The 279,373-nt window shown below is 34.4% G+C and overlaps 10 protein-coding genes across 11 annotated transcripts; 4 read left to right on the top strand and 6 right to left on the bottom strand.

Moving 5' to 3' along the window:
• Positions 1–12,145: 12,145 nt before the first annotated feature.
• On the top strand, positions 12,146–27,257 carry MS3_00008663 (uncharacterized protein). The gene is made up of 4 exons (XM_051217000.1): positions 12,146–12,435; positions 12,560–14,307; positions 15,495–15,635; positions 16,751–27,257. The coding sequence occupies exons 2-4, from the start codon at positions 13,701–13,703 to the stop codon at positions 17,440–17,442; spliced, it is 1,440 nt and encodes a 479-aa protein (XP_051065630.1). The 5' UTR covers positions 12,146–12,435; positions 12,560–13,700; the 3' UTR covers positions 17,443–27,257.
• On the bottom strand, positions 26,549–28,475 carry MS3_00008662 (uncharacterized protein). Its single transcript, XM_051216999.1, has one exon. The coding sequence runs from the start codon at positions 27,665–27,667 to the stop codon at positions 26,933–26,935; it is 735 nt and encodes a 244-aa protein (XP_051065629.1). The 5' UTR covers positions 27,668–28,475; the 3' UTR covers positions 26,549–26,932.
• Positions 28,476–32,514: 4,039 nt separating this feature from the next.
• On the bottom strand, positions 32,515–33,704 carry ACTIN1_2 (Actin-1; the record flags this gene model as incomplete). Its single annotated transcript, XM_012938063.3, has 1 exon — positions 32,515–33,704. Exon 1 carries the CDS (start codon positions 33,643–33,645, stop codon positions 32,515–32,517), a length of 1,131 nt encoding a protein of 376 aa, XP_012793517.3. The 5' UTR covers positions 33,646–33,704.
• Positions 33,705–49,267: 15,563 nt separating this feature from the next.
• On the bottom strand, positions 49,268–50,546 carry ACTIN1_1 (Actin-1). The gene is made up of 2 exons (XM_012938052.3): positions 50,508–50,546; positions 49,268–50,464 (listed from the first exon to the last, which is right to left on the bottom strand). Exon 2 carries the CDS (start codon positions 50,414–50,416, stop codon positions 49,334–49,336), a length of 1,083 nt encoding a protein of 360 aa, XP_012793506.3. The 5' UTR covers positions 50,417–50,464; positions 50,508–50,546; the 3' UTR covers positions 49,268–49,333.
• Positions 50,547–71,057: 20,511 nt separating this feature from the next.
• On the bottom strand, positions 71,058–172,432 carry TRPM3 (Transient receptor putative cation channel sub M member 3; the record flags this gene model as incomplete). The annotated part of the gene is made up of 33 exons (XM_051219466.1): positions 71,058–71,597; positions 73,412–74,037; positions 77,950–78,334; positions 80,207–80,327; positions 81,196–81,460; positions 83,922–84,262; positions 85,633–85,765; positions 87,318–87,535; positions 92,367–92,637; positions 97,241–97,418; positions 100,200–100,272; positions 101,187–101,374; positions 105,083–105,214; positions 107,555–108,017; positions 108,920–109,172; positions 110,933–111,032; positions 112,207–112,518; positions 115,730–115,871; positions 116,977–117,444; positions 120,997–121,094; positions 122,584–122,910; positions 123,537–123,713; positions 127,268–127,459; positions 129,270–129,376; positions 132,550–132,622; positions 143,468–143,591; positions 146,328–146,505; positions 151,134–151,317; positions 153,961–154,085; positions 157,862–158,075; positions 162,182–162,413; positions 169,473–169,546; positions 172,313–172,432. 33 exons carry the CDS (start codon positions 172,430–172,432, stop codon positions 71,058–71,060), a joined length of 7,434 nt encoding a protein of 2,477 aa, XP_051065628.1.
• A 12,885-nt stretch (positions 172,433–185,317) lies between these two features.
• On the top strand, positions 185,318–202,095 carry MS3_00008658 (uncharacterized protein). The gene is made up of 8 exons (XM_051216998.1): positions 185,318–190,026; positions 190,064–190,128; positions 190,165–190,273; positions 190,322–190,444; positions 192,067–192,359; positions 194,518–194,662; positions 196,550–196,755; positions 201,668–202,095. Exons 1-8 carry the CDS (start codon positions 189,988–189,990, stop codon positions 201,873–201,875), a joined length of 1,188 nt encoding a protein of 395 aa, XP_051065627.1. The 5' UTR covers positions 185,318–189,987; the 3' UTR covers positions 201,876–202,095.
• Positions 202,096–213,589: 11,494 nt separating this feature from the next.
• Positions 213,590–220,749, top strand: DDRGK1 (DDRGK domain-containing protein 1). Its single transcript, XM_051219465.1, has 4 exons — positions 213,590–213,696; positions 215,916–216,280; positions 216,779–217,000; positions 220,205–220,749. Exons 1-4 carry the CDS (start codon positions 213,603–213,605, stop codon positions 220,409–220,411), a joined length of 888 nt encoding a protein of 295 aa, XP_051065626.1. The 5' UTR covers positions 213,590–213,602; the 3' UTR covers positions 220,412–220,749.
• A 639-nt stretch (positions 220,750–221,388) lies between these two features.
• MS3_00008656 (uncharacterized protein) lies at positions 221,389–240,221 on the bottom strand. The gene is made up of 11 exons (XM_051216997.1): positions 240,171–240,221; positions 235,595–235,815; positions 235,408–235,532; positions 235,258–235,339; positions 234,613–234,687; positions 233,137–233,224; positions 229,321–229,513; positions 227,499–227,677; positions 225,717–225,761; positions 225,619–225,665; positions 221,389–222,092 (listed from the first exon to the last, which is right to left on the bottom strand). Coding segments are annotated over exons 2-11 (1,047 nt in total). The 5' UTR covers positions 235,807–235,815; positions 240,171–240,221; the 3' UTR covers positions 221,389–222,091.
• A 6,589-nt stretch (positions 240,222–246,810) lies between these two features.
• MS3_00008654 (uncharacterized protein) lies at positions 246,811–249,017 on the bottom strand. Its single transcript, XM_051216995.1, has one exon. The coding sequence runs from the start codon at positions 248,568–248,570 to the stop codon at positions 247,638–247,640; it is 933 nt and encodes a 310-aa protein (XP_051065624.1). The 5' UTR covers positions 248,571–249,017; the 3' UTR covers positions 246,811–247,637.
• Positions 249,018–258,692: 9,675 nt separating this feature from the next.
• Positions 258,693–259,716, top strand: MS3_00008653 (uncharacterized protein). Of its 2 annotated transcripts, XM_051216993.1 has the most exons (5): positions 258,693–258,946; positions 258,979–259,076; positions 259,115–259,176; positions 259,211–259,529; positions 259,563–259,716. In XM_051216993.1, exons 1-5 carry the CDS (start codon positions 258,726–258,728, stop codon positions 259,637–259,639), a joined length of 777 nt encoding a protein of 258 aa, XP_051065622.1. In that variant the 5' UTR covers positions 258,693–258,725; the 3' UTR covers positions 259,640–259,716. The 2 variants fall into 2 exon arrangements, with proteins under 2 accessions (XP_051065622.1, XP_051065623.1); XM_051216994.1 differs by having other exon boundaries at positions 258,979–259,176.
• The last annotated feature ends 19,657 nt before the right edge of the window (positions 259,717–279,373 follow it).

Below are 279,373 nucleotides of genomic sequence, written 5' to 3'. Positions count from 1 at the left end.
ATTAATACTTTTCTTTTTGCGATATCCTGCGTTATATCATGTACTCGGTTCGCAACCAAAAGAGAGAACCAGAATTACAGTTCTTTCTGCGCAGTTGCAAGTAACCACCTCCAGTGAGTCAGAAGCAGAAATCAATGAGTGGAAAGGAAATCACATAGTTAGGAGCAAGTCGAGTGCCTGTTTGCATGCACTCAATGAACAATTTCACTACCATACATCAATTTATACTGGACATCGCGTACCGTAAGCCGATACGGCTTCGTTTGAATGTATCGGCATAAGTAGATCCAGCCACCTGTTGATGCAAAGAAATTCACTTGTTGGCCACGAGATGGGAGGGCTGGTAGTCAACTGACACAACATTCATTCTGGGCTTATCAACATTGCGGAATGTACTTGATGTGTGGGCGAGAATGATAATGATCGGTTGTCTGCTTGGTCGGACATGTAGATGGTCTGAAAGGTGTCGGATGAGTTATATATTCTTTTATCCTCATCATTATTACTACTCATTTATTATTGGTTGTTCATTGTTATTGGATTGTGCCGGGGTTTTGGTGTGGAAATATATTTACGTTATAGTCAGGCTAATTACGTGTTCTTGATCTGAGTTGTGTTGAAGTCCTGTAGAATAGACACTGGTGTAGGGCCAGTGAAGTGTCACTGAGCCCTAGCTAAATCATCCGGCAGTTGGATTGTTGAATTATGGTCTAATATGATATTAGTACTGCTCTAATAATAGACCTAATCCTAAATTTGTAGATTCGTCATGATATAACTGCCTAATCTATAAGATCTTACGTGGAAGTCACACCATCGACTACGCCAACTCACTGTATCGTATCAATTACCAATACATGATGAACAACGAGGTTGGGTTGGAGAAAGAACAATATATTTAATATGAATAGAGACCACGCCTGCATGGCCGAGCCATGCCACTCGATCAACTCCAATCCATTCAATTCATTGTTCGCGCCTTCTTCATTGTTAGGTATTTCTCCGCGTTAAATATTGAATATCTATTTTCTGAGTAGTCTCGTGTTCACAGCTTTGTGGATTGTGTGGCTATTGTCCAATGCCACTACACTACTCTCCCACCAGAATCAACGTGATGTTGGTTCGATACCAAATTGGATGGGATCGTCGTGCGCCGAAGGTTACCAAGACTAGGAAGAATCCCCCGGGTAATGATAAGCTGAAAGATAATTCAAAAAGCAGGTGGCAGCATCTGGTCGGGAAATACATGTAATAATCTTAAAATATCTGCTTTCATGATTAACACGCTTAAAATGAAAATTTGGTTGAAGATTATTTGAACTATAAAAAATGGGATTACAATAATAATAATAATAATAATAATAATAATAATAATAATAATAAGAAAACGATGCGTGTTAATAACTTGACTTATAGGCAGTAATTATTTTGTGTTTAGAAATATTAAAGTAATGAATATTGTAGAAATGTTAATATTGGTATTAGTTTTGGTTTAAATTATGAAATCGGATAACGATTATGCCGGTAAGTTGTCCATAAGAGTTGAATTCCAGTTGCATTTATATTAGTAGGCTAACTGAAGGAACAAAAGTTATAACGTGGAGAATAATTCCAACTAGTGTTCCAGTTAGTTTGATACGGTTTATTTAGTTACGGGGAGATTTTCTCAACCTCATCTTTACTTGACCGTGATAGAATTTAGTAATACTACTAATACACATGAATGGTTATCAAAATAAAATTTAAATACATGAGTAATAATTATATGGATTTTGGACAGATAGCTAGGAAAAATCGTTAAACATGAGTGTGTTCGTAAGAGACATGCTCTAGACTCAATGTTCTGATCTGCGATAGACTTTATTTATATTTATACTTGCCGGCTGATTGGGCATACAAGTTAGTTGCAAGTATGCAGTTTATCATAAGGCGGAATAAGATTAAATTGAGATATAGTGGTTATAGGTTATTAAAATCAGTTAGGCCTGTGTCATATTACGAAGTGATGTGGTGCCGCAGGATGTATTCGGCTAAATAAGCTTTTACAAGATGATTAACAGTGAGTGATGCTCATGTGATTATCAGGAAGAACACAAGTTGTAACCAAGGGGAGTACACTCCCAACTCACGTCTATGATAATGGCTTGAACCTTAGTCAGTGTTGGGGTAAATTCGACATTGATGTTTTCAGTTTGCAGGAGATTTGCTCGACTGCTTATACTGATTATTTGCATGCATTATTGTGTCGCTAAACCTCCAATTAGAGTGACAAGGTTTTGAGATATTTACTGAATGAGCAACTGATAAACATACTGTAATCATCCGTAGTGAATGAAGATAAAAGAAAAACAACACTAGTGATAATTATAAGTCAATTTGCTGACCGATTTTGTTAATAGTCTCATTAATTTTATCAATCATATTACGTGATTGTCATGACAATGCTTTATGACGATATCCTGAAACTATTATGTTTAACTACTTATAGTGTTGATTAAGGATTAGTCAGTGGAAAAATAGGTATTGTTGCTTTAGGTGATTCAAAATCATCAGAAATTTATAACGTTAAAGAATCCGAGACGCCTAATTTAATTATAAATTTCAATTCAGAAATATTCGTTTAGTGTTCATTCTAGTAGGCTACTGAGTTTTGATTTTAAACGTTTGTTTAGCCAACAGCTACTTGGGGATTTAGTTATTTCACTAGTGCAGTTGATAGTACCTAAATTTTTAATCTTATTATCTAAACTATGTTCGCATTTTAGGCTGCTAATATGATAAACTAATCCATAAACCCAAATACGATTAGCAACAACGACTATGATGGGTTTATTGATAAATGTTAAAGGCGATTCAGATGATTTCTAAATTTAGAAGACATGGAGATATAGTGTAACGTATGTATGGGCCAGGTTAACATGCAGGTTGTTGACGTATATGACGATTTAAAAATAATGAACATGACCAGAAAATAGTTTTAAAGTTTAGACTGCTTGTGAAACTTCAGGCAGGAATATGATGCGTTATAAACATTCCATAAGAAGTTACTGCATTTAGCCTAGGGACACTTACAAATATATGGCAAAAGGAACCGGAAAACATATACATGTTAAGTAAAAAAAATCATCCAGTAAAATAGTTGAACTCGCCTGGATTATTTTTGAAAATTAGATTATTCAGTGGACGACATATATAACGCCATTCGTGAGTAGTAATGATCCAAAAGCATCCAGAATAAAACATACAGTATGGCAATCACTTCCAGGGTGCTTGATGCTGTTGAGGTCTTTGGGACTCGCTCTGATCAGAACAACTGAATGAATCCAGATAATTGTGTGTGCCATCTAAAATGAACTTATGATTGCAGAAAACTTATAGCTGGAACTCACCGTATGTTTTTGGAGTAGTCATCCTCGTTGTTTGGCAATGGAACTCGAGAATATGAAATTAGGCAGGCAGTGGTCAGAAGAAAAGATATTACAGGATAGTGCATCGTTTAAAACAGGATGAGGTGTTAAGTGAAGGAACACTGAGAATTAGATCCAGATAACTATTTAGTCCTTGATCGCATTGTTAGTCAATGTATATTTACGCTATTTACAGGTCATATTTGCTAGAGCTTGATGTTTAAACAAGACTATGTCGCTGAAGCATGTAAATGCTATTACAGCTTGTTAACAAATCATCAAAGCTAATTAGTTAATATAGACGACCAGTTTTTATTATCGATTGAGCTAGTTTATCATGAGGACTAATCAATATAACATTACGATAATGCATGTGAGCATTAATCAGAGGACTATTGGAATACAGGGTTAACATAAATATAAAATCGATCGAGAAAGTTGAAGTGGAAATAAGGATTAATAATAATAGGTTGCGTTTCTTTAGTTGGGCTCACCAATGTTGAATTATGGTCTAATATGATATTAGTACTGCTCTAATAATAGACCTAATCCTAAATTTGTAGATTCGTCATGATATAACTGCCTAATCTATAAGATCTTACGTGGAAGTCACACCATCGACTACGCCAACTCACTGTATCGTATCAATTACCAATACATGATGAACAACGAGGTTGGGTTGGAGAAAGAACAATATATTTAATATGAATAGAGACCACGCCTGCATGGCCGAGCCATGCCACTCGATCAACTCCAATCCATTCAATTCATTGTTCGCGCCTTCTTCATTGTTAGGTATTTCTCCGCGTTAAATATTGAATATCTATTTTCTGAGTAGTCTCGTGTTCACAGCTTTGTGGATTGTGTGGCTATTGTCCAATGCCACTACAGGATCACTGAATGTCGAACAGATCATCGCTTCCTGCGAAGGTCATGTACAACCAACGCGCATTAGTTAATCGTATGCCATGGACTGGCCCATGCGGCAGTGGTCTTACTTTCGCTTGTATCTACTTTAACTACTATATTTCTGTAATAACGTCCTTTGTGTTGTACGGTCTTCAAAGTATCTATAGTACCTTGATACGTTAATGGGGTAGTCCACGTAAGGTGCTGACCACGAGGTGTGACTTCAACGTTAGTTGGTTCATCACACCATTCACGTCTAACTCGAGTAGGCCTCTAATCATTTCGACATAGATCATCTACGTTGGTGATCTGCACTGGGAAAGAATCTAATTTAGGTAATCGTTTCAGGTAAATTAACGTCCCATACGTGGAAACGTGGAAACCCTACTGTTATAACAATAGACGAAGTAAAACCGAAAGTTATAACAGTGCTTGTTGTAACGTGCGTGACTGCAGGTTTTGATAAGCAGCGTTTTATCGATCAATTACAGTGACACGTAGAACACGTAAGGACGACCTAGAGTCCCGATTGGTCCCGCTTCTCTGTCTAGCCCAGCCAGTTGAGTCCAGAACACAAGTCACAGCCTCTGAGTTATGAATCATTGTATTTCAGACATACTCTATTTATATACAAACCAAACAAACCACATCGTACCATAAAATAGAAAACAACATTTACACAATATTTAACAAGTGAAACAAACATCGACCAATGGGAAATGTCCATTTAACGTTCAAGGACACCATTCGACTTAACACGATAATTATTGGCATATTCCTCTGCATACCTAACAGTACTCATAACGTTTCTGTTCTGAAGAGAAGAGATATTAATTTGTTAAAACACTATTCACCCGTCTGAAGATTGTAGCTAGGTCGCCTTGAGTACTATAATATGAAAAGTGGTACGGATTTGGTCTAACCAGACTTCTCAATTGGCATCTTTGAGATCTTTGGAATCTAATCAGAAGGACCACTGTGAATTTAAATATGTGGCGGCAGTCGAATAACGTTGATTCTCAAACACATAACTTCCCATTCTTTCCGTAGTGAGCTAATTTTCATCTCCTTTTTTACGATTATCGACTTCTGATCATCTGAATATTTATTTAGTTGGTCTTTATTAGTATTCATTTAGAGCCCCATGACAGGCCTATGTGTGACAAGAAGTTCGAAATATACCACATAATTTCAGATAAACGTCCCATTGTCTTATCAGGATTTCATAGGAGACCCATACAAACAGTTTCAAGTGATCGAAACCAAAACTTCAGTAAAAATTAGATACCGTCAATTATCAAAAACCTTTTGTTACGACACAGTATTATTCCTTTGTAGCGGTAAATAAATCCCCAAAATAAATAGCACTAAGTTTTCGACATTGGATGCTGACCATATGTTTTAGTGGACTCATCTAGCTGAAGGCGCTCGGTCAGGCATCCGCACCAGATCACGTGTGGTAACGCCGTGCTCAACATCAACCGCAATCGCTAGCCAGATTAGATCAGAGAATTCCGATATATTGGTCATCGCCAAATATACTCTTCCGATCTCCTCGACTCTGTCTTTTGATTTCTCTGGGCGGGAACGAAATATATTAGGTGTTACTGGTAGAAGCGTTGTCAAACACTGAATACCTGTGACATCATCATTGGTGAAACCGACGTGATCTGGTACACCTAATTGCAACTGTGAGTCTGTTCCTTTTTGGGATTTTTATATATCATTGCCTTATTTTTTTATTTTTTTTTAAACATTGTGATTTTTTTTTCGTGTTTTTTCCTGGATATATATATTTTCCCCTCGTTCATTATCGTACTACATACTTCATCATGACTGAACAGACACCTAAAGTACTCAAGCTTAAGACTTTGTCCCCGCCTTCGTTTCAACTGATGCCTTTCTGGCCCGACAACATCGAAGCCGACTTCTCCGAGCACGGCGTGATCGACACACGGGCACAATTCCTCGCAGTAGTCAAGGCACTACCGCGCGAATTCAACAGGTACGTAACACCTAGTATGTTTACTAGTGATGTTTCCGATCCTTACGAAATCTTAAAACGCTCGATTCTTAAACGAGGAGACCTAACCGATCGACAAAGGTTAGATCAACTCTTCAATAATATCCACCTGCAACACGGTTCTGCGACAGACATGTTGCAACGGATGAGAGAGGTAATAGGCCCAAGAACTTTCGACGAAGGCCTCTTCAAACAACTCTTCTTGTCAAAACTTCCCCAACAGGTGCAAGCAGTTCTGGTCTCGTTCCAGAACAATGCCTTAGACGAGGTAGCTGCATCTGCCGACCGCATTTAAGAAATTACGAAATCTACTACCGAGGTATTTTCAGTCAAAGAAAAACCTCAAACGACTCAGAATGATATAAACGATTTATGTCACACACTCACGCGTTATCTTATTCTTCGTACCGACCGTAAGAGATCGCGCACACCACGTAGAAGCATTTCTCGTAAGCGATCTGTCTCTAGACCACGAGAGACAGATAACCCCGACTGGTGCTGGTATCATAACCAGTATGGAAAGTTTTCCAGAAATTGCAGAAAGCCCTGCAATTTTCCCAACACGAAACCGACTGATTCGAAAGGCGATTCGGGAAACTTCCAAGCCGGCACGCGTTAACGGCAACCGTAGCCGGCGAACAAAGCCGTCTGTTATACGTCACGGATGTGACAACGAGAGTTCGCTACCTCGTCGACACTGGCGCAGAAGTTAGCGTTCTCCCAGCAAATCCTAACGACCGACTACACGAATCGACCCTAAACTTACAGGCGGCAAACGGAAAACCGATCGCTACGTATGGCAAAAGGTACGTTTACCTTAACGTGGGTTTACGCAAACCCATCCACTGGATTTTCGTTGTTGCAGATGTTTCTATGCCAATCATTGGTAGGGATCTTCTACAACACCACAATCTGATCATCGACACGCGCAAACGGAGGCTAGTAGACGGTAACACTAATTTGTCCGTTTGCGTAACTTCTTTTACTGGTTGTAGAGTATCCCCAGTCACAGTTAAACATATGATAGACCCACTCTATCAACCACTACTCGATAAGTACCCTGGGATACAACAAACTCAACCGAAACTACCGTGTGTAACCAGCAATGTTACACATCACATCACGACTACAGGACCACCTGTATTCTCTAAAGCACGACGACTAGCTCCGGAAAAGCTAAGGTTAGCGAAAAACGAATTCGATCACATGATGGACTTAGGAATCATACGACCGTCAAGTAGCCCATATGCATCTCCGTTGCACATGGTCCCTAAGAAGGACAGCAACGATTGGCGTCCAACTGGTGACTATCGGCGATTGAACGCGAAAACCATTCCCGATCGTTACCCGTTGCCTCACATTCACGATTTGACAGCTACCTTGAAAGGTACAACTGTCTTTTCGAAAATCGACTTGGTTAAAGCGTATAACCAAATCCCTATGGCTACTGACGACATACCGAAAACGGCTATCATAACTCCCTTCGGACTCTATGAATTTTTGCGAATGCCTTTCGGTCTAAGGAATGCTGCTCAAACATTCCAAAGATTCATAGACGACGTTTTTCGAGGTCTCAACTTCGTACACGCGTATGTTGACGACTGTCTAATCGCAAGTCCGGACAGAGAAACACATCTCAAGCATCTGGATCTTGTTTTCGAACGACTTCAAAAACATGGCATAACTGTAAACGTTCAGAAATGCCAATTCGGAACCGACTCGTTAGACTTCCTAGGACACACTATCGATGCTGAAGGCATTCGACCTCTTAGGACCAAAGTGGCGGCCATTCTGGATTACCCAGAACCGACCACCGTCAAGCAATTGCGCACGTTTAACGGCCTGGTAAGTTTCTATAGACGTTTCATACCGAAATGCGCATTACTTATGAAACCTCTGACCGACCAACTTCGTGGAAATGCGAAATCCATTAATTTGAACGACAACGCACGAAAAGCATTCTCCACAGTTAAGGAACTGATTGCTAAAGCAACAATGCTCGCACATCAGGACACCCGAGCACCCATTAGCATCGCAGTAGACGCATCCGACTCAGCAATCGGAGGAGTCTTACAACAATGGGTTAACAACTCCTGGCAACCCTTGGCATTTTTCTCTAGAAGGTTGCTAGACACCGAATCGAGGAACAGCACATTCGGTAGGGAACTCCTAGCTATGTATTGTGCTGTACGGCATTTCCAACACTACATCCAAGGTCGTGAATTCACTCTTTTCACGGACCATAAACCGCTCACTTTCTCGTTAAGCTCTCCTTCTGACAAGTACTCTCCCCGTGAGTCTCGACAACTGGACTACATTTCGCAGTTTACTTCAGATATTCAACACGTCTCTGCAGCAAACAATGTAGTTGCAGACGCTTTATCTCGTATAACTTCCTTGAACAGTTTCCAAGGAATCGACCTTCTTAAACTCGCCGAGCTTCAAAAGAAGACAGTGATCTTCAGCACGAGTTATCGTCCACAACACTTAAACTACGCATCAAACAGATGGGAACAGGTAAGGAAACCTTACTTTGTGACACATCTACAGGTAGGGATCGCCCAATCGTGCCGAAACATTATCGACGCAATGTCTTCAACACATTGCACAAACTTTCGCATCCAGGTGTTCGTGCAACCATCAAGCTCATAGCAGAAAGGTTTTGCTGGCCTGGAATGAATAAAGACGTGAGGGAGTGGGCACGCTCCTGTGTAAGCTGCCAAAAATCTAAGGTTATAAGACACAATAAATGTCCCTTAGGCTCGTTTAAAACTCCCGATGCTCGTTTCGACCATGTTCATTTGGATTTGGTAGGACCTTTACCAGATTCAAATGGATACTCTTATCTCTTAACCTGCGTTGACCGTTTCACTCGATGGCCAGAAGCAGTACCTATCAAGGACATCACTGCTGAAACAGTGGCCCGCACCTTCGTCGAACGATGGGTAGCAAACTTCGGCTGCCCTTCAACCATCACTACAGACCGCGGACGTCAATTTGAATCTGATCTTTTCCGTCGTCTGACCACTCTTTTAGGAAGCACTCGCTTCCGAACGACCGCCTACCATCCACAAGCAAACGGGTTGGTAGAACGTTTTCACCGACAACTGAAAGCTTCGCTATCAGCTGCAAACGTTTCACAGTGGACCGACGCTCTCCCACTCGTCTTACTAGGTATCCGCAATGCAGTGAAAGCTGACATTGGATACACTGCGTCTCAACTCGTTTATGGTACGACACTTCGACTTCCAGGAGAATTCGTGGATCCTTCATCCTCTTCAATGAACATGGATCTAACCTCCTACACGAACAGGCTTACAAACGCAATGCGTTCAGTTAAACCTGCTTCCACTCGACCTCAATCAACTGATGTTTTCGTTCAACCTGACTTACGATATAGTACACACGTTTTCGTTCGTCGAGACTCGCATCGACGACCATTCGAATCAGCATACGAAGGACCCTTCAAAGTTCTTCAACGTGAACCTAAGTACTATATAGTCGATAAGAACGGAACCAACGATAGCATCAGTATCGATCGCTTAAAAGCAGCGTATTTAGAAGGAAATCCTATCTACGTGGATTTTCCTTCGGTACAATCGAACGACACGACTCCGACACTTATAATACCTCATCCGACAACCAACCCACACGATGATACTTCGACAGTATCCGAAAATAAACTTAAAACGACGCGTTCTGGAAGAAGGGTGAGATTTCCAGAACATTTAAACGACTATTGCACGTAAGGCACTTCTAGAAATTTTATATTATTTTTTTTTAAAAAAAAACAATTTTAACATGCTTATATATTTTTATTTCTATTTAAAAAAAAAAAAACAAAAAAAACAATTTTTTTTAACGCTATTACGCGTTCATGAGTTTATTTTCCATTTTTTTTCCGCCGACATTGTGCTTTTACGCATATACGAGTGTATCTTCGACATGCACTTACATTTTCTTTTTTCTTTTCCAGGACGGCTGGAAAAGAACGATGACGTTTATGAGGATCCGAAATTTTCATTGTACATTTTCTTTTTTTACTATGTTGTACCTCCGTCCCATATAGTAAGGAAAGACGACCAGACGCTGCTAAATTTAGTAAGCTATCAGAAGAGTGTTTACCAACGACAAACTCGTTGGGTTTAAACTTCTGGCTGGCCACGTCTTAGGGTCGTCACTGCCCCACTAGGGGGGAGTGATCTGTAGCGGTAAATAAATCCCCAAAATAAATAGCACTAAGTTTTCGACATTGGATGCTGACCATATGTTTTAGTGGACTCATCTAGCTGAAGGCGCTCGGTCAGGCATCCGCACCAGATCACGTGTGGTAACGCCGTGCTCAACATCAACCGCAATCGCTAGCCAGATTAGATCAGAGAATTCCGATATATTGGTCATCGCCAAATATACTCTTCCGATCTCCTCGACTCTGTCTTTTGATTTCTCTGGGCGGGAACGAAATATATTAGAAGGTGTTACTGGTAGAAGCGTTGTCAAACACTGAATACCTGTGACATCATCACCTTCATAATTAAGGACTAGCTATTACTGAAAGAATTATTTATTGTATTCCGTATTTACTAGACAAGCTATCACTTCTCGTTTCCATGTCACCTTTATCTTAAGAGTCTAGAAACCGTTAGACTTCAACAAAACCAAATTTTTATGTTTCATATTTGCAATCAATTTAAGACATTATGCTACTCTGTAATCTCCATTTGAGTTAATAATTTCACTTTATCTGTACTATATTGGTAAGTAAATCCCTAAAATTAATAGCTTTGTAAGTCTTCAACAGTCGGTGCTGACCGCATTAGTTTTACTGGACACACCAAACTGAAGGCTCTCGGTCACGAATTCGCACCACATCACGACTGGGTACGCCCTGCTAGGCATCTCTTTCAACTACTAGCCAGCTTAAACCAAAAGTTCCTTGACATACCACTAGCTCTCTAAATATATCTTCTTCTTGGTATACTTCGTATATAAAGATTTTACTGATTGTCAAACTCCGAATACCTGTGGCATATTTAGTACCTGTGTGATACTTTAAAACCACTTCATCCAATTTTATGAGTAATGAAATACTGGTCTGTTTAATTACAGGCTGATTTACACCGCTCAACTACAAATACGAATGTACAGATCCAGTGAATAATATAACTGAGAAGAATGTTCTTTGTTAAACTACCTTTAGTTCATCTTTAATGATACGATGGGCTACTTCTGTTCCAAAGCTATCAGAATAACGATGTCAGAAATATTCAAAGTTTGACAGCTGTTTTACTATTAACACCTGCATAATCGAAGGATGCAAACCCGGTCAAATCAGAGGTCACCAGTGAAGGAGTTCAGAGATATATTTGGAGATTTACTAATATGTCGTAAAGCGTTCGATATGAGATGATAAGTGGTTGCAGGAAATGAGCAGCATGGCCTACTCGTGGTCTAGTGTGCATGCGTGATCGAGCGCTTTCAGCCTCAATCTTAAAGACCTACTGAACAATTTATATTAGACATTTGTTCACCACTAAAAAGTTGATGATATTTTCTTTCAAAAAATTGGATGCGATTATGTTAGTGTTGGTACTGTGCATCCAGTTTACTTGACCACGTGTAGATTTAGTATCTTTCACTAACATCCATTAAAACTGTCTAAACTATGAAAACCTGGAATACCGTCAAAAATCAGTATAAATCTGCCTGGAAAATCACTCGAAATACTGGGTGAAATCACTGGAGAACTATTCTCTCAAAATACTCAAATATTTTTTCATCTTCGTACGCAGATGGTGGGAATATAAAGTGGCGGCTGTTTTGTCAATTGTGCTTCACATTGATTGACTATGATTGGCGTAAGCAATATTACTAATAGGACGGACCCAAACAGTCTCAAGTCGCGTGTTTTCGTTGGAAATCTTAATACAGTGCACATGACAAAAACAGAACTTGAATCTATTTTCTCGAAATATGGAGCAGTCGTGGGAATATCAGTACACAAAGGATATGCGTTCATTCAATACGCAAATGAGACTAATGCACGAGCCGCAGTTATTGGTGAAGATTCAAAAACTTATTACAATATGGTTTTAGGTAAGACATTTTTAAACTCGGTGTTTTCATTTTTCATGGTTTTCACCCCTATCTCGAATTTTCACTCTACTGACAAGTTTTATTAGTAATAATCCCATCTCATTGCCTAATTTTTCTATCACAGATGTAACCATAGCATCCGAACCGAAAAACCGCAAGCGAGGGAGATCGAATATTGGTTCGTCGCTTCCATCCTGGTAATTTGCTTTCCGTATATAATAATCGAGTAATTCCTCTTTCTAGGAACCCCTTGACAAGGTATGACTCATTTTTGTTGTTTCGTGAGTCTCTAGTTTCCTTCGAAACTTTATTTTCAGTTTTGCTTAGGATAAACTGTTATAGTTATTTATAATCAAACCTAGTAGGGTATTTCTATTGGCTTCAGATTATCGAGTATATTTAAATATAATATCACTAAATAATCGTCTATGCAACTCGTCGTCGACACATGGCTTTAGATATTGTGGTACCCACTTGTCGGCTTGTTAATTATGATCGTTTGTTGACAAAGTTAGAAGCAATATCGGACGCTGCTACTGATGTAGAGTAATAAATACGAAGTTTCATTCAGAACCACACCCAGAACTTTACACAACTCGACAAGTTTCGAAAATCAACCACCAGGAAATATTTGTTTGTACTAAACCATCACCCCCTTGACATGGAGGCAGGCTGTATAAAATAGGATGTAAACAGATGTATAAATTGAGTCCTCTACGTCATCAGCTCTTGATAATTCCTAAGTCGGAGTGCAAGGACTTTTTGAGTGAGTTCTGCAAGATACTGTTTCGCACTTCAAGTAGTATCGATCTCAGTCTTTTACTGACTATTTACCAATAAAAACGAGCTCGGGGGATCTTGTAAGTCTGTTTCTAAACATTACCGTACTTTTAATCGACTTCAGTTGTTCATATGATGAGTTGGAGGGCAAACTGTTAGTCTATTTTGTGATTATTTTCAGGGTATGTCCATATTACCCTTCTAGGAATAATAGTAATAAAGACTTGGTTGCATGAATGAACACTTTTCTACGCTTCACTGAGGTGGCCATTTATTAACTATTGTTCATTAAAAACATTTATGCCATAGAAAAGGTGTTGAAACTTTCCAAGATTATTCCTAGAGTTTCCCACAATATATTCAAACTTCGTTTCGATTACATTTTCAGCACTAACCTTTCAGAACTTGCCTTACAAGCTCAAGCCCTTAGCAGTATAACTGGAAATTCGGTTCTATCACTACAGCAGTTTGGTTTAGAAGGTATTATGGGTCAGCCTAACCTCGTTAATTTTGCTGCTGCGGCAAATTCAGTGTTCCATACCCCTTCATTGTCTGCTTTAAACGTTTCTAGTGCCCAAACAGCAGTTACAGCGGGTAACATACGTAATAAATATACCAGATTATCGAACACCACAACAACCACGTCTTCAACAAATCCTAACTCTCTTGCTGCCAAACGTACTCGTTTGGATGGAATGTTAGGTAATACTGGTAATCATAATTTTAACTCGAACTCGTCTTTGCCTGCTGGGGCTAGAGGACAGAATTTAGTGTCACTTGTTTCTGCAACGGATAGCCTCATACCTCCAGCAAATCGTCGCCAGTCATCAAACTCTGGTCCTGTTCGTTCTGTGCCCGATCAATCAACCAGCAACTCTTTAGTGCGTAATCGAATTGTGACGTCTGCTTCCTCTCGCACAACAAACTCATCCACAACCAGTTCAAATCAAAATTCACAACCGGTGGAAAAAAATTCCGACGTACATCTAAATCGCCCACAAAATCTAGGCCATTCCTTCGAATCTGACCATCCTACTGTTCAACAGCCCAATCGTACAGCCTCGTCAACAAAAAGTAATAGTCCTCATTCAAGTAAGTTCAATTAATTTTCTATTTCCGATCATCCCTAATTATTGCATACAACTTTGTAACCATTATCAAGTGAAAATTAGATCAGGCTATAAGCTGTTGATAATCTTATTGCTCGATCAGCTATTTAAAAACTAAACGATTTTCAACTATAATTTTAGTATTAATATTACTTTGTCCCTGTTTGTAGACCGTTTATTGTTGAAGAAATTTCGAGAACTGAGAACATTGGTCTACTTTTTGGTGGGGACATATTCCTATATGTAGGAGAAATAAATGGACGTTCAACATTCTCCCCATTTATCAGTCGTTTCATTACTTACGTATGCCTGTTACCCCTCGCGGAGGAGCATAGGCCGCTCACTAGCACTCTCCTTACATCACATAAATACATTTTCATGTTGTCATTCAGATCATCTCTGGAAGTGCAAAATAAATTTAGTAATTTGACAGAATAGTATTAGGGATCTCTAGTCACATCCTTTACTATAGTAACAAGGTGTAAAAATCATTTGATAATTATTGCTTGTTGTTGTTGATAGAAAATTCAAAGTTAAGCTTATGGCATGACATATATTCCAAGTCCTGTTTTCTTTTGCAACGTTTATCGTTAACCAAAATCTTGTCCATACATGCAACCGCTATTTTGAATCACTACAAGGCTAAATGAGCCATCTGTTTCATGCAATTCCTTTTAATCAGTACATATTCTAGATTACGTCTACGTTGACTGGATAACAAAATTCAAACCACCAATATACAATCGTCACATCGTTCCTTTTCGTAGTCACATAATAATAAGTCGAAGAATCGATTTTCCGAAAAAGTTGCAGTTTCCAGCTTAATGTAGTTTACGAAGTATGAATGCCAAAAGTCTAGTTATGAAGTAACCATGACTCGCTCTAGACTGAAATGAAAATTATCAGGTAATTAAATAAGGATATAATTGGATATTTCTGTCACTTGATATATTTAGGCAGATTAAAATTTCTGATCATGGAAACAATTATCTTTGTGAATCTTTTTAAATACAATGTTTTCCAAATCTCTCTGTCCGTGTTATTTGAAGATACATATAAACCTCTATTTCTTGTGAATTATCTATACATGAATTCAAAACTTTTAAGACTGCTAGTTGTATAGGCTCACTAACAAACTTATATTCTGTCGTTTGCGTATTCTTATTCTAGGTGTCCATTCACATTCAGAGGATATTCTGATATGTGGACGTTGTCGTCGTTTATTCGAACAAGTTGATGAACTTATTTCACATAAAATGGCTGGTTGCAGTTTGGATAAAGATAGCGGAGCTAGCTGTCGTTGTCGAGCCGGTAAGTGTAAAATAAGACTACGTTCAGTCTGTCATCCGCGAACTTAGATGTCCCGTATAGTTTTCACTAGCCATGATTTACGATGAAGTTGAATGATAATAGTTACCTGTCTTAAGGTTAATCTTCTATGCATTTTTGTTTGTTTGGCCATGATGACAATAAATCAACAATTCCTTAAATTACTTTGAATGTATTTTATAATTATTCTGTTTACAACTTTCATTACTTTTCTCCTTTCCTAGTCAGCCTCTTTATTGGCCTATACAAATCAAAGCTGTATATAGTCAAACTCTAATGTCTATATTTTATCTGTAACTAATTGAATTTTTCTTCATACATTAAAGCTAGAAAATATCAACTTCTAAGAGGCTTTGAGGCCAGTTGTCACTGATCAGTCCATATCCATTTTTAACCGTCATCATTCGGACACTTGATCTGACAATATGTTGTTATCAAGAAGAATTGGGCAAGACGACAATGTTTGTTGTTGTTAAAGCTAATGTATAAAACACTAATCGATGTGTGACCTACAGTAATACGAAGTAACCGAGTGATGGCTGCTCGTGTAGCCGAATTATTGACTTAAGCTTCCAATTGAACTAACATCAGATGGTAAGACAGCTGTCCAGTATAATAGATTTTGCCACAAATAAATTAACGTGCTCATTTACAACATGAAAAACACAAGAATACACATGATCGAAGGTTAGTAGACGAATAAATGATTGGAAGGAATAGAAGCTATAGGTCATTCACTCTTCAGTGGAATTAATGCTTGGCAGACCCAATTCTTGCCCTGTTAAATCAATGTAGTGACTAGTAACATTTATATCTACTCAGTTTAGTACTTTTGTCGGTATCTTTAAAACACAATAACAAATAACCCGTCGGAATAGATTTTTCTTATATTTATTTACTTTATAATTACAGTCATATGGAGAGCTTATATTCAATACCAGTAAATATCAATATTTCTTGTTAATATAATCATTCGGTTAAACTTCACTCAAGCCAAAACCAATTATGAATCCCTGAGAAAATTTATTGCTTTTTTGTTTTAATCCAGGTTGAAAAGAGTTTCTTTAATGAATATGATCGTATTTCTCTTTTTTTAGTTGGTGAACCAGAGAATTTAGAATGTGCATATTGTGGTGCCAACTTTTCAACTGCTTGGGGACTGATGCATCACTGTCATAGTGATCATTTTTTGACTATATACGCCCTTCCATCACCTCCTCCATCTCCTTCTGCGTCATCCAATTCTCCGTCTTCTGAACTTTCTTCAATAGTTTCTCGCCGATCTAACAATGAAGGGGAGAATTTGTCTGAAAAATCTATGAGATCAAATTCTCATTCAGATAGATCAAATCATACAGGTAAGCACGCTACATCACTTGTGAGGCAAAACATAAAACCTGAGCATCCTACATTCGATAACCACCATTCTTCCAGTTCACATAGTATTGAAGAAAATCGTGAAAATAGCGACTGGGATGCAGAGGAGGAGGATGACAATAACGACCGCAGCGGAGGTGATACTCCAACACTGGAATCAGTGCATAATGGAAAATTTAGCTCACCGGACATCCCGAGAGATCACTCATGTGATCAGTCAGATACAAGATCTACATCTGGTGCTTCAGATTCAGAAATATCAAATGAAATTCGTAGCAAGCGGCTACTGAAATCACGATCTCCACCCTGTCCTCGAAGAAGTCGTGGTAGTGAATATGGCCGTCATGAGACTGTAGATGACGATGACTATGCTGATGACGATTCAGAGCCTGGTAATATAAAAACTGAATAATTACTCAGGTATGTTGTGTCATACTTTTCACTAATAGTTCAATCGTTGTATTTTCGTTCACATTGTTAATGAATACATTTCCAGTTCCTTAAAAATAACTATGTAAATCAACTTAAGTGACTAAAGCTGGAAAAGAGCCGGTACACAGAAAAAGCATTCTTTCTGACTTATTTCATAGTTTTTGTACACTTAAACAAATAGGCAAAACAGTAAGTTTTAGAAATATCCATTTAAAATCAAAATTTTATTACATAGTTGAGATCCACTCATATTTTATGGGATAGACGATAATTTCCTACTCTAAACTCTCTCAGACCAATGATTGACAATATCAGGTTTATGCTAGCTTAATTTCCTCAGCTACCTATTCTCTTGAAATACAATTTATTGTGTAATAAAATTGAAAACAACAAAATTAACTATACTCACTTTTTATAAAGATTAAGTTAATAATACTACCGTTCAGCAATTTAATAGTTCAAGGTAAATACCAAAATAATTTTTGGTGTGATCACAACCAAACTGCTGTTGATAACGTTGTAGCTGACTGACTGACTGACTGCTGTTGATAACAAGACTTAAAAAATCTAACCAATTACTTATTATCTTAAGTTGTCTACATATACGTTCCCAAAGTTGGTGGTTAATATGAACATTTCTATTTGGCTTGACTGCTAATTTCAACCATTGTTTAAAGTCAACATTGAATAATTATGAAAAAAGCCTATTATAGTTTATCGGTAGTTTTATTATCGAAATGTACATCATGATGCATAAGTTAGTTTAGTCATATTTTTATCGGTTATAGTGATGATTTTTAAATATTAATGTTAACAATAACGTGGCCAACCCTGACAGGGCAAAAACAGAGCGGGTTGTTTCACATCCGTACCAAAATTTTGTCAGCCACTGGCCGAACACATCTGCTGAGACTTAGAGTATAAGTTAAGTGAGCAACACACCTGACTACTACACACTTATAGGCATTAACACAACCTTACCTTGAGGTAGTATTTTGCTTGTTTTGGTAAAGAAAATACACCTGAACGTTCTTTGATCATTTATGAAAGGCTATGCATTTTTTATCCCTTTCACCGAACAGCACTACGTCATCTGCATACTATAAATTGGTAAGTCTCTACATAGGAAAAGTCATATCTGTGATAAAAACAAAAGTGATCAAAGTGAATTGCTCAGACGAAAATCTGTCGACTTAGTTCATCTAAATAACAGTTTGCTATAAATTCTGACTCCAACGATATTATCCGAGTAATGAACCTTCAAGAGGTCGATATTTATTTGTTCATCTGAACACATAAACATTGGTACAACGGGGCACCAAATACATATGCGCAACACAATAACAATGAGGTTATGAAGAGATAGAAAATGTAAAGTACGTATAATAAGAAGAACAATGAACATAAATCAGTGTATGAGAGTGAAATAATAATAATAATAAAAACAGTTCAGTTAGCAAAAGTACAACCAGAAAGAATTCTTTCAGTTAAAGAAGCTACGTTTGCTATATTGATGAAAGTAAAAGAAAGTTACAGCAGCATCACCACTGGTCTCTATTTTGAACCATGTCTGGCAACGTCTCTACCCAGTGTTGCACCATCTCTAGGACCCAACCAGGGATTCGTGAAGGACCAACAGAAGCCAGTTCTGTGTGGTTTTCTTTCATACCACGACACCATGTCATACACTAAACACCTCGCTTTTTCCAACCAGTCCCGAAATCGTCAGGTAATGCACGACGAGGAATTCTCTGGGACGGCATTCGTAGAAAATTTCCAAGCCACCGAAACCAATGTTTCAAGATAATGACGCTAATTGAATTACCGTCTCTGTACCCAAACCTCTACATTACTGACATGGTGTTGCCACTGGATGTCAGTAATCCTTCAGAGACAACGACGATAAAACACAGATAGTCGTCTAACATCCTCAACTCGGAAGGGCCAGGTTTCACAAGCATAGAGCAAAACTGCTCTCATCGACGCGTTGTAGATCCGACCTTTTACAGCCAGACTGACATCACGAAGGCGCCAAAGTTGGTGCAGATTGGCATAAGCCGCTCTGGCTCTCACTATACGTGCACTGATCTCATCACTCACTCCACCACCAGCACTTATGCAGCTACCTAGATACACGAACGTCTCGACTACTTCTATCTTCTCACTATCCAGGATGAGTACAGGATTACAGTCCTGCCAGTCTTGTAGAAGTACTTTGCACTTCGAAGGTGCAAAGCACACACCATACCTACGGACACTGACTGCCAACTGATTGGGTGCGGATCGCATGTCTTGGGTATCATCACATAAACAATAGCATCCTCATATTCAAGGTCGAGAAGTCCTTCTTCCAGCAACAGATCCATACCATCATCACCTACATCCATTGGATCTGTCTCCAAAACGTCATCGATGACAAAGTTGGAGAGGAATGATGAGATTGGGCAACTCTGTCTAACCTTACCGCTTGAATGGGACAGTGGGGGGTGGTTGTATGCCCACACTCCCTGAGGTGTTCGTATATAGGGCTTTTAATATGCTAGTAAACTTCTCAGGCACACTCTTGTCCTGTCCAACGAATGTCAAGAAACACTACGGTTGTTGGCCTGTGATAAGTATGACGGTTTTCTAACATTTGGAGGAGGGTGAAGATATGATCAATACATCTTCGACCAACCTGTCCGTGAGTCAAGCTTTCTCAGATTCTGTTATAATTTCTCTTATCAAAGCCCATTTTTTCCTATTGCTCAGTATTATTGGACACCAATTCACTCGACAAGTTTCCAAATCAGAACACTGTTGAACATGGACGAAATTATATTCCAAATAACAAGGGTAGATGGAAGTAGGAATTACAATAAGAAAAACACTAGTATATTTATAGTTTTTACACAAGAAGATTCTCGAGTCTTTTCCAAGTATCCACTGGCGCTGACTGGATAAGGAATAGCAAGTCAGTGCGCCCCAACATAATGCTGCACAGAACATGCTTTTATCCAATCTTTATTCCGCTAACAGGTTTTGAACAATCTACGAAGTATGACGGAAGCCAATATTTTGGACGTAATTGGAAGTAGACTTACCTCCGATAGTTGTTGCGGAAACGATGCGAACCCTTTTTAAAGATAGGAACAACTATCGACTCATTCCATGATGTTGGAACACTAATTGCCAGACCTTTGTAAACAACTCAGCCAGTTCCTCAACCAGAAAATCATCACCATCTTTAAAAAGGGCCAGAGGTAAGTCTTTTGGGCCTGGCGATTTGTGTTGCTTCAAAAGTTGGATTTCCTTGCGGACTTACACCTCGTTAGGTGGATCAGCCGTCACAGGTCATGGAGAGCAGGACCGTCTGGTCGATGTTGCCGGGGCAAAGGACCAGTGAATCTGCTACACGAAAAACTTTGCCCGTCGTCCAAGACGTCGATAGACATTAGTGATTGGCATACCGTCACCTTCACAGATTGTTTCACTCACACCAGACTTCTTACTGCCATTGGCTCGGATGACTTGAAAGAGCTTCCGGCAGTTACCAAATGCAGCTGCTGCTTCCGACTCATTGGCACTCTCCGACCATCAAGCTTCTCGGTCCTTCTGCAAGTTTTGCCTAGTTTCATTACGTAACAGTCATCGTCTGTGGTCGTGCAATTGCAGCCGATGCTCATCTATACTTTTCGGTGGGATGGTAGCTAGCCTTGAACCTAGCTCGGTTTGATATTTAGTTGCAACAGAAGCTGCAACCAATTTACTGAATTAGATCCGTTTAGGACGATGAATTTGTTGGTCACTAAAAGTAAGGTAAGATTAGCGCAAACAAGGGCATGATCAGAGTCCAGATAGGTACTACAAAAGCTGTGGCAGTCGTGTACATAACCACGCCAGTGGTAGCTGATCGCGATGTGATCAGTCTGAGTCCAGGCTTGAGATGCAGAGGGAGGAAGCCAGGTGTCACACCGGTTATGACTGTGCTGGTAGTTACTGCCAGTCAGAAACAGGTTGTGGTCCGCGCACAGTTGCAGTAGACTGACCCCGTTATCTAACCTGCGATCAACCAATCCCCATCGACCACCTAAACGACTCTCTTCTGTGCCTAGACGCCCGACTTGAGCATTCGAATCTCTGACTAGTACTACAATATCTGCCGAATGCACTTTCTGGAGAAGAACAGTTAACTGGTAGTAAAACTCATCCTTGATTTCATCCGGGCTGTAGTCTGTTGAAGCGTGACGGAGATGACGAAAAGACATCGTTTCTCACACCAATTTTTTCATGCTTCGATGGTGCTTTCTAATCTAACAACACAACCGACCGTTAATGGGGATCCAATCGATCAGTGTTGCCTTAGCTCTGGAGCTTATTGCGACATTGACGCCAGAAAAACCAGACGAATATGCTACAGAATCCGCGGATGAACGCACGCAAAGCAAACTTTCCGAAGCGACATATGAAGATCGAATTTGTAGTACCTCACTAGAGTCTTGAATACCGGTCTCGGAGAGACAACAGACATCAGTGTTGAAACTTTCTAAAGACCAACCCTATCTGTTGTTGATACAGCTTTGTGTTGTCTTTTGATCACGAACGCTGCCAATAAATTGGTCTAATCCTGTCAGCACTTCGAAGACTAGGGTTGTAGTCAAATATGCCTGGTTTCTTCATATTCACCGTGTATAAACTTCAGCTAAACTTCGGATAATTATGGAAGCTAATATTTTAGGAGCCATATTATTCACATTAACCTCTGGTTGGGTACCATAAGACGTTTTTATCGTTCCTTATGAGAGAAAACGACTAGTCATAACATCCAGTTAAATGGAATTACGTTCGGTTTCGAAGCTTCGCTTAACACCTCATTGAAAATTCCTGGAGCACCATCTTTGAAGACCTTAAATTAACATATAGACTCCTGTCGCTCTGCTTCACCTCAATCCAGCTATCGATTTCTCTATTTCACTAACAATCAGCAACTTATCGTCATCTTCCCTTTCCGAATAATGTTGGTGGGCAGAATGTGTGTAATATAAATTCATAGAATGCTTCTATTCATTAATAATAATCCAGCTAAACAATAAATCACTACTTCCGTCTAGGTAATTTAATTAACAAATATCGAATAACCTCATCACTTTGTTTTATACAATTTTTCCATCAGATATGTAGAATCTAAAGATCGTTGTAATTTTAACTCTGTATCCTTATCTATTCAACAGTTGACTAACAACTTGTATATTGAAATAACTACAAAATCATTATTTAGTTTTATCTTCTTTAAATTCTTCGTAATTTTTTAATTTCTGCATTTATTATCCTGTGTTTCTTTTCCAAAACATAAAAGCTGAGATGTGAGATTATTTTGCTTTTTATTTTATCCATCTCGTTATTCATCAGTAGATTGTTGTAATTAAAATAAGTCGTACGTGTATGCTTTGATCTTTATGACTGACAATCAGTGAGCGTCCTGTTACAACACTTTATGTGTTAAATGTGAATTCCGTAAATTCACCATTAAGCTTTTATCATTCTAGTGAATAGCACTTATTACTACTTCTATGAATCTGGTGTTCATCTTGCTGTGTTAATGAGGTATGGCAACTTGGACCGATGCATAATATGTCTGGTCTTACGTTGTAGCTGACTGACTGAATATAACATTGAATATTTAACATGATCATAATTTAACCATCAGCTTCAGTGTATAGACTTAATGTTACATATACTACAACAACAACCTGTATTTCACTAGTATGTTAAGGAAAAGATAATTTAAAAATGGTTAATGACTCCTTGCAAAATAAATTACCGAAAATTGTTTAACGCTTAGTTTTATTAAATCTAATCAATGCTTTTATCCAGGATAACTTAACTTAGCCGTATTATTTGGCACGGCAAGGATATTTGTACTCTAGTCCTCTTACATATGATAGAAGGAGTTCACATTAGTTGCGTTACTTGTTACTAGACTCCTACTGTGCGACCAAATATCATAGACTTAATTAGTCATGTAACCTGTAGACAAGATCTTAACTTCTCTATTACTGCATGGTGCATCTTTACACTTGACAGCGATAGTGCTCCTGCTAGCCCCATCGTAAAGAAAATACACTGTACTTACGGAAAACAAGTTAATTCCTTTAGTATTAATATTTCTCCAAAGAATTTCAATACAACAAATAACTGGTTCATTGACTAGCTGTTGATTTTTTTAAAAAAATTTTATTCATAATTTAAATGATGAAGGCAGAATTAGAAGACCTTCGCTATTCACATTACAGATTCTACATAATCCTAGCCATAATGTCTGATTTTTAGTTTGTACGTTATTACAGTATACCAGAACTAAAAATTCACTTGGTATAAACGCTAACCTAAATTCCTTTTTAAACTAATAAGATAGAAGTATTCTCTTCAGTCAAGTTGATGATAGTGACTTTGAATAGTTTGAAATTTCTAACCACACTGTTCTCTACTTCAGACAATATTTTTAGTTCAAATACAAATACAAAAATTCGAACTTGTAAATTACATTCAGTTGTACAATGATCATTATCAGTTGGTTCTTTTTGTTTTTCTGATTTACTATTTTTTCCACATGTTCGACCATCGCTATGTTATTCACTACTTTTATTATTAATATTTATTTTTCATTGTTATCATACCGTAACTATAATCCTGCTTTGTCACTAAGTTAGAATTCAACTTTAACTGACTGTCTTGTAGAGTGATATACGGTCTAAACTTAGTTATTTCCCACTTCATACCTCTTATTCTGATTCTATGTTTTAATTATTTTTCCTCACCTACTGTGTACTGTTAACAAGTAACTGGAATTAAATCTGAAGTCTTCCCATTACTCTGTAGTATATACACATGTATATCGTTCTAATTTTAAAACCTTGATAAACTTTCTACAATCATACAACAATTTTCGAGGGCATTTTCTGTTGACTTTGTGAAACCTGCCGCTTTACAATGCTCCAATATCTTCTAAAGAGAAATCACTTTGCACTAAATCTCATCAATAGAACTGGGAACTGAATGAGTTTTTGTTTGTCGAAAATCTTTTGATATAATTATAAGTATGCACGTTAGTACTTTGTAAGCTTTGCCTAATGTTTAAAAAGTTCATGTAACTGAGTAATTATTGTTTCGTTTATTTAAACATTCTACGTTTTTGTTATTCATCTACTTAACTAATATTCTTTTCAAACTTCTTGTTTTTAAATATACAATAAAATTGTATATTCATTATTGTTTGAATACATATTTCAACGTTATATATTCATGACAATGTTGTCCTTCCTCAGTAATATCATAAGATGATATCACCAAATATTGAACATACGAATGGCAATATCTCATCTACCTCTATGTTTTGTTAGTAAATTTTTAGATTCAATCTTTTTTTTTCTAGTTCAATATAAAATGAAGTGTACATCAGCTAATATCAAGATTATTTTGATTTTCCACACACTCTTACACCAGATTCCATCTTGATTTTGACTGAACTGATTAACTATGTGTTATAATGATAAATATGTCAGTAAAATACATCAATGTGAATTATTATGGTTATTACTTTATAAGTTTTTTTTCTTGTTTCCTATGAAGAAAGAATTCAACCATTCACCGTCTTTCTTTTTGAACAAAATCAATTTTAATATTTTGCTCTTTTTTAGACCAATGCTACCACCACAACAGCAACAATCATATTTCAAGTTTGGTTCTACATTTATTCAATTTTCATTCATTCATTTAAGAAGTAATTATAATTGTTTACTCGTATATGTGCACTCATGTTATGCACCATCAATACTAGTGTTGATGTATGAAAACCATCTTCAGTTGTGTGAATTGTTTTATTCATCTATTCATTTGTCTGTCTACCGACCACTTGTCTTCATCATTTATTAATGAATAACAAATTTATGAAGAAAAAAAAAGATAATTCTTCGAAGTATTCGAATAGCCTACCGTCTATTGACTCTTCACATTGTATTATGACATTTATGTTTCATTTGTTTGTCTTACATTATATTCACTGTCATACTGTCCATTATTATTAGTTTCCAATGGTGTCAAACATCATTGTCAATTTTGTCACAGCTAAATTATATTGATAAGTATCTATGAAAATGATCTATTTACATTACATACACATGTAAGTGTTTCTTCTATCCTATATATGTGCTTATCTTCTTCATTGTTTCATTATCTTATAATGTTGCATACAAAATTGAAAAAAATAAAATAAATTTTTATTCTTTACTACACATTTTTGTTGTTTGTCATTTTGTTTTGTTTCTCGTAATGTTTTTTTTTTCGGATTACTATTTGTCTATGTGGGATCTAATTCATCTTGATTTGAGAGGACTATGTGTCTACCGTATGTATTATCTACATTTTTTTTGTAAATTACCTAGCTTTATTTTCTGTCGGCATTGTAATGTAATCCGATAATGTCACTGCGTGTGTTCAATCGGTTTATAATGATACGCTAGTCGCGCGACACATTTTCTTGTAGTTGGTTTTTGATACATAGGCCATTTCCACAATAGTCAATAAATTAGTGGATTTCATCTTTATGGATAACTTGTTTTTCTTTTCAAATCTGAAAGTTCATGGGTTTTCATATTTTCACTCCCCGTATACTCATGTGTTTTTATGAAGCGTTGTGTTATACTGTTCTAAATTTTGTATATAATAGTTCTTTAAAAATGGTTAAGCCATTTATTCATTTTTCTGAGCGGTGTTTATGTCCTCATATCTTCGAATATTTCATCAGAAATTATCTGAAGTATTATCAATTATCAACTTGTTAACAAAGAAAAGATGATATATGCAATGGTTTTCAAACTGTACAGGACACTTTCGAATATTTTCAAAACTCCATTACTATCAATCTTAAAATGCTAAAAATGCCATTCATCCTAGGTTTTTATATACTTGAAGTGTATAGTGTTTTTTGTTACATATTCTTGTTTATATACCTTATCTCAAAAAGTTGAAAGTTAATATTTTTTCCAGTATAGTCGCTTGTTTGTCGTAATTCGGAGGATGTATCTTGTTCGTATTCATAGTATTTTGTCCATATAGTAATAATAATATGTCTATGAGTTATAACTACCCGGTTACATTTTTTTATTATTTTTAGTCTTATGTTTTCCTTTATTATATTCTCTTAATTGTTTTCTTTGAAGGAAATCCTTCATCTCTCTCTAGATTTGCCAGTAGGTTTATTTTTTTTTATAAGTTTAGCTGACAAAATGCATATTTCGTTTCTTGTGACACTGCATTAAAAAAGAAGCAATAGTGAGTTTTATAATCTCAACACGTCTAAGATAACATTGGCTCAGCATAATAAATTTCCAACGTTTACAAGTAAATATAATGTCTAATTTGTATATAATTATTAATAATACATTATATTGTCAAGAGTGATTACTTTGTTTTACGGAAATGAAAATACTTACTTACTTACGCCTGTTACCCCCAATGGAGCATAGGCCGCTGACCAGCATTCTCCAACCCACTCTGTCCTGGGCCTTCTTTTCTAGTTCCATCCAATTCTTGTTCATTTTTCTCATGTCTATCTCCATTTCTCGGCGTAATGTGTTCTTTGGTCTTCCTCTTTTCCTTTGACCTTCAGGATTCCATGTGAGGGCTTGTCTTGTGACGGAGTTGGGTGCTTTCCTCAATGTGTGTCCTATCCACTTCCAGCGCTTCTTCCTGATTTCTTCCTCCACTGGGATCTGGTTTGTTCTCTCCCACAGTAGGTTGTTGCTAATAGTGTCCGGCCAATGGATCTGAAGTATTTTGCGTAGACAATTGTTAATAAACACCTGTATTTTCTGGATGATGGCTTTCGTAGTTCTCCAGGTTTCTGCCCCATACAGTAGAACTGTCTTGACATTTGTATTGAAAATCCTGACCTTGGTGTTGGTTGACAGTTGCTTTGAGTTCCAGATGTTCCTCAGTTGTAAATATGCTGCTCTTGCTTTGCCGATCTGCGCCTTCTCATCTTCATCAGATCCACCCTGTTCATCAATGATGCTGCCCAAATACGTAAAGGTTTTTACATCTTCCAAATCTTCTCCATCAATTGTGACTGGATTGGTGCATTCTGTGTTGTATCGGAGAATCTTGCTTTTCCCTTTGTGTATATTGAGACCTATTGTTGCTGCCACACTGTTTGTCTTCTCCTGCATCTGTTGTTGCGTTTGGGATAGAAGGGCCAGATCGTCTAAACTCGCTAAAAAAACGCTAACCAGAAATGAAAATACAATTTATCAAAAAAGGCAATCCACCTTTGAAGTACTTTTTCAAATTTTCCATGTGTCATAACTGATAGATACTTATCGTAACTTCAATTTCCAATAATTATTGAGAATACTACAAAAAAGGTCGATGAATGATTGACCCCTATGTTGAACAGTTTACATTAGACAGGTCGTTCTTTGGCGAACTCCACCGTATATTTGTAATATCATGGATTTTGTCATTCTCCACTGTGGTTTTTATCGATTCACTATAAAACACAAGCATCCACTAATTTTCTGTTATTTGAGGCAATCCTTTCTCCTGTTTTTTTTCTTTTTAAGTTATTAAGACTTGAAATTGTGACTATGACGATTGAAAATCTTTTAAATAAGCAGAGAAAACAGATAAGATACATTAAACCCTACTTAACCTATTTATCGATAACAGTATCATTTTAATAATATTTGGGAAGTACGTCAGGAAATAAATTTTAACTGCATTCATTCATCTCACAAACTTTGAATTCTTACAGGTTTTTATATGTATCTTTTTCTATCCAACTCTCCATCTACCCATTCTAGTATTTTTTTTCACTTTTATGAAACTCAAGTACAACAATTGCTATTTGAGTTTGTCATCAAAATGTTGCATTGTTCACCTCTAGGTTTTTATATTTTCCATTTAATTGAAATGCTTAAAATTATTTCCTATTCAGTGTAGACAGTGTCAGTTGTTAATAAATTAAATCCAACAACACATGATGGGATGAAATGAATGTCTTTATTTTTCCATAATTAATTTCTTGTATAAAGATAGGAAATTTAAATGCACATTTTGTCTAATTAAGTAATATATGTTTGTGTCAACATAGGTGAATCCATTTAAGGACCCCACTAAAACCGATATTCTATTTCCCTGGTCGTTTCGTGGTAAGCATTTATCAACTAGTTGGCGGATAATACTCATTGGTGAATCAGTCTTTCTGTCTTCGCTTTTGAATGAATTTGTACTCCTAACTGCAAGTCCTATGATCGGTTACTGAGTGAATTAGCTAGGGTGAACCAAGTATTCAGTACTTCCAGTAGTTGTTTGACGAAAGTCAGTCCGTGGTGTAAAACTTCAGATTCAACAATCTCCTCAATACCCTACAATACAGTTTGAACACAAGTATACTAGATAGCCCCTTATAAGAAAAAATGCTTAGTTACCACTGGTCTTATATTGCTCGTGGAAATTATATTTTCTGTACCCAACTTAAACGAGCTGGAAAACTTAAAATTCCTTTTATTTATTTATATTTATCATTTATTTAAGCACATAAACATTGGTACAAGGGGGCACCACACTTCATTCGATTTGTGTGAGGGCTGGTCCTAGTTTTTCGCCTCTAGACCCTACTGTGGTTATGATACCGCTAAGACTACTTTTTCCAGTTCCAATCAATTTGTACAGTCCTCACTCAATATCATCAATGGTGATTGATTTTTTCACTGAAACTACACTAGCTACTAGGTTATCACAGAAGTCCACTCTAGTTTAGGTTCTATTCAACATAAGATTATTAAGTGTCGTATTACTGGTGTGGAGTCCCGAACTCGTCAGATGCTCCGTTTTTCAATGATTTTCTAGCTTTAGATTAAAGCACTTCACAATCAAAAAAGTAATTAGTGTCATTCATGATTAGCTTGTTACAAAATAACCTTATTTTTCTTAGAATTTTCAAACGAATCTCAGTAAACCTACTGAAATGTCTATGCTAAAACATGTAAATACTCTGTGTATTTCTCGGCAATTGAAATTAGTTATGTGAACAGTTTAATCAGCCATTTATATTGAGAAAAAGCCAGTTAGTTTTTAAGGGAATCTGTAATTAATTTAGCTTAAATGTTCTGTTTTTCAGTAGTTAAATGGTAGAAACTGCAGAAAAAGGCATCTCGGACATTGATCTCCTCGAATTACTTGGCTGCAAATGAGCAGAATGATAAATTGAAATTGTTGAATCTCATCTTCGCTAAACTAATAATTTTCCAACATTATAGCTAATTTTGAGTACTGTCCTCGTACTTCTGGACGTTTATATTCAGTTAGTGACATTAGTCATGTGTAATACAACCTCAAAAAAGTTAGAACAGGACAAGGAAATAATTCTCCATAACCTGAATTTCATTTGTAAAACTATCATATATTCGTTTGTTCTAGTTCCGAGCATCAAACGATCTCTATACAAGTTACTGGTTAGTACTGTGAACTTTGAGTCCGTCGACAACTGCATCCAGATTTCCTAATCCAGCTATTTCTGTATTGTGTCTGTTTTCTGCTCTTTGATTTACTGATGACCTTTATTAAGTTTCACTATTCTGAGGTGAACCTTTGTGCTGTCCCATTCTGACCCGACAGTTTTCGTCGTGCAACTCCTCATGAATATGATTGTTTTATTAATTTTACGTCTAGTTATGTCGAATAAATTGGCAATGAAGGCTTTCGCCCACGAACACCCCTTCAGGTTTGCTGTGGTATCCAAACTCCTAGTTATGATTTGCATTCTAACTCTTCTTGTTATAGTTCTCCATAAGTTCACAACCATTCGTTTTTAGATCTACGACTTTATATGTTGTCTGGTTGATCTATGGATCGTAGAGTCTGGAGTTTATAGCCTCTCTAGTCAATTTGATGTCAGCATATAAAATAAGGATTCTTAATCGTGAAACTAATATGTGGAAATATGGTGTTTTTGTTTCACGGTTTTATTATCTATCATGACGCTTATTAAAATTGATCCCCACAAACATTGAATTTTTTATTCTGAAAAATATACATGGCAGCAATTGTATAAACCTTTCGGAATCCCTTACTCAAAATGATTTCAATGGTTTTCGGGTTGAGGTTTTATCGAGACATGAGAGTAAGATGTTTCGTCTCTGAAATAATGAATCTAACAAACAACCTACTCAGAAAACATTAAAGTAGTATTTTTGTAGGCAAGTGTTTTACATGTATCGATGTTACTCGGGATTTTATTTGAAAAGTTACGACCTGACATTGTGGCACAACCATGATGTTGTAAGCTACTTAGTAAATAAAAACCATATAATTTGAGATGTTTGACAGATTCTGTACACAACACAGCAGACATCCCTGAAATTTGTGTAACCATTAGGATTAAAAAAAACCCACCACAACGGTCAAGTATTTGTGCAAACTGCCTATGCAGTATATCTCCAAAGATTTAGGCTTTTCATTTGGAGTTTCACTAAATCAGTCATTCCGTTCATATCCTACCTTCTGAAGCTTATTATGTGACATATGCTCAAATAATCTGAGATCACTTCCGCGAACAAAAAATAAACTAGTACGGAAGAGCATTATTCATTTATTTTGACACAGATATTGGTACAAGGAGGCACCAAATACATATGCGCCACACAAATCTCCCTTGATATGTGTGAAGGCTGTGATACTGCCCAGGTGCCCAAACCGAAGCAGGGATAATACTCATCGCTATCCGATAGATGGTCAGTACACCTAATCTGCATACCTCAGTCCAAACCCTGACCATTGAGTGTGACTGTTAGAGTTCCAGCAAGTGGGAAGATATAACTATTGAGGTTACTGAACCACCAAATAGCACAAAAACTAGTTATCTGTTTGATAACCCAAAGCACATCCATGTATAGGCGGATACAGGAGCGAAGTTGTAAAGCACTTGAAATGACTTCTCCCTTTCAGTTGCGAATTCTAAGCTGTCCTGAATTCATACCTTCGATAAGACTTGGGCCTGTTTATTACATTTGAACGTTAAGTCCCGAATTACGACAAGCCCACGCGATAATTCCCTAGCGTCGAGCACTCCCAAACGAAATGATTAGAGCTACTAACGCCCATAACACCTGTCGTTCATGTAAAATAACAGGAGAGCTCTCGGTGACCCGACAGATAGCACCAACTCTGGAGTACGAGCGTCTTGACATACTTAAATAAGAACGCTAACTTGTTGTCCACGAGGAGTTTGTGCCGACAAGTTATAGACTTCAGGACCAATGGTCATAAGGAGAAAAGACTCACTAGGACTTACACGGACATTCCTTCGCTGGAAGTATGGCCCAGTTATTGCACCAAACACGAGATCTCGGAAGTTCACAAGCCGCGTAGGAACCCCTCAATACACTTATTTCAAAACCTGTGGCAGCAACGGATCTCCAGTGCCAACTACCCGCGCCTTAGATTACTTATGACAGGCTCGGGAGTCAAGCACTGCAGGCAGCTCTAACATGACTACAGACACAGAATTAATCTCACTCAAATAAGTTGTGTGACCTACACGCCCTAACCTCGCTAAACAACCTAGAGGTTTTTGCCATCGACTCTAGAAGGGGACTTCCAGACAAAAGCGAGAAACGGATGCGATATATATAGGTAACCTTTAAAGCGTTAAATTCTTCTCTTACCTAATCACAGCCAAACACTAGAACGCAGCAAACTCCTACACCTATAGATTGCAAAACCCACAACACCGAGGCGTACGAGCGTAACTAAATAGGGTCAAGAACACATGGATGGCATCCATGAGGACCACGGTACCAACGTCACTCTTTGTGTCTAAGAGGCCGATCTGAGATCCTTCAACCTATATGAACAACATGGACTCGTCCCATATATGCCGGACAGACAATAACCACAGTACATAATGTGAGTTAATACACTAAAAAGACTAGAGAACTATCCCCAAACAATAACTCATCACTACATAAAGATACAGAGCATGAAATAATGAGGATAAATTTATTACAAACAAAAATTAAAAGCATTTGCGATGAACAATACCGGGACCAGATTCATCATATTCCTGTTTGGAAATCCACATCTGTTGGAATGTTGATAATGAAGCCAAAATAGAACCACCAATCCATACAGAGTACTTCCTCTCAGGTGGTGCAACTATCTTGATCTTCATAGTGCTGGGGGCTAGAGCGCTAATCTCCTTTTGCATGCGGTCAGCAATACCAGGATACATTGTACTTCCACCTGACAATACTGTGTTTGCATACAAATCCTTTCGTATATCTACATCACACTTCATGATAGAGTTGTAAGTGGTCTCATGAATACCGGCGGATTCCATCCCCAGGAAACTAGGTTGGAGAAGAGCTTCTGGACATCTGAATCGTTCATTACCAATGGTGATAACTTGACCATCTGGAAGTTCGTAACTCTTCTCCAAAGCAGAACTCGATGCTGCAGTACCCATCTCCTGCTCAAAATCCAAAGCAACATAACAAAGTTTCTCCTTTATATCTCGGACAATTTCACGTTCAGCAGTAGTAGTAAAACTGTAACCTCTCTCAGTCAGGATCTTCATCATATAGTCAGTAAGATCTCTACCAGCAAGATCCAAACGCAAAATGGCATGGGGCAATGCATAACCTTCGTAAATTGGAACCGTGTGGGTCACACCATCACCTGAGTCCAACACGATACCAGTTGTACGACCAGATGCATACAGTGACAACACCGCCTGAATAGCAACATACATAGCTGGAGCATTAAAAGTCTCAAACATGATCTGTGTCATCTTCTCACGATTCGCTTTCGGGTTCAATGGGGCTTCTGTCAACAACACTGGGTGTTCTTCTGGAGCCACTCGCAACTCGTTGTAGAATGTATGGTGCCATATCTTCTCCATATCATCCCAGTTAGTCACAATACCATGTTCAATCGGGTACTTTAGAGTCAGGATACCACGTTTCGATTGAGCCTCATCTCCTACATAACTGTCTTTCTGACCCATTCCCACCATCACTCCTTGATGTCTAGGTCTTCCAACAATGGAGGGGAACACGGCTCTGGGAGCGTCATCTCCGGCGAAGCCAGCTTTACACATACCAGACCCATTGTCGATAACAAGAGCAGCAACTTCTTCCTCAGCCATATCTCTAAGTGGTGAGACACTTGATTCACTTTGCTAAATACGTTTGATGAAATGACCATAAATGGCTAACTTTGCATTTATGAAATCGGCCAATCAGTAAACGGCTTGCTCAATCAATAATGTAACAATTACCAATGCTAATTTATTAGCTATCTGCCCAGATAATTTATTGGTTGCCCGCATTATTGATCAGTTATTAAACGTTCCTTTTGTGGGTCTGAATTTCGGTCTGCCTACTCCCGTAAAAAAGATACCTTAATTTTTTAGTAAGAAAAAAATACTATGAGACTTGAGACCACGAAATATCAATCAGCCTGACATATGCAATTTATGATTGGTTAATTATTGAAGCTACTCTGTCTGTCTAGATGATTGGGTGTCTAAACTTGAAATGGAACTTTAAATACGTATTTGGTCTATAGCATGCTTTGAGTATAGACTGTTTTTCGATCCCGAAGTAAGTGGATTGCTTCGACAACAGTACATTGTTTAGGCTCACGGCTGTAATCTTGGTGTGAAAATTATTTTAAATTTTGACACATTCGTCTTAATGTCTTTGTAGGAAACAGACATCAATAATTCGGTCGCCTAACCCCCATTACAATGGCTTATAAATATGTGCGAATAAGAAGTTGAGGATACACTTGATCTGAGATGAAGCACGGGTGAATTGTTATAAAACTGGTAGGATCCACAACTTTTTCCTTATAAATTAAGAGAGGAGTCCATTAGAGTACATAATGTTGCAGTAGTCTGAAAAACTTGCTACTACCTAGTAGAAAGAATCTAAATGAAACTTATCGAACTGATCCTTCGTTGTAAAAGACAAATGTCATTTTGTAACATATTTTATCCAATATCTGGACTAAGGCTACATTGAGCTGGTTACATACAAAACTACTGTGTTAGCATACGTTGATTAAAGTTATTTGGGAAAAGACAGTTCAAAGTCTCAAGTTTGTAATTAAAGTGATCACAAAACGATTTTCAGGAAATGGATATGATCTAGACAAGATGGGAATCAACAATTTGAGTCCGCGTTTAGTTAGATAAAAGAAAGTCCCGTTACTTTAAATTATGTCATGAGTAAACATAGACATAATGTTGCCATTTAATATACCTACAGTTCACTTGAACAACAGTACACTGTCTGTGAAGCAATCTAACTTCATTATCGGTTAGGTTTATTCCAAGTTACGATATTAGCTATCATTGCGCCAACTCACTCCATCATTTCAAAGTGTGAAATGAATAATGTACAAAATTCGTAGTAGGAATTTATTTCTGATGTAAATCAAATACCATAACACAATCATCTACGGCTATCACTACATTTAATTACTGAACTCAATTCCAGAAAATATCCAAGCATGTGTTGTCTATACCGTTATACCCAACTATTAGTTGAATAGCAGAAACCACTTAAAATTAGAATTTTCAGTGCACTGAAGACAGTTCAGCTGATTTGTACACTCTTATTCTCTCTGTGAACAACGCTTATCCATACGTTCTAGGAAAATTAAAACTATACCAGAAATAGTTCGGCTCACGTTGAACTTCATCAAAACACAATCCTATTGAATTCTTAAATGACTGACCCTAAACTATCGTTAAAAACAAGAAAATATTGGAGTTCAGTACTAAGACGAAACAGCCGTCTGCTGTTGCCTGCTTCTTAATGGCGGTCTAAGTTCAGTCCACGATGCAAACTAGAAAACTCAGTAATCTCCATAAACCACCACTCCTTTCCTATATTGATCTGGCTGTGTCATTCCGTGTACACTAGTGTATCTGTCTATGCCAATTAGCAAGTAGCTTCTGAAATATTTTATTTTGATTATTTGTATAAAATCTGACACGTTTTCATTGGACCAGACTGAATTTAACTGAGAGTATCAACAATATGCTACATCTCAGCAAAAAATAAAATTAGCAATTCTTTATTAAAGAGGAAAAATGTATTCGTAAAATCTCAGGGAATAAATTTGAAGTAAATCCAACGTTTCGCCTGGCAATCTGGTTCAAGCGTTTTCAAAGAAATATAATCAAACATCAAAATTATCAAATATGAATACGTACATGGTTCTCCGGTTCACTGTATACTGACTATGTCATTTAATCAACGTTAACAAATTTTGAAAGTAGATATTTGCATTATTGTATAAGAGACATGTGTTGTGAAACGAAAAGTGTTCACTGTATATTGTCTTTGGTCGGTGAATATTAAGAAAACACATAATTTTTGTATATGATATGCATCAAAAATGTCACATCTTGCATAAAATGAAGACAAATAAACAAGATAAAAGAATGAATTCAAAGAGGAAGGATGTATTTGTAATTGAAAGTTTGTGATGCTTTAATGTTCGAGTCAATTGTTTAATATATTCAGATAAGGTAACTGATTTGAACCGTTGAATGTAATATCTGTTTTGTAGTTAATACGAGGTAGGTAGAATGAAATAAGGAGTTCAGGTTTATTTATTAATTATTATTTGCCATGGGACAGCTAGGTGTATTCCATCTCTCCTATTTTAATACTGTTTGGATTAGCCCATATATGTAGGGCTTAGGCTGTTAGTCTTTCTTTGTAAGAACAAACATAATTCTGTTGCTCCTCCTTGTGTATTGGATCTTTGATTTGTACTAGTTTTGATCTTAGAGTATTGTTTGTTCGAAAGAATACTCTTATATTTTGTAAATTTAGAATCCTTCCGATCTCTTCTGAAATACGTTTACGATATGGGATCACCGCTGTGTTAATCCATTCTTTTTGCTTAACCATTTTTTTGATAATATCGTTTTGTTCTTCATTCTTAATTATTCTTTTAATAAAATCCTTCGGATAATTATTCAGCATTAGGGTGGATATAATTAAATTCATTTTCATTTCTATATCATTTGGTTCAGTGATAGGTTTTTGAACTACGGTGATTAAATTTTTGGCTACTGTCACTTTGGTAGAGTGTGGATGCACTGACTTAAATTCTAGAAATTTCTTTGAATATGTCGGCTTTAGGAAAACACTGATTTTTAAAAAATCATTATATTTCCCTTCAACTAAACAGTCTAGAACAGGTAATTTCCGTTCAGGAGATCCCAACTCCTTAGAGAACTTTATTTTGTCATAAATGTTGTTGACACGTTATTTAAACGTCTAGACCATTTCATTTTATAATAACAAAGTGTCGTCTACGTATCTTAACCAAATTTTCGGCGGAAAGGAACACATTGACATAGCACTAGTTTCCAACGAATGCAACAACTGGCGAAACCGATGATCCAATAGCTATCTTAACACTTTTCGTTTCACAACACACGTCTCTTACACAATAATGCAAATACCTACTTTCAAAAATTGTTAACGTTGATTAAATGACATAGTCAGTATACAGTGAACCGGAGAACCAAGTACGTATTCATATTTGATAATTTTGATGTTTGATTATATTTCTTTGAAAACGCTTGAACCAGATTACCAGGCGAAACGTTGGATTTACTTCAAATTCTTTCGCTGAGATTTTACGAATACATTCTTTCCCTTTAATGTCTCACATCAACTCGGCGCCCAAATACTGTGAAACTATTCAATCAAATTTAGACGAAAGTTCTTATTTAGTAATTCTTTAATTTCATATTATGTACATATATATCAATATATCATTAGGATTATTATTTCGAATGTTTCATCAACAATGAAACATCAAATTTACAGTAAAATATAATCAAAGTAAAATGATATTATAATTATGATAAAATCTATTTAGAATAGCCACACAATGAATCAAATGTTTGACCATCGTTACGAATCATTACAAATTATTTCTAACGACTTAAAAAAGTCCTAAGAAAAATTTTCAGTATGAGTTATCTGGTGTTATTGACTAATGGTAGATATTGGTGGGAAGGGGCAATGATATTGGGTTAACGTATCAGCCTCGAACGTCACATGTGAGCATAACAAATAAAGTTAGTTGATGAATAGATGGGTTGGTGGTTAAGTAGAGTGTATTGAACTATGAGTTAGTGGACAACTGTTGAACTCATCTCACTGAATGAGAATATTTAAATAATTTGTTACTAAGAAATTCAGTAAGATTGTATCCTGTTGAAGTTCTGAAAGCGAACAGTTGCAGTTTAGAATGTATATTTCCAAAAACTGACTCACTAGCCTGTCATGATTAGATTTTTAGTATGTGTTAGTCTAGACTAGCTCACAAAGTTTTCTGTAAAAACCAACGATTATAGAAGCACTTTAATAATGTAGCTAGAGGCCGGCATGCTACAGATATCGGTATGACAACTTGTACAAAACAACTACATTATTACATAGGTTTACTGGTATTTTGTTTTTCAGTTTTACGTGTTAATAATGGCTGAAGTATTCTTGATATAATTTTATGATGTTTGGTAACGTAATAATCGATCTCATTGTTGCTTTAATATTATCAGTAACTTGGATATGAAGCCCAACCCAGTAGTTATACTGATTTTTAGTTAACTCCTACCCATTTTATCCAAAAATCTTGGAAATATCATTCTTAATTAGAAATTTATGTCCACATAAATCAGTTCCGCACTCAGAGACCTGATCTTTTAGCTACCTGACTGAATGTTTTAATTACTTCATAGAGCAATCTATCAGATTTATCTGTTTGATTAGTTCCACTTAATACTTCAACATGAAATGATGTAACCAGTTAGGTAAATCAATTCGGAAACATTATCCACATTGGTGAATTTTAATCTGTTTAATGTAATAATAATGACAGCATGCCAATTGATGATTACTTTTTAAATATGCATAAACTCATTTATATCAGTGTGAAATAAAGTAAGAATCTAATTTACATATTCGTGTTTTAGCTTGTAATTTTTTTTATCGGAATAATCTTACTACAATATACCAGAAAAGATGTAAGTAAAACTTCAAAATTCATAGATTAGGTGGATCTGTAAGGGATTATGAACCTTCAGAGATTAGCATTTCAAATGATATCAATTAAATAAGTTAGTTTAAACAAACAAAAAGATTAGATCATTTTAGCTGATGGACAATATTAACAAATCATTTTTTTAATGCTCAGTATAATAAAAATTTACAATTCATTGACTTGACTGAGTTTGTTGGTCATACGTAGATTCGCTTAGCAGCGTTATAAACGACAGTAGTGCTGTAAAAAATAATTTACTGATGTAAAAAATATAAAGTATCATACTTCAGTCCAAAGAATACCAACAGAATATTCATGACACTTAATGTTTTACGTTATTGATGAGTCCCAAACAAGAAGTAATTAGATGTCTAGTTTACATTACTTTTAAGTTCATTATTAATCACTATCAGTCGATAATGAAAATAATCTAGAACTAAATCAAACGACTTCTAAAATATTTCACTCACATATAATGAATAGTATTATCAAAAACCAAGCATACTTACTTACGCCTGTCACAACTCGTGGAGGACGTAGGCCACAAACTATCATTCTCCATGCAACTCAGTCCTGAACTATCAATCCCAGTTGCTATTCATCATTTTGATGTTTACTTCCAATTCCCGACGCAGTGTACTGTCTCTGTAGTCCTCACATTTACTCAGATATCATTTCTTTGGAATCTTGATGAGGTGTCCTTCTTTCCAGTCCATCGGCACCTGTTCCTCCTCTCAAATCTTTTTGAATAGAAGTTAAAGCATGTTTGTAGTTACTTCGATGTCTGACTTCAGTGCTTCAGCTGGTATGTTGTCGGGTCCTGCTGCTTTCCCGCTCTTGATTTGTCTGATGGCCATCCTGATTTCTTCCGTCGTTGGTGGATTGACATCCATAGGAAGATCTGTGTGTGCTGCTTCGATGTCCGCTGGATTCGTTGGAGCCGGCCTATTCAGGAGTTCCTCCAAATAATCTACCCATCTGTTCCGCTGTTGTTGAATTTCAGTGATTGGCCTGCCTTCCTTGTCTTTGACCGGTCTCTCTGGTTTACTATATTTCCCCGAAAGTTTCTTCGTCGTGTCATATGGTCGTTTAATATTTCCTCCTCTGGAAGATTTTTGCACTGTTGTTGCTAAGCCTTGCACATATTTCTGCTTGTCAGATCTAATGCTCTTCTTCACTTGCTTGTTTGCTTCTATGTATTCAACTTGTGTTCAGACTTTCTCTGCTGGTGTTCGGCTGTTGTTAATTGCTGTCTTCTTGTTCTTCCTTCCTTTGATCTTGTCTAGTGTTTCTATAGAGATGTATTCCTTATAATGATGCTTGTTGAGACCCAGAACCTCCTGACACGTTCAAGTTAATGCTTCTTTGATCCCTTTCCAAATGTCCTCCATAGTAGTTTCTTCTTTCTTCAGCAGATCTTGTGAGGCTTGTAACCTGTTGTTGAGAGCTATCTTGAATTGATTGAGTTTATCAGTATCTCGAAGGAAGGCTGTATTGAACCTTTGTGATGTTGTTTGTCCAGTTGTCCAGTGCTTCTTTAGTTTCAGTTTTGTCTTGGTAACCACAATCAGGTGGTGACCTGAAGCTATCTCAGCTCCTCTCTTGTTTCTCACGTCTTCTGTTGTCCTTCGGAATTTTTTATTGATGCAGATATGATCTATCTGGTTCTGTATATTGTGGTCCGGTGAGATCCATGTAGCTTTTTGTATGTGTTTGTGTGGAAATATTGTGCCACATATGACCAATTTGTTGAATGCACACAGATTTGCAAATCTTTCCCCATTTTCGTTTCTCTCTCCCAGTCAATCCATGTCGTCCCATGATCTTTTCATATTCGGTGTTGTTTATTCTGACTTTGGCGTTTAGATCTCGCATCAGAATGATGATGTCCTTTCTTGGGAACTTCTCTATGATTGGTTGCAGCCTCTCATAGAATTTGTATTTATTGTTGTGGTTGCTATCATTGGTGGGTGTATAACATTGGATAACATTCGTTGTGATCCCCTCCTTCTTTATTTTTAATGATACTTTAATGATTCTGGATCTGTGAGATTCCCATCCTATAAGTATTTTACATGCTTCAGAGCAACTCCTTGAGTGTGTGGAGCATTTTCGTTTTCGTGACCAGAGTACAACAGCATCTCCGAATCTAACCTTTTCTGTCCATCTAGGGTCCAATGGGTTTCACTGATTCAGATCACCGTCAAGTTATATCTCCTCATTTGCGTAGTTATTTGATTCATCCTCCGTCCTCCCAAGCTAACTTTCGCTTATTCAAGTAATTTGTAGAGACTCATCTTATTTAAAGATAATTTTCGTCATAGGTTGATATTAGATCAAGAGTCATTTAAATATGGCAAACATTCTTTTCGTACTAGTTTCGATTTCCACTAATGGCATGCACCTTGAAATTTCAGTTCGTCATAAAATTATAGAAGTTGAAGATACAAACCACAAGCTTAAATTCATTTATGTAGAGACATTATGGTAGTAGTTTGTAGTGGCTGTGTTTCGTTGATCAATCACCCTCGTAACCGTTGACATATAATCTTCAAAGGTGTTTGAAATCAGAAGGCAAAGAGAAGTAGCGACTACAGTTTTATTAGCAGATAACTCAGACCACAAAGCAGAGAGGCAACTGAGTCAGCGAATAGAAAGAGTAGAGAAGTGTGTGGGTTTAAATGTACATATATGTGGAGATGGATGAATCATCGAATCATTCAAGCAGCTAATGATAAAGCTAGCAGAATGAATATATGCGTAGGCGGTAAGCAATGTTCAACCATACATATTTCATACAAGCACAACAATAATAAAGGTACAATAAGTTGTTATAGTACGGATGACTCTGTTCGCTGAATAATTTAACAAAAGGTCTTAACCGAAGTGAATGAGAACAAACTCAATTGCACGTGAGTTGCTATAAGTTCAGTCAGTCAGTCATAGGCAATGTAAAACACAGCAAATGTGTACATCGGTTCAAGCTGTGACATGACATTGGGACAGTGAAATAAAATTATCAGGGCAAATACCAGAGTAGTCAAGGTAGTAACACTATTAGTGGTAATAAAAAAGATTAAGAATCGAGGATACGACTCGAAAACAAAATGTGGGTTGGTGGAGTGAAATTAGAGAAAAATCTACCAAGTAATTTGGAAACTTAGGATCTAAAGAGCAATAAAGAGTGAATGCACCTGTGCCATAGCGAACTATTTCGATCCATATCACCTGAAGTTTTCAATCAATGGTTACGATAACCACACGAACCTCAACCAGATAATTAGCACCTAACTGAGTGGCTCATCTAAACAGTCACTGTATTCGTGGACTGATGCCATATTTTGGCTTATGCTCTTCTAGCTTTCTTCCAACCTACTCCTACATCAGTCATCATCAACCATCTCGGTTGACAAAGGTTCACTACCTTGTCAGTTTATCTCCCATTCTTTCCTAGTACTGTGTCTAGTCTCATAATTGCTGACTCGACAGTCCCAAAATATACGAGCAGTGCTTCGAATACACCCATGACTCAATACCAACAACATAAAATTATCCTCAATTCTTAATGACGATATTGTCTATTCATAAAGTAGAACGGAGAAAAACGCTGCTCAGTAAGCTCGTTCGTTGGTTGCCAGACGGATATCTCGCCTACACCATAAGTAACGTTAGTAGGGCTTCTAAATTCGTGCTCAGACTTCGACCCATAAACTTATGGATCTACAGAATCGAATGCTGCCTCAAGGTCGAAAAACACGCCCGTGTTTGGGAGTTCGCAGATGTTTCGCCTTAGCTACCCACTTCTGCTCATGATCATATCATAGGTCTCCTTTCAGTCTATATTTAAGTTGGCTCTTCATCGTGTTCGGTGTCTGGTAAGATGAGTTTCCAAGTATCTATCAGTTCCGTAGGCACTATTGTAGTCCACTGATTCTTATTCTTTTGGTTACGGTCACTCGTGGATGTCATTGCCTTTTTAACAGTTGTTTGAATGTCGTGCCAACGCACATTGAGATTAACGTCTCTATGGGGATTAACTAACTGATCTTCTAGTTGTTTCTGAAATATACCCTTAACATTTTTGTCGTTAGGTTGAAGTCTAAGCGGTCTTCTTTCTGTGGACGCAGATCATGATCAGTATAGACATTCCCCAGAATAAACAGTAATCTTTTGTCAAGCTTATCTAGCGATGACTGATGGTAATGTGGTCGGTTGTGCGGGTCACCATGTTAGACGACATCTCTGTTATATCCAAACGAAGAATAAGTGAATGGTAACTGTTAGGAGTTAATTATGGAATATTATTACATATATTCTTATTGAATAATTGTTACGTAACCAGATTATTTATATATTCGTATTCCTTTTGTTATAAGCTTTCATTTGACTTATTGGTTACTGTTATACGGCTCACCATTCTTAACTTATTCCCAATTTATTAGTTACAGTGTCCCACGCTTACAGCCACTTTTAGCCTTGATCTTGTATATTTATTATTTTTCATTTTATGGTGTGATACGGTTTGGTCTACTTATGTATAAACTACGTATGTCTGAAATATACGATTCAGACAACGGAGGCTGGTATTCGTGTTCTGGAATGAGGCGGACTGGGTTAGGCAAGGAGCTTACCGTACAGAGGACCAATAAGGACTCAGAGTTGACCTAAGGCTGCCAGTGTTGTTTGATGGTTCATTGGTTTAACACAGGGACAATGTCATAGAAATCGTTGTTCTGATTGGCGATTTGTTACGTGATAGTTAACGGGCCATTGGACCTAATCATTATTCCTTAAAGTTAATTCTTGCTAAGAATGGATGGTTGTCTGAGTGTATATGTAGCAGAATGTTTATTTTCTCTGTTCGTTGAGCTGGAACACTGTAAGATCCCCTAACTGACTTTCACTTTGATTAAAACCACCTAACTGGATGTTAAAATCCCCTGCTAGAATTGTAACCTCTGAGTGTTTGAATTTTGTAGGAAGAGAGAAATTTTCTTGTAAAGTTTATGCTTTGCTTCATTCGAACTGCAATTGGTAGGAACGCAAGAAGAGACGACAAAGAGGCCACTGAATGTCTTATTATCTTACCTTACCCCCCCCCCTCGTCGGACGATGCACAAGTGACTGTCTGTTAGAATCCAGTACAGGAAAACTTCCTCTGCTTTAAACGTATTACTATATTTTCACCAGCAAGACCATGAGATGTGACAGTTAACTTTATATATATATATATATATATATATATATATATATATATATATATATATATATATATATATATATATATATATATATATATATATAGGGTAAATTGCACCAGTTCTATGTATTGAGTAGGCGAGGTCAATTGAATGACTACACCTGGATCTTGTATGCATGTTTCGGAGACAGTATTAATCGATGGCTCAGAATTCTGGAGTCATAGCTATGGAGGCTGATTTGTCTATTTAAAATCGGTCTCAAACAGTGAAAGCTGCAACATTTAGTTTGGAGAACGGTTTAAAGATACAAGGAATAAAATCTCGTGAACCCGAATAATTAGCATTGGTGGTGCATGGGGGTAAAGTTATGGGAAAAGCGTTGATAGTGAAGATAGAGTGAATGTTAAGAAGTGACGAATGGGGTGTGACCGTAGACTAGAAGATCTATAGTCCTGTTAGGGGTGTAAGGATATACTTCATTTCCATTCGATAATATTGTAGGAGGGTTTTCCTTCCTGAGAGACCTAAAATAGAAACTACTTTGCTAGTGGTCGTACTGACCTAGATGTCTATTTTCTCTGTTCGTTGAGCTGGAACACTGTAAGATGTGCCTACAAACCTTAAGATTGGGGGAGGTCACACGCAACTTTTCCGTGAGAAGTTTGTAATGTATTAGCTCTGTGCTTAGGAAGGATTTACTTCAAGAGATGGAAATCCGTGAACTTAGGTGAGATGTGACATTATCAGGGGTAAGTTTTTCCGACTCCTTGCTTTTTTTGTGAGAAGGTAACATTTCTGTTGATACTGATTGAATAAAACACCTTACTGCCGTAACACTTCAGTACGAATTTACCCACCGACCATGAGTTTGCTACTTTATTAGTCTTACCGTTCCTCAACAGACTCGTATAGCATGGTATAACCTAAAGGAACAATTGTTTGAACCAACATTGCTCGATATGGTTATCAAGACAGCCAAGCCCCACCACTGCGTAGGGTAATGGCTAGGATTAGTAGTAGTGGTAGCTATAATTATTACTTTTATTATTAATTTTATTGTTAATCAAAGCTTGACAACAAATCATCAACGTAAAAAAAGTCGAACTAGCTGAAAGAAAAGCCTTGATCAGTTATAACTTACAAGAAAGAATATTACCCAACATTAGTCATTTATGCATATTCCTTTATACACGCATAAATCAAAGTATTTAACCAATCAAGGCAGTTTATTAGTCAGTGATAACAATGGAATAGGTTACATAAATAAACATAATAAGTAAAAAGTACAAATTGATAGTGTGATGATAGGTGTACTAGTTGTTATGATATTACCGATGCTTTGAATCCATGTTTCATGTTGGTAAATAGGTCAACAGCTTGGAAAATTGTAGACACTGAAATAACCTTCTTTGAAAATGATCAGATTATGCAATAAGAAGATAAATGGATAGTGAAACGTGTATTTGAAAAAATGTTATTTCAGTGTCTACAATTTTCCAAGCTGTTGACCTATTTACCAACATGAAATATGGATTCAAAGCATCGGTAATATCATAACAACTAGTACACCTGTCATCACACTATCAATTTGTACTTTTTACTTATTATGTTTATTTATGTAATCTATTCCATTGTTATTCCTTTTTTCTTAAACAGGTGATCTGTTAATGATAAAGATGTCAGCATTTATTTGTGACTTTTTTCACACTTTGCCTTATTTAAAGAATGCCTAACATGAAGAAGCAATTCAAAACACATTTCACCAGAAAATTAATTATGTCACAAAGATGTACATTCTAATGATTAAAACTCAATATCACATACAAACTACCGGTCAATTAAGCAGTAAGTTAGCAAGCTACACTGGAAATACAATCGACAGGATTTCTTGCTTTCTATTGACTAATTAGCAATATTAATCAGCTCTCATAGAAAGTCCTTTAAGGATTTATAGTTACTTTCCACAATCTAACTGATTAAGTTTTTCTGTTAATATCAACAAGCACAATAAATGTAGTACAGTAGTGAACGAGAACACAAGTGGGGATAACCGCATGTGTTTGAATACAAAATTACAAAATCTCTTAGTAAAATCCGTGAACTATACAGAGAATACTTCATTTGCAAAATATTAGTTAATCGTTTCAGATTTTGTTATTCCTTCGTTTCCACATCAATCATTCTCTGTTCTCGTCCTCTTTCCTTCGATCTTCTTAACGTTCTACAGTTAAACACTTCACTTTTGATCGATAATATATACTACTTATATCTAATGACATTAGTAGTACACATCATAGTACTACGCTACAATATTCAATTGAAGTCAGCTGTTTATATTGTTGATAATTTAAAACAATGTTTTCTAGAACTTTTAATGAATTTTATTTTTATTTAAAAATGTTAACTGGTGTTTATCTATTGATAATTGATCAATATGAACTGATTATAAAAATAGTAATAATAATCATTAACAATTTTGTTTTAATCATGAATTTACAAAAAGTACTTTAATAGTACACTGAATCATTAACGATACTGGCGTTATTTCTATTCAATAAAGTTAATTGTTAATTATATTTGATTATATTTACGTAATTGATAAACGATTTATCAGAAATCTGTGTTACAATGTATAAACAAACCATTAGTTAAGTGAAAAATATAAACTAATCACTTGACAAACTATTTAAGTTCTATAATCAATTTAGATATAATAATAGTAATAATAATAATGATAATTGAAAGGATAGTTCGTTAAATCTATTGTTAATATCAATTGTATATGGCATGAAAGATAAATTAAACATTTTGAGATAGTGGAGAAATTGATTCAATTTATCAACCAATCACGAAAATTATACACAAATATAGGAACACAAATCAAACCAATGTGAGATACAACCAAAACAAAGAAGTAAACAATGACTGGTTTAAGGTCAACAAGAACCAATCAACATCTAGATCTAGAGGATAGGTTGTGAACCACATGTGGAGAATTTAGAACACTTCACTTCTATCTGAAGTTTCTGTTGATGATATCGTTCAGAAGAATGATGAAAGCTCCACGACCAAACTATCCAGCTCATAGAACAAAACTCCATCAAAATAAACTAAACATGTTTTTCTACAAACTACACAGTGAAGTATAAAAGTTGCCTTAGGCACAGGATTAATTTGTCAACAAGCGAGACTGTCAAGATAGATACTGCCTAATCGTTTACGATGTTTAACAGTTTATTTGTGTCAATATTATATATACATATATATAATCATGTTATTTTATGACATAGGAAAAACCTCTTTTGCTGAGAAGCTATTTTGTCTTTCAATATCTATTCAGTTGGTGGTTACGTCAGTATAATTCGGTCTCGTAAGCAGTTATCAGTTGGATAAATCGTATTGTTGCATAATGTCAGTCGATTAGATTATTTTATTCATAAATATAGTAATTCCTAAACGTTCGTTCATTAAATCATAAAACCTTATTCATCAACAAATACACTACCAACCTAATTATATTTGTAGAGTTATTTAGAGAAAAACTTTCTTTAGCAATATTCTTGTTTTTCTATATAATGTGAATAAATCTTAGTGAGACCATGTCCAGAAAAATATATGCCAAATCTAATTTAACAGAAACATTATATATATACTTTTATTACACTGTTTGAGCCCCATAAATATCTTCACACATGCTACAAAGAGATACTGAGAAACCGATTTGATGGACACTATCACGCCGTATGTAATTAATTAAAAAGCTTAATATTAGTTTTTGAAGCCATATATACCTCATAGAAAAGGACTCAATGTAGGTAATCGAATTCCCTAACCCACTGATTATTCTCGAATTATTTACATTGGATGTATGGTGAGAACAGGTAGCTAATGAAAGATATTGACGCTCCTATAAACTTATTTACACTGTTTGAAATTAGGCGGCTGGAGTCAGAGGCTATAGGAAGTTAGGTTTCCTATAAGTCAGTACACGTTAGCAAAGTGTACTTCTAGTCTTGGAAGAAGTGATGCACCATTCGGAATCTGGACTTTCGCCATAGTCAGACATTACTACCTATCTCACGTAGAATTAGAGTGTTTATACGTGATTTGTTGAGTCAGTGTTAACAATTGTCATTGAGTAAAAATTAGTTTTAATTGTATGCTCTCGAAAAAATTGACGGACCTTAATTATTTTTCCACAAATTACACCTGGGACGGCATAACCACTTAGAAATGAGTTTCGGTAAACAGACTATCAAATGTAATTATGAACTTAGAGAGTGCTGACTAGAGACAAGTCGTACTAAACAGCCACAAAAGTAGGTATTGTAAGTAAAATACCACCGTTAGTAAAATCTGATTAGGAAAAGTTCGTACCAATGGATCACTGAAGATATTACTTCAGCGTTTCCATTCATTTGAATAAGGAATAGGAGCGTTACTATCTATCTCGTTTTGACATAACACGTACATACCAGCAGGATCGAAACTTTTGGATTGGTTCGATATGGGACCAATTCGGAAGTCACAGAACAACAAATATGGGTGACTAATAAATACTCCTAAACGACCTATAGTTACTCGCAAATCTGCTCTTCACTACCTACAAAACCCTGCACTACATGTCCTTAGAAAAATCCGCAATGCATCGGTTACCTGGTGCATGTTTATTTGACGACGAACCACCCAGATTTCAGATAGCAGACCTTCGACTTAGGAGCGAAACTCATGAATCAATATCTGCAAATAACCTTCCGTGTTATAGCTTATGTAAATTGGTGATGAAAACACTATAGTTAATTCTTAAACTTAACGTTCAACTGGAAATTCTGATCCTGACACCTCACACTAATTTATAACCCCATTAAGTACGTAGAGATTGTCAGAGTTATTATAGTGTCGCTAAGAACTCATCCATAAAGTCTCACGAAGTTGAACTGTCAAAAACTGATTTCGGCGAAACGAGCGCAACCACTCCATGGACCACCTGACAGGCACCCCGAACACAATCATAATCGAAGTGCCGAACTATGGTTCAAGTATGGATCATTATCCCATCAGCCAAGACTTAAAGCAGTTAAGAGAACAGGTCAGGAATGCCAGCGGTGCGGAAGTCCGACCCACATCTATTTTATTTACGCACATAAGCACTGGCCCAAGTAAGCACCAAGTGTATATACGCCTACCTTTGTAATCCGACATGAGTAGGGCCCCTGGTGAGCAGGGACATGTAACTACCTATTACTGAATACACTGGCTAGCATCACAAAGCGAACGAATATCACAAAACTGCCAGAAACTAAATGTTTACAAAGAGCCAACCAATTATACACTCAAACATTGCTTGTTCGTTGGTGAGGACGTAAACGAGCCAACCCACCAGACATCACGACTTGCGATGTCTCATAGACCTATGATAGAGCTAACTGAAAAAAACACCATAGCATCCAAAACACATTCAGATAGCATCAAGAACAAAACAGGCCATGAGTCACGAAAAATCTTTATTCTGTGATATTACTTATACCATTTGTACAGACTAGTAAAGTCAGATTAAAAACATTTACGGTGAACAATACTTGGACCAGATTCATCATATTCCTGTTTGGAAATCCACATCTGTTGGAATGTTGATAATGAGGCCAAAATAGAACCACCAATCCATACAGAGTACTTCCTCTCAGGTGGTGCAACTATCTTAATCTTCATAGTGCTGGGGGCTAGAGCGCTAATCTCCTTTTGCATGCGGTCAGCAATACCAGGATACATTGTACTTCCACCTGACAATACTGTGTTGGAATAGAGATCTTTACGGATATCTACATCACACTTCATGATGGAGTTGTAAGTGGTCTCATGAATTCCTGATGCTTCCATTCCCAAGAAGCTAGGTTGGAAGACAGCTTCTGGACATCTGAATCGTTCATTACCAATGGTGATAACTTGACCATCTGGAAGTTCGTAACTCTTCTCCAAAGCAGAACTCGATGCTGCAGTACCCATCTCCTGCTCAAAATCCAAAGCAACATAACAAAGTTTCTCCTTTATATCTCGGACAATTTCACGTTCAGCAGTAGTAGTAAAACTGTAACCTCTCTCAGTCAGGATCTTCATCATATAGTCAGTAAGATCTCTACCAGCAAGATCCAAACGCAAAATGGCATGGGGCAATGCATAACCTTCGTAAATTGGAACCGTGTGGGTCACACCATCACCTGAGTCCAACACGATACCAGTTGTACGACCAGATGCATACAGTGACAACACCGCCTGAATAGCAACATACATAGCTGGGACATTAAAAGTCTCAAACATGATCTGTGTCATCTTCTCACGATTCGCTTTCGGGTTCAATGGAGCTTCTGTCAACAACACTGGGTGTTCTTCTGGAGCCACTCGCAACTCGTTGTAGAATGTATGGTGCCATATCTTCTCCATATCATCCCAGTTAGTCACAATACCATGTTCAATCGGGTACTTTAGAGTCAGGATACCACGTTTCGATTGAGCCTCATCTCCTACATAACTGTCTTTCTGACCCATTCCCACCATCACTCCTTGATGTCTAGGTCTTCCAACAATGGAGGGGAACACGGCTCTGGGAGCGTCATCTCCGGCGAAGCCAGCTTTGCACATACCAGATCCATTATCAATAACAAGGGCAGCAACGTCCTCATCCCCCATCTTTGTAGAGTGAATGAATGAATGAATGAATGAGAATAGATACCGTAGTAGATAGTTTTACTGTTATATAAATCCAATCATTACCTTATATGGTCAGATCTATGTCTATTATTTGAAAACCAATCCGTTCTCAATAGTCAAAGCCAATCGCGTTTGTAAATTTCATATATCCATATTTGGTTAAACAATCATAATTTTTAGTGGTAGTGACCAATTAGGTTTCTGTCTGTCTTGCTCACTGAAGTGCGAAATAAATTTTATTGATTTTTTCAGCCCAGTTTGGCCGTCCGTGAATTTTTCTACCCCGAGTAAGGTCATGTGGTTCATGCGGAACCGGTGCAGTTCTGTTGACCTTTACTGACTGAGTCAGAGTGTAGGTCAATCACAAATGTCCACTTGGTACTTTTGGTGTCTTAGGCATGATTTTTCTTATTTTTTAGTTGACCATAACTAGCTCTAGCTGACACAACACTTAGTTTTCATATGATAATAAACTCTATTTTTGCTCATTTTCAAATTCAAAAAGTTACGTATAAAAAATAAAGCAGACATTTGCTGACTTAAAAAAACCCAGTGTTAACGGTTTAATAAAATAAATAACGGTGATCTTGAGCCAAATGAAAATCCCTGAAGATTGGTTAGGAATAGTTACAAATCATCAACTGCTGTTGTGTTTTGGAATTTTTTGAAACAATATAGTGAATCACATATCATGTGATTCTGAACTTACCATAAAAAGTCACTTACTTGTGTGTACACCAAACTCTGTTCCTTTCCATTAATTTGAATTGCACTTACGATATGACAATGCAAGCATCAGTGAGAGGAATTGGATAAGTTCTGTGACTAAAAGATGTTATCAGTATAGGGTTTGTGGAGTTTGATTTTGTCCCCATCTAGATCGACGATATTCGTTGGAGAAATCACCACTTTGGTGGCTCGTGGATCTGACTCCAAGATCATATAAATGTTTGCTATCGCTGATTCTCGTATATCATCGTCGACTTAAATCGCGTTATCCAATAACGGAATTAAATAAGTCGAATAACGATAATTGACTTGAGAATACATATATTTCGTACATGAAGCGAATGAAACATAGCAAAGCAAAATGACACGTATGGAAGATGGCTGGGAATCCAACTCCATCTTTGTCAAGCGTTACTCAGTATTTATAGTCAGAAAAAATAAAGCTACAGACATGTGATTAATAGGATAAGAAGGGCACACACATATACGCTCATATAAAACAGTCTAGATTGATAAGCGAATAAATAACAAGGTCAATGTATGGCTCAAGTAAAATGAATAGAATAAGGTATATGGGCTTGGCATAATAACTGACACTACAGGTTATGGAGATTGTTGAGTTTTGATTGAGATCATAAATGGATCAATGTTAGACCACCATTGAAAACCTGTAAGCACTGGACGGCCGTTTCCTTCTAGTATGGGACTCCTCTGCAGTGCGCAACCACTAAAAGATGTGTCAAAAATAGAATTCACCGATAATATGGAAAAAGTCTACCGTAATGGATATAGGGAACGAATAAATTATGGTGGAAAAGTAACAATAGATTTCTGACCAACCAGACTACTTCCTGAACGGGGTAACCCCAATCCATCATTGAGGAAAGGCAGTTCGTTGTTTAATTATGATATGCCCTGTGTCGATTTAGTGTTTGGGTTTTTTTCATTCTTCTTAAATACTATGATGCATTCAACAGCCGGTCGATCATAACTAGGTGTTTCCAGAAACGTGGAAATCCACATGATCCATTCTGAAGCATGCAGATATTCCAGCTAACATAATATGATATAATAATTTGTTTGGTTTCTGTTGTTTCATATATTCCGAGTTAGTAGACCTATATGACGATCTTCAGTAGAGTCATTAATGAGCCCTAATTTATCATTCAGTTAAGGTAGTTATGGAATAGTCGATTAGCATGAAGATTATAATTTACTATAAATTTATCATAAACACGGAAAATTACTTAAAAAAGAAATGAAAGAATCATATAGAGAAGTTAAAATCAACAAAAAGGATCATGCATATGGATCATTTGACAGTTGTTTAACAGGACACATCTTCGATCGTATTCTGTAAAGTAAAGCACAGTGTGAATGGTTTCAAATACCTATCAGGATCTTATCACACAGTAAAACTAGGAAATAGGTACAAACGAGGTGTAGTTTGATATCAAGAGATTACATCAATAAATCCGGGACGTCATCGGTTAAATTGCATTCCTTCGGTCTTTCCTGTGGAACGGAACAAAATCACGATTATTCACTGTCAAATAATAATGTTAGATAGATAAGAAAATTATATAACTGAAAGAAGCAACTGAGATAACTAAAGAAATGAATTTTCGATTTCTAGGATTTTCAGAAATTCGATACTGGCTTACGAGAATGGAAACAAACTGTTCTCAAACTATAGAGAAATAGAAAGTTGTTTTATTCCCTACCGATTATATATTTAAATGGTAAACATTAATATCACTCACTCACTCACTCACTCACTCACTCACTCACGAACAATGTAAGACATGATATATTATATCAGCGTAAATTAACGCACTTAACGTCAACAACATGAAATAGAAAGCTACTAATAGTCGATAGACTAGGCGGCGATTATGTACGCGCAAAATGTTCTAGATACCTCAATGGATGAAGGTCCATAGAAATTATTCACGGTTTCTTAATTTCAGTTAGCATTCTTTTCAAATTTATTTTTGAGTAATTTGTTTCATAGTTGTTTATTTTGAAAGTAGGTCACTGACAAACAGTCAAAATAATCTGATCATATGGGTTAGACGACCAGTTAACGCTTTTTTCCTTTTTCAAAATCTTGTCTGTGAAAATAGATAGACTAGACATACTCAGTAAAATTGATGAATAAATAGTTAGAATGAATTATTTATTTCAAGAGCGGTGCAACATCAAAAGCCTAATTGACCTTAATTTCTCTATAGAAATACATTGAGGCATTTATTAAACTAGCTACACTTTGTAAGTTAGGCCAGAAAAAAATAAAGTGGCATTATTTGTCTAATTAAACTCATAAAAATAAAATTTTCTATATTTATTAAAGATTGTTATTATGGTTTAGTAGAAAGGGTTTTTTTTGTGTGGAGATTGTAGTAATTTAATAGTTGAATTCATGATGAAATAGACGTCCAGTGCTTCCAGGTTTTCCAAGGTGGTCTAGCTTTAATCGAATTATGAATTCTACTATTTATGGTTAAGTTACAATCGACCTTTTTTTAAAAATGTAAAGTTTCTGTTCTAATCAAACAAAGAATAGATTTAAAATAATGTCAAGTCAATGTGTTGTTACTTAACTAAATGAAAGTGAAGTATGGGTACCTCAAATTTCAGTGATCGATATGTATTCCAATTAACGACTAACAGATAAATAAGAGTGTTCTAATGGTTACTGATAATTCTATACTGCTAAGGGAAGTATAACTAGAATAATAATAATAATCAATTAACCTACAGTTGCCGCGCTTAATGTTAAAAAAATTTAATGAATACAAGACAGCTCATATAAACCAGAAATGAACTTATAAATAGCCAGAGTGGTAGTTAAGGCAACGTTCACAATACAACTGAAACAAAATATTATGATAGTCAATTCACAATAAACTAAATGAATATGAGAAATACTTAAGAGTGTTTGGTTTGTTCAACTGTTTGCCGGGTATATCAAAATACACTAAGTACTGGTCGAGCAGATAGTGCGCCATATCTTAACCATTAGAGAGAAGAATGATAACAGTGAAATAGAAAAAGTGTTGAATAAGTTATGATGTAAAGATTTAAAGAAAATTAAAGGTAATTCTCAGGTTATCTGAGATTTTTTACTGATCGACAAGTATATTGTATCTGGAGCTTCTGAAGCGTAGTGCTACACCGCACTGAGATGTTCATTACAGACATTTTAGGTTAACTTCAGACACTTGAAATGAAATTTTTAAAATGAAAACTACGTCTCAATGTGCAACACTCACTTACCGGATGAGTAGAAAGTGACCAGAAATACCGAATACAACATACTTATTGAACATTGAAAACTTTGTAAATGATCTCAGTCAAATTTTACAGTATTCAATCAAATACCAGTCAAAATTTTCAGAAAAGTATGTAAAATATGAAGTCAACAAATAAAGGATTAAATTACGTGCTTTATTCAGTGAGTGCTTGTAGTCTCAATGATCACAAACACAAAGTACAAATATCATTAACCTTATTTAAATTGCAAATTAGGCAAATTCAGAACTTCTGTAAAATTTCAGTCATAAAATTATTTTTCATTTTCTTTTTACTATCTCTGGATTATTCAGTTTATGTGCCTTAGCGAATTTGAATAAAACCAGATAACTTAATCAAATAGTTAGCGATTCCTATGAAAATAGTATATTTGACTTGATTATCCCAACGATTATAATCCATCAAGATATCAATAATCATATTACAGTTCCTGAACGTATGTACGTGATTCAGTCTATCTCACCAAGCTTATCAATTCTTATATATACATGTGAAGGAATATTATGTCTATGCCAAAAAGCTATGATCACAAGAGTAAGCTATATAGAATTTGTAACATAATGACACAATGCTAACTCTACCGTACATGTATAGTGTCATTATTTCGATGACTACATGTTTATAGAAGGTGAATTTATTCCTAAATAAAATTCATATTTAACTACTCTTTGTTTATTAAAGATAGACAGTTTGTGAAGATTATTTAATTTGAAAGTAGATTGTTATCAGTGATTAGCTTCAAATGAATAATCATTGAACAAAAATTTTGTCACACTGAATAGTCGTGATCAGTAGAGTTTAATGATATTAAGTATGAAATAAACCACTCCATAGACACAAGATGATGGTCACACTACGTAGGAAATTGATTTCGTCAAAAAGAAAATTTCCTCTGAATTCTTCATATCTTTATTCAGTGATATAATGGGTTACTTTAATTATCTGAAAACTGACTGTCTTTATACTTTATTAGTTGAATTTATGAGTTGAGACAAAATCTAACCTGATTTCAACATCATCCACTCTCAAAATAAAATTGTCAACACAAATACGATAACAAAGTTTTTAAAAATCATATTAACGTATTTTCAAAGTTTAATTTACCGTTCAGTCTAAGCTAGACCACCACTGAAAACCTGGAAGCACTAGTTGACGACCGTTTCGTTCTAGTATGGCACTCCTCATCAGTGTGCATCCACAATCCCACACACGGGACTCGAACCCAGGACCTTCGCGCGGACGCCTAACCTCTAGACCACTGAGCCAGTATCCAAAGGTGTTAATGTCTAACTCCAATCGATCCATGATCTTACGCAACCATTCATCCATTGTCTGAGGTCCATTATGTAGACTTATTCAAATTATTCTGGGGAAGAACCTCCTTAGATAAAAGTCATATAAAACAGTCATTTGAATAACTAGCTAGTAGTGATAAATACGTTGTTAATAAGGCGTTTCTTTTGAATGACCATGATCTCCCACGATACTTTGTGTAATTCCCCTCCAAAAAAGAATTGATCAAGATAGTTCTCATAGTTCATCAATCACTGTGCTCCTAATGAATATAGAAGAGCTAAAAAATCTATGTTTATTAGGAATCAGATATGTTTACTGTCCTTCCTAGTAAAGAGTTACACTTATTGTTCTCTGATAAAAAGATAGTGTGGTGTCTGTCTAGCTATTAGCGTTGTCCAAGTTCTAACGATTTTGTTGTAATGTTGTCACCAGTCTAAAAGAATCAAAATCTTAGTACACTATATGTTTAGATATTAGCTAGTTGAATGAAGTCAAAAAGAAGTCTAGAATCCAGGTTTTGATATACTTCATAATACGATAAGAAGAGATATTTGAAATTTGAGCTCCCTGAAGGATTCGAACCCACATCACAGTTAGGTATGCTACTAATGAGTAACATGAGAATGATTATCTTCCAGTAATTGACCAATTTTATGGGTTAATCAGTTTCGGTATAGTATGAGAAGAGGTTTTATGGATATTATAGTCATTTTTAATAGTTGACATCATGAGTCAATTAAACCTAGACCATCATGGAAAACTTGAAAGTACTGGAATAACTCAATACACTGTCATCTCTCAGTTTAAAACTGAGTAGTTCATGTTCGAATCTTACTGAATCATTAATCTTTTCAGTATTGTAGCTAGTCTTTACTGATCAGTTATAACTATTATGAAATCTAACCATTTTTATTCAATTCTTCCATACTAGAAAGATGTTTACAATGAAATAATGATCACAAGAATGTACAAAGTACAATCATGTAGGTCATTGTTTACAGTTAATTACATATTCTAATTTATTTAAACTTATTTGTTCATTATTAATGTTGATGAAATGATGATAATGGCCAGATTCATTTAAATATTTACTTAATTAATATTAAATTCATTTATTATTAATTTATACAATCACTAACAGAATTTATATTAAACCAGTTTATTTTTCATATTTTCTTCTTTTTTTTTATTATTGAGGTCAGTCACCATATTCAGTTAATTAACTAATTGTTAAGTGTTGGTTTCTTGTTACAGAATAGAAAAAAAAACACTTTCATTATTGATTCATTTGGTATCATTTACAATGGTTTTTACTAATTAGTGTAACTGAGGTAGTTTGTATGTGCGTGCGTGTGTGTGTGTATGTGCGTGTGTAAAGTATTTTATATCTGTTTATGTGAGTATGTGTATTATTTTTTTAATGATAAGTACATTTGGACAAATAACTATGGTGAGGACAGAAATTTTTCATATTTAGTTCATTGTTTTGATAAATATATGTAAACTGATCATTGGATTTTCATTTATTTTTTTAGTATACAAAAAACGGAACATTTGAGATAATAGAGATTTTTTGAACAGTAGTTGGCAGGATTAAAATATAGTTTGAATGATCCTAATTTTAGTATTGAGGAATGAATTTTGCTCAGTCTTAGTTGGTATATATAGATTCTGTGTAAATTACATGAATATAGCTAGTTAGCCACAAATTTTATAGGTGAGATGAATCTTGGCTACCAGTGGAATATAGGACATAAGTTTCGTTCTATTTAAAACATACCTGGATCCCACTGATAGTGACTATCTGAGATCAGTAGATTAGTGGATAACTAGTTGGCGTTTGAAGTGGAAGGTATTGAGTTCGAGTCCAGGGGTAAACATCAACACTATAATGCAAGCACATTCAGATGACGAGTTTGAGACAGGATGAGACGCCTATCCTGGAATTCGGTATTATCCATAATTCATCAATCCTAAAACAAAATAAAATATGGTTCTGAAATAAATATCTCATTATATGTAAGTTAGGATTGTGACAACAAATAGTTGATGCTCATACCCAACACAGAAGTTGGACGTTGTTTAGCCAATTTTTCAATTGAAGAGATGTACTATGGTCCGACACACTACCTGTATTTATGATATGTATTCTTACAAAGTTGATAAACAATCTGGATAATCCATTGTAGATTTAGTTGGTCACTGAGTGGTGGACAATATCATACTTGTCTAGTTCTTTCGTTCTGACTTATTTCTGTTGATAATGTTGCAATATGGTCACTAAGTGACTTGATATTGTGTGTACTATTTTGAGATGTTAAGTGGCTGGAGGTGGTTAGAAGGAAAACTTAGGGTTGCATTTAGTGTCACTTGATGTTCACCAGCACTTGCAATCTTGGGGGAACTGGTGCTCCCTGTGGATTCGAAACCATACTACTCAACTAGACACTCTGAGACATTACGACTAGCTACTCAGGCCATAGTTCATTCAAAAATTCTGTAGCATGCTCTCAGAGATGACACTGAATTCTCTCAACGTACATACCACTGTAAGCACAGAGGTAGATTAAGTAAATAAAACTGAGGGAAACTAGAGATTTTGAGTCTAGGTTTACCCAAAATTAGTGGATTCTTGGTATAAGAGATTACAAAAACTGTCAGCAGGAAATGACAATGTAATACGGGTTTTTGGTGGACGATTATTCTGCTGAAACCACTTCGTCTGAATAAAATTTACACAAATATATTCCATTTAGAATCAGCAGTTTATTTTAACATAGAGTTTCAGGCAATTTTCCCTTTTATAAATTTGACAAAAGCAAGGATAAATGTAGTGAAATAACATTAATTCATTTATTATGTGGTTTTTATTTAGCTACTTACAACTTATGATCAGCTGTGTCAATTATTAAAAATATTTAGTGCCCTTAGTTTAATTCAGTTGATATCGATGGAGTTTAGTGAAATATAGTTCGTTAATTTTCTTCATATGCGTCCATCGACTTCATCGCGTTAGTGAATAACGTAACAACCATAATACTCATTATTATTATTACTATAATAATAATAATAATAATAATAATGTAAAATACGAGTGTTTTGGTATGCATATACTTCATACATTCGTTAATACAAGCGGATAGTAAGAGAAATTAGTTGGAAAAAGGAAAAAGTCCATAATCAAAATACTACTCGTTACGAGCGTTAACATAACTCTAAACTGACAAGAAATGATGTATGCAAGGTGATAAGGATTGGTTAGCTAACGAACGTCCAGACAAACATTAGACGTAAAAGCATAGGATTAAAAGGATACCAATAGAATAGGTACATTTGTCGAATGTCACTATACTTTATGAAAAGAATAGAGTTATTAAGATGGTAAAGTTGACATAATAGTCACAAGCTATTGAAGTCTGTTCAAAAGCTAAGATAAACTCATATGAATCACAACAAACAAAATAGTGTACATACCGCTATCACACAAACAATATTGACCAAACTAGAGTAAATAAATTGATAATTGATAAGGGTAATGGTACCAGTACAAATACCATTATCCAAACACATAACCCGAAAGGGACACAAATGGAACTTGAATTCAATTTTATAGAACGGTTTAAAACATTTTGTTCAACTTGATAACTATATTGAACAATAAATGACACATGACATATTTCATATTGACGATACACGAATATTATTGTTTATGTTAATGGATTAATTTGTAGTTCGGGTTACAAAATCGATAGTTTGATTTCATTGGTTAACATGATTACAGATTTTCATATTTAGACTAATAGCTAGTGATGTAAAAAAAAGACGGTACACGTGAAATGGAGTCCTAAAACCAGCTGATCGACAATGTTAAGGAGATCTATATTGCGAATTACATATATAATTTTAATGTTTTGGTGAATATATTAAATTATGAATCGTGATTAAACAAATCGACCTTCCTATCAGACCGATGTACTTTTCCAATTCTACAGTTTGATCTTATTACCACCGCCACCAATAATAATATTGATGAAAATACTAATCATAATAGTAATAATAATATTTGTGCTACATTACGTACTAGCAACAATACACATTAGGCCATAATTATACAGTAGCTAACGCATTTCTACGTAGTGTGTTTCATCGACAAAAAAAATACAGTTGAACTGTTTAATAATTTGTGTAAAATTCACCCATAGTTAGGTAGACATACTGGAGATTTAATATGGGGAAAATTATTAGTATTATTTCACATTTTATGTTAAATATCAGCACTCTCCATTCAACCCTGTCCTGGACAATCCTTTCCAGTTGTTATGCATCCTTTTCATATCTGCTTCTATTATCCTATGTAATTTGTTCTTTGACCTTCCTCTTTTCCGCTTCCCTTCAGGATTCCAAGTTAGGGCTTATCTCGTGACGTAGTTTGACGATTTGCGTAATGTATGTCCTATCCATTTCCATCGTCTTTTCCTAATTTCTTCTTCAGCTGGAAGCTGGTTTGTTCTCTCCCACAAAAGGCTGTTGCTGATGGTATCCGGCCAATGGATGTTGAGTATCTTGCGTAGACAACCATCTATAAATACTTGTACCTTCTTGATGGTAGTTGTTGTAGTTGTCCAAGTTTCAGCTCCGTACAGTAGAACTGTCTTGACGTTGGTATTGAAGATTCTCACTTTGATATTGGTTGAAAGTTGTTTTGAGTTCCATGTGTTCTTCAATTGTAGGAATGTGGCCCTTGCTTTGCCAATTCTCACCTTTATGTCTGCATCTGAACCTCCTTGTTCATCGATGATGCTTCCCAGGTATGTGAAGGATTCTACATCTTCCAGAGTTTCGCCATCAAGAGTGGTTGGATTACTGTTCTCCGTGTTGAATTTGAGGACCTTGATTTTCCCCTTGTGTATGCTGAGGCCTACTGATGCAGAGACTGCTGCTACACTGGCTGTCTTTGTCTGCATTTGTTCATGTGTATGCGATAGGAGGGCCAGGTTATCTGCGAAGTCCAAATCGTCTAATTGGTTCTGAGCTGTCCATTGTATGCTGTGTTATCCCTCAGTTGTCGAGGTCTTCATAATCCAGTCGACCACCGGAAGAAAGAGGAAGGGAGAGAGTAGACAGCCTTGTCTGACTCCGGTCCTTACTTGGAATGCATCTGTCAGCTGTCCTCCATGCACGACCTTGCACTGTAGTCCGTCGTATGAGTTCCGGATAATGTTGACAATCTTCTCAGGAACTCCGTAGTGTCGAAGAAGTTTCCATAACGTTCTCCTATCAACACTGTCAAATCCCTTTTCGTATTCAATGAAGTTTATGTACAGTGACGAGTTCCACTCAACTGATTGTTTGACGATGATCCGTAGTGTTGCAATTTGGTCTGTGCATGACCGACCCTTACGGAATCCAGCTTGTTGATCTCGAAGTTGGGCGTCTACTGCATCTTCCATCCGGTTCAGCAACACTCTGTTGAAGACCTTCCCTGGTATTGACAGTAGTGTAATGCCCCTGTAGTGTTCACATTTGCTCAGATCTCCTTTCTTTGGAATCTTGACGAGGTGCCCTTCTTTCCAGTCCATCGGCACCTGTTCCTCCTCTCAAATCTTTTTGAATAGAAGTTAAAGCATGTTTGTAGTTACTTCGATGTCTGACTTCAGTGCTTCAGCTGGTATGTTGTCGGGTCCTGCTGCTTTCCCGCTCTTGATTTGTCTGATGGCCATCCTGATTTCTTCCGTCGTTGGTGGATTGACATCTATAGGAAGATCTGTGTGTGCTGCTTCGATGTCCGGTGGATTCGTTGGAGCCGGCCTATTCAGGAGTTCCTCCAAATAATCTACCCATCTGTTCCGCTGTTGTTGAATTTCAGTGATTGGCCTGCCTTCCTTGTCTTTGACCGGTCTCTCTGGTTTACTATATTTCCCCGAAAGTTTCTTCGTTGTGTCATATGGTCGTTTAATATTTCCTCCTCTTGGAGATTTTTGCACTGTTGTTGCTAAGCCTTGCACATATTTCTGCTTGTCAGATCTAATGCTCTTCTTCACTTGCTTGTTTGCTTCTATGTATTCAACTTGTGTTTGGACTTTCTCTGCTCGTGTTCGGCTGTTGTTAATTGCTGTCTTCTTGTTCTTCCTTCCTTTGATCTTGTCCAGTGTTTCTATAGAGATGTATTCCTTATAATGATGCTTGTTGAGACCCAGAACCTCCTGACACGTTCAAGTTAATGCTTCTTTGATCCCTTTCCAAATGTCCTCCATAGTAGTTTCTTCTTTACTCATTAGATCTTGTGAGGCTTGGAACCTGTTGTTGAGAGCTATCTTGAATTCATTAAGTTTGACAGTATCTCGAAGGAAGGCTGTATTGAACCTCTGTGATGCCGTTTGTCCAGTTTTCCAGTTCTTCTTTAGTTTCAGTTTTGTCTTGGTGACCACAATCAGGTAGTGATCTGAAGCTATGTCAGCTTCTCTCTTGTTTCTCACGTCTTCTGTTGTCCTTCGGAATTTTTTATTGATGCAGATATGATCTATCTGGTTCTGTATATTGTGGTCCGGTGAGATCCATGTAGCTTTTTGTATGTGCTTATGTGGAAATATTGTGCCACATATGACCAATTTGTTGAATGCACACAGATTTGCAAATCTTTCCCCATTTTCGTTTCTCTCTCCCAGTCAATCCATATCGTCCCATGATCTTTTCATATTCGGTGTTGTTTATTCTGACTTTGGCGTTTAGATCTCGCATCAGAATGATGATGTCCTTTCTTGGGAACTTCTCTATGATTGGTTGCAGCCTCTCATAGAATTTGTATTTATTGTTGTGGTTTCTATCATTGGTGGGTGTATAACATTGGATAACATTCATTGTGATCCCCTCCTTCTTTATTTTTAATGATACTTTGATGATTCTGGATCTGTGAGATTCCCATCCTACAAGTGAATTTCGTGCTTCTTTGTACAGCATTAGAGTAACTCCCTGAGTGTGTGGAGCATTTTCGTTTTCGTGACCAGAGTATAGCAGCATCTCTCCCGTATGTAGCCTTTGCTGTCCATCTAGGGCCTAATGGGTTTCGCTGATTCCCAGTGCTGCCAATTCGTATCTCGTCAGTTCCGTTGCTATTTGACTGGTCTTACCGTTCTTCCACATTGTCGGCTTTCAGCATGAGGCGTCATAACTCTTCTAAATGAAGACCTAACACCCAGGGCAGAGTTTAAATGGTCTGAATTATTTTCTCTGGTTGACTTTTTTTTGCGAGTTATTTTTCTACGGGATGGGATCGTCAAACCCATGCCCAACCCTCCTCCTTTACCCGGGCTTGGAACCGGCAGTAACTCTAGAAGAGCTTCAGGCGGAGTTATTTATTTTTGAGTAGTTAACATATATTTGTCGTGGATGCGCAATGTTGAGGAGTCTCACAATAGGACGAAACGGCCGTCCAGTGCTCCTAGGTTTTTCATGGTGGTCTAGCTTCAACTGACTCATGATCTCAATTACTAAATATATTTGTCAGTCAATAAAAATAATTTAACATTACAGACTATTAGTGTTATTTTTCATGTCATGTGTTTGATATTAATTTCATATTTTCATTTAAAATCAGGAAACCTAACGACGTTAGTATTTCATTGAGAATGTAATAATGCTGAAGGATCACTTACATATACTCATTAGATATATGATTAGGCTTTTAAAGTCTACTTACGTTTGTCGGAGTATTAAATGTGATAATTATAATTCATAATTCTTAAAAGTAGTATATTAGACCGTATCACGTCACGGTTCATTTTAAATGTAACATTATTTAGTGTATTCGTGTGGATGAATGTAGTGCTAAACGTACGATTTATAATATACATTGTCGTTTATACGTTGTATTGTTTGTCTTAATGAATGAAATTCCAAAACAAGCGGCTACTCATAGAGTATTGAAACGGCGTTGAAAATCAAACAAAAGCCTACTTAGATAATCTAACTTAGATAACAGACCAAGTTTGGTTAATTTCAGTTGTACTTAACTGTACCTGAGATAACATGTTCATAGGAAGAATATAAAGGGTATTTTCTAAGCAAATCTTAAATGAAATACCGGATAGTTCGATAGTGAATGACTCCACATTTTCCAGTAGTGCTAGGATTGAGTCCGTATCAAGAGTATTTGACAAATTTCTTAATGGATTTGATGTTGACTGACAGTTTAGAGCTAACAGTGTCGTACAAAGCGTTGTTTATTATACATATTTCCAGAAGCCTTTTCATTTGTGTTCGGTTGAAAAACTAACTTAACGTTTGTTCCATAGACTACTGACGTCCGTAGTAATAAAAATCGAACTCTTAGCTCCTAACCTAATGTTAAATATCTGAACAAGCAGAATTGAGTAAACGTATTTGATTCGATTCTTATCATTTCTTATTTTTCCCAACATACAGAAGACTTAGTTCGTAATAATAAATTTGAAAAAAGAATTCTCCATCACTAGTGAAGAAGACAAAGATCGAATTTGATTTCATTGTGGTCTCACTACATGTTTCATTAATAATATAAATTAATGAGTATATATAATAAATATATATTTTAAAAATTCCTCATTAACAGTAACTTTAAACTGTACTAACAGTCCATTGGTAACATTCCTAGAATGATCATTAAATTCTTCTACTTAGGCTTCAGAAGAAATCTTCTTCGATGTAAAACTTGTAGTTAGTCTTATCGACAGCACATATTAATACAAGTCGATGAAATAACTTGAAATATGGTTGTGGATAGACATCTAAAGTCATGCAAACTCTTGGCAGGTGTTATTTTATCAGATACTAACCATCCCCTTCACTCTTATCTTTCTCCTTGTATATCTTCTGATAGAACAAGACGTAATTACATTAAAATCAATGCAATCAAGCAAAAGTATAAAAGTTCTATAATACCTTACCTAGCAAATATACTCTGTGACGAACAGGTTGTTAGAGTTAACCTAGTCAATAACCTGCATTCTTAACATATCTCTAATTTGAAAAGTTGTACAGTTCTTCAGATTTCTTTTTTCTAAACCTTTTTTCCCTTTTTTGTGTGTAAGAAACTTGCTGAAATACTCTATACTGTACCAAAATATCATATTGAATAAAGCCAATAATAATAATAACTCCTGGAAAATATTTCACTTCGTAGTTTATTTAAATATAAATTATCCTTAATGTACTGAACTCATTTCAATTGAGTTCAAGGAACTCTCTTTTTACATCCATCATGTCATCACATGATTTCATATAATGACCTCAAATTTCTTTATAGAACACTTATTGACAAAACTATTATAGTTCTTCCATTAAACTATAGATTTTCTCACAAATTTTATATCTCATTGCCCTATCGTAAATGTTATGATTGCACTTGATCACATTTCATTCGCCTGGAAATCAATAACCTCATTGGTGCAACTAATTATTTGAGGAAAGTATTAAATAACCAATCAAATAAGCAGATTTCAAAAGAGTCGAAAAATTAAAAACTCTGATTTGCATCGCACTCCAATTGACATCCATTCAATCAAAATTCACAATGAAAGTTAAGCTTGCAGCCTTATTTTTTACCATTAAGGCTAATTCGCATTTGAATATGTAGTAAAACAACGAATAGAACGGGAAATTTCTTCTTTAATTAGTTTTTCGTCATGGCTCTCTCTAGTTATTAGTTATGTAACATAATTTTGATGGAGTTTTGTTCTCTGAGCTGGATGGTTTGGTCGTGGAGCTTTCATCGTTCTTCTGAACGATATCATCACAAACTTCAGATAGAAGTGAAGCGTGCGAATTTCTCCACATGTGATTCACAGCTTCTCCTACAGACCTCGATATTGATTGGTTCTTGTTGATCTTAAACCTGTGATTGTTTACTTACCACATGTGGGGAAATTTGAACGCTTTACTTCTAACTGAAGTTCGTGTTGATGATGTCGTTCAGAAGAACGATGAAAGCTCCACGACCAAACCATCCAGCTCAGAGAATAAAACTCCATCAAAATCATCCACCTGAGCTACAAATCTCCACTATATGTAATATAATACTGTATCACAATGATTATAAAATAATATAGAATGATTTATTGAGTAATTAAAAGAAAGACGATTGTAACAATCAAAGTGATGATTTATAAAGATTAGAAAATTTAACTAAATAGTTATTAAATTCACTTGTGTTGTTTTATTGTATCTTCCCATTATTATTTAGCACTGCAATTGATCAGTCTCATGTTGGCATATGTGCATCCTGTGCGGATTGCCTTGATATAGCCTTAAGTCACAAGCTTTTTAAGCAAAGATGGATAGTGGCTAGCAGTGGAATCCAGGACGCTCGTTTCGTCCTATTCGGGACTCGTAAGTCGGATGTACCTACATCAACTCTGGGATGCTTAAAGAGTTATTAGATCACATAATATTTTAAAAGAGAACAAACTAAATATTTTGAATCAACAGATGGATGTTGAGAATATGTGAAAACATCAAAACATCAGACGATTGTTTAAAGATCCCCATCATCAAAGCAAAGATATTTGAATGCAGATTATTCTTTTCATATATCTAAATTAATAGTCAGAAAAATGGCCAGGTTAAGGGCAAATTACATCGTTTAAAGCATGTGAATTTAGGAATGTCAAATAAAATAGAATAAAATTGTTAATGTTGATATGACTCACATGGAATGTTAACTTTGATCAGCTTATATGTTGTTAAGTGAAAATGTTTAGTGATCCATGATCTCAATAAATATGGATCAGATAGGGTGAGAGAAATAATAGTGCAATTAAATGTGCAATCAAATGTTTAATGGAAGATTGTATTGTGTAAGGATTGCAATACGACTAGACCTATGACGCTTCTAGCACCCAAAAGGCCAGTTTACATTATGTTACCATTTAGAGGCGACACAAATAGTCTCGTGTTGAAACGATGACTTAAATTAGCTATCAACCGAACATTTTATGCAGCCCAACTCGTCATTATCTAAAAGACATGGTCTATTTTTCACCAAAAGCCCAAACAGCACGCAAGCGATTGTATCACATCCCATAGTGTCTATCAATTTACATGTATGTGTGGAAACACGTACATAGGGAGGAGCAATAGAGATTTGCAATTAAGGGTGGGTGCAGAAACAAATGGATTCCAACGATCAAATAAGATCACGGGATAGACCAACATCATCTTCCATTGCGAAACATTTGACTGAGACTGGTCATATGGTTGACATCAAATCAGCATTTGTTGTGTTATACAAAAGCCTTCGAGAACGTATACTAAGGTTTATTGAAGCCTTGGCTATACGGAAATTGAAACTCCCATTTATGCGTTCAAAAACAATTTGTCCTTACACCTAACATACCCTGGTAATGCTGATTTATTATCAAGAGTAGTAATCACATTTGTTTTTGTGTACTTCAATATTTTTCCTTTGTTATGACTTACCCTTAACCTGTCTAGTTGACCTTTTTAATTTTCATATATAAATGTTCTTAACAAGTATATGTGTGATCAGATTGTTCGAAATGTATTGCGCTAATATATCATCACATAATTCTGATAAACTTCGTCTTCTCATTGTATTATCGAGACTATATTGTGTAGAAAATTTTTATTAAGACGTAATAAGGTAGGATGAATGCGAAGTAACTGAATGAACCATGTATAGGGGAGATTAATAATGATGTTTAACCAATAGTAATAATGATAATACAAAGAACATTAATCTCTAATTATCACACAATTTATGAACTTCACTAAACTATTACACCACCCAACCTGAATTAACCCCTTTTTTGACCTCTGACCTGTTTCTAGCATATATATATATATATATATATATATATATATATATATATATATATATATAGTTATCTTTGTAATCCAGTTATTTACACTCATTTATGTCAATTGTTTCATACTATCTCCATGTAAAAAAAAATTCTATCACAATTTTGGTTTGTAAGCAGCTGACGAGAAACCTCGAAATAATATAAATTCATACTATTCTGCATCAATGTTTGTTCTTGCTCTATTTAAATAATACAAAGATTTGCGAATAATGATAACAGAGATAATTACACTTGACTAAGAAAGGTCGTAAGTATAATAGTCAAATTAGGTCATTCAATAGCTAAGATTACTATTGATTAATTGGTTTTGAGGTTGGTCAAGGGAGGAGAAGTAGTTAAAAATATTTCTTTTGTTCGCATAGCTCCAGTTTCTTAATCCGGATGGCTATTGCTTCAGCCGCTTGAAGGACTTTAAATCTGACAAGCTTTAGCAAAAAATTACTCACCCAATAAATAGTTGAAAAGGATTGGTTTATAATAGCACCATGACCAGTTTGCACTAAATGGGCCCATATCGAGCTGTTGGCTTTCTTCACCATACCTTTGCTCAGCCAGGACGGACGCTGTTCTGCTATACGATGGCTGACTTACTGAACTGTACATCCTACATAACTGGCTCTGCAGGAGCGACTGGGGTGATAAATACAGATGGATGTGGCGAATTCAGACTGTCTTTATTTATTGATGGTTATCATTATCGGTCAATTATGGGAAACCTCATTCAATTTGTCTGAAGTAAGTGTTTCTCCCATCCCTTTTCCTAACGTTTACGTCTTATTTTCCTCGGTAGCGTCACTTAGAAACAGTAATTTCAAGAACACTGACTTTCTGAACAATTGTTACCTTCGGTCTTATTTCTATTTCATTCATGTGTTAATTGATGAATTTATTTGAATATCCGTTCCTTCTTAGCAGATTATTAATATTACTCAATTCATCTTCAACAGTTTCGTTGGAGCAAATCATTCTGGCACGATGAATTGAGATTTTTATTTTCTTTTAATTATGATTGGTTTTGAACTATTGAAATAAGTATGTTGTCCAACTACAGATTTTCTATGTATCCCTCTTTTAATGTCCCATCTACTCTTCTTCTTAGTTGGACATCTAGAAACGATACGCTATTGGTCTGTTCTTCTCCACGTGTAGAAGTAATAGATAGATGAATGTTATTACATATACTGAGTAAATTATCCTTCTCATGTTATTTTTCTAATACTATGAAAGCATCATCTATATGGCAATAGTAAGATTTTAGGTGACTAAGTGTGTCTTTAAGTGGTCCATTTTTCAGTTTTGCAAGAAAAGTCTGCTGTACAGGACCGAATAGTGATCCCATGGTTTCATCATCTACTTATCTATAGTATTTGTTGAGTCGGAAGTGAACATTCATCGTGTGTCTGAGAATCAACTCTTCTATTGCAGATACGGGAATCAAGGTTTCTATAAAGCCTCATATTTGTTCAATGCAAATAAAATTCACAATTTCCAGCAGGAGAATGTTGGTAAATAAAGACGATTTATCTCATGATATTTCAAATTTATTTTTGACCAGTAGATTTCTTATATTACCAAGAAGTCCGAAGGAGTCCTTGGCGCTTTACACAATTATTTATTTGCGTAACCACTTGAGAATTTCATTATCCAACCTGCTGTATTATTTCAGGCTGAATTGTTCATATTTATATCGAGTCAAAGGGGCAAGCTACGTCTGTGCATTTCGGCAGACCATATAGACTTGGAGTTATTGTTCTTGTAGGTCTAACTATTTCGAGCATTAAACCTTATTTAATTGCTTCAGTGTCTATTGGTTGTTTTCCAACCCTGTCGGTCACATTATTCTTCAGTACTAGGTTTCCGAATTTACTTCTATAATTTAAAAGGATCTTCATTCTGTTTAAATAGTCAATTTCGTCCAATGTGAACTACTCCATAACGTTTGTCTGGTTTTGTAATTAAAGTATTGTCACCCGTTGTAAAACCCCGCAAGGCTTTATTAATGTTCTTCGTCAGAATAATTTTCAGCTTTGTCCACTATTTAAGTATCTAAAATAGCAGCCTTAGCAATACCACCACTGAAAATCATAAAAATTCTACAATCTCTACAAAACTCCTATAGTGATTATAAGTATCTGTTCACCAATGAATGACTTCAAGATGCGGTTTCAGGAGCTTTTGCGAGAATCCGTAACCAGTCGAGTTCAGCCAGGTCGACTGCGAGAAAGTTATTCACTACAGAGAACGTAGGATGGTCGTACAGTATCACAAATCGACTGAAGTTGGACGTATGGGCAACTGGATTCAGGCTCAATGGTTTAAAGGATGAACGCTTGTCATAAGACTGAGACTCTTAGTTTAATCTCCTGTAGTGGGGTCATAGATACCGACTGCTGAGGAGTCATACTAAGACGAAACTGGTGTTAATGTTTATCAAAGATCATTCTGTGATGTAATCTATGAATTTAATTTTGTAAAAGATCTGAGTTACTTGTAAATAAATCAGTAGTCACTCTACATATATATATATATTTTTTTGGAGAAAATTCATCTAGGACATTAATAATCATATCTAACAAAAGAAAATTTGAGAAGTTTTACAATAAATAATAGACATATGTTAGGTATTAGAAAATGGGAATAATATCAATCATAAAAGTAGTAAGTTTTTAAATTAACAAATGGATATCTTCGTTGTGATACATGGATTAAAATGGATGTGAAGGAGGAAGTATGTGTGATTGTGTCTGTGTGGAGTATAGTCACACAGAAATCTGTTAAAAGTTGAAAAGACAGGAAAAAAGTGAAATATATAGAAATATACATTTACACTAACTGTAGATCACAGAAAATTACGAACAAAGGCAGAAATGATTAAGATCATATTTGAACAACCATATTGTTTTTTACTTTACATTTATTAAACATTCGTTTGTTTTTTCATTGTAAATTGTACTATACAAAAAAATTACACCGAATTGGTAATAAAGGGAAATCTCAACGCATAAATATTTTTTATTTTCATATTGGATAAAATAAGGACCATAGTAACGTTACTAACATCGGTATCGCCATGTATAATGTGTTTGTGAAGTAATTATGTAAGACAATGTTATATGATACATGCACACATATATATCTAACTCTGAAAAATAAACAGAGTGCATATCTATTTGATATTAAAAGATCAACTGATATTTTTATCACTATTTGAGTGAATATCCATTACATTTTAGTGTTATTTTATATACATATTTGATTAATATTAAGAGAAAGTGTGTAAATTTGATAAACGTTTCTTTTCAAAAAGAAAAAAACGTAACTGAAAAGACAAATCCTGAAAGTTAGTTTGTGTGCTTATGTGTGTTTATGCTAAGTTAGAGAGATTTTGTCATTCTTGGTACTTCAACTTCACAATGATGGTTATCATCAAGATCATTATTGTCGGTATATACTTCTTCTACTTCCGCTTCTTCTTCTTCCTTTTCCTCAAGTATAGGACTTGGATATGATAACTGAATATTATTATTGTTATTAATTGTATTATCAGTAGTCAGTGAATTCAATGAAGGTGATAAAGATGAATCATCATCGTCATTATCGTCAATAACGGTATTCATTTTACCAGATGATGATCGTAAATTTCGACTGATCAATTCAATGTCGTCATTTAAATTTAATGATGTATCCGCTTGTTCTACAGGGGATTCAACATATGATCGCATACCAGATGATGATAATGATGATGACTCATGAGGAATTGAGTCAAAATCTAGATCTAAGTCTGGATCAACCGCTTCCTCTTCATTAGCAACATGTGATAAAAAATCACCCATATCTTCCGAACTAATCAATCCAACTTCATGTGTATGTCCAATAATTGGTGATTTTTCAGTGGAATCCGGTAAATTTTCTGTCTGTGAAGGAAACAAGTAAATTAAAAAGATTGATAATAAAGTAAAGAGAAAGTAGATTTTATTCGTTTTTATTTCATTAATCGAATAATAACGAGCTATTTCTGATAATAGCAAAAATCGAACATAGATAATAAACGTTTTATTCATTATAAATTAATCTCCGTTGGGGTACTATTGAAAAATAGGGAGCATTAGATAGCTATTTCTACATCGTGTACGATTCATCAATATGATTTGTATCAAGATGTTCCTGAAGTCCAAGTAAAAATTCGTGACTAAAGGAGTTCAGAAACAGCGGTCGCAAGTGGATCGTTTGATTGTCGCACCATATGGAAAATTGGTCGAAGTTGAAATTGTACCGCCAGACTTCTACCCAGTGGTTCTAGTGGTTAAGTATTTGTCTTAAACCAAAACGTTTTAGATTCGGTTCCTGATAGGGTTACGAACGACAACTGCTGATTCCCTTATTAGGCAAGCTAGTTGTCTGGAAATCGTTGATTCCGGAATGGTAGCTCAAATGAAATCACTTTGTGACGAATATAGCCTAAAACCTAAGCCGATCCCCACAAAACCCCTTCAATTACACTACCGAGAATGTATTTCAGAAAGGAAGAATGAAGTTTTGGGATAAATATCAGGAAAAGAATATTCAAACCTAAGATTTACAAGAATATGCCAGATGAATGCATCTGAGAGAACGCCATAGATTTGAAGCTAATGGACGGTAAACTACCAAATCAATGATTCCGATTATCTCTCAATACAATCCAAATCAACATTTAATGACTTCATGGACAGATGAAGTGTCGTTGCTTGAGTTCTTATAACCTTTTGGAAACCTACTTCTATATCACCCAATATCAATCGTAGGGATGGATGATGACAAAACATATTTTTAAACCGTCTTAGTCATTGATGGCTCAGTGTTTAATCAGTCGGTCCTACATCTGTCTTAGTAGCACCCACTAAAGTGGTTCTGGTATGTGCAATCAGTTCTTTAAAGAGACCTAGAATTAAGTTACGCCTATACATAAGATGAAGACTGTTATTGTCAGTTTCGGACTCCAATTTAATTTCTTCATCATTTGCTCCTTTTGTGTTTTACATTATACTACTTACTAGTATTCAATAGTGTATGCGTTAAAAATATTTTGGAATAAGTGACTTGGTGTTTCTGTACAGTAATGTACTGCTATCCTTAAATGTTTGTATATCCCGCTTATGTTTTAATTCATTCCCCTTCCATTATCCTTATTTAGTTTCTGTTAGGTACATTATTCATTGGAACTTAGTTTATTCAAAACAGCTTTACCAAATTGAGAAGAATAACTATCGATTCATTTTTGTTATCAGCTAATACTTGTTTGGTAAAGGTATATACTATTTCTTCAATTTATCATCTATGTTGTAATTTACTTCTTATATACTTGTTTGATGAACTCAACTCCTTATTGACTATCAACGCCTTAACATCGTGCGATTCAATATTTGTAAAAATTGTGTTGTTTTGTCTTTATAGTTTAATATTCTAGACAAAAGTCGTCTTTTAAGTTTGAAATGTCATGAATGATTCAATTATTTTGGTTAAAATATCTGAAAACAATTCTATACAAACCTTAGTTTGTAGAGTCTATCTATTCATCTTGACCTAATTTATATAATTCTTTGATTTCTTATTTAAGACAATCGTTGATAGTATTTCAATGGTATAAAAGTCTACACATTCGATTATATCAAAACATTCCTTTCGAAAAGGTAATAAAGTTCATTTCAGTTAAAATATTAATTAAGAACATCATATGATAGTCACTTACATTCCAGCAAGAAGTTTTTTGAGAGTTAATTTGGTTGAATCCATGTGTAATAATTTTAACATTATTATGTTTATCAAGATGGCTAGCAGTAGAGTTATTAACTCCAGATAAATGACATGGTTTACTTGGTACTGAAGTAGATAATTTGCGTAATCGTCTAAGCATAGCACCTTGAAGTTCAATACGTTCTGCATTTTCAGCTTCTTGAAGACCTAATTGAATTTTTCTCTCCTTATTTTCTAGATCATTGTCATCGTCATCACCGCCATCATCATCACTATCATCGTCATCAATTTCATCTTCCATCTCTTCCATATTTTCACCTTCATCAGGATCATTATCTTGATCATCAACATTTCGTCTATTGTGTTCATCATCAACATTATTAACATTATCATCACCATGAACATATTCATTGTTATCCTGATGATCATCCATGATATAGTTTTCATTAGCAATACTCACATCTTGTGTATAATTCTTTAAATCAATAATCAAATTTTGTTGTTTCAAATTATGATTAGTATTAGTATTAGTTAAAATATGAGTATATGGATAGAGTTCGGGGTTGATAAAGTGTAAATTTGTATCATAACTTGTATAATGTTTGGTAGGTATAAGTGAATCTATTATAAAGTTAGATAGGGAACAACAGTTAACATAAGACTATGAAAAACATTTTTAATAACATAAATTGAAGTTAGACAATGAAACAATTTGAAGATAGAATTCAGTCTAAACCAATCAATATCAAGTGAAAAATTATTGAAAGATATATAACAAGGGACAGCTGAGACAGTTAGGCTTGGTAAGAATCACCAGCATACTAATTACATAGTTTTCGGAGGTTAACCATTCCAACTCGAAATTTCTACTAACATACTTCTCTACCATTGATCATTCAAAAGAAGTCTGTAGTTACTGTTGTCACATTTAATAAGATAATGTCAAATATTGTTCAATCCCAACATTAGGGGCTAGACGACAAGATATTGGTGATCGATTAGTACAGACTAAAAACTCTCAACAAAAAACAAAATGAAGTGATCGCGATTAGAATCTATCCTTTTGGGATTCCGAAATATAGTGTAGTAAGTGCACCAGTTTTACCTTAGTTGTGTTGAAAATTTTGTTAACGTAAACCACTTAACATTTTGCAACACGTAAATTCGTACTACTAGTGTTCCATATAAGTAGCAATATCAGTCATCTTGCAGATATCAGAGAATATGAAGGGATAATTAGATAGGTATTAACGGCAAACTTTCTTGGTCCATACAACTGATATGTCCCGATAAGGATAATGAATGGTAACTTTCGGGATCCATTTATGGACCAATAATACGCGTATATTTTTGTCGTATAATTGTTAAATAACTAAACTATGCATATTCAGGTCCCTCTTATCATGAGCTTTGTTTTGATCTATGAACTATTATTCTACGATTTACCATTCTTGAATTATGCCCTGTCTATTATTCACTACCTCCCACATTCACAGCCACATTTGGCTAAATCTTGTACAAATGTTATTTTCCATTTTATGGTACAATGTGGTCTGTCTAGTTGGTATATAAACCCAGTATGTTGAAATAAATGATTCATATTGCAGAGGCTGAGATTGGTGTTCAGGACTTAACTGACGGGGCTAAGCAAGAAGCAGGACCGATAAGTACTCTAGACTGCTCGCACGTGTTTTATGTGTCATACGTTCGATCGATAATTCACTGCTCTCTAATTGGCGGTATCATTACGTCATACATTAAGAGGGCACTCAGGCCACAAGTTATAACAACAGCAGAACAATCAAATTAGATTGCAGAAATTTGGACATTATGTACGAAATCTTAAGGAATTTCACGAGGAGTTATGACTATCTTACGTTCGATAAAACTTTCATCGCTGTTGAAACAATCCCAACGTACACATTACAAGTTATTCACAATCGAAATAGCTGAGATGAAATAGTTTTGAGTAATTTAGAATGATAATAGAATTGAGTAGATCATAGAAACTAAGATTAATTCGTTAATCACCTTAGTATTGGGGAGTTCTTCCTGGAAAGCAACAATTATTCATGAGAACATATCCATTTCTGTACTCTTAAACCGGTAGTGCATTATTCAAACTCTTCAGATGTTATTAATTTATTCATTAAAAAAAAGCAGTTTCATGTATCTGTGCTCATTTATTACAATCATAATCGTCAGCCTAAAAGGCTGGTAACAGGACTGAGATATAATAATTTATCATATTCAATGGGTGATTAATGAAATAACTATTTAGTCTTACGTTTATACATGATGATTATCAGGCAATTTTTAAAAAACTCAGTCAATTAAATCGGCTAGTATTGCATGTTTGAATATTTTGATTCATTGTATTGAATATAGAAATATCAGGAGAATCTAGTGGAAAATCCCTAAACTAGATCGAATATATATTGAAACTTAATAGCACATTATATTCTGAATGTTTGGAGAAATATTTTCTTCTTTAAGAAACTTAAGTTCATGTGAGACATAGTGACCAAGCCGAAATAAAAGGCATTATACCAGGATATCAGTTACACTGAGGATTTAATTAACATAATATTGTGAGTAATATGAACTAGAAAGATATTAATTATTGAATGATGACGGGAAACTGTCCAATAATAAAGGTGATCAGTTATAGTTTGAAAAGCTTAGTGACAGTGACTTTAGTTATGTTACCATTTAGGGTTTCGGCCTTATAGATAGTGAGATTATTTTAGAGATTGTAGCTGTATTTAACTGATAACCGCTGAAAGATACAGAAGTAACACTTATATTCTCTTAATAAATGTCCTCAATCGCGTACCACAGATAATTATTATTTAATAGCAATACAATACACTGTTCATTTCAGATAAATTTATTTATAGATGATTGGGTCAACTTGAAAGTAAACAAAATACAGGAGGGGGTTCATACTAGTATTTCTGCTTACGATCAATAAATAATCGCAAATACCAACTTCTGAATGAACACAGATGAAGCATATTTTCTTATTGACAGTGTGGTAGTAGTATGCAAACCATAGAAAGTAGAATGCGTGTTAGTAGAAGGTTGAGAAGACCAAATAGAAGAGAATGGGAACAAAGAGTGATTGGTATGGAAATGGAAGAACAACAAAGCCTGAGACAATTGATGGACATTTTGCAAATGAAGTATTAGACGTATGGTATTCATATTTTACCAAATATCTCTGTATATGTGTATCCAAGTACATTTTGTCGTCCCCACTTGTGTTCTCGTTCACTACAACAGTACCTTTAGATAAATAGATAGTGATGTATTTCGGAAAATGGTGTTTAATTAGCTTTGAAGCATATTATGTAAAATATTTTCATGAATATAAGATGGCAAAAAAAGACAAAATGCCTATCGATAAAGATAAACACTGAACTATTTTGAGTGAGATCATGAACCGATTGATGCTAAACCACCCTTGTAAACCTGGAAGCACTGAACGGCCGTTTCTTTCTATTGTGGGACTACGCAGCAGTGCCCATCCACGATCGCGCCCGCTGGATTCGAACTATTTAGTGGCTAAAAGATGACTATATATTACACATAATTGTCCTTACTGATGTTTCGCTATTTAACACTAATAACTTTATCAAAATCATAGTAAATGAGTATTTACAAATTTCTAATCATAAAATGAATATCATTTACCAGAATGACCGAAATTTTTCAAACAATTAAATGTCAACTTGATTCCAACAACTATACATTTATTGTGTAATAGTTTCATAGTTAATGAAATACAATACTATGTTTCTTGAAAATTCACAACTAATTCATAAAACAGTTTTAATAGCTATCTCTTCAACTGATTTCATTGACTTTGGTCATTAGAAGCCTAATTATCAATCACCATAAATATACATGTTTTACACGTGTATATATGTGTGAATTAGCTAAAAGAAGTACATACACTGTATTTTACAACAATTTTGTTTAAATCATATTTTTAACAAGCATTTCCTTCAATTAATCCGTGAGTTAAATTGTAAAGATATCTGATTTGGGACAAGATCTGAATTTTGAAAAGCCTATAGAACAACTGTTTAATTGTATTGATAATTTGATCCAAGATATTCTGACCTCAAAAGAGATTTTAACTTTGATAACAGCATGAAGTATCATGTCTAATTTGTGTGAAAGTGCTAAATACAAAAAAAGCTTATTAACATTGAAATCAGTGTATATAACCTCAGCCAACAATCGATAATCATGTTTGTCAGATTATAATTAAGAATGAGAAATTACCAAAAAGTATGAATAACCAGCAAGTGTACTGCAAAGTAATTAGATTTATTGTAACTAAACATACAAGTCTGGCACAAAATCGGGCACATCAAATGAAATCAGATGATGTTCATTTGTATTTTATGAATCAATGGTAAGTAGACAATCGGAGAGGATAACCTGACTTTGGTTTCATAATAAAAGTTGTCTATGCTTGACAATTAAAAAAAACGACCGATGAATTAAATAGATCAAACTTACGGTGATCAATAGACTTTGTGTTGGTATGTAAAGTTGCAAGCGATTGACTTCGTTGTGTACCATTTTCCATTATCGGTGACTGAAATAATAATGCACGTTCTTCTTTCGGGGTAGCTGGAGCAGATTTAGGTTCTATAGATGCTTTAGCGGTGGTATTAATAACAGTATTAGAATCAGTAGTCATACAGGAAGAAATAATTTGATTAACTGTACTGTTCGTTATATTTTCAATTGGCACGAATGGAATATTTTGATATTTTGGTATCGGTAAATATTCTTTAGTTTTAATTAATGTAGTATCTGTTGGTAAACTTGTATTTCGTATAGGACCAACACTTGTAAGATCCATTCGAGAACCATTAGGACTCATAATTGGACTGTTAGGCTGTTAGGTAAATAATAATTGTAATACTTATGTGAATCATTTTACCAACACTCACTGAAGAGACGTGGATATTTTTTTATTGAAAATTCGTGTTTATTAATAAAAATACAGTTAGATATCAGAAAATAGGATACCTGAAAGAATGTTGAATGTTACCTATATTAAACTGGAGACTTCAGAAAGTTAGACTGTTCATTTTATACTTGCATTCACTAGCAGGATATCGAAATACATTTATACAATAGAACAGTTATTTAGGTTTAGTTTTTCAGTTAGAACATTCAAACTCTATAATGAATATTGTTAATCTTGGATTCGCAAAATTCATTCATAGCAAATTCAAAAATATATTTACTTGTAAATAAAAACATTAGTTTAAAATCCTTAGTGAACTAATTCGATATTAAGTAGTACCGCTAATCCTCTAAAAAGGACTTCTAATATTCCAAGAAGAAATTTTTAATTTATAAATATTCATTGATAAAATGAGAATGGACATACATTACGCAAATCGTCAAACTGCATCACGAGGCAAGCCCTAACTTGGAATCCTGAAGGGAAGCGAAAAAGAGGAATGCCAAAGAACACATTGCGTCGGATAATAGAAGCAGATATGAAAACGATGAATTACAACTGGACGGAGCTAGAAAGGATTGCCCAGGACAGGGTTGGATGGAGAATGCTGGTGAGCGGCCTATGCTCCTTCACGAGGAGTAACAGGCGTAAGTAAGTAAGTAAGTATTGATAAAATGAATATTCAAAATCATTAAGATAACCTGTTTTGTTCTAAATGTAAATTATTCACGTTTAAAGTAACAACCAATGAATATAACAATTAAGATTTCTAACGGTTATTTTTATTATATACATTAAGTTAAATGTCTATTTACTGTATAAATGAAAGATGAAATGTAACACTTCTTTAGTACTATATGATCTGGTTTTTTGGCTAAACCATAATTTGTGGACAACCTTAAAGCGACGCTAAAATGGCCTTGAGAATGTCCACCTACTGATTGGGGCTAAATAAGGGCTTTAAACCTGTGTGAAGGATAATGATTGTGATTAACAGTTGATGGTTAAGGATAGGGATTGGATTTAGGGGTTTCATCACTAACTGACATCAGCTAAAATGCCGAATGGATAAAGAATTTCGCGCCGAAATCCAAGACCTGTTATTGTAAATCTGATTGGTCCGTCCATAAATTATAGTCTCGCCGTTTTTATTTTGTTTTATATATGAATGAATTAAAACAGAATCAGTAGTTTATTCATTTCCCGTAAGTAATCACAGTTCAAACAATTAAGTTAGACTGATTAATAGAACTATTTTGCAAACACAATAGTGAGTATTTCAGTTTATGAAATGTAAACATTTTTTGTCAGTAAAGCGGTTTAATAAGAAACAAAAGTGAAACAACTCAAAATTGCACAATGCTCTATATCTTTATTTGTATTCATTTTCAACAATATCAAGTAGGAAATCTGTACTTTCTAACACAGCTCAGAGCAATAAAGTGAATTAATTCAATAGACTGATATTCAATCTTTTCTAGCCTTTTAGTCATTTTAAACCAATTCATAGATTATCCATTATTGTACATTGAAACACTATCAAAAACAATATGATAAGTCTAACATCAACTAATAGACCGTTAAAATGTACAGAAACATTAGAAAAAACGACTGATTTGTCTTAATCTCGGATCAATTGACAATCGATTTTGTGTTATCAGTGCTGAAAATAATTTGCTCTAGTTTTTTAAACAGACTAGCTGATTTGTAATGAAACTATCCTAGAGATTAATATTAATTCTTATTTCATAAAAAAATTTCGTAATAATAAGCTTTAATGAAAACAATAGGACTTACATAACTTAAACAAGAAAGATCTATATCATCACAGATGGTTGTATATTCACGATAAGTTAGATCTGGTGCTCGATAAGATCCGTGCTGGATACGATTAGTAGGAAGACGATTACGACCACGTCTATTTATAGAAGAGACAAAATAATATGATAATGATATTTATTATAGACTTTTATCGTGAATTGATTGAAGCTGGAATTGCGTTGGTTTTTACTCCTCATAAAAAACTTTCTACCTGTTGCTGTGAACTTGTCTCATTTCGTTTACATAGTTAAAAAAAAGCCTGAGGATGTTTTTAAAAGTTAAAATTTTTAGCTGTCTCATTATTAAGAGCTTATACACAAACTCAACGTTTTTGCGGTAATCTTGCGCAGAGACGAGTCCATAAAATTCAGCTCATCAGCAGTCATTTAGACATTTAATCAGTGATCTGAAATTATCAGAGATTACAAGTTTGCTGTGTATATCAACATCACAGGCGGACGACTGTTCTAGCCATGGGTCATCCTTGCAGTCTTCATGGTTTTCGAAGGAATGTCTAATCCGCTTAAAAAGCTAATTTTCTTTAAACCAGTACACCCATAAACATCTCTTAACACTTTTTATGTTTCCTAAGTGTTATTCCCAGATTTCACTCAAAACTTAATATTTAGTTATTCCGTATATATTAGACAGACCAAATGTATTTTATCCATTTATTCATAAATTTTTAAACTAATGAAGCTCAGCGACTGTGTTATCAAAAGTGAAACAAATAAAGTTGTGGTTTGGACCTGCAACCTGATTACTGATAGTCGAATGTTTTAATCATTAGGATAAGTGATATTGTATAACTACATAGAATAGGTTAATTAACTCAACATGGTAAGAATTTCGATAGTTTTTGAGAAAAACTTCGTTTCTAAGAAGATAGAATGTAGAAATGAATGTAACAATTAATTTTAAGATAAACTTTGATAACTGTCAAATTACACATAGTATAAACTTACTCATGCATTCGATCATAATATGATCCATGACAATGTCCTTCTGAATGAGGAAAAGAATGGTAGTCAAATGTAGGCAACGAATGTCTATGATCTGTACGACCATTACGATGTTTCATACGGACTGAACAAGTTGGTGACCTTTCAAACGCTGAATCTAAGTGGTTTTGGTGCTGACGTGAACTAAATGATCCAGTAGGTACGCGTGAACGCCGTCCAAGTTGTGATACAAGCGAACGAGCTAACTGTTGTGGATAATCAATATTCTCTAAATAAAATGCATAAAAATGATTTCCGTTAGAAGATTAACGACCTGCAACGTTTGTTTACTAGATGTTTGTAACAAAAACTTAAAATTGATTTCAAGATGTTTTTAAACAATAGATGATATCTAAAGTGACCATCTAGGTTATCAGTTTATTGAATAGCTCATGTCGAAAGTCTCGAGATTTTCTTCCGGACTATTTAAACGACACTGAATTCGATCACTATTTTTGATTAATAGAAACATATCGACTATTTTATCAAGTAACAAAATAATTCAGTAGAAGATAACAATGTGAGAAATCAAATGATAAACGGGTTTTCGGAAAGTGTTAAAGTTATGGAAAACGGAATTATGATCTTAAACATTCTTGTTAAGTAATATACAATTTAAGTGGTAGCTGCATTTATGTACTTCATATGGTTCCCACTCGATTGAGTTTTAATTAATCGGTAGTATATGAAATTCTTGTTTAACACTTTTTTACACTGCTTTTTAAATTATCACAGGATTATTGGTAGTAATGGGTCATTTTCAGTCATACTAATATCTACCTGTATAAAAAGTTAATCGATAATTATATGATATACGTCTAATCGTTTGTTAAAGTGTTTTGGTAACTTATCTTAATTTTAGATGGTGCCGTCGAGAACTTAGTCTGACTTAACAGATAGGGTTCACAAAGCGTTCGTAAGTGTGGTTCTGCTCCATGTTTGTGAGGTCTGGTTCCTCTGGAGTGGGGATGGACGGTAACTTCCCACATTCGATCGTCGTTGTCTTTGAGGGATCGCTGATATCCAGTGGTAACATCAAGTTAGCAGTGCTTACGTTCGGGCACAGGGTGACAATAACTTGGTTAGTGTCACCATTTTGAAACACTAACTTTGATGGTTTAGTCAACAAATTTCATCCCAGCGGCTTCCATATCGTGTATTATTTACCGATACGGACTAGGTACAAAGGGTGGAGAGATGGTCAGTTAGTGTCATAACGCTATTTTATAATCGAAAGCTGTATAAAACTGGTACCGGTCGACCCATCACGACTCCCAAGTTTGGCTTACAATAAAAGGCACTAATGATCCTGGTATAATTTATTCTTACACTTTATAATGGTGAAACGAACTTCCTTAACTGAAAAAGTTTTTCTTGATTATATATTTGACTGAATTATGCCACTTACTAAACACTATTTCTGTTTTTACCATCATTTACTTATTTCTTCCCAGTATTATAGTTTCATTTGTGTCGTGCGTTTTTTACGTATTTCATTGTTATTTTTGCATAGTTCTCATTTCTTACGTTTCAACATGGTGTCACTCAACATTTGATTTTTTGAATCCGTTTTATAAGAAGCTTAATTGTACGGTTACAATTTCCCACAAGAACTTTGAGAACCTATCTCTAAGATAGTCGTTTTTAAAGGATCCCAATCTAATCCAGTGCCTCTTGGTTTCCAGTAGTTTCCTAGTTGATGTTAATTCGTTATAAATAAATTATTTTCGGCTATCGATTAGCTTAGTAAACGAACGTAAATAAATAAAAGTTAATCAGAAATCAAGAGGTTACCGAAATCAGTTATATTCGATAATAGTTAGCAGTGAATTAAGGAAGCGCATTTCATCCTATCTGCTGCTCATCGGCTGGGTACACCTGAATTTCAGTGTCAATGTTCGCATCTGAGCCCGGACGCAGTACTATTTACTTCAAGTGATAAAGTGTTAATCCCTAATCTACTGGGTCTAAATAACAAATGGCTTGCAGCTTATCTCTTGATGCGCCTTATGAATTCCACTGTCAGTCACTACTCAACTTAACAAAAAAATTGTGATTAAATCGTGATTTTGAGTTAATCCTTTCAGGATGCCCATGTGCCAAAAGAGACTGTTTTCTTGTAGTCCTCAATATATAAACGGGGAGATATAAGCACAAATTATATGCGAGAATCTTTATTGTTTTCATTATAATACGACAGTACTAGAGTAGACTGGGCGCTCTATCGACACAATCGGATATATTCACGGTTCACGACCAACAATTCAGAACCAGATAATAAGTCAGACAATAGTTTATTTAACAAAAATACTAGGAGTCCACAAACAGAGCAGGGTCCACAATGAAATCAGAGTAGAAATCAATTAGAGAAATGAATTCACGATATTAAATGGTATCATGACATTTAGCAAAGTTGAGTGTGTGTGTGTATCATAGCTCACTGATCAATCACATTTTACTTTCATTGGTCATACATCAATATTGTTTTGCAAATGACATTAGAAGCTTCATAAACAGTAATATTCATTAAAAAAAAGATTACTGATGTCGAAAGATGTTTTAATTACAAACACATTTATTGGGAAATGAATAATTAAAAATAATAATAGCGATACTAGTAATTATACTTATTATCATGATAATAATAAAAATAATATTAATGATAACCGCTACATTTTTTCACATCATACCATTTGAAGTAGTTCCTGAATCTTGAGCTATTTGTCGTTTAAGTAACCATAATAAACTAGAAGTAAATATCATATCTTTTTCACTTGAATTATTTACAATGGAATTGGAAGGTATTTCATGACTGTTTACTGTTGTTGTCGTTGAAGTTGTCATTGTCAGATGTTCCATGTCATTAGTATTATATTGATGATGAATAACTCCTGGTGATGGACTTATCACTCCTGTTGTATGTAGATTATCCTCCATACAGACTAAATGTTCTTCAACTAAATGAACTAAACCGCGTAAATGACGTTGTCTTACATGAATTTCATCCATTCGAAATTGTAAGTGATCAATTCTGTGGGAAGTTCAAATGAACATATTATACATCGATGTAAGAAGAGAAAATATACATTTTAAAAGTAAACAAAAGTGGTTAAGAGTTTTAATTAATAATTATTTAGTTATGCATGCGTACTATTGAAGAGTTCACAAAACTAAGTCGAAATAACTATGTTTCACAATTTTTAATTGTTCATCAACAGAAGTCAATTAGTAATGAAAACCATTTGCAAATTATTAGTTGAATGAAGTAATAAAACATTTGAACACAATAGATTAAAAGTAAAATTTAGCTAAAAACTAAAACTTTGATTTATTCCACATCGACTGTAAATTTAAAGATGACTTACAATAATGAAGGAATAAAAACTGTTTCGTTCTGAATACATAATGCCGAGTACTGTTGGAAAGTTCCATGATAGGACGAAACGGTTGTTCAGTGCTTCCTGGTTTTCAGTGGTGATCTATCTAAGATCAATCTGTGATTTAGACTTTGTAGAATAAAAACGATTGGTTCAGCAATGAGTTCACTTTTCGGCGAACTCATTTTCAAAGCTGTGCAACTGCAAATATATACTAATTTTTCAGGTTGATAATAATTACACTAGCTACAACAATAGTGATAACAAAATTCTTTTAAATATGGTAACAGTGAGGTAGAATAAAAAAGGTATTAAAACGTTATTTTTACCAGGGACACTAATAATACTTTAGGTAACGGTTTGAATATTGATCACGAAGATATATAGGGAAATTATAAGTGTGAAAGAAGGGATGAGCATAATAGGATAAGATGTTAAAATTGAGATTAAATGTAATCATGAGGATCATAGAAACAGAAATAAAGCAGTTGGGAGGGGGGTAAATTGTCTATATAGATAGAAGGTGAAGCGGATGGCTATGAAGGGAGAAAGGTATGAAAAAGAAATAAAACTATGAGGCATTAAGACCATGGTAGAAGAAGAGGTTGTAACAATTTCTTTTGGACACATAATTCTGCTTTTTCTAGGTGTATTGCTATTGCATCTTCCCAACATTGTCGAAGCAATAACTGTACATCTACAAAAACCAGAATTGTGGTCTCAATGTCTCATAATTTTCTTTTTTCTTCATACTTTATATAAAAGCAGAGATCAAGTACCGTACATTTCGATGGCTTCGTAATGTAAGGGAGTCACAACCCTACACTTTTCGCTAAGATCTTCAAGGATTAATAAAAAAATTAGAAAAATGTTTAATATTTTTCTTATTTAGCAGATGAAAACATGATGATTGAATTTGGGAATTATATTCTTCACTTATATCTTGTTTTCTAATTTGCGTAATTATAATGTTGTTTTTCTTAGTAAGTATTTTGGAAATGATTATTATCTAATTTTTGCTTACTTTTTATTTAATATTTCGACTTGACCTTCAGCTTTGTGCAATTCAGCTTTTCTTGTAACACGTGTATAGTCCTCCACACATTCCTCTTCAAAATCATGCAATTTTTCAACTTCATCAGGATTTAGAAACAGTTCTAGAGTACAGAAATAAAAACAATATCCCTCATTTTCAGAAAAGTAAACCACATCAATTATCTATTATTATTTCCTTTATTAGGTGGTTAGAATTAGGTGATAGAAAAGTTATGAATGTAATTTATGTACTAAGGAGTAATCATTAAGAGATAGACTTAAAAATCACTGTACATAGAATTATGAGTAACGTTTCTGACTATATAAATCAGTAACGAGGCTTTCAATTTTCTAGGTTGTATAAGTTCCTTGAATCCTTGAGACCCGATAGTTTGTGCCTCCAGTAGTGTAACACTAAGTAAAGGAATATTACAACTTTTGTTTGTGGAACTTAATTAAAAATGATATCACAATATATAATTATTCATTAGTTAGTACCGGATATCGGAATGCTTGAAGAAGCATTAATTTCATTAAGATTTTAAATACACCAAACAAAGAATGAAACGTAGGTACAACCATTTTTACTGATTACCTTCAGCCATTGTACGTACAACAAAGTGTAGTAAACATGGCTTTAAGACAGTATCCTTGATGTCCATATACATCACTAACCTGATCAATGTGACCACAAGAACAATATAGACTAGAAAATATGAACTAGTTTTTATCTAATGATCAATCAATGAAAACATCAAATTCTTTGAACATTCTGTAGATTAGCTTTTGTATGGATAAAAATGTAATTGCTATAGTCAATACTGTATATTTGGATAAAGTAGAAAATTCTCAATACAAAGTATTTTAAGGAATTTCCCTTAACTTACATTTTAATTACATGAATTCAATAAAGGAATGTATATTAGATATTTTTACAACTATAATGAACTGTTATTCATCTTAAATCATAAAAATTGTGTCCATTTACCCTTGATAAGATGTTTTACAACATAATAACGAACAGAACAGCGGTTGCCTTTAAACTAGACTAACTAGAGATAGTAAGGATTTTATGATAACTCATTAGTAAATGTAGTGTGAGCGATTGAGTGCTATGATGGGTTATGGCCGAGACTGATACTAATACACCAGCCAGGCCCTGATCTTCAACCAAGGGAGAAAGAGAAAGATTATCGTGCTACTGAATCACATGATAAATGAATCCCTTTCTTGACCAGTGACATTTACTTGTCCTTGAGGAGATTTTTGATTAGTACTAAGTGACCTTCGTATTCTCCGGATTATGATTAGCCTATTGTATTATAGGCCCTATTAATTAGTTACAGTAAATTGAAACTACGATAGTTTCTTTGCATTATTTTATCAGTAGTTAGCTTATCAATTTAAGCAGACTGCCTGCCAATCAAAAAAGAAACTCAATCTCACTACCAATGAACAAGACTTAAAGTAAACTTTAGTGAACACCTTTTTGTTTATATAATAACATAAATTTCAACAGTTTAAAAGTGTTCACTTATCTATCACATTTGAAAACATGAAAATTGTGGATTATAATTTAAAGTCAGTCATTTCTACCTAGAATATTATATGCTACATAATGGAATAAATTGTATTAAATATGTAAAATTTAAAGAAATATGCATCGAAACTTACTTAAACCAGCCGATAGTTCAGTAGTCGCTGGATCTATCAATATATCTTGAGGTTCATTATTATCTCGACGATTTCGTGGATCATATTTCGATGGAGAATTTGGATTATTATTATTATTATTGTTATTAGCATTTTGATTTGTTTGCTTTTGTACATCAGATAGATCAGTAGGATTTAGTGTATTAGACTGATTAGATGCTCGACGTTTTTTACGAATTCTATCACAATCACAAAAATAAACATATTACGAATAAATTGATATATTACACATAAGTAATAGTTGAATTGGTTAACACTTCAATGAATTGTAAATCATATTAATAATGTATTTGACTATTATGTTAGGTGATGAATAATATGTTAGACATATTTGATAAATAATGACACCAAAGTAAGAGGAAAATAACAAAAGTAGAAAACTATTCGAAAAAAAATCATGTTCATCCGTTTAAAATTAGGTTAGAAGGTGACAATTAAGTGAAATGTCAAATTAAGGGAAAAAGTAGACAAAGCAGAGGTTTCTAATGACCAAACATGAAAACTAAGGAAGAATTAAGGAGGAAAACTGAAAAATATGTTTGTGCAAATATTTATATATAAATATAATTAGTTATGATTGAACAATATAGATTACAATGAATGATGATCAACAATCATGTAAAAAGACTAACCTTTTTGAATAGAGAAGTATATTTTGAAAAATCTTGATGCACGCATCAAACCTTATTAAAGATTAAATTAAATATAACACCATTGAATTGGCTATTCCAAATGACTTTGTTTAGATGTACACTGGTAAACATAAACGAAATAGACTACTGGTCTGAAGTCTGCAATGTGTATTTGTTGAAAGTAATTTTTATCAGAAAATGGTATCAGATGAAGAAATTACCTTAAAAATCCTTAGTAGAATACATATACAAAATCACTATGAATAGAAAAAAGAATCGGTCTACACAAAATCCGTTATCTAAGAAGTAGAATTCAGATGATTTTTCTTGAAGTCCTAGCTAGAAGCCATCAGATACGCTCTAGCCTTGGATAAAGATGATGCTGTTATAAATTAATTGACATATAAACTATTGAAGTTACAATTTAGTGCGTGTATTCCCAACATATCCTGAAGATTTTATATTAGGTTCTCTCTTCTGAGGAGTTCACTAGTAAAGTAAAACAGCTATCTGATGCTTACTAGGTTTCCATTAGTTTACCGGCTAATATCAACTTTTAATGCAAATTACATTCCGTGTATCGACATTAAATTGGTTAGATATGAGAATGTAAACGTATAAAGAACTAACATACAAGTAAATTGATAAAATATTTAAGAGAATATAAGCTAGTTATTTGAATTTCAACCTTAATACAATAAATTCACTGGAGACAATGGTGGATGTGTCGTTCAATTTCGTGCATTAGTTGAAGTTAGACATTAACATCATTAAATGCCGGATCAGTGGTTTAGTGGTTAAGCGTTCGCGCGCGAGACTGATAGGTCCTGGGTTCGAATCCCGCGAGGCAGGATCCTGGGTACGCACTGCTAAGGTGTCCCACAATAGAACGAAACGGCCGTTCAGTGCTTCCAGGTTTCCATGGTGGTCTAGCTTCAATTGACTCATGATCTCAACTATTGAAATTACTACAATATACTCAAAAAACCCTTTTGATACAAATAAACAATGTGATGAATGCTATACTAAAAAAAGGAAACATCAACACACTTTACAAGTATTAGTGCATGTATTTAGTTGAATTTTAATGAAAATGAATATTTCAGTGTACACTGAAAAAATAAATAATATAATATATAACATTTTATTACTATTTATTAGTAAATAAGTAGTATAACTGAAGTATTGTCATTTCTTACTATAATCAAGTTATAATCTACAGTTTAATGTAACTAACTAGAATTCATATCTTATAGAGGAAAGTTGAGTAATGAATGTATAATTCAAACGTGAAAAGTTGAATACTTATTGTGAATTTATTTATAAAATGTACTCCATTTAAGTGATCAAACTAATTTAAATGCTCATAATTTTTTATCCAATAAAAGAACGAATGTAAAACTGTTTCAAATAAGTGAAACAATCATAGAATTTGACAAAATATGGTATGTTCTAGAAATTATAAACAAAACAATCAAAGAATTCTGACACTGATGATCCATAAACATCATCAGCAACAGCCTACTGTGGGAGAGAACAAACCAGTTTCCAGTTGAAGAGGAAATCAGGAAAAGATGCTAGAAGTGGATAGGACATACATTTCGGGAATCATCAAACTTCATCACAAGGCAATCGCTAACTCGGAATCCCGAAGGGAAAGGATAAGGAAGAAGACCAAGGCAAGCAGTGCGTCAGGGATCGGAAGCAGACATGAAAAGAATGAATAGCAACTGGAAGCAATTGGAAAGGATTACCCAGGACAGAGTTGGATGGAGGTGGGCGGTCTATTCCCCTTCAGGAGGGATAATAGGCGTAAGTAAGTAAGTAAGTATATTACTTATAACATGATAATTCATAAAAAATAACTACACTTTTTATGATAAAGTTTCGATTGAATTATAGATGTCAATAGTCAAGACGAAGATCATATAGATCTGAAGTTTCGTTAGCGAGAAATGTGCTAGGAAACGAATTTTAAATAGTAATATAAATTAAATCAACCTATTTCATTTTAACATATTTTTAGACTTAACGAAACATTTGTGTACACATCTTCTTGTTTATAGTGCAATTCTTATGTATAATGATTATAGTGTTTATGTTTTTTTTTTAGAAATATTTCTATCTAGTCGTGAATAAACCACATACATACAAATATACTATGATAAATGCATGATAAGAACAAAGGTAAATATTTATATTTTCACTGTTTCAATATACAAAAAATATTTCATTACGAAGACTTGTATGATGTAATCAGACTTTCTAGTTTATGCAAACTATCTAGATTTAATTTAAACTGTCTTTCTGAATGCGGTGGGTTTTTTTTGTTTGTTTGTAAAAAAGTCATGATAGAATGATTCATTTTTTAGGTTTTTAACTCAAATAAAGTTGATCTAAACTGTGATTTTTTCGGATTCATGCAGTAGTAGTATTGTTGGTTTAAATGTTAAATTAAGTAATTGATGATAATGGGGACCAGAAACAAAACTTGACAGTTATGTTTAAGTTTCATTCTCTGGTAAATAACCTGCAAACACTCATATAACCAGGGTAGGTTAAGTGTAAGGACAAATTGTTTTTGAACGCATAAATGGGAGTTTCAATTTCCGTATAGCCAAGGCTTCAATAAACCTTAGTATACATCCTCGAAGGCTTTTGTATAACACTACAAATGCTGATTTGATGTCAACCTTATGACCAGTCTCAATCAAATGTTTCGCAATGGAAGATGATGTTGGTCTATCCCGTGATCTTATTTGATCGTTGGAATCCATTTGTTTCTGCACCCACCCTTAATTGCAAATCTCTATTGCTCCTCCCTATGTACGTGTTTCCACACATACATGTAAATTGATAGACACAATGGGATGTGATACAATCGCTTACGTGCTGTTTGGGCTTTTGGTGAAAAATAGACCATATCTTCTCGATAATGACAAGTTGGGCTGCATAAAATGTTCGGTTGATAGCTAATTTAAGTCACCGTTTCAACACGAGACTATTTGTGTCGCCTCTAAATGGTAACATAATGTAAACTGGCTTTTTGGGTGCCAGAAGCGTCATAGGTCTAGTCGTATTGCAATTCTTACACAATATAATCTTCCATTAAACATTTGATTGCACTATTATTTCTCTCACCCTATCTGATCCATATTTATTGAGATCATGGATCACTTAACATTTTCACTTAACAACATATAAGCTGATTAAAGTTAACATTTCACATGAGTCATACTTTTATTTATCGTTTGTGCATAAGACATAACAATGTAGACAATCAAGTGTTGATACGATCTGTTCCAATGTAGACTAATGTAAATTTGTATTAGTCTCTGCATTTTATATGATTAATTAATGAATGATAATTAATTGAATGTTACACATAATTCATTAGATATATTAAATTAATAGATTTTGATGTGCATGTATTTAATTAGCAGATACGTCTTTGTTCCTTGTTAATGGGCTTAATAATAATTAGAATGAAATATTTGAAGAAAAAAAGGGAACTTATTCTCTCTAAAGTTACATTGACCATAGAAAAACAAACGTACACAAACAATTTTTCCATATGAGTATAGTGTGTACAATTCGTTTAAATTTAAGACAATAGGAATGAAATGCCAGGAAGTTTCAGACATCTCCAATGAAATGTATTACGCATAGCTGATTCTAGCATTCAACTTTCTTTGTGTGCGTAAATTACGTAGATATTTTTTGTGGTATTACGGAATTCGAATAAGGTCGGACAATAAGAACTATAGGGGTTAGTGTAGACACAATTTTAAAATGATTCAATGTCGACATTTTTATCTATAAGATATGATAACAAGGGTTCGAACCATATGGGGAACATCAGTTCTCTTCAAGATTATAGATAATCTTCACTGACTTGTACCAAGAAGCAAGAAATCTAAGTCTAATGCTCCTTTTGTATTGGCCATCAGACATAACTCAGAACACGGTGTACGTGAAAACAAGACAGTTAAAGTATAACAACCAAGTTACAATCGATTGATATAATTTCAACAGTACTAGAGACTAGACAATATGACATTAATTGCCATTCAGTAATTATTTACTATATGGCGCACATTGTTGAAGAAAGGAACTAAAAATAAAATACCATTCAAAGAAATTTGAAATGTAATGAAGCGTTTTGTAAGACTGTATTATATGGAAGGGATAGTAATAAAATTTCAACTGATTAGTGAATTCACTTTGGTAAATATTAAATGAAACTGAAACTTCTCAAAGGGTAGATTTGTCAACCTTTTATACGACTAAATATGTGTATTTAACATAGAGAAAGTAGTGTTCGTCAAGTATGTGATGAAAAACATATTTAAATGGGAAAATGATAGGTAGAACTCACCGGTATATATTACGTATAGACATATAAATCCAAGAGATAATAATAAACGGTGGTGGTAACAATGGTCTAGATTCATATTCAATAATCACTGCATATCGTAGATAGTTATAAACTAATTCAGATTGTTGACGTACTCTAGCAAATATATCATTGAATACAGCAATAACAACGTTGACAAATAGAATAATGGAGTATAACAGATATATCACTGTCGCAATTGGGACAATTTCTAAAAATGGTGCAGACTGTGATTCACTGGGCCAATCAATAGCTAGAAAAGAGTAAAGAAAAGGAACGAAAACTTTGTAGGTGAATAAAAAGTCTTTTAAAGAATTCTAACATGCAATATGTTAAAGTTGATAGGAGATTTTGAGAAAAGTATGAAGTCCATAAAATATCCTATTAGGAAATATCTGTCAATGTCTAGTAGATCCCAAAAATCTAGAAAAAGTTTCATATCACTTTTAGTTAATCGGTGACTTTGGAACATTTCTAGAGAAATCCAGAAGCCAATAGTATTGGTGTCTTTCTTGCATTTGATTCTAGTAACCTCAAAAAGATGATAAATATATGCTCCTGTCGATCTTGTGAATGCAGTATATCAAGAGAAAGAGAGAGATGAAATCAATGAGGAGAGAATAATTGTTAAACATTTGACCATATATCTTTGTTTCCGTTTCCTTAAACTTTGGAAATTTAACAATCAGCTCACATAATTGATTTTTACTACATCATATAATGGATAACTGAATAAGAACTTTGGTAGTTATACTGAATAAAGGACTTGATGATTAATATATAACCTTATACTGGACAGCGAAGTCATCGTTCTGTCCAAGTTAGACACCAGATTTGAGTATTCTAAATAACTTGAAATTTTGGATGGGATTTGTAAATTTGTTGAAACATCTCCAGGATACTGTCATGAATGAGCTGCAAACAAATGAAACCAAGTTGTTAATAACCAGATTGTAATATCACAGACATATAGTTCAGTGGGGTGTAAACTTTGGAAACTGTCTTCATAATAAGTCTCAAAATAATAGTTGTTATCGTTATTATCTGTAAATAAAGCATTTGTTCGAATAGAACTGGGAAAATTTTCTTCAAAATAATGTTCTGACAACTACTATCCAACTATCTTTTCTCCTAATGATCGGCTTTTGTCTGTTAAGTAGTCAATCATTAATATTCATTTGCCTTGGAATCAAACCTACAGGTAATGTTATTGAGATGGAGTGATTGAGAATCACGTCATCTAACTACATTTATATATGTAAATACAAAAATAAATAAAATAAAGACACGAATCTATTATAGGGATGAATAAACATGAGGTGAACCGTAAACTAACTAAATTAAAAAAGTAATAAATAGAGTGCAAGATATAGAGGAAGTTAAACAATGAAATAAGTGTATTGTTATTATTAAGTCTCAATTATCTTGAATATTAAGTCGATATAGACATTGGAGACTATGAATCATTAAACGGTTATTCCATTTTGGTTTAGGACACTTCGTTAATGTGTATCCAGAACTCGACACACAAGACAGAATACAGAACCCAAAAATCTTGTAGTAAGGATGATACTGATTAGTCGCTAGGCTGGAAAATAACTTCAGTTAATTAATGATATTTTGAAGTGATTATCAATGGATAGCTGCTTCAATTTTAACTTGGCTAGTCGCAAAGACTACAGTCTTTTATTAAAAATCCGTTTGAAAGATAGTTTTTACAGTGTGCTAGTTTATTAGTTAGATGTCGAGAGTTTGTTAGCCATCTTCAACTACATCATTTTAATGTTTAAAATCTTTTACTTATCCGTCTAACTTGATCTATACAAGTATAATTAGAACATTTTCAAGATGATAACTTTTCTCTTTCATCATATTTGCTTTTTTTTTAATGAGGTTAGTTGATAGGAGAGTTTTTATTTTAATTTATCCCTAACCTAAATTTTATTCAGGTTGCAGAAAATAATTAATTAGAACATGGCAATTATCACAATATACTGAATTGTTATTATTCTTATTTTTATCGTGTGAAGATCTAAATATCACATGAGTTTGTTTGGAATGAAAAAGAGGACACTAAAATGATAGGTATTTAACCATATAGAAGTATATGCTAAATTTCATAAAATACTGGCTCGAATTATTGAGAAAATGAATACAAAATTATTAATAATGATTGATTGGTTAAAAGAAATTATTAAGAGTATTTATTTTATTATATTCAATATAATGGAATGTGATATGTAAACACTGACTTGTTTCAATGAGCCAATTACGTTTACCACCCATTAAGATTGTAAGTATAATAAATTTTGTATATAAATAGACTAATTTACAATTATTATGAAAGTATACAAATAGTTATATTGAAGAACTATTCCATACTAGAAAAGATAAAACTACTTTATTTGGTAGGAAAGTAGAAAGAGAATGATTTTAGTGTTGCACTCACTGGGTTGAATGATCTAATCATGAAGCCTTAATTGATATGCTAGAGAATAATTATTTTTGAAGTATGTAATAATGATGATTATAAAAATAATTTAAGTTTTAGAATTCAACCATCCAGATTAAAGGATAAAATATTTATTTATTTAAGAAGATTTATATTTGTTGAGCTAGACTGTTTATCATTTGTTTGTTTTGCTGTATTTGCTGGATTGATAAAACATCAGAATGATCAATACGAGCAAACTGATAGTTTGGTCATGGAGTCGACCTCGGAATCCCTACTAAACGGCGTTTAGAAGAAAAAACCACAAGCCAGCCATATATTTCAAATCCTTAAACTAGAACAAACCAGCTGTCTGGTGTTTCTTGTTCTTGAATGATTCCTTAGCCAATCTCGGTTTCTGATGAAAACTATATTCAAATCTAGAAGATTAATTGACCCGGTGAATAAATCAGTTTTCAATCAAAAAGTCGACTAATATACAGTTAGTGACTGGGAGAATGTTATTTTAAATTATGTAGGCATTACTCTATTGACTTAAGATAGACTATTTGATGGAAGTACATACTTATGAAGTTTAAGAAGATGACTGGTCGTGTGACTTTTGAGACCTATATTTGACTGCAAATATATCAATAAAATTAGGGATAAGGCGTTTTATACAAATTATCTCGGTTTGATGATAATTTCTATCACAGATTAACATTAGTAGGAAAACCCTAAGCAAGGGATATTTGTTTCGCTCACTAGCAACTATCTTCAAGTTAAATTGAACAGGTTTCAGCGAAAAGTAATGACTGCTGGAGTTTAACCATGTTGGAAGTGGGATAACCATCAAACCTGGAAGTTGTACTATTTTGTGAATTTACTAAAGTTGAAAATATAAACTACTAGACTCTAACTCTGCTAGACTTTTACAAACTAATTTCATGTAGCTAGTATAACGCATTAAGATAAACTATGACTATCCACACACGTTCCAATCACCTCAGTCAATGAGAGTTCACAACCTAAAATAAACTTGCCTACCAACTTTAAAAAACACACTACTCACTAGTTCTGTAATATAAAAACAGTGCTTCAAAAACGTCAATGATTAATTAAAGAAAGCTTATATAGATTCTCTGTCAGTAAATGTTATATTCGCAATCGACTGTTATGGAGTATCTTTACACCATATTAGATATTAGGTAATCTCATGTTTTTTATAAGTTGTATAAAGTGGTTGGAATTAAACAAGCCTTTCTTGTACTATCGATATTTGAATTTTATCAATCACTAGAGGAAAAGAGGAAGACCAAAGAACACATTACGCCGGAAAATGGAGATAGGTATGAGAAAAATGAACAAGAATCGGATAGAACTAGAAAAGGCCCAGGACAGAGTGGGTTAAAGTATACTGGTCGGCGGCCTATGCCCCATTAGGAGTAACAAACATAAGTAGGTAAGAGTTGATGAGATTTCTAAGAAAAATGCCCTAGTCGTCTACTTTACTTAATATTGTTAAAAACTTATAATTAATAGAAACCAATTAATAATCCATGCGAAAACATTTTACATTAGAAAAAACTATAAATGTATTCATCATCATGAAACACTATTATTTTTATGATTCAAACTATGATTTTATTTTATATTGACTAGAAATTTCCACTTTAAAATTGTTATTTTCACAAATTACCAGTATCATTGTACTCTTTAAAATGTAATCATTGAATTGTGTATTCTTTAATTTTAAAAGTTTAAGTATAATGACAAACCATTTCAAGTAGTTTTACGTTAAAAAGGGATACAAGTACTAATAGGTACCAATTGTGTGAAGCGGTTTTTCTTAGAAACTTTTTCCCCATATGGTTTGAACAAGTAGTTGGATGAAAATTTGGAGCCAAAAATATTAGAGGGAACTGTAAATACATAATTTTTAATTATATTTTAAAGATAATTTTCATTAAGAACTTACAGAAATTATTTTAGGCCAAAGAACACTGGACTGTAGATTAATTTGAACTAAGATGAACTAAAGATGTAAATTCAGTAAACTTGTTAGTAGAAGGCTTTATAGTGTGAAGTCAAGTGATATTAACAGGTTCTTCAAATAGTGATGGTTAGTGCTCAGCTCAAACCTACGACTTAGTGGATGGAAGTCAAACACCTCAATCGTTGAACTATCGTTCCTAATTTTATTATTATCAAAACTGTATTTTTCTCATTTACAATAACACGTTTAGGTAGCCTTTGAAACACTCCTGTTTGATTTTAAAATTTCAAATGCTATTAAGTATCAGTTGATTAGATTCTGGATGCTTAGGTTTCTATAAGTTAAATCCACATGTGGTCGTCGTATAATTAAATTATAGTCTATCACAGTTTGGTAGATATAACAGAATTAGAAAAAAATATTACTCACGATCTATTTCACCAGCATACACTTCACCATATAACATGAAATATGGTTTAAGCATAATGCCTTTAACAGCTTCAAGATTTACATTGGTATGTTTAGGATACATAATTCCTTGACGTATCGTACCAAATGCCAACAGTGGAAGAAAGAGTAGTGAAAGCATAGGAATCATTAGACGAACCTGTAACATAAATTAATAGAAAAATGTCACAGTTTAGTTTTCAGTTAGTACGTATAAATGAACAGGACTAATCGTCAAATACTGAAGAAATAGCAAAAGTTGGGGTTTGAAATTCCAGTTGTCATATCACAAAAGGTACGATGTTAATTGTAGAGTGGTAACCTGTGAAACCAACCGTTTGAGGAGAAAGTTAGCTAATTACTGACAGGATTAGATGATAATCGCGGGTACATTGAAAATTGATTGAGTTTGAAAATAGACACTATTGGATTTCAAATCTATGGTCTCAAAAAACTGTGTTCGCTGTGAATTATGAAGGAACTTAGTAAAGAAAACTGTGCCGATGACCTTGGAAATTTTTTTTAGCTAATCAGAAAAGTGTTTAGTTATCAGAAAAGAACAATTCATAATAAAATTCTATTACAGCTACAATGGATAAACAGTTTTTATATGGTTAATGAACATTTACATATTGAATTATTTATCGTAGTAAATTCATATTAGGACTGAAGTGGAACAATATTGTGTAGTTATAATGATGAGTGCTTATGCAGATAGCTTTCATTATCGAAAAAGATCGTAAATCATGTTAAAATGTCATGGGTATATCACTTCATTTTATCCTGAAAGACCTGATCTTTTCACCATCTTAGAAACTACTGAAGTTCGTCTTTCAATGTTAAAGTTTACACAGTTCATACGTGGCTCTTGATGAGTTATACGCTATCAGTCGTTGGATTTTAAATTTCACGCAATAATTACAGAGTAGGCTCCTTAAATCTTATTGGTTCATTAATGTAGTTTACTTCTTGTAGTATTCAAATAGTATACTCAAAGGCTAGTACAATAAGTTTGTTTCCTGTTAGTGATCGAAAATTCCTGAATTTCATTTGCTAAAACATCATAAAAACAAAAAAATCTAAATGTTAAATTTCCAATTTATATTTTATTTAGTAATTTCGATGCAAATTCAATAATTTCTAGCTTTCTGTACTTTAGTTATGCTTGCCGTTTGATTGTTTTATGCAAAAAGCACAAGAGAATTTATAGTTTCCTTTCTAATTGTGGACATAAAAACACTTTCTTTTGAAGTTATTCGAAATAATAATACTGAATTTAATTTATATAATGTTTGGTTGTGTATAATGTAGATTTTATTTCACGGTTTATTAAGTAAAACGGCTGAACAAATCATACAAAGATGGTTGTTGACAGGTCCTAACTAAAAGTGTATCATGATACTAAAAATAAAAGCATTGTAGAGAATGTAAGAAGAAGATAGTTTTACAGAAAATCTCAATACCACGAGAAGAACTTTTATTGTGATTCACTTTTTGTCAGATAAGAAAGAAGGTAGAAGTAGTTACAAATTTGCTAGCTCATTTTCTTCAAACATCCTATCAGATGTATAAGAAAAGGTGAGGGTAAATATCTCTTTCTCGGGGTTCCATCTATGCAAACTAATACGCATAGTATAGATGAATTCATTCTTGATAAGTGATCGAACAAATATATGTATGTAAATAGGTAGATAATTGAAACGTACCGAGGGCTTATGTATCCAGGGATATCGTAAGAAAATCTTTGTGGATCAATGATATTCCGTTTATTAATTGATAGGAATATAGGAATTTCAGAGACTGTAAGATCACTCAACAACTGTATACAAGATTATATAAAGGGTCAACGAGTGAAATATAGAGTCATATAGATAAGTTCCTGCTCTGAGTCTATTTTGGATTAACAAAAGTGATGAACTGACTATTAATTTAGAGAAATAGATCCATTAAGTTCAGCTTCAAGTGTGACCACTTTATACAAGAAATCTAATTCAAGATTACTATATTTATATCGGGTGAAAAAGGGAATTAACCTTTGGACGTCATTTGAAGAATTGGTGTAGCTTGGTATTTACACCCTAATAAAAAATAACTTTTGTATCTATCAAATCATTATATAAATTTGTAGACGGTTCCTTTCAATCGCTGGACCAGAAATCACCGTTGAAATTCTGACTACTATTGGCTTTGGCTTTTTCTTCATTTTAAACTTAAATTTGTTTAAAAACAGGTAAGCAACATTATCTGGAGTGCTGTCAGCGGTAGTAGGGCAGTTTTCATATCATGGGTACTCATGCTATGGAGAGATGCTTCTTCCTGAGGTATCTGTCAAGGAAATAGGGTTAATAGTGAACTTGAAGGTTTAGGAGTGCGACTGCAATTTTCGAAGTATAGCTGCTTGGGACCAACGACACAGCTTTTTATGAGTGATTTTAGATGCGTTAGTGCTATACTTTTAATTCCTTGCAGCTGGTAACGCAAATCCGTGGGGCGATGTGAGATGTGGCTTTTTAGAATTGACCTGTTTTAATCCCCTTCTATTTTGGTAAGGCAACATAGCTACGGACTTTAGGTATTTGGGAAAAATAAGTTACTGCTGCTATCCTCCAGTACAATCGGGAGTATGACGTCGCTCTAGGACCTTAAGTTTACTGGTTTCATCCAATATGGCTAGATTGGATTATCATGATGGTCAAGCCCCGCTATCGCACCAAGGTAGTAGATACGTGAGGGAGTGAATAATCTAAAACAAATAAGAAGCACTTTTGACTTAAATTAATATTTAGGTAGTATATCAAAGAATGCTTAAACATATGAATCTTGTGGTACACAGTTCACTTGAGAAAATCGCTAAAAAAGACAATATACGAAGCTAATCATCATCACATGAACATGTCTTTTGGAATTGAAATTAAACGATGAATAAAATGATACTACTTACCATTTTCACCAGCATATAAATGTATGGACCGGAAAATCGCCAAATTTGCATTAATTCAAGAAAACGCATTTGCCTAAAAGGAAAATATGTAACAATAAATGACAATGTAGCATAAAAATAGTGTTTAATAATGGATTTATTAAACTGAATTCGTTCGCAGTGTACCGCAACTGAATTAATACTTTATTTACATATACATTTTGATTTAGATCTCATTTCAGACTGTGATGTATGAGCTGTAGCAGTCTGAATCGATATACGTATTCATAACCAATCTTATGAATAATAAAACTGACTGACCAATTGAACTGAATATATTCCCTTTACCAAATAAAGTGTTCCAAGCTGATTAGAATAAAAGTGTTAAATGATTATGGATATCATATACCTCCAACTCATTACAATTTTAGATTGGTAAAACTAAAAGAAAACACAAAAATATTCACTTAGTCTGGCTCAACACCTATTAGCATCTCCTTTTGTAAATTTATCTAATAGGAGATTGAGTTATCTGAAAGACTCATCACCTAAAGAATGAAATTCCTAGCCGCCTTTATTAATCAATTAAAACCTATTTGCTAATATTTGCTGAAATAATGAATGATGTAAAGTTTCTTACTTTTCTAAGTGTTTTTGTCTGAAAAAGGGTGTTTTACAACTATTTAAATTTTTGGCCTTTATTAGAAAATTTTATTAAACTAAGAAATGTATACACTCAGAATATGCAAAACATTGTTCAACACGAATACAGTTTACATCACAGAATGACATTAATCTTTGAAAAATTCTTATCAGTACATGCCCAAGATGGTGTTGGGGATCAAACATAGAAACTTCAATTATCTATACAATATATATATATATATATATATATATATATATATATATATATATATATATATATATATATATAGAAAGAGAGAGATTTTATTCGACACAACGTAGGAAAGGTGAAAATGGAGCTTAACTAGTAAAATGTACACTTACCATAATGAACAACATATAATTAGGAGATTTTTACCCCACATATAATAATTTTGATTAACTATACCATAATAACGTAAAATAATACCAGTAATCGATAACAAACACATGATCATATCATAACTGTTCCAAAATGCACTTAGATGAACTGCAAATTTTTGAATGTACGTTGCACCTGGATTAAGTGTAACCTGAAATAATATGTTAGAAACAATAAGTAGAAAGTGATCATTGACATAACTATACCTGTTAGTTTTGTAAAAAAAAAAGTGCAATACGATTTTTTCAAACTAATCACAAACGAAAGCTGACTTTTATCATGGAATTGTATAAGTTATAGAATTATTAAAAATTAAGCAGAGTTCAACAAGTGTTTCATTGAAAATTTGAACACATCAAGAATATGTACTCTTGATGTAGATGGAGGTCGAATGATATATATGGATCACTAGAGTTGAAATTCAATGGTTGAGTCAATTTGTTTCATAATACGAGACAGTCAAACCACTGAGAAAAAGATCTAATGATCAGTATTTGTAAGTTTTTGTTTCAAAAGAGTATTAGAGAAGTTTCGAGCTAAAGGTGAACAGTTTTCCAGTGTTTCTTGGTTCTTCAACGCTTTCTAGATTATATCAGTCAATGATAAAACTATGTTGAAATTAAAAATTTTCTGTTTATTATTGAAACAGATTTATTGTTAATCAAAATGATTAATTAACTAAGTTCATTCGATTTATTGACTTAAAACTATCTATCAGGAGATATATCAGACAGGTATGTGAGTATATACATAAAGGCCGTTTCAATAGGACAATCACAACAAATAGAGTGCCAACTAGTCTGAAATATCGTACGGTAGTGTGAAAATATTATCCGCTATAAATTTCCTATTTATATCACTAGTGAAGACTTCTCACTGGAACTGCATAAATATATCTTGAAGTCAATCTTTAAAATGAACTGATTACCAGAAGTCATCTATCCAAACAATAATCATATCCTTACTAGTGATTAATTATGAGATGGATTCTCAAAGTTTTATTAAAATATCTATACTGGGAGAGGGGAAGGGGTCAACAATTTCACTAATAACATGGAATGATGATTGAATTAGATTGTAAATGAACTAAAATGTAAACCATTAGAATAATGAAACTGACTACTACTACTACTACTAGTGGTAATATTTCCATCTTAATAATATCGTTTTTTGTTGTTGTTGGTTTCTTTTAATATCAATAACTACCTTCGTCGGTACTGATATTATTTTTTTATATATCAAAAAATGAACATTTCATAAATATTATATATATATATATATATATATATAATTCTGCTTAGTAACAATCGATAAATCAGTGAAGAAACTAATTCTTTTCTACTGTTTTAATTTTTAACTAGTAACATATTTTTTATGCATCTGACTTTGACGATATTTACAGTATAGTCATAATAATCTTAATAATATAATGGAACTAAGAACAAATAATGTTCTTAAATAACAGAAGAATTATATTGTGTGGTAGACAATAACTAACATAGACAATGATCATATGATTTGAATGTCGTAATCATTTCATAGATCAGTAATAAAGGCAAGTGTGTGTGTGTGTTTGTGTTTAGTTTTTTCTTTATAGAATCATGATATTGTCAAGCTGGGTGGGTGTGTATCAAGTTTACTGTATATCACTTTTTAAAGAAATTTATATGTTTTGATTGAAGATTGTTATTAAACAAAATTTATTCAGTAAGTAAATTCTATGAATGTTTAGAGTTACTTACTAGACGGTAACTTATAATTATAAGAGTAAAAATCGATACATTATTATAAACAATATATTGAAATAATGATTTTCTTCACAAGAATATGGACAGTCAGTCATAGAAAAAGTAGAACCTAACACATTAGTTCATGCTATCACAATGCAAGTACAGAGAGATGAAAATGTAAAGACAAACAATAGATTTGCAGAAGTAGCAACAATTTTAGTGATAGTAGAAAACATTACATATAGATGATATGGTTCGAGAGTAAGGAATAAATTTATGGAATAGGGAGTGTACATATTTTAAGATAAAGAGTAAATGAATTTGCGCCCCTGTGACCATCAGTGAGCTGTTTTACCCGTCCACAACCGTCGGTCAAGATAATCGAGCGCATACAGACCAGGTAGTTTGCATTTATTTAGACGGTTCAAATCGAAAGTTAACGACTTCACAGATCAATATCACGTTTTGCTTTGACCTCCCCTGACCTTCTGACACATTCCTATGCCTGGCAACATCGCTCATACAGGTAGGCGGTGGCTGAATGTAAGTAATTCATGTTCTAAATATCTCGGTTAATAAAAATTCACCACCCCATAAACCGATTAGCCATTATCACCTAGTATCTTGCGTCCAATCTCAACACTTAACCATGTGGTCCCAACATATACGAGTAATGCTTTATAGACGTCTATGATCATGTAACAGTAAATTACGTACTCTACATATCACAATGTAGAATAAAGTTGAGTACATGATTAGTAATAGTACTTCAGCAAGATAATTCTCTCGGGTGATTATGAAAAAATAGGCTAATGCGTTTTATTTAACTAAACAATTTGTTAGAAAATCAATGAAGTAATGGTACTGACTGAGATGACTAAGAAAGAAACAATTACATATTCCTAGTCAATCAATATTGACCAGAATTCGGAGTACTGGTTGGAGTAAGAATATAACAGACATCCCTTTCTGGTGGAGGCTGGAGAGAATCAGTGGAAAGCAGTGGTTTGAGACTATAGACAATAACTTATTTTATTATTATCCTCACATATATAAACTGGTTTCTTTTTAATCTTTTCATCATTGTTTACGACCATAATTGATCGGTCTCTTTGTTATATGTGCAATCTTTGCGATTTGCCTCGATCTTGTCATTAACTCACAAGCATTTTAAGGAGATGCAGATAGTGACCAGCAGTCGAACCTAGGACATGCGTTTCGTTCTATTCGGGGCATTGCAGAAGCCAGTAGCTATCTGGACTCATCAGCTATGTTGATGATGTGATCGCATTTGAAACAAACAGTACTTGCTTTGGGCCCCGGAGTGAACACCAACCCCTGAATGCCTAAATTATTATTATTATCTTCATTTGTTTTTTTTTAAAAGTTAAATTCCGACTGATTTACACTTATTCTTAATTTTTCATTTTTGGTTTGGCCGATCAAAGTAAACGACTACATGTATTCAATTATAACAGCGAATATTACTGAGATGGTTTATACTAACATAAAAAATTTAATAGTTTGAAATTAGTATTTATATTTTAACTAAACGTGATTTATCAAGATTTCACATAGTTTCAAAGTAGTTTTCACAATCAACTAACATTAGCTGAGAAACTACTAGAAATCAAAGAATATGAGACAGGTACATCATTACAATTTAAGACTACCCAGTTTTGCGCACTCATGACCACATACACAATAGAATTCGAAGTGTTCAAGTTTTGCAACAAGGCAGTTACTAACTTGTGATATATTACATAATAATTTTTCTATAAACTATAGATTGAGGCTAAAATATGCGGATCATATTGGGCTTTAATTATTGTGGTTTCATGTTACTGCTAATAAAATTTAAAGATCTTGATTTTGTTTTTAGTGTAATACCGTAGGTGTATATTGCTAAAGAGTTTTGAATGCAGATAGATAAAAAAAGTAATTGATAGTTTTCTGTTTTTGTTATTTTGTCAACTGATACCAGTTCATGATACGAAGAAGTTATTTTAACATAAGAACGGTTTCAGGGTTTAAAGAAATATTTTACTTAATTAATATCTTATACTTGTTCGAAAAACATTTATAAAAGTATTAACATAAAAAAGAATAATTGTTGTGGATACGCTTACCTCACGAAATTTATCTAACCAATACGTTAAAATATGTAAATAAACATAAAGTTCCAAGAACGAAAATGTATCCGGTGGTAGAGTATGGATGCATAGACCAATAAATAACACAAGGAATACAAGGTATAAAAGCTATAAGTGAAAGAAAGAAATAGTAGAAGACAGTAGAATAGTAAAATAATGAATGGACACTGAATAACATTAATTACTAGTTTTTAATTATAAATAAACAATTCAGTAACTATTAATGTCAACCTCAATGGTTTATTTGGGCAGATATTATGTATAAGATTGATGATAGTTAATTTTATAAATTAACTTGTACTTATGAACGAGTTAATAGTGTTGACACATTCATTAAAATGTAGTAAATATATTAGCCATGAATGGATGTGATTCTGTCAACAAACTGGTCTGATAGTAAGTAAATATAAATTGTTGTAGTGTTAATATGCGTTTCAGTATATCACCGTAGAGGCTATGGACGATGCAATTTAATCGTTTACATAAATAGGTTGACTGTATTAGTCATTAAATCGAACAATGTATATAAGCGTGATTAAAATGGATGCTAGGAAACAGTTTTTTTAAAGAGAAATTACACACTGATAAAATGGAATACTACAAAGACTATATCAAAGTGTCGACAGTTGTTAATAGAATCACCAATTGTACTATCATACTTACATATTAGTTTTTTAAGTGGTTGTGAAGCGTAGTAGATGAGTAATTATCCAGCATTTCTGTGAAGTGATATCTTTCATCATTTAATTTGTTGTTGTCGACTTCAGCAATTGTACTGGTTGTAGTAGGGATTATCTGATGAATGATTAAACTGAAATATATCGTTTCTAGAATAATATGGTTTGTAGTGTATCCCAATTAGTTCCTTTATTACTGTGTTATATGAATTACAAAACATAAATAACCACACTGAATCGAATGTATTTATTCTTCAATTGTTTTCTTCACAATCTTGAAAATTCGTTTACTACATATATTTTGGTTTTTTGAATCCTCCTATTGTTGTTACAGAGTGAACATCAACTTTCTGATGGAGATACATCCAACTGATGAGTCCCAAACAATACGGAACTCGTGTTCTGGATTTCTTTTGCTAGCCACTATCCATCTATGCTTAAAATTCTTATACTAGTTACCATAACTTTGCTACATTTAGTTGTTTACATGATAAAACTCTCTCAGTCCTCTAATAACTGTGGAATATCTATGTGTAACAGTCTTCATATTCACTTCATTAGAATTCTTGAAAACTAAATTTCGTAGGATTATACTATATTGACGATGTAAAGCGAGAGAGAGAGTTTAAAAGTGACACCAAGAGATTTTAACGGATTGTCAGCCAATCAAAATCCAAGGGATATAAATGGGCAATTAGTTATAAAAAATCAAGTTTTGAGGTTAGGAATTAAGGTGATGATTAAGATTTAGATTAAGTGATTGTAGTTATAGTGAATATTTCTTATTATGAAGGAAGAATTTTTTGTAGCTATGTGGATGAATACTCATGGAGTTAATGCTTTGATTTAAAAACTCAAGAAATTTTATTTACCTTGTTAATTTCATGGATCATATTAAAATGTATACGAATATTCGCCAAGATTAGAACGACTAATTTGAAAGTAATTGAGCGCCGAGTATAGAGAAGTCATTATATGTGAAAATTATATTTGATTTTGATTATTACCCTGAAGAAGTTCAGACAAGTTAGCTGGACAAAACGTTGGGATTAGTTAAATTTCAATCGCTGAGAATATTTCAAATATAATTTTCACATAAAATGTTACATACCTTTTAATTCTATCTCTTTACCATTACATTTTCCTTAGAAAATCAATCTCTTTCTCTCAAGGTTAGTTTGAGAACCGTTCAAGTTTGTTTCTTTTCTTTGTTTTTTTTCACTTATTAATTTTAAGTATTTTTATAACTAAATATTAATAGATTTTAATGAATTACAAACTATTTGTCGTCCTATAAGCAAAGATGGGTAGTGGCTAGCAGTGGAATCCAGGACGCGCGTTTCATCCTGCTTGGGACTCGTCAGCTGGATGTACCTGCATCTCAGAGTTAATGTTCAATCTGGGACTCAGTACCGTTCGCTTCAAACACCATCGCGTTATCCACTTAGCTACTGAGTCCTGATAGCCACTTGCTTGTGCAATGGGGTGAAGTTTAATTCACTGAAATTGATCAGTCCTAAAACATCAATGGGAAGTTTCAAGTAAAACAATACCAAGTGAATTATCTGTAGTCCTGTTTAAAATTTTGTAAGAAAAAATAATTCAAAGACCAGTTATCCTAAATCTGACTGTTTCATTGGTAAAGCATAGTTCTACCGAAAATTTAAATTTATCAACCTATTACCAATCAGCTGATATATTTGTTTGCTGAATAGGTTCGAAGAAAAATAATATGGAAAATGAAACACGCACACAAATAATTTAGACTTACTACATGTAAATAAAATCGTGTTACAGGAGCACTAAAAAATTCATAAACTTTTTTACGCCATGATAATTGTAAACCATGATTATTTGTTGATTGAAAATCATATCCAACTGATAAATCACACGGTATCCATTGTCCATTACGATGATGATAACTTAATGAAGAAAATGAATGATCTTTTAATGTAGAATTTAATTTATTCTGTTTATTGTGATAATTATGAGTAAATATTGATGGATTTATTGTTGTTACGGTTGGGATTGATGATACATAAACAACATCACAATTGGTTGCTGATAATTTTTTACTATTGATTATTTTTTGTGTAATTTTATTTGTATCATTTTCATCGGGATTACTGTAAGCTCTATTTCTTCTTCGTTCATATCGACGACGTTGCTGAAAATCATTGGACGCAGCTACTGATGCATAATGATTTGATGGAATAAGTGCAGCTAAATTAGATCTTACAATAAAAAAAGAATAAGAACGTTGCAAACAAATTAATTGTTTCTAAAATAATGACCATAATACAATAACATATATAGGAGAATGATTTATGAAGAGTTGTATGGTTTAAAGAGAACTATGTTCAAAAGTAAACTTATATAATCTCTCGAGCTGCGGAATGAAGCAAAGGATATGTGATTAACGCATTCGACTCTTAGACGCTAAATAAAAGACAAGGTTCAAACCCTGTTCGACCTAATTCCGTCTGGGAAAGTAAGTAAAATCACCGGCCTAGAAGTGATACACGAATCTGTGTCTAGTGGGTTGTTAATAAATAAGATTTAGGATGTATAGGAAACTTCAGTAGTGTGCTTTGAATAAACATCTTAAATTTGTTATGGGAACCTGTAACCCTTACAAATGAGACAAGTCAGTAGTGAGATAGTAATTAGTTTCCGCTGAAGTTGAATGGAGATCTCATTGTTTAATTGAGTTGAAGGTGTGAATTCCGATTTCTTGTTTGAGTGATATCGTGCTTATCTTGAGTTTAAATTTATGGGATAATCTTAATTTATGGTTAAGCGACATTCTCCGAAATTAATTACAGTAGCACAAATAAATTAAGTATTTATCTTTTGGAAAATATTAAGTTTATTATCACTTCATACTTTTTATTTTACGTTCTTTGTTGAACTACATTACATCTGATTAAGTCTTCGTTGACATTAAAATTATTTCGATCATTTTACTTCACATTTAATTAAGTTTATCTCTTGTAGTATTGAGGTCAAATGTGATAACTTGGATCAATACACACTCTATTCATCATGATTTATGAATGACCGACTGATATACAAACGTTCTCATCATCAATCAAAATAGTTTACTTTCATTTATACAATTTAAAAAAATACTTACCTTAACAGAAATGCATGTCTGGCTAAAGCTGCATTTTGTGATGTATTTAAAGCTGTTGAATATGGATGAAATGTATAACGTTGTTTGCGTATATGATTTCTAGATTCATGATGTAAACCATTAAAATTACGATCTGAATAACTATGTTTTGGTGTATGAATAAATGATTGTGGAATAGTTTGTGATAAATTATTAGAAGATTGTGATAATTTATGATTTTTAATAGTTGTCAAAGGATAAACGGATTTATAATCTAAAACAAAAATAAATTATTTTGAATAAATAATTAAAATGATGGATATTATTTTGTAATTAAATAATTAAATTATAATATGTAAATATAATAATCAATCAATAAAAGCATAGTGATAACATGATAAATGTCATTTAGTCATTGAATTATTCAATTACAAATTAAGATGAATATATTTATATTTATTTCATTGTTTTATTAGAGATTAAAGCAGGTTATTGTTGTTTTTTTTTTTGAAAAAGAAAGAAAGAAAGACTGGTAAATTGACGAAAATGAATTAAAACTGTCAATAAAAAGAAAACTAGTATCTGAATTTACGAAATGAATAAACTAAGAAGTTGATTACATCATGACAGTAAATTATTAGTCTTTGGATATGTGTAGTAGATTAGTTATTATAAGATTTTTTTATTCATTTTGAGAATGGAACTGAAGTGTTTCTTATTGGTTGATTAGCGTACCATTTTTAATGAACTCTACTTATATGAATAAAGATGATAATACAATAGTATTGATGTTATGCAAACTGCTTAAATGTATGTTGTAATAGTACTTAAATGAATAATATTCATTATTAGTTTGAGTACCATTAATTTGAATGTATTAACTAATGTGAAAATAAATAAATCTGAAGGAAAATTGCAAATATTTTGATTATCTTTAATCTGAAATCTCGTGAAATGAACCATAGATGTATCTGAGAATACACTCGACCATTTGATGAGCGAAAATTCTTCAACAAACGTGTGGGATGAAGCGAGGATATAGATATGCAGAAAATCAGTTCAGAATGAGATATTATTGTAAAAAATATTTAGAACTTTTGAAGTCGATGATAGTTATATTCAAAGCTGATGGAAAAATTTTACAGTTCAGATGAATAATTTTAATGATATTTTATTCTTTCTTAGCTAGACGACTTAGTTAGGCGTTTATTATCATTCCGGACAACATTATTAGCGCCTACTACATTTATAAGACTACCAGTAGGAAACAAGGTAATCAGAACTAACTGACGTGATACACGCCAAGTAATCAAAATGCTCACTTTTATATGAATTAAACTGTAATTATGTCATATATGTACTGTAGAATGGTAAGCGTTTTTATGGGAATTCTCTTCAAATATCTAACATCATTCGGCCTTGTTAAATATAAATCGTTCAAAATATATAAATCAACCTACCAACAGGTAACCCGACATTTATTATTTTCTTCATATATAAGAAAAAGTATTTTTATTACTTTAGATGCAATAAAGTTTTCCACATCTCTTCCTCATAAAAATCAACTGCAGATTATTATAAACTGTTTATGTGTTTATTTACCTCCAAAGTTGAATAGTCCCAGGAAATTCAAGTTGAGCGACACTGATAATTGTGTTTAAAGGAGGATCTTGATCATAGTAGGATTCAAAGTGGGGAGATCATTGGATAAATAAATTTATATCATTCCTATTGAGCTATGTAAACCATCTGTTCACTGCTTGTATTTTATTCTATCTGTCTGACCATTAAAAAGTTTGTTGTTGTCTACATACATTAAAATCCTTCTACAAAATAGGTTCCCTTATTCAAAAAAATGTTACTTATCTTCTCTGTGTATAAGACATCACTCTAGAAAATATTTTTCTATATGTCAGACAAAAACTAATTATAAAAAGCTGAAATAGTAAACATTTTTCAGTTTGTTCGACAAAACTACATAATATATATATATATATATATATATATATATATATATATATATATATATCTTACTCGGTTCACAACGATATCTGTGCGCTGAATTCATTTCTGTTGGAAGAGTTTTTACTGTAGGAACAACTTGCAAATTGCCATTTATGGTGTCAGAAACCATCTATGAAGAGAGAATGAGAGAGAACAGTAGATAAAGGAAACAATACGAAAGTATGAAAGTTTACTTAGTCATCCATCCATCTATTAACAACAATAATATCATAACAAAAGAGTGTAACACTCACAGATAGGTTTGGCTTAGTTTTCTGTGTCATGAGTGGGAGTTAAGAAAAATACCAAAATAAATTTTTTGTTATAAAAGTCTAAATAATAATGATCGCAATTTTTATCGGGAATCAATGAAATCAACATTAGCATTTCAACATTCAACGTCAAGTCAATATTACTTATATTTTGTATAAAGTTATGATATTCAAACTGGGTGTTTTCTTTTCGCCAAGTTTTTATATTGAATATCAAATTTTAAACTGATCAATTAAAAATATACTGATCTTATATATCAAAAATATTGATTTTTATCTTTGAAAGTACATTTTACATCAGTTCCTCCCTAGTAAAAAGTTCACTATAATAATGAAGAATAATCCAGTTCAAAGTTAATGAATCTTCAAACTGATGCATACAATTTATGGCTCATGGATGGATGCTATTAGTTGTGTTTTCGGAATTGAATGTTTTCATATTGTGACGGTCTCATTAAGATAACGTTTATTATTGTTTACAAAAACGCCAACTAAGAATATTTACATTCAAAGGTGTTTATTATTCTCATAAACAGAAGTATCAACACTGAGGCTTGACTTGATAATTTCAAATAAATCGAACAGTTGTTAAAATGCTAACAGTTAGATAATGATATATCTGTGACATTTTAATGAATAGGAATCTGAGTTTCTGGGGTTTCGTGACTTAGTGCAAGTCACTTTTTCAGAATAAACAAATATTTATGACAAACGTATTATTATTTGTTTATTCTCATGAATGTATTTATTAGTCATGTATATTGACTACTATGTTGATAGAATTGGCAACCAAGTGAATTCTGAGTGGTGAGAAATCTTTATAGTAAGGCTTACATATAGCGACTATTTATTGGTACAATACACTTTGTTTTTTCATTACGGTATACCTATGTTTATGGGTCATTGTTAAAAAGCTCTTATCGTAAAAGTTGGATTTTTATTAGAATTGAATTGAGATTATTAAGAAACAAAACAATATTTGACACATTAGAACAAAATTCACAATAGTAATAACACACAATAATAACCTACACGCTTTTTCCTAGATTTAAATGGTAAACCACCATCTGTGTGATCGTGGTGAGTTGACAGTGTGGTTAGTTCTTTTGCTGTATGAGGATTATTAATTGATTCATTATAATATGGCTGACTGGATGAGGATGGAAAATTCGATAATACACCAGTTTTGTCAAGCTTATCAGTATTTTCTGAATGATATTTAAGAGTTGGAGACCAATCATGAACATTATTTATCGGTTCGAAATGATCATTTCGTTGATTAATTTCAGTTGATAATTTAGATGTTACAATATCATTATTTGAATTATGTGAAGGAAGAACCAGCTATTTTTAATATGAGAAAAGAAAAACAAATAATTTAGATTTGAGGCAACTAAATGAGGTAGATTCTTTATCGTGAAAAATGTAGTTATATGTTAACCCAGTGATAAGAAAACAACTATGGAGTATAATTATGAATAGTGAATATTAGTGGAATTAAGGAGATATATTTATTTATAGTTAAGATTTATCATATCTTAGTCCTAAAATTCGAAATCAGTACCCAAGACTTTGAATATCAAAACGTAATCTGTTAGGTGTACTGGGTTAAGTGATCCACTGACTAGAATATAGAAAGATTCAACTGAATTCCACTTGCAGACACTATCTTAATTATAGCCAGCAAATAAACACGATCAGTATAGTAACATCTTCTGAAGATACTAGTTAATTGAGATTGATTGCATCAATTCAGTTTAGAGTATCAACAACATGGAAACATAAATCTTTACATTTAGTGATAACCATGAAATATTCGTAAGAATTTGTGATCAAATTGAAAATCGGCAAATATTGAATACTGAATTAACATGTTCATTGTTAGACCTTTGAAAGTAATTAAACGGAAATATTGCATGATTTATATTTTGCTGTTTACGTTTTTAATTGACATGGAACACAGTTGAAATGACAAGAACAATTTTTTAACTAAAAAAATTCAATTTCATGTTTCTCAGCTTCTTTCCAAAGTCACTACCAATCAATTATTTGCATAATAACCAAAATTTGACAGAATTAAATTCAGAAAAAAATTAACCATTAATTGTGACGTTATTTATTGTAGTATGTTGGTTAGTCGGAAAATGTATGAAAACTTTACTTGTACTAACTATTACCTACTTACATGAATATTTTAGCGGTTTTTAAAAAAAAAAGAAAACGAATAACAAGACAAAATGAACAAGATAAAAAAACCAAGGAATTTTAAGTAGAACTAAATATCAAATGTAGTTCGATCTATCTAACTACAAAGTGAATAAATTCTAGTGGTTTATTTTCCGTGAGACGATATGTAATAAGTATATTAACTTAATTAAACGAAAATTACATACAGACTATATAGTCCACTGGTATGTATCAAATAAAATGTAAATTGTAAGTATAGGGTTGTGAAGATCGTTAAATTTTATTGAAATCCCGAGCCGTTCTAAGTTACGCCACCATTGGAAGCCTGAAAGGACTGAACAGCCGTTTTGTCCTTGTACGGGACTCCCTAGAAGTGAACACCCACGGCCCACGTCATTGATCAATATTATCATGATATATTAGAATATAATATGTTTGGTATTTTTCATGGACTGTGTATACAACAATCGAATTTTGTTCCTGTTGAGATTAAAATGAAGTAAACAGTCAATCGTAATTGTTGGGGTGATCCAGAAAATTGCTTGCAAAAGACAAGCAAGCATCAGGAAACACTAAGAAGCGTTTCATCCAGTCAGCGTTCACTTGGAGTTTTTGCCAAAAATATTAAGGAAGCGAATCGTCACATGCAGAGGCTCTGGTTGGTTGGCTGCTACACTGCTACTATGTTTAGTAGCATTTCCAGAATCTTTTGGAAACCCAAGGACACTTAAAATATTATAAAAACCTTGTATTTTCTGTATTAAAATGAACCTTGGAGTAAACTACTTCTCGCATACTTTGAGTTTTCTCTCTCGTGTTCAGGTCGCTGTATAGTTCTAGCTTGGAGGTTACAGAATAGCTTAGGAGACGAATATAGCGTTCTAATCTGCAAGACTTATCAATAATAAACACACAAACCGGGATAAATATTTGTTACCCCAATTCTTTGTAGTATATGAACACAGCAAGATGAAATTACAATGATGGGAAGTAAAAGGAAATATAAATAGTAGCAGTATCAGTTATATTTAAAGTGAGCACTGAAAAATACGATTCAAAAAGAAGGAATTTGACTAAGCTATGTGATCAGGCATATTGAAACTCAAAACCTAGGGAAGGATATTCAGTGTATGTATATAGACCACTGGGATCGATTGTACGCCGTATTATGTAAAGTCTCCAACTGCCGATCACAGTTTTCTTATGGACTATAACCAGGTAAATTGTTAACATTTAGGTACTATACATTTAACTTTTTGAATTCATTGCATATATAACTGTACGATGTAAGATGAATGCTTGTGGTTGACATCAAATTTTTAAATTGGAATTTCTAAGTATTGATAGATTTTTTGAAAATATTTATTTATAGCAATCTAAAAGATTGTACTGCTCTAACTAATTAAGCTTACTGTGGTTAGCCTCCAAATCAAAAGCATTACTACTGTACTAATAAAGTTATGAATTAGATAACACGAGTGGATCAAGTAGACAAAACGTCCGCTGAAAAGCAATGGTTTTCTGTTGGTGCCAATCTGAGTAACTGAATTGCAACCTCGACAAACGAAATTCAGTCATTATAAAGGACTAAATACACAATGAAAGTGACTAATCTCTAGCGGCCGAACAGAAATACATAGTTTTATCTGTCATTTGACAGTTAAAATATTACATTGTGAATGGAAAGTGAATCGCATTTGTACTAATTGTTATTGTATATATGCATGTATAAAGCACAGCTGAATGATTTGAACATAGTTAAAGTGAGTATTTCTTTTTATTACCCAAGATGTTTTAAAATTATATCGAAAGTATAACAGTATTATAGGTAAACAGCATTAAAATGAACATTTATCCTTCAAGCAAAGTGAAATTATTCAATGTTTTCTGATTGTATCAGTTGTTTTGCTCAAATAAACGCTCAAAAACCCAACTGTTTTAGTTCATAACTGAGTTATAAAGACTTCAAGGATACATTACAGTAAAGGGTATTGAAACGAATTCTTTGTTTACAGGATTACAATGTAATGTGTGTATTTGAAGTTATTTTTCACATCCAAGGACGAATATCACCTAGAGAAACATTAAAAACTGGAGAGCATTTGGCAGATATTTTATCTTAGGGTCAATACTGTTCAATATTAAATATACAAAACTCTCTTGGGAATTGGACATAAGACTTTACTGACGGAGTTACGGATGTACACTCCTTAGCTAATGTTAAATTAGGCTAAAATAACCACCAAAATGTTTATGTAATTCAACGGTTCTCCACGTGATATCAACCCTTAAATGAACGGTATATACCAATCCTCTATTTTAATAGAAATGTGTGTTATCATTAGAAAAACATGATTGTAAAACTCACTTCATCTGACTTATCCGATGATGCAGGTGAATTTATTCTGATTGTTGGTACTTGATCAAGTAAACTATCTTTTCTTACATTATGATTTGATAAAAAGTTTTCATTAGTTAATTGTTTTTCGTTAGGTAAATTGGGATGATAACTGTGTTGAAAAGGAGAATAATTCAACGAGATGTGATAGAAAAGTTAATGAACAATCAGTGCTTGAACTAAACAATAGATATTACCTTAACAAATTTCATCACAACAAATATTAATTGCAAAAAAAAGTATTTAAAGCAAGACGTTAAAAGACATGTTTTGTTTTAGTTATGGTCCGGCAACAAGGAACAATTCAATAGTATTTAGAATAGATAGACTATGGATAGTAGTGAAATCCAGGACATGGGTTTCGTTCTCTTTGGGGCTCAACGACTAAATGACCACATTGGGACTCGAACCTATCATTTCTTGCTCTAATCGCCCAACACGTTATCCATAGAACTACTGAGTTCAAATAACCGTTAGTTTGTTTAGCCGGTATGGTATTTATCACATCATGAGTATTTATCCGTTGCTGATAATCAGAACTGAGTTTCTATCAATCCTTGTTTGTATTTATGCATTCTATGTAGATCGCCTAGATATATCAATATCATAATTTTTGTAGAAAAGAGAGATTATGGCCAGCATTGGAATTCAGGATAGAATATATATACTCCAATAAAAAGTGACCAACGTCTGAATAGAACCAGTATTTTCAAAGTATTAAAAAAACATACTCTTTGAACAATAATTGATGACCTAGTTATAGTAGAAAACTATATTTGACACATCAAATAGAACCTGATTTATGAATATAGTAGCATAATTAATTAAAACCATGTTCCAAATATCCTGAGATTCATTAAGGCTAGATTTTTGAAGAGTTGAATAAACGAATAAAATTCTTGAGTAGAGGAGTTTATCGAGATAATTAAATAGGGTTGGTCGGACTTATGGCTGAGTGGATTTGAAATCGGTTGAAACTTCCAATGTAGGTAAGTTCACAGTGTAACGATTGATAATATAGATGGGGACGATCAACTGTTGATTAAATAATCTAATGATAATATTGCCAAGGGTGACACTACTTGTCAAAAGGTCAATAGGTTAGAACTAATACAAATCTAGATAGAAAACCCAACTATAATAAATCATTTTTAAAATTCAGTAAACAATACAAAAACATATGTGGTATGCATTTTTTGTGGAGTACGAGAACTTACACAGAAGATCGTCTGCTAGCGGAAGGCGATGAGGAACTCGATGAGGATGATGACGACGATGATGAGGAACTTGACTCTGAAGAATCCTCTAATTCGTCCAAATGTTCTTGTAATGTTTGTGGTTGTTGAGCTAGTTCTTCTTTAGTTTTAAATTCAAGAAATTTACTCTTTTTCGTAAAAAAAAATGCGATTAACGGATATAATGGTGGTACTATTAATCCAATTAATATGAGTGCTACTTTAGCACCGACAAGATCACCTTTACGTAGACCACCATACCACAGATCATTTAATATTGCCTGTGTACAAGGATGACCAATGAACACTTTGGATTCACACATATAAGCTAAACTTAAACATGTGTTTTTTGAAAATGCTTGCAATTCATATGTGAGCAAACGTTTAGCTTGATCTTGATCGTGTCGATAACAATGATCTTGTAAATCAACAGCTAGTCGTTCCAAAGCACTAAATTAATCGGAGAATAAGAGTAAAATGGCTCAGTAAGTAAGAATAAACACTAGTTGGAAAAATAGGAAAATTATGCATGTACCCTAGCCAACATATTGGACGACATTTAGAGCTAATTATAATCACTTATTTCAATACCAGATGTCTTATGACAGTTAAGAATTCTCAGTTCTGTAACAAATTCTCGTTTATTATTAAATTCAAGTTTGACGATTTAAGAAAAATATTTAAAAACGTTTACAAAACTGATTTCATTTCCAAACATTTTTGACCGATAGTTCTCTCATGATATTAGACCTTAATTGCATCGTGCAACTAATATCTACACGCTGGGTTGTGGGCTTTCAGACTTCATACAAGTGTACATGCAGATGATAAACATAATTAGTTAAAACAAATAAATAAATAGCGCTCGCGCGTGAGAACGAACGTCCTAGGTTCGAATCCGGCGCGCGGGATCGTGGATGCGCACTGCTGGGGAGTCATATACTGCGACGAAACGGTCGTCCAGTGCTTCCAGGTATTCCATGGTGGTATAGCTTTAATCGACTCATGAATTCAACTATTAAATTACTACAATCTCCACAAAACTCCTTTCTGAGAATAGATAACTGTTTTGTTTTGGCTAGGCGAGATCTAACTCGAGAGTATTAGATGTTTAAGGTATCGGATAAGAATCCAGTTGTCTATAATTTTAATACAATTTGTAATGTAGGATGTAATATCTTTTTGAAGGTCGTCCGGTTTGGAATTTTCTTCACTTCTGATGTGTTCTGTAACAGGTTGAAACAACTACCCAATCAACTTCAACACACTAGACTTTGTTAAGATATTCGAATCAAAGAAATTATCATTTTTTATAAATATTTTATCTGGATATACGATTAACATGACTGTTTTTTGATGGGTTTTAATGTGTTTTTGTTTTGCACAAAAATTCATATTGTTACTGAAAGAGAAGATAAATTTGTCTTATTACAGAAAACATTCCGAATGAATAGACATCAATCAAGCTGATTGTGGATAGTTAGTCAACTAATTGTAGATTAATAAAGATGTATATTGGTTACAATATAACAGGCTCTAAGAAACTTCACAGTATCTTGTTCTTTGTCAGAATTAAGGATTGTAAGTTTGATAATACTGCGGTCGGGTATCGAGGCAGCTCAATTGTTAGGAGTAAGAAAATAAGAAAGAAATAGTTTCCAATTTCTCTCGATCATCAGGATATTCCTATACTCAGCATATACACGGATATTTCTAATAAGTAGATGAACGCAGGAAACATAAATATAGCTAAATGGTATCGAATGATATATCTTGCATACAAAAACATGCTGTACATGATGATTTTTATATAATTTATGACGAATGTTGATGGATTATGATTTAATTTTGAAGGGATTTAGTAAGTCTTTTGGAAATTGAGTTATATTCGGGGACCTGACGGTCGAGGCGCTCGACTTTCAACCACCAAGTCCCGAATTCGAATCCTTCTCCGTCCAATTCGGTTTCAGGGACCGGGTAGCATCATCAGCCCTCAAAATCAGATGATGGTTGGTGCACAAGCACTTGGTGAGTGAGCTCATCAATTATGTTAATAATCAAATTGATTGAAACTGAAATTGTACCACTGAAAGCCAATCTTGTGGCTCTATTTGTGAAGTGGTCTCTGAGAGATTCGCAAGTGCTGGGTTCGACCCCCAGGTGAAGTTTAAATTGTATAGTGTGAAATTCCAATGCTGAAACGAAACAGCTACTCAATGTTATCTGATTTTTACCGGCACATCAACTTAGATAAACTTTTGTCGAATACTCTACAAAATACATATTCTGAACGTATCAAGACTTATATAATTTAAGAGAAAAGATTTCATTTTCAGTTATGAAGGTCATTTTTGAAATGATGAATATATATTCGACAATAATATTCTACAAAATATAAATACTTGTTGAGAAAAAGCCTAAATATTATACTTTCTGACATGGAATATTTAGCAAACAAACAGTAAAGGCTAATAAAAAAAGGCATTTGTTCAACAGGGAAATAATAGTGGTGAGATGTTAATTAAATTATCCAGGAACCTAACAAAGAAACATTTGATAAATTCTTTACCATGTGTTTAAAGTGGATAGAACCGTTAGTAAACAAATAAGAGGATAGGAATACATGTAAAATGAGATGTGTGTGGATCGATAAAAGTGTAATTACATCAAGATGATGCGAGGAACAAAGCAAAAACAACAATCCAGGCAGAATAATATGACGGAAAAAATCAAAATAACGAAAATTGTCAGTAATAATTAGATATACAACTATGGGTGAGGTCATTGGAAGACGGAATTCAGTAACATATAAGGGTGAGATAGTGATTCTATGTAAGTTTTTAAAACTAAGTATATGAAAAACACACGTGAATGAAATTGTTAGCGTGGATGAAATAACGATTGGCTTAGAGAAGATGTAATAACAAATAAACACAATGAAATGATAATTATAGACTTCCGTCTTCCACTGACCTCACCCATAGTTGTACACATAGTTATTACTGACAATCTTTGTTATTTCATTTTTTCTATTACCAGTTTCTATAAATTCATATTTCATTACACCAATGTTATACTTTTATATAAATACGATTGTAAACAGCTGAAGAGAAACAACGAAATAAAATGAATTTATATTAGTTTTCCTCAGTTTTTGTTTTCAGATGTATAAAGGGAACCAATTGTATGAATTTATTTAATTTATAATTACTTTATGAAATATTTCAATGTAGTCGCCTTCACGACATCATTGCATAAATTGCTTCTAATTAATTAACAATATCAATAATAAAATACAATTATTAAACTGAATTTGAAACAAATGAAACACGGAGTAACGTAAAAGTTATAAGATATAGGCTGTTATGCTATAAATTCGTGATACGAAACTACTGTAAAGATTTGTCAGCAGATATACTGAAAATATTGATATGTTTGACCTTTCCGGCAGGGACAATATTTTTTTCATAACTAAGCATAACTTTTAACCACACTCTAAATTCAGTGGAATAAATAGTACTGGTTTTGGCCACTTGTATTCATCAATTAAACTACCTGTATAAATGAAAGAAAATCGATGTTACGTAATGTTAACATTTCAGGAAACATACTTGTTTGGTAGAAGTATGGCATTTAGATCAATCTGCAATCGACAATTGGATCTACATAAATACACTATATCAATTTATGAAGAAAAGTTCAACCAATCACATGGTCAGAGGTCTAATAAAACGAACAATCAACCAGAACATATTAAGGTAATAAATAACATTGTGAAAACCAGTAGAAAACAAAGTCGTTAAAACAGATTGGCTTAATAGCTGTGCAATAATCAAAATGTGCACTTTTACATGAAGTACTTGCTGATGTTGTCAAGAGGGACAAAAAATAGTTTTACATTTAAACTGTCTCACTCGTAAAATATAAAATTATCGAAAACGTTTATTTAAACTGAAAATCTACATCGTTTCAACATAAATGCACACATTGTATGTTACTTACAGTTCATGTGAACGGCATTCATTAAGCAATTCAATATCGGTTTCTTCATCTAAAGTAACATGTCGAATACTGCGTAATAGTTTCACTGAAAACAAGGCCTATTTTTAATATAATAAAAAAGTATTGAAAATAAAAAGAACATTATCATGTATGTACTTAAGAATTATTGATTATTTGTAAACTAACTTTCATTAGTAATAGTGATTATTTCTTGGTCAAATGGTATGCATTCTTTTTTTTAATTAATCAATAGTAATCTAAGACACTTAGAGAAATATATAGGTTTCCAGATAACCAATTATCTAAGAGGAACACAGTTAAGTATTTGATATAAATACTTTGTAGTTTGCCGATCCGAATTGTTTAACTTTCACTGTTTACTTTAATATGATCATATTGTAACGGCTTATATAATACTGTAAACTACAAAATTATCGAGTATCTTCATTTTTTTCTCATACAATTACTGTGAAGTTTGAACTCCAACTTTGAAGATTTGTAATTCAGTAATACTTTACATGTTTTCACATCAGACTTTAGAGGAGATGTTTTTGTTGAAGTTATTTTCATTTGAAAGATCAGATATTTAAATAACTAAGTAGAATGGCCTTTTATGACACAACTGCTTCAATACTAACTGATCCTCAGAATATTAAATATTCCCATTGTGATGTGGTGTGTTCATCCTCAGAAGACAGTCAATATCAAATTATTCAAACGTTATTCGGGAAAGAATCTTACTAACCAGAGTTCGAGGCTGTGGTTCAGCATTAAACTGAACAGTAACGCATATTCATTAGTTGAGCAAATCACCTAGATAAGTTGGTACATTTGCGGTATAACACTCATGTCAACTGATAATACCAATTAAATATAATTGAATATTCATAACTTAAAACATTGAAAAATAGGCTAATACAAATGTTAAATAAAAACTTTCATATACATACGCGAGGAAGATTTCAAGTTACCTGGTTTGTTGTCAGTAAATGATAGTTTTTATGTGTAAAAATAAATATGGTAATATTCCTCCTATTCATATTCCCCGAATGTCATTTACAGCTATTCGATTGATCGCTCTTGCTTTTAATTCGCTATTTTTGTTGTCTGTCGCTAAACATATAATATTGTTCCTCTAAGGTTTTAACTTCTCAAATATCGGAGCTTTTTCTCAAACTCTATTTTCCGACGTATTGAGGGTTACTGTTGAAGTGTTGTGTGCAAATTACTTGATCTATCGATTTTACATAGATCCAGTTTTGTATTACAAAAATATCCCAGTCGCTCTCAATTAGAAATAACAGTAGGTCAAAAGAAAATATAATTATATATCTACTAAACTTTAGGACATTGAGAGTTACTGAATTACATGAGGTCACATTCTTAATTACAGTACACGAAACTTCATTATTTTGAAAAGTAATCTTAGGCTTTTGATAAAATTTTTTACACTTAACATTTCGTTGGATATTATATAATCAATCGAATTTCAACTAATACTATAGTCAATACAACCTAGCTGATTTATTGGAAGTAAAAATTCACTAAATATATAAGAAAAACAATAGTACTGATTAGAACACTTGCTTTAGCAACGGATTCTTCTCCAGCTAAAACTAAGAATTTAGCCATATCTAAACGTCGAGTTAACAATGTCCATTGTAATAATTCAGTATAGGGATAACGAAAGTATCGGTTTGATTGATTAATATCATTTGATGAAGTTGAATATGGTACATGTTGTTGTGAAGTATGTTGTCGATTGATAATATTTGTTATGTGTTGTGTAACTAATTCTTTTGAAGTGATTAGATTAGATATTGATCCAGGATTTAATGTACAAGGTGGAATCGATTTATCTGATGTATTGTTTAGAATATTACTTGAACGGGAAGTTTTATTATCCACTGGTTCCTATTGTAAAGAATATGAAGAAATTAGTGAAAATAAAACAAGAATATAACAAAGTTGTAACTTGTTTCACATAACAGTCGAAAAACATTCGTTTTCATATGAAACAATATTGAATTTAGGAACTCAGGCTTCATTGTGTACGCTTAATCTTCACAAACTCTATTTAATGACGTTAGGAGTTTTCTGAAAGCCACCCCAAACCATCAAAAGTCAGAACAAAATACACGTAGATTCGTGTCACATAGACTAGAAGCCACATTACAAAGCGGTTGATATCGTTCTATTAACGTTAAGGACTTGACAAATATACTGTTAGTTACTAATCAGTAATCGTAAGTATCTCAGTTTTACAAGAGCTAGATTGAGATCAGCTTAGAGATGTGGTAAAGTCTCAGGTTGAGGTTAGATAGCGCCCGTTTTACTCTAGATCGCGAGTACGACTTGTCGACTGGTGACGGCCAGTATGAAACGTGGTTTTAGGGTTTCTTGCCAACTACGAGAAACCAGCTAAATTGCAAATAAAAAGATTGCCTGACTCACTCTTTTTCTTTGTTGGTCCACTGTTCGAGGATTAGAAAAAATATTTAATTATTCAATTAAATTTAAAGAACACATTTGTAACTTACCGAAACTGTTGAACCGTGCTTGTTTGCAAATGTGACATTAACATTAGGTAGCCAACCGTTACCATGATTAGGTGATCCCATTAAATCTGCTGTAGATGGTTTACTACAATAAGAATGCTGATAACCACCACCGACCAAATTCTCTATTAATTGTCCAACTGATCGCAATGTAATTTTCTGTAAATTAAACATGTTATTTCAAAAGTGTATGGTATTAATATAAATCATGGGAATTGACAAAAATAATAACGACTATTATTAAAATGTAACATGAGTATTCCTATTAGATATCTATTTACTGCGAAGTAGCAGCAGAGATAGAAATGATTCAAACATGAAGTTGATGGGCTTTTAATATTAACAAATGCGTTGTAAAAGGAAACAATATTATTGTTAAAACCAACATTATCCAATAAGCACAATAAATTCAAATTTTTTCAAGTTATTCGCACCATGCGAAGCGACAACAAAAACATAAACAACATAAAACTGTTATACGCGACGATGACATAATGGCACTGTTAATTCAAAAACATAGTTGGACAATTTAGTAATGACTTATATGGTGTTTAAATTAGGTTTGTGAGACCCCCCCCCAAAAAAAATATGGGTGATCAGTGTGATAACTTGTGTCCAATTAAAGAACAGTGATTTATCGACAGGGCCATCGACGCGTAAAACACGTACGAACAGTCTAGAGCACTTATCGGTCCTGCTTCCTGGTAAGTTCAGAACACCAATCTCAGCCTCACCGATATGAATCATTTATTTCAAACATACTGGGTTTATATACCAATCAGACAGACCACATCGTACCATAAAATGGGAAATAACATTTGTACAAGATTTAGCTAAAAGTGACTGTGAATATATGAGGTTGTGATTAATAGACAAGAAATAATTCAAGAATGGAAAATCGTATAATAACAGTTCATAGGTTAAAATAAAGTTTATGATAAGAGAGAAATGGATATGAATAGCTTAGTTAATTAACGATTATACGATAAAAGTATACGCATAGTATTGGTCTACGAATGGATCCCAAAAAATTACCACTCCTTATTCTTATTGGGACATAACACTCAAAAAATAAGATCCAGACTTAGAACTTATCATTGACTCATTTCTATTTAACAATGATAGATACTTTGAAATTATATTCTAAAATCTCTCTGTTTATTACATCGTTTATTTCCTTATTCAAAAACTGTAGAACTTGGTACATGTAGAACCTAGTTCAAGTACCCACCCTACAATAGAACAGCGAGATGAAATTATCAAAATAGATGCCAGTGATAAGATTAGTACTAGGATCAAAGGTAGTACAAACAATTAGGCACAGACAATATAATTTGATACGAAAGATTTATCTCGACTAGTGAAGTAGCAAATAATGATCGAATTTGAGTCATTGAGATCATGTCTGAGCAATAATACGCAACCTCTCCAGCCTTTAAGTACGATAATCGTGAGGACCCTATTCAAAGAATCTGCGTTTACTTACTCCACTGAGTTCTAAAGTCAGTGGCTTTGTGAAATGTCACGTTTTGGCTTGTTCACTCGTAACCGTCTTACAACCTATTCCTTCCTACCCCATCAAATATTGATTGTCTATTCACATGTGGTTCAGCATACATAATACATCTCCCAGCCACTGCAGCAGATAAAGACTCACTACCTCGTCAAATAATTGCTCATCTTTACTTAGTAATCTCCATTCAACAGCAGCTGTATCATACCCTTATATGTGATGTATTTTTACTACCATTGAAGTAACTGCTTCTATGAATTCGGTGTCCATCTTGTGCAAATGAAGTCTAGCAACTTGGATTGCTGCATATATGTGCCTGATCCTACGTTGTAGTTGATTGACTGAATTGCCTCTTATTGATTTCTACTCCGGACTCACTAAGAGTGACTACTTGTAATCGTGTTGAATAAAGTGTTGTCTAGTCTACACTCTGGTACTCTTTTCAGGGTCATAAATCCTGAATTCGATGTAACCTGATTAGTCTTATTATCATTTTAACGTATTATCGTAGTATAGTTGAAAGTGAGAAGCATATTTTAAACACCCGCTATAGCACTAAGAGAATATATATATATATATATATATATATATATATATAATTCGGTAATTCTATGTGAAGTCACACTAACTTTTATTATTGTCTGTCAGTTATAGTCTTGAAAAAAATAAGTTATTGTAGTATGCCCTCTAAATATTTTTATTTTGACCTTGTATACAAAACTGACGTACATTAATACGATGTGTAAAATATTTTTTGTATTATTGACTTCGCTATGAGATAAAACTGTGTTCATCTTTAAAAAAAATATCATAACATTCAGATATCATCAATAGTTTATTATTTTTTAAGTTTTCTTATATGTTTATTTCTAGGTAACTTGCAGTAAGGATTAATATAAGTTAAGGAATTGATGAAAACTAAAGTTAACTATACAGCTATTTCATTGTTACATGTTAACAAAAATCCCACCATGGATTGAGTAAGAAACCTTCACGTCGTGACTAACACTTAACGCTTAGAACCAGAGAGTTAAAATCTAATGAACTTGAGTTTAGTTTAATATATTTGCTTGGATTCCTGGTAAAATTATTGTTTTCAAAGTTTCATATACACTGAATATCATATATTCAGATAAGAATATTTCTGTTTATTATATAATTTTGACTGAAAAAAACTATCAGTTTCCTAAAAGTAATTTAACGCAATAAACGTTTTGATAAGTAAAAGTTAATACTAATGTTAAATGATTTAAGGCAGTTGGTGGAATTCAATCAAGACTAAGAACTGAATAATAGTATATAGGCTATTAGTACTTAATGTTATAATTCATTAATTCCATATTTATTATGAATGAAAATCACATAATGATTTGACAGAAACAAAATCACTGAAGAGCATAAATCTTGACAAAAAAATTATTTAATTAAAGACTTGGCATCTAGTAGAACTATCATTAGAGAGCAGACAATATCATATTTTCTAGGTCAAGATGTTAACCTAAGTTTGTTGATTCAGTTTATATGACGCATGTGAAGATACGAGAATCGAAATCACAATAAATCGTTGGATATCAGAAAATAGTTATCCTGCTGCATTTGATCTAGTTTCGTATTCATAATTCGCCATTTTCGGAATGTGTTTCATTTTGTTTGTCAGTCAGAAATATTGTACTATGAGTTCTTGATGTTGTGCATAACCCTTATGTACCACTGGAAATTAAAATTATCTAAAGTGGTTATCAGCCTTTCAAGAAATAATCCGAAACAAGAATATGTCCCTTAAAATTTGGATATTCAAATCTGAAGGAATGTAAAATTCAAGCTGACTTATATTTCATTTTTATTAATCCTATTGACAAATAAAAGGCGATTCGTAAATTATGTTTAATCATTTAGGACCTAAATCTTCAAAATCGAATATGTAAGGTTTCATTGGTACAGGAGAATAATAATGAGTTACCAAGACAGTGTAAAGGCAAAATGATTAATTGACTGTGTAAAATATTCAATAAATTGAAAACATAAACAAATTTTTACTTTTAAACAACAGTATAATTGTGCTTATAATATTTTAGCATGTATCATTGTTCAAAACTAGAAGAATGAAATATAACAATATAATGTTTACACACATAAGATTTAAAAAAGGACAATTTATTAAACCAACATGTATTGTATTCACTTTAAAGTTACTGTTTACCTGTTTTGTTCCTAGAACTTTTGCAAATAATTTATGAAAAGATTGGTTATTCACATCAACATTATATAATTCTTCCAAACGTTCACGAGTTAAAAATCGTTGAATTCTTAATCCTTTAGTAAGTAATAACTGCACGAATTCCAACCGATCATTTAATAAAGCATCAGCCATAGCATTTTCAAGTGTCGTTTTCTGTAGTTTAGTTTTTAAAAAAATAATGACACAAAAAGTCAATTGGCTATTAATTAAAAAAGATGCTACATCTTTATTGAGAATAGGTAACAGTGAAAAAGGGAGCGATTTGCACACCTGATAATCTATTTTACTGAAGATACATATTCTTTGTAGACATAACAGTATGTTCTGACTAGTATGAAACGTAGGTACAAAGGTTGTTGATCGATTTGCTCCAAGAACCGAGCGATTAAATAGTCAAGTACTATGTGAGTGTGAGTGAGGCATAAAAATATTTTCGTTTTTTAAAGTACTATATACGAAGATAAACTTAACCGTTCTATAATCTAAATTAATCTATAACTATTTTAATTGGTGAACTCTGAACAGTGAGAAATGCATAAATGATTCCAAATTATGATAGTCATAGACCGTGTGAATGATATAATACACTAGATAATGTTATTTTTATATTATCAAATAAATTCTCGTTACAAATTTAAAGAAAAAATCCTTACTAGAATTTAATTAAAGTTAACCTTTTTCGAAATTCAATAATAATGAGTTGAAAGATTAATATTCAAACGAATTTTGTTTGAAAATGAAAAATTTGTTAGGTAATAAACGAAAACATAACTGGAGGTAACCAGTTTATTACGTGATGCAAAATTATAGAATATCTTGTTAAAATATAAGAATCATAAATAAAATACTTTATTTGAAAATATTCTATCAACTGTTCTTTACATTCTGTATGATCCTTCCAATTTCTTAATATTTCCCATTCTTTTTTCATTAATTCTATCTTCTTAGCTTTCTGCTGAGATGCATTTCACTTGTGATCGATGTTATATACTACTTATGTTTGTTGACATAAGTAGCATACACCACAAGTATAGTAAGTTAAGCTATTATAAACGATTTGCCCACTGATCGCTAAATTATATATTGACTGACTAAATATTTTGTATCTTTTTAGCATATTCTCCCGCAACAGTTGACATACAAAGGAACTGAGTAATATTTTCAATTTTTTTTCAAAATTTCTTTACGTATAGAGTCTATATACATATTAGAGTTTAAGTGTCAATAAACCTATCAAGCAGTATTTTCGTTGTGGTTAACTGAAGTCCAGGAAAATGGATAGTAATCATCTGCTCACTAGTGACTGACTTCAAGAGATACTCTTGGAGTTCTAGTGAGAAACCGTTGCCAGTGGAGTTCAACCAATTCTGTTGTGAGATATCAACTCACTGAAGACTATGGTGTACGGTGGCACAACTTCGTGGGATTGGTTGAAGTTAGACATTACCACCGTTGGATGCTGGCTCAGTGGTCTAGTTTGTTAAGCGCCTGGAGCGAGGCTGATGTGTCCTGGGTTCGAATCTCACGAGGCGGGATCGTGGGTGTGCACTGCTGAGGAGTTCCATACTAGGACAAAATGGCCGTCCAGTGCTTCCAGGTTTTTCATGGTGGTCTAGCTTCAATTGATCCATGATTTCAGTCAGTGAAGTAAATTATTAGTTTGAAAATTGTTAATGTTCAATGCTTTAACTGTTTGAGCAAACTAATTACAGCTACTTTAGTACATTTACCTAAGGTGGATCGTGGTAACGGTATTGTTACTTAAATTTCAAATTTGTGAAACGGAATATCCGTTCGATTTCAGTATCCTTCAGTACTAAGACTTAACGAAGTAAAAAGTTACGACTTTAAGTTGGGTGATACATGCACCAATTAAACATCTCTAGTATCCTATTGAATAATAGCAGTGATCTATTTTTAAATAAACACCAAATAAGTTCTAGAATGGATATTTAAAACTTACAGACCAATTGTTGAATTTTGCAAATACTTTAGAACGTGCTATATCTGGCCTATTCCATGCCATAGTTAGTGATAATTGTTCAGCTGGTGTTAGATTTTGACCTGAAACTATAAAAAAAGACAAGATATTTATGTAAGTGAAATAACTGCGAAAGTAGGAACCAGGATTCTCTAAAACAGTGAACAGTGTTACGAGCCTCTATTTCACTGAGAAATATATCTATGCAAAACATGAAATAAACAGAAAAATGAAAGAGCTGAATTCATACCATAGAAGAATCCTATAGTTTTTTTTGCATTACAAAAGATTATTTAATAAATGATTCATCTGTTTATCGGTATTCTCACAGAGGAAGGTAAAAATTTTGGCATTGTGGCTGACCGATTTAGATGGTCTTAGCATGAGCCTCCTTGGAAATAAGCATCCACGATTCGACAACAGATCAAAGCCATAGCCATCAGACCTGGAGATGAGCAACTAATTATCAGATAAATGAGTTGGCATCCAGTAGTCCACATTTATAACTTCAGTCTATTAGGTAGACCTCAGCATTGATTAACATTAATGGGTAATTCCTAAAGTTTCAGAAACAAGCTCTGATTGGTGGAGTTCAAGTACTTAGTTTGCAAGACGAATATCATCACTGACAAAGGATAGTGGTCGAGTAACAATGTGAATTGGTTGGAGTTAGACATATAAACCACTGGTTACTAACTTGGAGGTCTAAGGGGTTATAGCAAGGATAAAACAGGTGCACAGTGATTACTGTTTGTCATTTATTGTATAGATAGAACCAGTCTGTGATGGTAGCGAGCATGACACTTATTTTAATATAAGAGCCTACAGCCAAATGACCGAGAAGCTCAAATCTATAGAACGTAGTGTTTTTATAACATATGATGTATCAATAAAGTTATTAAAATGCAGCCTTCACCGATTTAATAAGATTGTATAAATATTTTTGTAGATCACTGATTTTGCGTCAATCAATTAGTTTACTTGATGAAGTGATGTTCAGACATGTAAACGCAATATTAATCCAAGAAATAACTGACTGCTGAACAGAGTCGTTTGTTAGGATGTAAACATTTTGGTTTTAGTTAATACAGTGAACGCAGACATCATATAGAATGCTTCAAAATTAGTCACCGTTGTGCAGCTGGATAACTTCCATATTTTCATTCCAATCGTGAACTTGCTGTCACACTACATGACCACTTATTCCCTTTGAATAAACATATGTAATTCTTGTACTAGATTACATATAATTATTTTTTATGCTCTGCTTCCCACTTGTCAGTTGTCTATGATTCTAAAATGTAGTAACTTGACTCGATGCACATTTTTACCGAGTACTTAAATTGATTTATTTAAGATTTGGGGATGTTTTAATGTGTACATTCAATCTAATGGATTCCGCCAAAAGAAAAACGTTATCTATCAGTTAAGGTTTATGCACCAAGAAAATTATAAATTAATCTATGCCATCTTTGACTTAACTGTTTTTAATGTAATAGTACGGTGATACAAGACGTTCTAAAGTGACTTTGAACATCATTAAGAAAGAAATTCAAATACTGTTATTATTAGTAAAATAACGATATATTTGTAATATTCCTGTAGGTAGAAATCTGGATTTGTGACGTTTCGTGACTTTAATCAAGGATTTCACAAATATCAAGATGGGGATTTGTAGAGGTTGTAGTAATTTTAACAGTTGGATTCATGAATCGATCTCAGCTATACCACTATTGAAAACCTGGAAGGACTAGTGTAGGACTCCTCAGCAGTGCGCATCCACGATTCCACACGTGGGACTTGAACTAAGGGCCTTCAGTATCGCACGCCAACGCTTAACCTCTAGGCCGCTGAGCCGGCATCTAACGGTGTTTAATGCCTAACTTCAATCAATCCATGAAATTGAGTGACACATCCACCGTTGTCATCAGTGAGTTGCTATCTTACAACAGACCCGGTTAAAATCCGCTAGTCATGGTTTTTCACTAGAACTCCAGGAAATACCTCTTGAAGACCATCTCTAGTGAGCATATGATGATTATTATCAAAAGTGGGTTTTATGGAGATTTTTAGCAATTTAATAGTTGAATTCATAAGTCAATTGAAGCTATACCACAATGGAAAACATGAAAACACTGAACAACTCATGAATTCAACTATTAGATTAATATAATATTCACAAAAATCCCTCTCTGATGATAATAAATTATTTGTTTAATAATCTATCTTATACATTGACTTCTTAACAATAATCACAACAATGTAATTCATTAAGAATTAGAATAGAAATAGACTAAAGTTTTTGGTAGAGTTAGACAACAAAAGAAAACATTTTTAAATGTATATTAGTCAAGTGATATAAGAATTTTATTTCATATTTTTTAAGTGAGAATATCATTTTTTTTTTCAAAAATAAAAACAAAATTAAGAAAATTAGATTAAATGATTTCTCTATTTGAAAGTTTATTACAACCAAGTATATTTATTAGAATTAACTTGATGAATTATATTGTTGGTTTGGTTTAATGTCATTATTAACTATATTATGAAATAAACCAAACTAGTTTATACAAACGAACCTATTTGATGAGTTGTTGTATGTTATGTTATAACTAGTTAACTTATAAATTCTAGAAGACTACACAAATCAATAAAATGTTTTGTTAATTTTTATGACTAAAAGAGATAAGATAGGTGGTTATCATGAGGTTCAGAAAATGTTTATATACACACACCAATTACTACTGGGTATTCAGAAATATTCAGTTAAATAACTTTAGGAAAAAGTAAGAAATCATTCCAAAAGATTTTGTTACAACTTAATAAGAATGGAATGCATTAATATTTTATTCTCATTAATGTTGTTGAATAAATCTGTCAGGTAGATTAGTGAACAGTTTTGCATATTTTGAAGATATGATTACATACGAAGTAAAATCAAGGACATCCACTTTTCGTGATACACGTAATGGCTAACGAATATTCAGCTAAAATATAACGAGTTATTCCCAACTTCAGTTTATTTACAACATAACGCAATCTTCATCCAATGTAATGAAACATTTAGTCTTTTACCTCAAAAGTGGTTGAACTTTATAGATCATAAATTCAAGTTGAAACTTAAGAAAATCCATCTGGATCGGGTAAGTTATTAAATTCTTCCTGGATTTCCACAGTTCTGTCTGTGATATTTCTTTATAAAGATAAATAATTTTAAACTCATTTTTTTCACCAAAATTTATTTACAATAAATGTTTCTCACCTTGTAAAAGAGCAGTTAATATGGTTATATCAATTTCATCACTGTCTCCTTCACCCATACGAAAAACACTAATCTATTTAGGAAAATAGAAAAGTGGAAGACGACAATTAGGATTAAAAATAGGATAGAGAATCGACGAAACCACCATATAATCAAACATAAAAACCTGGAATCATTATTCTTATTTATTATATCATTTGGCGAAGTGTTGCACAACCTGAGACTATGTGCATGTTATGATTAATCTTTTATTTTGAGGTTCGAGTATGTTACATTTTTATATGACAGAATTTTACAGTCATCACATTTTGTAGTTTCTAAACATAATTTGCCAATTATAAAATGAGAAAACGTATTATTATTAATAATGGCTTTATTCAATATTATATTTTCAGTCCAGTCCAGAAGTCTCAGTACCTGCTATTCCAATATGTTTCTTTTTCAAAAAAAAAGAAAAAAAATGTGAAATAAACTGATAACTGCATACATATATGCATAAGTTGAGTAGATAAACTAGTTGGAAGTAAATAAAATGCTTTTTAAGGAGATTTGAACCTGTACAATAGTTTATTTAAAAATACTTGATGAGAACAAGCAACTGATTAGATCAACTTTAACAATCTGTTCGTCACAGAGTATATATACTAGATAAAGTATTTTAGATTACTTTATATCTTTGCTTGCATGCATAGATTTTAATGTATTTACGTCTCGTTCTACGAGAAGTATACAAGGAGAAAGATGAGAGTGAAGAGGACGGTTTGTATCTGATAAGATAACAACTGTCAGGAGTTCGCAAGACTATAGATGTCTATCCAAAACCATAATAATAATGACCTCAAAGGATTCACCACACACACTGATAACTGCCTTCAGCACTCTCCACAATACAGCAAGGTCTTTTTTCAAAAGACCGGAAAAGAGTAATGGAGAACAGTAAAGAATAATAGATAATATGCAAGAATTGACAAATTGTAAGCGTAAATGTCCAGTAATCCGAAAACCATGCAGCTTCCTTGTGTAGCTAGTGAGACGGAAAACGCTCATCGATAACAGCAAAATATAAGAAAACTAAGAGAGGGGTCAGAGGAAAAGCTAACACCGCGATAACTGACCTTTAACACCGCGTTTATCAAAGAGTCCCCAATGGCACAAATATTACGGGATCCCAACGTGGTTTTAGGCTGCTGTTCATGTCTCAGGCAAGAGTTAACAGCTTGACATTCAGATGCATTAAGTGTGAGACCATTAACAACAGACCAACATTCAATTAGAGAAAGAAACGCATTCCTTTCTATGGGATGTAAAAAGGTATAAATCGGCATGCATACAGTGAGATGGTCCGCATATTCAACAGAAGTGTTTTTTGTGGGAGATTGCAGATCGTGCAAAAAACGGGGAAAGAAAAGGGGAAGAACAGTTCTTTGTGTTACACTTTCATAAAACAATGAAGACGTCGAGCACTTTCCTCCAAACACAGTGTACTGTTCTCTTCTAGAGAGGTAGAAACATAGGCACTACGTTATAAAGCTGTCAGTGTCAACACTGATTTACTTGTCAAGTGAAAGTTTTCCTTGAAATCGAGCCAAAGGCAGAAGTATAGTCCAGAAAGTGCATCGAACATACTTCTTACACTTTTCCAGGCTCAATAATATATTATCACGCGGAACAACAGCATCTGAAATGCTGTTTAGCATTCGTAAGCAAACTGATACGGATCAATGTGCTCTTTTAGTGAAGGTTGAAGTGGGAGTATCAACAATTTTTTGATTGATTTGAGGAAAGATGACGTTATTGTTATGCGTGTGAATTTCACATTCTTATTGCCAGAGACTTTCTTAGGTATCGGCGTTATCTTTATCTTTCTCCACATTTTCGGTATGAGATTAGTTGAGAAGGATCTGTTAAAGATGCTTGTGAATGACTAGCACAGAACGTCAGCATATTTTTAAAAAAGGAGGTTTAGGAGTTTATCAGGTCCTAAACATCATGATGAATTAAGTGACTGGAAGCATTTTCGAACATCAGTTTCAGTGAAAGTAGGAACACAACTATTCTTTAATCCTGTGGATATAGGGAGCATGACATCAGATGACTGACTATAAGATATTATCTTAGTAATATGCTAGTGGTATGATAAGGTTGCATCAGAGTAGTTCTTCAAAAAAAAGCACAAAAGCAGTTTAGTATAAGGGTGTATTCATCAAGATTTCAAGTCAAATATTTTTTTTCTAATTTAGATGGGAAAATAAAGGATTTATTTGAATGAATGAAATGACCCAGTAAATAATTTAGTTTCTTTTTATGAGTTTCACATAAAAATTGCCCAAAGATAAAAATAAACAAATTAGCGCAACCTTTTCTATCCTCCTATAGACATATATTTTCCATATAACCATATATATATACGAATATACAGCTAAAGTAAAAAGAAATTTTCATCACTGAATTCTCTTTTTCTTGGATTATAGATATTTGTTTTTATTTATTTGTTTGTTTTTATATAGTTGAATAAATTTTGTAAGATGTGAAATACAAAATCGACTGACATTTATTATGAAGGATGTGGATCAGTTCGGCATTGATAAAAACTCAGGGTCAGAATTAAGTTCACTGATTAATCAGATAAAACTATTTAACATGGCAAATTGTTATTGAATTGGTTTATTTTTACTACTAAATCAGTGTGAAATATTATCTTCTGACTTAGATAATAAAGATTCACATGAGGGTTTATCCATACTAATTTATTATTATTAATAATAGTGAATAATTAGAATTAAGATTTAAAGCATTAGAAAGATGTGATAAAATCAAATTACTGTATAAGAAAATTAAGTGTTATAAAATAATTTATATTAGGCATGTGAAAAAGATCAGCGATAGAAATATACGATGATTATAAAATATCACTAATCGACGAAAGTTAAAAATGTAACGCACTATATACAAACTTCATGAATTGTATGAGCTAAGTGCTGGCTACAAGGTCTAAACGTTTTTACTTCGATCAGTGGTGGTGGGAAGAAGATGCCTTCTACTGAGGTGTTATATAACAGGACGAAAAAATTACCGAATGCTTTCTGGTTTTCAACGGTTGTGTTGTAAAAGTCAGTCTGCGATACAAAACTACATATATATTTATAAACATTTTAAATTTTCTATTTACTATGTTGTAAATTAACTGCAGAAATTATTTGAAGCGGATAACAGAATAACAATAACCGTTTGATATTGACGAAAAATCAAAGTGCTATGATATTATAGTCTGCTAAGTTGAGATGAAAGAAATCGATTTATTTATCACACGTTTCTACCACATATGTGTCTATAAATCTCGAAGAATACTAGTCAGTGCATAGAAGTAAGCCATACGAGAAGCGAAGTAATTTTACTGTTTATTTTTCACGTAATGTCGTGAGTATCACTGATTTTATCATTTACTTAAGTGACACACTTACTTCATATTAATGAGTACTTTTCTAGCTTATTTATTCAACACGTAACCCACATGTTCTTGTTATTAATTACTAGTACTATTCAAACGACTAACTGATTGAAGAGAGTGTGCAATTCAACATATTTAACTAAATCTTGTTAAATCAAATTCAACCTCACAGGTAGATCCTAATGAAGCAACTTTAAAACTAAGAAACGTTAAAAGAATAAAAGTTAGTAAGTTTTTTTGTTTTCTTTTTAAACTTAATTTTATTACTTATGTCACAACTTAACCGTAGTTAGATGAATTCTATTATTTAAATAAAAAAATCTATCTGAATGTGAATTAACATTGTGAAAATGTAATTACATTTTGTTAAAATTCATGAAGATAAAAATTGTGTACTGTAAGAAAACTAAACAAATAACCAAACGACACCATAATGATATTCGAAGTTATTCAGTCAGATCAATTTATTGATTAAAATACACTATAAAGTCAAATCGATAGGTTCATTAAAGAAAATAAAAATCTAAAAAACACATAATGGATCGATTTCATATCCGATTTTATTATCTGTATGTGGTCAAGGTCGTTAAATTGTTCTATAATCCCTATCATATGAATGGTAATAACTATTCTTCATGACTCTTCCAGAATGATCGGATAAACTACACTACACTCCTAGACCTATGGCCCCTCAAGATTTCAAAAAATTAGCAATAGATGAATACAGAAGATATAATGGGTTTTTTAGAATATGTGATTTGGAAAAAGAAAATATCAAACAGTTGTGACGAATATTATTGGGAACAACATATCTCTCTGGTAATTGATGACAATATGTAACATTTGATTATTAATTACAAATCGTACTATATTTACTTTATATGTCTGAATATCTACTAAGTGGATAGAGTTTGATCTTTGTATGAGTGCAAAAATAGTTCAAATAGATCAGCAATTATGTTATTATGATTATTATCAAGATTAATACGCACTCGTTCACAGTTGTTTATTCACTTAAATACAAGCATAAACAAACAAGTAGGTGATTTTTACAGAAACAAAATGCAGGGCTTGATTGTACTGGCATCAAATACAGAAAAAAAAATTTTTTTTCATTTATCTTTGTAAAACATATGAATGATTATTTGCAGTGATAATAAAACATTGTCGAAATTAGCTTATCAAGTACCTAAACCTTTTAGATAAATAACATAGCACTTGGTACAAACATGTGTCGTTTCAATGTACTACAATTCAATATCACTAAATCCAGAGAACATATTAAAGTAAGGCAGATTATTGTAATAATGATATAAGTAGTGAAAGACCAAACATTAAGAATTCTGTTTTAAGGAAATGCGTGAAATTAAGGAATGTGAAGTAGAAAATGATGCTTCAACTCAAAATTTAAAAGGAGACTAAGAATTAACGCAGATGCGTGACTGAGAATAATTGTGAATTACAACACTTATGTTTTCGATCGCAGGTTACAATTTTGTAATAAAACAACTCAATCCAATGATCAGTGACTTCGTAGACTGATACTATGACTTGATCTGACTAGTCCTGATCATTTTGGAACCAACTCATAAGCTGGGCACTACAACCCATTTAGCACCATTACATAGTACCCTATACTTAATGATATCCAGTGGTTTGGTCAAATTCAGGCAATGGTTTGAAGGCATCTACAGTGCTGTACTAGCAATCCGTGTATGTCTCTTGGATCTATAGGAAGTACATCACAGGACGAACTGTAGTGTAGTACATTCATGTTTAGATAGGCGTAATATATGACTCAGCTGGCTCTCAATCACATCGTATTGAGTTAGTTGACAGTACTAATAAATTCATAAATTCTGAGTTGTACATAAAAACAGTGGTGTGATAAAACAAAAAGGACAGGGAATTTGTGGAGACTACAAAACTCTCACAGTTTAAATCACAAACTGGATGAGGATCGTGCAATATCATGGATTGATTGAAGTTAGACACTAGCACCGTTATATATCGACTGAGTAGTCTAGAGGTTAAGCATTGCCGGTTGTGATCAGATGTCGTTTGTTGAATTCCTGGATGAGCGATCGTGAATGCACACTTCCAAAATAGAACTAGAACAAAAAAAGGTCATCCAGTCCTTTCAGTTTTTTAATGGTAATCTAGCTAAGTTCAATCCGTGATTTAAACTGTGAAAATAAATAGTGCTTCCAAAATTGACCCATTAATTAAAGATAGATTACAAAAAGACTACATAGTCATTATTAAAGCGTTTAAAATACTTAGTCAAGCAATCAGATGGATGAATAAGTTAGTTAACTAACTAAGGAAGATTGGAATGATATAATAAGTTACTGTTATAATGCTCGGTTTTACTTTGTCTAATGCTATAGCGGTTGAGTTTCCACGTTTACATGTATGGGACGTTAATTTACTTTAGACGAATATCTACACTAGATTCCCCACCAGTATCTATTATACAGGACTTCAACACAACTCAGATCAAGAACACGTGATTAGCCTGACCACAACATAAATATATTTCCGCACCAAAACCCGACACAACCCAACAATAATGAATAGTCAGTAATAAGTGAGTAGTAATAATAAGGATAAGGGGATATATAACTCATCTGACACCTGTCAGACTATCTACATGTCTGACTAAGCAGACAACCAATCATTATCATTCTCGCTCACACATCAGTTGCATACCATTAAGTAATAAATGGAGATTATAGCAATTTATACCAAGTTGACTGGTTGCAAACATGTATCACTGAGATCCCAGACAGGTGCTTGATCTGAGTGATCTATAATAAGACCCTAACGAGGATGTGTATCATCAAAGTCACACACTAGTATGAAAAAAAATGTCCGGGAATAATTTATTCTCAATGGTTCATTAGTTAATGTCAGTCAATGGCAAAACTATCATCAAAATTAATTACTGTATGGGTTTACTGATTTTGATAATAATAACTAGTAGAAGAGCTAACTTTTTACGTAACAGATGACAACACTAATGGAATAGGGAAGTTTATCTACCATATTAGGTTTGATATAGTGAGAGGTAAGAACGAATGGAAAATATATGACTGTGATATTTTACGGCATATCATAAATGTATCGGCTTTATTCATTGACTACAAAGTGAATTTAATGAATGGAAATGTATAAATGATTGATTGACGCACTATTAGGTTGTTTTTTTTAAAAAATGCAATAATGTAATCTCTAAATGAATTAATTCATTGACAATATCTACACATACATTTTGAATAGGCATGTGACAAAATTGTTTATTTAAAGTGACATTTTAAACAAATTTACATTGATAATATACGCTCAAATATATTTAAATAATTTAGAGAAAAGAAAATAATAAATTAAAACTTGAAATAAATGAAATTCATAAAGTAAGTAAGTGAATTGTTTGGCAATACATTTAAAAGATAGTTTTCACAATAAGCTAACATATAGCTGGCGAAACATTGAGTACTTATAGTTTAACACGGAATTGAACCAAATAAAATATTTTCAGGTAGTAACATTATGTAATTAGTAAATTTCAAGCGATGAAATTGTAATCTACGGACTTAAAGTTTTACAGTTTTAATCAATCAAAGATAATATCGAATGATTAAACATTTGTGGTTATGGATAAACTGAGGTTATTCATAATCAATAACATGTGTTATATCTATCACTTTCGGTAATTTTTTTTTTATAAAATTGGTTTCACCAATAGTTGCTGCATATAAGATGAACAGATCTAAGTAAATCACCTAGTTTTATTTGAATAATAAAATGAAAAGATATTTGTGAAGAGATGTTAAAGAAATCGGTCAAGATTTTATTGCTTTATTAACATTTGTTTATATATATACAATGTATTCATTCTATTCATTTTTATTATCTAGTCATTTCTCTGATATAGATTAGTGTACTTAGCTTTAAACCATATTGTTAGTTGTAGGACTGGTGATACTAACCAGTTGTTTAAACTAAAGTAGATGGAACAAGGTTTGATTCTGTCGCCTAGTGATTGTAATTCATACATATCCAGATATTTTTTTGAAATTTTATTTTGTTCACTAAAATAAATTAATAACAAGATTAACTTACAGATTAAAAAAAATTTACGTCACTCATTATTATTCTGATTTTTATGGATTTTTTAAATTTTTTTTCAACTTTTTATTAATTAATTCGAAAAAATAGTCAAAATAAATTTACGGTATTAATTACAAATTGACAAAATTTACATGTAGTGCATGTTACTTATGTTGACAGATATAAGTAGTATGTAAAACCAAACACAGGTGTAATGCATTCTCAATAGAAGATTGAGATGAAATTGAACAGAACAGAATTGTAAACAGAGAGTAATTGTAATAACAACAAGAATGAAGGAACGATAAAGTTTGTAAGAGACAAATGATGAATGATGTGCAAATGAGTCAGTCAGTCAGCTACAACGTAGGACCAGGCACATATATGCATCGGTCCAAGTTGCCATACCTCAATAACACAACAACATGGACACCGGATTCATAAAAGTAGTTAATTCAGAGGTGGTAATATATAAAAGAAAGATTGCAATAAGGATATAGTACAGGAAGAAAGAATTAGTTCGTAGAAAGAAAGATATGAAGTGATTTTAATCTCTTAGTTTAAGTGAAGACGAAGAGTGTATACACCTACGCCATTGTGATCGATTCTGAGCCATATCACTCAGAGCCTCCTCCATTGGTTACGATAGTCACGCGGATCCCAACCAAGTAGTCTGCATCTACAAACATGGCTCAGACTAGAAGTTAGTGACTTCGAGCACTGATGCCACGTTTTGGTTTGGCCGCCCCTAACTTTCTTCCAACCATCTCCAACACCGGTTAGCATTGCACATCGTGGTAATTGGTGTTCAGGCAGGTTTTTTGTAATTGATGAAGATATTTTGTAATATTGCATTAAACAATAAATTGATTCTTCCTACCTAAGTCTTTGTTCACTGTATACTAATTAAATACAGTTTAATTGTACAAATAATCACTAACCATGTTTTATTTGTTTTGTTTTGTTCATAATGATGATGATAATGATGAGATAAATTTACAAATAATAACAATAACAAATGTTTATAATTGATTAACTAATTTATCCATTTTTTTTTGAAAGTACATTTTATAAAATTATGGTCAAATAGTGACATATTTTTCATTTTATTTTAATTTTACACACACAAAAAACAAACAAAGGTACTTTTAAACGGATTATGAATTTATGAAAATTAAATGTATTGTTGTAATAAATAAGTACCTACCTATGTATTATTACTGCATGTGGGAAGATAATGATACTATCTGACAGAACATCCAATATAATATGGGTAAAACTGAGGTTGAAAATTATAATTATGTCGTTAGAAGTCGAATATTTTAAATGTTAAAACAATAGCATTTCAAATTTTATCTTTACAATTACACATATAATTTAATGATCTTTTTGTGGTGTATGCTACTTATATGAACAGACGTAAGTAGTATGCAACACCAATCGGAAGTGGAAAACCCGACAGCAGAAGGCTAAGAAGACTGAGTTGAAGAGAACAAATGGAGAAAAAATTGTAGACTGGAAGAATCATACAGAATGTAAACGACTAATAATGCAAATTTGCACATGAAATGTTTAGTGTATGATTCTTATATTTTAAGGAGAGATTCCCCATGTGTGATCTTGGTTACAACATTATATCTGATTATCAAGTGGAGTAAATGGTTTATGTGGAAAAGAGAGGACATACAAACAATAACTATTATTTTGACTGTTCGCGAAATGATTGTGTAATGAGCAAACGGGGATTCTTCTAAAAAGTTTTCAGAAGCTAGGAAAGGTCTGTAAACCATAGCATCCGATAGGCATCTAACGGAAGGTTGCATTATCAGACTTGATCGGATAATTATTTAGTCTGTTATTAAGTCTGATGTGCTTCTAGAAGGTTACCCAGACCATTCATACACTTATAAACATTCTTGTTTTCTGAACATAAATAAACATTGAAACAAAACTTCTGTTATTACTTCAGACTTCCCATCATCCGCAGCTCAAGTGCAGAAGAATCATGGGGACACTAGTATTTGGTTAGGAAGTTATTGTCCTGCTACATATCAGTCAGACTAATAAGCGATCCATTGTTCTTCGGTGTTTTTCGATAGATTTTTAAATTTCTTTGATAACTACTCCAGTTGATATTTTCACAACTGATTATTGAAAAAAAGATTATCATATACCGTTTTTGGCTTATGATGGCAAATCATAATTGAAAACATTAAACAAACTCATTCATCTCGGTTGAATACACACTGATTATGAGTTTTTTAAACATGAATTTAGTCGCTTATAAGCAGAGATGGATGGTGGCTAGCAGTGAAATGAAGAACGTGTGTTTCGTCCTATTCGAGACTCGTAAGCTGAATGTACCATGGTTCCAGAGTTGATGTTCGCTCCAGGACTTGAACGCAGTACCGTTCGCTTCAAAAGCTATCGGATAATTTACTTAACCACTGAGTCCAGGAAACTACAATCAATACAAATGAATCTGTTGTTTAGTTATAATATCTAACTAAACTTGGTAAAGGACTAATTGGTTGCTTGCCTGTGTAAGAATGCACAATTTGATTCGATGTCTTTAACAGCAAAAGATACAACTACTTTAAAATAAGTTACCTCAATAATTTTATCGAGACTCGCAAGATATCTGTGTTTATAATGTCTGACTATTCACAATAATTAAGTTTGCTTAGTTATGAAGAATACTTCTGAATAATGTTGGAGAAAGAAAAACTAAATATGAAAATCCATCCTGTAATCAAAATCGATTATTCAAAATGAGACAGTATATACCGGAAACCAATCAAGATGTAATATCAATAACTTTGACATAAACAATGTAAGTGGATCGACTCTATTTATCACTATTATACATCAGCACACTACGGTGACATTAACCAGATGAGTTAATATGATGTGGAAACATATGACAGTTCAAAAGGGATAAATAATATATGTAAAATGCAAAGTATGATATATTATCGAAACTCAAGAAATATTCGATTATAAAATAATGAATATAGTTGCAACATCGTAATACATCTGCTCCTGAATTTTCATAGACTATAATTTATAGCCGTGAACTAATAAAAAACAAACTGTTTATCTTCGAATTTATCTAAGAATTTTTTACTGATTCGACATACAAATTTCTTGCCTTTTTTAATACAAAGATTTATGTAACAAAGAAATAATTACGCATATTTCATAGGTTCTAATTATTTCAACCAATGAGAATTAAATTTATTTGGAAATTTCCATGGGGAAATAATACAACTTTTATCATAGCAAGAATGAAATAGATTAAAGGACAGCAACAAAAATATATAAACAACATTAAAGATAGATATTAAATTAACTTACTAAATGTCTACGTTTCATGCATAATTTCAGTTCACTATACAATCCTTCAGCTTCGAAACGTCTAATTTGAAAAGCTCTAGATATATTTGCTACCATTTGATCACGTAATTGTGTACTAAGATCTCTGGATTGGACAATGGAAAAAAATACAAAAAAAATAATGATTAAGATTTAGGCATATTATCAAATTTAAAGTGAGGTTTACTGAAAAACTAACATAAAAATAAGAAAATAATTGAAAACAAAGAAGCACTGAATAAAGTAGCAGTTTACTACTTCATCTTTTAAATACTGAAATTGGGATATACAATTTGATAATTAATAAACTTTAATGAAGTATTCAAAAACAAAGAATATTTAGGCGAACAACTGTTTTCAATAACTACATTATTAGGCTCTATACTTGTATGATCATAATTATTCTGTTATTTTACAATTGCTAGAATACAGTATGGCAATCAATGAGACAGTGGTATGTATTAAAAAATGATAAACGTTTGCATTTGTTACTGTATAAATTATTATTATTATTATCAGCTTTATTCAATATTATATTTTCGGTACAATATAGGATTCTCAGCGCAAAGTATTTCAACAAGTTTCCGTTTCTTTCTTCTTGGTCGCTCCTGGCGATAAATATTGAGTGATAGCCGGTCAGATGTTAGCAGTTCAGTAAATGAACATCTGAATAATGTACATTCTTTTCGCTGTATATTGCCAGCAACCACATTGTCTCTTATTGAGTTTTTTGTAACTTTGACAACGAAAGGTTGTACACTTTTCAGAAACGCAGCAGAATAGGTTATGTGATTAATAAACATAATGATATATTAAAACAAACAAAAATAGATAACTTGTTGAAATATCTAGATGGCAGGAACAGGTAGCCCAGAAGCTCAAGCAGGCCGCCCTTTCAACATATCATTTGTAAATTCGGTAATTTATAAAATATTAGAATGTTTCATTGTAAGATGTCAAATTATGATCAATATAATAATAATAAAGTAAATCATGCGAATAAAACAGAAAAGTTGTAATAAGAGACAAATTTTATTAGGGCATTTATGATAAGACGTTCATGTGAATTGGGAAAGATAAATATGTAAATTAGGATTAGGGTAGAGCAGATATAAATTAACGAATTCAGAGTAGAAGCAAGGTGTTTAAGGATGTCTAGTTTAGGTACTATGATGATCCAACCGTCGACGAAGGTAAACACAAGAACTGAGCATAGTCAACAGATATAAAGGTTTATGATTTTTTAAAACAACAACTTTCCATTCGGAGATCCGGAAAACTAGTGATGAATCACATTTTTGAAAATCGTCTATGAATATGATTCTAGGAAATTCTGAAGCGACATGGGAACTAACAAATCTTGGAGTCTGTAGGTTTCAAAAAGGCTTTAAAATGACAAAAACGAGGATAATATAAGAGTGTAGCCAAAAAGTAAGTATTTTGTTGGAAGTGAGACTGGTGTACTCTAAGTTCTGTAAAATAATGTACTTGCAGCTTGATTTAGAGCACTTAAATTGGGAAACTAAGTACATGCAATTTGATAGTATGTAGTAATGGTCCCACATAACATTTGATTATAATAGCAAAATGATTTATATCAACGCAGTAAAACATATATCTTGGATAAAAAATACGAGAGTGAGTTAGCAACATTGAACCAAGTATTGTATAGTAATAAATGTTATCTTCAGTGCAACAGAAAGTTCCCATTCATGAACGTAAGATCATTAGCAATAAAGAGGTAGGTATAACAGTAATTAAACTTGAAATGAAAATACTTTTGGTTCGGCAGTGTTTGTCGAAGAGAATTTGTTAGCGGTAGATGAAATAATATCAGTCAGAGATTTACAACGCTATGTGAGACGAATCACAAGAAATTTACATTTATCTACATGATATACAGTAATAATAAATAAAATAATTGGTGAGTTATCATTTGTGACTACTTATCTATTTGTCTGGAAATAACTGGAATGGATATTCTAAATTGGTTTGCTTAGTGGTTGAAGCAATTGGCTTCGATCAAATGGGTTGAAGGTTCAAAATGTACTCCATCCTTCTCGCTTCAGACAACCAGGAAGTAACAAGAAATCTCATAAAAAAGGAATACAGATCAAAACCTAGGATATGAACCTGAATTTAGTAAATACATGTGAATAAAAGCCCTTTCATACATTTGATTTCGTTTCTCTAAAGAGCATCAAACACATCTACTTTTACAAGTTACATCATTGATTTATATTTGTTAAACAATCATCGAAACTATCAAACACTAAACAACTGTTTCCTTCTAGTACCAAACTCATCAATATTACACATCCATCACATCACCACAAGTCGAACTCACGACCTGTACGACTTGCAGCAATCTCTCAATCCTTAGACTACTGAGTAGACATCCAATGATTTACATGTCTAGTTCCAATCAATTCGTGATGTTCTACAACCATCTTCCACTAACATTGATGGTTAACTGTCACACACTCGACTCATTTGGATCATACATGTCACCGTTTCTCACTACAACTCTGAGAGGTACTTCTCGAAACGAGTCGCCAGTAGGTGCATAATTATTATTAATGATATTGCTGAGTCCTATACGAGGATAAAACATATGTCAATTGCCCCATGGTTCTCAATTGTTGTCTACCTAGGGACAGTCCGTGATGTGAGCTATGAAATTCAATAATCTCATAAGCCCCTATACCTTACTTTTTTCGGTTGTTGAAATCTGAGGTGATTAATTTGTATTATTGTATCCATCTAATAATTTTTTTGAATAGTTATTCACATTTAACTTGGTGTGTTTAATAGAAATAAAAGAAAGTGAAGTTTAGATTACCCATCTTCGTTTGCATAACGATGCATAAATGCTAAAAGATCTGCCGCACGACCGCTACCATCACAAACAACAATTGGCACTGGATTTCGACCTGTTACTAACTCAAATACAGTACGAAATGTTTGTGTTCCACCTTCCAATAGTACACCAACAATTGGAACACGAGACTTGGATCCACCTATTTCAAGAAAAACACGGTATATAGATAAATATGAGTAACTTTTATTGAAATTAAAAAAGTACACAAGATGAACTGAGCAAGAAAAAAAACTGTGCACAAGAATTAGTACACGATCATGGATGAGAAAATTATAAAAAGATTTTATGAAACAAAAAAATTGTGTATAGATACAAATAAAATTGCTCTCACCGAAATCAAAGCGAAGATGAATACAAATATAACATCGAATAGATTTGTTTTAATTTTATAAAAAAATGTAAATGTAACTTATGCTGTGAAGTTAAATTCATAGGAAACTTCATCAAACAAACAAGTGGTCATGTTCGCTTCGAACAGTAACTTGAATACTAATAATCATAAATTACAGGATCATTACTAAAAATAAATTGCTATATTTCTTTAATTCTAAAAAAGAGTTTCAATCTGTCGTAGCCTTTTATGGAACGCAAAATCCTCCTAAACAGTTCACACTGGTGTAGAGTTGTAGGAAATACAATATTCCACATAGGTTCACTCAAATTCAAAGCCATGAAACAGATTCTTGGTGGTTGACTTTCAAGCTTATTCACGAACCTCAAAATACTACTTCATCTAGCTAGGGTCAATAACTAAACAATGTTTTCTATTTAAAATTGAATAATCATTATTTTAAGGATGGAGAGTGAAGGCAGCTGATCAGTCTGTGAATTAAATTACAAAATGCAACAATTTCCACAAACAACTTACAGTAGTAATAATTATGCACCTACTGGCGACTCGTTTCGAGAAGTACCTCTCAGAGTTGTAGTGAGAAACGGTGACATGTATGATCCAAATGAGTCGAGTGTGTGACAGTTAACCATCAATGTTAGTGGAAGATGGTTGTAGAACATCACGAATTGATTGGAACTAGACATGTAAATCATTGGATGTCTACTCAGTAGTCTAAGGATTGAGAGATTGCTGCAAGTCGTACAGGTCGTGAGTTCGACTTGTGGTGATGTGATGGATGTGTAATATTGATGAGTTTGGTACTAGAAGGAAACAGTTGTTTAGTGTTTGATAGTTTCGATGATTGTTTAACTAAGATAAGTCAGTGATGTGTACTATAAACAACTACTCACAGATTTTATGTAACTAAACAGGTATCAAATTAACACATGTTATTAATTTTTTTAAACAAAATATCACTGAATAGGAAATTTGGAGAAATAAACAATAATTTTACGAAAAGTATGATATTAATCAATTTGAAGGATTTACATAAGACTGATATTTCAGAAGAATTATTATTGGCTAAATTGTGAATTACATTCTAGGTAATATGTTGGGTTTACATGTATGTGTTGTTTTGTGTAATGTAAAAAACAAATTTATCGAAAGATAGTTTGCCGGTAGACGTTTTTTCCCCCAACAGATTGAAGATTTTTTGTCAATATTATGCATGCACTCAACTGTTTTTTTTGTGTGATACAAACACCTGATTGAATCTTGAGCAGTTAAAAGAATTGATGACTTTGTTTTTAATGCACTTAATTGTAATTTTTTTCAGTTTTACCGACAATAAAATGCAACATTACTCTTAAAATTTACAATTTGCCATCAAATCTTAGTTTGAATTTAATGAAGATAAACATTCAAGAAACTGAATCTATATTAACAATCATGTTTAAGTTCAAGTTGCAATATAATAAAACAAATCAAGAAAAAAAAGGCAATCATCAAACAATCAGGATTATAATTTGTCTAATCAAAATGTTACATGGACTATAACTAGGGAAATGGATAGTTTTGAAATACTAAGTGTTTTCAAAGCACGTAAAGCGAATTGAATATATCCACATCATACCTTCATTGACTAATTTGTTTGTTTTTTTTTTGTTGAAAATGTAGTATAACTTTAGAGTTACTCACTCGATAGTTTTAAATTTGACCGAATTCTATTTAAAATATCTGTAATTAGAGGTCATCTCCCATCTTGATGGATTATGTATCAAAGTCCAGCGGTACCAATTAATGGATTGTCAGATTGCAGAAAAAAAGTCAAGAAAACTGAAGACATCCAAAGGTAGGATAAAATTAATTGTCTATTAAAAAACAGTCACTACTGCAAAAACGTGTAACGTAGTATTCTAAAAGATGAAAAGTGTACAGAATTTGCTTAAAACTGAAGGTGAGAAGTAGAATAAGTGAAGGACTATTAATTGCTTTATGAGCAGATTATTAGTCTCAGCCACTTTAATTATTTCTATATCTTTATCAAACGAATGGTGCTTTAATAACACTAAGTATTATCAAGTGATCTTAGACGATGTAAATACAAACGTGGGACAGTAAAAGTGACCAAACTGTATTGACTGTGTAAAAGGGAAATTGTGAATGTAGGTTGCATTAATCGTGAATTAATATCAGTTGAAATACTATTGAAAATCTGGGAACACTAAACAGATATTTTGCCTCAGTAACGAGTAAGGCCGACAAATTAAACTAATCTTCACAGAGCCTCTTCAACTGGACTATAACACTCAGTTCACCAGTAACATACTTAAAGATGTTCTTGAGGTTCTAGTGATTTAAGACTGCTACAATTGAGAAATTCCAGTGAGGAAACGGTAATCATCAGTGGCATTGGATGATCATCGTGTTCCATCACAAACTTATTGAAGTTAGAATTATGCTATTGGAAGCTGATCCAATGTCTTTAGTTGTTGTGTTCGCCGCTAGACCTGAAGGTTTTGACTTTGATTGAAAACGAGGTTCTCAGCGCACAGTATTGAGGAGTTTCGTGCTAACATAAAGTAATTATTCAGTCAGTAGTACCCTAACTGAAATCAATTTGCAACAAATAGGACATACAAGTTACAAATGCTAATATATTTGTAACAAAAATAAGATTTAATTAAACAACATTTTGTGTTTCATGTTTTTCCTTATCTCAAGTTTTCGGAAAAGGAAAACGTGGAAAGCGAAATGCATTAATTTAGTGTACAAGAATTGAGAAATTTCAAAATGAAAATATAATATTTAATGAAATGGAATGATATTTAGTGTTGGCTTTAAAAATAACAAACTACAACGAGATTGCATAAACAATAATAGTAATCGGTCTCGTAAAATAACTTTTGCTTTGAATATCTCAATAAATTTCAAGCGAATAAATCATTTTAAAGTGAGAATCTACAGAAGTATGATGTTGTGACTTTTACATTGTTTTGGCTTCAGAAATCACTACAAGGGGAAATATCCTTAAATTACTTACTTTCTTATGATTTAAAAAAAACTTGGCTAAAGATAGTTGGTAAAGTACACAGTGTGCAAAATTATGGTCATTAAAGCCAGATTTTTCATAAAACAGCTTAATAAGTCCTTTGAAAATTACTTTCTTTAACAGCAAACTCTTTAACCATGTTTTGAATAGGTAATCGAATTATAGAATTTGTATTAACAGTGATTAGCAGTTAATTAACTGATGATCATCAGAACTTAAAAGCCTATTTCATAGTGAGGTAGTGCTTGAAAGGCTAAGCGGACAATTTAACACTTGGCAGAAATATACGTAACACTCAATAGAGTGACACAGTATTCCAATAATAAAAAGAATTGTCATCGACTGTACTGTAAGTGACAATCTAGTTTAACTGAAATTATTTGATATAACATGAAATGATCATATATTGTTTAGTAACCAAGTATGGTTTTGTATTTTATCTTTGAACTTCACTATCATTACTACGGGAGGGATGGTCATACTACCCTCTTGACTCAATCTAAGTGGGTGTAACGGGGTTCGAACTTGTAACTTATGCGTTAGAAGTCAGTAAAACAGTAATGGTACATCATGTCACAGAAAAAGTGTGTGAAAGGTAGGTTATCATAGGAAAAACTTATAAAGTTAGTCACATTTCTTTATTTTTCTATAAATAACTCAATCAGATAGTTTCAAATTTATCAACTTGTAAATTAGGAACTTTATCCAGTTCCTGAATGATTACCACTGTAAAATTAATGTAAATTGTAATTTACGAAATCTCACTAATTAAAAGATCAAAAACAGTGAAATACAATTATGTCAAGTGAATAGAGGTTACAAGAACGACAAACTTATTTAGAAACTGTGAATAGGTAATGTGAATAAGAAGTTTTTTTGTGATAAAATAGTGCCTAATCTAAGCAAACTTTAGGATTGTGATTAAGTGCTTAAAGTGAAAGAAATAGGATACGTCTAAATCTATCACAGTTAAGATACTTGCCCTGTAGAAGATGTCGAAAGCGATTTTTTACCATTCCTGTATATCCATGATCAATAAAACGCGTTTTTATATCAGTAACTTCACCTGTTTCATCTACATTCAATGTACGTGCTCGTATCAGTCCTCCTGAAGCAAAATAATTTATTGGAGTAATATACACAAAAAAAGAAAGGATTATAAAGAATTCATTTCAAAGCGGAAGTATTAATTTTTAAGATTTTGTTTCGATAAAATTAATCAATGAGTAATAGATATTACCATATCATTAAACAAGATATCCTGAAAGTTTCGCTTAACTAGAAATGTGAAAATCAGCGCACTTTTAAATCGGGAGTTATCACTTAACATAATGTTCAAAATAATATGTTTAACTTCATATAATGCAAGTAAACTTACCATAACGTCGCATATCAATTGGTTGTTGAGCGAGATACTGTTCTAGACGTCGACGAAGACCCAACTCCCCACCAAATTTTCCAGATGTTCCATTATCTGCTAATAAAAAGTAGTTATGATCAGGATTAAGTGGGGCTTCTTGACGGCCAGGTCTCCATCCTTGTGAATAATAGGAACAAGTATTCTGAACAAAGTCAGAGAGAAAAAGTTGAAAAAGCTTGTAAAAAGGTGAATCAATGTCAGTGTTAAACTATTGAGGTATAATTTAAGACGGATACAGAAGATATAAATCGAATGAAGTGGCATCGTATTTTGTGCTAGTGTCAAGTGGGATTGACAAATGGCAGGAATGGTTGGTTTAAAATTTATCATACTTCAAGAAAGTATTTGTGAATTCATAATAACGGACACTACATATTTCTCCGAGATCCAGACTACTGAAACGAAATAAGTTAGGTATGGAGAAATGCTTTATGTTCCGAAAGTTCAAGCCACAGCAGCTTAAAATGATAGTTATTTTAAATTTTCGGGCAGAGCGTATAGGTGGACTTGTCACTCTGAAACTTGTATCTCAGGTGGCTCATTTTCAAGGATGCACTAAATCATAGTTTATGAATACTTTAGTGTTCGCCAGTGTTGTATGGGAGATTGGAGTATTAGTAATAATTTTACATTCATCGATCTATTAAACTACTGAATAATAAGACACTAGATATTGGAGGCATATTGCGAATTCGGCTGAAGTTATTTGGATAATTCCAATCAATAATGTGCCGTTATTTCCAATAGAATAATTGAGACAATTTCAAACGATTAGAACACTGAAGATGCCAGAAAACATATTAATAGATACTCAATGAATGATTATTAAGAAATGTACAGAGAGGAACAGTGTATTAAGGTTTGATGGTGACGTGCGTTTTGGGTTTCAAAATAAATGCATATCGGTAGGTTATGTACGATATGATTGACTGATGTCTGGTATCCAGATCGGGCTGATATCATGAACATGACTCAGTGTCAAAAAGGTTTACAAGATGAGTTTTGTAGATCACTTACTTTCTAATGGATTATGACCATAATTTTAAGTGAAATTCTTGCTCCCATGCCACCAAGTTAGAGTTCTATCTTTCGTTACATACCACAACTGCTTATGGAAAAATCAGAGCCAGTTCCCTAAATTATGAAGTAAATAGTGCTTTTGTGCGTACAAGTAATAAAAGGAATAAAGCAGTAATCTTTTGTTGTTTCATTAACTGTTTCAAATTTATTGTTGTAGAAAATTTGCTGTCGCAAACCTACCACATTAAATAAAATCACTTTTATGGATCACGTAAAAAGAATAACAAGAAGTAGATCTTAGAATATGAGTGTATATTGAGTGGAATCTCCTAAATTCCAAAAACCAGAAAGTTTCCTATTGACTCAAAGCAGTACGATCATAATCTTTTCAGTGTCAAGTTGAATGCATTTCAGTCAGAGGCCTTTAAATACAGAGATGCAGTTTAGGTATTTTTTCCAAACGTCAGTCTTGGTCACAAGCTTACTTCATGTATTAGACAGGCCGATAGCTGAGGACAATACAAAAATAGTGAATATGCTGCCAATTGTCCACTAATCTAACAAAAACTGGACGCTACAAAAACGTTTAGAGAATATAACACGGCGGTCCTTAGCAAGCTAGACAAAAGAGGAGAGTTATTTTTAATGAAGAAAACAGATTATAGTGATAAAACAAGAATTTTGAACAATCATACTAAATTGCAAGAACCTAGTTACAATAAAGACATAACTGTAAAAACAGAAAAGCCACTGACTAATTCTCCTGAGGAATTGAAACACAATAGGATAATTACTCAACCATTTATAGTTGGCTTAAATCTACTAGATCCAATGTACCTCAAGTCTATGGTCCACCTGAAATCCACAAGTAATGGCATCTTCTTCACATAGTTTTATGGTATTTATGTATAGATCTTCATACCACAGAACTGAAAATTGCCTTAACCGAATTTCGTGACTTCCAGGCAAACTAGTCGTTAGTAAAAGCGTTCCAATGTTTCCAGTTTCAGTTCGAAGTCGGATTATTTTAATATAGATGGGATAAATTTGACATCTCTAGGCGTTGCTTCCTTCTTCATTAATGTACTATTAAGTGGAACAACTGACATTTTACGTTAATGACTGTCAGACAGACAATCTAATTTTGTGATTTCCGAGGTTGTTCCTAAAGATTTACACTAAAGATGTGCAACGGATCTCTAATTGGTCTTTATTACAATCTAATTGATAGAATAGCAATCAATTTATCGTCAAACCCTACCTTAGTTGATTTTGCATTACATTAGAAATCGAACTACTCAAGGAGGTTTGTGATAAACTTAATTTATACTGCCGTTACATTGATAACACATTAATTATTGCTAATCAAAATATTAGAAAAACTCCTAGAGCAGTTTAACGGATTATATCTGGCAACTGGATTGAATTGTGAGGGGGAGCTTGACAACAACTGAAAATGGATATAGTTTCAAGCAAGCCTGAACTTGGAACCTACAGATTTACAGTTAACCAGATCAACTTAAACCACAGATTTGGAATCTCGTAGTTTATATTTTCACCTCTCATGAAGTCATGCCATGGCGTAATCAAATTTTAAAATCATCAGTATGTCATTTATCTCGGTCTTGATGCTTCTTGACTTCATGAGTGATGGCTTTCAACGATAAGTTAGAAAAATCTGTCTAGGAGTTAGTCACTAGAAATTACGCAAATATTATTAACTAGGGTTTTATTTAATATTTAAGGGAAACGAATAAACACATACATCTAAACCAATCAGTGTTTCACGATGTTGTACATAACCCCATGGTGCTATACCAAGTGCAACAATATTAGAACCACGAATGTGCACTTCATCTTTTAATGCTTCACCAATATGTCGAGTTACACCTGCGATTGAAGGTAAAAATGAAACAGGAAATATGACGATATTAACTCGATGAATTCACCAAAACAAAACGATGTAAAGTCATTATTTAGTACCAAAATAATAATAATAAATTGGAAACCTATGACTCATAAATATGCAAATGGAAAGAACTGAAAAAAAGAATGTTTGAAAGTGATTGGGTTTCCTGAAAATAGAAACAAAGAGTAAAAAAGCAGTACTGCTACTACTAATATGAATCTACATACCACTTGAAAGTAACTTCTAAATAAATTGTCTGAATAATCGAACCAGGAACTCAAATCAATAAATCCTAACTTGCAGATATAAATGTTATTTAAGGACTACAATATAGAGCTAAATAGAGACTTATGTTATCAACGTAAATATTTTAAAGATCTTAATTCATCTTCTGGCGGTATAGGATAATGACATTTTCCGGTATGAAATCTTCAACATACATTCAGTAAAATCAACCAATGAAAGGTTAAAACTTCATCGGCTTGAAAAATTTGGAAAATTTTGTTTTATTCAACACTAACATAGAAAATTCACATCCTTTAAAAACACAAAAAGTATTACTGTAACCACAATTGTAAGGAACTATTTTAAGGTTTTTCATTTCTTGTTAAATTATTGAAAACTGGGTCCTCTTACTCGTAGAATCAATCCAGAGTGAACTATTTACAGTACACGTGTAGATAAGAGCATAAGAAGCTATTTCTTACACAACGATATGTATTTTAGGTGGAGTTGTGTTAACTGAGTTGAATGGTTTGACTGAAAACCTTTTAGTATTATGATATTAGGTGAATGAAGGTAGTCAGAAGGAAACGCTGGATATATGTTTCATTTCAGTTGCCGCTGGTCAACAAAGTGTATCCACAACGATAAGGGAACTGGTGCTCCCTGATGGATTTAGATCCAGCTCACTCAGTTTCAGATGTTACTTATAAGCGATACGAGCCTCGACTGATCTTCTGTGTTCCTACGCAAACATAATTATTTCCTACTTTGAATAAAAATGAGCTTTTAAGTCTTGTTCTGCATATGCAAAATTAGTATATTTCGATGAACTTATTTGTGACCGATTGTATTCGCTAGCCTTGTTATCTTCATGTGTTTTTGAATCCTCGCTGGAAGCTTTTCTTGGATAACCTCTGGATATGCGGTTAATTGCAATTTTCCACGATGAATGATAGAATCAGTTTTCAATTGTCTAATGATTACGGATTAGTTTAAATATCAAGGTTCTTGGAATTCTATAGCATTAATAGAGTATTTTTCTAGCCAGAATTCTGGCATTTTGCCAGTTAAATGGGTATTATTATTTGCCTTCATGCACTGACATTTCATGTCGTTCTACTGTTAGTTTGTGTGTCATAAGCATAAATGGATTTTTTAGTTGTTAACGATCACTAGCATTAAGATTGATAATTTTCGCTACTCAATGGATTACATCATGAATTATATCAGAAGATAATATTTATATCTATCCAACTAACTCCTTGAAAGATGAAAACTGTATAAAATATCATTCATAACAGTTATCGATATTTTTCATAAAATCTACAAGCTGTATGTGAAATCAATTGTATTCTGTTGATTTGGTACAATTAACATAAAAAACTTGGCTGTGCATCATGCTAAACTAATTAAGCGGTACTGAGGAACTAAAAATGATTTTTTTTTAATGGACTGACGTCGTCTAAAGGACGATTGAAAATCAAACTAGAATGTATAGATGTTTCATCTTAGTTGATCGATTTGTCAGAAATGTATAATTCATAACTTCACATGTGACTAAATTCAAGACTTTCATGGTTAGCATAAAACCTTAAGACCATTACTAATGAATCAGTATTAAGTTGTGATATAGTCAAAACATTAGAAATTATTCTATTGATCATAGCAATTACAATATTAGTTATATAAATTAGATAAATAAAAATATCACGAAAATCAAGATGTGAAATAATATAGTGAGAGATAAATAGGTAGAGATATTGAGCTTATCAACTTTTAGAAAGTGTGATGTTATACGACTTTTTGACCACTATTATTATGTCATGAGTATTTGTCCTATATATGTTTGTTTGAAGTAATTAAGATTTGCTCGTGATAATTTCTGTACATATTTGTCACTAAAATGATTGATAGATTAATCTTTTGTTTTAATTGACAGTAACTAAGTTAATAAAATGAAATGGACGTGGGTAATTATTCAATTATCAAATAGATATCAAGTAAATATACTGTAGTCTGAAAAACACACGTGATAATCTCTAATTTAATAAGTAAATTTCATTTGGTTATAACTCGTTTAACTCAATAATTCCAGATAAATAAGTTAAATTGTTATTTGTATTATGTAATTAGATATAAGTGATAATAGTATTAGTTGTGAGATGTACTTCTTTCTTTTCCGTAAGCAAAAAAATATAAGTTTACATTTCAAACTATACAAGATTGCAACTCAAAGAGTTATGAGAAAAATGGAACGTGATATATTAATAAGTAAAATACATAAGACTTATTTTATTAAAACATTTTGATAAAGAATTTAGAAAGACACAAAGAGAATAAATTATTCTAAACTTAACTGATTATTGTTTTATTTACTTTTTAAAACTACAAAACACTATACACGTGTTACGTGTATAGCAGAAGAATGTCAGCTTCCATAAAACATAGATCAAAGCTTCCAACCAAATGGCTTTTCATCACTTAGTTCACTACGATGTTGGGTAGATTAGAGTAGCGTCTAAATTACAACTTGATCCGCACAATTCAATTAGCTAAACGGACAATTGTTGCTAATAAGTGATCAGTTATTGCAGTTAAGCAGTAGAACAGTTTGCCAACACGTGAATAGACCAAGAAAAGAAAGACGATAATTAAGATTTCTATCATATTTTCAGCATATGTGAATTCCACCGGCCACAGCTTTTAAGTAACCGGTTAGAGCTAGTCAATAATGAACACGAGATGATTATTAACATGGGACTTTGTTGAAGGTTGCTCACTACGTATCAACACTCACTATTTTAAAAGCTATTGAGTGATCCCTAATTTTCAATTAATGTCTAGCTAAAGTTAGTCGATAATATGAATTCGCATAAATGTGAGTAATTTCCGCCAACAGCCTATCATATATTCATGAGTGAATTACTTTGAACGGAATCTTAGTGAGGCCGTGATCAGTGGTGTTCACTTATGAAGATTGTCTTGCATAATATTTCGTTGTGTTAATAAGTCAGTGGTTTATCACTTTTGCAATGCTAAGTGTATATATTAAAAATAACAAACAGTACTAATTAGTTAATGACACAAAATAAACAATATGGATATAAGTAACAATATGATCAACTGTTTATTTTCTTTTAATTATAATTTACTGTCTAAAACATGTTGGCTTTTAAGGGGGGGATCTGAATATGTTAAATAGAATTGTGGTGAAAAAACCACTTCCTGGAGTGCTAAAGCTTCATTTCTCTTATATTCCTTCATTTAATCATATAGATGATTTATTTAATAGTGTGTATTATTTAATGTAATTTTAAAAAACATTGAGGGACCTGTTTTATGAATTTGGATGAAAAAATATACACAATTTTATCTTTTAACCAAATAATTAATGAGTGCTAGGTTTACAGTATAAGCAAATTAGTTTTACAAAATCGAAATAGTCTTAAATTCATACATTAGCAATAACTTGAGAAGATACAAACATGAAAAGATAGTATTTTAACAAGCGACTAGAAAAAAATTCACCTACCAATATCTAATCCATTTGTAACAATCCAAGCACCAGTTGTTTTAGCTGCTCTCAATATACCATGTTTTACAACTTGTTGTAATTTTGCTTGTAATGGAGCATTGGCTAATCCACCGACAATTGAAATGACTAAATTCGGCACACGTATTTTCCATTCATGAAGTAATAAATGCAGTACTAGCTCAGGACAAGTTTCATAATGTAATCTCACATACTGCATATACATGTGTATGTAGACATTTATATGAAGGATACAAAATGAAAAAGAGGAATTATTGTGAGAATCAAATGTAGTTTGATCAATCATATATATATTCAAAATTAATTAATATTACAATTGTAATTTTCATATAGTCTTTAGACATGACCAAATACTATCAAGCATATTATAATGTGATATTTCAGCCTACGTAACTGGACATCGCGATGCACTTTTGTTCCATATTAGGTGGTTGAAGGTGATCGACAAGTAACCATAACATTCAATACAAATAATAGTAAATTCGACTTAGAAACAGTAGGTAAATCTGTAAAATGTTGCAGTAAAATGAAAATCGATATATAGAAAAGATGTAAATTTCCCTGTTAATATTGAAGAAGTCCATTTAATAAAGCTTATTCAGATTTTGTTTCATACTGAAAGACATTTTAATTTAGAATAACTGACTAACACGATAGAGCCAGATGTTTGCAAAGTTTCACTGTCATTATGTTTATTGACAATTTGTAATTCTAAAATAATAGCAGACAAGAAATCCAATTACCAAAAAGCTTTATTTTCTTGGAACTGATCCAAAACACAGTCATCACAAGAAATCATCAAATAATCCAAATATAACTGGTTATCAATAGCCTTCTATCTGTGATGTAACTTTTTTATAAGGTAATTTGTTGAACATGTACACATTTATGTACTGTTCTCTTCTAGAGAGGTAGAAACATAGGCACTACGTTATAAAGCTGTCAGTGTCAACGCTGATTTACTTGTCAAGTGAAAGTCAAGTCAAAGGCAGAAGTATAGTCCAGAAAGTGCATCGAACATATTTCTTACACTTTTCCAAGCTCAATAATATATTATGACGTGGAACAACAGCATCTGAAATGCTGTTTAGCATTTGTGAGCAAACTGATACGGATCAATGTGCTCTTTTAGTGAAGGTTGAAGTGGGAGTATCAACAATTTTTTGATTGATTTGAGGAAAGATGAAGTTATTGTTATGCGTGTGAATTTCACATTCTTATTGCCAGAGACTTTCTTAGGTATCGGCGTTATCTTTATCTTTCTCCACATTTTCGGTATGAGATTAGTTGAGAAGGATCTGTTAAAGATGCTTGTGAATGACTAGCACAGAACGTCAGCATATTTTTTAAAAAGGAGGTTTAGGATTTTATCAGGTCCTAAACATCATGATGAACTGAGTGACTGGAAGCATTTTCGAACATCAGTTTCAGTGGAAGTAGGGACACAACTATTCTTTAATTCTTTGGATATAGGGAGCATGACAATAGATGACTGACGCACAAAAGACTTACTTAAGTCGCAAACAACCAGCTAGTTATCGCTTCTAATATGCCCGTCACCTGTAAGTTCTTTAAAGGGTTTCCACACACTTGAGGAGTTTTTATGAGATAGGAGTTTCTGAGTGAACATAGAGTCGAGAGGTATAATAGTTTTTCTCCTTGTACATTCTTTCTTTAACCCTCCGTGTTCGTTTTAGTTGTGTAGATGTAAGTCGATCAAAACTTAGAAAAATAGTTTCAATGGAACAACAAATATCAAAACAGAATTTCAGATAACAAGTGATAACATCAGTAGTGTTTTCGAGTGAGCCATCTGTAAATAATTCCCAGTTAGTCATACCAAACATGTTTCTCAGATTTTGGATATTTTCTTTTGAGTAATCCTTATATTTGACTTTCCCAATTTGATGTAAGTGTACTCTTTCCATGCTTTCCATATACTTTAGGTAGAACACGAATTATACACTGATCCATGCTAGACAATTGAGCATGTTTACTAGTCACATACGTACCCACATCATTAATGAAAACGAAGTCTAAATAGGAAAATCTACATTTTGGTAACCTAGTGATCATATGGTTCGAAATTGAGTTACATGGCATGAATACCTTCAGTTTTTTAATCTAGTCTCTAATCATTATATTACTTTCTTAAGTGTCTGTTTTATCCTTGTACGTCACGCAATATAGATAATTCTAAGTTAAATATAATCAATTTAATGTTCAACCTAGAACATAATAAACTAATTGACACGCTGGGCCAATCAGATATAGGTCAATTAATAAATAAGAGATACTCATGGGAGCACTCTACTTATCAAGATTTGAGTTCACTTCCCAAAGAAACAGAGATATTCTACTAGTTGAAAACCTGGCTTTATTTTTTGGGGGAAAAGATATATTTATGAATGAGTTGTAAATATATTCCATATTTGAACAAATAATAAAAATCTTTCTACTCATTCTTGGTTTTCTCACTTAAATAGCTTGTAAGGCTCACGTATAGGAAGCTTTTGTGTCAGTGGCAGACTCCGATGATCAATAAACATAATATTAACCATCTCTCTTTGCAAACTATTTTGGCTAATTGTACATAATTTGTCCATAAAATATGTACAAAGTCTATTAAATTAATATGAAGTCAGTCAGTAATAAAAATGTGGGGACTAAAACAATTGTCCATCAGTTAAATTTTACATATTGCATAGCAGTTCAACGCTTGAACATTGACGATATAATAAACTAAAAAGTGAAGGTAGATGGCATTTGTGTAAAATCACACGTTGTCAAAAAAAACAAAAAAAAAATACTGGAGACAGCTATTCGCGAGCATATATTCTCAGGATTACGGTATGGCCAGTTTTCTCGTGGACACATAAATTCGCATGACTATCAAAACAAAAAAGTACTGGTATATTTTTCTTTGAAAAAGAATTCACCGCCTAATTTATAAAAATGTGGAAACATAATGAAGAATACCTAGTCCTTGATCGGTGCCATTCGATCAGCAATTAAAGGACTAGACAAACATGAAATTGGTCAATACCGACTGATTGATGAATTGTAAACACCTCTGTCCAACAGTAGGGCAGTCTTGGCCCGAAAAGTTGAGTGAGGCGGTTCAAAGCTCGTATGGGAAATCATTTTTCTAACGATTACGGGTACACCTTTCTGATGAGTGGCAAATAGCTGAAAGCCTAAATTCCAAGGTATCATGGCGACTACCCCCAAGAAAGTAACAGTAAATACACACCCAAGCTACCTTATGAATTGAATTACTTTAACTTGAGATTGATTTACAGCCTACTCGAAGTCTAAACAATTTATTTTCAAATTCTTTCCTATAAAATTAAGCTAAAATATATAATTGAGAATAGAAAACAGTTAAAAAAAATTTGGTCATTAGGTCAGGTATGTTTTAATCAGTGTCTAGTACGGGAATTCAGGGATGCCTGTCTCATCAACTGAATCTTTCTACATAATTTATACAAATATGAGGGAAATTGTAAAGCATTATATACCACAACAGATCAAACCCAATCCTAATTCGATCTTAATAACGTTAAGCCAGCCGTTTCAAGAACTTTACGCACAATTTATAAGAATTTACCAAGTTCAATTATATGAGAAAAAATCGGCAATTTATACCGGTGGAATAAACAATGTGAAACAAGATGGAATAATAAAACATGTCGACAGAAGTAAAAAATAATGTTATAAAGTTAAATCACTCACAAATCACTCCAAGTCTTTAGAAATACGCCTTATTTTTATTCATATAAAATTAATATATTCGTTTACTGTAAGTGTTTCGTAGTTTTGAATTTGTATTATTTTTGACTGACATCTTTATCTGTGAAATAGTGATTTAGGAGTTAATGCAATCAAGTTAAAGAGATTAGGTGGAAGGCTCGAACCTCTCTCAATCAATTTCGGTTTGGTCAATCATGTAGTATCACTAAATATGAATCATAATGTGTTGTTCGAAGCTGGGTTCACTGAATACGACAACATAGTATTAATCTATGGTGATTGAGTCTGTTATATAATCAGAATCGAAAACGTTTAGTCTTACTAGAGATATATAAGCCGTAAGTGATGAAAATCAATTATTTATACGCTTTGCCAAGAAATAATCACTCACTGAGAAATTAACAAAACAGAGTACAAGCTCGATATATTAAAGTCAGCTGAGTAACATCATTAAATATATATGACATTGAAAGCACTTAAACACTTAACAACGAAAATCTGTTTTTCAGTAAAAAAAATCCCGGATAGTTATACATATACACTAACCCGAGCTTTCGTTGGATGTGGACCGCCTTGAAATTCCACCGTACCATAAGCATTTGTTGGCATTTCTTGAGTGTGGGTTTTAACGTGCCAGCGTTCATTATTAGTTGGTTTTAAATGATAATCACCGTTGATGGAAATGTCAGGTTGTAAATTTAAATTCTGTTGTGTTAAAGCCTCTATTTGTACATTGGATGGATGTTCACTGAATGTAAGACCGCAACTGCAACATGGACTGAATAAACAAAAAATAGAAACACCATTAGATTGGGTGGTTAAACAGTTTTTGTGTTCGGTAGCTTTAGATATCATGATAAAAGATATAGTTTTAATTAGTCTGTTATAATTTGTTATGGAAAAACATAAGGGGTTTGTTAAATCAATAAACGAAATGCGCCGATTTATTGACAATACGTAACGATACAATATGTTTGAGTTATGGTTACTCACGGTGTAAAACCCCCGGATGGTTTGAGATAGAAGATGAGACTACTTGGTAGAGGAATAGAACACTTATATACAAAACGCTAGCAAATAAGATAACATATTTAGATGTCATAGGTAGTTAATTTTGTTATTTGCTCTTTTTTCAGTGTATGAAAGTTCGTTAGGCTTCGCCGTCACATAAGATATGTCTTAAGATAATACGTATGACGGTTATTATTCATTTTGGTTTATCTATAATTCTGGTTTGGAGTCATCGTGGTGGGATAACTTAAGTGAAATGATATCAATTAAGCATTATAGATTAATTAGTTATCAAGTCAATCGATATACCGAAGTAAACTAATCATTAGAAACAGAGATGTATCATGAAATAGACGATGATCCTAAATCCTTTGACCGACAGCACAAATCGCGAATCGTACATATTAGATGATTTGATTTAAATTTACTACTGAGTTATTACACTTTTTTATTAAATTTTGAAGTGCATTTAGTATGACTTTCTCTTAACAACCGTTGAAAGTTAGAGAGGATTGAATGACAGTCTCGTCTTAATACGAAATCTATCGACATTGGGCACCGGTGACCCCGATCAAACTCATACGTGAAGGTAAAAATGGATACGGTCTAATGAAGAAGATAGAATTAAACACACTAACTAGAATGAAATAGGAAAATACCTACAGTTGTTATGCTTTTGCTACTGGATAAATTTTTGGAAGGTGTAAAGAATGAATAGTATTCTGAAATACTGACAAGACAACAACAAAGAATTTATGAATGCTATCACACATAAATTAAAAAAGTTATATTCCTGCAAATTATGGTCATTTCAAGAATATTATCACACATAAATGTGTACTTTTTGGAGACACAAATAAATCATATACAAAACTCCCAGCTTCTGATAATAAAACGTTTATAGTTGGCAAATAGTATCATGTAGAAAAAGTTGTACATATCTGTGTTGGTTTACGGTTGTCATTCAATAAGTGTAGTCGTTCTGCATATTTTGATGCATGCTAAACATACCATTTCACAGGAATTAATGTTTGATTGGTAAGAACTAAAAGAAAATATTATTTTAATGCATTCAACTACGGAATAAAGTGTTAAGCTGGTATTTATTGATGGATTAAGTTGATTGTAGAAAAGGAGGTCATGAAAACCAATGAATCAAAGTGTCTGGAACATAAAGAGTGTAATTATGTCAGATTTGACTTTTTATAAAATCACTGCGTGTAGTGAAATCAATAAATATATCCTTTACCTTATGTTATCTTCTCTTCTTATAATGTCATCTTGAAGTTAACTATTTCACTTAGAAGTGATTAGTTTCCTTGTTCTACTGAGCTCGTTTCTTGACATATAGAATAAAGTGGAACGTTGGCAAGATTAAATCTGTCCAGATTATTATACCGTTTAACCCAAATGAGAATAAGGTATCAGAGTAAACCGAAAGAACAGCGTTAGGTGGGTTATGTATTTCCATTAATAACGTCAGTCAGTCAGCTATAAAGAAAGCAGAACTTGGGACATACTTGCGTCTATTCAGGCTGTTAAATCATATTAGTATAGGGAGATGAAAATATTGAAACAAATATCGTAGTATTAGAAGTATTACTAATAGAAACGACCAAGGATAGATATGCTTAGAGAAGAAATGAATTCTTGGAACTAAAGGTTTAAAAAATTTTCAAACTCAGAATCTAATGGAAAAAATAGTGAATGTGTCTGCGCTAATGTTAACAGTTCTAAGCTATGTCACCCAATATCTCCAACCACTGGTTACATAATCGCGTTGTCTCTAACCACGTAATGTGAACCTATCAATATGTATCAGTCTAATAGTCAATGACTTCATGAACTTATGTCATGATTAAAAACAAGAGATAAATTTTTATTTGTTTATTATCATCATCATAATTAGGTTGCCAAAAGACAAATTTAACATGATCGCTAAGTCATAGGCTCAAACTCCACTGCATTTACATCGGTTTAAATCCCTAAATAATATCACTAATTTTCACAAATTAATTAGACTTTAAACCGTCCATGTAAACATACATCTATTGAATGACTTAAGTTTAGAAATTTATTCGAAAAAAAATTGAGAATCATTTTGATAAAAAAATGAAATGAAAGAAAGTAAGTAAAAATTATTTCGTTTTTATGAAAAAAAAACCAAAAATAAAAGAGAAAACAATCGTGTGATGAGAATGTCTTTTGTTTTGTTTTTTTTCTTTTACGAAAATCATCATCAGATGATATCAGATGAATTGAAAAATACAAAAATGAAATAATACGAAATAAAACAGGATATTATTGTTTGATTCAATGAATAATCTGTAAGTGATAAATTTCAATGTGTTACTACTACTACTACTACTTAAACTGTAATATTCATTTATTTCTCATTAACATAAATGATAAATGATAATGATTTAATTTTATGAATTGAAATTAGGTGAATGAAACATAACATAAAATCGGTATGTTTTATGAAATCTTACTCTGTAGGTGATATGTAATTGTAATAAAAGCTAATTTAGAATCGGGAATATTGTGAAAGGATTCAATAAACGATATGTAAACATTAATGGATATTGTTATGAAGGTTATTTCCTATGAAAGTTAAGGGGCTTTGAAGAGTCAAGAGAAGAATAAGAGAGAGAGATATATGAGATGTATGGAAAACAGCACAAAATTATTTTAATTTCAACCCTAAAAGTGTTAACTATGGGTCCGATTCTACTAATTTTGGCTTCAGTAGTCTGGTAGTACCACTAGCCTCTACACAAAAGCCATATTGCTTAAAGTTAAGCACATAAAGTTATCCTTCCTATGTGATATACTGACATAATTTCAGATACTTTAAATCATCTACCCACGGACTCTTGTTCAACAGTTTAATTAAGGGCACAATATCAATTAGAAAAAGTACATGACACGTACATGGAAGGGTAGGAAATCATTTACGATATAAAATTTAACGAAAAATCTACTTAACATTTTCCACCAAAGTTACTTAGTTTTTTATTTACCAGTCACGTAAAATGCTCCAACTCAATTTTTCTTGGTTCTTTTTTGTGTTGTCAGCTGACTATCATACTATTGACCTTGAACAAACTATCTTATGGACATAATAGTGAAGTGTATTAAAATATGTCTAACCATGTGATTTCTACAGTTTTCTATCTCATTCTGTGATAGCCTTGACTACTTGATCATAAAAGTGTGAATTACGCTCATGTGAGTGACTCTAGTTACTACAAGGAGGTCACTTACACATTTGATTTATAGTCGTTTTATGAAGATGTTGCAATAAGAAACACATTCCATTCCATTTGCTTATTCTTCAGAAATCGATTTAAGCGCTCGACGCCATTTACATCGTCTTTACTGTATGTTCAGAAGTCGTTTATGTTCTATTTTTTTTCTCGCGAAAATACCTTAACTATCCTCATTTTGGTAGTGAACATCCATGTGGTATATTAAACTTACATAATTTGAGAAAATAAAATCATCTGAAAACAACAATATAAAAGACTGAGGTTATCCACAACATATTTAATGTTACATGAAGTGTATCCAGCACTTTCGGTCAACTTCAAGATCATTTGCTGGATGAGTGTTGTACATTGGAGTATAATTTTCACTAAAGATTTCGTTTCAAGCGATTGGAATTATCCGCAACTATCTACTAAGAACAAGTTTGTGTAGCGTACATCTCAACTTGCTGGATAAAAAATATAGCCCATATTAGGACTTAAAATAAAACCTCTCATGAAAACTGCACTCACACGCTCGATGAACGGATAAACGGCCGAAAGTGATTGATAAAACGCAAATATGTTGATGATGATAAATGAAGGAGATTCAACCAAGGACATACTCAATTTAATTACCAATGACTAAGCATTGTCAGCAGACTAAAATTAAGGATAACCGGTATTACATTAAAGTTGGGTACATTATTTATGAAATAGTACGATTAATTATATAATTTGCACAACAGTACAGTTCACGTTGAGAATTTCCATAACTAAACAAATATTCAAACTTTTCACTACATTTTCGTGCGTTTTCAGTTGAGAACTGACTGAGTGACTTCATAAGTTGTGATATCGGATTGAAACGTTTTCATGAACGATTAGTGTGGCTGGTTTGTATTAGTACATATCGTTTTATATTTGAATGCAGCTCAGCATTCCTGATTCGATCGATGTAAAATCAACAGTGATTATTATTGACTCGGAATTACTGACGTAGTCAACTGATCATTTGCTCATAGGAATTAGCTCTAAAATTCTAAATGAGTAAAATGTAAAAGACATAATCACCTGCTAAATGATTACATAATTGAAGTTGTTATTTGTCGGTGACATACTCACTTAACAAGTCAAATAATCAAGTATGAAAAGGAATAATTGAGTTAATATTCTTGTAAATCATCTCAATTCATATATAATGATCATTTTGAAGAACATATTACTATTTTATTTATTGAATATAATATGTTTTTGAAGTGTGATTTACTTGGAAAGACTGGATAGATGTGATGCATTCATATAATAAACTAACTGAATACATTAGTTTTTTTTAAAAAACAAGTTGTTTAAATAAAAAAATATTTATGTTTTAGTTGTCAATCCGCAATACATTTGTTGAGATAATTATGAACAGTAATTATTGAGTGTTTTTTTGAAACGGTAAAAACTATGTTGTCAAGTTATTTCATTAATTTCTCACCACAGTGTTTTTTTCTCCTATTGTAGTGTTTAGTTAAGGAGAAAATAACTGTTACATTTTTTATTTAACAATGAATCAAATGTTTTACTGATCTCTAAGTAACTGTAAGGATATGTTTTAGACTGCCAACATAAGATCAATTATATGAAGAATTTTAGCCAATGAAACAAATCTAACGTGGTTCATAGGCTAAACAAAAAAGGCTTTCGTTGTCAACGTTGATTATTGAAAATAGTGAGTAGGTTTTTCAGTCAAGACCGGGGTATAATGTAGTGCACAGTTGATCTTTAAACAAGACTGTCACTCATCTCAGGATAGCAAAAAGCATTTATAAAAGAAAAACCTAGATTCAGAAGTGTATTAATAGTAGAATAAAACTGTATATAGGATATATAATTCAAAAGGAACAAATGGCATCCATAGCAAGGAAAGTGTGAAGTAGTACTTGAAATTAAAATTTACAAGAGGATAAAAAATAAAGGTCATAGGCTCCTTAGCCATAAATTCTATCAATATTAACCAAACTAATCACTTAAATATTACCCTAATGTTGCAGATTTCAACTTCAAAATTTGTACCATAAACACGGGTTAAACCGACAATTAATGACTTCATGGACTGTAGCTGAGCGATTGTTTCGCCGGCTCTTGCTTACTTTCAGTTTACCTATATGCTTATAATATAACTCAATGTAGGGAATGACTAGACACTTCCTAAACATTAAAATGGGGTCCTAACAAATGGTAGTGATAAATTGATGAATTAACTGACTGATAAAAGATGTTTTATACACAAAACTGTTGGAAACAATTTTTTATTTCTGGTATTTACAAAATAGATGGGTCAGAAAATAGGTAAACGGATTTTTCGGCGTGTTATTTGGGAAATGTCAAACTAGTATGGAGGAATTTACAATGTATCTTTATTGATAACAGCAGTGCGATTACCAATACACGACCAAGATTATACACAGTACCTTACTCAAGCCTTTCAGGTTTTGTTTATATCATGATGACTTTAGATCACCGAGTTGGATCAGTGGGATCCTGACCGGATAGTGAACAAAATTTTCAGAACTTGTAACAAAACAACCATACATAGCTCCTTGATTTTCACTGGTTTTCTGGATGACGTTGATTCTCGATGAGAATCACTTATATAATAAAAATAACCTTATGCCACAAAAAATAAGGCGGAATTCTTTTGAGTTATTATGATAGTTTAATAGAACGTACGGTGATTCTTATTTTTTAATCAATAAAGATATTTACGCCATTCAACTTTAACAAAATTAAGAACAATAAAAATTGCGTGTAATATGGACTGCCTTAGTAACATGAAGATTTCACAGACTATTTGTTATATTCACTCATCACAGCAACGATGTAGACTTATTTTAAAAGTGTTACGTCCCTCTGAATTAAGTGATATAATTGTAAAGTTTTGTATATCATTTTGGATAAGATCGTCAGAGCCTATTTTGTATGCTTGGAGTAGAATGCAATACCACAATAAGTATCTGTATGAACTATGAGTTTCTTCATCATCATTTCACATTTAATCACTTTGTTTAATGCCGGATGTATAAAGCAAGCGAATATTTAGTTTCGACACAGGAGTTCCATTTAGCCACATTTACTTCAGATTAGACTCCATAGTCATTTATTTCCAAGGCTTCTCAAAGGACTACCAAAACAGACTGAGTTCGAAATTAGCTGGTTAGAGGTAACCAACAGAAACCATAAACAGCTTATAAGAAGTGTATCTGATGGTGATTTTATGTAATGACATTTCGAAAAATATAAGAACCATTAATTTCTGTAAAAATGAGTCGCAAATAACATAAAATCTAGGTTCATGGCTTACTTTGTCGATTAACTTTTAAATACTTAACAGCAAGGAAAGTGTACTTGGTCGAAGGAATTTTACCATTGTTAAAGACTGAACAAAATAACATTGGTTACTATTCATTAACTGCTTAAGGTTGACTGACTAAACATGACTAGGCAATAAATTCCTTTAAGAAATCAAAATAAACTAGATATAAATTCTAAATAATTATTGAAATGAAAATTTTAATTTATTAATTACTCACTTGGATTTTGAATGACGAGCAAAAACAAATTTAGCACATTCCAAGCATACAATATTTTGTTCAATCCATGGTATCTAATTCAATAAAACAAAATTAGTAGAATTTATATTTTATTAAAATTATTTTTTTTTAAATTTGAGTATCAGATGTTAAAAGTGATGTTGAATGGATTTGCATTTTACAAAAATGAAAAAAATATCAAGTTATAACCAACTTTATCTATTGCAAAAACAAATAATTGACACTGAAGAGTATTGAATAGGAGAAAGTGAATATCGAGAAATTATGTAACATAATGATATTATTTTTGAATGCATAAAGGTGGTTTCAATTTCCGTATAGCCAAGGCTTCAATAAACCTTAGTATACGTCCTTATGTACGTTATTATTGAAAAGATAAGATCTATTTTTCACCAAAAGCCCAAACAGTACGTAAGCGATTGTGTCACATCCCATTGTGTCTATCAATTTACATGTATGTGCGGAAACACGTACATAGGGAGGATAAATCGTGATTTGTAATTAAGAGTGGGTGAACACATACCAAAATGGCTGCAGAAACAAATGGATTCCAATGATCAAATAAGATCACAGGATAGACAGACATTCTCCTCCACTGCGGAACATTTGATTGAGACTGGCCATAAAGTTGACATCAAGTCAGCATTTGTAGTGTTATATTGAAATTAAACAATTATTAAAAATAAACAAACAAAAATAAACATATTATTAATAAATTGAGATTCAAGCTTTTTCTAGGTTATAGAAAAAAGTGTTTATTTCCTATTATTTGATGTTTATTATTATTTGCAATTTATCAAGGAGACGAAGTGTTCATTTTATCTTCCTCTTGATTTTAACTTCATATATTTCACTATGCAATAGTCCTTTGATATTTCTTTACAAACCATATTTCTAATGTTTAGTTTTTCCTGTGATCATTGCTACGATATTATTTAGACAGGTTTATTAGTAACTTTGTTAATTTCATCGTTTCGTGCTAATATTGTACAGCAACGTTTGCTAAAGCACATTTGTGCCGTACTCTATAGTGATTATGGATAATTGATGAATGGTAAGTGGGAGTCTGTTTTTTTACTGCTTTACGACCATCTCCATCACTTACTAATTCAAAATTAAAATGTTATTTAGTATAAGGGTATATTAAAATAACGCTAGGTATAACCATACTGAGATATAAGCCATAACCAGGGGTGTAAGCTTCGTATTTGGGGTCCACCGCATAATCATAATTTATGGTTCGAGAAAGTCGGTGACATGGCTCAAGGTTAGTGACTGGTGAAGATCTATTAACCTTCCATATTTTCCTAAATCTTGTATTTAGATATTATTTCATGTTTTTCGTCACCTCTTAAATTTATTCATTTTGAACTATATTTCCTGAGAACAGTTTTCCACTACAAGACATACTATTCTAACTTCTATACCTTTCATTTCTTCGATTTCTTATCACTGTACTGACATGAAATATGGCTAATTTTCTCAATATAAAATCGTGCTCGGTACTTTATCAATTATCACCGACTTCATTTGAATAGAAATTAACCAGAAAAATGCTTTCATCACAAAATTGGCATCACTATAATAGTAAAGCAGATTTAATGAATAAAATAATCAACAGTTCAAAAATCCGCCATATTGATCTTTTGACTTCATTAATTTAGAATATATGTTCTCAATCTATCGTCTTATATATATATATATATATATATATATATATATATATATACAAAACGAAAATACTTTTGGAAAAAGTGATGAATGTTTAAAGTAGAAAATATTTATCATGCATATTATGTAGATGGATCAATTGTAAGTTGCATTTTTAGATAAGATAAATGGAATTGGTTTCACGGTAAGGTGGATGATGTATGATAATTTTCACACCATCAGTATTATATCATCCATAATAATAATAATGGTAGTAATAATAATAATACCTATCTAAGTCACATAACAAATAAGATATATTTGTTGTAAAGCTGAAAGTTAGTTAAATTACTCTACTTAGACCATGGTTGTTATCATTTTTCAAATGTTAGCCAAAAGTTCAAAAGTTATGTATGTATGTATGTATGTATGTATGTATGTATGTATGTATGTACGTATATGGATTTCATCATAATAGTTTGTATGCTGTATCATTTTCATGTAAAAACTAAGAGAAAAACTTTGGCTTCAAAACCGAAGTACAGAAATATGAAGTCATTTTACAACTGATCACCAAATGTATGATCAAGGTCAGTGACAAAAATTAATTAAAAACATCTCCACGAGTCACTTAACGTGGCAGCAATATAGTCTAACAAATCACCATTAATTGTTTCCTAATCATCATATGATTTGCTAATATCCAGAAAGAAATACAGATAAAATGCGTGGAATTAATTTTTATAGCCGGATTAGAATGATTGATTTAGGATTTCAACATAACACGTCCAGATTTATGCAACGTATACAGCCCGAATATAAGCTATTTTCTTAATGTGAGTGATGTTAATGTCCACCTCAGATAATGGATGAAGGGTCACATGAGATCATGGATCGATTGTATTTGAACATTAACATCATTGGATGCACGGTCAGTGGTCTAGACGTTGAGCCTTTGTGTGTGAGACCGAAGGTCCTTGGTCCATGTACAACGTGAGGAATCGTGGATGCGCACTGCTGAGAAGTTTCATAATAGCACGAAACGGCTGTCCACTACTTTCAGGTTTTCACTGGTGGTCTAGCTGAAATTGACTCGTGAATTCAACTGTAGAAATAATTTATTCACAAAACATCTGGAGGAAAAACATGGTAGATTAAACACAACTCACGGGCTTTATACTAGATTTTGATGAAGACGAAGAAGAGGAAGAAGAAGTGCCTGAGGACCGAGACGATTTATCTGACCTATTTCGGAACACGCTGCCAACAGTATGCCTCTTGCGGCCCATAGTTATTTGATGCGTTGAATCATATACTCCCAAAAGCTTTAAACGGTGGATATGTGGTAATAATCCTATAATCACAACGTCCTAAGAACAACTCAGTCAAGTATTCTAGCGTTTATCCAGAAGGTGAAAAATACATCTGGTCCACTTCAGGACTATTGCCAACAGGAATCCGACGTATGCAGACCAAGGTATGGGCGATAGAAAGAGTAAGATATCCCATTTAACGTGAATAGTTGTATTACGAGTCGCTTTTGAATAATTTTTGTCCTGTAGATCACAAACTGTTCTTTCGGGGAAACAGCTGTCCTGCAGGAAAAGTTAAAACCACGAGAGTAAATACACATAGGATACATCAAAATAAAATGTTAAACAAAACAAAGCGCTAGTCAGAAGTGCATTTCAACTAACATAAAGTGGGAATTTGTGAACACCAGATGTTACCATCATTTTAACAATTAACCAAACTAAGTGTACAAAAGAAATCCATTTTATTCTACTTTGCAGTATTCTCCAAGTATTATCCTAGCAATGGAACTTATAAGCCTCCATTTTTAAAGGTATATCAACATTCAAATTTAATAAGCTTGGATTAAACAGCTGATATTTCTAACACATCTAGTTCACAACATGGGGCAGCATATCCTAGGTATTTCTGTAAATAACTTAAGTTATGAAGTTGTTGGCTGACCTGTAGTTATTATGGCTTATCATAAGAATCTGGAGTTATCTTCTCAATAAATGTCACTATTAGGCGCAGAGAATGCATTTTTAGAACAAAAAAGTGTTTGTGACTTTCCGATGGCATTTAAGTGTCATAAATACAGGATCAACCCTTTCACATGATTCAAATCAAACCAATTTTCCTGAAATATTTAGGAACTAATATTTTCTTGAAATATTACTCCGACTAACAGTGTTTCATTGCGAGACCATTTTTTACGTAACAAAACGGCATAAAGTATTTATATAAAACCGTGAACAATATGTACGATTGAAAATCAATGATTCGACAGGGAAGGCCTTATTTCTTGAGTGATAGTGATGATCATAATAATCATGTAACGGAGACTGACTTACACAACTTTATGCAAATACCGATTTGTTTTTAGTTAGCATCAATTTCCGATACATTCATTTGGGGAGAGTTACGGGAATTTTCGTCACTTTCCAGGGAAAAAGGTAAGTGTTCACTAATCAAAAACTAGTCCTAATCACAGTTCTGTTTTATGTGAGGCATCGAATCTTGAAACTAACAGATGAACCGACTTTAACATCATCGACTAGCTCAGAAAGAAAGACTGTGAGGATATAATGCTTACAGAAAATTCAAATATGAAATTATAACGCTTAAGTAATAACTTGAAAAACTAGACTGGATCAGTAATACATCGTTATTATACTGTCCAGCACACCTACAGAATAGACAGACATGGAACGCTCATTTTGAGCTGGTACAGCGTATCTTTGAAACTGGAAATTACTCAAAAATTGTTGTCCGCAAAACAGTTATTCTATATGAACGTTGTTCTCCAAGTCATGTTACAAAGTGAAATATACGTAAAATGTGTAATAAACTGCAGGAAATCTAGGTCACAATTGACATAAAATATAAATCAGGCATGTAGCTTGTAGTTTATGGAAAGAACATACTAAATGAAAATATGTAAGCCTTTGAAATTCTGTTGATTAAACGATTTTGTAAGGAATTCAAGTACAGATACCTAATAACCAAATGAGTAAACAAAAGCCTATAGCCCACATGATTTATAAATGAGAATAATCAAATATGAGGACGGGCATATTAGAATAAAAGTCTTACAATCAACAGGTTCCTGACGGCGCGTCAGATGTTAATTGGTTTGAAGATGCTGCAAGGTGAGTATCACTTACTGACATGTTAAAACACATAAAGGGTACTTCGTCCAAGTTAAAAGGTCAATGAACGGCTCATTCTTAGTTAAATCTTTATGAAGTCATGTATTCTTAAACGCTTTTTTCATATTTATTTTAGGGAGCTCGGGATTTTTTGTTATACTTTAAGAACATAAGAATTTTCGTTCCGAAGCCCCTCTTAAAATACGAATCATCGTTCCCTTATTTTCACAGTTCACCTGACGGAGAACAGCCTCAAATTCAAGATGAATAATATGTATATAAACGGTGGATACAACTGTCTATTGTGTAGTTCTGTATAGTCACGATCGATTTCAAATCTACCACTTAGTTTGCTTTTTTATTATTTGTTACGGTATTGCAATAACACTGGTTTTTAGCCACATGATTCTTGAAGTTGAACACAATAACTGAGTTTTGGATTGGCTACCGAACACTTCTAAAAGGCCAATAACACTTAACTGAGACGGCATGGCTCGGTTGTGCATGCATGAGCTCTCTATACAACTTTTCAGTCTTAGCGTTGAAGCCATTATTCTATCGACAACTCAGTTGTTTTCTTCCACGATAGGACGAGTAGTTATTGATATTGATGTGACTTTGACGTATGATCTGGGAGATTAGGGAGTCAGAACACTGCCAGTCTACTGTAATGGACTGGGTCTGATGATTTATTAGCATACATAAGTGAAATAATTCTGACGTAGAATTAAATCCCATGAATTCATAGGTGTTCTTGCCAATACCAGTCCTAACCAGCTTTTAATAATTCGTTAATCGATCTAACTGCCATGTCAACACTGATACGCGACATTTACTTTACTTCGCATATTTGCTGAAAGATGGTCTAATAATGCTTTGCTTAACACCAGATGATATTTTTTGAGAATAACTCACCCTGAATCTGCAATATTTTGTATTACCCCGTCTCCCACTCATGGTTTGCACAGTGGCGTAAAAAGATTACTATCAATGATATCCAGGCCTGAATAACTAGTATATGACAATAGTATAGGCATAACGCCTAGTAGTTGTGCAATTTTATTCCTTTCCGAGCATCGTGATATTCCTAAATGAAACTTGTGGAAGCTAACTTATATGCTTCTGTATTGAATTTCCTTCAAATTTTACTACTATTCAGTCTCAAGATTGCCCTAGTCTGATGAACACAAATTCACAACTGCGCAACTGTCAACGGGGATGCTATGTTAAACTTGGCTTGTTTGATTAGTTATGTGCTTGTTTTCTCACGTAAATTGTCTACGTAATGATTTCGCCCTTATTCGGATGGTCGAAATCTGAAAATATCTGGTAGGCGCAAGCCATACAATAGTACGGAACCGATAAACGTCAAGTCGTAAAAGGCTGCACACTGAGCATTTGTGGCAGATTTTTTGTTTATCGACATAGCAATCGGGCATTAAGTACGAACAAGTTAGTAACTCAATTATATGTAGTATTTTTAAAAAGAAATTTGGTGCTTAATAAGATAGGTGGCGTGGTTTTTCAAATAACTGATCCACAAAAAAACGTGATATATAGAATACCATCTGGAGATGAAGACTGTAGAAAGCCAGATAATCACATGGTGAAAGTTTACAGACTTTGTTTGAACTTATCATGCTACAGTGGAATGAGTTATGTACATTAAGAATTACTAGCACTCTTCGTATCACTCATTGCGATATTTTCAAGAAGTTATGCGTTTTGTAACACCACTAATAGTTTATACTGGTTGTAAGATCCATTTTGAGTGTTTTCTGTGTGACAACCCCTCCATGTATGCACTTGGAGTTTGTTTCTATTGACTCCTTTGGTTGTATATTGTTAGTCTTTTTGATTTCATCTGAGTTGTGAATATTTGTATTTTATTATAAATTTTATTTTTTTACGCCTTAAATAAGTTTCCGTGTTTCTTCCTGAACTGCATTTATGATGCTTAACTTGGTACTTAGTCTTGGAGGCAGCCATATTAATTTGCTCCTCCTTTTGATTGTGTTGCTTGTATTGTCTGGAATTGTGCATTTTTTGATTGTGAATTGAAGAACCTTTCCAGAATTGGAATTGTTATAAAGCAACTAAATATTAACTTTTGAACGAACCTTTGCGTGTTCTATTCAGACAGGATAGTACAACGTTTATTTGTAGTGATTGTTATTGTAATTTAGATTTGATTATTGGTTGAGTAGCTGGGTTGTCAGATTTGTTTAGAGCCATCATTTGACCCCATTACTTTCTTTTGGTTTCAACCGGGCAAAAGCGCATATCTAACCCACCTAGACAGTTATTCTTCAGTCCAAACCTTAGTTTGGATCTTACACCTACAATGAATCCTACAGTAGTGAACCCCTGGTTATATGGAAGTCAAAAATAACCTAGTTATAAGTTTAGCGTTATCGTTAGTAGAGATAGCGGGTTATTGAACATATCAAATAAATAGGAATTTATAAATTTAGTTAGACGACGCTTCAAGTAATCATTCTGTAGCGGTAATTAAATCCCCAAAATAAATAGCCTTGTAAGTTTTCGACATTGGATGCTGACCACAGTAGTTTTAATAGACTCATCTAGCTGAAGGCGCTCGGTCATGCATCCGCACCAGATCACGAGTGGGAACGCCGTGCTGAACATCTACTGCAATCGCTAGCCAGATTAAATCAGACGATTCTCAATATACTGATAGTCCATCAAATATATCTTCGAACTTCCTCGCTTCTGTTTTTTGATTTCACTTGGTGGGTACGCTTCATATTAGGTGTTACTGGTTAAAGCGTTGTCAAACTCTGAATACCTATGGCATCTCCATTGGCGAGCCTCACGTGATCTGATACGCCAAATTGTAAAACGTGACTCTGTTTCTTTTTGGGATTTTATATATCATTGCCACATTTTAATTTTTTATACATTCTGACATTTTTTCGTGTTTTTCGATATATATTTTTTCCCTCGTTCATTCTTGTACTTCATATTTCATCATGACTGAACAGACACCCAAAGTACTTAAACTTGAGACTTTGTCCACGCCTTCGTTTCAACTGATGCTCTTCTGGCCAGACAACATGGAAGCCTGGTTATGCCACACAGAAACCGACTTTTCCGAGCATGGCGTGATCGACACACGTGCACAATTCCTCGCAGTGTTGATAAAATCAAGATATACCGTAGTATGAGTTCATCGCATGACATAATTCACACCATTTCGTGAAAGCAGTGATATGAAACTTGACAAACAGTTCGACTATCATACCAAATGAGTATACCTTTTCGTCTCTCATGAATTTAGATCATAATAACCACAAAACTTTTATTAATATTTAAGATAACTGCCAACAGCTATGGGCTTTGCGATATAATCCTATAGGAATAACCGTTGTTTGCGAATTTCGTTTCATTAGTAGAATAAAATAGGATGGGTTGACCTACATCATAATTTATATTCAGTAGGGTCTTTATGTTAGTCTTTTTGTTAAACACCACAACTGATTGTGCTTTATTACTACATTCTCTTATATGTAGCCTCTGACTTCATTTTATTCTAGTAGGAGTTAATATGAATTTCATTTAGTTTGTTTTACCTCTGTCTGTTCTACTACAAAGTTTTAAGCAACGTTTGGCGTCCATATCTAAGTTCCTTGCTGCTCTTCTATTTCTCTTTCTTCTTTCTTCAGAGTCTTGTTCTGAGGGCACAGCTATGGAACTTCTGACGTCTGGAACAAAATTGACGTAAGTGTCTCCTCAAAGTCATAGTTTGCAGCAAGCGCTCTACGAGTGTACTTTATAACAACTATAAACTTAATAGGTTGGGAAGCATTTTGTGAGCCAACGAATTTTTCAGTTTGTAGATCATGCCTAGAAAATGGCGTGTACCTGCTCATGCAGAAATATATTTTTATTATGTGGCTTCTACAGCACTCGTGTTGCTCTGTAGTAATAGTAGCAGTAGTGGTAGTAGTACGCGTTGCCTGAATGTCAGGGTCTATTTTTCTTTCTTCATCAATAAGTTCTCAAGATAACTGAAAAAAGTAGGATTTTCATGTTCAACCCTACCGGAGTACAAATGTGATCTAAAAACAATATTAATGGACCATATGCATCCTTTTTCAATCAACTTCTGTCGTAACACTGCCTTCAGAAACAGCTGAAACTTACTGGGCGAAACATTCTAAAAAAATAATGGTTAAATAATATGTTGCTCGCTGTCGAATGTCCTGTAAAATGTGAACTCTGAATGAAATATTGTTGGGACACTATAAGTTTGTACATGAAGCATTGTTGATGTTAAGGCTGTCGTCCATAATGAGACTTTCGGATATAATACTAGCACGAAAAGAAGCTAGAACTCTCTAATAGTGTCAGATGTCTCGAGCTGCAAATCCAAAGGCTTCTGGGACCGCCTTCACGGATTCATCCAATGCCGTCTGCCCCTGTAATGTCTTTAAAATCAACAAGTTATGTTCTTTTGATCCCGTTCATAGAAGAAATAGCACTGCGGCTGACATCTACGTCACGCTGAGTCCATGTTTTGCTTCCCAGATGGACTACTTATTAAGTCAAAACTGGGAAGATTGTTAGACAAACCTTAGAGTTTTAACTACTTGGACACATAGTGACAAATGCAGCAGACAACCTGGGCTGTCATTCGCTTGCAACAGGCTTTGCAAACGAAACCGATTACAATAAGGACTGGAGCTCTTGAAAAGAGCAAGAGCTAAATGCCCTTCATTTAATCTTCTGTTAAACGATGGAACCATGGGCTTTGCTCATGTACAAAACGTAGTAAATCATGGTTGTAAAACTGTGTCATTTAGATTTTTACAGCGCTGATCCCTTGAAGTTAAAAGTTTTTATTCTTATAAAAGCAGAATTACTTTTAAACGACTAGAACTATGTTTTGATTATTCTATGTGTGGAAAACAAAGGTTTTGGAAAATAGAATGTTACACCTTAAAAAAATTTAATTTTTAGAACTTATTAATCTAAATTCGCTGGTGTTCACGGATATCAGGATAAATTTGATCAGATTTCGCTTAAGCTTATCGAATGGCTTACACGTCTACGGTAGAAATCCGAGATCTCATGGTCTGCACATCATTGAAAGGCCACATGGAAGTGCTTAAACCCATAAAAATCATAACACTTGCATGCAGTCCAACCTAGAGTACCGAAACAATCAGGTCTTCTCTGAAGCTCTCTTCAGTTGTTAGTTGTCTGCAGGAGCTGGAGAGGTTGAACCTCTTTGCGGTAGTGAAAGGACATCTTATTGTATTTTATCAGTTTACTATCTAACATCAAGTCCTAGACTAAGCTAAACAGGGTTGGTCCTACAATTTTAGTGGAAATGAAAGTATCTGCGAATAACTCTTATCTTCAAGAAGACCTGAATAGAGAAGAGACATCAGAATCAGAAATGTGTTTCTACTTGACATCAGTATACGAAGTATACTAGTAGTAAGTGGTGGTAATACGTCCACCCTGTAATTCCTGCGAGATCATAGTATCACAGTTTTTGGTGTAGAAGAAACTTATATATATAGATATATATCACTGTACAAGGTAAAATAAGTTTATCTCTTCATAATGTTTTAGAACCTTATCAATCACAGGCTGTTGTGAGGCTTTTATTCGAATTTTAGGTAGCCGAATATGTAAGCTATTCAAAGCAGTTTTCAGTGTTTACTGCAAACTTCGTCAACAAAGCAACTTAACGCAAAAGTAAATAGATCTTCAGTACATCCATTTCTGTAGATCGGTTTTATTCAATTTCGCACAGCAGCAAAATGAATTCCAAATATCACAATTGAAAATTACCGAAATGGTGATCCAAAAGTCTTCAGATTAAGAAAATTCATCCAAGTCGTCCTGGTGAAGAGAGTTAGCTACTAGATCACTGAAAAGTTCATTAGGCGCGTCTCAAATTGATCCTGATGCAGGTGTCACAAGCAATGTAAAAATACTTGTAACGTGGTTCATTTTGCACCATATGACTCTTCAACGATGAGGATTCTGCTTCGTAAACGTGGAGCAGCCGAGCATAAAATGTACTCAGATCAATGATAATGGCCGTACTATTAGTTTGCAGTTGAGCACTGCTTCCTAAATTCCTTTAATTTCCCGCAAAACGTGCCGCAAACTTGGTTGACCAAGCATTCATCCTACCACCGAAATCATCACAAATAAAATTTCTGAAGTTGCCAAATACACTGTTAAATTTTGATGGTCTAATAATCAAATCAAGGTGTTATATCACTGATAAATCTTTCAACCCATTGCGCTTGGACTGTATCATAGAATTAAAAATATTCTGCCAGCCATTTCATTCTATTTGATCTTAAGCATCCTATTCAATTCCTTAGCATTCAACAAACTGGGACAGAAATTTTCCAGTATTTTTCAGAATGATCTATGTTGTTGTACGAAGGTCGAATCTAAACCATGTTTGGAACCATATGCAAAATCTTGTTTCTGACCAAAATGCTAAGTGTCTAATGTATCAAACCCTGTAGCTGACAACAAGTTAGACAATTTTGAAGTTTGGGGTGTTCATGAACCGTTTAACTAGTCCACATGGACACCACTGATGATTCAATTCCAGTGTGTGTTGATTTTTTGGCAAGACTAAACCATTCCCTAGAAACACACTAATACCCACTTCCCACGCCAGATGATCTCTCTGCAAAACGGGACGGAGGCAGGTTGTGTGCAAAGATTGACCTTGCAGATGCATATTAACAGACAGATACAGATGAAATATCTATAGTATCAGTTATCATTATTACACATCTAGGTCTCTATCAATATACTCGCCTATCGTTTGGAATCAAGTCAGTCCCAGCCATATTTCAGCACATTATGGACGCATACCGGCGATCATTGCTTCATAATGGCAGCGTCGACTGAAGCAGAAGTAAAACGTGTTAGTGCTGATACGATCGAGGCCTTGCCAGTAACGGCGAATGTGGTTCAGGATGCTACGCTATCAAGCTATGAACTCCAGCAGGTCTCGAGTGATGTAGGTGACGGTTGGCCAAACAAAGCTGATAATGATTAAGTGGAATATTTCCGACGACTTCTGGCATTGTCTATCGCTAACCAAAGTCTACTGTATGGTGGACGCCAAGTTATTCTAAACACCCCCAGGTATCGAGAATTCAAACAACTCCGCTCGTGTCACCATGGTGTGCAACGTTTGAAGCTTAGACACCAACTCAAACTACATGGGGATGCGGCAAAAAACTCAGCTCTTCACTTTGTGCGAAAAAACCTTACAGCTGCTTTTAACTTTCTTTCAAACGTACGCACAACTCCACTTCAAAATGCACAATTTTGTTGCTCCCTCTCGCTTCAAAAGAGACGAAGTCCCTAGACCAAGCACGGAGAGAGAAAACTAAGTGGGTGATAGAAATAAAACACAAATTTTACCTGGATAGACCCCAATGCTTGAGATTATTCTCTCTGAGCCACATGATATCTTGGACAGTGTGGAAACAAGAGAAGCGAGTGTAAAGAAATCAACTGGTTTGTGCAACCTAATGACAAAGATATTGGGTATTGGAAAAAGATATTTATCGGTTGCCTATTGGTCATCCCCATGACCCAAATAGAATGCGTTTTTGTTATTATTTGCATTTTTTTAATCAATTCTCCTAATTTGTGCAATTATCATAACTGATTGTAAAATTGCTGTTTAAATAATGATAACTTGACCTTTGACATCCCGTCCTAGTTCGTGAACACACATAGCATGACCCATTGGTTATCGTTCATAAATACACTGCTGCACGCATGTGTTATTCAAGTTTTCGGACATTTTGATCTTTTAACTTATTGGCTTATTAACCTTGACTATTTTTATATGACGCATGTATGTTGATTGCTCACCCTACTCATCATATGTCGCTAACTTATTTTTGGTCTGCATATCAATACTGAGTAACTTTTGATTAAATTGAGTTGGATTACTCCCCTTTTCCACTACGTGTCATTTCGTTCCTCTGATTTCCAGTTCAAATCAATGAGTGCACGAAACATACGTATTCAGATTCCTTTCTCATATTTGGCTTATTTAATTCCGTTGCTCACTAACATGGATTAAGTTGATAAAATATATACAAGGGAAGCGGAGATGTATATTTCAATAATAATCAGAAAACGATCTAAATGGAGTCACATAAAGGGTCCATTAAATACCAGTATTATTAATAAATGCTTTTAGCATTTCAGATAATTAAAATAACCCATAGTGTCATTGAATAAGAAAAAGAGAATTCAGCGAGGAAGATTTTATTTTCGACGAAATCATTTACTTAAGCTGTACATTCGTAGATATAGGTATATGAAAAATGTATATCTGTAGGAGGATAGAAAAAATTGCATTACCAAAATGGATTCGAGGATAAATATCAAATGAGGTTACGTACTAATTTTATTTTCTCAGGGGGTTAAAATAGGAATCATTCTTCTCTGCAATCGAAAGCTTTAACCTGTTACAAATAGCTACTGCGAGCCAGTAGTTTTCGGCCACAGCGCGTTGTTTAATAATGACAGTGGTATTTTTCCTTTGAGTATATTTCATAGTATTGATCGTTAAATTCCGCATCACGACTACCGTTTTATTTTTAGTTGAATTTATCTCAGTTAAAGTAATCCCCAAGAGTATTGTTTCTTTTCTGTGGAACTTTATCATCTGTACTTTTCCTGTAAAGATACAAAATAAATAAGGGCACTGGTTTTTATTCCCCTTCGTTGAGTCTATCTTTCAGTATTGTTTGTATCCATATGTGTTAAGGTCTCTTTATAACTACTGAAGTCGGATTATTTATCGTTGCTACGTGCAGTTTTACGTAAACCCTTGTTTTTGTATTCCGTGCCTATCACCTGTCAAGCCTCAACAGACACTTTATCCCTTGGTTAGTTTTCGCTCCGAGATCACAAAACAAATTTGTGACACAAGTAAAACATTATTGTGGCAGACGTGAATGCTATTTTCTCATAGCTGATGGGATGCATTATGAGAAGTGCAAAAAGTGATATCACAATGTGTGCACCGGACTCACACCGGCTGCATATAGAAGATGCCGCAAGCCATTGTCATGTTGGATGTGCAAATCAGGTTGTTCTACAAAGTCTCTGCGATTGAGCTACCGAACATAGCTAGAAAATTGCTTTCAGATAAACAGGCTGCAGTAGATTAGCAGAACTCCGCTTCCGAGGAAATAGAGAGCGTTATCATGAGCCAAGCTCTGGATTTGAATGAAATCATGAAGGTGGACTGCATCAGTGAGGCAGGTAATAAGCATACCGATGTATGGAGTGAATCTGAAGTGAGAGGATGATCAGAAAAAAGCAGAGGCTACTGCAAAATATATTAGGGCCGTTTTTACTCAGGATCCTCTTCTAGGCGAAGAACTAGACCTGAATACAAAGTTAAAAGACCGTCTGCTCACACTGGACTTTGGTCAAGACGATGTGATTAATGCTCTTAGCACCTTAGACATGGAAAAGTGAACAGGACCGGGTGAACCTGACTCGGAAATCCTGAGACAATTGCCCAATATATTGCAGTCCCATTGACTGTGATATTCAATATGTCACTTGACCATGATGTGCTACTCATGGACTGGAAGGATGAAATCGTCACTTCCATACATAAAATTGGACCAAGACAACTTCCAGCAGACTACAGACCCGTCAGCCTCACTAATATCGCTGTTAAAGTGCTGGAAAGTATAGTAAAAAAACCATAATGACATTTGTGGAAACCAACAACTTGTTAAACAACGAACAACATGGTTTCAGAAATTTTTTTATCTTGCATAACAAACCTCCTTACAGCAAGATAACAATTGATAAAGGCTCTAGACAACGGAAAATCAGTGGATGTTGTCTACATAGACTTTAACAAAGCGTTTGACAACGTGTCAATAAATAGACTGCTGTTGAAGCTAGAAAATCTTGGTATTGCCGGACCTCTTCTAAAATGGCTCAAGAATTTCCCATTAGGTCGTAAACAGAAAATAAGAATAAATTGGACGTGCTTCACCTGGAGACCAGTACTTAGTGGAGTAACGCAAGGTTCTATCCTGAGTTCTTTACTTTTTATACTGTACGTAACTGATCGCCAACGTAGAGACCCCAATGTTATTATACACTGACGATGTAAATATCTGGCGAGAAATAACGGTAGACACAGATGCATGCGCACTTCAGGATGACTTAAATACAGTGATTAACTGGTCTAAGGAGTGGTGATGCCTATAAACGCGGCAAAGTGTGACTACATGCACTTTGGTGGATACAAAGCTAAATAGGTACTGGATAGAGGAAGTGCCTGTACCCGAGGTCTGGTCTCACAAGGACCTTGGGGTGGCAGTGAGTCATGATTCTAAAACCACGGCCCACTGCCGGGAGGTCACAGCTAAAGGGTTTAGAACCCTCTGCGCTTTAAGACGGACATTCGCGAAGTCAAATACTACCATGTTCACTACATTATACACAACCTTAGTGAAAACTAAGCTTGAGTACTGTGTTCAGTCTGCAAGCCCCTGTTTAAAAGGTGACTCGAATATCTTGAAAGAAGTACAGAGGGCGGCTACCCGTGCAATCCCAGAACCACGGGGTTTGTCATACAAAAAGCGGCTTGAAAATCTAGATCTCTTTACTCTGTCCTATCGCAGACTAAGAGATGATCTGATTTTGATGTATGGAATACTAAGAAATAATTTTGGTCCTAATATATCTTTCCTTTTTCTTCCTACCAGATCGGAACATCTCAGAGGATATAGCAGGCGAGTAGAAAAGCCAAGAACGAGTAAAATACCCGTGGCTTACAGGCTTTCACACCGAGTCATCAATTCTTGGAACCTGTTACTCAAAGCAGTGGTGTTTGGACCTTCTGTTGACTCTTTCAAGAGAAGAATGAACACTCACAGAGGAATACTAGAAATGGAATAACATAAGCCATAAGCCTCCTGTCCTTACTACACAAATCTGTGTGATTCCAGCGGCTTTTTTATGTGTTGACGGTACCTGTGTTCTAATTGTAAAGGGTTGACAGTGTAGTTTTTATCCTGAAACAAGTTCGTTGCTAATTCATATGCATATGTTATTCATATACTCACAAAATTTCCCCTATTCACTGTAAAACTTAAACCCTTGTTATATGTCTAGCTTCTGTTAGATTCATAACTTTAGTTTCCAGTATATATATTCTTTAAATTACTCTATATGTGTGTTGGAAACAAACAATGCTTCCGGCCACTACACAAAGATTAGTCTTGATACCACTTTAGGCCATTAAATATTTTGTTGGAGGATTATTTCTAGACCTTCGGTTAGCCTCTTAGCATCTAAAATACTAGCCTCGATAATTATCGCACGCCTAAATAAGACTCATGAACTGCAAACATGAGAGAATCAATCTGGCTTCAGATCCAGTCGTGGCTGCATCGACCACATATCCAACATTCGTCAGATTTTTGAACACAAACATGCTTATCGGCATCCGACAGTGGTGGTCTTTCTTGACTTATAGGCATTATTTGACTCTGTAGACCGGGAGGTCCTATGGTATTGTCTGTTATTGAAGGGCGTACCTCAGAAATACATAAACCTTCTGAAGGTTCTTTACTTGAACACTACTAGTCGAGTCAGAGCTTATGGCAAACTGTCATCTGTTTTTGCAACCTCAAGTGGTATCCGTCAAGGCTGTTCACTTTCTCCATTTTTGTTTGACTTCATCATAAACTTACTGATGGACATAACGTTCTCGTCGACTAAATTTTCGGGCATTGATCTCCTACTAGGAGATCCACTTATCAACTTAGAATACGCAGATGACGTAGTCCTGTTTTGTGAAGACGCTGATAAAATGCAGTCTTTTGGTAGCACTTCGCAAAAATGCCAGGTTGTTTGGGGTGTGTATTCCCTCTCTAAATGCAAGTTTTAGCTTCAGGACTGACCTGCGTCGACACCTATATTAAGGATAGGGAGTGAAGTAGTCGAACGCGTTGACAACTTCACTTATCTTGGAAGTCTGATCAACCCTAATGGGTTGGTGTCTGACGGACTGTGCGGCAGTTCGTTCTGTTTCACTTTACGTCTGTGAAACGTGGACATTAAGAGTAGACATGCCTTTAGAGATGACACATTCCTCCTTTAAATTTCCAGGAGTTGAACTTCTACCAGGATATTCACTTGTTGACTTAGAATATGTCGATGACATAGTTCTATTTGGTGAAGACGCTGACAAAATGCAGTCTTTTGATCACTATGAGCAACAATGCGAGCATGTTCGGGATGTGATTCTCCCCCTCAAAATGCGAAATGTTGCTTCAGGATTGGGTGGCATCGACACTCGAAGTAATGATAGGGAGTGAAACAGTTGAGCTTTTCGACCGCTCCACTTATCTTGGGAGTCTCATCAGCCCTTGTAGTCTGGTGTGTGACGAAATCTCAGCACGGAGACAGAAGGCCCGACTAGCTTTCGCCAACTTGCGTCATTTATGGCGTAGGCGAGATATCCGTCTAGCAACCAAAGGACGTGTTTACTGTGCAGCAGTTCGTTCCGTCCTACTTCATGGCAATGAAACATGGCCGGTAAGAGTAGGGGATATTCGTAGGTTACTAGTATTTGACCATAGCTGTCTTCGAAATATTGCTCGTATATCCTGGGACATTCGAGTAAGCAATACAGTTGTTAGGAAACGGGTACTAGGTAAGGATGGCAAATCAATTGATGAAATAGTGAAACCTCATCATTTGAGATGGCTGGGACATGTGTTACATATGCCCAACCACTGACTTCCCCCCAGGTGCGATGTTTTATGGTGTAGGAGTAGGTTGGAAGAAAGCTAGGGGTGTCCAGACCAAAACATGGCCTAAGTCCATGAAGTTACTGACAAGTGGACTGAGCTATGTTGGTAGGTGTAGACTATCTGATTGGGATCCGCGAGACGGTAGCAACCTATGGTTAGAGATCTTGAATGACATGACTCAAAATCGTTTACTATGGTGCAGGTGTGTCCACTCTTTTTGTTTTCCCAAATTTTAATCTTTCAAATTCTTTATGTCCCTTTCTTTCTACTCTTTCCAAATTTATTTCACCGGATTGTATTCCTTGAATAACATCTTCGAACCCTAGTGTTTCCGATTACTGATTATGCTTTTACTACCTCTGCCACTACGGGATTTGAACCGACAACTGCATCTCTGTGCTTATGTGGTATGGCAACTCGAACTGATGTATGTACGTACGAAGTTCTACGTTGTCACCGACTGACTGAGAAGATACTCGTAAGCTACTAGTATTTGATCACATGTCTTAGAAATATTGCTCGTATCTAATGGGTAAGTAATAGTGAGGTTAAACGCAGGATGTTAGGGAATGATGGTCAATTAGTTGATAAGGTTGTAAATCTTCATCGACTAAGGTGGTTGGGCCACGTGTTAGGGATGGTTGGAAGAAAGTTAGGGGCGGCCAAACTAACGTGGCACCGGTCCTTGAAGTCACTAACTTCTGGTCTGAGCCATGATGATAGATGCACACTACTTTGTTGGGTTTCGCGTGACTGTCGTAACCAAATGTTTGGAGACTCTGGGCGACGGCTCAGAATCTGTCACAATGGAGTAGGTGTATACACTCTTTGTCTTCCCTTAAACTGAGATTAGAGTTGCTTCATATGTTTCTTTCTACGAACTAATTCTTTCTTCCTGTACACAATCTTTCATACAGTACTACCATTGAAGTGATTACTTCTGTAAATTTGGTGTTCATCTTGTGCTAATGAGGTGTGGCGAATTAGACCGATACATATACGTGCCTGGTCCTACGATGCAGCTGACTGACTGAGGAGATCGAAGGGAAAAGGGTGATTGGTGTAGAGACGAAGGAACAATAAAGTCTGAGACAATTGATTGAGATTTTGCAAATGAAGTATTCATTGTATGGTTTTCAGATCTTACTAAGAGACTCTGTAATTTTGTGTTTAAATACATTTGGTTGTCCTCACTGATATTCTCGTTCACTACAATGCTTCATTTAAATGGACTAAATTAACGCCATTCAGTAACGATAATCATGTTTAGTTAGACACTGAAATCCATTTACAAGACTATTTATTTCTTTGTGGAGTCGATTGGAATACAATGTTGTAAGCACACTTTTACATCATTTTCTGCAATTCGACTTTATGAGCTTTGCTATAAGTTTAGGTGAAAACTATGTGATCTGGTAGATTCCCCAATTTTGATCATTATCTACATGTAAGTGACGTCTTATAATTCTGAAATGGGCTTAGTTGCTTCAGTTTTGCCTTATTTCAAATTCTCTAAAGTCCCCAACGCTTTATTAAACTTAATTTTACACCAGTCTATAGAATGTTTCAAAGACTCCTTTATTTTATGAGATGTCAGGGTTCTTCCTTATTAGCCTTCACTAGAGTATGCTGACCATGTCATAAAACAAACTATGCGCTTCACACGCCTTTTCGAAGCTACAGGTTAGTGTATTTACCTAAAATCCTCGGAAATTGATTCTTCATGGGTGTTGTTAATTTATTGATTAAAATAATCGTTTCGTAGTACTTACAGAATCTTTTTCTGTATTGTATGTAATTGTAACCCTACTTGGTAAATAGTAAGTTTACCTTAGTCCCTAGTCATATGGACCACAGTCGTCAAATGTGTACTTTCTGTGATTGGTTTAAAACAGTTGATAAACTTCAAATTAGTGTCATGTGTTTATCTGACTTTTCTGAGAATTCCCCAAAGGCGTCATACCTCACATAGGAGTCGAGTATAATTGATAATCTAAATACTTCGATTTGTAACTCGTTTATAAACTTCATAATTTCGACATTATTTACCTAATAATCTCACGGATCTTTCCGCTCTCTTTTTGGACCATATTCTCAGTACCTAGTCCTCCTAATTATCATTGCTGCAACATTATTTCGGCTTCTTTTGCTATTAATTTTGTTAGTTTCATTTGGTATTGGTAATATAGTATGGCACCTTTGGCCAAGCAAATTCATGCCAAGCTCGACGTTGATGATGACTAACTGACTGACCAGTCCGACTAAATGTGGTGGTTGTATGCTTCAATGTTTTAATTTTTAAAGTACTTTACGTTACCTTTTAACGACTTTTTAGTCCGAATGGTACTGTGAAACGTAGTTGAGTTTCCCCTTACAAACATATTGGACGTATCAACCAGGTGTTAATATGACTACCAGAGCAGTTGTAGTAATCGATACACTCATCTGTTATACTTTAAATTGATTGAACATAGATATATGACAGTACTAATGCTCCTAGCACTTACAAAATTCGCTAAAAAATTTTAAGGTTAGTTGAAGACAGTAAGAGGCTTTAGTTAGTAATTTTTAGTACTCTAAAACTGTAGTGTTCCTTTAATAATTTCATCAAAGTTCCCTGATACGTGTTCTAGTAGTTCATTATCTGTTACATCCACCTAGTTTTTTGTTGGAGTCGTGTCGCGTTATTGATAGTAAACAGTGTTTTATTTTTAGTTACTGAATCGTTGTCATAATGCGAAATTTCTGTTTGTCATAAATATTCTAAAGTGTTAGTTGACAAATTCCTACGATTAATTCTTTGTATAAACTTTTAGGTCTATTTTTGCCATCAGTAAATTTCTTCAAAAAATGCCAAAAACAAAGAAGCGATCCGTTGATAGTTCAAATGTTCGTATCTATTCTCCTGTTAATGATTATTATGTAGGTTCTCTGTTCTCGTGATGTGTCGAAAATTCGCAAACTAATGCGAGAAAATATTGATGAAGAAAAGTTTGCACAACAATTCTAATTCCTATTATTTCTTAGATTAGTTGTTTCAAAATCCTTAACCGATGACGCTGCAATTATAGAGTCAGAGTCTGATAATGAAGAATCTGAGATGGAAGAAGGATTCCAACTTGATCTTCCTGATTTCGTACGTGATTATATATACATTCTCAGATTACTCCTCATCTGTCCATAGGATTCATGTGGTGGTGACGTTTTAGAAGATGATGAAGATTGGAAGAAGTTTTTCAAATCGACCAGCGACAACAAGGAACTGGTGACAGAACTTAAAAAAAATTTGACTGAATCAAAATTGAAGGTAAATTAAGGGTTGATAATATGAATGGCATGTTTGTATTGTAATGGCCAACTTCCGTTTCCTGTGTATGAATAAGATGGATTGTTTTGTATTTCTCTTGTGAAGATTTTGCAGGAATACTTAACCGTCATTAGTTTTATCTTCTACATTAGAGTTACTCAGCACAGTAAACAGAGATAAGTACAAACCATCACAAATTTAATCATCATTCCGTCCTCATTTTAAGGAAAGTTTAGTATTCTATATTCGTAGCTGAGCTGTATCTTTCACTATAGAAGAAAGGAAATATGTCTTCTTAACTGAACAGAAAGATTAGTTAGACTGCTTGTTATTAGTCTGGTTATAGCTGTCAATATTTGAGGTAAGTTGTTAGTATATTGTTCTACACAAAATTGCTATTCAGTTGAACAAGATCATATCGATAGATGATTTTTTTATTATTCAGGCACTCATCGGTTTTCTTTTAACCTGTCTTGTTTGTGATATGTCTTAATTAGGGCACGTTTTGTTCTACCATACTAACCTATCCTTACTTGTTGTTTGTGTGGTTAGATATTTCACCACACCAAAACCCCTCAACGAAAGGGGACAAAGAAAAGGAGCACAGCCGCTTCCTCCAGATGCCGTTTATAGTCGTTGACAGTCTCACCACCATGTAGCCTGAAAGTGTAAAATAACGTCTTAAATTCAATCACCTGCAGATGAAGTGTGCGAAGTCATCCATAAGTATACTTACTCCGAGGAGCCTCAAGTACCTCCAAAGACCATATGTAAATTAAATAATCAGCTTGGTGAGAATGAAAACATGAATGTATGTAGCGCTGACACTAGTCTTCCCACAATCAAAATAATGAGCGTAGATGGATTCCTTCGGTAAATTAAGTTTTAGATGTTTATAATCTGACTAGGAAGTCGTTGTGAAATGCATATTTCATTCAGGTGGTATAGTTTGCGCTACTGTCGCGATAGCGTAGATAAATAGTCTTAGTAAGCCAAAATAGTCACGCGTCTGAGCGAAGAATCAGGAAAAATTAGTGTTGTCGGATGATGCAAACCGTCCTGTATAATACATTTCTTGGTACCTTATTTCACTAAGCAGTCTTTTATATATCAATTAACAAGAATTTAACCTCATGAAAATAAGGTGACCCAAGCTGTTTTCCTCCAGAATTCAGTTTTAAATCGTCTGACTAAACTCGGTCCGATAAATAAAAAATATGGGTGTTTTCAGTCAGTAACTTATTGTGAAGATAACAAAGTATCCACACTATATTATCGAATTTCTTATTTGATATGGAACTGCATTAATGAATGACCGAAAGCGTTTTTTCTACTTTGGGGACATGTTCAAAGAAGCAAACAGTTAACAGTCACCTGTCCATCTTTGTACCATTTATCTTTTGGCGACTACATGCAAATACATTTCGATAAAAAAATGACGGTAACTGATGTTAAATGCGTATTCACTTTGATGAAACTAATTTAAGGAACTCGATTACGGAATAGCATCTTTTTAAAAAATATAACTATAAAGTTAAATTCACAACGAAATATTATTATTCAAAAAATTAAGTACGAAACTGTTATTGATCATTGTTGTTTCTGTTCATTCATTGTTCTAGATTTCTGAAGATATGTCTCAGTACACTGGTAGTATTATTGGTGATTTGGATGAAGTAAGAGGATTCGAAAGTTTAAATGAACTTCCTGAAGAACTACGGGATCACTTAAATCTTTTAATTGATGTACTTAGAAGTTACAGAAGTGGACCATTACCAAAAACAATCAAAATGTTACCACATTTAGAGGGATGGGATAGTCTGTTAGAGATGTTAAAACCGTTAGAATGGTCAGTTCATGTATATCCACGTATTGTTAAAGTGTTTGCATCTAAAGGTCATGAACCAGCAAATCAGTAAGATTTTGTAAATTTTTATCGGTATAATTTGTTAACAAATTGTTTGTTCATATTCTTTAAATAGTTGTTTTTCTACCTAATTAAATTGTTAATTAATATCTATATTTTGATTAAATCAAATCTGTTTTAAAATTTTTCTATGAAAACACTAAATTAAACTTCAAGTGTGTTTAATAATGATATATTTATAAATATATTAATGAGTGAACAGTTAAATTTTATGACTTTTCATCAGTCATTAAAAAGAAATGGCTTACATTGAGCCACAAAGCTTCGGAAAATCTAATTATTTACTCATTAGTATATTTACAAACATACCATTATTTTTCATTATTAACAAAATCAACTCTGGAATGCAGGTAAATCACATCCAGCTGACGAGTCCCGAATAGGACGAAACTCGCGTCCTGAATTCCGCTGATAGCCACCATCCATCATTGCTTATAAATTTACCTAATGTTCAATTTATTTGAAATTTCAAACGAAACCTTGGTAATGATCCTTTTAAAAAGAATTTGTTCAAACATTCATAAATAGCATTTTTCTACTTATGCCATTTTAAAAACTAATTCAACATTTCTAATAATATGACTCAGTTTTCAACCTCGGACATTTTTAAACCTCATTATTTGTAAGAATTAGCAATACTACCTTAGTGATCAAACCAAACCAGGTGAAGTGAAGTTCTAATATATGTGTTTATTGAAAGATTTCTGCATCACTAATATTTATTCAGTTGATCTATTTTTATGTAAATGATTAATGTAGAGAAATACATTCTCATTTGCTTACTAAGAATGTTTTCCGAAATTTGGAAGGAATGAGCAAATGAAATGTTTTTAATATATTTAAAACTGTGTACATTCATTTTCTTGTGACGAGGTTCAAAAATATCCTTTTTCTTCATAGCATCTACTTATTTGTATTGATATATTTTTAAATAGAAGTTATTGTATTCATTCTAAAGGAAAACATCTGTTATGACTAGTAATACTTGGCTACTAGTGTGAGACTTCAATTGTTTTATTAATCAAGATTATCCAATGGTTATGAAGTTATAGGGATAGAAAATATTTTGACCGGTTACTTTTCTTAATTTATGTATAGTTAGTAACTACGAGTTTGTTACTAAGCCTTCTCTATTTTTAACCGATCACTACTTGAATTCAGTTCGAATTAGTTAAGCTTGATTAAATCGTGTTCTGTAGGGTGTGTACGTAATCTGGGGTATACTACTTCTATCGTATACCATGTATATCCTTTTCTGGTTACGGACAAAAACAAATCTAAATTTCGTTCATTGACCATTGATGTCAAGTACTTAGCTTGTACTTTGAATAGGACTTACTGGACGACTCTTCAAACATTTTCTAGATCCGAATAAAGGAAAATAAAATGTGTACAATGTTATTTAGTTCTATGGTGGGAGTAACTAGCTGTGCATTACTTTCTTGAATTATCAGTATAAAGTCATGGAGATGGAGTTTTTATCCAGATCGTGTACCGATCAGTGTTAAACCACCGGTGAAAACTTGGGAGCACTGGACAACCTCTTCATCCTAGTATGGGACTCCACAGCAGTGCAGATACACGATCCCGCATGTGAGTACTAAACCCAGGACCTTTGGACTTGCGAGACCACTAAGCCAGTATCCAACGGTGTTAATGTCTAACTTCAATCGATCCACGATACTACGTGGTCAGCGGAGTTCAACTGTGTCGGGTATGAGGCAGTTACCCACCGAAGACAGCTGATGGTAGCTCAATATTGTGGTCAATATCATGACCTCAACAAAAACTTTCTTCGATATTCAGTCTGTAAATCATTGATATAAATCTAAGCTTTTCTATCTAATTATTAGTTGTACATTTTAAGAATCTGTATATTAATCATAATAACATCCAGAGTAGCTGAAGTTTTCAAGATGTATGGATATTTATTGAGTGTCAGTCTATGAAATGTTTATACTCCATACACATGTTAAAAGTTCCTGACTGTATTATTAAGATGTGAATTGGGCCAATTCTAGCTATCGATATCTATGAATCAATGTTTGTTAAAACTACAAGAAATAAACTTCGAAATTCAATCATTACACTGTTCTATAGTGATTTAAACTGAAGTTCTCCGTCTTATGACTTTTCTCCCTTTCAGCTTTTATGAATCTTATCTATTACCTAAAGTAAAGCAAGATATTGAAGAAAACAAACGTTTATGTGTTCATTTATATGAAGCATTAATTACATCTATGTTTCGACCAGAAGAGTTTGTTTCTGGTGTCTATCTACCTTGGGTTCAGGTAAATTTTTTTCCCATAATAATTTTTTTTTTAAAAAAAAGAAAGAACTCAAAGTTGATGCTGTAATTCAGTGAAACAGATACTTCAGCGATTACAGTTTGTTCATAGACGTTAGTTTTTTATTATTTGCACATTCTGAGAAGCAGTAGTGTTAATACATTCACTCTTTATCTCCTCTAGATCCTGAATTACAATATTCGTTTTTACATACCTACTTTATACTGTTTTTTCGAGTCATATCTTCTTTTTTTATTCTGATTATTACTGCTGATACATTATTCTGATTCCTTTGCTAATTTTATCTCTTAGTGCCAACTTTATGTAGCAACTTGTGTTACTTCATATATACATCAAACTTTAGATTGATAGTCCTAAGCAAAGATGGATGGTGGTTAGCAGTGGGATCCAGGACGCGCGTTTCGTCAGGACTCAGTAACTATGTGGATAACAGGATGGCATTTGAAGCGAACGATACTTGGTTCGATTCCTGGAGTGAATATCAACTTTGGTATTCAGGCACATCACATCCAGGTGACAAGTCTCAAATAGAACGAAACGCGCGTCGTGGATTCCACTGATAGTCACTATCCATGTTTACTTAGAATGAGCGTGGCAATATCGAGGCAATCCGTACAGGATGTACATATACCAATAAGAGACTGATCAATTACAGTCCTAAACATCAATGGGAAGGTTCAAATAAACAATACAAAATAAATTTTATGGTAACTGAACTCTTATTTCTCACTCGCTTCAAAATCCTTCATAGAAATTCGGAAATACATTTCTCAAACTACGTACAAAATTGAATTTAAAGTGGAAGAATTATTGCAATCTAGTAATCGAGTCCAGATTCATGTACTGGAATCTGATCTATAGTTAACAAGAAGTTGTTGAAAATTCTCATTTCTACAGAACGGCATCACTGAGAATTTTATTCTGTTTTGAATCACCATCTATAGTCTTTTCCAATAAATCTTCACTATTTCAGAAGAAAATGTGCTTTTTAAAATTAACTTAATCACAAGTAAATGTTAATCAGGTAAGTTGTAGAAACTAAGTGTAACTAATGAATTTTTTTCCATTCTACAGTTTGTCTGTAAGACTTGTTTTCAGGTGCCATCAAGCCTCTAGAATACGTAGTGAACATATCAACTAGTGAACGTTTCGATTTTGTCTTGTAGTGAAGGTGACAAAACTCCGCCTGATGGGGACAGCGTATTCTTCAAAATAATTGCTAGCATTCGGTATCAGAAGTTATTGATTTGAAAGTAAATTTTAGAAAATAACAGATTACTTGATAACATACTTTGATGACTGAAACATTTCGCAAGTCACTGTTTAACACCGTCCAGAACAGTTTGTATTCAGTGTTCGGTTACACCGCACTAACTAACTTCGAATATCTCTATTATAGACTATTAAATATATCTGTTGTATTACAGTTTATTAGTTCGTGTTATAGGTTCTCATTGTATTTAACTTATTTCGATCCGGACACTCACTAGACTTCAAATAATATTTGTGCTTGCATATACAACTCATAACTGGTCCCTGAAATCTTTCATACCTGAATTATACTAAATATACCTAACCACGTTAGATACGCTCTCATATCAAGTGTGTCTCTTTAGGCATATTGCTTTCAGCACAAGACAATTAACTTCAATCAAAAGCTGTCGTTGCTTTCGAAGAATCTTTTTATGTAACTAATTATAAAACCGCTTATTAAAATTTATTCTGTTCTATTAAAACTGTTTTACTTATCAACAATTGGATTGATTCTTGTCACAAAACTTATTATTTTTGTGAACCGATATACATTTTCTTTTTATTAATTCTTCAATTATCAATCATTTCCTCTTTGTATATCTGCTACTTATTTAGTCGGAGATTTCTAAAACTGAAGGTGTAATCCTGTCCAATCTAATTAAAAGAGCGACGTTAAAATCACGTTTTGCTGCAGTCGCTCTTGCTCTTACATTAGAAGAAGATTTCAGCATTCCTCGATCAATGGTTATTGAGACATTTTTAACTAAAAAGTATCACTTACCAGAAGCCGCTGTCCAAAGAATTATCGATTATTTCATTAGGTAAGCCGTTTAATTTTTAGTATATGTACATACTTTTCTCATCTATAGTGTGTTTTACTTTCATAAATTTTGTGAAATAAAATACTTTTTCACTCTTATCGAATAATAACATAAGATGTTAATGCTTCCCTCGTAGTCAGTGCACTTTTCGGTATTTTGAATTTATTGAGTGGCAAAGTATATGATTACCCAAAAGTTAAGCGCTCATAATCAGACCCAGTTTCGATCCCTGTTTACATTACTTACTTACTTACGCCTGTTACTCCCAATGGAGCATAGGCCGCCGACCAGCATTCTCCAACCCACTCTGTCCTGGGCCTTCTTTTCTAGTTCCATCCAATTCTTGTTCATTTTTTTCATGTCTATCTCCGTTTCTCGGCGTAATGTGTTCTTTGGTCTTCCTCTTTTCCTTTGGCCTTGAGGATTCCATGTGAGGGCTTGTCTTGAGACTCAGTTGGATGCTTTCCTCAATGTGTGTCCTATCCACTTCCAGCGCTTCTTCCTGATTTCTACCTCCGCTGTGATCTGGTTTGTTCTCTCCCACAGTACGTTGTTGCTAATAGTGTCCGGCCAACGGATCCGAAGTATTTTGCGTAGACAATTGTTAATAAACACCTGTATTTTCTGGATGATGGCTTTCATAGTTCTCCAGGTTTCTGCCCCATACAGTAGAACTGTCTTGACATTTGTATTGAGAATCCTGACCTTGGTGTTGGTTGACAGTTGCCTTGAGTCCCATATGTTTCTAAGTTGTAAATATGCTGTTCTTGCTTTGCCGATCCGCGCCTTCACATCTGCATCAGATCCACCGTGTTCATCGATGATGCTGCCCAAATATGTAAAGGTTTTTACATCTCCCAAATCTTCTCCGTCAAGTGTGACTCGGTTGTTGCATGTTGTGTTGTATCGGAGAATCTTGCTTTTCCCTTTGTGTATGTTGAGACCTACTGCTGCTGAGGCTGCTGCTACACTGGTCGTTTTCTCCTGCATTCGTTGTTGTGTGTGCGACAGAAGGGCCAGATCATCTGCGAAGTCTAGATTGTTCAGCCGCACTCTAGCTGTTCACTGTATCCCGTGTTGCCCTTCAGATGTTGACGTCTTCATGATCCAGTCGATCACCAGGAGAAAGAGAAAGGGTGAGAGTAAGCAACCTTGCCTAACACCGGTCTTCACTTCGAACGACTTTGTCAACTGTCCTCCATGCACAATTTTGCAGTGTAATCCATCATATGAGTTCTGTATGATATTGACTATCTTCTGAGGCACGCCGTAGTGTCGAAGGAGTTTCCATAGTGTTGTTCTGTCCACGCTATCAAATGCCTTTTCGTAGTCAATGAAGTTGATGTAGAGTGATGAATTCCATTCAAGTGATTGTTCCACAATGATCCGTAGAGTTGCGATTTGTTCTGTACACGATCTATCCTTACGGAATCCTGCCTGTTGGTCACGAAGTTGGGCGTCTACGCAGTCCTTCATCCTATTTAACAATACCCTGTTGAAGACTTTTCCCGGTATTGAGAGAAGAGTGATGCCCCTGTAGTTATCACACTTGCTCAGATCGCCTTTCTTCGGTATTTTGATCAGAAGTCCTTCTTTCCAGTCTGTTGGTACTTGTTCCTCATCCCAAATCTTATTGAAGAGAATGTGGAGTATCCTTTTAGTTGCCGCTACGTCTGCTTTTAGTGCCTCTGCTGGAGTGTTGTCTGGTCCTGCTGCTTTGCCACTCTTGATTTGTCTGATGGCCATGCTGATTTCTTCAATTGTTGGTGGGCCAACATTGATTAGGAGGTCCGTGGGTGCTGCTTCGATGTTGGGTGGGTTCAGTGGAGCTGGTCGATTCAAGAGTTCTTTGAAGTGTTCTACCCACCTGTTTTGTTGCTCTTCAATGTTAGTGATTACCTTGACTTCCTCGCTTTTCACTGGTCGTTCTGGTTTGCGGCGATTTCCAGAGTTTCTTTGTCATGTCATACAGTTGTCTCATGTTTCCTTCTCTTGCAGCCTTTTCCGCCGTTGTCGCTAAATCCTCCACATATTTACGTTTGTCATTTCTGATGCTCCTCTTCACTTGTTTGTTTACTTCTGTGTATTCAGCTTGTGCCTTGGCTTTTTCTGCTCTTGTTCGACTGGTATTGATTGCTGCTTTATTGTTCCTCCTTTCTTGAATCTTATCCAGTGTATCAACAATGATCCATTCCTTGTGATGGTGCTTCTTGTGACCCAGGACCTCATGACATGTTGAAGTGATTGCCTCTTTGATCCCTTTCCAGTTGCTCTCCACAGTAATTCCTTCTCCTTTGAGTAGATCATGAAAAACCTGGAACTTGTTGCTGAGGTCTATCTTGAATTTATTGAGTTTGTTAGTATCCTGAAGAAAGGCCGTATTGAACTTTTGTGATATTGTCCGCCCCATTGTCCAGTGCTTCTTGAGTTTCAATTTCATCTTGGCGACCAGCAAGTGATGATCTGATGCTATATCAGTTCCTCTCTTGGTTCTCACGTCCTCTAGAGTCCTCCTGAACGTTTTGTTGATGCAAATATGGTCGATTTGGTTTTGCGTGGTGTGATCCGGTGAAGTCTATGCGGCTTTATGTATGCGTTTATGTGGGAATATGGTGCCGCCTATGACCAGTTTATTGAAGGCACATAGGTTTGCCAATCTCACCATTTTCGTTCCTTCCAGTCCGTGTCGTCCCATGATGTCTTCATATCCAGTGTTGTCCGTTCCAACCTTGGCATTGAAATCTCCCATCAGAATGGTCAGGTCCTTTGTTGGGCACTTCTCGATGATTGACTGCAGCCTATTGTAGAATTGATCTTTAGCTTCTTCATTGTAGTCATTGGTAGGCGCATAGCATTGGATGATGTTCGTTGAAATGCCCTCTTTCTTTGTTTTGAAGGAGGCTTTGATGATCCTTGGTCCATGAGATTCCCATCCTATAAGCGCATTTTGCGCTTGTTTGGACAGCATCAATGCAACTCCTTGTGTATGTGGTGCATTTTCTTCTTCATGGCCGGAGTATAACAGGAGCTCTCCTGTAGTTAGTCGTTGTTGTCCAACTTGCGTCCAATGTGTTTCACTGATCCCAAGCACCTTTAGATTGTATCTTCTCATTTCTGTAGCAGTTTGGAAGACTCTCCCGGTGTCCCACATTGTACGAACATTCCATGTACCTAAATAAATGGTCGCTCTGGTTGTCAGAAGGGGCATCGACCTCGTAACTTCCGAAGGAATTCGGCTTTCATCATGAGGCGTCATAGTTCTTCTAAATAAAGACCTTCTGACTCCCAGGGCAGAGTTTAAAAGGTCTGAATAATTTTTTCTGGTTAGCGTTTTTTTAGCGAGTTAGTTTTCTACGGGATGGGGACGCTAACCCCATGCCAAACTCTCCTCCTTTATCCGGGTTTGGGACCGGCAGTAGCCCCCGCAGGGACTCCAGGCGGAGTTCCCTGTTTACATCATTGTTAGATATCCTTACTAGAACGAAACAGCTATCCACTACGCTTTAGTTTCTGATGTTATCCTAGCAGATAACAATATGTGATAAAAACCGCCTGTAAATTTAAAGATTTGTTTTATAATTGTTTTATAATTCAAAACATTTTAAAAACCCACTACTTTCCACCTGCATTAAATCATTAAAGTTTTGTACCAGTTAAATAATACCACAACTATTTTTCCAACCATCATTTATATGAATTATTTCAACTTCGATATTTTTGTCTCTCCTTTTGTCAAAGGATAGACAGAACGTAAAATGTACCGTGAATTGGTGTTTTTTTTGTGAATTTTCCAGTGTTTATTATCATAAAAACATTTTTCTCATAGCGCAGGAGTGCATACACTTAACATTCATAATATTTTCAAATATAAAGCAATTAGTTTAATCGGAATATTTTCACAGTTTTGAAAATAGACAACAAGTAGGCAGGTTGATCTCTTCGTGTTTACAATAGTTCTTGTTTTATGGTGATGGTGAGTTATAGCCATTTATTAAGTTACTTCAAGATTAAAATAAGTAAACAAATATAACTTTTTGTCAAAAGTGCAATTAGTTTTGTTCGCCGACGATAATCTCACAATAATTTCTTATTCTAAATAGTGATTTAATTATTGGATTAAATAAAATGATCACCTTTTTTATTTCTAGACTGGTTGTATGAATGCTTGAATTTTACCTTTGATTATATTCGTATAGTCTTGGGAAAGTAGTGCTACTTGATAGTCGTTAGTTTCAGTGTACATTTTTTCAAACTGTTAATGTTCTTGCATACTGCACTGAAACTTACTGTTACGTTGTTACTTCAAATTTCGACAAATTTAATAATCAAACAAAAGCTACTTTTATGATTCCACTAGTATTCACCACCATTATTAGTATTAAAAAGAAACTCAACTAATAATTATACTTTGATACATGTTAACGTATGAATATTTCAGTATAGATTTATAAGAAAGTAATTTAAAAATTTGTATAAACTTTTTATTCAGTCGTGGTTTGTGAAAGGATATAAAGTGAAAGTTTTTCTATACTGTAGTGCGAAGGAAAGCGACAGAGGACTAGTATCACTGTCGTAAAAATCGCTTGACCTTGGAATGCATAGATGGTTATCTAGTTATAACCATGTAGGTCGTTTGTGGATCCTTTTCCCCTCTTAGTTTATAGTAAATTATTGGCTCAAAGGATTTTACCTTAATGTTCGGTTTATGTTTTTAGTGGTGATATGAATGTTCATTATTTTATATGTATAGTTAAAATGAGGTAAAAGATTGTTTGATCACTACCCGTTACAAAAATGTGTTGTTGTAATGATCTCTAAATTGTACTTGCTTTTATGCATATCTTCAGTATTATCAATGAATTGTCATATCGGTTTTATAACCTAAATTACTTTTATACCTTTTCCATTTTAGTTTTGATAAAGATTGCACTGTTTACTTCACCGATGAGAAGCGTATGCCGCTGACCTGGTTCAAAAGCTTATTGGTATTTTTGGAGTTTTATAGGCATTGTGTTAACCCGTCTCAGCGTGAAAAGGTACTTAAATTATGTCGCCGTCATGAACATCCACAAATAACACCAGAAATTAGAAGCTTGCTGGGAACTATTTCACCTAACTAACATAATTTTTAACATCAAATTGTTTTGTAAATACATTTAATTTGATAAAATATTGACAGATTCTGTTCTAGTAGTCTGTTGTCTTTACCTCTGTGGTTGTCTTCAAGATTCATCTTACAATACAGGTTAATTTAGGTGTTTCTACAAAGTTTGACTGTTTAGTATGTTTTTCTAACTGCTAAGTTTGTCTTTATGCAATCTAAAATGACGTAAGTTGGCCCATTTTTATACTTATCTATATTGCTTCAAAGTAATGTACTTATAAGCTAGAAGTCGGTTAGGTCACCATTGTGGTTTATTGCTTCGAATACACTAGACAGCTCATTACAGACCTAAAATTAATTGGATGGTTGTGCAATTGTTTGACAGCAACACAGCATAAAGTCAATATCCCAGCATTAATTACTTCCTCTTTGGTCAAATCTGTGTATTTTGGGCTGGAAAAGTCCACAGTTGACCAAAAACACAGTTTAAACTATAAATTGTCTACCCAAGTTAACATTATACTTTAAATACTCTTCATATTGTCTTAAAAGTGTGTCCGTGCTAAGATCAATAAATGCACTACTATAAGAGGCGGGTGCATGGTTTTAGTCGGCTAATTATTCCCTACTGAATGCTGCGAGCCAAATCATATCTCACATGACTATATCGGACGTGCGCACGTGATGTGGCTGTAGGTTAAAATTTGTTGAATTACCCATGGACAACATTTCCGTAAATGCTTCCGCAAAGTTAGTCTGTAATTACTACCTGAAAGGTACTTATGGGTATCAACTAGAACATTGAGTAAGAATATCCTTGGATTTAACAGGCTCCTAATGTTTGTGGTTATTTAGTATAAATAGTTCGCTCCACATTTATATCCCGATACTTAAGAATTACTCCATGCCCTTCATGTTCTCTATTAAAATTACTCCAAATGATCGATTCCACTAGTCTTGCCTAATTTAGGAGTTGGCGATAACACTTCTGGCCAGTAATTACACTTTTCAAATGATATTTAATCCGTCTATTAAAGGCTGTAAGGTAGGTATAAAAGTGGATAAAGATCATTATAATTGGGAATTAGAATGAAATACATAGGTGTTGGGTATATTTGATTCTCCCTGGCGTATGATCATGTTCTCTTTCTGCAGAAGATTAAGGTGACGATTTATGTAGGCTACGTTGAGGCAGTGAATTCTGAATAAGTAGATGGTCGTTCGTCTTCTGGAATACAAGGAGACGGAGTGATACATCTGGGGGTTGAACTCTTAACCGTTACTTTTCGTGTTTTTGCAGTCACACTGGGTAGTTCTGAGGTTCTTTGGTGTCCTCTTTAAGTTAAACGACTGTCAAGTCTGATCACAAAAGCAGTGGGAGGCTTATATCTCTGAAGGTTCAACATTTTGTGACTTTGGAACTGATATTAACATGTGCTTTCAATAGATGAACTTATGGGCGTCGATAAAGAGTTTATGTCATTTGGATAGCAATTGAAACCCTTTATGATTAGAAAGATTACCCAGCTGTAGTAACATTACGTCGAGCTCTTGTGGTTTCCCAACTTGGTAGTCGTACTGCCTTGCTTTCTTAGCAACTTTGGAGAACAATAAATGTTGACGGAATAGTGTTTACTTATGAAAAAATAAAACTAGCGACAAGGCTGCTAAACTCATGAGTTCGAATAATCTATCTGTGTTGGTTATCCTTGATATTGATTAGACTGAATTAACATTTAGTGCCAACAAATTGTTATTTAGTTCTAGCCAAATCATCAATCAGACAGATCAATGGATGTTGAGTTGTTTGTTGAACCTATCAAGGTCAACTAATCAACTGCATGCCATGGACCGGTTCGTGTGGCAGCGGATCGAATATGTGCTTCTTCAATATTTTCCTATTATACATTGTTTTTAGTGAAACTGCTTTTTACTATGCAGTCATCACTGCAGTCTCAGTATGTGGATACTAAGACAGTATAATCTGGGTTATATGTGTCAACCATGAGGTGTAACTTTGAGATAAAGGAGGATACACCATTTTCGTTCTAACCCACTAAAACCTGACCATCCATGACGGCTACCTAAACTAGTGATCTTCACTGGTTACATACTAACTACTTATCACAGAGTGGTAACTCTCTAATGTGAATAGGGTTACATTTATTTCGACAGATTACTTGGCTAGGGTTCGGTTTTACTTAACTAGGTCAATATACTTAAGAAAAGACCAATGGAATGCCGCACATTATCTTAAAGGCTTTCTTAACAAATAGGAAAAGTACTCATAGTAGTTGGATCTATTATGGCTTTTGTAAATTTCTCGAATTCGTTTGAATCCAATGACTTTGTATGAACCGGTTTATTTCTTTGCGCTCCCTCGTTTTTTCTGTACGGTACCATGTATCTGGTTGGGCAAGGTAAAAACGGTAATCCCTTTCAAATCTGTCCGCCGTTTCGTTTCAACGACCTTGAACGCGCTGACTGGAAGCGGGCATTCCGTATTTCAATTGCCGTGTGTGTGTTGGGTCCTATGAGTATTAAATGTTTCCATATATAAGTCATCTTTTGATGCATAATAAACACTAAATAACTGCTAAGAGCATTAACTGAGTATTTTCTGTTTTGTAGTGCACACTTTAGCTCTGTTATTCCTTCGAAACTTGATCTGTGGTCCTAAGTGCTGTAGTGAAAGTCAACAGCTATATATAATTTGTTGATAAGGTCCAGAAAACAACGTAAGAAAGATAAAATAACGTAAAAGGTTATAGATGCGCATAGTTTTTGTGAGTTAAGACGAAATGTCAACTGAAGGGTAAGTCCTAAATATTTGTTGTTCTTCCTTCAGTTAATTTTTTTCAAGGAATAACCTTTTTTTAATAACTATTGTATGTTGTCTCTAGTGCTTCATGCTCAAGTGAAATTTCAGTGAACGTAAGTGACGCGTTCCAACGTATTATGCTGAATAAGAGATTCGGAAGCTGGATTGAATTAGATAATGCGCTAAAGGATTTCCATAAAGTATGATGGGATAAATCTATGTTTTCTCAGATGACCCATACACACTATGTTCACGCAGAAAGTAGATTGTTGAAGGATGTGAGATATAAACACTTGTTCGTAGTGTTTCGTTGCACGTTTGGTCGTAAACGTAAGTCAGAAGGTCTGAATGTGAATAAAAAACCGTGAGGACTCTAACTAATGTGTTACCTTTAAGGTCTAAATTTTTAAATTGCCAATCGATGTTTCGCGTAAGATTGGAGGGTCAACAATACGTTATAAAATCTTGTTGAACATGTTGACCCCATTCACAAGATCCAAAGTGTTATAGGAACTTAAAAAAATGCGTTTCGTTAACTTAGAATATGAAAGCAGCGAGTGGTTGTTTATGCTTGACCGCGGACAACATTACGAAGTAGATGTAAGTATTTGTGAATGCAATTGTAGCACGTTTAATATGTGTCGATATCCGTGCCGCCATCTCCTGCTGGCATATATTAAAAGACGAAATCTAACAGGTAAGCTATTTAAATTATAAAATATAAACTGCATAGCTCATCAACTTCTTAGGTGTTGCTGCAGATGGAAATTAGACAATACGCACAATTTACAAAACAACACAGGAATTTCATTACGGAGACGGAGTAAAGAATATATACAACTTCAACAGCTCCAAAGAATGTGCAAACAACAAATTGTTGAGAAATATGGTGAACGCTTCGCGAATCAGGTGGTGAGAAAAGTCTACAATTTTTACTTAAGAATTATAAACAGCTAGACAGCAGGTTTACGATTAACAGTTCTTTGTGGCTTTATTTTATACCACTATTTATACAACTTGTAAACTTATCTTTCCACTTTAGTAGTCATGAAAAATCAATAAACTTTTTCTCATTTTTTATTTTCGTCTTCTTCATACTTTCATGGGGAGGTTTACCAATCGCTTTAACGAATAATTGTGTGTGAAAATTAAGAATTTGTACTACTGTATTAGTTACGAACTGTCGTTAGAACTTAGCGTTATATCGTTGTTCATTGTGAGGAATCAACGAGTCAAATAAAACAATAATGCGACTTCCACGTAAAACCTTACAGATTAAACAACCGCCTTACATATTTTCCGTTGTCAGATTACGTCCATTATCAAGTTAGTATTAGTATGGAACTAGACAATTTCATGCAGCTAGTTCCTTGATAAGATGGATTACGTAATCCTTAGACCACCCTTCCACTCACACTTCTTTGCTAAATTATGTTAACTCTTCAGATTGTCTTCACTTATCTTATTAGTTCTTAATTCACTGATTTATTCATTACATCTAGAATTATCACACAATTTATCTTGTATGCTTCTGAGCTTCACTCGACTATTACACCACCCATCCTTTATGTTCCCTTAAGTCTAACATCAAATGACCTTTGACCTGTTCAAGCATATACATATGTATAGTTATTATTGATAACCTAGGTCATTCCAATTCTTTGCTTTCTATTATCTTTCATACTATTTCTTCCCTCAATCTTAAATTATAATGCATATTCAGTTGCATGCAACTTATGAGAAACCACGAAATGTAATGCAGTCACATGATTCTGCGTCAATATTTGTTTTGGCTTTATTTAGACCATAATTATACAAAATTACAGGATTTATAATATAAAACACTGCGTATGGTTGTTATATTTATATTTAAATAATTCATTAGATGAATGAGCATAGCAGAAGGCAATATAAAACAGTTATCGTAAACTTGTAAACCGGTTTTCCACACGATCTTCCGTAATCCTAAATTCCATAAGCTTCATACTATTCTGAAAAACGACAAATCCGTTTTGAGACAAACAATTAAACTTTGTTCTCAGTATCATATTCAATAAGTTATTCAAATAGCAAGTAATAGACTGTGCCTATAAGTCTTTTATTAACAAGTAGTGACATTCATTCATAACTTCCTAAGTAACACAACAACTGTATTACCGAAACGGAGTGAAGAGTATATAATAACTCATTTGTGAACCCTATAACAGACACCTCACAAATCAGTATTAACTAAAAAACATGGTTGTGTCACCATTCTCACAAAAAACACCGATCGTTTTAATCATGAAGATTTTGTTCCTACTTGATGTGGTGTTATACACTATTACTGCAGACGTTCAGAAAGCCGCTGGACAACACTATAAACGTCAATTGTTACTCACATATTTTTTTTCTCAGATACGTTACATAATTATGTCACTTCAGTACAAAACAATGGTACCTCTAATGGATATAACTTTTTATGGCTAAATACAAACAAGTTATATAATATTCACAATTAGGTTAACGCTTGATTGCTTCTACTTACATTTTATAAACAACTACCGACATCCATGTTCACCGTCACCGCAATCAAGGAGGTGAACCATATGTAAAAGATTTTACGGTTCATTTTCATGAAAACTCAATCTGTGATGTATTTTTTGACCAGAAACACGGTGAACTTTACTTGCTTGAGTTTGTATTGTTACAAATAACTATATTAAGCTAACTTCAGATTTACTTACGTGGTGAGCAAGAAATACGTCAAACTGCCAATAAATTGGAATAAAAACTATGTTACAAGCACTAGCAATACAGAAATTGATGTGTCATGCAAAAAAGCCTGTTAATAGCTGATAAATAACGACACAAAAAATCCACGACAATATGTAACGTGTGCGCGAAAATCCGTGGCTTACCCGCCAGCCCGTGCCATCTGGTTGTGATCAGTGAGTCTGATAATGGCCGCCCACTCAATTGGAACTCAAATGTTTTGCGTGGTAACTTAAACAATCTCATGTCGAAGACATGTCATAAAATGATTGTTTAGCCTGTTCTGGCCTGACATGATGGACAGGCTAACCTGTTTCCATAGCGCATTATAAACAAGGACAGAACATAACATTGAGAATAGAGAGAACGAACTTATCGATTTACTAATCAGCCTACTGATGTCTTCGATATACCGATTTACTGAATTGCGAGTTATTCGTCTTTTGAGTAATATATTTGTTGATGTGTTCGTTATGTTAACGATTCGAGTTTTTTTAAGTAGGTTATTTTGTGTGCGTGGGCCTTCGTTGGTGCTGAGACGGTGCCACTAAATTTAAAGAATAACCAGACCTATGGACAGTTTTATATTGTGCAATTGCTTACTACTTGTTTTTGCATCAACAGTTGTGTACCTAGTCCTCCATTTCCGTCCAAAATTTTAGGTTCTCTGTAATCTTCTGTGCAAATTTCATAGCTCATATGTTATTTGTCAACGAAACTCCCGTAAACTGAAGGACAACAGTTTGGTTACTAGGTGTTACTATGGGAACATAAAAATGCCTATAAAGTATACACATTTTACAAATATCTGACTATTTACGAGACCACTCACCTTACATTTAGGTTTATGCCTATCGTTATCGAGAAGGGATAGGAGAAACAACAATTAGGAGTAAAAACGTTATTTATCATCAACATTCACTTGAAGATTTTCCGTTCTCGATCCACAATAGATGGTATAAAGCCCAAATCCTTGGAGTATCAGATACACATATTAGAGGCTTTAACTGTCGCCTAGGAACAGAGCTTATCAACAATAGCTCAGACGTCATGGGGAGGTTCACTGTTTCTGAAACTAAAATCTCACCAATGGGTATCCAAGAGGTCGACTTATATGATCTTCTAAACCTAAGCGTATTGAACACCTAGACAGGCGGACCGAACACAACGAAAACACCCCAAAATAGGTGAAACCTATGTAGTCTAATATATGAAAGACCAAATACCTTAATAATAAGGTCTTTAAAACGCCGAACAGATAATGAGAACAACATCATACCAAAGCTAGTTAAGACAACTACCAGAATGGCTATCGAACACAATAAAATACGACTTATATACCTGGATGATCACAACACCAAAATAATAGTAATATGACACATTACATCTGAATGCACTGACAAATATTTCAAGAGAATATTGGGGCCTTCGAAGAAGTGGATAAACATTTCATAAATGATAGAAACCAAAAAGACCAATTTTGAACTTCCAAGGATGCCACAAATATATCTTCGCGGAATTTACAGAACATCGGGATGGCCCAAAAATATACCAATTCATATCATCCCCATATAACATAAGTTTCGTCCAACACCTAACCATAGACACTAGACGTAAACACAAGTCAAACAACCTAAAGAGCTCAGACATAATCAGTGCCAACAATGACCTACAGAAGTGCCTATATGTCGGCTGTTAGAAGGACAATGAATCACTGCCATGTGGTTCATAGATGGTAGATCATAACACGACAGGAAATAAGACAAAAATCGCCAGACCAAACTCTTGTCCATGAGAGCCAACCGGCCTCACCAGCTACTTCGGCTGGAAAGGGAGCCAGAAGGAATTACTTTTGGTGTGAAATGAATAAAACGGTGGCCAAGCTACTAGATAAGCCACTCCTTCTGCGTATAGCAATAAATCTGCATTAGCTATTCCTGATTTTGGTGAAACTTGGGTCATAATTCATCCAGCGGTGAATCCGTTGTATCGATGTCTAGGTTAGCATTACTGACGTCTACGCCAGTAAACTAATGAACCGGGTCAAAAATGAAGGAGTTGTCATGATTGGACTACCTGATATATCAGACATTACGTGCAAATCACATCAATATGTTTGCTGACTAATCCTATTGTGACAGTCAGTGATTGCTGCGAAGAAATATTGGAGAAAATATGTTGGATGGGGATTGTAACATGAGATTACATAGGGCTGTAGAATTATGGTCTACTGCGTTATTCATGACGCTCTAGTAATGAACCTAATTCTGAAATTTTCGATCTGTCATGATGTAACCGCCTAATCTATGAGATCTTCGTGAAAGCCAAATCATTGTATACACTGACTCATCGCATTATAACAATTAACAACATGATGTCTGGAGTTTGTAAAGAACACATTTAGGCCATGGATAGAATAATATATATAATGTGAGTAAAGACAAGCTGTACGGAATCAACACGTCTGCGAGGTTGAGTCATTCCATGCAATTGAATTCATCCTTGCTTACCACCTCCCCCATTGCTGGCCTTCTCTACCTGTCAATTGTTGAATATAAATCTTTTCAGTAATTATATGTTCGGCTTCAAAGATCATGTGGTTAGGGCCAAATGTCACTACAGGGTGACTGCATGTAGATGGTTGAGTCATGTTGTCTCAATTAAACCAATCCGCGTTAGCTATCTCCAACCTACTATAGGTGATCAATGTTCACATTAAGTCTTTTAAGTTATCTTACGTTAGACGCCAATGGTTGTGTGGTTGTGAAATAATGCTACTACAAACTTTCCACTAAATTATGGATATGTTCAGCTTGACACGTAATTTTACTAAAGTTCAGTGATATCCCGTAATCCCACATGACTAAATGTGCCACGGATATTCAGGGCTTCATAATGCTTTCGTCCGTAACAGATTCCAAGTCAAGAAGTTATAAACCCGGTGAAATCAGAGGTTAAGGATGAAGGAATCTGAAGATTTATTATAAAAGTTATCGATGTGTTGATAGGCATTCAATCGAAGGTGGCAAGTTGTTGCAAGCGATGAGTAGTGCGGTGTACGCAATGATAATCTGGTGCGGACGCATGACCCGGCTACTTCAGATTGAGTGTGTCTAGCAAAATCAGTAAGATTTGCATCAATGTTTTAGACCAGCGGATTTATTAGTTTTGGGGATTTATTTACTTCTACATACATAGCAGTTTACTCTCGCTTCTTTGCAATGCGCCATTTAAATTGCATCTTTAAAAAATAGTTTACTTAGAATATCTATCGTTCAGCAAAGAAATTATTAATTAAATAGTCTCTTTCATACTTATGAGGTTGCCTTTATAACACTCTTGAATTTAATTCGAAATACGTCTTCCATTTTTACTTCATAACGATCAATAGCCTAAACACTTGTAATTCACCTTTCGTCAGATAGTATGAAGAAAACCTTCACAGTATCTTGTAAATATCCTTGACCAAACACGTTATTAATTGTCGCTCTTTTGCGAACGAAAAACATACGATGAGATGTGAAGAATTTTAAAAGCCTTGTGGGGGATATTGTATAGTCAAGTGCTCTTTTAAATTCACATATTCTGTTCAAGCTTCTGGACAAACCGATGTATTCATTTTCTTGAGTCACATTTTGACCTTGTTAATTAGATTCACATTTGTGTTGTAAGAACAGAAGGCATACGGCCTATGTTATTCCTTTACTAGTGTGTTTCTGTAAATTTTCAGTGTTCTCTTGAAAGAATCAATTAAAGGTGCGGACAACACTGTTTCGGACAGCAGGTTCCAAGTAGTGATAACCAGAAGGGGCCTGGATGTCCATTCTATGTTTGAAACTCACCTCAACTTTGAATATTGAACCACGAATGACTTTTGGCGCAATGACTACATCTAATCTCCATAACTATGATTTTCACCTTAACAGAAAATCAATTGTCTGTTATCTGTCAAATCACTTCGTAAAATTGCAACATATGGGTTGACTTGCTCACCTGAGCCATAACAAAGACTTTTACCCTTGGTTGAATATTATGATGCGAGCCCAAAATAATCAATTGGTGGTTAACGTAAAGACCATCAATATGTTGAAGACAGGTAGTCCAGGAATGCTGAATACTCATTTTTGGCACCGCTCGTCACGGTGGGATTTTCAAGGTTGACACACTGCTGGGTGGAATACAAACGAACTAATAACGATGGAGCGTATAGGCAATATAAACATATCAGGAACATATGCACGAAGGCTATAAGAGAAGACAGGCTTCAGTACCAAACAAAGCTTATGGACAAATTCGCCTCTAACCCTAGAAGCTTATTCCATTATGCAGCCTCTCTTCGTCAAGCCAAAACAGGAGTTTCTCAACTGCTAGGTCTTAACGGCCCGACCAACAACGATGGCGACGCCGCTAACCTTCTGGCGGCACATTACTCTCAAACATTTCAACCGGCTGACATCAACTTTACTGACGGCAGTTTCATCTGCAATTCCACAGGACTTTCTGAAGTGGACCTAAGCGCTGACTTGGTGTTCCGGAAATTGCAGCACATGAGACTAGACACTTCTCCTGGCCCGGATACGGTTCATCCTGCCATACTGAGGAAGGCAGCCTCAATCCTGGCAACGCCGCTTAGCGTGATGTTTTCTCACTCGCTTAGCCGAGGCAAATTACCGGAAAATTGGAAGTTGGCTCACATCACGCCAATTTTCAAAGGTGGTCGACGCAATGAACCTTCAAGTTATCGGCCGGTGGCTCTTCTGTCATTACCTTCAAAACTCATGGAGTCCCTGATATGCGACGGTTTAAATGACTATCTACTGTCCTTAAATTTCTTCTCACCCCAACAGCATGGTTTCAGGAAGGGTTACTCTTGTATAACCAACCTGCTGACTGCGGTGGACAGATGGACAAGCATCCTCGATTGCAAGGGAAAGGTTGATGTCATTTACCTTGATTTCTCAAAAGCTTTTGATAAGGTTAACCACTTGTGTCTTATCAACAAGCTCAAACGACTAGGTATCAAACCACACCTAATCGATTGGCTTACTTCATACCTAAAAAATCGACACTTTAAGGTTAGGGTTAATTTCACTTTATCTCAGGCTATGGAATGTCCTAGTGGGGTCCCCCAGGGCTCAGTACTAGGGCCTCTTCTCTTCTTGATCTACATAAATGATCTTCCTCAACAGGTAACGTCAGATTTATTACTTTTCGCCGACGACGTGAAACTTTGGAGAGAGATATGCAACCAAGACGATACACAGGCACTTCAGGAGGATCTGACTCGACTTCAAAGTTGGGCAGACGATAACGGACTTACCTTTAACACTTCAAAGTGTAAAGTAGTCCATCTGCGACATGTCGCAAACTACAGTTACAACTTAGGAAACTCCTCTCTAGTAGTATCCCAAGTCGAAAAAGATTTAGGAGTCCTGGTGCCCCATGATTTGAAGTCTTACGCCAACTGTGACAAAAATGCCTCCCGAGCAAACCTTGCACTGGCAACGTTGAGGCGCATTTTTGGCCAGTTTGACGGAAGAACTTTCCACACAATCTTCAATAGTTTCATCCGTCCCCATTTAGAGTACGGAAACATAGTACTCCACCCTCACTCCAAAAGGACAAGGTCACTTTGGAGCGTATCCAGCGGCGAGCCACGAAATCAGTTCGAGGACTCAAATCTAAGCCTTATGAAGAACGCCTCCGTTCACCAGACCTTTACCCATTAGAATATAGGCGTCTTAGAGGTGATTTATTAATGGCTTATAGTATTCTTAACACTTCTGGACATCCTCTTAAACACCTACTTAAGCTTAGTTCGAATAACAACCTAAGGGGTAACACCCAGAAACTGGAAACACAACATAGCAAGACGGAATGTAGACACAATTTCTACTCCTTAAGAGTTGTCAAAAGCTGGAATTCGCTGCCAGCTGAGCTAGTCCAAGCGACTTCTCAGGAGTCCTTCAAGAGGCAACTTGACCTATTCTTAAGGACCAAGAACAGCATCACATTATGATTTACCAATCTCTTTTCCTCTTTTATTGTTAACATACCTAGGTTCCTGCCTGGAGGATTTGGTGATCCCCTACTACTAGACACGGAAGCCTGTTAAGCGAAAGCTTCTTCTATTCCGTCCACAACCATTTGAACCATTTGAACGTTCCAATGGTCGTTTTTGGCGGGCTTGTTTTCGCAATCGGCATTCTTTTGTCTGGTTTATTTATTATCTGGAAATTGTATAATAAGTCAGTTAAAAGAGGTAATATTTCTTCCATACAAAATTCCTGCGAACAGCACTTTAAACGGGATTCTATACTGAGAAGACATACGGTGTTATTTGATAACTAAGTATATATATATATATATATATATATATATATATATACACATATATACATATATATAGTTATCAGATAACACCATACGTTTTAATATCGTGTCTATATATATCATATTTTGTAATAATAGTGGCATTGCTTATTATTATATTATTATCATTATATTATCTGTTGTATCAAGTGGATTAACATGAAGTGACTTTTCGACACTATATCTCCATGTCCTGCAAATTTGAACGGGTCTAGTGCTATATGAATTCATAATCGAAAACAATATTACTCTTAATAGGCCTGGGTAATGTCAGGGATTCTTAGAAAGCTTGACCGCTAGTTTGCAAAAGTGTGTTGTTTGTTCTTTTGCAAGAAACGGGCCTAACTGCTTGGTAAAATTAGCATTTTCAATATTTACATCTATGCAGGTTTTATTTTGATATGAAGTTCCCAAAAAACAGGGAAGATACTGGGGGAACTTGAGAGAAGTCGGTGTGAATGTAGGTGACAAAGCACTTAACTGTCGCCGTTCTCTGTAGACTTTTCTTACATATTTGTCATGAATTAAGGTAAAACTTACAGTGATATTACAGAGAGGTAATGCCTGTGTCTAAAAACCGGGAACAAATTAACAGCGAATTTGTTGCATTACCTTTCCCATTACAACGCTTACTCACTACTTGTCATGTCGGTAAGTAACTATGCGGTATCGTAAACTTTGGCATGATCTTTTTCACATATATTGAACGATAATCATTTAGCTGTTAATAAACCTTGTGAATGAGAAACAAAAAAGTATAGTCTTACTGATACTGTTGTGGGATCTAAGCTTAGTGATACTCCACTTTGCGGCAATCCCCATCAACGATAACTTTATGGTCAAGTGCGGTTTTATTATGTTCGGTAACATTAATCTTCTGGACGTTCTCAACTGGTTGTCTACCAGCCTGTCTATCACTGCCGTCTAAAATACGAAATTACTCATTTTACTAATGCCTCCAATTCCTCTTCGATTGATAATGGGAACTGTTAGCTAAATGGCCCATCGCCAAGTTTATTTTTGACTGATGATCAAACATAGTGACAACATTTGCTTTATTCTCCGTCACATCAGTAGCATTGGCTGACAGTTTAGCTATGTTTACATTTATTTCTGGTAGTCTAAAAGATTAAAAAGTATTTCAAACCAAACTTATCCCAATTCGCTCTGTTACCTCGAGTCAAAGTACCTGATGATGGCAATAACTAACTGCTTGAACTATTCCGTGCAAATTTGTAGGGATAACAGGTCTATTTTGCAATTAGGGAACTCGGGGTTTTTAGCAGCTTAATTCTCGGATATTTCACCTGGCTGTACCCAGTCTGCATTTCTGTTATATCTAAGTCGACAGAATCATACAAGTTACTACAACTTCCAACCTAAGGGACAGACAAGAGGGAATGTCTGTCAGGCTGATTCAAATAATTCTGTTAGTTAACACAAACAACATGCTTTAGTAGTGCTTGAAATGTAGTAACCTCCAGTAGCCACACCATCTCAAGGCTTCTGAACAATTGTAGGCAAATAAAAATCAATTAGTAACTTGTTCAATTCGGAATTAGTGAATTCAAAATCAGTTCCATTAAATTCTTCAACCATAAAGGAGCAGGAAAATGTCCTAGTCATAGAGTTTGTGAAGGATGGAGGTATTAAAACTAAGAAACTTGGTTCCACCTTGAATTCATTGCGAAAGTACTTTCTGCGCTCGCCTATCAGCTTGAGAAGTGTGTTGAGAACGTGTAAAATGTCCAGCCGATGTTTATTAGCAGTGGTGTTTACTATCACATCAGATTACAGACAAATCCACCAAGATGTGTCGAACTATATCCTCAAAGCCTTTTTCTATCATCACTAATGCTGTTGCTACCTCTATTACTCTGGGATTTTTCTTGACGATTTCATCTTACCGTGCTAGTAGGGTGTCGCGGCTTTAATTAGTGTATACTTGTGACAGGTTCTACGTTGCGTATGACCGATTAATGTTGTTTTCTACTTTCGTCTAATTTCGTTTATCCACGTCTCAAAATCTGTGGAATTTTAAGTTTCGAAAAATCGTTTTCCATGTTCTCTGGAACAATTGTGTTTATTAAAAATACTCTCTCCTTTAAGGTGGACAGCGCCCACACGTACATCCAGCTGCTGCTGGCAGAGTGCGTCGTCGCATTGGAAATGTAGGTGGACAGCGCCGTCTGGCTGCTCGGATGAGAGATGCTTCAGAATCTGAGGAGGACGATAGGCGTGTTAGAAATGTCATGGAAAATGTAGACATCCAGCCTTCAGATACAGATCATCCAAAAGAAAGTTCAAAGAAAGTTGGCTCCAAAAAAGCTGCCAAGTTAGCTGAAAAGGAACGTCGAAAGGAAGAGCGAGAAGCTGAGGAACGTTACAGGGAGCACCAAAGGAAAATCGAAGACATGGAAATTGAAAAACGTAAGAAAGCAGAAGAAGCAGAAGAAAAAGCTGCAGCAGCTGCAGTAAGTTATTTTCCATGATCGCACATTAACCTTCGTGTCTACTAGCTAGCTTAGTTCATTTGTTTACGTGTGATGCAAAATTTAGCTCTCCTTATCATTTTGTTTGCTTAATGTAACATCTGAACATTTCATAAAAAGACTATACTAATTTCAGAAAATATAAATAAATATGTACTCCACTCTGTAAATAAACAGACAAATTAAAAAAGCATAGGCAATCCGGTTGATCATTAACCACGTTAGTATAATCTATGACCATGAAGCTGAAAGTTAATTATGCTAAAAATTTAGTTAGAAGTAAATTTATATTGGCCAACTGTATTATGTTTTCTTAACCCAGGTACACAAAATTGTTTTGATTGCTCAATAACAGTCAAGTATGTATTTGTAGAATATATTTTTTCTATTACCATTTGTAATTTTGGGCTATTGTTTAGTTTTCATCACATTTTGTTGTACTATTTAAGATTCTTACATAAAATTTACTTTTAATTACAGGCTGCTGCTGAAGCTAAACGTCGTGAAGAAGAGGCAGCTCGTGAACAAGCTGAATATGAGCGCCTAAAACAAGAGTTTAGTATTGAGGAAGAAGGAGTAGATGTACAACAACAAGATGACAAAGCAAAAGCAATGATTAATGCACAAATTATTGCAGCTATTGAAGAAGCAAAAATTATTCCAGTCGAACATTTGGCAATCAATTTAAATTTGAAGACGGAGGTATGTTTTTCTTCTTACAGAATATCGTTGAAATCGACATTTTTTGGAATCGCTCGTTTAGTGGTTGAAACAGTTAGGTTTTACTCTTTAAGTCTTAGGTTTGAACTCTGTTTCTTGTACTTCAGTTAAGCAAACTGTGTAAAATCGTTGAGCTTTACGCTAAAAGTATGGTTTAAAATCAAATACACGGATATGTGCTCAATAAATTACACTATTAATAATCAGAAAGTCTTGGCAGTAGAGGACTTGAAATCAGTCATCTCTGTTCGACGCAATTCTAAAAATCACTTAATATGTCATCAACTGTTCTTTTTTATTCTCTTCTTTCGCGATAAATATGTTGAATATATCTCCACTAAAGTTTATTATTTTATTTGAACACATAAGTATTGTTACAAGGGGGCACCAGATATATATGCGCCACACCAAGAATAGTATTTTCAGTAAATATCGTCATTCCATTCTGTTTGTATGTGGGCTGTGATACTGCCCGGGTGCCCAGATCGGAGCAGGTGGTTTTCTTAGGGGCCACACCTCGAGCCGTTGACCTAAAGGTCTGACCCACAAGGCAGTGGAGCGTCGGGAGGAGATACAGTCTCATGGTAGCCGGTGGCCAACAATTGGTTAATATGCCATTTGTTCCTTCAGGATTCTGGAGCTCATGTGCACGATTGGTTTGGAATCAGGGTTTTCCAACTCCCCTAGATGGATTCACTGTGTCCACCGGCCCGGTTAAAGCGCCGGACATTCGCTTTTCGTCCTCTCAATTTCATAAACAACACCCCCGCCAAGAGAAGGCAGTGAGTAGGACTTCCCTGGAAGAGGCTATATAAGCGTAGCCGTGTGAGAGCATTTCGAGAGGGAGGGCGGGCTCTCCCCACTCTCGGCCATACCAGGGCATTCGGGGGCCCACTAAAGTTGGATTTTGGCTAGCAGAGTAATCCAATCTTACCAAAACAATGTGGCAATCGGCTAGTAATGGATATGTGCCAATAAAGCCTGATCTATCATAGTCCTAACTATAAAAGATATGAAAATGTGAACCCTTAAACCAATGTCTTTAGATGCGAATAAAACAGATTTCATTCACAGATTGAAATCATGAGTCAGTTGAAGCTAGACCACCATTGAAAACCTGGAAGCACTGGACGGTGGTCTAGCTTCAACTGACTCATGATTTCAATCTGTGAAATTTCTAAAAATCTCCACAAAACCCATTCTGATAATAATCAACTGCTCACTAGTGACTGACTTCAGGAAAAACTCCCGAAGTTCTAGTGAGAAGCCGTTACCAGTGGAGTTCAACCAGGTCTGTTGTGAGATAGGAACTCACTGAAGACAATGGTGTACGGTGGCGCAACTTCGTGGATTGGTTGAAGTTAGACATTAACACCGTTGGATGCCGGCTCAGTGGTCTAGTGGTTAAGTGCTCGCGCGCGAAGCCAGTAGGTCCTGGGTTCGAGCCCCACGTGGCGCGGGATCGTGGATGCGCACTGCTGAGGAGTCCCATACTAGGACGAAACGGCCGTCCAGTGCTTCCAGGTTTTCAATGGTGGTCTAGCTTCAACTGACTCATGATTTCAATCTGTGAAATTTCTAAAAATCTCCACAAAACCCATTCAGATTTCATTCAGTTAAAATATGCATTTTATTGTTTAAAAAAATTGGTGAAAAATTAAAATAGGATCGCCACAGATCTTTATTCTGAGAAACGTTTGATTATATCTAGAGCTCCAGGCTGAGTAATCCTTAAGAACAGTAAATGGTAATCTAGTTCATTTATGCTTAATTTTACTAACTGATCACCTATTTTCTAAAACTTATCCTCAGCATGAGAAAACAATGAGGGGTTTACGAGACGCTAGAACGACACAGTAAACAGAACAAAGCCACCGTTATTTACGCTTGAGGCTAGTAATACTTGCTGATTAATGGATACTGATCTACAACGCGCGTTACGGGAAGTCGGAATCACTTGGTATTGAATGGAAGCTATCATTTCGAGATAGTGATGATCAGATATAAGAGGTTGTCGGACATCAGCTCAGTGAAGTTATCTTTCATTAGGATTATAAACCTAATCTTTCATAGCCTCACTAACGGTGAGCGGTTTCCAGATTAGAATAAGCTTCTCTGGTTTTCATTGTATGTAAATCAGTCTTTTTTAGCTCACTGTCATCAACTACTTTGATATATGAAGTCATTAACTGTTCCCAACAGCTCACCAGAAAGAGAAAGTTCTAGCATAGATTTTTGCCACTTTTGTAGAAGTAGAAGCTCAATTCACATTTTAAACGATCTGACCATTCACAAAACCATTTTATTTGAGAATATATATTAACGATAGAAAATGAGGTTGGGAAAAATCAAGAGATTTTGAAGTATTTCAGTTTTGTAATTGTGTCTTCTCTATAGTATCTTCGAGGTCCCTAACACTGTTTTCTCAAAACCTTGTTATCCCTAATTTTATTCTCTCAGTTTCGTCTTTCTGTTCTTTTAACAGTCGTCTTATCATTTCACACTTTTTATATATTGTCCTAATGTTTTAATATTATATATGACAATCAATATTTGTCTTTGCTGGGTGTTACGTAACTATTGTCCGTTATAAACTGTGGAGTTTAAACTCCATTATTTTCTATTACAAAATGTTATATAATAAAATTTAACTTTCATAAGCTTACTACCTGTGTTTTCAGGTATATGCACAATACAGACAAATAATCATACGAAGAGCTTGTCTTATTTCATCCATAAAGGCTTAGAATTATATGTTGTGTACTGTTGCCTAACATTCCATTTGTTGGTTAATATGATAGTGAAATGGTTTTCATATAGTCACAGTAGTTTGTCTAATTTTCACTATATATCATTACATGTTCGAATATTTATTTAATCCTCGAATGGTTATATTTTATTACCTTTGTTGTGTGTTTTGAGTGGTTAAGCTATTGTAAGTGGATATTTATAGTTTTTAAAGTTCTCTTGATAATTTGTTAGCTAAATGATTATATTTTAAACGATAAGTTTTATTTTAATAGCTTAAGCTCGCTAGTCATGCATAATGAAGCCGGTAGCAGTTTTACATGAATGTATAAATCCCGGTCACTGTAAGTGTCATTAACATACAGCTAAATAATCATGAACCTTTTAGGAATTCTGCATTAGTTTTTATCATTCCGTAATTTTATTTTTCTTGTAAAGGTTTGTATAGAAAAGGTCAAAGCACTTATGTCTTCTGGTCGGTTAACTGGGGTATTGGATGATCGAGGCAAAGTTATTCATATTACAAATGATGAATATGAAGCCGTTGCTCAGTATATTGAAAAATGTGGTCGTGTCACTTTATCAGAATTAGTTGAGAATGGGCATAAGTTAATTAGAACTGGACCAAATACTTCAAGAGGATAACTTTATCCTAATAAATAATGTAAACTTGTTTATTTTAGTCTTTTTTCACTCCCTACTTTGGTTACTATTGTTTATGTACCGTTGTTTCCTTACCAATTTTACAATATAATATATTACTTAATACTATTGTTACTAGTACTAGTGGTAATCATATGTGATAACGGTTTTCAATGTTATTGTTTGTGTTGCAAAAAATACCTTTTCAACTTCAAGATTATTATAAAGTGGTATATGTTATTTTGAGGTTATGTTTTATTTACTTTATTTGACGAATTCTTAATTTACAAACAATGTAATTATTCCAATGCAAATATATGCACCTTGAATATGACCGATGACTATTGTGTATTGTTTTTCTTTCAAGGTAGTCAAGTAAAGTGCTGTAAGAAATAAGAGAAGATACAGTAAATTTCACTTTTCAAATCATGCCCTTTTCCCTCATTTTCATACGACATTCCAATGAGTGACAGAAACCACAACAAATGATAATATATGACCTTTGATTGCAAAGTGAACTTTATTTAATGATTAAACGATGCCTTTCGTCTTTTTATTCCACAGAAAATGTGGGACGATGGTTTAGGGAATAAATCATTCTACTCTCAAGCAATAGGTTGCATGTTTGAAACCTAACCTTGCTTTGGTTTTGACAACTGGATAGTATCACTACCCTTCATATACAAACAGTATGGACCAAAGTTGATAAATAAATCTATATTTTTACACTTTAGCCACCACATTACAGAATGTGAATAGTTTGTAAAAAACTGAACAAGCCACTTTTGGAATCACAAGAGTTAGCACTAACATAATATTTCGCTGATTACAATTGTTTTTTTACCTATGTTTCTAAGCTCCGGAAAACAAGTAATATTTCAGAATCTGTATTGTCCATTTATCTATAACTGATAATTGGGTTCTCTTAGTATTATTGAATATTTGGTAACTAAACACCGTAACTAGCTTTAATCACATTGACGATCAGAGATAGAAATAAGTATGTATATTTAACTCCGTTCATACACTAAATATCCCATCACTATTATATGACTCCATTGCATGTCAGACGACAAAAGAATTATCGAGATAAATCAAATCGTAATTCTTCATACCGGTCTGTAGTAAAACAAACAATATACTCACTTTTTAGTGAAAATAAATATACTAACAATGTCAGTATAATTAATGAAACCATGTGCAGTAAAAATCTAACATTTATGCTGGGTACATATGTATGTAGAAAATAATTCAATGTTTGGGATTAACATTCCATCAGAATGTAAACATATAACTGACTGGAGATCTAAGTGGTCAGAAATAAAATTGAAATGGGAATGTAAAGCAATTCTAATATTACGTTTTCTTATAAACCATCACATGGTATATTCAGAAAAAAGAGGTGAGTACATACAGAATTATCAAAATTTTAGTATGGTCATCCAATCGTTAGTGAGGAATGAATAGGTAACAAAAAATGAGTAGTATGTGAATTTTTAGTTTTGATTAATAGTGGTAAGGTTAGGGATTATCGTAAGTCTAAGTATCAGGGAAAAGTCAAATGGACCGAACACTTCTGTAACATTATCTATGCAATTATCTAGTACATTAGATAGTATATATTATCCAACGTGGGTATAATTGGCATGCATATTTGAGATAGACATGCTATTGAAATTGGGATCTGAAATGGAAAACAAACAGTGAGTAGGTAGTTTTACGGTTGGCAAAACTAGGTGCTAATTATAATGAACTGTCGTAATTTGGAAGATTGCTGAAAATCGAGGAGTAATCGACTGCTAATTTTAGTCTATACCCCTTCGATATCGACGATTATACATAACGTGGGTGCTAGGGTTTCAGGTATTGGGATGTGCGTGATCCTATTTCTCACTTTAATGGTTGTCAGATTTCGACTGGTCGAATCATATTTGTAATAACATGTAGTCTTGGATTCAATTCTGTATAGTACCGAGTGGAATCTTCAAATAAGATGAGACAGTAGGTTAGTGTTTTCTAGCTCTCGGTGGTTCTCCAACTCTTATTGGTAACATCAGTTCTTGATGGAAAGAACCTAGAAATACAAGCCTACAAAATTACTCAACTCTAAATAAAGAGTATTTACTATGTAATATTCATTTGGAGATATAAAATATTTAGCTAAGATATTAAGGATCTAATTCTGACGCTATATGTTTACTGTCGATATTATTCACTTGATCATAGGTTAGTGTAGCATCACAATCAATAGGATAATTAAATAAATACAATTAAGCTTTTGTCAAACAGCTGGGAAACGCCCATAGGATGGACTGATTTCGTATTCGTGAGACTAGTTTAAAATGTTCTGTTCTTTCAACGGCAGATAAGATTTATCAATGATGAAAATTTTACGATTTAACCATATACATAAGATAATTCAATATTACAAAATATAGCAATTTAATCAATTGTGACTATTCTGCTCAATTTCCTACACGATGTGAGAAAAATAGTGTGTTGCTGAGCTATATATACACATATATATAACAATAAACCACTAGGAAGCTTCAATTATCATAAAATAATATAAATAAAAAAAAAAATTAAAGTGGGATAAAGAGTTTTTATTACTTTTAACGGTTGCCGATTGTTCCAAGTGAAAATTTATCATCATTGTGCGGATTTATGGAGATCGCAGTATATTCACAATGGAATTCATGAGTCGATTAAAGCTAGACTACCATTGTAAACCTGGAAGCACTGAACGGCCGTTTCGTCTCGGTATGGGACTCCTCAGCAATGTGCATCTACGATTCCACACATAGGATTTGAAACCAGGATCTTTGGTCTCACGTGCGAACGCTTAATCTTTAGACCACTGTGTCGGCATCCAACGGTGTTAATATCTAACTTCAACTAATCCACGAAATTGCACCACCGTCCACTATTGTCTTCAGTGAGTTATTGCCTCATAACCGACACGGTTGAACTCTTCTGATCACGAATTCTCATTAGAATTCCAGGAAATGCCTCTTTAAGTCAGTCACTAGTGAGCACAATTTCGTGGGTTAGTTGAAGTTGGACAATAACACCGTTGGGTGCCGAGTCACTGGTCTACAGGTTAAGCGTTCGCACGTGAGACCGAAGTTCCTGGGTTCAAATCCTATGTGTGGAATCGTAGATGCACATTGCTGAGGAGCCTCATACTGAGACGAAACGGCCGTTCAGTGCTTCCAGGTTTTGAATGGTAGTCTAGCTTTAATCGACTAATGAATTCAACTATTAGACATTTGTTTTGTTGAATGATTTATGAAAACTTGTTTAATTTGAAAATGATTTCATTATGTAATCACTTCAACATCAAAATACTTAAAATAAGGATGGAATAGAATCGGCAAGTTATATGTCTGATCCTGTTAAGAGTCAATGTAGATGGGCATTACTGTGAAGATCTCTACACCAACACAAACCAGCTACCATGTGTTTCATGACTTTTATTGATTCTGTAGCTGATAACTATCTACAGAAAAATTATTTTCATATTTTTTTAATTAGTATATTTTCAAACAAAATACCGTAGAATTATGAGCAAAAATGGTTGCTATGCGATTTGTATTTTAACACAACTAAATATCAGATAATTATGTGAATAACAATACATAGATCATTAGCATTATTATTATTATTATATCCTACATGACAATTACACATTTATTCGTTCATTGAACTATTAGTTAAGATCATAGAGATGATTTTATTTTCTGATTCACTCATTCAAATATATAATTCTCAAAAATGTTTAATTCATGTTATATGGTGAATATCTTAGTAATCATTTTAAATTTGATTAGACCAATGAATGTTTAACTAAAATATATATCATTAAGGTTCAGTATTTAAATCACAATTCATATGAATGAAGAATATTCTTTTCAATGAATTTCTCATCAGCTTCTACAATTATCTCATATCCATATTAATAATCCATAAAATTGGTCACATTTAAGGCAGGGTACATCATTTGGAAATTGTAATATGTGAATCAAGGTTTGTTGTTTGTCATATATCAGATCAAATTAAATCGTTTATGTTGGAGCTGATTGGTATGAAGTTGTTGACTTGAATCAGTTTAAAAAATGAAATGAAATTGTGGGATAAATAATGATCAGAATGAATATGGTCAACATGGGGTAAGAGAGAGAGAGAGAGAGAGAATAATGGAATAAAAATAAGAAATTACGTAATATATAGAATAATATGAATGAGGTCGGATATAGTAGATAAATTGCCTGGAGTAGCCACCTCTTTCTGTATCTGTCAGTTCAATTGCTCCTGTGGAGCAAGTTATATTGGCAGATGTTCTACAAATGTATATATTCGGGCTTGTGAGCACCTCCCACTGTGGTTAAGCAAAGATGTAGTCAAAAACGGTTAACAGCTCCATTTTAGACTATTTAATTCAGACAGCACATACAGCCAACATGGAGCAATCTTTCGCAATAATATATCGTGTTAACAGCAGTTTACCTAATTCCGTCAGACAGAGAATCCTGCAGACGACTGAAGCAATTGCTATTCGGATCAAAAAGCCAGAGATTTGCATCCAAAAGGAATATATTTAGTCGCTCCTTTTACCATGGCCAAATTCGAGGTCAACTAGTTAATAATCAATTTTATAATATTATTATCTTATTATTACTATCTTTACCGTTATTATTATTATTACACTTGATAACCTTGTTGAGAAATTTATTCAACATCCACCCCTATCTGCTATATCTGACCTAATTCATAATATTCTACATATTATGTAATTTCTGATTTTTATTCCATTATTCTCTTTCTCTCTTATCCCATGTTGACCATATTCATTCTGACCATTATTTATCCCACAATTTCATTTCATTTATAAACTGATTCAAGTCAGCAACTTCATACCAATCAGCTCCAACATAAACGATTTAATTTGATCTGATATATGACAAACAACAAACCTTGATTCACATATTACAATTTCCAAATGATGTACCCTGCCTTAAATGTGACCAATTTTATGGATTATTAATATGGATATGAGATAATTGTAGAAGCTGATGAGAAATCCATTGAAAAGAATATTCTCGGTTCAACATTTGTTTGTTTTGAAATCTGAATGGTACTATACAAGGATCTCGTGAAAATATTTTGTTTATTTCTTTCAAACAAAAGAAAAATTAGGTACAACTTACCAAGTTTTACTATGATTGACAAATTCTTTGATTAATTTTTGAATTTTCTTATTTTGAAAAGAAAAGATTTTTCGTTGAATGAAATAACTTTCACTTACTTGATTTCCAACAGATTCACTTAGTACTAATGTACTATGTCCATTCTACAATTACAAATACAAATGACAAAAGAATAATCACATGATTTGAAGGAATCGGTTTGTGAATTCGGGTTTAAAAACTACGATTTAGTTAAATTGACTTACTGAAAAATAATGAGTAATATTTGCTTTCGCTTACACTAAAATGCTTTGTGACAGAAACCAATGCTAACTGGAAGAGGTAGTTATTGATAGAATATAAGTCTAAATAATTCAGTAACCTTTTTAATAGTTCACTTCATGAGTCAGTTAAAGCTAGACCACCATGGGAAAGATGGAAGCACTGAACAACAGTTTCGTCCTAGTATGGGACTCCTCAGCTGTGCGCATCCATGACCGTGCTTGGGGGATTCGAACCCAGGACCTATCGGACTTGTGCGCGAATGCTTAACCTGTAGACCAGTGAGTCAGCATCCTACGGTGTTAATGTTTAACTCCAATCAGTCCACGAATATATTTGAGTCTATTTTAGATAGTTTCCTTAATTTAAACAAAGGATAGCATAATGTGTTCAATATATTGGATTTATTAAATCTTTTTGCCTTCTCTAAAATCGGAATTCTCTTCAGTGAATATTAATATACACGGGAGAATAGAATCTTCTCCAGCTAAAATCTTCGATTTGTGATCGTAGGTAAAAAAAATGAGAAGAAGCATTACTGTTTTATTTCATTCCCATTGGGAAGGTGGTTGTAATTTAACCACTAAAAATTGATCATTTTTTGTTTATTGTATTTATTTGGGGTTAGGCATTTTAGCAAGTTGTCCGTCATGTCTCTTGTATGTTGATATCCTAGATTATGTTCGATAAGCAAGCAGGCATCCTGTTGTTTTAGTGAGTCTACTATTGAATGTAATTTTGTACTTTTGTTTGTGTTCTTATAGCGTCATTAGGGTTACTGGTTCCACCGTGTGAAATGTGCTTCCAAGCGTTACTGTAAGTTCTGTATCAGTCTTCCTCTCACTTCGCTCACTACTCAACATCAGTCGGGAGAATATGAGGTTTTCTTCATTTAAGTCCTATCTACAGTATTTTTCGTCATATTTAATTAGGAAAAAATTTTTATGTGTTTTCTGTTTGATTCGAATTCTTCTGCCTAGTACAAGATATTTAAAGCCATGTGAATAAAAGCTGCAAAAGTCAAGATAAGGTCCACTCCCAATTTCTTTCTCATATATAGATATATATGCACATACTTCTTCAGTAGCGTAACTGCTTAGACGAATTAGTTGATGAAAAGTCGTCATTTTTAAAATAAATCCCTTTTTCACATTAATAATAGTATTGGTCAGCTAAATTGTCTTTCTAAGTAATTTTATTGTGGTTAGCTAGATCTCTACTAGCGTATTGAGTCACTGTACACGAAAAATAATCAATGGATAGTTTGACGACATTTAGCATTCATTAACTTATTCTCTGAGTACATATAATGCGTTTAGATAATCACGATATGTCAGTTCATAATACACAACCTTCCAATAAAGTTACTGTGGTGTTTGAATGAACTAATGATTCCTTTGTACTTGCTGAATGTTTGATTTCGAATTCTAAATACAGTACACTCGTTTGTGCTTATCTAGTACTTCTTGATCCAATTACGTTATTTCTGGGATTCTTAGTTCATACTATAATTCAAATACTCCTAATCATTATAGTTACCTAAATAAATAACATCGTATGTTGGTTGATGACCCAACAATGAAACAAAATACTCAAGGCTTTTCAAAAAGTTTACTTACATTTGTTTTTAAATTCACATTGGCATTATTTTCTAACAGAAACCGGCATAAATCATAGTGTCCATGTAGAATACAATTATGTAGTGCAGTTTTACCATCTCGATCTTGTGCATCAATATTAGCATTCAGTTTAATTAATTCTCTGGCTACCTCTACATTTCCATTATTTTTTAAAGCGGCTATTATTATGTAGGAAAAATAAAAGTAAAACCATTTTAATGCAGTTTGAGTAACATCTATAAATTTTTAAACTAGAATTTTCGGATAACACTTATTATATGTACATTGACATGACTGTATAACTAATTGTATTATTAGAGAAGGAATTATGATATTTTGGCGAGAAAATTGCATCATATTGTCCTATTTGGGTTTCGTCAGTCAAGATTAGTTTACATTCCAGGTTTTTCATATTGAACTTGATTATTTTATACTTTAAAGGTTTTGCATACTATTGACTTGATGTGATGTGATGTAATCAAATTGTTAGTTTTTACTTTCTTGTTGTTGATATTCAGAAGTGATATGATATTCCGATGCGTTATAAATAAAGCGTCAACTCTAGATTCCATGGCTAACTCTTATCAAAGTTGTTATTTGCTCAAAAATTCAACCAGGTCAGTTGTGAGGTAGTAATTCACTGAAGACAACGGTGGATGTGTCGCTCAATTTCGTGGATTAGTTGAAGTTAGACATTAACAACGTTGGTACCCGGCTCAGTGGTCTAGTTGCTTAAGCGTCTGGAACGAGACTGACATGTCCTGGGTTCGAATCCCACGAGACGGGGTCGTGGATGCGCACTGCTGAAGAGTCCCACAATAGGACGAAACGGTCGTCCAGTGCTTACAGGTTTTCCATAGTGGTCTAGCTTCAATTGACTCATGATCTCAACTGTTGAAATTACTACAATCTTCACAAAACCCATTCTGATACTAATTCATTGTATATTAAGAGGTCTTCTTGAAGATTTTATGTTCTTACGTAGATTGATCAGTTCAAATATCATGATAGTCTGATTTCGCAGAAACATTTCACCTTTTTATGAGTATCATAGTGAAGCATAATGTTGTGATGTGTACTAAGTGGACGAAATATAAGATATGAAGTGATAAAAGATGTTTCTACTATGAGAGCGGATCGAATGTAACATAATATATTGACTAAATAATATAAAATAACACAAACTATAATAGTAACACATAGGTAAAATGGAAGTAGGTGAAACTTTGTGTGAGGGTTATTTTTCTTTAGAAAGATAATCAAACTAGTCAAAATTATGGGACATACAGTATTCTATAAAACACAGTGATTAGTATCAGTCTGCATCAGTTATGTGGCATAATCATATTACAATATTATCAAGCGGAGGAAATTCACAATAACATTTATTACTGTGTCCACCTAAACAGATCATAGTATTGATTTGGATCAACATCAACATCTAATATTACTAAAGTCGACAGAACGCAGAATCGTTTTTTTTTTCAATCTAACATTTTATACCAGTAACCTTATAGGTAATAAAAAAAACCAAGAACATCGTTATGAGAACATTTTACAGAAAATCATCAAAGCTTGTAAGTTTTACGTGAACAATGCATACACTGAATGCGACGTTCATGATAAACTAATATCAACTGAAAAATTTCAGCTATTGGAGTTAAAATAGATCAAACATCTGGCCTAAGCTTCTTTCAGGAACAAAAGAAGCCTTGGCCAGACCGTCGAGCAAAATGGTGGGTTTATTTTAATTTCAATTACTGCGATTTTTAAAAATATAATTTCTTTTTTAAAACAAGATATCATTATCTAATAAATTTACCACAACGTAATAAAGGTGTCCATCCAAGATTGTTATCCTTAGCTTCTAAATTAGAACATGATTTAACCAATAGTCTGATTGCTCTCGGTTGCTCTCCATCTACAGCCATGTGTAAAGCGGTCAAACCATTTTTATCTGAGTGATTCACATTAGCTCCATATTCAAGTAGTAATTCCATACATTCAATGTTTCCCTAAATATGAAAACAAAACATTATTTTAGATAGAGATGAATAGTTGCTAGCAGTGGAATCCAGGATTAGCGTTTTGTTCTACTAGAAACCCGTCATCTGGATGTACCTGCATACCAGAGTTGATATTCATCTTGGGAATACAACACAGTAAGGTTTGCAGGTAAATCCAGCCGACGAGTCTCAAATATGACGCGACGCGCGTTCAAGTTGAATTATTTTATTTTTATTCATTAAATCTAATATAAATTATTGAAGCTTCTTTTGTAAATTATGCTTCGATTTACTAGCTGAATAAATGCAAACATTTTTAAGACCTGATATAAATATGTAGTGGGCTCAAGCTCTCAGATGTTTTCATATCAGTATGATAAGAGAAAATTGACGAAAGAGGATGCGAATAAGTAAAAATAAGGGTAAACTAGAGGCAAAAAAAAAACAAATTAAGAACTGTATTTAATTCTGGTGGAAAGGTTTGAAATAAAATATCATTCAAGAATTCTAGGAGAGTAATAAACAAAAATTGTAACTATAATATAATGCCTATTTAACACTGTAACATGAAGATATGAATCCTTTTGGTTGGCTTTGATGAACAATGTAATTGTCTGTTAGTTAACTTATTTTATGCAATGATATAGCTCGTGAGTCTGATTGTGATATATGTATCATCTGTTGTGAGCAGATTTCAGGAAACCATAACAGAAGTGAGTGTGTTTTATCAGTTCATTGAAGCAGCTGCATGTAATGTAGACATTGGGAGTATTACTTTGATAAACTCTACGACTACTGTGGTGTTTGAATGAACTAATGATATCATTGTACTTGTTGAATGCTTGATATCGAATTCCAAATACAGTACATTCGTTTGTGCTTATCTAGTACTTCTTGATCCGATTACGTCTTCCTGCGATTCTTATTTCATACTATACTTCAAATACTTCAAATCATATTGGCGTCGCGATGGAGCCTGTAATGGAATTGTTGGATATACATTCAGATTTTGATGCTTTTGAGGATTACTTTGAAAGGTCCGAAATCTGGGCTATGACCAAGGAAGATGATGAGGATGTTAATACTGTAGCACATTTCCTCACATCCATCGGAAAAGAAGCATATAGCTTATTAAAAACTCTGGCTTTACCGGAAAAGCCCATTTCGCTTTCTTATACAACCTTCAAGGATCTACTGCTAGACTATGTTCAGTATACAAATCCCGAATGTCGTAAAGGGGGAAGATTTTGCAAAATGATGCATGAAGATATAAAGAATCCCACTGCATTACGTCATCCCAATCCAGTGCATACTGAAGATTATGCAGACAATTCATTGAGGAGTTGCGATGCAGTTCATGAAGATGGGCACAAATTTGGTTCATGTTTGTCCTGTAGCAAGTTCCACTCTTTTAATTCATGTAAATTTCGTAATTCTAAGTGCTTTAAATGTGGTGATATTGGGCATATTCAGTCATTTTGTAATACTACTGTTCATCTTGCTGCAACTAATATTAAGTCTTGTAATTCTGATTCTATTTAGTCCAATGTTCCTAATGATCATTTATTCTTATCAACGATTTCAAAATACAGTGTAGAGTCATATAGCAGTTCAGAGTTAAGTGAAACTCAGAATTCTTGCGAGACAACAGTTTCTAATCAATCGACTTATCAGATTTCTCATGTTATTATACCAGATATGTTTTTTCCTAATGATACACTTATTTCTGACGAAATTCCTTGCAAATCTGAGGAAAATATGTTGAATGAACCTAGTCATGATCGAAAACCTGATGTAGTTTTGATAGATGCTGATTTTTCTAATAATCCTTTACTCTGCAATGACATTCTTAATAAATTCAAGGAAACTGTTTCAGAAGAGTCAAATCTTGAAGTCATACCAAATATTATTTGTCCTCATAATGCACTTGTTTCTTGTGAGAAACTTGTTCAATGCGAAGCACAATTACTAAATGAGCTCGATTTTGAGTACAATGCGAATGATTTCATATCAACTGCTGTTTATCCTTATCACAAAAACACTTCTAATGTTTACTCTAACCAATGTGAGAAATCTGTTTTAAATGAAGCCACATCATTCATATCTTGGGGATGTAAAGATCCAACATTATTTCGTGGAGGAGGACAGTCTAGGTCTATGGTTCAAATTCTAGGTAGCAGCGGTTTCAGTACATAACCGGCATGCTGATTGCACAATCCTAGGAAGCAGGTGAGTTTGTTCCGATTTCGGTTGTTTATTCTAATACTAATGATCACATTCTAGATGATACAGAGTCTTTATCCAATACAATATCGGACAGACACAGGATGAAATTAAGAAGAAGACGTACAATCGATTACAGACACTTGGACTTCAAATTGAGCTGTGGCGGATGTGGTGTTTGAATGAACTAATGATTCCTTTGTACTTGTTGAATACTTGATTTCGAATTCCAAATACAATACTTTCGTTCGTGCTTCTCTAGTACTTCTTGATCCGATTGTTATTTCTGGGATTCTTAATCATACTATAATTCATAACTACCTACTGTATGAATGATAAACATTGAATGATAGGTTTATGCACACAAATAAACCTGTGTAAACCATATATAAAATACATTGTAAATAATAGATCCATAGTCCTGATCTAGCTAGTCGTTTAGAAGTGATCTAAAATCACATACATATATATATATATTAGTTCAGATTTTAACGTCATACATCAAACATTGAGGCAGATTAATTTGATGACGTTCAATGAGTTGTAAATGTTTTTATTATCGTTATGATAACAGAATAAACAAGCAAACAAATGAAGAATAGTTTGAGAATAACAGATAAACCTGGGCAATAGAATTTATGAAATAATAAACTCAAGATTTTGATAAACAAAACTGTGAAAGATTTCGAATCATTCTTGCAAAGGTCTCCTCAACTATAGGACTGTATACCTTTTGACCAAATCTAATCTTACAGTTGTTGATTCTATGTAGTTTATTCCTCTTTTTGGCTGAGGTTCTACTAAATTCCTTTCAATATGCTTCAAAAGTACAATTACAATATGGAGTAATTACATGAAATGAAGCTAGTAACTTAATGAAAACAGTTTAATAATTGAATTGAAGCTAGAACACCATGGAAAACATGGGAGCACCGGATGGCCGTTTCATTCTACTATGGAAGTCCTCCGTTAGTCATAAATATTTTCATGTTATTTCTCTTAACTACTAAATTTTAATCAGTAGCTTCAAAAGTGAGGTATGGATTTCGATTTTTTACTTACGCCGATCTCACCCGAGGCATAAAGGAAATACCTAAGTTGAAATAACGTAGAACTCAGGATCAACTGATCACAAAACAGGTATAAGCAGTTGGACAAACAGTGACAAATTTCATAGACTACTGAACGAATTTCTGTGAACAAAGCCCATCGTTGTGTGGGGAGTGTTAGTTAGTTTTGATTGAAACATATCTTGTAGCGTACATTATCAAATCATCTCAGCTATAAAATTACCTTTTTGCCTCTACTCCTTGAAAATTACTTTTTAATAAATGATCTGTTATCTCAAGTAAGTTGATGGTAATCAGAGAAATTAACTGTAAGTTTTCATTCAAAACAAAACTACTAACTTTGAAAGCAGCAAACATAATCGCAGTTTTTCCTGTACTAGATTCTGTTTCTGTATTTGCATTGGCTTCAAGTAAGATTGATATCATGCTATAGAAGATATGAAGGAAGTATTTAGTTACTAGACGGACACTGTAGACAATGTGGATGTAACAAATATTTTCTGGTATACATATTTTATTATGCATAGTTGTTAGTAATGGCTGGGAAGTATTTTGAAATATAAATCTCTCGATTAGATAGTATCGATAGTCTCCACTTTCAAAAATCACATCAAGAGAGCATTAAACTACGTGACAACATTTAATAACTGCATATAATAAAAAGTTCTGGATCTAAAGAATATTAATCCATAATGTCACTGAATTTTAGACCAACTGAAGAACGAATAACAAACACAAATACTGGATAGTTCCTATGATTATTAGATTCCAAATTTTTTAAGAGGCATTTCAAAAAGCACTTCAATAAGTTGAACTATATTTAAGTTACTTCATCCACTAGTTATCCCGACCCTCCATTTTGTTAACCTAGATAACCGCAAGGTTCTTTCAGAGTTGTTTAAATGATAAATATATTGATCAGTGTAAATTGGTGTTTACTCAATTTGCAAGTACTGGTTACCGGTCCAATCAAATCTTTCTGTCCACAAACGTCGCTAGACACTGAAGAATCGAGCACTAAATTTAAAACCAATTTTTATACAAAACAAAATTACATTTTGCATGATTAGTGTGTCCAAATATAAAGCTAATCTGTGATGTTGTTATAAATTTCCAAAACATCCTGAATATACGTAATGAAATAGATACACCTTCCCGATAAATTCAAAGGAATTAGAAGCCTATATTTATGTTTTACTGTAGCTTATCTTCGAATTTTCAAAAGCAACAGCGATCACTACAAATTTTTCTCCTTGACACGAGATCTCTACGTGATAAAGTTGTTCTTTAACAATTATTTATAATAAGTGTACAACTTTGACAAAACAACAGTTTAATACTTTTCAGTTGGCAAACTCCTTTCAAGAGAGATCTATTAATGATTCTCTTAAACTTTCAGCTGGCATATCGTAGAAACTACACGTTCTTTCACAATAGACAGTTGCAAACCTCGCCAAATTTTGTAGTTTTGTATTACAGAGTGATCTTACTTAGACAGTAACAGTTCATTAAATTGCAATTGTCTTTTGTTGGTTGTCTGACTAAAATCAGTCCATGATGGATATTTGTACATCTTTTGAGCTTTTAAGATACCAAATGTAACGAATTTAATAATTGTGAACTTACTAACATCAATATATTCCCAAAATTATGAGTCCCATTCGATCAAAAAGTGATCAATAATCGATCAATCTTTTTTTTCTGATGCAAAGTTTTATGTATACACAATGTAATACATTTATAGAACAAAATTATTTATAGCGTTCATTTTGGTGGTTAAGAATTCATAATCAAATTTAATTTCAACAGACTTACTCCGAAAGATTTCGCTGGGCGCAATACATAAGAGCAGTAAATCCTAACTCATCTATTGCTTCAATGGATGCTTGTCTAAGGACAAAAATTCGAAATAAATATCGTTTAAAAGTAACTAATATACGACTTACTATGAAAATCAAAATAATGAATAATAGGAAGCCTCTGTATTTCAGATGAGAATATACGTTTAAAATATTCCAGTTAATAACTCAAAAAAAGTAAGTGCTTCACGCTAAAATGTCAAATTATCGGTTAACAAGAGACAAAACAACTGGATAATTAAAAGTTTTTGTCTGAGCAGAATAACATATTTATAGATAGAATGCTTAACACCAACATAAATATGATCAAAAGTCATTCAAAAAAAAACACATATGATCTAGGTTCTTGTAAAGACTAGAAAAGATCTTTAATGTCACATTACTGTAATGATTTAGGATTTTAACTGTTCTCATCAAACAATAAAATTATCTGTTTCTCAATAATTCATAAAGTAGGTTAATATTTCATTAAGAATAAGACTATAATAAAGTTATCACTTTTTAAGGGATTCAGCTACCTGTCGCCTAGTTATAATGAAATTCTTGTTGAATTTATCAAATAGTTAAGTGTCTATAAATATTAGTAATTCAAATAACTTACTCTTTTTCAAGTAACTCGCGTAAACGTAAGACATTTTCCTGTCTTATAGCAACATGTATTTCATGACCAGTTACAGGAAGTTCTAATAAAAGAAATACATTGTATAGAAATTCATTATTTTTTTTAAAAATATCAACATAATAAGCTTACGGTTTGTTTGAACATGTACCACATCACTCCAATTTTCAAATTCTTTCAAATTTTTAAAACGCATTCGAAAATAATATGATGTATCAGGTTCTAAGTTTTTGCATGTACATTGATGATCGTAGCCACTTAAAAATTGGAAAAAGAAAAAGAAACATTTTTGTTGGAGATTTTTTAAATAACAGATTACATATATCCACTTTCCCAATCTTCAGAAGAATCTTTCTTGAAAATTACTTCAGCTAATGGATTGATTTTATCAGATTGGGCATTCATTTTTTCATGAATTTTATTCAAGTAGTCTTTCCAATCCAGATCTACACTCACATAAGTTACACTGGTGATATTTGGTGGGGATGGTTTCCCTTGAATTTTATCATCTTTGGAGTAAGTTTTATTCATTTCGGTATCCTAATAAAAATAATGTTATATGTTATGTCATGATGAAATGCTAGTAATACAGAAATTGTAAACAAAAATACTTAATTATTTTAAAATACTAGGCAGATATGTCGTCACAATTATGAGATTTATAGACTAAACTGTAAAACATAGCCGTTTAACTCGTCTCTATGGTAAAAATTACATTCACATTGCGATAGATATGAAGTGCAAAGAACTTTCCTTACGAAAAGTCCTTTCAAACTTCACTACATTCGCATAAAAACCACGCTAATCTAAATGTATGAAGTGATGAAGTTTGGTTACCTATTGATTATTTTTCTCATTGAATATAGTTTAACCATGTCTAAAATGTAGAATACATACGATTGCTAATAAGTTATTTTCATAAACTAGCTTTTGGAGGAAACTGGTTGTTTTTTCTGAATAAACTATCAGCAACATAACTAACTGAGTGTATATAAAATCCAGCCAACTGAGAATACATATATGTATAATCAATTACTACTTATTATTCCCAATCGGTTAAATCTTATATGAACCCAGTTAGTTATATTACCGACATTCCGTTATTAAAGCCGTTGTGCTTAACCGTATCGCTATTAGTATACATGTTACTCTGCTATCAAATTGTACCATATACTTGTTTTTACTGACTATGCTTCGTTATGAAACCTATTTCATTAGTTTCATTGATTGGTTTCATACGTACATATAAATATGATGATGAAGATATAGACGAAAAAATATTAGTATTTTGTGTTATTTTAATTTTTCATATTATTATTTTAAAGTTTTAAAGATGCCATACATTTCTGCGACGGAGCAACAGCAAAATCATTTGGTTCCAGAAATAATAATTGTTTCTCAAGGAAACAAAATTTATTTTTCTGTTTATTATTTCACCCAGACTGGTGAGGTAAAGATCTGACTTTTCAATGTAATGAATGGGAAAATCTATGGATTTTCATCATTGGACAGGTGGTCAGGTGCTAAACGGTCCGTGAAAATACTGTGAGATTTAGAACATTCGTAAAAGAAATCGCCTAAACATTTACTTGTGTTGGCGTATTTATCATTATTCTATTAAAACTTATTATAAGTATGTCAAATTTACGTGATGAAATACGTTTAAAAATAATAAAAAATTGCTTGACAGCTCCTGCCATAGGTTGCTGTAAGGCACTAAATACTTAGTTCGATGATAAGTAAACACTACCAGAATAAAACTGTGTGTACATAAAGATTTCTTTCAAATTTTGAACAACTAATGGAGTAAAACGTTTTTATTTAGATAGATTGCAAGTTCATCATTATCAAATCTTGTCTGTTTTCTTGTTCAATTAAAGTCCAATTTTGCGTTAATCAGGAGCTCGATGAGCAGTTATACGGTAGTTTAAAGTAGTTGAGGTATCGATATCAGGGAACATCTGTATTTCCTTAACTAATAAGCGCTTGGAATCTGTGTAGATTTAAGATTAACTTAAATTTGTTGTTTTGTGAATAGGCTTTTGCACATCTTAACACCTGCTACCAATCTTTCATGAAACATGATTGATTTTGTTTGGTCAATAAGGGCTTTGGGCCACGTAGTTAATGGATGAAATTCTATAGAAAACCATCCATTAAACCTAAGGATGGAAAATTAACTTTGCCGTGTTAACGATAAATATTAAAAATGTTGTTTTGTGTTTTTTGTTATTATATTATTTCTATTATTCTTTGAATTAATTTTTCAATTGCTTACAGTACTAATTGTTTCCGTGCTGTGGAGTAATTTGTGCAGGAAAACGTAAAACAAAAGTTGCTAAGGGAAGAATTCTTGCCTAGTTATCTCCTTGACATAAAAATATTCTGGGTTTATGAGGCAAATTAAAAAACTAACTCTACACTAGTGGTGGATCATTTGAGAAGAATTCTATGCTTAAATATAATAAAAGTAATTTTGATAGATACTTTTCTGAACCTACATCACACTGGACATATGTACATTATCTAAGTGAAAACAGGCTTCCAGACTGTACATCAGCATTATAAAGTTTGGGAAAAAGAAATACAATTACCTTAGTCTTAACTTTGGTAGTACAGAGTTCATTTAAACTTGAGATTACTTAACATCTGTGGCTTTTAAATTTCAGCGTCTGACATTTATAGATGGAAATTTAAATAGCAAACCTTGCATACAAGCATAATTCATGAGATTTTAGTTTTTGAAACAGAAAAATAGTAGATCATTTTGTTTTTCCAGAATACTTTGAGTAGGGCCAATATTGTATTTGGTGTCTGTGCCTTAACCCTTTAAGAAGTGGTGCATTTTTCCTAGCAGTGCAATAGGAATATATTTCAAACGTAGGACAGGACAATGATGATAGAATAAATGAGCATTTACTTATCGTATTTGAAGGTGTACAGACATTTTGTATAATACAGTTGAACGTAATCGAGTTAATGGTAGCCAAACGAAGTGATTTTTACGTTAATAACTAATAAGACAAAAAACGTTCATCACATGAACACTCTTTGTTAGTTTTATATCATTAAGTTTTCGGGATTACCAACGATTATTGTAATAAATACCGTAAACGTTCGGCTGTGCGTCTAAACAACACCTTCGGATTTATGGGATTTTAGTGGCATGATATGAACATGGTACCGAAATCATACTATAAATTATTTGTTAATATTTCAAGTATTAGTTTCGTTGGCCCATACTAACCGCTTCAGTTTATTTGTATATCCGTATAGTTAACATTTTCAAATAACAAACGTTCATGTTCGTGTTGGTTTTTCTGGCCTTTTATCGCTCTTTTCGCAATCATAGTTGTGTTAGGTGTATTCATCTATCAAGTTAGCTGAATACAATCATAGGTCAAAATAGATTGGTTAGCTTTTCTACCGAAATATACATATGCTGTTGAGTCAGTTATAAGCCTAAAGTGCCGTCAAGCTCAGTGATTCTGTAACAAGTGTTGAACCCAGATGTCGGATTATTTAAATTTTCATCCAACTAACTTTTTGCTAATCTGGTGTCCATATTTGTAGACCTGAATGACCTCCTAAGGTTATCATAGTACTAACTACTCAAAAAACCAAATATTTTCACATATCCAGTAATCGCAAGCCATTCTACCATGATATTTCATCATTATTATAACCTTTTTTCCTGGAAACCTTTTATAATTGATCGAGTACTGAGTTGGCAGCTTTCAGAAGATGATATGACTGTACCATATGTGTCTCCACACTTTGAAATTCAATATTCTCCACCGAGAGGGCATGCTATTTCCGGTAGAAAAACGGAAATCACCGGATTGATCTGATGAAAAATAACGTAAGATGTCAACATGATGCACGTCTTTGGAATACTAGCTTTAGTTGTACATACTCTGAATCGAGTCAGAGTATGTGATATACCAACCCACAAATAACTACCACCCTTTGACTAGAATTAAAGCAATCCAAATCAAATGGTTTGAACGGTTATGGAAGAAATGGAAGCGTTCGCCTAACAGACTTATTTATCTGGTATCAGTGGATCACCGATGCCTCGAGGTAAGAACCTGAGTATGGAAAGTGGATATACTTTTCACAAGTTTAGCTACACGTGTAGCTAAATAGGGAGTTCTGTGTGTATTTAGGCGAAAAGTAAACAATTAAGCGTATAATTAGGCAATTCTGCGGAAATTTAGGCGAGAAGTTGACAAATCAGCGGACATTTAGGCGAAAATTCGACAATGCTGAGGATATTTAGGCGAAAAGTCGGTTATTTATCGACAAAGCGGCTATGAGGGGGGAATCCGCATTATTTCCTCCGGACCGGCGAAAAAGGCGACATTCTGGCGCGGTTTCCTCTTTATTTATCTTTTCGCTACCAAAGCATTTACCCCATTATTTCCCTCTTGTTCGCCTTTATTTCCCCTTTTTTGTTGTCTGAGACAAGTATTGAATGTTAATCTGAAAGCATCTTGAATAACGTCTGATATTGAACAAACTGAAAATCGGTATATATGTATTCTGAAATTGGTCTGATGTATAGAAACAGCTGGGACATGTCCTAACCGCAGTTTATTGGTCAAGCATGAAAAGTGAATAGTGAGAAGAACGCTTCATTTTATCAGGTTTTAGAGGTACTAAGGAAACAAAAAACCACTTCATAATGTGAAGCGGATTTGAAACAACATTCGGTTTATTATTTATGTGCACTAGCTCGAAATATTAAAAATTTCAAACCCTGAAGTTCGGACCAATTTGCTAAGTTCAATGATTGGAAAAGGCTGTAGACGTAAGTATCTTACAACGATAAAGTCAATACAGTATTGAGGGAAAGGATGAGAAGATTGTATGACAACATTTATATTTATTACATCCAAACTATTCGAAAACCCACAAACTTAAGTGACCCTGGTATCAAATGTATATACAATATCCAATATCTTGGTGTCGAGCTTGCTTAAACTGACCGATTTCTCTCTGCAGTTACAAATCTTTGTCATGACTAATCAGTGGTAATCTGGTCTTGTCAAAGAGCTCAAACGACTAAGTATCAAGCCAACATTAATTGATTGGCTTACTTCATATCTAAATAATCGGCTTCTTAGGGTCATGGTAAACTTCACTTTTTTCAGGCTACAGAATGTCCAAGTATGGTCCGTCAGGGATCAGCAATATGATCGTTTTTAATTTACATAAATTACCTTCCTCAGAGGTATAGTTTTATTAATTTTCGCTGACGACGTTGAAATTCGTGAAAATTTGGTAAGCTGGTATTTCATTGGAATCCAACACTACTCCAAAGTTTCGAGGATAACGGCGGGCTTACTTTAAACACTTTACCGTGTTAGGTAGTTCATGTGAAACATCTTTCAGACTACCCCCTTCTACAGGTGTCAAAGTTGAGAAAGGTCTGAGAATGTTGATGTCCTATGATATAAAAACTTGCGCTATATTCCATAAAGATGCTTTTCGAGCAAACCTTGCGCTGGTAGCGTTGTACAGTATTTTTGATCGAATTGACGATAGAAGATTCCACCTAATCTTTAACACTTGCTAGACCCCATTTAGATTATGGAAATATGATAAAGAAACATTGGAACGTATCCAACGGCTAGCCACAAAATCAGTGTCGGAACTCAAATCCAAGCTATATGGAGAACGCCCCAAATCTCTAAACCTTTACCCGCTAGAGTACAGGCGTCTTAGACTTGAACTTCTGATAACTTACAGCATTCCAAACACTTCTCATTATCCTCTCAAATTCCTGCTTAAGCTCAGCCACAACACAAACCTTGAGGTAACACAGAAACTGGGGCGCAACACAGCAGAATGAACTGTAGGCACACTGTCTATTGTTTACAAGTAGTCAAACGCTGGAATTAATTGCCGGCTGATTTAGTACAACTGACTTCCCTGGAGTCCTTGAAGAGGAAACTTGACATATTCTTATGGACTGAGGACAGTGTCCCTCTATAATCTACTAATATGTTTCATTTACTGTCGTCAGACATACTTGGGTTCTTACCTGGAGGCAACGGTGATCCACTGCTACCAGATAAATAAGTCTGTTAGGCGAACGCTTCCATTTCTTCCGTAACCGTTTGAACCGTTTGAGTTGGATTTTATTAATTCTAGTCAAAGGGTGGTAGCTATTTGTGGGTTTTTACATCATACAATCTGAATGTGTTTTTTTCATGCTAGTAAGAGTTTGGGACACTAGCAGGTATCACATCACCATTCGGCAGGACGGCTGATTGCGATGCGAAAAAATAATAAAGGAGTATTTGAGTGCTAAGAAAAGACGATTGTTTCAGGAGCCAAATAAATAATTCCAAACGCTTCAGATGATTGCAAATGAAACAAAAGTTCTTGCTTAACAAGCTTCTCTATCTAGTATCTATTGTTCACTGATTACTTCATGCAGAAACCTGTGTTGTGCAGTATATTTTACAAGTGGAAAAGTAATATTAGTAGGGCCCATCATTCATTGGCGCATTTGTGCTACGTGTAATTATTCGAACTGCCTATATGTTCTATCGTCACTAATTCATTTGTATTCCGCCCGGTAGTTCCCTCTAAGTCTTGTCATTGAGCGAGTCCGTGTCCTAAAGACAGTAGATTGGTTGTATCTTTCGGGGACCGCATATGGGACAGACTGGCTTGTAGCGCTTAAGATAATGTGCATTAATAAATCCAAGTGACAGTCCACATCAAGTTGAGGCTAAGCATCTCTGTCCACCTGACGTAGATCATCCTCTAAGACCAAGCCATCCAACCGTTTGAATCTACGACGCCCGTTGTATGTAGGATGCTTAAGCCCAGTTTTGCCAACACGATTAAAGAATATGGCGACGTGATGGCTTTTTCCTGTAACAACCAGTGTCGCGAAGTTGCAAATTAGGAATTCTTCGTTTGAAAATATGCAGTCTACGAGTGACGGCATCTGAATGTTTCTCTAATGGGTTGCTGAGTTGGCGTTTTTAAATGGTCACAAATCTTCAGTGAGGTTGAGGAACTGGGTTTCGGTGAGTTGTTACTTTTACCAAACGTGTGTCCAGTGAAGTTGGTTTCAGGAAGATTGAATCCTCTCATAATAAGGAAGTGTGCTTATCTAAGATGAATATGACGGAATGAATCCTTCAGTGTACAATTGTCGTACTCTGTGTCATCAGTGATTTTTCGGAAGATGTCGCCAACTGGATGTTTTCTAGTGTTAGACGGGCTCACAGCACGTAAAAATTCATCAAAACCGATAAACTATTATACGCATACTTGACCTTCTACCAAGCCGTATCGTATGTACTTACCTGCCTCAACCCCCACTTAACTTTTTCCACCGTTTGAAAACAAAGAGATCTCGATACTATCAGTTCCTGGTTCCTAGTTTGAGATTGCCATGTTTCGGATGTCTACTAAGAATAGTAGTAGTAATAATAGAAATTGTGATGATAGTAATGATGGAATTCTGAAAAAGGCCTACTCCTAATTGGAAAAATTGTGATCATGCCTGATTACTGGCGCTTTAGCTCTTGATTCTCCCCAGGTTATCTCGTGAAATGCGGTGCTGGAGTTCGGGTTGGAGGGTTACACTGAAGTGACGAGAGGCACCTTGAATGTTGTGCCTACTTATGTCATGTAATCTACCAAGCACAATCCTAGGAAGCGAAGATGCCTTCGGATATGGTTCTAAATAGACTGATTCTTAACTCTTGCTTCATCATACAATAATTCAGGTCATCGAAAACGGCAAACGACTGTAATCTGTATACTCAATGTACTCGTTCGAAGTGATTTTGTAATGTCCCAATGAGTAGAAAAATAATATTTCTAAATTTTCTGAAATTTCGTGATTCAGTATAAGGCATTTCTTTAGAGAACAAATAAACAAATAAAATAAACTCAAGTGGAAACGGTATAAAACAACCAACTGCCAAATATTTATGCTCTGTTCTTTTGTACAATTTAAACTTGTGTTAGCTATGGAGAACTACTACAACCATCATCAAAAAGATATAAATATTTATGAGTAATTGTATAAGCAAGGTGCTCGTTGTCCCTTGACGGTATACCATCAATAACAGCCTGTGGGGGAGAAAAAACAGATTCCAGCTGAAGAGGAGTTCAGGAATAGGTTTTGAAGGTCGTGAGAGCATACTTTTCGGAACTCAGCAAGCTATATCGCGAAACAAGCGCTACCGTGGAATCCTGGCGCAAAACGGAAATGAGGAAGACCAGGGAACACATTACAGGTATAAAAAAGAGTAGCGGCTGGAAACAATTGGAAACGACTGTCAAGGACAGAGTGGACTTGAGAATGCTGGTCGGCGGCCTCTGCCCCTCTGCGGAGGGTAACAGGCGTAAGTAAATGGTTAAACTTGAGTCAATTTTATTCGTTTGCTTATCCTCTGTAGAGATGGATTATATTGAGTCGCAAAACGTCAGAAACTTTAAAAATTTATTTTTCCTACTCGTTGCGTTTTTAAAAATGTGTTATTTTTATTAATAACAGCCTTCCCAATATGCAGTTTGTTTGAAATCGCCAAGTCAAACTTTCATAGCAACACCTAGATCTTGTCACTCAGGACTTGATGTAAAGTTCTTTATGATGTCCCCGTGCACGTATGGGGGAAACCTCTTCAATTTATGTTTTCCTTGACGAATATTCTTATTTCGTCTCGTTGTCCGTCTTATGGAATCTAATTTTGTTGGTATTTTCGTATGTATGTTTCCATTCTAGTCTTCTTCCTATTATAAATACAATACCTACAAATTCTGAAACGTAACTAACTCCATGAAGTTGTTCAACTTAGTTACTCTTACCGTCAGGTCCATGTTTCTAGGCTCTGGGACGATTGAGAGATTACAGATTCACGAAAATAGATCAGGTAACGCCAATACCAAAGTAATACGATAACTAAATATGAAGCTTATGTACATAATTATTATTTATCAAAGAAATTTCCTTGAGTATCAAAGTCTCCTGAAGTCTGCAAACTAATAGGAAACAATGCTACTGAAAGTTCAACGTTAAGATGGCCCTCACATAAAACCGGAAGATTCACGATACCAGATATACCAAACTTCAATTAAACGAAGAAAACGTCACAGCGTTGGTATATTATAAGTAAATACTACATGCTGCTGCCGTAACACTTGAATAAAAGAATATTAGTTATTTTCATAGACGAATGAGTTCTCTATCCTATTCCAGGGAAGAATCGACATCACAAGAAGTCAACCTTCAACAGCAATTTCACAACTGTAGTTATGATTAAGCATCAGGACTGACAACATTATTCTTAGGGACATTATTAAACTAGCGTTATCGGAATCCAGAAGATACCTTCATTTAAAGTCCGTTGGAAGAATTCCTTCTTCTGACCTCAAATTCATTCGTTTTGTTAACTCGTGGACGCTAGAAACTAATACCTGAAGGTTATCTAAAGTATGTGTACTTTCATTTCTCATTTCTGCTAGTTGATGAATGGGACATGCTTCAAAATCAGTAGTTAATCAACATCCTTTATGATTTTTCTGGAACTTCAGGTAGTTGTTCTATGCCTTAGCACCACTGAACTTCATACCCTGTTATCAAAGTCTGTTTAGTTCCCCCAGAAAAGTATATGTACATGGATCTATCATAGCACAACTATGGAATGTCGGAACTCCGTCAAATATAAACGCTCCAAACTGACCATCATCATTTCTGTGTAAAATCCCTTACCTTCGTTTCGAGTCTGATTGGTCTAATCAATTACTGAACTGCTTGAAGGATGAGTTGAGTTGTTCTAGACATCATAGTGTTAGGAAGTGGGGATACACTCAACAAAATGATTTAGTTGGTCACAGCCCGTTCCGGTAAGCTGAGCTTACAGACAATAGGACCTCCGTTAGTATTCCAGAATAAACCTTAGGTACTACCAGCGGAAAGCATTTTCAGGTCAGTTGACTTCAAAACAAAAACGCATTAGTTTGGTAAAATTAACTGTATTTCCTACAAAGAATTACTTATCCACCGGGTACGTTTATGACTATTGTTTCTGAGGTCCTAGGTGAGGTTTTTTGCCTACTCTTTTGGGCTACATAGAGTGTCGAAGGGGGCTTACAATCATCGACACAGACTTTTTCGTCTAAAACTTAATAATAATAATAATTTATTCTCAAATAACAGTTTGTTACATGAGGCATGCCAGTTTACAGGCAAGATCAAATTGATACAAATTATACAATGTCCACTGTAGTAAATTACATAGCTGGGTTGATAATTTATAAGATATGAACGTAGATGGTTTTAATCAGTACTACAGTTGGCGCGCTTCACGAAAGTTGCGTTGCGAATGTGCAACTGATGGTCAAGGATAGGTTCATTGAAGGTGGGAGCTTCTGAATGGCGCAACCTTATGTCCCTTTGGAATGTCTAAGGCTTTGAGGATGGTGCAGGATGAAATATTTCGTTCCATATCGCAAGGGGGCTGAAAGAGGGAGCAAGTAAAAGAAAGGACGAGAGGCAGAGTAGCCAATATTCATGAAGGAATGTTGAAGGTATGATTACTCAGTCTAATTTTCTTTTATTAAGGTATTTGTTAAGAAAGAGCATTTTAATAGGTTAAAGAAAATAAGTGTTAACAAGGTGTGAGTGGACATACAACTGACAAATGGAGGCGATTCGGAAAGAAGCTGAGAGTATGGGATTATGTGTGATTATAGAATAAAATATAGTTCTAGAAACAGTATTGTGATATACAATTGGCTGTCTTCCTTTTATTATCGAAGCTATTATAGCCCCTTTCGTTTTTTTTGTCTCATTATTTTTGAGTAGGCTTCGTGGAGAGACTCTAATTTAACGACGACCTTTGAACAAATCTTAAATGACCTTGACAATTATTAGCCAATCAGAAGACAGTTAGTATAAAGTGAGAATATGTTGTAAGTAAGCAATGAATTATAGTGGATATTCTTCTTTTACATGATTTAAAAACTTGTTAAGGTTTGATAAAGGTTCAGAGGCTCTGAATTCATAATGCATATGGTATAGAAACTCGTTCATAGGGTTAGTGATTAGGGCTGTAGCCTAGGCTTAGGGTGCTAACTTCCGATCAGTTCACAACGGATTTTAGGGGTTAGGGTGAGGGTTTAGGGTTATGGTTAGAGTCAGGATGGAGTTGAGGCCTGTCGAAAAAAACCTCTTCTCTAAAATCCGATGTAAACCGATCGCATGTTAGCACCCCAACCCTAACCTTATCCTTAACCTAGACCCTAACCTAACCCCAACTCTAAGCCCTAATCTAACCCTAACCCTAAACCCTAATCTAACCTTAACCTAGACCCTAATCTATCCCTAAACCCTAACCTTAACCCCAAACCCTAACCCTGTAGCGTGGCGTCGAGTTGTGATTAACTATGAACACCGCTACCAAGAAACACGTGCCAGATAAATCAGAAGGCGAGGGTTGAACGTAACCAAATAGATCCATAAAATCCCCGAGAAGCCGAATACCAGAAGGCAGTTAATGGACCAAGTCGAGGTGTATATTTGCTGGCGATCTCGTGGTATCGAAAGGATACCGAGATCGTGCCAGGATACAAGCTTGGTTACAGAACGTAACCGAATTCGCGCGAAGTTACAATCAAAGTGTAAGTATAAGAATGGAAGCACGAAAAAGCTGTCATTAGCACAGTCAAACAAAAGCACGTTAAAACAAACACTGGTACAGTTGGTTATAATAATAATTGTTTTTATTAAACCAGTCGTGTTCTCGTGATAAACGTGAGTCACTACAGGAGCCCCCCGCTAGAAAGGGTTTACACTTTCGATAAATAGCGGTTTGAATCGTGGGACTGATCGGCTGACGAGCGATTGTAGGACGGAAGAATTGGCGAACAGGAAAGCGATCGTTGATCGTCGAGTTGCCAACGTAGGTCGTTTTCGGAGAACGGTACCAGGAGCGATGTGTTGTATTTATTGTTTGAGTTGGCATGCTACACCAGAGTGGTTTGTATCCAGAATCTGAAGATGGCGTTCGTAGGAGTACGCACCAGAAACGCTGCAGACGTAGGACGAAACCACGTTGAGCCGATGAACCAGAAGCGACCATAACGACCAAGTTCGAGGCCAAGCGTATGCCAAGCATTCGAAACCAATATATCGACTGCGTACGTTGACAAGAGCGTGGGTGATCAGGCCAGCTTTCGCCAAAGTAGACTGAAGTCGACGGAACCAAACGGAGATGATCGAAGGCGTGGGCTCAGGAAACGAAAAGAAAAGCAAAAAAGAGAAGAGTGTAGCATGCGTGTAGTATAGGAATAATCCTACACCGTATCGTTTGTTAACTGTGCGGCTAGTCGCGGAAGCGTACGGGTAACCGTACTCGGCGACCGGAACGTGAGACGCTAGTCTCGTTCGCGTCGCGTGAGCCTGCAATCTCATCCGAAGTCAAGGGCGGCGTGGTCTGCTGATCTGGACGTGAGACTGTCGTCTCATCCGTAGACGGTGCAGATGACGCGTGCTGTTGACTGGGACGTGAGATTGAGGTCTCAGATGTATCTAGCGTGGGACCTGAAGATGGTTTGAGGATCCCGCTAGTAGGTTTGTTAGGTCTAGCATTGAATCTCAGGTTATCAGATAGGGCACTGTCATCGACGTGTGCTGGTTTGAGACGATCAATGCTGACGATCTCGACGCGTCCATATCGATCAACCTTGAAGGTCTTTTCGTGACGAGCGATCACGTGAAAAGGGCCTTCGTAAGGTTGTTGCCAAGGTTTGCGTACCGAATCTACTCGTACAAAAACATGTGAACAGGTAGATAACTCTCGAGGGAGAGCGACCTGTCGATGTTGTATTCGAGTTGACACCGGAGACAGCGTTCGCATAAATGCAGACAGTCGATGGACGTAGTCTGATTTACCGAAATTAGGTCTGCTCCATGGTGTGAAGAATTCTCCGGGCAGACGCAATGTCGTGCCGAATACCAGTTCAGCGGCGGAACATTGTATATCTGCCTTCAAGCTCGTTGTGATCCCTAAAAGAACGAGCGATAAGGTTTCGTGCCAGTTGCCGTTTTCGTGTGCTCGTATAGCACTTTTAAGTTGGCAGTGAAACCGTTTACTTAACCATTTGGTGCTGGGTGGTAGACAGATATGCTTATGCGTATGCATTCCGTACCAAGCAGCCGGGTCAGCGAGGAGAACAGTTAATAGGGGAAACTTTCTCGAATAAAGCGTGGAATTCATCGTCACGCGAATAAAAAGTAACAAGGATTCGGTACACATACATGTGAGTCTATTATATTAATACTATTATTATCGTTATCCGTCATGTCGAGTATATTATATATTAAAAAATATGAAAATATACGACAGACGTGGATAGATAAATCATAGACTCACCGAATTGGCTTCTTTGGAAGATTTGATCAGAAGTTGAGGCGTGTTCCAAAATACGGCTCACCAATTGTAGCGTGGCGTCGAGTTGTGATTAACTATGAACACCGCTACCAAGAAACACGTGCCAGATAAATCAGAAGGCGAGGGTTGGACGTAACCAAATAGATCCATAAAATCCCCGAGAAGCCGAATACCAGAAGGCAGTTAATGGACCAAGTCGAGGTGTATATTTGCTGGCGATCTCGTGGTATCGAAAGGATACCGAGATCGTGCCAGGATACAAGCTTGGTTACAGAACGTAACCGAATTCGCGCGAAGTTACAATCAAAGTGTAAGTATAAGAATGGAAGCACGAAAAAGCTGTCATTAGCACAGTCAAACAAAAGCACGTTAAAACAAACACTGGTACAGTTGGTTATAATAATAATTGTTTTTATTAAACCAGTCGTGTTCTCGTGATAAACGTGAGTCACTACAACCCTATGGTCGAGTTTCTATGCAATATGCATTATGAATTCAGAACTTCTGAGCATTTATCAAACCTTAACAAGTTTTTAAATCATGTAAAAGAAGAATATCCACTGTAATTCATTACTTCCTTGTAATCTATTTTTATTTATACTGATTTCTGATTGGCTAATAATTGAAATTGCTCAAACTCTTCTCATTGGTTCGTCCCTAAATTAGAGTTCCGCCGTCCCATCTGTTTTAACCTCTCATTAAGCACCTCCTCTTTAAAATCCGCTGTGAACCGATCGTATGTTAGCATCGCGTGTTGAACTTGGCTCCGTGACCTTGAAATTGCTCAAACGCTTCTGATTGGCTCGTCGCTAAATTAGAGTCTCGCCGGCTTCGTATATTAGCGAATTGCCTAGTTTGCTTGTAATAGGATTTCTGGATAGAAAGTGAAACCAATTCAACTTTCGTAACACGATTTAAAGAGGTATTTTGCGTGATAAATCAGAATCAATACCATAAGTTCGTGACATCCCGCTAAACCATAAGGAGCCGTAATTAAACAAATTGTTCTGCCCTACAGACATAGGTGGATTGAATTTATCTCCCCACCATCATGTTTGCTGGTCAGTAACGCCACCCTCCCTCCTTTTGTGATGTTAGGCTCTCTTACGTTTGTGGTAAGTATGAATACTGCTTTAATCAAAATCCATAGTTGGAATACACTGTCTCTACTAGGTCCATGTTACAAGCAAATCAGATAGTTGAAAAGTCTTTTTTTTGGGTTAGATGTCCATATAGTATATCACACTACTATGAAAATAACTAATGGTTTAAAGAAGTAAGGACTAATAGCAAATCAAAAGATCTGAGAGGGTATAAAATTGTAGAAAAAAAGATTTCAGGGTAAGACAAATAACACATCGATAAACTCACAAGACTTTGTGGCCAAATTTTGAGCTTTGTATGATCGGCCTTAGTAGATCAGCATCCATAAGATTGATCTATCTGTCTACTTGCAGTAGAAAAACAAGGCATGACTTTTAGGAAGAATAATGTACATTTAACCTGTAGAGATTTGGGATCTGAAAGCTAGGGTTAGGAGCATAAGGCCATGATTAATAAACAATGAATAATAGGAAAGGATGAGCCATATATTCTGTGATTTGGTTATATTCATATTAGTAACAGTCGAACTTGTTATAATTTTGTTCTTTCTAGATACTAGGCGGTCCGTAGTAAAGTGCCTCATGGGTGGGCGGGAGTTCAAGGAAATGTTGAAGCTCTTTGAAGTCTAGAAATAGGGTTATTAGCTTTTTGAATCTGGTAAACGTATCACAGTTATGGATAGGCATTGGCAGCCTGTTCCACAATAAACTGTACCGTACTGTAAAAAACTTACAACGTATTTGTTTTTGGTGTTTTACGGTAAGTAGTGTATGTGCGTTGTTTCTAAGTCTATAGGCTGGGTCGTGGGTGATAGTCGGGCAGGAGGTTAGAAAGAAGAGCCCATATATCGCTTTGTAGAGAAATAATAAATTGTTCTTTAGCCTACGGTGCCATAAAGGTTCTAAAGATAGATGCTTACATCTGTCTGTGTAATCGAGATTCGAGTTACATCCTAGTAGTTGACGTGTGAAACGTCTTTGAACATCTTCTACTCTTATCTTGTCTGCGATATTCATATTAGAGAAGACAAAAGAGCAGTATTCAAGGGAGGGTCGTACACATATTTTGTAGAGAGCAAGTTTACCCTCTGTTGTGAAAAAGTTTTTCATTATAAAACCAATTAGCCGTCCAGATTTAGAAATAATAGAGGAGGCATGTTCTTCAAAGTTCAGGCTTCCTGTGTAATTAATTCATAAAACGTGTACTGATTCGAGTGTTTGGACTCTACTTTCATTTAACTGAAGTTGCAGTTTATAGAGCTGCTTTCCAAAGTGCATGATCCCGCACTTGTTGAGGTTAAATGGTAATTGACATTTTTCACTCCATATGGTTAAGTTATTGAGGTCCTTTTGGATCTGGGATACACTTTCGCTTAGTGTCTCAGGCTTATAGCTGTATACTGTTTTGAGATCATCAGCATATTAGTATGGTTTCCCAAATTCTTTGGTGTTACATATATCGTTTATATACATAAGAAACAAAAGTGGGCCTAATACGCTTCCCTGGATGACTCCACTGGTGATTGGTCTAGGGGACGAGAGACAGTCATTGTACTTTACCATCTGTTCACGTTCTGTTAAGAACGAAGCAAACCATGAATACAGTGGGTTGTGTATTCCGAAGGACTTTAGTTTGACGAGTAGCCTTTTTGTGTGGGACCTTATCAAATGCTTTTTTAAAGTCTAGGAATAGGACTGATACAAGGAGTCCGCTGTCTCATTTCAGAGTTATATCATTCAGGTAGTCTACTAGGCATGTATCGCATGATCTGGACCTAAGAAATCCATGCTGGGAGGTCGAGATGAGATTATTAGTTAGTAGATGTTGGACTACAGCCGTCTTAACTACTTTTTCCATCACTCTAGATACCACTGAAGTTATGTCTATAGGCCGGTAATTTTCAAAGTTTGCTTCAGGTCCTGTTTTTATTTTGGGAGTGAAATGTGCAGTTTTCCAGGCAGTAGGGCAACACGCTGAAGAGAGTGATATCGCGAATAGTTTGAGAAGCAAAACACACATATCATCACCTCCACGTTTTAGCATGCTAGATGGGATACCATCTGGTCCATCAATGTAGGAGTGTTTCAATGTACTGATTGCCTTGGAGATATTTTGAACACTGAATTCTACATTAGTAATTTCACAGGGAGTTACTGGGATTGGCTGTGAATCATTAAATGGTTTTTCGTTAGTTAGTGAGAAACAAAAATGTTCACTAAATAATTCTGTGATAAGTTTGGGATCTTCGTATACTTGTTTGCCTTTGATGAATATATTCCCTCTCGATTTAGAGCGTTTAAGTTTATTTTGGAGTAGAATAGTGAGTGCAGAGGAGTTATTATTAAGTTCAACTGCACGCTTTTCCTGTGCTACTGCTTTTTGTTTACTTATTGCCTCTGTTCGGACAAGTATTTCTGTCATCGTTACTAAAGAGGAAAGTCATTTAGGTTGTGGAATCGAGTACAATGTCTTTGAAGACGTCTTCTTGTACTGACCGGTATATAGAGATCTTTGGAAAACGTAGGTTTACAGTATTCTAAAGGTGCGATGTTGTTGATGATACTTTTGACGTTGTGGTAAAATATATTGGTTAATGTGTCGGTATTGTTTGAGGTAAAGAAAGTTCTCCAATCAGTGGTTCTTAGGTAATTGTGGAAGTTATTCCAATCAACCTTGCGATAGTTTCTACGAAGTGTTACGGTTTTACTCCTATCCGTTGTGGTTTTTACATTAAGGCTGCATATGACAATGTTGTGATCACTACCTGGGAACTTTTTTCCAATATACAAAGTATTGGGGATGAGGCCACTGGTAAAGACTAAGTCTAAGATGTTTTGATGTCTGGTAGGGCTATCGACATACTGAGTCCATTGTCCAAGCTCGAGACATTCAATAAATGATTCATAACGTCTTGGCGCTTTGACTGGCAGCCAAGAAATTTCGGGCATATTGAAGTCACCACAAATGAGCCTGCCTGTGAATGAGAGGGATGATGCTAGTTTGAACACCTCCAATAACACTGCTATTTCATCTATTGATGCGTTAGGTTGACGATAAACACAGCCGAGCAGTGAGGTGACGGAATTCGACGGCTTTAATACAATCCACACCGAATCCTTCAGTTTGTTTAGTTCAGGCATATCACATAGTAGTGAGTTTAGGCTAGAGTGAGCGTAAATAAGACATCCTCAGCCTCGTCCATTCAATCTGTCGCTTCTATATAGGAAATAGTTATCAAGAGATATACTTTGGTCGGAAATATTACTGTTAGTCCGTGCTTCAGATATCATAATAAGTGATGGTTGATATATGGATACAAACAGGGCTAAATCCGTCTTTTTGTTGCAGATCGATCGAGCGTTGGTAAGACGTACATTAAGCAAGTGGCCTACTAAGTTGAAATGGGTGAGAGTATCTCGGATAAAGTCGTCGTAACCCTCGCGGGTGTGAGATGAGTTTGATGTGAGGGATTGGATGTTCTTCATTAGCTCGGTATTTTGACAGCTAGACTTAGTGGGAGATGTATCAAATGAGCTAGTGAAGTTGATTGGGGAGTTTACCCAGGAGGAAAGGGTGGGAGTACTCTGTGATGGAAACTGTACGGAGGAAACAAATTTATGGTTTGCATGTGGTTTGAAATAACCTGGGCTATGTGCTTCAACAGAGGTGTCACTACGGGTCTTATTCCAAAAAATCTTGTTAAATCTCGTTAATTAACTCATCACCGAACGTATACACGGTCTTCCTGGAAGTGAAGTTTGTACAAAGCAGGGAAGTAACTTATCGAGGTGGATAAACTTTTCTTGCTTGTGGGTAACCCTCGTCCTGTTGATGGAAAAAACCAGACTAGTTGTGAATATGTCTTTATTTTTATATCTTGAACGGCGATGCCTAGCACGGGATTATCTTTTCAGACACAAAGTTTTTGAACATTCAATATAAGACAATAGGAAATATAATCCCCATACAAAATAAGGAAGTGAACAAGTGCTTGGGCATTGACATTTTTGCATTTACTTAGATGTTTGTCGTCAGCTCTTAACCAATCAACCTAAATTCTTACAAAATTCCAAACGACATATCTTAGCTTTCTATCCTAGTTCACTACTACCACAAAAAATAGGACGTTCGTTCGTTTCGTTCTCGGATATCTGCCTAAAGAAACATTCCTTTATTATCGGAGGTCAATGTTAACTTAATACGAATCCTAGAAGAAAACTAGTTAAATCGTTGACAGTGTTTAGATTTCGTGAACATTGGTCGTTAAGAAGCGAACTCAGGTGGACAATGACTTAACCATAAACAATTAACGACGTTCTTGATCTTTCAGCGTCGATTACAAGGTGATGTAAAATGTTCTAACAAACAACTTCCGAGTCAAACCAACTTCACGGTTTACTCCTGAGTCATACGCGCTCTTCAGGTGACTCTTTCTCAGACACAGATAACAGAGATGAAGTTTCCTTGTCCAAAATCTCCTTTTCGTAACATTCATCTAGAATATCATTGCACATTCTGTCATCTTGCGAACGCCTTCACAAAACGTGAAACTTACAAGTTTCGTTAACTTACTTAACACTTGACTGACTAAGTCAGAAGTGAATTCCATCTCACCCGATGTTCTTTATATACCTCACTCTTATTATCATCACATAAACATAGACATCATAAAATGCTAATTTCTCTAGGGACGTCACGTCTCAACTTTATGTTCTTTGCTGTCCCTTGCATCGTGTTCTTTTGAACAGTCTTGTCCCGTTCTACGGTTGGTCTTGTGGTATGTTCGAAGTTAGTCTGAAACAAGAAAACGTGTTAAAAGTGCGACGAAACACGAATATTCGACCAAACTAAATAATTTTAGAAATTTGGCATATTACAAAAGCGTTTATTTAGTTAGTAAAATCCAATTTGAGATTCTTCAGTGCTTGTAGAGTTACAGTATTTTGGAGTTGTTTTTTAAAACGAGGTCCAGACACTGGAGATAAGAGTTTCCGTCCGGATTTGCTATCAAGAGGCTATTTACCTAATTTTGTATTAAGTTGAAACTCCCAAGGACGTAATCGCTGAATCTTCGAAAATTATGTGCAGCATTTCGTAAACCAAAAGGGCTGCGCCAAGATACGTGGAGTTCGAAAACAGTAGCGATAGTGGTTTTAAAAAAGGTGTCGGCAACCATAGGAATTAGGTTTCATGCTTTGAACAGATCGATTTTGAAAAGACAGCTATGCCCTTTAAAGTGGCTGTCAAGTAGTCGATGTGCGGCAGACGGTAAATATCAGAAAATATTTTTGCGTCCAGTCGCCAATAATCTCCAGTTGGACATAGTAATAATAATATATATTTCTGCAAGGGCAAGTACACGCCATTTTTACAGACATGATCTACAAATTACAACATTTATTGGTTCCCAGTATGCATCCCAAGCAGGGTTGTTAAATAAATATGATCTATAAAAGTGAATATCAGTTCATTCGTTCAGATATACGGAGTAGTCATCAAAATATTCTCCAAAGTGGCATCGCGTCCACTTTGCACACCAGGTCCAGTCTCGGCATAATTGTGATAGGATTTTGGTTGTGCTAAGTACTTATGTGATGCAACTTTTTAGGTTTATAGTTGTAATGAAGTAGACTTGTAGAGCGCTTGGTGTGAACTATGAATTAGGGTAAACGCGTACGTCGAGTTTGTTTCAGATGTCAGAAGTTCCATATATGTGGTCTCGGAGAAGGATTCTGACAAAAAAGAAGCCGAGGAGAGGCAAGGATCTTGGATATAAACGATAAATAGTACTTAACACTTTGTAATGGAACAGAGAGAGGTATGATAAATTATTGGATTAAATTCATTCTAGCTCTTGTAGCTAGAGTGGGATGTGATCAGAGGCTCCAGATGAGAGAACGCATTAATAAAGAACACTGAGTTGTGATATTTACCAAGGTAGAGTAAGTTCAAATGAAGGAAGGGAAGTCAGGGTTAGAATATGGAGGGCTATTTATTAGAACAGAAAGTGCATATAGGGAGTGATGTGTTAGGAATACCAATAACTGTCTTTTATTGTCTGATTTTTTTTCATCCGTTGTCTATCACATAGTCATAATGTAAAAGTCCGAGATGTTTAGGTTCTCTTAGTAGAATAGCTAATCCAGCATAAAATTGGAAACATGAGTCTGAGTGGTCAGCGTAGGATAACAACCTCAATACCGCAGACTGACTGACTTGCCCTCAAACAAAGAGAGCCTGATACGAACAACAGTCATTGCTGTCGTTTCTAGGAATTATATACAGTGAAGATGCCAATGGGCTTTTTCACTTACCGGATAATATCCAAGTCCATCATTCACCATGATTCGGTTTCGGCGGACCTTAGCTTTTCGGGAGCTGGTCGTGAAGATTTCGAAAATACAAGTGGTCCTGTAGTCGTGATGTGGTTTTTGACATTTGCCGGTTACACACATTAACTTCGGCCGCATTTGGTAAAGTTCAGGGCACTTGTCGAGCATCCGTTGATAGCATGGGTCGATTATGTGGTTAACAGTGACAGGGAATGATCTGTAGTGGTATTGGTTCCCAACCGCACGATCTATAAAGCCGAGCTTATAATTGCCGAGAAGATTTACATTTGAAACTTAACACTTAGAGGCCAGGATTGGCGGACGCGGGAGCAGTCATTTGATATGGCATGGCTCAGACTTGGAGGTGCGATCATTCTGTGTAACTCATACCCTTCCGTACTCAATTATTATTTTATTCAGAGGTGATAGAATCCATATTCCGATGGTCATAATAAAACGACTTAGTGTAGGCAATGACGTAACTTCCGCGTAAGGTCTTATAGATTAAAAAGTCACATCATGATCAGTCTACAGTTTAAAGACCGGGTCTCTTATCATAGTAATAGAGATAAATGTGCCTATACCGAATTACACCAGCATTCTGAAAACCTACAACATGAAGATGAGGTTCTAATAACCTCCGTTCGTCCGGGTCGATGAGAAGATTGTGGTGCGGGGTCGGATCTACACCAATGACCAAAAAGAAATATCAGGAAACGCGGAAACCCAGTGAAAGAGTTTGCGTAAACTCACATTAAGACAAACATATTACTTACCGTATTTAGCGATGTTGGACAGCTGTGTCTTCATGCTACGGTTATCGTTAACGCGTGCCGACGGGGAAGTTTCTCGGAAGGTTTCTCGTGACTGGCGGTTCGGAAATTGAAAAACCCAAGGGGCTCCTGCAGGTTCCAAAAGACTTAGAATGATTTCCGTGGTATAAATACTAGTCAGAATTACCTGTCACTCGTGGTTTAGTGACAGACCTTTTCTATGATGGATTACCTAGCACAGTTTGTGAACGTTTGTGGCTACGACGAATACTAGGGTTACAAGTGAGAGTATGACAGAATTCTGTAATGTCATTTCTTGCAATTTGAGGCTGTGTTGCCTTCACTACTGCTAGGAATTGTGCATGGGGGTCTGTCATACTGTGCTTGTGGATTTTAGCTTTTGTGTAGCAGAACCAGGCTTCGATATTGTTGACTCAGAATGGCACGAGTTGTTGGGTGAGAGGCCGAAGAGTCTTAATCCAAGATAGCTTAAGTGTTTGCTCCGTCATGATCAATATATGATATTGAAATAGGCGAAAAAATATCCGGGAACTTGAAAGGATATCACAGTATGTGTTCCAACGAGGAACGGATTTGTAGTGGCATTGAGTGCTAAGCACACAATCTTCAAAACTGAACATGAAATAACTGGAAAAATAGACATTCAACATTTAACGTGGAGAGAAGACCAGCTTAAGTGTGTTCTCGATCATATTTTGGTGATTGTTACGATACGACGAATCAGTGTAGGCAGTGATGTGACTTCCACATAAGATCTTATGGATCAGGCAACTGTACAATTTTAGGATGAGGTCTATTTTTAGAGCTGTACTAATGACGAAACGGACCATAATTATTTAGATTCACAGTATATTGTTTGGTGTATCAAGTTACGTCACGCGTTTGGTCTAAGCTACTAGTTGCTACTAGTTGGCTACTAGTTGCAAAGGATGCCCAGCGCTGCGTACCTACTTGTTTTTTTTGCTGATACGTGACGGGCTGATTTCAGCTACGGTTTGTCAAATAAAACTAATGAGGTCAGAAGCTATGTCAAAGACTTTCAGAACTAATTATTTTGGTGATTTGTAGATCACTAACTTGCATGATCAGTGCTGAATGGTTGAGGCCTACGCGAGTTAGACGGGAATGGTGTGACAAACCAGCTTACCTCAAAGTTTACCTCGCGATCAGCATCTAATTTGGACTACCTTTTCAATGTATCAAAGTACTATGGCTGCTTTGAAGTCCGTACAACTCAGAGAACTCAAAGAAGAATTACAGAGAAGCTAGTGAGACCACCACTGCATGGACTAGTCTACGGCATACGACTAGCTGATGTGTGTTGGTTATTCTTGACTTCCACAGGGATCGACGATCTGTTCGATATTCAGTGACCCAACTGCTGGATGATGACTAGGGCTCAGTGACATTTCACTGGCCCTACAGATTTATTTACCTCTATAAAACCCTAGTGTTTGAGTTGATCTTTTCGTATGACAGTGGCAGACTTAGCAGATTCACTTAACTTTCAGAGAGTGGCCTTTTGATGAATAATCAAGCTGAATGATTGATGCTGTCATATTTTATTGTTGCAACGAAATAAACTATTTGATACAGATACACAAAGCTTCACTCTTGTCCAGTCTCGAAACTATGATAACCGGTTACTACCTAACTGATCTTGTTTTGCAGGCAACTTCCAATAGATTTTACATGACGTATAGAAAGTTTGATATCTTTGTTTATATCGTCCTAACGTTCCAGAGGAGTCAAAGGTCACTGGTGGCAATACAAATTTCAAAGATATCGTGATGTTCGAGGCTCGGCTTACGCAGGCTGATGTATGGAAGAAGGTCATTGATGCAATAAAAGACCTCGTGCAAGAAGCAACTCTTGATTGTACAGAAAATGGTATCAGTTTACAAGCTATGGATAATGCACATGTGAGCTTGGTGTCTTTGCTTCTGCGGAGTGATGGCTTTGAGACATACAGATGTGATAGAAATCTTTCATTAGGCCTGAACATCACAAGGTACTTGTATACATAATACACATTAGTCCCAGTGCGTCTAAAATTCTACGATGTGCTAGTGGAAACGATGCAATTACTCTTAAGGCTGGAGATAAAGCGGATACACTGACATTTGTTTTTGAGTCGAAATGTAAGTTTCTCACTGTCATTTAATGTTTTAAGCCCAAGATCGGTCATCGGAATTTGAGATCAAATTGATGGATTTAGATGTTGACCACCTGGGTATTCCCGTAAGTTGTCTTGCTCAAACAATATTTTCCCCAGGATACTGATTATAAGTGCATCATACGAATGCCTTCTGCACAGTTACAAAGGATATGTCGAGATCTAAGCCAAATAGGAGATTCCGTCGTAATATCGGTTGCTAAAGATGGTGTTTCGTTCAGCTCAAACGGTGATTTAGGTACTGGAAATGTCAAGCTTTGTCAGTCCGCTAACGCTGACAAGCCCGAGGAGTCTGTTTCAATAGAAATGCACGAGCCTGTTTGCATGACTTATTCCTTGCACTATTTCAATATATTCACTAAAGCCGCTCCACTCTCTAGCCAAGTTGTATTATCTCTGACTGAGAACGTCCCTGCAGGTAATTTCACATTTAACCTAACTTATCTCGTAGTTGTGGAGTTTGAAATTGAAGACTTAGGTTATATCCGGTATTATTTAGCACCGAAAATTGAAGATGATGCCGATTAGGATAACTAAAGAAAACTCAACAGACTATTTTTCTACTTACTGTGCATCACAATAAATGTAAGATTTCTTAAACATGATCCCGTGTATTTTGAATTTGTTCCATGCCATCTCAAGAAATAGTATTCTGCACCCGTACTTTGTATTGTAGCTCTCACTGTTTTCTTAATCTCGCTTGACATTTTCACCAATTTATGTTACTTCAAACCTTGTATTCTGTGTCGAATCTTTGTTAATACCATTAATGTTACTACCTTTACTACTCTATGATTTGATTTAACAATTTCGTTCCACTGTGCCAATGGGGCATGGCAATTAGAACGTAAATAAACACGTTCCAGGTTCTACGTTGCATTTGACCGACTAATTATGATCTTACTGTTGTCTAGCCACAAATATTTTATAAGTTTTCGCATGTGCTTGCTAGTGTTATGTTTTCACAGATTCTCACTGACTTGTTTCTATTAAAATACGTGTACTTGTAGGTAGTAACTGCAACTCGCGTGTTTGTAAATGGTCTACTTGGTGTTTATAAACCAAGCTATTGGTGGCTCAGACATAAATCTTATCGTTCATTTCCTTTGTAGCTGTCTTATCAGATTTAATTCTTAACTATTAAGCCACATAACTGTTTACTTTGTGGTCGCTGGGTCTTGATTATATCCGTGTGTCCACTGAAAGCTTAATCTTAAGAATGCGCGATAAAGCTCTTCCGTCGTTGTTAACCTACTTCTGGCTCTTTAAGCTACTGGCAGCTTGTTGCTGATTGCAAGTAACTAATAAATTCATTTTGATGATGGCGTAAACCAACACATGGAGGGACACAGTGTTCGTTTGTTCCACGGACGACATAGTGTACTCACTAGTATTTTACCACAGATGCCTTGGAAATATTCCTCGCATCTGCTGGGATCACCGGGTAAGTAATAGTGAGGTTAGACAGATAGGGTATTAAGGAATGGTGGTAAATCAGTTGATGAGGTTGTGAATCTTCATCGACTGAGATGGTTGGGTCACGTGTTACGTATGCCCGAACACCGATTACCACGACGTGTAATGCTAACCGGTGTTGGAGATGGTTGGAAGAAGGTTAGGGGATGCCAAACCAAAACGTGGCATCAGTGCTTGAAGTCACTAACTTCTGGTCTGAGTTATGTTGGTAGATGCAGACTACTTGTTTGGGGTCTGCGTGACTATCGTAACCAATGGTTGGAGACTCTTGATGACATGGATCAGGATCGATCACAATGGCATCGGTGTATACACTCTCTGTCTTCCCTTGAACTAAAAGATTGAAATCGCTTCATATCTTTCTTTCTATGAACTAATTCTTTCTTCCTGTACTATATCCTTATATGCAATTTTTCTTTTATATATTACCACCTCTGAATTAACTACTTTTATGAATCCGGTGTTCATCTTGTGTTAATGAGGTATGGCAACTTGGACCGATGCATATATGTGCCTAGTCCTACGTTGTAGCCGACTGACTGACTAGTGTACGCACCGAAGGAAACAGGATTGTGTCTAGGGGGATTAAATGTTAGTAGTTTGCATTTACTAATATTTGGTAGTAACTAACTTCTGTTACCTAGTAGACTATCTTTAGGTGTGTTATTTACCTGGATTTTTATTTATTCTCACTGTCTTTTATATTTAGGTTTGCTTTGTTTTCGTAGTTATTGCCCGAATAAAAAAGTCAAAGTCGGTACGTCAATTCGTGGCACGTTGTTGTGACGTGGTTCTTCTTAGATTATTCACGTATGAGGATAGGGACATCAATGCAATAGTTATTAAAAATGTCTCAGTGAAATTGAACAAGGGAAGTTAAAATAATCAGAATAAATGGAACGAAATCGCAGTTATTGATAGTTACTGCTCCACCAAAACCAGTCAGCAGATCTTATGCTCTTTCGGAAAGTAAATATTGTTTATGGAAAGTTAGATAACTACAGCAAGGTCGATGAGGAATTCTTTTATGAATCATGTCTAATAACTTTGGACAACCTCTTGAACTTTGCCTACAGAGTGATGATAAACTAGCGAACTTCAGTCTAATGGACCTGGTACTGTACGACTGTCATAAATTAGATATAAAAGCTTCCGAGACGATAGTTAGGTTAACATATACAGGATGATGCAATGTATGTTGTGCCTTGTCACACATATTGCAATGATACTCATATTTAATCTATGTGAAAATACGAATTTGGTGTTTTTTCATTATAAGTAGTAATACCCGATAACTACAGTAATCCTAACATTTCATACCGGTTTGGCAAATATTCTGTTCTTTGTTATAGGTTTGCTAATCCAGACGTGCGTTTTAGGTCTACTGTTATATCGGTATTCCAGACTTATACTGTTAATTTATTTCATCGAGGATATTTCCATCTGGTCCACACAGGTTTGTTTACATCCCCTTAAGCCTCGGATACACACTGATGGGATTTTGATCTTGGACCTCCCCTACGTTATTTTTCCTCAATAACTGATATTAACAAAAAACAAATCACGGCTAACCTATGAAAAGTTGTCTGCAGGTGTATTTTTGAGTTTACAGGATCGAATTTTCCGTTGAATGGAGCAATCAGTCATAGTAATCAAAGCCTACATTCTGGGGTTATATGGATATGTTAAACAAATCGTAAACACATTATTCGAGTATGAGGTTCAGGTCAAGTTAGTTTAAACATGTACTGTTCATATTCTCGATGTACTGTACTTGCTGTTGTAGGGGTGGGTCAAAAAACCAAACAACCAAACCGGAACAGTATCAACTTAGAATTTCTAGCTATTTGTTTGACCTGTTTGGTTGGTATCTTCGAGATCATCTGTTCTTATGTCTGAAAATTAGTATGACTGGGAATCAGTCTCTAGCCCAAAGGGGGTAAGTAGTTCATTTCTAGTTTGTCTACCTATACTGGGTCTCAGCTTATCATTTGTCTATTTTGCTCTTATCTTCCCTGTTGGTCTTCACCATGTCTCAACTAGAATCAGCAGACATTTGTTGCATTTTTTCTATCACGTAGACCAGATGAATAGTCTTCACATTTATGGCTATATTTATTACTTATTTCAACACATAGATATTGGTACAAAGAGGCACCAAATACATATGCGCCACACAAATCTCATTCGATATGTGTGAGGGCTGTGATACTGCCCGGGTGCCCAAACCGAAGCAGGATTTATTGCTAAATAAGATATCTAGCTAAACTCTAAACACCACGTGGCAGATTTCTCAATTACAATGATCGGTTTTGTAATTGGTGGACATAAATCATGTAGGCATCTGGTAACAACTGCGGCTAATTGCAAAAGTCTTCACTGTGTTTAATTAAATTACGAGATCTGGTTTATTATGCATCGTGTCAACCTATGAAAAGGGGTAATCTACACTGAAGTGAGTAGTTTATTTTACCAACAGTATATAATTGTTCTATAGTTATCACGTCTGAAATAAAAAAAATTAAGCAAAGCATTTTGGTATGTGATATTTGGGGAGGAAATATATTGAATATTTATACTCCTGGATCTTAAAGACTTATATAGTCAAGCCACTTACTTTTATTTCCTCATAACTTCGCGTGAACCATGAATCTAAAGAAGTAATTCGCGTAAACCGATTGTAATGATTCGAAAATGTATCGTTTTTCCAATTTGTGCAACTTAGTCGAGTTAGCACAGATTCATTTAGTCATGATTTAGTGTTGCCATTTTTAGAATACAATAAAATCGTTTTCTTTCATTGGTTTCACATCACTTGGATACAGTTCATAAGTATTTAAATTATCATTGAGTGAATATAGTTTACATACGAGTTTTATAGTTCTACATTTTGAAAACGAAGTATCTATATCAAGTTAGATGCAATGAGATTTATGCATTTTGTATGTAGGAAGATAAATCTTAAGCAATTATATGAAGAAATTTAGCTAAATATAGAGTTGGAATGCTGGAAGCTACAGGCACACATTAGGATAAATAACCAGTAAATGAATTCTGTGATAAGTAGGATGTTTGGACATGTAAAGGAAATAACAGTAGGAGATTTAATGTACTGGTAAAATTGAACTCGTTTGGAAAGTCAGGTGATCCACTCTTATTTATTTATTTATTTGAACACATAAATATTGGTACAAGAGAGCGCCAATATATATGCGCCACACAAAACAATGGGAATTATAAGTGAAGAAAGGAAAAAAGAAGGGTAAAGAGCGTTAAAAAAAGAACAATAGCGAACAGATTAGTGAAAGGTAGTGTAATAATAATAATAATGGGGGAGGCAGAAACGTACAATCAGAAGAGATCTTTCAGTTAAGGAAGAAGCAACCACTTCTTTATGAATAAAGTAAAAGAAGGTTACAACAGGATCGCCACTGGTTCCTATTCTGAGCCATATCTGATAACGTCTCTGGCCACTGTGTTGCACCATCTCTCGGACCCCAGCCAGGGAGTCGTGAAGGTCCAACAGAAGCCAGCCCTTTGCAGCTTTCTTTCATGCCACGACACCATGTCATACACTGACCACCTCTCCGCTTTTTCCAAGCAGTCCCAGAGTCGGCAAATAATGCACGACGTGGAATTCTCTGGGACGACATTTGCAGAACATGTCCAAGCCACCGAAGTCGGTGTTTCAAGATGGTGGCACCAATTGCATTATCATCTCTGTGCCCGAACACACGATGCCGAACCTCTGCATTACTAACATGCTGTTGCCACTGGATGTCAGCAATCTTTCTTAGACAGCGATGATCGAACACAGAGAGTCGTCTAACGTCCTCAACTCGGAGAGATCAGGTTTCACAAGCATAGAGCAAAACTGCTCTCACCGAAGCGTTGTAGATCCGACCTTTTACAGCCAGACTAACATCACGAAGGCGCCAAAGGTGGCCCAGATTGGCATAAGCCGTTCTGGTTTTCACTATACGTGCATTGATCTCATCACTCACACCCCCACTAGTACTTATGCAGCTACCCAGATACACGAACTTCTCAACTTCATCCATCTGCTCACCATCCAGGGTGAGTACATGATTAGAGTCCTGCCAGTCTTGAGAAGTACTTTGCACTTCGAAGGTGCGAAGCACATATTATACCTACGGACACTGATTGCCAACCGATTAACTGCGGATTGCATGGCTTGGGCTTTATCACACAGTAAGACAATATCATCCGCTTACTCAAGGTCGAGAAGCCTTTCTCCAATCGATAGATCCACACCGCCATTACTTACATCCAAAAGAGCCGTTTCCAGAATGTCATTGATGGCAAAGTTGAAGAGGAATGGTGAGATTGGGCAACCCTGCCTAACCCCACTGCTTGAATGGAACAATGGAGAGAGGTAGTTGTATGCCCTCACTCTGTCTAAGATGTTTGTATATAGGGCCTTTAGAATGTTAATAAACTTCTCAGGCACACCCTTCTTCAATAGACAAACCTTGCTTCGATTAACAATCAAATATGATGCACTCGAACAAATCTACTCAGTCAGTCTGCTGGTCAAGTAAAATGTACCAAATTTCTTTTTTTCAGAATCGGTTAGTACTGATTCAGTCGATGAAATGAAGTCCCGAGGAAATCCAAGTATTAGTAAACTACAAGACGTTGCAACTGAAAGGCCTAACCCTTGCTACCTCAGGGCTGTTGAGTATATTGTAGTCATGTAAATTAATGGTTTGTTTAATAGATACAAGGAACCGAAAGTGTTCAACCTAACTAGCTACCATTATTTTACCGGTCTTCCAAAACGAATTGTAGGATGTAGACAAGGATTATATGCATATAAGATTGTTAAAGTTTGTCATCAAAGTATTATGTCCAATCATTCAGCGTAGCTTGTATAAGAATAGACAAAACTGATTTGATAAGCAGTTTGAGTTTTGTTCAGGCTGCAGGTGAATTGACTGTCTTTACTATTAGCTAGGTGTATAGCAAGTTGATATCCTGTAAATTTGAAAACTTTGCACGCGATATCTCGGTAGTTTCTATGCCACGCACTCATTATTTACGATAAATCTTGGTGGAAGAGACAGCGTTAGTCACCTTTGAGTACATGAATGGAATGAATATTCTTAATAATATGTTAGTACTCGTTAGCTTAACACTACTGATTGTTTGAAATCCTATGGATCCTATCCTCAGTCATTGTTGGGAATGACTCTTAATTGAAATCAGTAGCAACCTAACTGTAATAATCCTCTGTTCATTAGTCATATGCTTGAAGATTTATATTTACAGTTCTAGTCGTCAGCTCCTACTTTTCAAATTTGAGACTCAGTAATCATGCCAGCATATGACTGTTTTGATTGTTTAGGTTTTCGGGATAACCATTTGGGATTTTGGACACAAATCACTTTCTGTAGTAGTTATTAGCACACTATCTGTTGCCTTATTTTGCTTCAGGAATTCAAGGAAGTTCAGCAGTCTCTTTTATTATAATGACAATACAGTTGATTTATCCACAACCGGTGTTGTGTCTTCGTTACTGTTCGCATTCAATCGACCACGTTTATAATGCTTTCTTAATAACTACACGATAGCTGTATTCATGTTCAGAGAATTTGATGTTTGTAGAGTTGAGTAGCAGAAGTCAACAGTGTGAATCAGAAAATCGTTGTAGCACTGTCGCAGACAGCTACGTTCCCTAGCGCTTAATGGTAGAGTTTACTTCACTTTTGATTTTTTTCCGTGATAAAATTCCATCCTATTATTCACTGATATAATAAATCAGGGTCCTGTGGCAGAAAAATACTATAGATAATTAATTCAGAAGTCTGGTTTTTAACGTTTTCCAACTCTAATCTATCCATGATATGACTTGATAAGCATCCAATACAATTGGTGGGTAAGTCTCTTTCAGTGTGTCTGGACTCTACCAACCATGATTTCTTTCTTAATCTTTAGGCATCATCTACAACCGAGTCATTAGTAAGGGCACATTTATGATTTGATAAATAGTTGGTGGAGTTTAGTTCCGTTTGAAGATAGTTTCTGTAACGGGTTATTATCAGTTAGGTGACGACTGAAAACCAAGGTGCACTAAAAGTTTATATCGTCCTAATCTGCGACATCTGAGTAGTGGTCATCTCCGATCCTGATAGAAATCGGAAACCTTTATTTTCCTACAACTCGAAACTGATGTAAACCAAATGACCAAACATAACTTTAGCGGTAGTTTGGTTTTGTGTTTCAATGACCAGATCTGTCATTCATACACTGTTATCATATATATCGTTATGAGAATGTATCATCTGTTGAAACCATTTAGATGATACATTGCCCCCAAATGCCCTGGTGCGGCCGAGAGTGGGGAGAGTCCCCTCTCCCTCTCGAAATGCTCTCACATGGCCACGCGTATATAGCCTCTGTCAGGGGAGTCCTACTCACTGCCTTCTTGTGCCGGGGGTGTTGTTTACGAACATGAGAGGACGAAAAGCGAATGTCCGGCGCTTTAACCGGATTCTAAACCAATGGTGCACATGGGCTCCAGTATCCTGCGGGAACAAATGGCGTATGAACCAATCGTTGGTCACCGGCTTCCATGGGACTGCATCTCCTTACGATGCTCCACTGCCTTGTGGATCAGACCTTCAGGTCGAAGGCTCGGGGAGTAGCCTCCTAAGAAAACCACCTGCTCCGATCTGGGCACCCGGGCAGTATCACAGCCCTCACACATATCGAATGAGATTTGTGTGGTGCATATGTATTTGGTGCCTCCTTGTACCAATATCTATGTGTTAAAATAAATAAATAAAATAATCTATCATCTGTTGAAACCATTTACAAATGAATCGTGATACTTAGGTGGGTTTTTTGTATAACCTAGTTATACGTAAAATGAAGACTATACTTTGTTACCGAGAAATTGAGTCGTTCGCAAATGATATTACATAGCTGTTCCCCAAATTATAGATTGATTGTGTATTTGACATTGATGTAATACCACGTGTAATTTCGACACACCTCATTTGATGTAAATTACTTCAATGTATGCAAATTTAATAAACTGACATATGTCAAATAATTTGTTTACTCAAAACTCTAAGAAATTAATCCAGAAAGCGTTGTAGTACTGAACTATATGTTATAAATGTTAGCATCATAAGGGATCTAACGTTTAATGGATGTGTGTGGTATTGTACATATGATATTAACTGAAAAACGAAGGTATTCGAAGCATTATTTGAAGTGATATCAAGAATAATTATTACTTAAAAGTCATACAGTTAAGAAAAACAATAAAGGCAAGCCTAATATTCTTAAAGAAGATGAAAGTGTGAGTTGTAGGTGAAGATAGGAGAAATCTCATTCGACATCATCTCGCAGATAAACCAATCTTCAACTTTTATACAAACGTCGAAACGAAACATTATACGGAATGTGTATGGTGGCTGATTAAGCATGTCCATTTATTTGTTTGTAGATCAAAGTTCTAACTGCCTTTGTAAAGTTATGAAATGATGCAGGTATATATGTGACGAAAGAAGGCCGGAGACCAGCTATTTATATATGGTCGCATGGAAACAGGATTTGAATGAGTCCGTTATTGAACTCTGACTTCGTTGTTGATTCCATTCAACTTTCAGAGAAAACAAATGCCTACTAATCATTATTTAAATAGTTTGTAAGTTATATTCAGAAATATAGACATCAGGTTCTTATTGCAAATATTAGAAACACTACTAACATTTTCGTCAAGAATTAAAGCAAAATCTCAACATTTTGAGTAGAAACAACAACACTTAGTGGTCATTCTGTAAACTGTAGTTCTGTTGTACAAAACTTATTTCTTAAGTGACAAGGAACTATGTTGATAGTTTAGTTAAATCCTTATAACATCTATTAATAAGGTAAGCGGTCTTGCTCTTTGAAGTTCACTGTAAGTTGGGAGTTCGATTTCTTGAGAAAACTGCCGTCCGACCAATTATATGTTTCCCTACTCGTCAAATTAGTTGGTCTGTCATAACAGTTTCTACCTGATTTATATATAATTCCGATTTATTACTTAACTGTAACATTATCAGAGGTTGGACATAAGATCTTTATATCTTGTGATGAACAATACATAGTCTGAAGCTCCGGTTTTCGACAGATAAGTTAACAGGCTGGTGAGTCGCAACTGACTGGAGTAAGTTTGAGGAAAGGTAAGAGCAGCCAAACAATGATTTCGACTTGCTTGTCAGTTTCACTTCATCATCACCGTGTGATATGGGAACCTGGGCTAACGAACATTTGTGCCAGGCTGAACATTTGATTATGACTGATTGATGTATGATTATACAGCTTGACAACAGATTCTCTGAAGAGAGATCCCTTCTGTAAATTCGTGTTTCCATATTTCCCCGTGGTTAAGATCATGTCAGTTCTTTTCAACTGACAATTTTCTGACAGTATAATACACCTGTATAGCATAAGGAGGGTGTCTTAAATTGTTCATACATATTTTTCCTGTGTATTACTTTCGTAAGAAATATATCAGCGTTACATTACTGATTTGTTTTTTGATTAAAAACCAACTGACGTAAAAGTATATGGCTTAGAAGTGACTCCAATACTAGTCATATGTTACCATACGACGGTTACCTAATAATTGTGGTTGGTGTCTTAAGCTCTCTGAATTAAGAATTTCAAGCTCAAATGATTGTCTAGTGACTGTCAGTTCTTAATAGATAAGTAAGAATTTTTCCGCATCATTACTTTGAAGATGACAACAGCATTGCAACTAGATCTTAAAGTATGTCGGTACCTGAAACCCTTTCCTGATGACTTTCAAATTGCAGTAACAGTCAAATACATTCTACACGTAAAGACTACCGGTCCCCACGAAATTTAGGAAACCACTCATCCTGATGTTTGCTATTCGACTACAGACAGTCGAGTTACGCGGAACTAGAGTTCATCACCTGAGTAGTAGGGACTTTCTCAATCCCGAAGAGATTTGACTGTATCAAAATTCTACTGTCTTAAGTAGTCTAAAAAGTAAAATCAGTGTGCGACTTTTTGTTTGTAAGAAATATATGTATATAAAAATCAAGCAAACCAATATGGTAAGCGATGATTCTATTGAAATTTCTTAGAAAGGGTCTTACAAATAATTAATATGCCATGCGTGAAAAAGGATGTTTGCCGAGTAAACTGACTAAAACAGAAGTTCATGAGGGAATCTAACAATGTTTCCTGACTTTACCAGGACTTTACAAGATTCATAATCTAGTTTTCAAAATGTACAATACCGGCTTCGATAATAATAGAAATAATAATAAAAATAGTAAAAATATAATAGCTTTACTAAATGCTATAATTTTTTGTTGCAATATAGAATTCAATTAGCTACAACGTAGGACTAGGCACATATATGCATCGGTCCAAGTTGCCATACCTCATTAACACAAGATGAACACCGGATTCATAAAAGTAGTTAATTCAGAGGTGGTAATATATAAAAGAAAAATTGCATATAAGGATATAGTACAGGAAGAAAGAATTAGTTCATAGAAAGAAAGATATGAAGCGATTTCAATCTTTTAGTTCAAGGGAAGACAGAGAGTGTATACACCGATGCCATTGTGATCGATCCTGATCCATGTCATCAAGAGTCTCCAACCATTGGTTACGATAGTCACGCAGACCCCAAACAAGTAGTCTGCATCTACCAACATAACTCAGACCAGAAGTTAGTGACTTCAAGCACTGATGCCACGTTTTGGTTTGGCATCCCCTAACCTTCTTCCAACCATCTCCAACACCGGTTAGCATTACACGTCGTGGTAATCGGTGTTCGGGCATACGTGACACGTGACCCAACCATCTCAGTCGATGAAGATTCACAACCTCATCAACTGATTTACCACCATTCCTTAATACCCTATCTGTCTAACCTCACTATTACTTACCCGGTGATCCCAGCAGATGCGAGGAATATTTCCAAGGCATCTGTGGTCAAGTACTAGTAGCTTACGAATATCTTCTACTCTTAATGGCGATGTTTCGTTGCCGTAAATTAAAACAGAACGAACTGCCGCGCAGTATACTCGTCCTTTTATTGATAGATGGGTATCTCGCCTTCCCCATAGGTGACGTAATTTGGCAAAAGCCAAACGAGCTTTTGGAATCCGTGCTGAGATTTCTTCAGACATCAACCCATTAGGGCTGATCAGACTTCCAAGATAAGCAAAATTATCAACGCGTTCGACTACTTCACTCCCTATCCTTAGTTCAGGTGTTGACGCAGACCAGTCCTGAAGCAAGAACTTGCATTTAGAGGGAGAGAAGCGCATTCCAAACATTCTGGTATTGTTGCTTAGTGCTACCAGAAGGCTGCATTTTATCAGCTTCTTCACCAAACAGGACTATGTCATCTGTGTATTCTAAGTCGATAAGTGGACCTCCTGGATAGAGATCAATACCCAAGAATTCAGTCGACGAGAATGTTATTTTCATCAGTTGGTCTCTGATGAAGTTAAACAAAAATGGAGTTAGTGGACAGCCTTGACGGACACTACTTGAGGTTGCAAAAGCAGATGACAGTTCGCCATAAGCTCTGACTCGATTATTAATGTTCGAGTAAAGAGCCTTCACAAGGTTTATGCACCTCTAAGGTACGCCTTCCAGTGACAGAAACTGCCACAGAATCTCGCGGTCTATAGAGTCAAATGCTGCTTTTAAGTCAAGAAAGACCACCATTGTTGGTCGCCGATATTCATTTATTATTTATCTCTAAAATACATTCAAATCACAATCATTCAAAGCATACTCTTTAAACAGCTTCTAACAGTCAGTATCTATCACTCGTATTCAATCATTACAGTTTTCCACCAGTTCACCCGATACAACTATCTTCACATCCATCATATATTAGGTGTCTGAAATCAAAAATATTTGACTCCCGTTTCATCAAATGATAGATCAAAACGGAAGATGTGGAGAGAAATAAAGTCTTTTTGTTCTAATTGTCCAGTATTTGATATCTCAATAATTTGTAACTGTTTTATAATAGTGTATGAATACAGTACGTTTGGTATTCATAGTTATTCAGTTTAAGCAACTCCAAACCAGTTTGTTTATTTGTAGTATTTGAATTGCTAGAAAATAGGTGAACGTTTAATTCAGCTATTAGCTAGACAAACCATAATAAACCAGGAACGACTGGACACCTGTTTCGTCCTATTTGTAGCTGTATCTCTATATATTTTGAGTTCATTGAGATTTCTATAGATAACCATAGTTTACAGAAAGTATAGGTTCATTTAAGTAATAAATCATTTTCATTAAGATTGTGACATTTACAGAAAATTTAAATCGTTGAAATCATGAGTCAATTGAAGCTAGACCACTATGGAAAACGTGGAAGCACTGGACGGCCGTTTCGTCCTAGTATGGGACTTCTTAGCAGTGCACATCCACGATCCCGCCCCCCGCGAGATTCGAACCCACGACCTACCAGTCTCGCGCACGAACGCTTAACCATTAGACCATTGAACCGGCCGGCATCCAACGGTGTTAATGTCTAACTTCAACCAATCCACGAAATTTCGTCACCGTACACCGTTGTCTTCAGGGAGTTGATATCTCACAACAGACCTGGTTGAACTCCAGTGTTAACGGCTTCTCACTAGAACTCCAGGAGTATCTCTTGAAGTCAGTCACTAGTGAGCAGATGATTATTATCAGAAGGGGATTTGCGGAGATTTTTAGAAATTTCAATAGTTGAAATCATGAGTCAATTGAAGCTAGACCACAGAACAGTAAAATCTTTTCTCCGAACGTGGTTTATGGAATGGGATTAATATATGAATGAGATTGTTAAATCCACGTTTATGTATAGTATTGAAGTATGTATTGGTTAAAAATGTTTTAATTATTTCTTTTAATGACAAACTAATATACAGTTGAAATTCGGTACGACGGACAATATATTCGGATTCTTTCAAGTGGAATAATACACATCAATTAAGCAGGATTTATCAAAGTAACATTAAAATCTAATTGATTGACAGCATTGATATATGATTGTCTCGTACTGATAATGTGAACGGTAACCGATTAATTCATGACAAAAGATAAACAACGAGAAATCACATTATCTAGTAACAAAATAAAATACCTGTGTTATAATAGCTGAGTGGCCCAGTAAAATAACTCACTGAAGTTTAAAGCAAACTATCCTGGTCACCAGTCATAATGAATTAGAAGTTCAATGGTCATATGTTATTACATTAATCTGAATAGGGTTTCATAACATCATGTATATTAGTTGATTCTTATTAAAGAATCCTATAGTAGAACAAAATCTCTTTAATATCATTTGTTGATGGCAATTACTCATAAATAGTATGGAGTCTTCAGCAAGTCATCTGTCTTAATAATAATAATCATGATAAGCATTTTAAGAAGAATAATTTACAATTAATCAATAAAAAAACTTTTAAAATATTATTCTGACTACTATAAAGTACCACAGTGTACTTCTAAACTAAAACACCATCTGTGCATTTTGTATATTTTACTTAGTAAAGATAGTGTAGTGAACAAGAACATGAGAGGGGCCAGCCAAATATATTTAAGCACAAAATCACAGAACATCTCACTAAAATCTGAGAACCATATAGTAAAGTTGAGTAGTGGCTAGCAGTGGAAGCCAGGATGAGCGTTTCGTCCTGTTTGGGATTTATCAGCTGGGTTTACCTGCATCTCAGAGTTGATGTTCACTCGGGGACTCGAACCCAGTACCGTTCGTTGCAAACGCCATTGCGTTATCCACTCCTAGCCACTATCCATCTTTGCTTAGAATACTTGTGAATTAAGGCAATACGCACAGTGTATACATATGCCAATAAGAGACTGATCAATTGCAGTCGTAAGCATCAATGGGAAGATTTAAGTGAACAATACCAAGTGAATTTAACCAATGTTATGTATGAAGCACATATATTTCATCACAGTAATAAGTGCAAAGTATAGATGTTTTCTGACATCGTTAGATTACAGTCTATGGCTTGTTACAACTGTATCAACTTATTGACATATTTTTAGTATGTTTGTAATTAATTGTGAGTAAAAAAAACACTTCCTTAAAGTTTATGGGTGTTAACAATTATTGTTCAGATCATAGTCGACTGTGTAAATGTTTATAGGCTAAAGTAATAATTAGACTTTCTATTCCTCACACATTTTACTCATTCAATACAAACACAATTCTTTTTTTAATACGTTTAAACACAAACTTTGTCATTTATATACTAGTGGAATACGTGAGTAATTGGAAACTATTTACATCACACTTCAGTGCTTGTTGTAATTCATTGACAGTAGTTCTGAAAGTCAAAATATTGTCTTCTTCAATACCTAGCTAATCAGTGAGATTCGTCTAGCAAACTACAGAGACATGAAGTACATAAAACCCTTTGAATTTTAAGGATAGTCCTTAGAATTTCAGCTATATACGTGACTTGAATTCAGCTAAAAATGTAAGTTATTTCATGGCAGTTGCAAATTAACAGAGAATTCTACTATGATAAACACTAATAGTATATAAACTACTACCAAAAATAGCATTCAAAAGTACCTAAACCGCTTGAGAACTCGGACTCAGAAGACATAATGCATAGAAAGTTATTCATTGCTCTACACATTTAAGACTTTAATTTCAAGAAGTAAACGAATAAACTCTGCTTGTTAACCGAGTTAAATAAAAGGGGTTTCTTTAATGAAGAAAACATACTTTCAAAAAGGATAAAACATTGAAGAATTTTTTAATCTAGAATCAATAAACCTAAATATAACAACATCGAAACATGTGTTTACGAGTCCAGCAGTACAAGCGATCGCACTTTGAATAGAAAATGTTAAGCAGAATCAATATCATTATGTGTAACAGTAGTACAAGAAAAGATGAAAGTAAATGACTTAAATAATAGGTTAGAAATATTTTTGAGGACTAAATGGACAATTCTATACCACAATGACATAAATTATTCAATGGTACTAACAGTTACTGTGCTATGAAATTTTGGTTGAAATAATAAAGTTTGTGTGTTCAAAAACGGTTTGTTCTAACCTAAAACCTACTCTAGTAATATAAGCTTATTATCTAGAGTGTTGAGGTTTCAAATTGTCTTCATATTATTTGTTTTATTATCCTTCAATCCTTTTACGCTACATTTCGAGTCTAGTTGACCATTTATTACCGTAGATAAATATAATTAACAAGTATATATATGATCAGATTGTTCGAAATGTATTGCGCTAATATATTATATGGGTTTGATAATATCCGTCTTTTTATTATACTTTCGAAATTTAAATATAAGTTTAGGAGGAAGCAAATTATTAATTAATAAGTAAAAACAGTTATTTCATAGTTACGTTAGAAAGAATCTAGTGAAAAGAAAAAAGAACTAGGGGATGTATCTTACTATACAATCAGTTAGTTGATTTCTAAAGTCAGTGGTCATCTAAAACAGTCATTAAACCACTTATGAATCCATCAACATCCAAGTATAATTTGTTGGAAGATACTTTCGGATTCACGTTGCTGATGCGACTAAACAGACATAATTTTAAAAAGATGTTCATATTTTCGATGTTTATTTGTTGATGTTGATCGGAATACAAAACTTTAACGAGGTTCAGTTCACGAACGAGACGAGATTAAATTGTGATAAATGCTACTTGCCATATATTTGAAATGTTGCCGAATCGTCTACTATTTGTCTAACTCCATGTAAACTTGCCGATTTTACATCCTAAATATTCATCTAATATTATACCGTACGCTTACTTATACGCTTACCTATACGATTACTTGTGTAGCTTTTACCTGAGAACAAATTGATGAACGACAATATCATCAGAAATATTGTGGAGAGGAACTGCAAAAAGGCGCTACGGAAACTCTTGAAAATTTCGAGAGTTCGGAATTTTGACACTGCTGGTCGCCTTTCTAAAATACGCAGGTGAGAGAAACAAGTAATTCTGTGTACATACTTCCTGTTATTATGTGAAAATATCAGTCAACATTTTATTTAGTGCCAATCATATGAAATTCACAAGGCTTGATTGATAATGTTGATTTTACTTTGTCACTCTTCTCTACAAATAATGTTTGAGTGACAAATGGAGGGTTTAATATTATATCACCGTTTTCGGTCGTTGGTGTCTGTCCAATTACTAGATGTAATAAATTGCATGAGGACGTCTTATATAACCAACGTCCATTAACATATACTGGCAAACTGTCCATCGTCTTTAAATGAGTTATTTCAAATGTACACTCAGACGATTCAACGTTTTGTACATAGTTTGAAATACATAACATAAACAACTAAACACACAACGTGTTATGTTTGACCACACTCTGATTTGTATAGTGCACACACATACTTTTGTGTACTTCCGAACACACTTGCTGTTTTAGCAAAACCAACGAGAAAGCTGACTGCATGAATCGAATTGATTTTCGGATCATGAAGCTCCAACTTCTAATCCAACTCAGCAGTGATATGCAAAGTCGTGCAGTGAGCTGCACGACAACGTTAAGAAAATAGTTGACGTCACAAATCTGTCTCTTACTATACATGAGACTCACAGAATATAATTAGGCACCTCAGAACCAGTGTACAACTGCTCACCAGCCACAATACATCAAATATCGAACTGATGATTATCTGAAAGCAAATGACATCAACAACTTTAGATGTACTTGTGACGTATGCTATGACATTTCAGTTGACTCTGAAGACGAAGTGCATGTTGACGTGCAGCTGACAATCATGCAGTGATCATAAACGTCTCTTCAACACTTGTCAGACATTTGTATTTACCTATGCCTCACATCGTGTTTGACAGTGGAAAATCTGGCATATTTTCAAACAATTCTACACCACTCTGAAATTTTGACTCAGATTATTATGGTTGTTGTTATCTCAGAAAGAGCTTACAAGTAACATTCATTTCATTACAACCCTTGTCAATATGTTATTTGATATATCATTTCCATGTGAGTGATATTTGTTACCGTTTTTCTTTACTCAGAATCAGACACATCGATTTGTAGTGTTAATGATTTTTGGTATATCATAAGTATATACGGATATAAATGCATCTAGAATAGACTCATTCACTGGGATCCACAACAAGAAAACTGGGTATCCGACATTTTGTGGCTGGTTGTAAGAAACATAAGAAGCTCTCCAGTATTTAATCACCAACTCTACTCAATGCTCAGTGTATTTGAAACAATCAAGTCGAAACTCGGTATTTATGCCTTCAAATATATTGTGCATTTCGATAGACAAACTTACTCAATCTCAGTGTCATATAATCTATGCCAAACATTCTTTTCCATCCCTCTGTGTATTTCACTGACCTTATTCGCAGGATTAATGTGGACAATTCTTCCACAATAATTACTCAATCCATCTCGTTGGTTTCCAGTTCAGATAGATAGCAGGTTGTCTCTCTTTGTTTTCTACATCCATTTTCGTAGGCAGTAGAACTTACCAAAACTTCTTAAACATTGCACGATAATCACACAGTTCATGTTGTCGATTTCCGGAATAAGCGTTTGCGAATTCCATCTTCAAACAGTTTCCCGCACATCTGTATATATCACGTGTAGAATTGTAATCAGGTAGAGAGAAATCGCGAAACAGAAGGAGTACACTTTTTTCTCATGAACTACAGAGTTTGGCGTATTCAAACCCGTAAAGCGAACGAAATTGTTTACAACAACACAATCAATCAACACGATTCTCTTGGACACGTCAGATTCCCGTGACTCGTGAGGGTTACGTTGAAGAATAAGACGTAATGGATCCTTAATCTTAGGAAATTCAACTCACTTTGAATTTCGTCCGTAAATATGCCTCAATGTCAAAGTGAGCATCAAGATAAGTTGTAATAAGTAGTGGAAGAAACGCACATCACGATTGGCTTTTACTGATTTCATGTCTACACTGGTTCTTAATTCTTTACAGATACCTCACACATTTTCAGCGTTTTATATTGCGTGACTAGATTTGCGTTCATGTTGTATACCAATGATTGGCAAGAGATTATTTAATGGGAACGTGCGCAGTTAACATTTCAAGCAATCAATAACTGAGAACAGCTAAGTATCAGTAAGAAAGAATGCACCTCAGAAATTGGTAATAATTTATTTGAATACACTGTGTAAATACATGTGGTTCAGTTTGTGGATGTGATAACTAGCCCAAACGAAGCATCTCCATGCCTCGTCGTTCACCTGAAACGAGAGCGAAAAAGCATCTTCAAATTCTTTCACATTTTCTGTTCTCAACAAATAGCAACATGAAATCAACTTACGTGGCAGTGTCTCATCGGAGTTGCTTCCAAAAACCTGAACTAATATTGACAACACCAACACTGCTTGCAATAAACATTGGATGAGACGCGATTTATAGCTGATTGTCGACATTGTTCTCTTGCTGATTTCTAATGTTATTGTAGAGTATAAATAGATTTCACTGGTCTTGTTACAAACCAATGATCAGCAAGAGAATTATAAGTCAACAACTATTGGCCAACATGTTTAGGTCAGCCAATTAGTTAGGATTTCGCATTTCAGAGCCAGAATCTGTTTGGTGTTACACAAAACAGTTTGTGACCACCTACTAAATTTCTCAGTCACACACACATACGTAACAAGTTTAAAGAATCACTTACAGGATAACTGGAACGGTCAATGTAGGTTAATTAAAGAATATCTAAAATATTGTTTGTACCATTCCTAAACTGTTGAGAAGCATCTTCGACTAGTCTCATCACTGTCTCGTGGAACTATCCAGTTGTCCACGAGTTGGTACAACGTCGGTGTGATGGAGTGTTGATTTCAATTCACGATACGTGGTTGAATTGTCCACTAGAATCAGAAAACATCAGCGTTTGCATGTTGAACATCACACATACACTGTTCACTTAACAGTGGTGAACTTTGCCTGAGGAACATTGTGTTGAATTTTATCCTGAATAATATCCACCAATATCTGTCTGAGATCATTCACTGATTGATCGTTTGATTCTCGTGAACAAGGGTCGTGTTGAAGGTCATTCATCATAATGGTGTTGTTTTCTTCGGAATAAATTGGACAGACGGTGTCTTCTCTGCTCTCGAGTAGACTTGACCATCAAAGAGATCGTTGTTTCGGTGTTGTGTTCGGTGGGTTATTGACCAAGGTCAACTGACACTAAGGTGTGTTTGATTGGGTGTTTATGGTGTTGCCTCTTTGATTTAGGTGGATAGTCACAGCATGTGGCGGTACTGCAGATATCGTTTTTCCATATCTATCAAGCATGGATAGCTCAGCTATGTCGTTTCGGTTTCAGGAGTTCAACGCCATCAGGTGCGGAGACTCAATGGTCGTGATGTGTAGAGGACTAGGTAACCTGAACTTCCTAATCATTGTGGTGATGTGAATATATACGTTGTGTGATGACCAATGACACTGTTGCCTGTCGTGTTCTTGAGGTTCATCCCGAACACCTTCTACTAACTAGTAAACTCCAACAACCATCATGCAGATTGTTCTGTGCGTGTTTGCTTATCTTCTGTAGGCATCTCTCACGGTCTACGATTTGTCGTGTCCAACTCGGATTTGAAAGGGTCGATTAACTGATGGTCTTTAGCATATCAGTATGGTACAATTTACCCTCAATGGAGGAGTTTGCCTGTCGATACGTTTCAGCTATTATTCATTTGGCATAGCATGGCTG

This window comes from Schistosoma haematobium, chromosome 6 (genome assembly GCF_000699445.3).
Source record: "Schistosoma haematobium chromosome 6, whole genome shotgun sequence".
Taxonomy (NCBI): domain Eukaryota; kingdom Metazoa; phylum Platyhelminthes; class Trematoda; order Strigeidida; family Schistosomatidae; genus Schistosoma; species Schistosoma haematobium.
Note: the sequence above shows the minus strand (reverse complement) of the source record. Positions and strands in the feature narration are given on the sequence as shown.

Excerpts from the sequence above, each read along its gene's own strand:
- MS3_00008654 (XM_051216995.1), bottom strand. The coding sequence starts at position 248,570 with ATGTGTACCGAATCCTTGTTACTTTTTATTCGCGTGACGATGAATTCC.
- MS3_00008653 (XM_051216993.1), top strand. The coding sequence starts at position 258,726 with ATGTTCGAGGCTCGGCTTACGCAGGCTGATGTATGGAAGAAGGTCATT. Across the intron at positions 259,077-259,114 it reads ATTTGTTTTTGAGTCGAAAT|ATCGGTCATCGGAATTTGAG; the intron begins GTAAGTTTCTCA and ends TTTAAGCCCAAG. Across the intron at positions 259,177-259,210 it reads TTGACCACCTGGGTATTCCC|GATACTGATTATAAGTGCAT; the intron begins GTAAGTTGTCTT and ends TATTTTCCCCAG.
- ACTIN1_1 (XM_012938052.3), bottom strand. The coding sequence starts at position 50,416 with ATGTGCAAAGCTGGCTTCGCCGGAGATGACGCTCCCAGAGCCGTGTTC.
- MS3_00008663 (XM_051217000.1), top strand. The coding sequence starts at position 13,701 with ATGGGTCAGCCTAACCTCGTTAATTTTGCTGCTGCGGCAAATTCAGTG. Across the intron at positions 14,308-15,494 it reads AAGTAATAGTCCTCATTCAA|GTGTCCATTCACATTCAGAG; the intron begins GTAAGTTCAATT and ends TTCTTATTCTAG. Across the intron at positions 15,636-16,750 it reads TAGCTGTCGTTGTCGAGCCG|TTGGTGAACCAGAGAATTTA; the intron begins GTAAGTGTAAAA and ends CTCTTTTTTTAG.
- DDRGK1 (XM_051219465.1), top strand. The coding sequence starts at position 213,603 with ATGGTCGTTTTTGGCGGGCTTGTTTTCGCAATCGGCATTCTTTTGTCT. Across the intron at positions 213,697-215,915 it reads TAATAAGTCAGTTAAAAGAG|GTGGACAGCGCCCACACGTA; the intron begins GTAATATTTCTT and ends CTCTCCTTTAAG. Across the intron at positions 216,281-216,778 it reads AAAAAGCTGCAGCAGCTGCA|GCTGCTGCTGAAGCTAAACG; the intron begins GTAAGTTATTTT and ends TTTTAATTACAG.
- MS3_00008658 (XM_051216998.1), top strand. The coding sequence starts at position 189,988 with ATGCCAAAAACAAAGAAGCGATCCGTTGATAGTTCAAAT. Across the intron at positions 190,027-190,063 it reads GATCCGTTGATAGTTCAAAT|GTTCTCTGTTCTCGTGATGT; the intron begins GTTCGTATCTAT and ends ATTATTATGTAG. Across the intron at positions 190,445-192,066 it reads TGACTGAATCAAAATTGAAG|ATTTCTGAAGATATGTCTCA; the intron begins GTAAATTAAGGG and ends TCATTGTTCTAG.
- MS3_00008662 (XM_051216999.1), bottom strand. The coding sequence starts at position 27,667 with ATGCAGGAGAAGACAAACAGTGTGGCAGCAACAATAGGTCTCAATATA.
- MS3_00008656 (XM_051216997.1), bottom strand. The coding sequence starts at position 235,806 with ATGAATAAAACTTACTCCAAAGATGATAAAATTCAAGGGAAACCATCC. Across the intron at positions 227,678-229,320 it reads GACACCTTTATTACGTTGTG|CCGCTTTAAAAAATAATGGA; the intron begins GTAAATTTATTA and ends ACATAATAATAG. Across the intron at positions 225,666-225,716 it reads GTGAATCTGTTGGAAATCAA|AAAATTCAAAAATTAATCAA; the intron begins GTAAGTGAAAGT and ends TTTCAAAATAAG.